Consider the following 226193-nt stretch of genomic DNA (forward strand, 5'->3'; position numbering starts at 1 on the left):
TGACCTGGAAGTATCAATATATGGGTGAAGGAATCCTTTAAGTCCAGAAAGCATAGCCAATCCTGAGCTAAATTATTGGGAGAAGGGTGCCCAGGGAAACCATCCTGAACTTTTCTTTGATCAGGAATTTGTTCAAGTCCCATAAGTCTAGGATGGGACACATCCCTCTGTCTTCTTTGGCACAAGGAAATATCTGGAACAGAATCCATTCCCTTATTCCCCTGGTAGAACAGGCTCGACCATATGGGCCTTAAGAAGGGTGGAGAGATCCTCTGCAAGTACTTCCTTGTGGGAAGAGCAGAATTAAGATGCTCTTGGAGGGTAATTTGATGGTCTTTGATGCCAATGTAAGGCGTAACTGAGATGGACTATTTGAAGAACCCCCCCCCCCCCACCCCCAAGTCAGAGGTTACAAGGAGCCACCTCTTTTGGAAAAAACTTAGCCTCCCTTCCACCAGTAGGTCATCCGGGATGGTTACTGGTATGGCAGCTATACTCTGCTGGAGCTAGTCAAAAAGCTGTCCTCTTGTTTTGACTGGGCCTTAGGCGCACACTGTTGATGAAAATGAGCGCGCTGGGTCTGTGCCTGCTGAGGAGAGCGAGGAGTGCACCTATGCATCTGTGAGCAATATGGACCCCTATTTGACTTGCTGAAAAACCTACTGGGAAGAGGAGGGTGCACTGGGTGTGTCGATGGTTCTCAGTGTGTTTTTGATGTGGTCCATGACTTCACCCAAAGAGGTTATTCCCAGGGAATGTGTCATCCGCCAACCTCTGCTGGACCAAGTCAGAGACACGCAGCAATGAGAGTCTGCGCATCACTACATTTTGGGCAAAAATCCTGGATACCACATTGAAAGTATTGTAAGCGCCTCTGGCCAGGAATTTATGACACAGCTGCTACTTGGCCAGCTGGCAAACAGATTCGGCCTACTCCAGTGGGAGAAAATACACCAAATCAGTTATACTGTGCACCAGGTTCTGCAACTAGAGGCTCGGGTAGAGCTGGTATGACTATATATGGATATGAGCACAGAGGTCCGATACATTTTCTGCCCAAAGGAGTTCGAGCTTCTCTGCCTGGGAGCACTGAAGCAGTCTCTGGAACTTCTAGCCCATTTGAGTGTGGATTACACCACCAGAGAATGATGAGGCAACTGCAGCTTATCAAACCAGGGGAACTTTGGATCCGACACATGGTATCAATCTTCTTGGGGAGGACATGGACCGACAAAGGGTACTCCCAGTTTTTCACCTGAACATCATGCAACGTCTTGTGAAGCAGGACGGCTCAACACAGTGGTCAGCTTTGAGGCAGGTGGAGACCTGCTCGATGCACATCCACTCCCAAAAATGGGTCTAGCAGCCATGGGAACTGATGCACCCGATGTCGGTGCAAGGGCCGATGTTGACTATTCAGACGAGACCCCAAATTTTTTCCCCCTTTTGAGTCTCTCTGGATGTGTTCTTTTTTGCATACTCAAAGAATACAGTTGGTAGAATTGTGGTCTAGCCCCAAACACTGGATACACCAGGAATGGGTGTCAGCCTTAGCGAGGGTCCAATTGCACCAAGAACAGAACATGGAAGGGAAAACAGCCGTGGCCAAATCAAATGACTAGATGGTGACATAAAAAGGAGCAAAATCACTGAAAAAATTAAGGCAAAACATCCAGGCTGATGCTCAGGCCTAAGGTAGCTGTGTGAGCCTGACAAAATTATCTAAAACTTTAAGGTTAGGAAAGGAAAAAATATTCTGAAGGTGGATAGGGCAAAACAGGGCAAAAATGCTTACAGGGAAGGCACAAAGTTCAAAAAGAAAAAGTATATATGCACTCAGATGCTGTGAGGAGCCGCAACCAACAAATTCTCTCCTCACTGTGGATGAAAAAACTGATGATTCTGTGTTCTTGTGGCAGGTGGGAAGGCACTCGCACATGTGCAGTGGGGGCACTGTCGATAGCTCTTAAAGAAACAGCATGCTGAAAAAATGTTCCGCACCGGACACTGTGGATAACAACCCACATGCGAGAATCAACTTGTATGCTTGTGATTAGAGGATAAATCTTTTCATATCATAGGACTGTTTCCTCCATGTTTCATCAGGTCAGAGCTAGATTTACGTCTCCTACAAGGGCCTGAGGGCATTTAGATTATCATGGTTTTTAACAAGGCAGCAGCTTTGGCTTTCTATAAGGGACATTTGGAGAGTAATTCTATAGCAAAATGCTTAAAACCTTTGATAAACATGCCTATTTTATAAAGACAACCTAGGTGCCTATTTGGGGATTAAACATTTCTTTTGTCTGGACAGTGAATGCTGGAGAATGGAAAAAATTGTGTTCTCTGAAGAATAAGTAAACCAAGGTGTCTGACTTATTAACTTACTGATTGCCCATATAGGGGGAGATTCTATATATGGAGCCTGGAAATCATTTTCACCTAAATGTATTCTACAAAATTTCTACATAGTTTATAGTTTATGCTGATGGCCATCTGTGTGACTATATTTACTCATGAGGAATTATGCCAAGTAGTAACTGGTGTAAATCCAAAACACCTAAATTAGGGGCAGAGCAGGTATATTCTACAACACTGCACGTAAACTGTAAGAATGCCCGATGCACCCATTCCACACCCCTTTTTGAGAATGCACATTACAACTTACGTGCACCACGTTACAGAATGTGCTTAGAGAGTTCTGCACGCAAGTTTTAAATAATGCTAATATTCAACAGCGCTGAATGGCTTGTTAACCAATTAAGTTATGGAATATGCTTGCATTTCCATACGGAAATCTAGGCACAATATATAGAATTTGGGGGATAATGTCTATAATAAGCATAATCGTAAGTATTTTTGATGACCAATTAATTGTAAAGACAAACTATAGAGAAAAATTTAGAATGATGATTAGACTGAAGGAGCAATAATGTGGATAGGTTTTTGCTACATATATGACTGTCCTTTAAAAAAAGAAATTCAAATAGTTTGGTGCAGAAAGTTTGGGAGTAGGATTGTTTGGATAGTAATATACATAATAAAGAAAACACAAGTGCTTTTATAAAATAAGAACCCAAAAGCACGCAAAAGCTCACACAAATTTACATCTGCTCTGAAGATGTAAACATATGTGTGTACCCTGTGAGGTAATTTTATAACCCATTAAACCACTGTAAATACCCCAGAAACACCCCTGTCCATGCCTCCTTGAAATTACACACAATATGAATTCAACACATAGCAATATAAAATACGATGTGCGTGTAACTCCCAATTAATACCAATAACTGGTTGTTAGCAGACAATTGCTGGCACTGACTGACATATTAATCAAATAAGTTGCATATGCAAATCGGCCAAATATAGAATCCAGGGGACTGTACATTGCAACTTCACCCAACCTACTCCCCTGGAAACACCTACGTACTCTTTTCAGTGCAGGTAGGTGGCTGCACAATTTTATAAAATCCTTTTTTCAATCAGATTTTACACGCAAATTTTTTTTTCTTTAATAATCCCTGAAATGACTGAAATTAAGATTAAATATTTACACACAAAACTAAAGTGGTGTAAAGAAAAAAGCACTACCCTTCTATTTATCTCAAATGACTTTGTGCTACCGTTTCATCTTTATATATCTCAGCTATCCCCCTTGACTACATATCATGTTTGTGTTGTACCAGTAGCATTAACATGATATATATGCTATCTGTATGTTCTAATATGACTTTTAGGTGTTTCACTGGTATTGTGTGGATATCTTGAGTAGCATATCTATGTTATTTAAATATTTTTCTATGCTATTATTGTACTATTTGTACTGTACCGACATCATATTTCTGTTATTTGATTGTCCTACAGTGCTGTAGGACAATCAAATAACAGCACTGATACTGTATCAGGTTAGTCCTATTACTAGGTATCAATCTGCCATCGCTATCATTCTTTGGATTTTTGACTGCAGTATTCATGGTAATTTATCCTGATAAGGCAGAGGACGCAAGAGGGGACGAAAAAGGCCAGAAATCCATGGAGGCCTCCCAGAGTGATGGCACGAATGCCAAAAAAAACCAATCATCCCCCAGCTTTCTTGAAAAGGGCAGGCTTTAACGGAAGGAGAAAGTGAGTCAGCCCTTTGAAGTGGTCATCCTTCACATATTCTAAACTGTTCCAATGCATGAAATGAGGGTGGAAGGATCTTAACGGGCGGAGGAAAAGATGTTTCAAAACACTGAAATACACTGTGGTTGCATTGCAGCAAACATGCTTCTATTTGGTCATTTTACTATTGTTGTGCTGTAAACAAAATTGTAAATGTTATATTAAACTGTACATGCTGTACACCTCCTTGGATGAATTTCTTCATAAACGCATTTAATAAATCCTAATCAATAAACACTAAAGTAAGGCCATATAAAGATTATGTGACACCCCCCCCCCCACCCTACTTTCTTGCATCCAGTGTTTTTGAAATCTAAAGAATCCATACGTATTGTTGGAATCTTGAGGTTCAAATCTCAAAATAGAACAAGTGGATGTGTATCTGGTGGCTGCAGCAATAAGGGCAGATGAATTCTGTAGCACATGGGTGATATTTATGTACTTCTAAAGAAATTAAGTAAATCAAATTTTAAAAAATAACACAAGCACACACACACACACACAAAAAAAGCCTGAAGGCTCTGCTCATAAAGCCTGAGAGCTAATGGGGATGAAATATGTTTCCTTTGTTGGAAAACCAGGTTGAAAAACATGGGCTGCATATCTTAAAACCAGAAGAATTAAACGCCTGTGTAATGTTCAGCATCCTTTGTAAACAGCAATTCAATCAATATACAATATCAAAACAAATATAAATATTTAACACTAATTCCCATGAAAAATTTATTGATTATTAACAAAACTTATTTTAAAAAGTTTAAAATTTTACTGACACAGGATATTTTGTTCTTGTATGTCATTGAAGCTAAAAAAAAAACTTTTCCCAAATCAAATATTAAACTATGACAGAAGAGCCATAAGAAGTAGGCACCATTTATGGAATACTATTCACAGCATGAAAATAATCCCCATATTGTTTATTATACCGTTAAACTTAATATTCTTATATTTTTAACTTATTTCAAAAATTAGCTAGCACCATAAATTTACAAACATACCACTATTTATCATTCAGAAAGTTTTCAGACTGCTTTCATATTAACTAAACACTAGTAGGAATCCAAAGAGTATGATAAGTACTAATCCCCAATTGTTTAAATGTTCATTACTAGGATTCTGCTGTGCTAAATATAAAACATTTATGATGTCCAGGAAGTAAAATTTAATATTCTTGGCAGTAATGCAGTTTGTCAATAGCTATGGCACTGCAAGAGAGACCTGATCTTCATTATTCACAGTGAATAAATCAGAACAAACTGTTTTAAGGCACACGATGGTGCTTAGGTGAAAAGTTATTGGGACCAACAACTATTTACAAATGCCAATGAACATTTCTTCGTTCATATAGCTTCCTTCCCAGTGTTAGGAAGAAGAAAATATTGGACAAAGGCATCAAACCCCAAGCAACCTCATTAGCAAACAAAGGGGGTCTCTTACAAAAGTGAGTTAGCATTTTTAGCGCGTGCTAAATGTATAGCTACCCATAATATTCCTATGGTGTCTACACGTTTAGAACACGCTAAAAGCACTAGCACACCTTTGCAAAAGGAGCCCAAAGTCAGACTTCAAATCACACCTGCACTGACCAATTTTTCTGCACAGAAGTTTCTCTATATTCTACTCTCTTGTTCAGTAATTCAGTGTATAGAATTGCCTTTGATCAATGATTTACTCTAGTAGAGACCAATCTGAGCACAGATTGGTTGAAAACTGATCTGTGCCAAAAGTATCCCTTTCAAGTATGCTGCTACCTACAACTTTCCTCTGCTAGTAACTGACTGGGGGCCCTGTTTACTAAGCTGCGTTAGAGGCACATTAGCGTTTTAACGCACGTTAACTATGTATGCGTGTTAACCATGTACGTGCCTACAATATCCCTACAGGCGCCTACACGGTTAGCTAACGCACCTTCTTTAAAATTCCTCCTCTCCAGGCATACATATCCTTCCATCTTTCTCATTTTATCTATGTTTTTGGATATGATTTGTTCCATGTCTCTCCCCTTTTTTTCTCCCCTTTTTTAAAAGCTTTTATGAACCGCTTAGATGACCCTTTAACTGATGGTATATCAAATAAAGTTGAACTTCGATATATTTAGTTCATGTAGAACATATTTAAAATAAATGCATATAAGATTCAAATAAGGATGGCATCATAACTTTGGCATTTGTCAGTTTAGTTTTGAATGTGCTTGCACAGAGCTTTCAAGTTTCACTGAAAATTGGCGTTTTTTCATATTTACCAATGATTTCAGAATGGATAAATGGTGTTCTGAGTTTGTAAGGATGATATGGATAACAACTGAAAATACTGCAACAATAACCAGGCTAAATTCATTCAGTATTATTGAGATTGTACCAATTTGCATTCTCTCACCACTAACTGGTTTAGGTTTGAAAAAGGAGACTGCTCTGCCAACTAAAAACTAAAAGGGAAACCTAACTAAAAATCTATGACCATTTATGTAAAGAATGCTGAAAGGAAAGGGTTTGAGAAATCCTACTAGAAAGAAAAGTATTTGCCAAATTAGCCAGAATAATTGTGAGTCTTAAAAGCTGATGATCCAAAACCATTTATAACTTGGAACAGGAGGATGATGAACTGCTGTGAACCTCTTGCAACCAGTTGATAAGAATTCCGTTGAGTGCTGCTGGCCTGTAAGAGAATAATATGGTTAAGCTCAGTAATATTTTTTTCTTCATTATTCCTTCCACTTGAGAAGTCTAAGGGCCCTGCTTACTAAGGTGCGCTAGCATTTTTAGCGCACGCTAAACACTAGAGACACCCATATATTCCTATGGGGGTGTCTAGCATTTAATGTACACTAATTTTTAGTGTGCTCTAAAAACACTTGTGCGCCTATAGTGTGGCTAAGTAAGGGTCCTAACTTGTGTAGCAACTGACCATGGGGGGGGGGGGGGGGGGGGGGGGGGTGTTAGCAGGTAATCTCTCAAACTAACCCTTGATGCTTTTGCTGGCAAGGGTCATCACACTTCAGTAGTGTGCATGACCTCAGCTGATCCTGCTGGACAAGAGACTCAGACTCCTGAAAGCTGAGCAACAAGTCTGGTCTAATTCTTGCCCTTTTTATTCACAAAATGAAATAATTTGTAAATTCAGTCAAAAAAAAAAAAAGTCACCAAGACACATACTCAATGAAGTATCACATGAGAAGGGATTCTGAAAGACAGTACAGTGCTGAGAAAATGTTTGTGAACTCCAAGTATAAGAAGAATTATAAGTTCTTAGCATAATACATCTAGTTAAAAACTAAGATTTTCCTTATGCAATAAAAAAAGGTAAAAACAAAAACAATTTCATGTTAATTGAAACAGTGTACAAAAGTTAGAATAAGTAATTCAGAATCAGTGGTAAAATATTATATGAATCCCTGGACTTTTAGCACAATTAATTGGTTAATTGAAATCAGATGCCTAAATAATTGGGTAACAAATAAACATTCTGCAAAGTAAATCTGCAGGGCATGGTCTGGGCATCCAGTCCAAAAGGTTTTGCGTTTTGATGTTATTGAGAACTTGCCATGCTATAATAAAAAGAAATTTCAAAGGATCCATCTACAAAAAAGAGTAGGTCATGTTCATATGAAGGACAGAATTACAAGACTATTTCTAAACAAACATTTTGGGTTCCATCCATCCATCCATCCACTGTCAGAAACTACAAATATAAAAAAGCTGAAGACTAGAAAAACTATCTAGGAGCAAATGGATCTGCCAGTATCATCCCCACCCCCAACACAGCAAACCAGAAAATCACCAACACAGTGAGAAAAGACCCAGACTAACATCTTAAGGATCTACAGATCTTTCTAGCTGTGGCTGATGTGTGGGTTCATGAGTCAACCATCATAAAAAATTTGAATTGGAACAGGAAAGGAAGAAGCCAATGTTCTGCTAGCCTTGGGCTTGTCAAAGAGCATCTGGATGACCCACAAAACTTCTGAAAAGTTGAAAAGTTCAGTAAACTGAACTTTTCTTCAGTGAAAGCCAAACACTGACATCAAAAATAAGAATTCATCCTGTCAGCCATGGTAGTGCACATATGGTGTGGGGCTGCTTTGTGCAACAGGATAGCTTACCACCATAAAAACACAGGGGTACCTTTTACTAAGCTACGGCAAAAGGGAGACTGCACTAGTGTCGGCGTGTTTTTCTGATGCACACTAAGGCCCCCTTTTACCACAGCGGTTAAAAAGCTGTCTGTTCTGGAAAAGAAATGGCTGTATGGTAAGTGAACCACTTGCATCGTGACCATTATTTTTTTTTTGTGGGGGAGACGCTTACCGCCACCCTTTGAGGGTGTCAGACTCAGTGAAGGAAGTGAGGGTCACCATCCCTATCTGTAAGCTCCAGACACAGAGCACAGTGAACAAGTAACAGGGTCCCTTTCCTGTTTAGTTTTTTTGTTTTGTTTTCTGGGTAGTGTTAGGATATTAGCAGTGTGCTGATGGCAACTGACAGCGGCCAGAAGACACTGGAGATGCTTGACCTAGCACAAGAGCAAACAGATGGCCTCAGTGATGAGGAGCTGAAGGACCAGCCTGTGCAGAGTTCTCCTAGGGAGAGAGAGCAGACCCCTTGTAGGCAGATCTACATGCTAGAGCAACAGCGGCTAGACCAAAAGCAGCTTCCAGTGAGAGGCACACGAAGAGTGACAACGGCAAAATGGGAAGAGTGACAGCGGTGAGAGGAACAGGAAGAGCGACAGCGGTGAGAGGAATGGGAAGTCCAGCTGTAGAAAATGAAGCTGGAGATGGAAATGGCTCATATCCAAAGCTCCCGCCCAATCCCTGCGCCGAGGTCCGAGGCAGGATCCACATCCCTGATCGGGCCCAACTTGTTTTCGCAGTTTGATATCAGAGGTGACATAGATGGATATCTGCCTGCCTTTCAAATAATTTGCCACCTCAATGAGGTTCCTCAGAAAGACTGGGTGTGCTATCTGGGAGGAAAGCTCACTGGTAGAGCACTTGAGGCATTCCAATGACTGTCTACAGAAACGTGCTCCCAGTTTCAGGAGATGAGCAAAATTTTGTTGAACCATTATGCCATTACCCCCGAGACCTATAGACTAAAGTTCCGGACTTTGCAAAAAGGGCCGGATGATACTCACATGCGAGTTTGTGATTCAGCTAAGATACCAGCACTAGCGGTGGCTCAGTGGAGCTGAAGTTAAAACCCTGGAGGACTGCCAGAACCTGATGGTCCTGCAGCAGTTTCTTCAGCATTGTCGTGCAAAGGTGAGGTAACATGTTCAAGATCATCAGTCCCATATTCCAGAGAAAGCGGATGAGTTGGTTGACATCTTTATGGCTAACCATCCCTGGTTAGCAAAGACAAGCCATCCTTATCCGCAGCAGCCAGGATCTAAGGGCAGCCAGGGTCCTAAGGCAAATATTCCTGCAACCTCAGAGACTGCCAGCAAACCCTCCAGTGTCCCCCAAAAACCTAATGACTTTACGTATGAATGTCCTTGTTACCAGTGTAGGCGCACAGGAAATTTCAAAGCGGATTGCCCAGATAATCCCAAGCCTGCACTAAAGAGCATTCCAGTTCCTGCACCAAGGCTGGCTGCTTTTGTGGGTGGCACCAGTACCATGAAGGAGATCCACACAGTTGCCGAAGTACAAAAAGTTACTGGCCATTCATCATGCAAGGAAGCAGATGGGTTTCCACAACACTACAGCACCCCAGTACCTGTGAATCAGATCCAGGTGGCTAGACTTGTAGACACTAGCTCTAGCATGACTTTGTTACGACTTGAGCTAGTGCAGGAAGATGCTATTCTTCCAGGGTGCACTGCAGAGGTAGTGCTAGCCAATGGATCCAGAAAGACTGTACCCATTGCTTGAGTATTCCTGGATTGGGGTACCACGCCTGGATACAGGGAAGTAGGAATAATGAAAAACATGCCGGTACAAATGTTGTGTGGGACAGACATGGGACCAATGAACATTACCCTTGAGAGTGGAGTCAGCATTTCTGCTATGGTGACCCATAGTCAGGCCAGGGCAGCCCAACAAGCAGAAGCAGCAGATATCACGAGTGGAGTCAGCATTTCTGCTATGGTGACCCATAGTCAGGCCAGGGCGGCCCAACAAGCAGAAGCAGCAGATATCACCTCTCCAGTTCCAGATCCTGAGCCAGTCCAGGTGGAACCAGCTGACCAAGCAGCAGGAGGTGTTCCAGTGCTTCCAGCAGCACCAGTTCTCAGAGGTGACCAGGGCCGTAAATATGGAACAGCCTGACTTAACTGACACACCTATCGATCAGAGTGTTGACCCAGATTTGTCAGAGTCACCAGTAGAGATCCTTCCAGATATGGATACTGATTTAGGACAGAGACATGCTTTTCAGGAAGCACAGTGCTCTAACCCTGACCTGGAAGCAGTGAGACTTGTAAAGATCATATCCTATGGAAAGAGCGCTTATACAGAGAGACTGATCCTGTTGATCCTAATAGGCCCTGGACAGCAGGCATGCAGCCCAGGCATGCAGCCCAGGTCATACAGACAACAACTTCTACAGATTGCACACGACATTCCACTAGCAGGATATCAAGGGATGACACGCACATGCACTAGATTGACCCAGAACTTCTATTGGCCAGGAGTATCTTGAGTAATAGCAAACTATTGCTGAACCTGTGATGCATGCCAATGAGTGAGTAAGACCCAAGATTACCCCAAGCTCTCCTGAAACCTTTACCCATCTCCATTTGAGTTGCTTTATGGCTGGAGAGTGAGAGGGCCCCTTGACCTATTAAGAGAACATTGGGAGGGGAAGTTGATACCACTGACACCCCGGTAACTGAATTTGTAGTTAATATGTGGCAGAGATTAGAATAACTTATGGCTTTGTCAGAGATAACTTGCAGGCAGCCCAGACTAAGCAAAAGACCTGGTATGATCGTAAGGCCTGAAATAGAGAGTTTTATGAGGGCAAGCAGGTACTTGCTTTAGTCCCAGTATGTCAATCAACTTCAAGCTAATTGGGTGGGATCTTACAAGGTCATAAGGCGCCTGAATGATACAAACTATGTTGATATCTATGGACTCTCAAGACAGAAAACAGCGTACCTTTCATGTAAATATGTTAAAGGCCTATGTAAATCACATAGCCATAGTACTTGCTGTGTATAGCCCACCAGAAGTGTCAGGTTAGTGAACCCATACCTGACCTCCTAGCAGAGACATTACCAGAGGAATCTAACACTGAAGAGAGACCATCTAAATGTACAGTCAAATGTGAGAACTAGAAGAACCACAGGAAACATGTATAAAAGAGACCCATTTCACATGCTCTAAGTATGAGAAAAATTTCAGTATGAAGAACAGCTAATGCAGAATCTGAAAAGTAATAAAGAAAATGGAATATGTGCAAGTACAGAATATGGGAAAAGCTTTACCAATAAAGCAAACATTACAGAATATCAGAAAAACACCAATAGAATATCTTCATGCCCTGGTTATGACAGTAGCTTCAACCAGGAAGAAAGCTCCAGAAGAAATATAAAATTTCACCCAGGAGAGAGAGACCAGTTTCAAGTATGGAGTGTGTGAAAGGTTTTAGTTGCAGGAAATTATTGTCAAAGCAGCACAGAATTCATTCAGGAATGAAACCATTTACATGCACTAAATGTAGAAAAGGCTTTATTCATAAATCTCAGCTAACAAAGCACCAGAGAAACCACACAGGAGTAAAATCATTCACATTTGCTGAATGTGGTAAAAACATTTGTCAGAAGATACTACTCACTATTCACAAAATGAAGCATGCAGGATTAAAACTGTTAGCATGTACTAAGTGTTGTAAAAGCTTCTGTTATAAGCACCAGAAGGGCAATTAACATGGTAGTGCTGACGGCCTCTCCAGAAAGGAAGAGCAGCCAGAAACACTCTGACACTGGACTATCAAGACCTGATCAGCGGTCTGTACAGGCCACATTCCAGGGTCTCTCTCTTGAAGAGGGAGGTGTGACAGAACAGTGTGCTTTAAGCCTATAAAACTGCCTTAATTCATTCTTGAAGTGTACTTCTCTAGTTTGGCCAGCAGGAGGTGCATGTTACGTTTTAAGCTGTTACAAAGAACTGACCTTTCCTTCTTTAGTTAACACACAAAGGAAATGCCTGCAGTGATGTAACTAGCTATTTTCAAACTTGTTGTTCTGGGCTCTGATTGGCCCAGAAGCTCGTTTCATTTGGATTGTACTGGCTTTTTCCCCAGTCTTAAACCAGGAGAAGAGAGAGCCAGATCTCTTTGCTAAGGCCCTGTAAACAGTAACATTTAATAACTTGTGAGCAGCTATATGTCCTGATCTTCGCATGTGCTTTTTAGAAAGTAAACACATGTTTAGTTAGTGTTATAATTGATCCATATTTCAGTTACCTGTTATTGTTTGCTGATTGCACTTTTTATGTTTCACTGTTCAATATTTTTAAGACAATTTAGTTTGTTGCAACTGCCTGTCTGGACTGAACAAGAATCCTGGTGGCTTGTGTGTTGGGTCTGTGAGTGCTTTCTAGGAACAGTGGTACCACTAGAAGTGTGGCTCCAGTAACTGAGGCGTCTTTTATATCCGGCAGCCATTTTCTGTCATTTGCTTCACTTTCAAGACTGGTGAATAATACACTGAACTCCCCCCTGAGGCAGGATCAAAACAGGGGATCCCTCTGTCGGGGCTATAACAATGGGTGGCCACCCTTGGTGCTCTCCTGGGTCTGATCACGAAATAAGTCTGTCGTGGTTCTGGGGTTAAGCTAAGTAACAGTTTCTTTACATTTACTTGTGGTGCACCCGTTTCTTTAATTATGGTGAAATTTCTCCAGTTTTTTTTTAATATATGGTTATGGATAGTGGACCTTTTGTATAGTAAATAGAACCCTCCATTTTTTTGCTAGTGTTTTTTCTTCATTTTGGGGGTTCTTACACTGTGGTTGATTTTGGTGGCTTCTATGAAACCCATGATGATGATCCCATTAACACTATGCTGAATTACTGTAAAGCTAAGAGTATCCCTGGGGGTCTGAGAATTATTAAAGCACCAACTATGTTCTTAGATCAAGTTTTTTTAGATATATGTTGCTGCATCTTAAATAAATGCAGCTTAGACCTCATGATTTTATTAGCAGAGACCTCGAAACAAAAAAGTGCCACATTACAAGAACCCTTAGACAACAAGATTAGAAGTGCACGTTCACTTGATCAGAATTTCGACAAGGTATCTAAGGATGTCAACCATAAGATGGTCAAATTTAAAAATGAAATTAAAGAAACTAAGACCCGTAAATTTCACCGAGACGAAATGGATTACAAGAAAGGCAATGTCTAGCCATTCTCCAAGGCCAGAATATATCACTCTAGACCCAAAGAGAGTCCTCCCATTCGCAATATATCAGACAGATTACCTACCCATAGGAACAATGGAGAGCTCTCACCGGTAGCTCCAGGTCCCTCGAAACAGGTGACCCCAATCGAACAAAGACGTAAGAGGATCAGGAGTGACTCTGGAGTTCGATACACATCACCGTTTTGCAGCCCTATTGGTATACCGAATCAACAATTACCACCAAGAATTAGAAGTAAAGAACCATGTTCACCACCAGACAAAGGACGCCAATCGACAGATAACCTTGAACATGATAACACAGGTTTTTTTTTTTTAGAAAGACTATGGAAAAGGAATTTCGAGACCAAGAAATCATGGACGAATTCCTTCTCCAGAGGGATATAGCATCCCCCCTGGGAGAGGGAATACCAGATCAGGGAGGGATTTCCTCAGAGAAGGAGAGGCAGAGGCACCTACAAAGGACCACAGAATTACCAATACAACATGGAGAGGTTTCACTACAACAACCAAGAGAGACCACACTATACCATTACAATCATCGGAGATAAGAATCCCTATTTTCAATCTATCAGACACTATACTTACAGAACAAGAAATTGATGTTTTACATACAGGTTTATCCTTTGTCCACACAGTCAAATATAACGCCTTCCAAACCAGGGTTGATCTTTTTAAGTTCAATCACAAATGACAGATTATCCATGCCTGTTCAAAAACTTCAACTACATCTACAGATATTTCAACAGTTAAAAGACCATCTTCTTGGATCCCACCTGGCCCCACCAACCCACTGATTCAAGCATTCAACTCGTGTTGAATGCTTACTACATCTGGAGGGACTTACTACATCTGGAGGGACTTACTACATCTGGAAAAGGCTACAGTATTACAACACTTCAAGAATTGAACAAGAAGCTATACAACATTTGAGCAAGAATCGAGGAATCGTTAACAAACCAGCGGACAAGGGAGGAAGAATCGTGGTTATGAATTGTGAAGATTACATTAAAGAAGTGGAAAGACAACTTACAGATCTAGAATTTTACATCCCCCTTGATAAAGATCCCACAACTGACATACAAGAAGATATCCAGGAACTGATAGATATTTCTTCACGCATGGGCTTCCTAACCAAAAAGGAGAAAGAATTCCTCCAGGTTAAACATCCAGTCATCCCCACAATACAGTGGGGGAAATAAGTATTTGATCCCTTGCTGATTTTGTAAGTTTGCCCACTGACAAAGACATGAGCAGCCCATAATTGAAGGGTAGGTTATTGGTAACAGTGAGAGATAGCACATCACAAATTAAATCCGGAAAATCACATTGTGGAAAGTATATGAATTTATTTGCATTCTGCAGAGGGAAATAAGTATTTAATCCCTCTGGCAAACAAGACCTAATACTTGGTGGCAAAACCCTTGTTGGCAAGCACAGCGGTCAGACGTCTTCTGTAGTTGATGATGAGGTTTGCACACATGTCAGGAGGAATTTTGGTCCACTCCTCTTTGCAGATCATCTCTAAATCATTAAGAGTTCTGGGCTGTCGCTTGGCAACTCGCAGCTTCAGCTCCCTCCATAAGTTTTCAATGGGATTAAGGTCTGGTGACTGGCTAGGCCACTCCATGACCCTAATGTGCTTCTTCCTGAGCCACTCCTTTGTTGCCTTGGCTGTATGTTTTGGGTCATTGTCGTGCTGGAAGACCCAGCCACGACCCATTTTTAAGGCCCTGGCGGAGGGAAGGAGGTTGTCACTCAGAATTGTACGGTACATGGCCCCATCCATTCTCCCATTGATGCGGTGAAGTAGTCCTGTGCCCTTAGCAGAGAAACACCCCCAAAACATAACATTTCCACCTCCATGCTTGACAGTGGGGACGGTGTTCTTTGGGTCATAGGCAGCATTTCTCTTCCTCCAAACACGGCGAGTTGAGTTCATGCCAAAGAGCTCAATTTTTGTCTCATCTGACCACAGCACCTTCTCCCAATCACTCTCGGCATCATCCAGGTGTTCACTGGCAAACTTCAGACGGGCCGTCACATGTGCCTTCCGGAGCAGGGGGACCTTGCGGGCACTGCAGGATTGCAATCCGTTATGTCGTAATGTGTTACCAATGGTTTTCGTGGTGACAGTGGTCCCAGCTGCCTTGAGATCATTGACAAGTTCCCCCCTTGTAGTTGTAGGCTGATTTCTAACCTTCCTCATGATCAAGGATACCCCACGAGGTGAGATTTTGCGTGGAGCCCCAGATCTTTGTCGATTGACAGTCATTTTGTACTTCTTCCATTTTCTTACTATGGCACCAACAGTTGTCTCCTTCTCGCCCAGCGTCTTACTGATGGTTTTGTAGCCCATTCCAGCCTTGTGCAGGTGTATGATCTTGTCCCTGACATCCTTAGACAGCTCCTTGCTCTTGGCCATTTTGTAGAGGTTAGAGTCTGACTGATTCACTGAGTCTGTGGACAGGTGTCTTTCATACAGGTGACCATTGCCGACAGCTGTCTGTCATGCAGGTAACGAGTTGATTTGGAGCATCTACCTGGTCTGTAGGGGCCAGATCTCTTACTGGTTGGTGGGGGATCAAATACTTATTTCCCTCTGCAGAATGCAAATAAATTCATATACTTTCCACAATGTGATTTTCCGGATTTAATTTGTGATGTGCTATCTCTCACTGTTACCAATAACCTACCCTTCAATTATGGGCTGCTCATGTCTTTGTCAGTGGGCAAACTTACAAAATCAGCAAGGGATCAAATACTTATTTCCCCCACTGTATACATGCTGCCAAAAATACATAAATCTTTAGATAATCCACCTGGTATCTGGGAATGGTTCCATTTTGGAGCCACTTTCTATATTTGTTGATTTTTTTCCTCAGGCCTTTTATCCTGCAGATCTCTTCATATGTACGTGATACGACAAATATGATCAATATCTTACAGGAATATGATGGCCCTCTATCAGACACAATAATGGTCACTCTCGATATAGAGTCTCTCTACACGAATTTCTCCAGTTTGAAGCACTCAGGAACATAGAGAATACACTTCAAAAACGGACCACCCACAGGAGAATTCCTAATCACCTCATATTAACTTGCGCCACCTTTGCACTTACCAAAAATTATTTTTTGTTTCAGGACATATTCTAACAGCAGATCAAACGCACGGCCATGGGGTCAACCATGGCCCCCGATATCGCCAATCTATACGTTGCCATTTTCGAACACGAACAACTGGAATCCAGTATCTTCTCGCAAAACATCAAGATCTATAGAAGATATATAGATGATATATTTATCCTCTGGCAAGGTGATTTGGAGTCACTCAATTCATTTTACACTTGGCTCAATTCCAGAGATCCGAATTTAAAATTTAAGATGGAATTCAGTAGAGACTCTGTATATTTTCTTCACCTGAGAATTCTTAAAGGACCCATATTTTTTCAAAACCACGATCTACCTTAAACTGACGGGCAGGAATGTTTTCTTACACTACACAAGCCATCACAATCCCTCCCTTAAAAAGAATTTACCCCTGAGCCAATTCCTTCGGCTGCGCAGAATTTGCTCTGATTTTGAGGATTTTAACACACAAGCAGACACCCTTAGTAAAAGATTCATCAATAGAGGTTACCCAACAAGATGTATACAGGATGGATACAGGAAAGCATTATTTAAGGACAGATCCGCTCTATTACAACCTGTTGACCATCGGGTAGTGTCAGATATTGTGTGCACACTCAGGTACTCATCTTGAAAAAGATATACAGAAAACCATAAGATGCCATTTGGCACATTTTGAATGGTCTTGAGTGTTTTAAAGACAAGAGACTTGTAGTGGCCTACTCGAGAGATAAGAATCTTAAAGAACATCTTGTACCTTCTTTTTTGCCAGAATTTGAAGATAGTCAGACCAATCTAGGTCACCGCCGCTGTGGAACGTGCAGTGTATGTAGCCATTCGATGGACATGCCCACATTCGTACACCCAAGGACTTCAAAAAGATAGCACTTAAATCACACCTCAGATTGCAATAAGTCATGTGTGATCTACTGCATCCAGTGCCCATGTCCTATGTTATACATAGGCAAAACCATAAGAGCAATTAAGACTAGGATAATACAGCACAGAAGTTGTATTAACAGGAGAATTGACAGGTCCTTGGTGGACCACTGGATAAAGGCAAATCACAATATTTCAGATCTGGCGTTCTTGGTTCTCAAAGTCTTTAAAGTAAACAAAAGAAGAGGCAATATAGTCTTTTGTTGAGAGAAGAACAGAGACTCATTTTCGATCTGCAGACACTTACACCCAGTGCTTTTTTTATGCCGGTAGGCGACGGTACGGCGTACCGGCACTTTTTTTTCTCCCTCCCCTGGCGACCACTCCCTCCCGGGGAGTCCTGCACTTCCTCTGTCCCGCATCCGCAATCTTTCCCGGACCCCACTGCCCCTCCAGTTATCCCATTTCATCAACCCACCTTGCAGCATAATATCCCTCCCGTTCCACTTTGCTTGCTGTGCGCTAATAAACAAGCATGGCAGAAGCGCAGGACCGTGGCTCTCTGCCTGCTGCTACTGCTTCCTGTGCCGACCCGCAAGTTAACCTCGCACAAGAAGCAGTAGCGGCAGGCAGAGAGCCACGGTCCTGCGCTTCTGCCATGCTTGTTTATTAGCGCACAGCAAGCAAAGTGGAACGGGAGGGATATTATGCTGCAAGGTGGGTGGATGAAAGGGGCAGAAAGAGATGGGATAACTGGAGGGGAAGTGGGGTCCAGGAAAGATTGCAGATGCGGGACAGACTGGGTCAGGGAGGGGGGCTCAGATGGGTATGGGTGGCTGGAGAGAGGGGGAGCAGGGAAATTAGGATAGTCGCTGGATATGGGTGGAGGGCAGGGGGGACGGGGGGTTGCTGGACATGGGTGGATGGCAGGGGGGTCGCTGGACATGGGTGGATGGCAGGGGAGGGCAGAGGGGACAGGAGGGTCGCTGGACATGGGTGGATGGTAGGGGGGGACAGGGGGGGTTGCTGGACATGGGTGGATGGCAGGGGGGACAGGAGGGTCGCTGGACATGGGTGGATGGCAGGGGTAACGGGGGGTCACTGGACATGGGTGGATGGCAGGGGGACAGGGGGGGTTGCTGGACATGGGCTGATGGCAGGGGGGACAGGAGGGTCGCTGGACATGGGTGGATGGAGGGCAGGGGAGAGGAGGGCTGCTAGACATGGGTGGATGGAGGAGAGGGAAGGGAGAGAGAAGAAATGCTGGACATGGATGGAGGCGAGGAAAGAGTGAGGAAGGAGATGAGATGAGGGAAAAGGAAGAGAGGAGAAAAACTGCACATGGATGTAGAAAATAGGCAGAAGCTGGATCCACTGGACAGTCAAGTCTGCGGAGGACCCAGCTTTTACTTACGGATGTAGGGCAAGAAATGAAGACGAAAGGAGGAAAGTAAAGAAATAAATGGAAAGGAAGCCCTGGAAACTGAGTTAAGAGGACAGATAGCAACAGAATCAGATACTGTGCCAGCATGATCAGAAAAACAAAGTCACCAGACAACAAAGGTAGGAAAAATCATTTTATTTTCATTTTAGTGTCTGGAATATGTCCAATTTGAGAATTTACATCTGCTGTCTTATTTTGCACTGGGTATACTGGAGCTGTAACAGCTTACAGAAATTATTTATAATGAAAAAAAAATCATGTTATTTTTTTCTCCTATACTAGTATAATATTTTCAATGATGTCTGTTTATATGCGCTATGGCTGGTATAAGGGGTGTGGCAAATGTGAGTGTGGCTATAACAGGGGTGGAGTCATATGTGGTGAATCCGCCCACGAGTACCGGCACCATTTTTTCTACAAAAAAAGCACTGCTTACACCTATGGGCCTCAACAATGACATAGATTTTACAGTCTTTTTATGAAAGCCCCATGCTCCCTCAAATGATATTATCATGTAATGTTCTATTTGACACAATGACTGAAGGAGTGTGGTCTATATCTTGTTTTTTTAAATTGAATAAGATATACACTGGAACACTATTATTACATTATGTTTGTTTGTTCTTTATAAGGTTTTCAAAGGTAACAGTACCCATGACCCCATTTTTATATGAAGACACTTTTTAAACCTAAGAGTGAGCCGTTTAGTATTATTGGGGAATCATGCAATCGCTTTACTGTGGACCTGTTTAAATGTGTTTGACTATTTTATTCTATTATTACTTTTGCTTTATTTTTGCTTCATTTTTTTCTTACAAGTTCATACTCAATAGTACCATACTTATTATTCACACATTCAGTATCTCCCTATTAAAACCGTTCGGAATGATTAGTTTATTTCCCTATAGCCAAAATGAACCGCATTGCAGATAGACATATAACCTTAGTATTAAGAAGCAACACGCTGCTTTCCTGAAACATATGGCAATGATGTTTGTGCAACTATGACTATTACACTGGGTTTCAAATAGACTGAGATTTCTGTGGCTTGCAACATGTTATTTTAATAGTATGGTCGTCCATTTTCATTCCAGTTCTATGACGAAGCCCTTCTGACATCATCTCATTTACAATAGATGACCTCAGTTCCATCTGTTTTTTGGCGCCAAATGAAACTATTTAACCGCTGCTGTACTTTGTACACACCTTTTGCTCATTATTGATGCAGGATGATACACTAAGCGCTTTACCGTCTTTACATCGCAAAAGTTCTTTTTTAAGGTAAGCTCTTCTTGAAATTCATTTATAAAGAAATCTGGCACTTATAAAAAGAAATATAGTTGTCTCTTGGGTACGGTCTCAACGGCTGCATAAATTTATAATTAATAAGACTTCGTTCTCTTTGGCTTCCATAATCTGCATACTGTTTATTCGGTGGGTACATTTTTTATTTTATGTTTTTGACAGCTTACTCGATATCACATATATTTAAATTAAAAAATGAGGACTGTTGCCTGGGATTGTGTAGTACTTGCCAAAATTACAACCCCGGCTTTTTACAGAAAATCCACAGAAGGTGCTGCTCTCGCTAGGTCCACATTTACTTTATTTGTTGTATACTGAGGGCTTTTATCTCCACCACATTATGTGAATATACAGCTCTTTCTTATTGGTCTGTGAAACTTATACTTACGGACTTTTCATCTTCCTTGTAGTCCAGTTTTATCAGGACTGTATACACGGAAAAAGAACAACCTTGCACATAATTTAACACCTTATGAAACCGTTTATAATAGCTTTCAGTCTGGGATACTTCACGTACCCTTTGATATATGCTTGGCAAACACCGATTAAGGGATATTACTCCCAGAACACTAAATTTCAGAATCTGCATAAGGCGGTTCATTTCTATGGTATTCAATACGTCCTTTTTTAGGGCTCTTTTAATGTTATTCCTTCCAATATAGAAAGGATCAACCACCCCTTTTTTAAAAATGTATAAAACTTTCATATGTGAATATAAGAGTTATGTAATTTTTATTACTGTATGTCTATTTGTCACACAATTGGAAAGATTCATGGCGCTCTTAACAATCACGTCGTGCTGGCTTCACACTATCCATTTTTAAAAAGCCGTTCTACAGGTTACCCTTGCTACATTATGCCTATGGTGATAAATACGTCCTTTTTTTAAGGTTCTTTTAATGTCATTTCTTTTCTATTATGGAAAAGATCAACCACCACCCCTTTTTTAAGAGCACAAAACTTTCATATAAGTATATATGAGTTCTATAATTCCTCTTTAATAATTTTTATAGATGTATGTCCATTTTGCATGTGACTCTTGTTCCTGTGTTTTGATAATCTTGTTTCATCCTCCTTAGATTTTAAGTTCTAGAATATTTTAAGCTCCATTTTTGAAATATTATTGCTGTGACTATTGATTCATTTACACTTGTACGTATATTTTGAGTACAATTTTGATGTCTTTTTGACCACATGAACACTATATGTATGTTGTCTGTGATACGCATATTCTTTATTTATGTATTTATATATTCTTTTAAATGTTTTTTTAGACTTCTTAGGCAGGCCTGTGGCCAAAACACAGTACTGTGTCGAGTCTACATTAAAGTTTATTTATCATACATCACTACTGTCACAGTCTCCTGGAGTTATTGATCCACTTCCCACTTCTCTTGTTTACATTTTTGACTTTGTGGGATTTAGTGTTCATCCACTCAGGTGGACGACCTACCCCATCCATTAAAGGGGAGACCATCTTTGTAGGCACCCTGGATTTGAGAGGTTTCCTTTGTTTAAAATTATATTTAAGGTTACTAAGTCCACTACCCATCACAATATAGTGAGAGCATTTACAGATGTGAAGTTTCTATTATTTATGCTCTTTAGCTCTTTAGTTAATATTTTGAATACTGAATACCATAAAAAAAACCCACAGGAGGCTGTTTGGGTTGGGAGAGAACAGAGGGCTGCAAGCGAATAAATAATATCGTTGACTCCTACAGGTATGGGTGGAGATGGAAGAAATTAATTGAGGGGATGGGTGGGGATGGAATAGATCTTAACGAGTACAGGTGGATATGGGTGAAATGTTTGTCCCCGTGCAACTCTCTACATTCTATCTCCCTACCTGATTGTCTTCTGCCTTTCATTATTGCTCTGTTTGTCCAGTCCCAGTTTGTCACTGTGCTGTGTGCTGCTGTTGGGAGAGTGAGAGCTATGCTCTCTGCTGGTGCTAGGTCTCACTAGGTATGCACAGTGGTGTTACTGGAGTTAGTGGGTTACACCTGTGCTGGGGACATGTGCACATCATTCAATGGATGCACTGAATGCTATTGTGGCCGACGCTTTGCTGGATGTGGATGAGAGTCTGGAGGGGAGGCCCAGGAGGAGATACCCCTATCAGAGTATACAGGCCCAGGACTCACTTCCTGGGCCTCACTAGCCAGGAATGCTTTACTAGATACTGCTTTGATAGGGCTGCCATACAGCATTTCTGTCAGCAGCTACAACTTCTCCTCCAGGCCAGGATATGCAGGAATAATCCAGTGCCAGCCCACCTTAAAGTCACAGCATCCCTCACTTTCCACGCCACCAGTACTTTTCAATCAGTGCTAGCAGTCAATGCAGGCATCACCCAGCCCACCTTCTCCAACTGTCTTGCCCAGTTCCTCAATATCTTCCTCACTCATACCTCACAGTTATCTTCCCAACTACCACCTCAGGCCCTCCAGAACAACATGGCTCAGTTGCATGCCACAGCCTGATTCCCCTCAGTCATAGACCTTATTGACTGCACACACGTCACACACTCAGACCCCCCCTCCCCCCATCATATGAGGACACTTATAGGAATAGAAAATCTGAACATGCATGTCAGTTGTATTTCCTGGGGAAAATTGTGGACATATGTGCTCTGTACCCGGGGTCTGCCTATATACTCCAGCATTCGGGAACCTAGTGCAGGCTTCACCAAGGGGAGATCGCCAGTGGTTGGCGCCTAGGTAAGCAGTACAGGGATTTCTAACCCCCTTGCCCAAATCCCCCCTCCAAATGTCACCACTTTTCTTCAAAATGGCCCCAGAACCCACACCCATGACCCAAACTTCACAAGGTCCTCATACTAGCCAATACACACCCATGTCTGTGATTCCTGTTCTCACCACAGGTGACAGAGGCTGCCCCCAGGAACCCTGGCTCACGCCTCCCATTGTTCACCCTCAAAATGACGCAGAGGAGCAATATAACAAGAGCCATAAGAACCCTGGCACCATCATCAAACGGACCTTTGGCCAGTTCAAAAAGAGATTTAGATGTCTTGACTGTTCTGGAGGGGAACTGCTCTACAGACCAAAAAAGGTTGACAAGATCTTCATGGCCTGCTGCATAACTTGGCGTAGCAGAGAAGACAGCCCCAGCCACAGGACACACAGCAGCAACAACTGCTAGACCAAGAGGATGATAACCCACACTCCTCTGAGCCACACCAGGGACCACACCAGCTGACTCTCTCATTAATTCATGTCTATGTATGTACTCAGTAACTTTGTTCGTTATAATACCTTCTATCATTCTGCCCTGCACCAACGTCAGGCTCACTGGTCTATAATTTCCCAGGTCACCTCTGGAACACTTTAAAAATTGGCCACCTTCCAATCTTTCGGTTCCATGCTTGATTTTAAAGATAAATTACATATTACTAACAAAAGCTGTGCAAGTTCATTTTTTAGTTCTAGCACTACTCAGGGATGTTTACCATTTGGTCCAGGTTATTTGCTATTCTTTAATTTACCAAATTGCCCCATTTCCATTCCTATGATTCATAATGATTGAATACCATTTCTGGAACTGGTATATCCCTCACAACTTCTTCAGTGAAGACCAAAGAATTCATTTAGGGGCCCTTTATATACTACTACTACTACTATTTAACATTTCTAGAGCGCTACAAAGTGTACGCAGCGCTGTACAAACACAGAAGAAAGACAGTCCCTGCTCAAAGAGCTTACAATCTAATAGACAAAAAGTAAAGCATTTAAATTTAAAATATTTAAGCAGTCAAGCACAAGAGAACAGTCACAGAAGGACAGAAGATGTTGAAGGGTGGTCAGTGTGATTAGGTGTAACTGGTTGGAGTAGTGGGAGAAGGTGATAGAAGAATAGAAATGGGTGAGGTAAAGTAATGAGTGGGTTGATAGGGATTACTGCTCACTTTTCTGGGACTTCCGCCGGGGCCCAACATGGCCACCGGTGGTAGTCCCGCCCCAAGCATGCACCATTTCCAGGGGAAAATAGAAAATCCCTGGAAATGGCTTGCGCAGCAATAACCCACCAGCAAATCGGGCATCGCCGTGTGCTGCCTGGTTACCGCCAGGTTAGCACGGAAGCCCTAATCGCCATCTCAATGGGTGGCAGTAAGGACTCCCTGCCATATGGCTATGAACAGCTTAGTAAAAGTACCCCTTAGTTGCTCTGCTGTGGTCTCATCTTCTCTGAATGCCCCTTTTACTCCTCAGGTAATCTAGTGGTCCAACTGACACTTACCGGCTTCTTGCTTCTAATATACCTAAAAAGGCTTTTATGTGTTTTTGCCTCCAACACAATCTTCTTTTCAAAGTCTCTCTTTATCTTCATTATTAGTGATTCGCATTCCTTATGCTGCTTCCTATTATCATCAGTCAGATCCTTCTTCCTGTTCTGAAGAATGTTCTTTTACCTCTAATAGCTTCCTTCAGCTCACTTTTTAACTCATGCTGGATGTTTGGCAGCTTTTCCACCATTTTTTTTTTTTTTTAGTATGTGGAATATATCTGGTCTGGGCTTCCAGAATGGTATTTTTGAACATCCATGCCCGATGTAAATTTTTGACCTTTCCAGCTGCTCCTCTAAGATTTTTTTGACTGTTCTCATTGGTCTTCTTTTTGAAAGTTAAATGTTAATGTATGTTATGATCACTGTTATCAAGTGGAACCAGATCATGCGTTCCACCAAAGACTAGGTCTAGAATTGCTACCCTTCTTGTTGGTTCCTGAATCAGCTGCTCCATAATTTAGGAACTTTACCTCCCTAGCATGCCCTAATGTTACATTTATCCAGTTAATATCAGGGTAATTGAAATCACCCCTTATTTTTGCATTACCCAGTTTGTTAGCCTCTCTTAATTAGAACATAACAGCCATACTGGGTCACACCAATCAATTTAGCCTAATATCCTGCTTTCAGAAGTGGCCAATCCAGGTCATAAGTACTTGGCAGAAACCCAAATAGTAGCAACATTCCATGCTACTGATCCCAGCATGCAGTAGCTTTCCCCATATCTATCTCAATAGCAGATTATGGACTTTTCCTCCAGAAACTTGTCCAAACATTTTTTTAAACCCAGATATGCCACCGGTGTTACTATATCCTCTAGTAATGAGTTCCAGAAGTTAACTATTTGCTGATTAAAAAAATATTCCCTCCTATTTATTTTAAAAGTATTCCTATGTTATTTCATTGAGTGTCCCCTAGTCTTTGTACATTTGAAAGAGTAAAAAAAAAAAAAAAACAAAACAATGTACTTTTACCTGTTCAATGTCACTCAGGATTTTGTAGACCTCTATCATATTACCTCTCAGCAGTCATATCCCAATTTCAGGAGCAGGGCGGGCGGGAGAAATCAACTTTGTGGTGTAGGATTTGGGCAGCACCAGGAGAAAACACCAGGGATCTTGAGGTATAGTAATTTTTCCAAGGCTCATCACACTGTGGCATTTATTTCAATCTATGGTAAGTCTTTTTTAAATAAAGTTCTTATTTGTAGTGCTCACTGATACATTAATACTCTTGAGTAAACAAGGTCCTTTATTCCTCCAGTTTCAAAACTGCTTCCACATGCCAAATAGAAATGCTGGAGCCATCAACATTTTGTCAACCTGCTTATTTTCTTAGAAGAACCAAGTAGATAAATCCTGTTCATGAACATTCTGTGAGAAATGATTTACAATGCTAGAGCAACAGCATTACCTTTCCATTGGAGTCCAGTGCCCACATTCTTCAATATGGCCCCGTTTGAGGTGTGGAATCTAAAGAAATAGAAAAAAAATCTTATTTTCAGCCAAATGAATAATAGTATGCATGTATTTGCTATCGGTAACATAGTAAATGACAACAGATAGACTAAAATGGCTTATTCTTTTCAGCTTAGATTCATCTTGATATATATGTTTACCCAAATTCCACTATTGTCCTTTTCCACCTGATGCCAAAACCTTCTTCTCACATCTATCCTGAGCATGCCTAATGTTCACCACACTATGAGGCTTCTCATGCTTTCACAAATTACATATGGTATTTTGTATTTGAAATACAAAATGGTCTCATACACATTCCCAAAGTCTCTTGCATCAGTAAGTAAAATTTGATATCTGATCAATGACATTACACAGTTTATGAATTTTAACGTTCTTTTAGCACTACAATCATCTTCACGACAATACATTATTTACTTAATACAGTGCACTCCATTTAAGTGCATGTCGGATAAGCACATGCTCTGTTTAACTGCATGCCGTACTTCGGTCCCGTTTTTGGTGCCATCAATTTCTATGGGGACAAACTTCGGTTTACTGCACCACTGATAAGTGCAAGATTCGCTTACATGCATGGTTTAAGACCGCTCCTCTGCAGGGAAGACTCCGCATAAGAGCACGCACGGAATATGGAAGCTGACTGGCGCATGACAACCGAGATTTCAAATTTACTGCCCCTTTAGCTGCCACAGGCAGAATAAGCGAAAGGATGTTGTTAGAGTGTACACTGGAGTCATCATCATGCAACTGTAAGACTTTAACACTGGCCGAACGAATAGAAGTTCTTAAAAAATTAGAAAACAAACAAAGTCAAGCATCTATTGCTAAAGAATATGATGCCAATCCAAGTCAAATTTCACGTGTCTTGAAGCAGAAAGACCAGCTTCTGGAAGACTGGCAAAACAATACAAATCCACAATGGAAACGAAAATGGGCTGGAAAAGCTGAGGAGGTAGAAGATGCTCTTCTTCGGTGGTTTTCCCAAGTCAGGAGCAGACACTTTCCTGTCAGTGGTCCACTGTTTATGGAGAAAGCTAACCAGCTAGCTGACAGTCTTGGACTAACTGAATTCAAAGCCACTGTTGGATGGTTGGAAAGATGGAAGGAATAACATAAAATTCAAGAAACAGCATGGTGAGAAACAAGACGCTGATGACTTTGGTGCTGAAAATTGGATTGTTTCAGTTCTTCCTACCATCTTGAATGAGTTTGCACCTCGTGACATTTTCAATGCTGACGAAAATGGTCTCTACTGAGGAGCGATTCCTGATGGAACACTTTCATTCAAACATGCCGAAACTACTGGCGGTAAAACGTCGAAGGACCGACTGACGATCCTCCTTTGCTACAATATGGATGAGAGTGAAGTTGGAATGCCTCGTCACTGGAAAGAGCAAACAGCCCCGTTGCTTCAAGAAAGTTACGCGACTTCCTGTGTCATATGAGGCTAACGCAAATTAATGGATAACTGGGGAAATTTGGAAGCAGTGGCTAAAGAGGTTAGACACTAGAATGCGGGCACAAAAGCGTCAGATTTTGTTGCTTTGTGATAATTGTGCTGCACACAGGGATGATGTCAGGCTGTCTAATGTCAAGGTGGTCTTCCTGCCACCAAACACTACCTCTCTGATCCAACCTATGGATCAGGGCATAATAGCCAATTTCAACAACATTATCGGGCTCTTGTGCTACGTGATGAGAGTTATGGATGACCAGACTGGCAAGGATAAAAGTGCTGTTGAACTGGCTCGTAATCTATCACTGTTGGATTCCCTACATATGCAGAAGGAAGCCTGGAATCATGTTACACAGGCAACCATTGTGAATTGCTACAAGCGGGAAAGCTTTGTTATGGATGTGGAGAGGGACGAAACAGATGCAGCTGTTACAAACGTGTCAGATGAACAGGTTATTGACATCCCAGTCGGTGTTACTGAAGAGGAGTTTCATCGCTACGTAGCTGTTGATTACGATCTACAAACAGCTGATGACAGCACTGATGTGGATATGCGCCTACACGCAGACAACAACGGCTGATGATGAAACAGAGGATGAAATGAGCAGCGAGGCACATACTGATGAAATTCAAAAACCTCCACCTGTCACTTTTGCAAGAGCGCTGGAGAGTCTCAACACTGTGTGGGCCCTATCTGGAGGCCACTGGATGTCAGTGCTATGACAGTTTTTACCGTCTGGAAGACAGTCTATGGAACTCACAGACCCATTAGTGTACAAGAGGACTATAACTGATTACTTCAAGTAAGCCTAATGTCAGTTAACGGAGACTCTATACTGTACGCATAATAACAGTACTGTACATATGTTTACCAGATGTCAAGCTTCTTTGGGTCACAACGGTTAAGTGCACGCTCTGGTTAACTGCATGCATTTCTTTGGTCCCAGACTCTTGCACTTAAGTGGATTGAACTGTATATATTGATTTAGTGTGCTCTTCAAAACAGTTATCCTACTAGGATTCCCTCAAAATATCTAACCTTTTCTCCTCTCCTTTGTTCAAAAATATTTTATTTCTTTCAAGAGCATACTATTTGTCACCATATGTGAAGAAGGAAAGTAGTCAGTCCTTATTAGCTAATGCAGACGTTTCTGTGGATACCTTGAAACTTGGATTTTGGAAGATACCGTGGGAGTTACTCCAGAAACATAAAAAGTTGACTGTTTTAGAGCCTGACAGAATGAATTTTAAAACTTCTCACCATTGTAATGCTCTCTTTATGAATAGTAAAGTTCAGGTATATCTTGGCAAAAATTACATCAGCAGTTTTTGGTATAGATGCCTCATGTAATTCAACTGGGAGCCCTTTTTTGATTAAAATGTAAATAGAATTTATTTACATATGTATTTTTGAAAATTTCTTTTATTGCAATTTTCCTTTTTTCATTTGGTTACAACTTTTAAACTTTATACAAACAATCCCCCCATCACAGTCTTGAATTATTGATTTTTACAATATTATTTCACATTAGAGGTAGTTTCTTGACCCTGGCCATTATTCCCAGGATTCTATATATTGTGCCTTAATTTCTGCATGGAAATTGAAGCATATTCTATAACACTGCACTAACTTAATTGGCTAACTAGCTAATCAGCGCTGTCAACTGGATGTTAATGTGCAATTATCAACACTAATTGGCATTCAGTTTTATGCGCGCAACTCGCTAAGTGTATTCTGTAACGTAGTACGCTTAAATTCTAAGTCGCATAGCTGAAAAGGAGACGTGGCCATGGGTGGGCATGGGCTTTTCTAAAATCTACGCACTTTGTTATAGAATATATCCGCTCTGCGCCTAATTTAGGTGCCGGGATTTAAACCAAGTAAAACGGTATAAATGGCTGCAACTAAATTTGGTTGCATGGAGACGCAATCGGAGTATTCTATATATTGCGCAGAAATCTAAACCTATTCTATAAAATATAGGCGTGCTTTAGAGAATACGCCTAGGTGTATTTTTTCCCACATGGAATTTTCAGGTGCCATATATAGAATCTAGCCCTGTGTTCCTGAATTCCAGACTTGTTGCCCTCCCTGCTTTGCCTATGGAACCTTCTTCCACTTCTACTCTGTATTACACTGTTTTTGTTTTGCTGTCAGGCTTCTCTCTGATTAGCGTAGTGGTTGAATTTGTAATTTTCCTTGAATTACTATTCTTGATAATTACTGTCCTCTCGTCCAGTTATAGACTGAGTTACTGAACTTGGATTATGTAAACAGAGATGTTTTTCCTTTTTTTTCCCTCCCTTTATGTGGATTGGTCCATTTCCTGTAACAGGTTTTCTCGGATGTACAATACTTGTTGCAAAATTACATCTGATTATAATTTTAAAAGTATGCATGCTGTTTCAACAAAACCTAGCAAGCAAATAATTTAAACTGTGATAGAATACTATTGCCAAACAGTAAAAAAAAAAAATCCAAAATCTGGTTGTTCAAAAAGAGAAACAAAGACCATGTAGCAAAACTCACCTCTACTGACACAAAATCAAGTGATAAAATTTATAAGGCAATGCTTGTTTAGTTTTTGTGGAATTTATGACCTTTATTTTTACTAGTTTCTTTAATTTTAAGGGGTCGTTTTACTAATCTGCAGTAAGCACTAGTGCATGCTTACCACAGCTTAAAGAGGGCTTACTGCAGGACGCACTGAAGTATCCTCTGGTAAATTCCCAATGTGCGTGCAAAATATGTGCTAAAATATTTATTTTTTTCACGGAGCGGGCGTGTCAGGGCCAGAGAGTGGGCGCTTCTGCGCTAATCAGTTAGCACATCTACATTACTGCACACTGATTAGTATAAGATTAGTGCATGAGGGCTGCTCTAGGCAAGTAGCTGATTTGCAAATGCTCTCTAGGAGTGATAAGGATTTCAAGACACCTATTCTGGAAGCATGTTTCTGATTCAATGAGGTTTAATTCTGAGTGAGGAATACAGGCTTTGTCCTATTAAAACTTAACACACGACACAGGCCAATTCATAAGTGTTTATTTATTTATTTATTGCATTTGTATCCCACATTTTCCCACCTTTTTGCGGGTTCAGTGTGGCTTACAATACGTTATGAAAGATGGAAATAGTTTGTTACAACTCAGTTATGGATTACATTGTGGGGAGTTATGCGAGACAAAGTCAAGTATCATTAAGGAATATAACAATGGAAAAGATCATTGAAACATTGGAGAGGAAACAACAGGAAACTAAAAGGGGCAATATATAATGACAGGAAAGCATTTGGTATACATTTTCTGTGAGTAAAGGTATGAGTGTGGTGAGATTACGGGGGATGAGAAGGTGAGATTAGGGGGGATGAGAATTCAGAGTGGCTGTAATGATGCATTATAGAACAGTGAGTGTGGGCTTTATGTGTTTTGGTTCTTTCCATAAATTTTCTCAAAAAGATGGGTCTTCAGTAGTTTGCGGAAGGTGGTTTGCTCGTAGATCGTTTTCAGGTTGCGCGGCAGTGAATTCCAGAACTGCGTGCTCATGTAGGAAAAGGTTGACGCGTGCAGCGCCTTGTATTTCAAGCCCTTGCAATTAGGGAAGTGGAGGTTGAGGAAAGTTCGGGATGATCTTTTAGCGTTTCTGGGTGGTAAGTCTATTAAATCAGACATGTTAACTATGTCAAATGAGTACCCAACAGTTTAAGCCTAGAGACAAAAATCTGCATAGACTCTTCTGTACTAACCTTTTCTTGTAGTATGCAAAAGCTTCTTAACATACTAGAGTGTGGAAAGTTTTTAATTTTATGCTTATGATGCTTAGAAGGTAGGCAAAACTCTCTTCCTTGATGTGGACATTTATGGTTACCTTTGTCAGGAAGTTTACTTGGAATGAGCTGAACCTGTTTGCTTATGCTACCTTCTCTCTCTCTGGTGGGGGTTGAGAATATGTTTGGTGCTGGGCCTGCTGAGAATGTCTAGCAAAGGGGATGAAGCTTCATTTTCTAGAAGAAAAAGTTTCTCCTATATTGAGAGTTGCTTATTTGTCAGTCCTCAAAACACATCTAGCCAGTCAGGCTTCCAAGTGGAGGAGTGGCTTAGTGGTTAGGGTGGTGGACTTTGATCCTGAGGAACTGAGTTCGATTCTCACTTTAGGCACAGGCAGCTCCTTGTGACTCTGGGCAAGTCACTTAACCCTCCCATTGCCCCAGGTACAAATAAGTACCTGTATACAATATGTAAGCCGCATTGAGCCTGCCATGAATGGGAAAGCGCGGGGTATAAATGTAACAAAAATAAATAAATAAATAAAAAATAAATATGCAGAAGATCAACTGGCATGTTACCTCCATTGTAACCAAATCGATTTCATGCATATTCACAACAGATTGTGAAATGTGTTTCTTCTCAGACCCGTATGCCAGTGCTGAAGAACCATACATTTTTGGTCAAGAAGTCTCAACTAAGCCTAACAACACTCAAAGATTTACAGTGGTCTTTAGACTACTGCTTAAAGGGACAAAGACAACATCCAAGGGAAATCTGCTGGACCTTTCAGAACTAGTTAGCTTCTGCACAAAAGACTTACTCTTCATTTTCAACCCCTAGTCTCAATGTTTACAAAGCTGGAGGTGGTGATATTTCCTGGCCTTTAGGGACATTCTTTCACATTCATATCAGTTGTCTTGCTGAGAAGCAGGCCCCAAGCCAGATGACAGAACACCACAAAAATAAAAGTAAAATATATTCCACTGGTGTAACCTGTCACAAGTAGTGCAGGCATGGAAGCTTGGTTTAGTGTGCATCATGGCTCTAATGTAAGGAAAAAAGTGAAACTGAAGAGCCTAATAAAAAATTTAATTTGAAATTTCTATTTTGCTTATCCCCAAAAGTTTGTGGATTACAACTGTTACATCAAAGTTCCGGAGTCCAAGATGGCTGCCGATTAAGACAGACGCGTTTGAATGCTCCTCTGCGTTTGCCTTAAAAAAAAATTTTTTTCCTTTTACTATGCTGAAGAGGAGAGGAAGAGCTGCTGCAGCTGCTGCCTCCCAGCAGCAAAGAACTCCAACCTCAACGGGATTGATTACTCAGTATATGCAGAGGGAAGCAAGCTCGATGATTCCGTTGGAGAGAGGCCTGCAAACTCAATCCGCAACTGGAGATAGCGGACGGAGTAATAGGGCTTGAAACCACTCTGAGTCCCGACGGTAGAGAACTGCCTCCTCAGCCGGCGTTTAGCAGTTCACCGATGTCGACCCCAGTGGACCCGAATTCCGAAGTGTTAGCGGGATCCTTAGGGTGGGAGGCTATTCCACCAAAATCGGCTGTATTAGCTGCACACGCCATATTGAGATCTACTGAGGAAAAACAGGGTGTAATTGAAACTGAGACATCTCAACAAAAGGGTGAGCCTGCAGATATTTTATTTACTCTTTTTCAAAGAAAACCTGTGGATGTTACCTTGGACAGTCTCTGGATGTTGATAGTAGAGTTGGGTAAGGCGATATGCCCCCAAATAAAGCAAATGAAAGAAGATATAATTGTGGTTGAAGGGAAAGTGAGAGAAATGGACACTGAAATAAAATCGTTGGCAACATAGGTAAATAAGGTGGAAAAAGAACTTCAACAGGCACAATTAGTACAAACTACGATGATTAAGGACTTAGTGAACCTGAGGAGGAAGTCAGAGTTTTTGGAAAATGCTTCACGAGGCAATAACTTGCGTTTTATACATTTTCCCTTTCATCCTATGATTTCCTCAAGGGAAATGTTGAAGATTTATTATAAAGAAATCTTTGAAATAACTGAAGACCGTATTCCTCCAGTGTCACAGGCCTTTTACATTCCCTTAAAGACGGAGAAAAATTCTCAAGCTCAAGTGAATAATCAGGTGTTAGATGTGTCGGCTATTTTGGAAACATCTGATTCTGAACAAGTTATACCATCCACTTTACTAGTAACGTTTGCGTTACTCACAGACAAGGTCTGGACATTGAAAAAATTTTTAAAGTAAGAGGAAAATTATTTAAAGGTCTCTTAGTACGTATATTTCCAGACCTGGCACGTGAGACACAAAAACGTAGACAGAAACTGAAACTTTGCAACTTGGAGCAACTTTCTATTTAAAGTATCCTTGCAAGTGCTTGGTCTTGTATCAAACTGAAAAATATGTTTATTTTGAGCCTTCTCAATTATCCTCTTTTATTACATTAAAAAGGTTTCTCAAGAAGTTGTTGCATCTAACTTGTAAATGCTTCTGTCTTGATCTAAGTTTTTCAAAATATTTTCCTTTGTGTTCTCCTTAGTTGGATCATTGGACTCCAATTTTTGTGGACTTTTATGATGTTAATGAGGAATTTATTACCTATAAGTTAATATTTTTTTTCTTGTGATATTATAGGCATTTGCATTATTTTCTTATCAAATGTTGAAACTTGTAATGTATATATATAAATAAATAAATAAATAAAAATCAAAGTTCCAATAATATACAGTTAATGTAAAACCAATATGCACCGTCGTTAGGATCGTGCGGGAACTTATCCAGTGATCCTGAAGCAGATGCAGATTCGAAACGCGGGCCATCGTTGATCACGGTCTGAATCATCAGAGGAACGCAGAGAGCGCATAGACACAGAGACCGGCTATTCACTGAGCTAAGTGTTGAGTTCTTGTTCAGCCAATTTAAACTTAGAGGTTTTTGGCCGATGATGAGGAAGTCCAACCCCTTATAGACTAATAGCCATGGGGTTTCTCGAGGCCTTTTCCTCTTTAAAAGTACTTACTTTAAGAATCATTGTTTGAGTACCTTAGTTATTTTTTGATATTTATCAAACCAATATTCACACACATCAATTAATGATATTAAAATAATAAAATAGCTCACAATATGCAAATAGAAATAAATAATGAGAAATAATCAAATAATGCCCTATTAAAACAACAAATATGAACTCTTATACAAATATCCAGAACTGCCTTATAATTTATGCTTGTTAAACTACTAATATGTCTTATTATCATCATATTATCAAGATCCTTCTGTATGCTAAACATATATTTTCTTAAATGTTTCCACTATTCATGATGTATTGGAAGCCACATTGAGCCTGCAAAGAGGTGGGAAAATGTGGGATACAAATGCAATAAATAAATAAATAAATAAATACATAGATAAATAAATAAATAAATAAATAAATAAGGAATAATTAGATTGAAGAACCAGGATTTTTGTGCTTTCTCATGAAAAGAATATAGTTTCAAGCCTCAGCTCAGGAAGCATCCAATTCCAATTAATCAATAGAAGTACTGCCCTGAACACACTGGGGTCATTTTACTAATCTGTGGCAAAATCTGAATGCAGCACATTTTTGGGCTTTTTCTGTTTTAGGTGTAGATCATGTGCTAATGTTCCTATTAGTGTGCAGTACCTGCAAAATTGGCACAAGAGCTCTTATTGCTTCCTATTTAGGAGGCACTAAGGAGGAGATTCTACACATGGCGCCTAAAAATAAATAAATAAATAAATCGGCACTGAAATCAGTGCCAACTAAGCGTATTCTATAATCGGCACCTAGCGCATAATTACAGAATAGCGGTTAGGTTTATTACAACTATTTACTCACTTAAGTGTATGCTTACCCAAGTGAATGGTAATATTCCTTAAATTTAAGCATGCAAATAGTACGTAAATTTAGGTGACCTGTTAAAGAATAAGGGGAATAGAGAGGCTGGAAATTCATAAGCCATGCTCTGTACATTTTCATCAATTGTTTCAAATGGAGAATATGATATCAATTCTGTTTTCTGACTGGAACACATTCCTTCTTAATACTTGAGTGACTCACTTACCCAGTCTTCCATACCCTTGGACATCTGTGGAAGAAGTACAAAATCTTTGCCTGCTGTAACCATTAAGGCTGGTACTAGTATCTAGAAAGACAGATTAGTAAAAAAAAAAAAAAAAACAACAACCCAGATAATTAGAAATCAGGAGATGGTTTTTCTCCATGAGCAGAGAACTTTTTTCTTCCTTTCTTGCTTTAATGTGTTACAAAATTTATATCTTGATATTAAAACACAAATCTACAAAGTACAATGGAGAAATTAAATTCTTTCCTTTAGTCATACCAGACCAGTCCAGACAAATGGGTTATGCCCATCTACCAGCAGATGGAGACAGAAAAAATAGTTCCTGTGATTCATTCCTTAAGGATATCGTGCAGCCTGGAATGATCAGTATTTTGGTTACGTAATCACAAAAGAGAGGGTAATACAGCATACAATATAAACAAGAAAAAGCAACACTGGGCCTTCAAGAAAGAGACAATGGCTGTCCTTTATTGTGAAAAAGACCCGACATGGGCCGTGTTTCGGCACACAAGCGCCTGCCTCAGGGGTCTAACATAAAAACACAGAGATAATTACAAATACAATACACATTTCACAGAACACGACCCCTGAAGCATGTTAATTTTTGTGAAATGTGTATTGTATATATAATTATCTCTGTGTTTTTATGTTAGACCCCTGAGGCAGGCACTTGTGCGCCGAAACACTGCCCGTGTTGGGTCTTTTTCACAATAAAGGACAACCATTGTCTCTTTCTTGAAGGTTCAGTATTTTGGTTAGCTAAGCAATGCTGCCCCTGACCTTACTAGTGGCTAGTATGGAACCTGAGCTCATCAGTCTCATTCAGCCAAAAATCCATGAAGGAAGGAGGCCTATACTCTCACAACATGAAATGTCAGCGAAGCTGAAGATGTGCAAGACTGACCATAGAGCAAAACATCTGCCAAAGAAATGAACATTTACTGGCAAGTAAAGTATGTACCAGACTAAAAAAAAAGAGGGTCCAAAAGTACACAAACCAAAGCAGCAATCAAAGCACAAAAGGGCCTGCAGAACTGGAACAATGATACAATCTTTAATGAAATGGACCCGACACGGGCCATGTTTCAGCGGATAAAAGCGTTTGCCTCAGGGGGTCAATCTAGTATTCCTTTAAGTTTGAAATAACCCAAATTGTCCTTTTATAAAAAATGTTTTGATCTGTAGCAGATTGTACCAGATGCTCCCGAATGCAGTAGTGGATATCAAAAGAACCGCCAAACAAAATGTGAATTGATGAAATGGTCTCTCACACAGAACTACCTCAGCCAGGAAGGGAACAATCCCTACGTCCAAGAATATATTTGGCTTTGAAACTGGAACTTCCCCACCCAATGAATGGTACAAGGATAGAGAATCTCTAACAACTGTTAAATGTAAGCCACACTGAACCGGAACTTGTTTTTGGATAAATGTGGGATACAAGTATGAATACATAATAAATATGCTGTAATATTGTAAGGAAAGTCCATAACTCCCAGAGAATACCACCAAGATAAGGAATGCAAAAGTAAGGCATACCAGACAAGGCGTCTCTCCGGAGGCCCCAAACAGAGACCCGAGGCACTGTCTTGAGTCCGAAGCAAGGAACGCCTAATGACTAATACTAAAAACTGGAGCCAAAAATGGAAATCATAAGACGAATCATGTCTGAGGTACCTGACACCCTATAACAGCCAAAGGCCAAACCCTTATAGATTGTGATAACTGCCTGAAGGCAGTCAGGTCCAGAACGGAACCACTATGCTTTTCTGACCCACATGGAGTTTTGTACACTGTGAGGGACAGAGTTGCATAGCATCTCCGGTAGCATCACACTACCCTTGGAATGAGGAGGCATACCGAGTAGAGAGAGGGTGTAATGGTACAGCTGCAGAGAAGGGACTGATGCACCCATGAAGCACTGGCTTAGCCTCAGGGCTATAGCTAGCCTGCATCCATAGGATGAAGCAGAATGGCCTGCCCGAAAAGGCGCAACACCTCATAAAGAGGAGAGCAGACCTTAGTCAAAGCTTGCCATATCTAATAACTGAGGTTAGAACCCTAGCCATAAGTCATTAGAGCAGTGATTTTCAACCTTTTTCACCTTGTGCCACACATACAAGGTGCAAAAATTGTCAAGGCCTGAGCTGTTATAGCGTTTTCCAACACAGTCACAGGAATACCAAGTGGGGTATAATCGAAAGAGACGCCAAGTTTTGCTGAGGACGTCCTAGCAAAACGTTCTTATGGAGGGGCGGGGAAACCCGTATTAACGAAACAAGATGGACGTCCATCTTTCGTTTCGATAATACGGTTGGGGATGGCCAAATCCTGAAATTTAGGTCGTCCATAGAGATGGTCATCTCTAGACTTGGTCGTTTCTGATTTTCGGCGATAATGGAAACCAAGAGTGCCCATCTCAGAAACGATCAAATGCAAGCCCTTTGGTCGTGGGAGGAGCCAGCATTTGTAGTGCACTGGTCCCCCTGACATGCCAGGACACCAACCAGGCACCCTAGGGGGCACTGCAGTGGACTTCATAAATTGCTCCCAGGTACAAAGCTCCCTTACCTTGTGTGCTGAGCCTCCCAAAACCCACTACTGTACACCACTACCATAGCCCTTACAGGTGAAGGGGGGCACCTAGATGTGGGTACAGTGGTTTTCTGGTGGGTTTTGGAGGGCTCACATTTACCACAAGTGTAACGGGGGGGATGGGCATGGATCCGCCTGCTTGAAGTGCACTGCTCCCACTAAAACTGCGCCAGGGACCTGCATACTGCTGTGATGGACCTGAGTATGACATTTGAGGCTGGCATAGAGGCTGGCACAAAATATTTTTTGAGGGTGGGAGGGGGTTACCCACCACTGGAGAAGTAAGGGGAGGTCATCCCCGATTCTCTCCGGTGGTCATCTGATCAGTTCGGGCACCTTTATGTGCCTTGGTCGTAAGAAAAACAGGACCAGGTAAAGTCATCCAAGTGTTCGTCAGGGATGCCCTTTTTTTTTCCATTATGGGTCGAGGACGTCCATGTGTTAGGCACGCCCAAGTCCCGCCTTCACTATGCCTCAGACACGCCCCCGTGAACTTTGGTTGTCTCTGCGACGGAAAGCAGTTGGAGACGCACAAAATCGGTTTTCGATTATACCGATTTGGGCGACCCTGTGAGAACGCCCATCTTCCGATTTGTGTCAAAAAATGGGCGTCCTTCTCTTTTGAAAATGAGCCTGCAAATGATCCAACTGCAATGAGCAACTGAAATAAACCCCCTGCCACTCTAGTCCAACCCCAACAATCACTCTGAAAAACACACTGCAGCAAACATTAGACCAGTGATGGGCAACCTTTTGAGCTTGGTGTGTCAAAATTCGCCAAAAAACCGAGCATAACTCGGGTGGTGTGTCACTTCGAGAAAAAAACCATAATTTCGCGATATTTATAGTTTAAATAACAAAAATGTATAATTGTAATATAAAACTGTATTTAATAAACCAAAAACTAATTATTTAACTTACCTACTTAGTGACTTCTTTGTTCATCTGTCAGTCGGTTTCTTTTGTTGGTCTTGATATTATTTAACTTGTGTGGGGTGCCATGAACTAAGATAAGTGAGGGGGAGGAGGAATTCTTTAACTAATCTGCCTATTAGTGACTTTTTTGTTGCTGAATTTCATTGGCTAAATCTTCAATTGAAGGTTGGTATTTTGTACACTTCAAGCCCAAGCAAGCGCTACTAACTTCATCTGTCAATCTGTTTCTTTTGTTGGTTTTGATATTATTTAACGCTGAGAATAAGGTTTCACAAAAGTACGTAGAGGGAAAAATTGTGAGTAAAGCCATTGCTATATTTTTCAGGGTGCTAAAAGTGTCTGGTAATCGGATCCAGGCACTCCAAATTTCCTGGTAACTCAGATATTCTCTTAATAATTGCATCTTTATTCTGCATATCGTGAAATAGAACTGGTGCACATCTTAGGAGAGTTTCTTTAATAAATTCTCCCTCACTGAGTGCTTTTCCATGCTGAGCTATGGAGTGAGCAATGCTCAAACTTGCAGATGTTAAATTTGTAGAACCTTTTACAAATTTAAGGATGGACTTAGATTGGCTCTTATAAAAGTGTAGCTGCCTGGAAATGTATTCCTTCCGTTCATCCTCACTTTTTTTCAAGAGCTGGGAATGATTAGTTTCAAAATGTCTATTTATATTCCACGTTCTGCTTACTACCGTTTCAGTACATAGAACGCAAAATGATTTGCCATTTTTTTCTATAATGCCATACATCTCGGTCCATGTCTCTTGAAAGGGTCGGCTACTGCTACTACCACTTCCTTTACTTAACCTTGGTTTTTTATTTTTTGAGTTCTCCATCAGGGGGGCAGAGACAGAAGATAGAATTATAGATAGCCTGTTAGCCCTAACTAGCCTAACTGACCACCTTATGTAAATTAAGATGGCTGCCGCTATTTCTAATGGCGGGAAACGGCACCCATAGCACATGCCCTCGCCTCTCCCAGCCTCCCCCTCACCTATCTCAGTAATGGTGGTCAATTACAAATCCACGACACCCCAGAACAGTAGATTGGATGATGGTTGCTGGTAATGGTGATCACAGGGCCCTCAGAGATGCGTCCCCCACGGCATTCCGCTGCTCTCTGCTCCGCCGGCCGGAAGTGAGGAGCCGGGGCAGAGGGAGCAGCAGGGAGGGAGCCAATAGGAGCGCACACGGCACACCCCCAGCGGGTAAACATGCACCGGGTGATTTCGCCGGGGGGGGGGGGGGGGGGGGGGGGGGGTCGCGCTGCACCGGGGGGGAGGGGGGCGCATCGGCGATCCGCCCCGGGTGTCAGCAAGGAACTCCGCTGCTTCTCTGTATGCGGCCACATGCGGCCGCGTGTCACTGAAAATGGCTACGCGTGTCAGTACTGACACGCGTGTCATAGGTTCGCCATCAGGGCATTAGACAGACTGAAGAACATGCTGCTTCCTGTGAATAGATAAGTTGGATGCCAGGAGAAAGGTGAGGGAAAATTGATTGTGTGGGAAGGAGGGTTTTGGATTTGTCAGGAACTGGTCAGCATTCTGGGGAAGGGAGAGCCTATTCCGATCTGATGGGCTTCACCTTAACCAGGGTGGGACCAGGCTGCTGGCGTCAACTTTTAAAAAGGAAATAGAGCAGCTTTTAAACTAGAAACGAGGGGGGGGGGGGGGGGGGGGAAGGCCGACAGTCGCTCAAAAGCGCATGGTTCAGGAGAAGGTTGTTGATATGGTATTGGCATTTTTAGGTCAGACTCATGAAAAGAAAATGTCTCTGTGTGATACTGCCTTCTCTCTCCAGCCATCTCTGTCTTTTGCCTTATGGAGGGATTCGGTAAGGCAAGAGGGAAAAGAAAGTGAGGGAGAGTAGAAGAAGGTACTGTTACAACATGGCAGGAGGAGGGGGAAGAGGGAGAAAGACTTGAGAGACAGTTTGGCATTCGTTTAAAGAAGGGGACAAAGATGGCTGGAGTCGGACAGCAATTCGGTAAGGCACAGACTGGGAGGGAGAGCAGAAGAAGGTGCTGTTACAACATGGGAGGGGTACAGAGGGGGAGAGACTTGAGAGACAGTCTGGCATTCGGTTGTTTAGAAGGGGACAGAGATGGCTGAAGAGGGAAGGCAATTCGGTGGGCACCAGGCAAAACACAGGAAGGGGGCAGAAGAAGGTACTGTTAAACAGCAAAGGGAGGGAAAGGAAGGGGACGTGGAAGGAGAGAGACTTGAGACTGAGAGTCGTTCCAGTGTGTGGAGAAGGGGACAGAGATATGGCTGAAGAGGGAAGACAGCACGCAGCCAGTCCCAGCAATAAAGGAAGAGTTGAAAGTCATAGTTTGGGGTAGTGTTGGAGGGTGCCATCCTGTAGTCTCCAACATTGGCTCTTTGAATCGTCCTGCTCCACTGCAAACCTCTTTGCTCCTCTTGACACTCACTCCTCCCTACTCCTACACTAATAGTCGTTTGCCCAGTACTAATCGCCACTACGCTACTCGCCAAGCAACTCTCAAACCCACAAAATGGTGTGCCCTGGGAGCATGCTATTTAACTGTGTGGTTGCAGTGGCGGGCACTGTAGCAGCAGAAGAGGCCAATCATGGTCCTCCTTGTATGTCATGTATGGGGCGGGGAGGAGGAGCAGTAAAACCATCATTTGGCTTTGCTATAGAGTGGAATCTGTAGGAGGCGGTGCATCAGGGAGGACGATGGCTGGAATCTAGCGGTAAATCTGCTGTAAAGCGGTAGTCTTTACTGAGGTTTACTGCAGCTTTCTGTTCCCATTGGAACCTACCAGGAACTACTTATATGCCACAGGATTCCCGTGGCTCAGCTGCTCGTCACGGCACACTTAAGTCGGTCATTCTTTGTGGCACATTTGGAGAGGTGCTGCAATAGAGTAACGTTCCATATACAGGAATGTGACCCGAGTTCTGCAAGGTGGATTTGGAGCCGTACACCACAAAAAAACAAAACATGGAACAGAGCCATATTGAGATATGGAGTTGTTCCAAACAAAAAAAGGATGTATCTGGGGTGCACAGGAACAAGGAACCGTGTCTCCCAATCAAGAATGGAGGCAATCCCCATATAAAAAAAGTGTTCTGCCAAAACAGAAAAGAATAGATCCAGATGCAGCAACATAGCTGCCTACATACACAACTGCGGAGCTGCGTCCCACATACAGTGATGGAGTCTCGTTCTACAGGTTTAGATGGGCCGTTCCCATCATCCACACTGGAGCCAGGAACCACACTGAATGGTGAAACTGTGATCTCAATGTACAATGTGAGCCACCTTCATCAAACTACACGCTGCGGAGGAATGTACCACTCAGCGATGGTGCTGTGGTCCTCCCTTATCGACGAAGAGTTCTCCTTCTAGCACTGGAGCTGCCAACTACAACTAAAGAGAGAACTATGCTCAAGAGACATAGCTTAAGTTGCGCACTACCTGCCAAGTCAGAGGTTTGTCCCAGAGACACAGGTAGAGCTATGTCCCACTGAAGAGATAGAACACACCTCCATAGGGAATCTATGCTTCACCCTTAAGGACAGAGTTGTGTTCTACATGCAAAGATGGGGCTCTGTTCCACATGCTCGACAGGCAATGATGGAGCTGGGCTCGATATTTAAAAGAGCCATGGTCCACAGTTAAAACAAGCTTCAGTCAACATTTAACATGGAGCAGTGCTGCCCATTTAAAGATGGCTCTGGTCTCAACATCCCAATCATCAACTGTACTCCACACTCAAAGGTGCCAAGGAGCTCAAATCCTCCAAGAGGAAACCCCTTGCTCAACTGGCACCCAGTGGGAACTGGGGCAGGAACTGGCTGAAAGGCACCCAACAGGAGCTGCACAGTTCATCAACCATCCGCTTGGAGACACAGAAAATATTTAACATTCCAGAATGCATGATATCCTTAAGGGGCGAATCACAGGAACTATTTTTCCCCATCTACATCCACTGGTAGATGGACATAACCCATTCGTCTGGACTGGTCTGGTATGATGACAAGGAAAAAAAATATCTTAAGAATATAGATAAAAGGTCTTTCACAAAGCAATTCATGATCATGAAATATCCTGTGGATATGTATGTTATGAAACATGAATGGGAAAATACACTACAACAGCTGGTTGAAAACTCAACCTCTGTTTCTAAGCATAGCAGCAATTGGAAACTTTGTTCCATCTGCTTGGTATAAGAAATTAAGGCTGTAAAAGACATCCAAACAATACAAATTCTGCAGGAAAATTTGCCATAAATACACTGTTGCTAAATTTCAATGATTCACTATGAAACTATATAATGACAAAGGAAATCAATATTGCAATGTTGTTCTAGAGAATGACTTAACTGGGTGTCCCTATGTGATCAAATGTCTCATTTATCTACATTACAGAGTCAATATTCAGCATTTAGCAGTCAGCGTTTCTGTAAACTCTGTCCATCACTGAATAAATTAGACCTGGACCTACCTATCCAGACACCAGTACTGAATACCTGGGTCATTGCAGGTGCCCAGAAACTATGTAGGTATGGCAAACATTCAGTGCCATTCCTGAATAGTTAACTGGGCAAAATTAGAGCTACCTTTTCTACAGTCCTACATGCCTAGTTAGCTATGCCGGCACCAGCACTGAGCATCATTGGTGCCTACATTACTCTTGGCTCCTCTGCCTCCATGTTTATTAAAACCTAAAAATCAGACGTCCTAAACATAACTCTCCATTTAAAGTTATACGTGGATTTTCAAAGCAGACATTCAGATAGCACTGCTAAAAATATGTATAGCTTTAAATGTATAGGTCATATGTTCAAAGTTAAACAGCAGCTAAGCTGCTAATGATTGATCTCCATATATTATAATTTATTGCCAATAGGCTGACAAGAGAAAGATCTCAAAGGATTAGTCAAACTCTTTCTCTTTGTTGATTCAGCTTCTTTCAGATTAGGAATGCTTTGCTTGAGTTCACAGAATTACTATCTAACCTTCATCAAGTATAAAATATCACGTTCACTGTTGATTCAATTTAGAATTGAGAATGAATGAGACTGTTGGGCAGACTAGATGGATTGTTCAGGTCTTTATCTGCCATCACTTCTATATTACTATGTTCATGTGCATTACCTACCCCTGACTACATCAGTACTCATTTTATAGGTAGCAGAATACTAAATGAATCTTACCTTCCTGCCTGCTGCAGTGCAGCTCCACTTCCAGTTCTTCTCCATATTTCGATACCAGTTCAAAGGTCCTCTACAAGACACAAAAAGGAGAAAAAGACGTATTTAAGAAAAGGTAATAAAATACAAAACCACTGTAGAGTTCCATGCCACATACAATATTGCCTGAATTTACTATTTGAATACTGTGCATATGGTAAATATTCCAACAAAGCAACTAAAAATTGCCTATAATGAAATGTATGATTCATTAGAATAATTGTACCTAAGTACCATTCTATAAATATGTACTTATCTTACATAGCACAAATTTTACAGGTGGACATACACATAGGTAGAGTTTTTCCACTTAAGTGCACAACTTATAAAATATTACTACGCTACACACATATCTCTGGAACTTAGGTGCACACACAGTCAGTTCTGGCAGGCGATATGTGCTCAAAGGTAAAATTATGTATAATCATACCTGATAATTTTCTTTCCATTAATCATAGCTGATCAATCCATAGACTGGTGGGTTGTGTCCATCTACCAGCAGGTGGAGATAGAGAGCAAACTTTTGCCTCCCTATATGTGGTCATGTGCTGCCGGAAACTCCTCAGTATGTCGATATCAAAGCTCCATCCGCAGGACTCAGCACTTAGAGAATTACACCCACGAAGGGACACTCTGCCCAGCTCACCACCGCCGAAACGGGGGAGGGGAATTAACCCAGCTCATCCCCACACAAGTGGGGGAGGGGAATCCGTCCAGCTCATCCCCGCGGAGCGGGGGAGGGACACCACACCCGCCGATGCGGGGGGATCTGGCTTATCCTGCAACCGCAACCGCGGGAGGAGCTGACTGACCCTAACACCGCCGAAGCGGGAGGGGTACAAAACTGCCCTACAGCCGCACGAAGCGGGAGGGAGTGCCGGCAGAATTTATGTCTCAATCCAGCCCCGTAAAACGGAGGGGAGAGGAATGCAGCAGCTCACTGTAACACAAAGTCGTCTCAACTCTTGAAGAATCCAAGTGAAAGAAGAACTTGAACACGAAGTCCTCCTGAAGTAACTGAAGGCTAAACTTGAACCTAAAATTCAACCAGAATATAAACAGTACAGATATCTGGGAGGGGCTATGGATTGATCAGCTATGATTAATGGAAAGAAAATTATCAGGTATGATTATACATAATTTTACCTTCCATATCATCAAGCTGATCAATCCATAGACTGGTGGGATGTACCGAAGCAGTACTCACCCAGGGCGGGACATAGAAATCCCTGACCTCACCACTGAAGCTCCAAACCGGGCCTCCGCCCGTGCAGCCACAGTCAAACGGTAATGCTTGGAGAATGTATGAGCCGAAGCCCACGTTGCCGCCTTGCATATCTCTTCCAAGGAGACGGATCCGGCCTCTGCCATCGAGGCCGCCTGAGCTCTCGTGGAGTGAGCCTTCAGCTGGATAGGCGGCACCTTCCCCGCGGCCACATAAGCCGCTGCAATGGCTTCCTGGACCCATCTTGCCACTGTAGGCTTAGCAGCCTGCAGACCCTTACGAGGACCTGCAAACAGGACAAACAGATGATCCGATTTCCGGAAATCATTGGTCACTTCCAAGTATCTGATGATGACTCGTCTCACATCCAGATATTCAAGAGCGGAGTACTCCTCTGGGTAGTCCTCCCTAAGAAAGGAAGGGAGACAGAGCTGCTGATTCACATGGAAGCGAGAACCAATCTTGGGCAGGAAGGAAGGCACTGTGCGAATAGTCACTCCTGCCTCAGTGCACTGCAGAAAAGGCTCTCGACATGAGAGCGCCTGGAGCTCGGAAACTCTTCTGTCTGAAGTGATAGCCACCAAAAAGACTGCTTTCAACGTCAGGTCTTTCAGAGATGCCCTCGACAAGGGTTCCAAAGGCGGCTTCTGCAATGCTCTTAGCACCAGGTTGAGATTCCACGCAGGCACCACTGAGTGCAGAGGAGGGCGCAGGTGAATAACTCCCTTGAGAAAGCGCACCACATCTGGCTGCGAAGCCAGGGAAGCACCCTTCAGGCGGCCCCTGAAGCAAGCCAGAGCCGCTACCTGGACTTTAAGGGAACTGAGCGACAGGCCTTTCTCCAGACCTTCTTGCAGGAACGCCAACACTGAAGAAATTGGAGCAGTGAAGGGAGAAAGTGAGCCTGCTTCACACCATGCTGCAAAGATACGCCAAACCCTGGCGTAAGCAGTAGACGTAGAGCGCTTCCTCGCTCTCAGCATAGTGGCGATGACCTTGTCTGAGAAGCCCTTCTTCCTCAGACGCTGCCGCTCAATAGCCAGGCCGTAAGACCAAAGGGAGAGGGATCCTCCATCACCACGGGACCCTGATGTAACAGGCCCTGCTCCACTGACAGCCGCAGAGGATCGTCGACTGAGAGCCTGAACAAGTCCGCATACCAGGGACGTCTGGGCCAATCCGGACCCACCAGGATTACCCTGCCGGGATGCTTTGCCACCCGGTCTAGCACCCTGCCCAACATGGGCCAGGGCGGGAACACATAGAGGAGCTCGTGTCGGCCACTGTTGGAGAAGAGCATCTACTCCCAGGGATCGAGGGTCCCGTCCTCTGCTGAAAAAGCGCGGCACTTGGCCATTGGCCGATGACGCCATCAGATCTAGGCTCGGCTGGCCCCAGCGCTTCGTGATGACCAAGAACGCCTGAGCAGATAGTTGCCACGCTCCGGGCTCCAAGGTATGGCGACTGAGAAAGTCCGCCTTGACATTCATGACTCCGGCAATGTGGGCCGCTGAAAGCTGCTCCAGGTTCGCTTCCGCCCACTGGCAAAGACTCATAGCCTCCTTGGCTAGAGGGGCGCTCTGGTACCTCCCTGGCGGTTGATATAGGCCACAGCCGTGGCATTGTCCGACAGGACCCGTACAGGCTTCAACACGAGTACCGGGATGAACTCCAATAACACCAAGCGAATGGCTCTGAGTTCCAGGAGGTTGATAGACCACTTGCCTCTGCAGGAGACTAGAGCCCCTGCGCTGTCCTTCCCAAGTAGTGGGCTCCCCAGCCCATCAAAGAGGCGTCTGTCGTGACGACAATCCACTCCGGGGTCACCAGAGGCAATCCTGCAGACAACTTGCCTGTCTGCGTCCACCAGCTCAGCGCCTTGCGCACTGCTGGGTCCACGGGAAGGCGCACAGCATAATCCTCCGACATCGGAGTCCAGCGCAGCAGCAGAGATAGCTGTAGTGGTCTCATATGAGCCCTGGCCCAGGGCACTACTTCCATCGTGGCTGTCATAGAGCCCAACAGCTGCACGTAGTCCCAAGCCCGAATAGGAGAGGCTACTAGGAACTAGTCCACCTGAGCCTGAAGCTTGACAATCCGATTGTCTGGCAGGAACACTCTGCCCACTTGGGTGTCGAATCGAACTCCCAGATACACCAGGGACTGAGTCGGGCGCAGCTGGCTCTTCTTCCAGTTGATGATCCATCCCAGGGAGCTCAAAAGAGCAACTACCCGGTCCATAGCTTTGCCGCACTCTGCATAAGAGGGGGCTCGGATCAACCAGTCGTCCAGATAAGGATGGACTTGTACTCCTTCCTTTAGCAGGAAGGCCGCTATGACCCCCATTACTTTGGAAAAGGTCCGCGGAGCAGTAGCCAACCCGAAGGGAGGGCTCTGAACTGGAAGTGTCGTCTCAGGACTGTAAAACGCAGAAAGCGTTGGAGAGGAGGCCAGATGGGAATATGCAGGTACGCTTCCTTGATGTCCAAGGAAGCCAAGAACTCTCCTGCCTTCACTGTCGCTATAACAGAGCGGAGAGTCTCCATGCGAAAGTGCCTCACTTTCCAGGCCCGATTGACCCCTTTGAGGTCGAGGATAGGCCGGACAGAACCTCCTTTCTTTGGAACCACAAAGTAAATGGAGTAACGTCCCTTGCCAATCTGATTTTTTGGCACCGGAACGACCGCACCAGGCGGATCAGGTTGTCCAAGGTCTGCTGCACTACCACAGCTTGACCGGAGACTTGCAGGGAGAGAGTACAAACCCGTCTCTTAAGAGTTGGCAGAACTCTAGCTTGTAGCCGTCTCTGATGACTTCCAGCACCCACGCGTCTGAAGTTATAGTGGTCCACTCGCCCAGAAACGAGGACAGCCGTCCTCCAATCTGCACTGGGGCGTGGACCAAGGCCCCGTCATTGGGTACGAGACCCTGGGGGAGGACCGGAGGGAGCACCTCCGGGACGGCGGTCTCTGCGAAAGGAATGCTGCTTGGGGGAGAAATTCCTCTTGAAGGAAGAGGGGGCAGAGGAACCCGACTTGCCCGGGCGGTATGGAGGTATCGGGACGAGTACTAACCCGAGCCCTGACCTCTGGTAATTTCTTGCCCTTAGACGTGCCGAGATCGGTCACGTTTTTGTCCAGCTCGACCCCAAAGAGCAGCTTGCCTTTAAAAGGCAATCTAGCCAGGCGGGATTTAGAGGCGTGGTCAGCAGACCAATGTTTCAGCCAAAGCCACCGCCGCGCAGAGACTGTCTGAGCCATGCCTTTAGCTGAGGCTCTCCAGACATCATACAGCAAGTCTGCCAAATAGGCTAAGCCCGATTCCAGGGCCGGCCAATCAGCCCTCAAGGAAAGATCCGAGGGGGAAGCCCGCTGCACCATAGTCCGGCACGCCCTGGCCACATAGGAGCCCCAAACTGAGGCCTGCAACTTAAAGCAGCTGCCTCCAAGGACGACCTTAAGGCCGCCTCCAATCTTCTGTCTTGGGCGTCCTTTAGGGCCGTGCCACCTTCCACCGGCAACGCCGTTTTCTTAGTCACCGCAGTGATTAAAGAATCCACGGTAGGCCACAGATAGGCCTCACGTTCACTCACAGCCAAAGGATAGAAGCGGGACATAGCCCTAGCCACTTTAAGGCTCGTTTCCGGGACATCCCATTGAGCCGCAATTAAGGTGTGCATGGCATCATGCACGTGGAAGGTTCTAGGCGGGCGCTTCGTCCCCAGCATAATGGCAGAGCCAACAGGGGCTGAGGGAGAGACGTCCTCCGGAGAGGAAATCTTCAAAGTGCCCATGGCCTGTAACAACAGGTTGGGCAAATCCTCTGGGCTAAAAAGCCGCGCTGCAGAGGGGTCATCCGCTCCATCCGAGCGGGGATCTATCTCCTCCAAGGAATCCGCAAAGGATCGTTGGGAGACCTCAGACACGCTGCCCTCATCTACATCGGAGGAGACAAAAGTCCTCCAAGGCCTGGAAATCAACCCGAGGGCGTTTACCTCTGGGAACCTCAACCTCTTTATCAGAAGAGGGAGCAGGGGCAGCGTTTTGCATGAGGAAAGCCTGATGCAGCAGCAAAACAAACTCGGGGGAGAAACCCCCCAGACTGTGCACTTCCGCAGCCTGGGCAACAGCCCTAGACGCACTCTCAACCGGCGCTCGCAATAGCGGGGGAGAAACATGCTGCGCATCCAAAATGGCGTCCGGCGCGAAACTCCGTGAAGGAGCCGCGCGGGAAGAACGGCGCTTAACTTTAGCCGCTTTTGTGCTGTCGCCCAAATTAAGGGCGTTCATGGCATTAATGTCTCCAACCTCAAGGGCGGCCCCGAAGAAGCCGTCCGAGCCGCGTGGCCGGCCAAGATGGCGGAGGCGAGGAGCGGGGGATGGGCGTTTATGGCGGGAAAAAACCGCCACGCCGGAGGAACGACCGGGACATTCATCGGTCACTAAACTATCACCCATCAAGGGCGAATCAGGTTGTAAAACCCCCGCATCCCCTCTAGAAGCGCTCCAGCGATCCGGGGAGCGACCCTTTGCGCCCTCGCCCTCCGACGCCATTGCCACGAGGAGAAGAATCGGGGAACCCCCTGCCCGCTATAAAAAGGTAAAATTACCTGCTTGCCGCTCCGAGCTGTAACGAACTGGTGTCCCAGTGAGTAGCTGCAAAGAACGTTTAAAGAAACGTCGAATTAAACGCCTTTAAAGACGTTTAAAAATATATTTTTTTTTTTTTTAAACGGAGCCAGCGGGAGGGGGGAGAAAAGGAGGGACCTGGCACCACCAGGTTTGCACTTGCTCAAAAGAGCCCTCAACCCCAGGCACTCAACAAAACCTAAGAATTAGGCTTGGAGGCCTAGCCAGAGCTGCTGCTGTGTGTGACCACCACCTGCTGAGATAGAGAACATACTGGGGAGTTTCCGGCAGCACATGACCACATATAGGGAGGCAAAAGTTTGCTCTCTATCTCCACCTGCTGGTAGATGGACACAACCCACCAGTCTATGGATTGATCAGCTTGATGATATGGAACCTAATTTACAGGCATGTATTTTTGACATTATGCTAGTATTCTGGAGAGAAAAGAAGGCACATATGTTCCTTGATAGAATAGGCTTCTATTAGGTACACAGTTACAGAATAACCTCCCTTTTGTCTAGATGGTTTTAGTTTTCTTGGTTTCTCCTCTTCTGCATGTCATGTGATTCCTGTCAAGTCTTATGTTGCTCTAATGTTCTTACTCACTAGTATAGTCAGCGGTATCCTGGTTGAAGGATAGGAAACAGAGAGTGGGCACAATGGAGAAGGGTAGTTAGTGGGGTTCCTCAGGGGTCTGTGCTAGGACCGCTGCTTTTTAACATATTTATAAATGATTTAGAGATGGGAGTAACTAGCGAGGTAATTAAATTTGCTGATGACAAAAAGTTATTCAAAGACGTTAACTTGTGACAGGATTGTGAAAAATTACAGAAGGACCTTACGAGACTGGGAGACTGGGCGGCTAAATGGCAGATGACGTTTAATGTGAGCAAGTGCAAGGTGATGCGTGTGGGAAAAAAGAACCCGAATTATAGCTACATCATGCAAGGTTCCACGTTAGGAGTTACGGACCAAGAAAGGAATCTGGGTATCGTCATCGATAATACATTGAAACCTTCTGCTCAGTGTGCTGCTGCGGCTAGGAAAACGAATAGAATGTTGGGTATTATTAGGAAAGGTATGGAAAACAGGTGTGAGGATGTTATAATGCCGTTGTATCGCTCCATGGTGCGACCGCACCTTGAGTATTGTGTTCAATTCTGGTCGCCGCATCTCAAGAAAGATATAGTAAAATTGGAAAAGGTTCAGTGAAGGGCGACTAAAATGATAGCGAGGATGGGACGACTTCCCTATGAAGAAAGACTAAGGAGGCTAAGGCTTTTCAGCTTGGAGAAGAGACGGCTGAGGGGAGACATGATAGAGGTATATAAACTAATGAGTGGAGTGGAACAGGTGGATGTGAAGCGTCTGTTCAAGCTTTCCAAAAATACTAGGACTAGGGGGCATGCGATGAAACTACAGTGTAGTAAAATTTAAAAAAAATCGGAGAAACTGTTTCTTCCCCAACGCATAATTAAACTCTGGAATTTGTTGCCGGAGAACGTGATGAAGGCGGTTAGCTTAGCAGAGTTTAAAAAGGGGTTAGACGGTTTCCTAAAGGACAAGTCCATAAAATCTTGAAGGTTCTTAAATAAAAAGCACCAATAGCTTCATGGCCGTTCTGTAACTGTAAAGCTCCAGAATAAACGACCAAAGGAAATCCAACACACTTCCAATGCAAACATGATGATGCACATCAAAGTGAAGTGCATTAAGGATTCCGGCACTCTTTTCACTGTAGCTCCCATTCCACTATGAATTTTGTCTAGGTGTATTTGGGAGATCTGGTATGTTAGATTAGTTGGCTAGTTCTCTGTTATTTGTAGCAATGCACATTTCTGTTCTTTCAGGTTTCCTAGGGAACAACCTTGCACTTTTCTCGTTCTTCACTCTCATGGTATAAACAGTTCAGCTCTACAGTATTAGTCATTATTTTTGCTTATGTGTTACAATTTAATGTAATCCAACTTGCCTATCTGGTTAATATGAAAATTGTGCCTTGGGCTGACAGTCAAATTTACAGCAGCAAACACCAACATATATTCCTATCAAAACAGTGCAGTCAGTATGGGGGTATTTCTATACATGTAAGCACTAAAAAAGTTACACACATCTATGTTTACAATACTAACATATGTGTGCAAATGTGTCTACATATATGTGCCATAGCACTATTCTATAATATCTGCTAACACGTAGTTGCAGGCCAGCATGCACATAGGCAGGGCACAAAGTTATGCTTTAACTTATGGAATAATACAAATTGTATCTCTGAAACACAGGTACACACACTCACACCAGCTCCATGTGGCTGGTGTAAATGCTTGCACCTAAGCACATATCTACTCAGCTATGCTGATATTCTATAAAGGAAAGTAGGTGCCTACTTTCCTTTATAGAACATGGATCAATCAGGCACCTCCCCCCCCTCAATCTGTATATTGTCCACGCCTAATATATGGCTAGCAGTGATGAAGGAAATTTCTGTTTTCTTTTGTAAATTGTACTTAAAATGCCAGGAAGAGACAGTTCATGATATCAATATGCAAGAGTTATCTATTACTCTTAAAAGTGCATGGACTATTTGGATTTAGCTCACACCTTTTTCCGTTGAAGCTCAAGGTGAGCTACATTCAGATACAATAAGATTATGAGAAGCTTTGCCATGTTGTGCTATTATATATTACTAGTAAATGAGGCCCGTTTCTGACACAAATGAAACGGGCGCTAGCAAGGTTTTTGTCTGAGTGTGTATGTTTTAGAGTGTGTGTGAGAGTGAGTGTGTGTGTGAGAGAGACAGAGTGAATGTGTTTGTGACAGATTGAGACTGCTGGGTGTGAGTGTGTGTGCTGTGTCCCCTGCCCCCCCTCCAGCCACCCAGCGATTCTCCTCTCTCCCCTGCAGCCACCCAGCGATTATCCTTTTTTCTTGTTTCCCCACATCCACCCAGGGATGCTCTCCTCTCCCCTGCCCCCCCTCCCGCCACCCAGCGAGTCTCCTCTGTCCCCTGCTCCCCCTCCAGCCACCCAGTGATTGTCCTCTCTCCCCAGCTCCCCCCTACAGCCACCCTGTGATTGTCCTCCGTCCCCCCTCCAGCCATCCACCGATTGTCCTCTCTCCACTGCTCCCCCTCCAGCTAGTCACAGATTGTCCTCTGTCCCCTGCCCCCCTCCAGACACCCACTGATTGTAGTTTTTCCTGTGGCCCTCCTCCAGCCACCCAGCGAGTAAATGAGGCCCGTTTCGGACACAAATGAAACGAGCGCTAGCAAGGTTTTTGTCTGAGTGTGTATGCTTTAGAGTGTGTGTGAGAGAGAGAGAGAGAGTGAATTTGTTTGTGACAGAGTGAGACTGCTGGGTGCGACTGTGTGTGCTCTGTCCCCTGCCCCCCCTCCAGCCATCCAGCGATTCTCCTCTCTCCCCTGCTCCCCTTGCAGCCACCCAGCAATTATCCTTTTTTCTTGTCCCCCCCCCCCCCCCCCCCCCCCGTATTCACCCAGGGATGCTCTTCTCTCTCGTCCCCCCTCCAGCCACCCAGCGAGTCTCCTCTGTCCCCTGCTCCCCCTCAGCCACCCAGTGATTGTCCTCTTTCCCTGGCTCCCCCCTCCAGCCACCCTGCGATTGTCCTCCATCCCCTGCCCCCCCTCCAGCCAGCAACCGATTGTCCTCTCTCCCCTGCCCCACCTCCAGCCAGCGACCGATTGTCCTCTGTCCCCTGCCCACCCTCCAGACACCCATTGATTGTAGTTTTTTCTGTGGCCCCCCTCCAGCCACCCAGTGATTCTCCGTTTTCCCTTGCCCCCACCGATGCTCGTCTCTCCCTGGGCCGTGCCCCCCCCTTCCAAGCATCCGGTGAATCTCCTGTCTCCCCTGGTCCATCGATTCGCCGCTGTGCACCCGCCCTCCCACCTGTGGTTGGTCAGCTGTTGAGTGTGACGTGCGTAGGGTGAGCAATGCGATTCGGTGAGTGTCAGTGCTTCGCCCTCGACGTCATCAGGTTGTGACGCGAGGGTGGGGCAGACACTCATGGACAAACAGCGATCTACACAACTACACACTTAGAACTTGGAGACTTCCGGTTTCAGGCTTCCGGCTTCATTAGAACGTTGGAGGTGCGTTTTATATAGAGAGATAAGGAATTCCTAATATTTTTAAAAGTAAGCTATATAATAAAGACAACAGTTCTATTGGTAATGACAACATACAATAATGCTTTTTAACATATGGACTGCCCTCTCCGGTAGTCTGTTTCTAATTACATTGTAAAGTGCTTTGATATCCACGAGGAAAACTGGGATAGTAATTATACCCACTAAACTAGTTTCCTTTTATAAAGCATCACACAGAACAGCAGTGATTAACCCACAGATCCCACAGTATTTCTATATGAAGTATACCTGAAACCAGACTTTTTAAACTGCTGGATATAGTACTGAAACTCTGTTTCCCCTAAAAGCGTACTTCGAGGGACAACATCTGGCAATCCAACAAACAATCCTCCTGGAAAGAGAAAAACTGCATCAACTATTGGGAACGAAGTATGGTACATTGGTTATTATCTATAATTATTGAACACTGAAGATAGATGTCATGGCTGATTATTGTAAACTGCTCTGTTGTTCAGCCAGAGGGCAGACTTTCATTAAACGTAAACTACAGAAACAGTATTGTACAGTCTGCAAACTTTGTTTGTCCCAGTTGCTTTTGAATCCTAATTCCTGCGTCTTCCAGATTTTAGCCTTCTTGACTTTAACGTGTTCATTGCAATACATTTCCTGAAACCTCTAACTTGTTTTGTCTGGGTATCTAAACTCTTTAGATACTTATTTTACAACTGATTCTGCCACATGGGTTAACCCATGCACTACAACTGTAGCTTCAGGAGCTTTGTTAAATTTCCACAATCCAAAGGGATTTTGAAGAGTTTCTAATCCTGTTGCTGCCAAGACTGAAGTAGATGTTACCAGTTTGATGTCCCTCGCCCCATACAATATCATGAGATAACGGGTTAAGGTCTTTCAATGCTTTCTGCCAATTATGGATGTAAAAAGTTACAGACATGACAAAATCACACATGTGACTCACGTATTCTGGCCCCTTCTCCAGCTCACATACCTAAGGGCTGCAATCTCACGCATTATAAGATTGTCAGCAGGAGCAAGAAGCCATTTCTCTCTCTCTTTTCAGCTTCCTTCCCTTACTGTAGCAGCCCAGAACAACTCATTTTACTCTGCCCCCGCCCCTATAGTCCTCCAACCTTGATTTGTTTCCTATGTTCTACAGTTTGTATATTTAAAAGTCCATAAATGAATTCCTGATTTTAGTATGCATGTTATGTTGTACCCTGCCTAAAACTGTGATTATAAGGACTATAAATATTAAAAATTAAATAAAATATTGAGATGATATTCACTGAAAGTATTGTATAGTAAGAATCTCTTTTTTTGTGACAGAAAATTCGGTGGCATAGTTTTCAAGATACTCCTGCACAATGGTTTACATCTGCATAATTTGCAACAGCCAAAAGAGAGCAAACTTATTAAAAATATATCAATGTTTTAAATATATTACTTTAATAAACCTTTTCTAGCAGTAATTGTATTTAAGGTTTAATTTTCATTTTATTTTATTTTCCACATCTTTTTATATTTCATACTTTATCCTTTCTTCCACTATTTCTTCTGTTTTTATATATTTTCCCTTTGGTCTCTTACCCTCTACTCCCTCCCTAACGTAGTCATTCTTCCCTCCAGTTTTTAACTCCTTCTGGTCACTTCCTCTATTCTTTTTCCATCTCCTCTCCAGTTTTTCTTGGTGACTCACTTCCCATCTATTTTACAACCACTATACTGGCTGGCATTGTATAAATATAGAAAAGGCATGAGAACAAAATACTACTGCCTATACCACACATTCAAAGTCAACATCCCACAGCACTGTAATGAGGGGAAGAAAGGCATGAGCTGTATTGGCAAGGAGTAACAGCAGCAGATTTAGCAGTCTTGACTGGCACATACGAGTACATAATCTTACCCTGAAAGGAGCTCAGGCTAGGTCTAATAGAGAGTTAAGAGGCTGGACATGCTCCTGGAATAAAAGTTCAAGTCCATCTTAATGGTTTATGATGCAAATCCACTGCTTATTCCTGGGATTTCCACAGTTTGTTACAATGGGAACAAAGAGTTTAACTGACCTTCTAATTAAAGATGAATCCAGGATACTCATGTGTTTGGTCCTATATGGCCAAGTTAAAGGGCATTCTTTCTTCATGTGTGTACACATGTTACATACACTGAAAAAGGCAGAGGTAATCTGAAGTCTTTAGCAAAACTAAGATGGATATAGTAACCTGCAACTAGGATTATGCAAAGCTATCAGAACACTGCATTTTCAGATAATGATCAATTACCAGAGTACTTTTCAAACAGAGAAAGTTCAGTCTCAGACATTTTAAAGATATTATGCAAATAAGCACATTTTTACCTCTCTGTTGTACATTAGAAGTAGTCAAGGGGATAGAGAGGCGATCCTGAAAGAAAAGAATATGTTCCTCGCTCAGTCACATGCAGGTATTATCTTTAAACAATTATTTCATGGTCACAAACTTTTTGGTAGCAATAACATTCCTTCTATAATCAATTTATACATATGGAGAGTGTATAGGAAAACGCCAGTTGCCCTTAAACATACTCCATCACAGGGCCACAATAAGAGGTCTAGCCAGGAGGGTGTGATTCAACCAAAACAAAAGCCAAGAGCAAAGACAAGCAAGGGAGACCCAGAGTTGGAAGGAACACCCATCCAGAGTACATCTCCAACTTACATATGAAGGACCAAAAGACTGGCCAAGGTAGACATAAGTTCTCCCTCCAACTTTGTGACTTTTTATAGCCTTGCAGGAGCCATGTCTTTTCCCTGTTTAGTACTGAACTGCAAGCTAATAACCACAAGCCAGTCTCTTTGATTGTTGGAGTTAAACTGTCAGATGTTTTCTGTTTGTTCCTGAATCTCTAGGCCTTTGAAAAGAACAGGATTTGGATTACATATTTGAAACAAGCCATTAAAAGCGTTTTGCTTCACTTTTATACTGTGACCTGGCTCTGACTGCTCACACTATCATATGGTCATATTTAATTTAAAATCTTTTATATACCATTTTCCCAGTGAACTGTCCAAAGCAATAAATATCCTCACTACTCAAGCTTAAAAAACACAAACTGTGTTCAGATATGTAAAAACACACACTAAAAAGTCAGTTGTCATAGAAGGCTCTGAAAGTCTAACCTTGCATAATTCTGGCTCTGAAGATATTTTATTTATTTTTTAAATTTATTTAGATTACATCTTTTTCAATAACTCAAGATGAGTTACATTCAAGTACACTGAATAGGTTGTTCATTTAACAAGTGAGTGATAAAATGGTACTTCTGTTAAAAGTTCTTAAATATATTTCTCGTCTGAATCACAAGAAAACACACAAATTTCTCATATTATAAAAAAAAAAAAGGTAAAAAACAGGGTACATTACAATTACATGGGAAGGTTGCAATCTTATACATTATTGCAGATATCCTTATTGAAAGTTTGTGACCATAAAATAGACCTTGGAAGACTTTGGTAAGCCATTCATGATTCTTCATGAGAGTTTATTTAACCTTTTTACGAAGTGCTGATCATGTATTTACTTTGTCATTCTCATTTTGAAGAGTATCACCTAATGGTTAGCATTGAGAACCAGGTTTGATTCCTACTGTGGATTCTTGTGACCCACGGAAAGTCACTTTGCCCCAGGTAAACAAAAAACCCCCAAAAAACAGACCGTGACTCCACTAGGGACAAAGAAAGTACCTTTATATAATATGTAAACTGCCTTGGCTGAACCACAGAAAGGTGGTATATAAACAATCTAACACTATCAAATTTAGCCTATGTGCTAGGAATCCTCTGGCTATAACAGAGAGGGAAAGTAGAAATGGCGGAAAGCCAACAGCCAAGAGTAATGACAAAGTTCCTTCCCTGTTTTGGGCTTCATACTGCTTTCTTCACCAAGAGGATAATTCAGTTGACATACATAAAGTTGATTTATGTATGTAAACCCCCTATCTAGCACCGCAGAACAAACAGCAAACATCCAATGTTCAAATGGTGGAAGCAACAACCCAATCGGATGCGTCAGAGGCAAGACACTTAAAACAAATCAAATTAAAAATCATAAGTACAGAAGTATTGCCACACTGGGAAAGACCAAAGGTCCATCAAGTCCAGCATCCTGTTTCCAACAGTGGCCAACCCAGATCACAAATACCTGGCAAGATCCCAAAAAAGCACAAAACATTTTATACTGCTTATCCCAGAAATAGTGGATTTTCCCGAAGTCCATTTAATAACCGTCTATGGACTTTTCCTTTAGAAAGCCGTCCAAACCTTTTTTAAACTCCACTAAGCTAACCGCCTTTATCACATTCTCTGGCAACGAATTCAAAGTTTAATTACACGCTGAGTGAAGAAACATTTTCTCCGATTTGTTTTAAATTTACTACATTGTAGCTTCATCACATGCCCCCTAGTCCTAGTATTTTTGGAAAGCGTGAACAGACGCTTCACATCTATCCCTTCAACTCCACTCATTATTTTATAGACCTATCTCCCCTCAGCCGCCTTTTCTCCAAGCTGAGGAGCCCTAGCCGCTTTAGCCTTTCCTAATAGGGAAGTTGTCCCATCCCCTTTATCATTTTCGTCGCCCTTCTCTGCACCTTTTCTAATTCCACTATATCTTTTTTGAGATACGGCGACCAGAATTGAACACAATATTCGAGGTGCGGTCGCACCATGGAGCAATACAAAGGCATTATAATATCCTCATTTTTGTTTTCCATTCCTTTCCTAATAATACCTAACATTCTATTTGCTTTCTTAGCTGCAGCAGCACACTGAGCAGAAGGTTTCCACATATCATCAACAACGACACCTAGATCAAAATGACACAAACATACAAAAATCGCATATATACATATATATAGACAGCCACACACACACACACATATATATATACAGTGCAATCCGCTTAAGTGCAAGAGTCTGGGACCAAAGAAATGCATGCAGTTAACCAGAGCGTGCACTTAACTGTTGTGACCCAAACAAGCTTCATATCTGATAAACATATGTACAGTACTGTTTTTTATTATGAACCCTCCATCTAAGATGGCCGACAGATAGGAAGCTCCCTCACCGAGCTCCCGAAAATCCCAGAGGAGCAGACCACCCGGGCCGCCCTCGACCGCCCTCGACCGGGCCGGGAGAGAACTGAACCACGGCTGAATCGTGCCGCACTGATCATCGATCCGACCAAGCGAGGATTTGGAGGGCAGGAGCTGACCGCGCCACGCGGCCCATCCGCCCATAAACGACCAAGACCCAGAGTGGCTGAACTCGCGGGGTCATCCAAAAAGAGAGGCGAGTGCCCTGACCGGACCGGAAGGGTTCGGACACCACCGAAGCCGAGGACCAGGCGAGGACGCAAAGGGCAACCGGCGAGTTCCAGAGGAGCGAACCGCGCCACGCAGCCCATCTACCTGCAAACGACCAGACCCAGAGCAGCCGAACTCGCGGGGTCGTTTAAGGAGAGGCGAGTGCCCTGACCGAACCGGAAGGGTTCGGACACCACTGGAGCCGAGGGCCTCATTCCGAATCACCCAGCCTTGCTGATTTGGGAGACCTGATCTGACCCGGAGGCAGACGCTGGATCCGACCTTCCGGGCCACGATTCGGAGATCGATCGGCGTCGGAGAAGACAGAAGGGTAAGCCGCAACTAATCTGGAGACTCAAGCGGCTCGCAGAGAGGAACGCTACCGGGCTAAGAGCCACGGACCTGCCTGCAGAACCCGACTCTCCGAACCCCCCCGCAAGACCGCAGAACCTCACCCGCTAAGCTCCAGCCGACCGTTGAAGCCCAAGACTGACCGGGAAGACTAACCTGCTCAGCACCACAACCAAGGAACAGAAGTCGCACCGCCGTGAATGAACAGAGTAATTAAATGCCTGCTCACCTTAACCACATGCATGCACTGATTTCGCATGATTTAAAAAACCCTCGCTACATCTGCTTTGCTCTGCACACCTTAAAGTGAAAGCAACATGCATGCACTGCCTTAGCATTACTTAAAAATGCCCGCTTGATTTGCTTTATTTGCTTTGCTCTGCTCCGTTTGCCTACTAATGAACTGTTATCAAGTAGTAAGTGCAAGCTGGCCTGCAATAAACTGTTGCCAAGCTTCAAATTAAATTAAATTGTGGCCAAGCTTGCCAAGCGTAAATACAAATACAAACACCACCTAACCTGCCTAGTACGGAACTGCTACCAGCTTTAAATTAATTGTTGCTAAACTAATAGCAATTGCCAGCACTACCTCGCTTGAATTGTAGCCAAGCTTAAATGCAATTGTAAACTTTAACTCGCTTAAATTGTAGCCAAGCACAAATGCAATTGTATACCTTTGTACCTCACTTGAATTGTAGCCAAGCTCGAATGCAACTGTAAACCTCTGTACCTCACTTGAATTGTAGCCAAGCTCGAATACAATTGTAAACTTGACTCACTAAAAATACACCTGATACATATTTGCCACAACGCCTAGTACATAGACATGAACACCAGCAGTGCACTCCTAACTATCCAGTGTCTCACTATACTCCTACACGCACTCACAACCCACAGCCTAGTCAACAACAACCCTACTACTCACAAACCGCATAACACTCACATACACACAATGCACGCCCAAAACAACAACCACAACAACCCGCTTACATCTCACCAATCCTATGCACAACCTTTAAACAACCTACCAAATCAAAGACTCAACAACCAACCAATCGCAATAACCTCCGGACATAAACACCACCGACAAAATGAGGAAAACAATGACAACAACAAATCCAACTACAGAAGAAGCAGACAACTAATAAAAATAAACACGTCACACCCCACCCTGGAACCACATCACTCAATCCAACTAGGATACATCAATGCAAGATCAGCAGTACGCAACGCAGTAGACATACTAGATTGGATCATCACAGACAAATTGGACCTCCTATTCATCACAGAAACCTGGTTCCATAGTCCCACAGACCCTACCATCTTACAAACGTGCCCACCAGAATACAAAATCACGCACTGGACAAGAAATGGAAAAAAAAGAGGAGGCGGAATAGCTATTATATACAAACCTGAATTCACCATCACAATCACAGGCGAATCCACCTCACCACAACTTGAAATTGCATCGACTAGAATCAACCATCCAAGCCTAACAGGACACCTCAGCACAATCCTATTCTACAGACTACCAGGAAAATGGCAAGACGCCCAAACACAACTCGTGGATTTCATCTCGAATACCTGCGTATCAGCCTCAAACATCCTCATACTAGGCGACATCAACTTACACCTAGAAGTTGACACCTTACCAAATACACGAGAATTCAAAGAATTCCTAAAACTCTGGGATCTGCAAACACCTAACATACAACCAACTCACGAAAAAGGACACACACTAGATATCATAACGAATAGATTCGAACCGGACTCATCTATCATACTCGCTAACGTAACATGGACACCCACATTATGGTCAGACCACCATAAAGCAAATGTCACTCTTTACTGGCGAAAAACACAACTAAACACAAACACCAAACATAAACGAACAACCTACACCACGAGAGGAAAAATAGACCCCACAACATTCTGGCAACGGATCTACCAGAACGAATGGACTACAAACGCAGACACCACCCAATTCCTCCAAGAATGGGACGATATAAGCACAAGAACATTAGACAAAATTGCCCCAGTCCAAACAAGAACATCACACAGGAAAAATGCAAATCCATGGTTCACCGAAGAGCTGAAAAAACTAAAAACACAAGTCAGGAGACTAGAACGAGCTTGGAACAAAAAAAGAGACGAACAAACACGAAACGACTGGAAACTACTCCGAAGAAAATACAAATATACCATAAAACAAACAAAAAGACTACACTACAAAACACTAATAGGACCAAACTACAAAGACACACATAAACTCTTCAACCTCGTGAACAAACTGTTAGACACCACACCAGTTACAACCAACGGCAAAGATACACCAAGTGTTGACAACCTTGCGACATACTTCAAGGAGAAAATTATACTACTACGACACAAAATACCCGCCAGCCCTACAGAATACACCACTCTTCTAGACTGTCTAGATCCAGAAGAAGGAACACACCCAGCAGACAGAACCTGGACCGAATTTGAACTACTGTCAGAAGACCTCATCTCGATAACTCTCAAAAGATATGCCAAATCCAACTGCAAACTAGACATATGCCCAAATAGCCTCATGAAATCTGCTCCTCAACAATTCATACTAGACCTAACAAACCATATAAATCACATGCTACAAAATGGACTCTTCCCAAAGGAAAAATCTTACTCACCCCAATTCCTAAAGATACAAAGAAAAACACGAGCGAAATAACCAACTACAGGCCAATAGCATCCATACCACTAATAACCAAGATAACTGAAGGTATGGTAACTAAACAGCTCACAAACTATCTAGACAAACATTCAATACTCCATGATGCCCAATCAGGATTCCGTTCGAATCACAGCACAGAAACAGTATTAGTCACTCTCATGACCAAATTCAAACAAATAATTGCAACTGGTAACAATATACTCCTCTTACAATTCGACATGTCAAGCGCCTTCGACATGGTTGATCATGGAATCCTACTACACATACTTGAATACTTTGGCATAGGAGGAAATGTCCTGAACTGGTTCAAGGGGTTCTTAACCATGCGCTCGTATCAAGTCACATCAAATACAACCACGTCCAAAGCATGGACACCTGAATGTGGAGTCCCACAAGGATCGCCTCTATCACCAACTATATTCAACCTAATGATGATCCCTTTAGCCAAACTCCTATCAAACCACAACCTCAACCCATACATATATGCCGACGATGTGACAATATATATCCCATTCAAACAAGATACCAAAGAAATCTCCAACGAAATCAATCAAAGTCTACACATCATGAACACATGGGCAGATGCATTCCGCCTGAAACTAAATGCAGAAAAAACCCAATGCCTGATACTCACCTCCCAATATAACACAAATGAATTCAACGCAATAAACACACCAACCCTAAACCTTCCAGTCTCAGAAACGCTAAAAATCCTTGGAGTCACCATCGACCGCCACTTAACACTCGAAACCCACGCAAACAACACAACCAAGAAGATGTTCTACTGCATGTGGAAATTGAAAAGAATAAGACCATTCTTCCCAAGATACGTCTTCCGCAGCCTAGTGCAATCCCTCGTCCTCAGCCACCTGGACTACTGCAACTCACTATACGCGGGCTGCAAAGAGCAAATACTGAGGAAACTTCAAACAGCCCAAAATACAGCAGCCAGGCTCATCTTCGGAAAACCAAGATATGAAAGGGTACAACCACTACGAGAAAAATTACATTGGCTTCCACTCAAGGAACGCGTTACTTTTAAAGTTTGTACACTAGTCCATAAGATCATCTACGGCGAAGCCCCAGCGTACATGTCTGATCTAATAGACCTACCACCCAGAAACGCTAAAAGATCATCCCGAACACACCTAAACCTCCACTTCCCCACTTGCAAAGGCATGAAATACAAGACGTTGCACGCGTCAACCTTTTCCCACAAGAGCACGCAGGCATGGAATACACTACCGCGTAACCTGAGAAGGATTGACGATCAAGCTTCCTTCCGTAAACTACTAAAGACTCACCTGTTTGAACAAACTTACGGAAAGAGCCAACTCACATAGAGTCCACACTCACTATTCATCAATGCATTTTACATCCACTTTGATCCCTCATCCCGCACCCCAATCTATCACGCACCTATCCACGGAACTATGGACACCATATGTCTTTGTCTAACACTACCCTTTAGCTTCCCATTGCCCCCTTCCAATTACTTCTATGTTGATATCCCATTGTCATATTCCAAATCTGATATTTGAATGTCTCTTATACCTTTGCACAATGTAATCCATAACCAAATTGTAACAAATGTATTTCTATTATTCATATCCTATTGTAAGCCACACTGAGCCCGCAAAAAGGTGGGAAAATGTGGGATACAAATGCAATAAATAAATAAATAAATAAATAAATCCTCTGGCTATAACAGAGAGGGAAAGTAGAAATGGCGGAAAGCCAACAGCCAAGAGTAATGACAAAGTTCCTTCCCTGTTTTGGGCTTCATACTGCTTTCTTCACCAAGAGGATAATTCAGTTGACATACATAAAGTTGATTTATGTATGTAAACCCCCTATCTAGCACCGCAGAACAAACAGCAAACATCCAATGTTCAAATGGTGGAAGCAACAACCCAATCGGATGCGTCAGAGGCAAGACACTTAAAACAAATCAAATTAAAAATCATAAGTACAGAAGTATTGCCACACTGGGAAAGACCAAAGGTCCATCAAGTCCAGCATCCTGTTTCCAACAGTGGCCAACCCAGATCACAAATACCTGGCAAGATCCCAAAAAAGCACAAAACATTTTATACTGCTTATCCCAGAAATAGTGGATTTTCCCGAAGTCCATTTAATAACCGTCTATGGACTTTTCCTTTAGAAAGCCGTCCAAACCTTTTTTAAACTCCACTAAGCTAACCGCCTTTATCACATTCTCTGGCAACGAATTCAAAGTTTAATTACACGCTGAGTGAAGAAACATTTTCTCCGATTTGTTTTAAATTTACTACATTGTAGCTTCATCACATGCCCCCTAGTCCTAGTATTTTTGGAAAGCGTGAACAGACGCTTCACATCTATCCCTTCAACTCCACTCATTATTTTATAGACCTATCTCCCCTCAGCCGCCTTTTCTCCAAGCTGAGGAGCCCTAGCCGCTTTAGCCTTTCCTAATAGGGAAGTTGTCCCATCCCCTTTATCATTTTCGTCGCCCTTCTCTGCACCTTTTCTAATTCCACTATATCTTTTTTGAGATACGGCGACCAGAATTGAACACAATATTCGAGGTGCGGTCGCACCATGGAGCAATACAAAGGCATTATAATATCCTCATTTTTGTTTTCCATTCCTTTCCTAATAATACCTAACATTCTATTTGCTTTCTTAGCTGCAGCAGCACACTGAGCAGAAGGTTTCCACATATCATCAACAACGACACCTAGATCAAAATGACACAAACATACAAAAATCACATATATACATATATATAGACAGCCACACACACACACACATATATATATATACAGTGCAATCCGCTTAAGTGCAAGAGTCTGGGACCAAAGAAATGCATGCAGTTAACCAGAGCGTGCACTTAACTGTTGTGACCCAAACAAGCTTCATATCTGATAAACATATGTACAGTACTGTTTTTTATTATATATACAGTATACAGTCTCCATTAACTGACATTAGGCTTACTTGAAGTAATCCGTTATAGTCCTCTGTACACTATTGGTTCTGTGAGTTCCATAGATACGTCTACCAGATGGTAAAAACTGTCATAGCACTGACATCCAGTGGCCTCCACATAGGCCCGCACGGTGTTGAGGCTCTCCAGCGTTCTTGCAAAAGTGACAGGAGGAGGTTGTTGAATTTCATTAGCATGTGCCTCGCTGCTCATTTCATCATCTGTTTCATAATCAGCCGTTGCCTGCGTGTAGGCGCATATCTCGACATCAGTGCTGTCGTCAGCTGTTGTAGATCGTAATCAATAGCTACATAGCGATTTAACTCCTCTTCAGTAACACCGACTGGGATGTGCCCTGAAAAAGGCAGGTACAAATCAAGGTAAGGTATACACATATGAGTATATCTTGTTGGGCAGACTGGATGGACCATGCAGGTCTTTTTCTGCCGTCATCTACTATGTTACTATGTTATTATGTCAATAACCTGTTCATCTGACACGTTTGCAACAGCTGCATCTGTTTCGTCCCTCTCCACATCCTTAACAAAGCTTGCCCACTTGTAGCAGTTCACAATGGTTGCCTGTGTAACATGATTCCAGGCTTCTTTCTGCTTGTGTAGGGAATCCAACAGTGATATATTACAAGCCAGTTCAACAGCACGTTTATCCTTGCCAGTCTGGTCATCCATAACGTTCATCAGATGACGTAGCACAAGAGCCCGATAATGTTGTTTGAAATTGGCTATTATGCCCTGATCCATAGGTTGGATCAGAGAGGTAGTGTTTGGTGGCAGGAAGACCACTTTGACGTTAGACAGCCTGACATCATCTCTGTGTGCAGCACAATTATCACAAAGCAACAAAATCTGATGCCTTTGTGCCCGCATTCTAGTGTCTAACTTCTTTTGCCACTGCTTCCAAATTTCCCCAGTCATCCATGAATTTGCGTTAGCCTCGTATGACACAGGAAGTCGCCTAACTTTCTTGAAGCAACAGGGCTGTCTGCTCTTTCCAATGACAAGGGGTTCCAACTTCTCACTCCCATCCATATTGCAGCAAAGGAGTATCGTCAGTCGGTCCTTCGACGTTTTACTTCCTGTAATTTCGGCTTGTTTGAATGCAAGTGTTCCATCAGGAATCACTCGCCAGTAGAGACCGTTTTCGTCAGCATTGAAAATGTCACGAGGTGCAAACTCGTTCAAGATGGTAGGAAGAACTGAAACAACCCAATTTTCAGCACCAAAGTCATCAGCGTCTTGTTTTTCACCATGCTGTTTCTTGAAATTTATGTTGTTCCTCTCCTTCCATCTTTCCAACCATCCAACAGTGGCTTTGAATTCAGTTAGTCCAAGACTTTCAGCTAGCTGATTAGCTTTCTCCATAAGCAGTGGACCACTGACAGGAAAGTGTCTGCTCCTGACTTGAGAAAACCACCGAAGAAGAGCATCTTCTACATCCTCAGCTTTTCCCGCCCGTTTTCGTTCCTTGTGTGGATTTGTATTGTTTTGTCAGTCTTCCAGAAGCTGATCTTTCTGCTTCAAGATATGTGAAATTTGACTGGGATTGACACCATATTCTTTAGCAATAGATTCTTGAATTTGTTTGTTGTCTAATTTTTTAAGAACTTCTATTCGTTCAGCCAATGTTAAAGTCTTACAATTCCGCCACGACGACGACCCCAGTGTACATTCTAACAACATTCTTTTGCTTATTCTGCCTGTGGCAGTTAACCAACGAGATTTGAAATTTACCACCCCTTTATCATGTGCCAATCGGCTTCCATATTCCGTGTGTGCGCTTATGTGGAGTCTTTCCTGCAGAGAAGCGGTCTTAAACCATGCATTATAAGCGAATCTTGCACTTATTAGTGGTGTGCTAAACTGAAGTTTGTCCCCATAGAAATTGATGGTGCCAAAAACGGGACCGAAGTATGGCATGCAGTTAAACAGAGCATGCGCTTATCCAACGTGCACTTAAATGGATACATATATATATATATATATATATAGATATATATATAGATATATATATATATGTGAAGAGAGCGAGATATTTTTATCTAAACAAAAATCATGTAAAACACTAACATGAAATTAAAATAACCAATAGACAAAGAGTGCTGTAATATGAATATTAAATACATGGCTAGTGGCAAAGTCAAAATGAATATAAATACCATAACACACTCTACTTGTGCTTCATAGCACTGAACCATGCAACAGCGATCACAGGAAAGGGGGCATGCTACAAATAAAATACTTCTTAAAAAGCAGTAACTATAATTCCTCAAAAATCAGACCCAATATTTAATGAAGGAACACTAGCCTACCTCAAAACACTAAAAACCACTGTGGCTACCAGTAAACCGTTATGTGGAAAGAAGAAAATACAGAAACTTACTGCAAAAAAAGAAGACATTTATATTCAAATTCAACAGCGTGCCTCTTCGTAAACCACCCAGAATTGTAGATGTGGGGTATAATTTTTATAAATAAATAAATGGGTTAAATCAAGAATCTGACTTATGTTTTTATGATCACTTTTATTGGTGATAGGACCTTCATGGAAGCTTTATGAGATAAATTATAGCACAGATTTCATGCATTTATTTATTGACTTACTGATATTAGTAAGTTTTGACTGATTAATAATCTGAGGTTTTTTTATATATTGATCCTCACTGTTATTTTAGTAATTACATCCATTTAGGGTCATATTCTGTAAATGGCGTCTAAAAAATAAGCACGTTCAAAAACAGTGCTTAGAGATACTCTGTAAACCGCACCTAAAGTTAGGCACAGCTTATAACATAGCGCATAAGGCCAGAGCATACACCTACATTTAGGCGTGGCCATTTACGCCACTGAAAACCATTACCCGCACCTAAATGTAGTCATGTTCTCCCGAATTCTATAACCACGCATGTAAATTTGTGGAATGCCCCCAACACGTTCACACTCCTCCCACGGCCACGTCCCCTTTTCAGTTACGTTAGGATTTTTGCATGCCTTTATTTTTTAGATTACACTTAAAAAGAAGAGCATGCAAATCACAATTATTGCAAATTAGTGCTGATAAATGGTATCGGCCAATTATCACTGCAAATCACAATTATTGCAAATTAGTGCTGATAAATGGTATCGGCCAATTATCACTGGCTCAATTAAGGTGCAAACATAAACTGGACGCATGCAACTTGCCGCACCTTATATAGAATTCAAGGGTTAGTGTATAAGTGAGCATTTTATGTTTTGAGAATACATGTATATGTTACATTTTAGAGTTTTGAGGTTGCTGGATTTTAAATTAATTGTAATTTATATGCAGCTTGTATAATAATTAATATCAATCATAAAAATGCAGTGTTTTTATTCGAGAAACAGCATTTTCAGGAGGGCATTATGGGCTAGATTCTATATATGGCACTTATATCCGTGTAAGTGATATTCTATAAGCTGCGTCTAAAGTACAATGCTGGATATAGAATAACTGCTTAAGCAGAAAGGTCACACATACATTTAGGCGCCACCATTTTCACCAACAAAAATGTGGTGCAAATGCCCATGCCTAAATTTAAACACGGGACATCCATATTCTGTAATTACGTGCGTAACTCAAAACAACGCTCCCGAGCTGCCCCGAAATGCCCATGATACTCTCATTTCTGCACCCCCTTTTTTTTGGGCCATGCTTAAATTTTAAGAGTGGATGCTGTGCCTAACTTAGTCCCAATTAAATCTAATTGTGCCAATAATGGCTTGCTAAAGCCAATTATTGGCACTAATTGGGTCATTCTATTAAATTGTGAGTGCAAACCGGGAATGTGCCTAAATTTGTGTGCACAATTTTTGGCAACCTTTACAGAATCGGGGTATATGTATTTCATGATTTTATTCGAAATTTTGTTATTTCAGCAGCCCGTGGTTTGGATGACATCATCAGCACATCATTGGAACCCACAAGAGAGCCGCTGGAACGCATAGTAATTGAGAGTTTTTTTTTTTTTAATAAGGTTTTCTATAGCTTTTCACAGGTTCTTAGCTTTTGTGAGGTGGGATAGTGCCTCTTCATTAAATATTGGGTCCGGTTTTGATTTTTAAATTTCTTAAACAATCTCTGGGGAATTACAGTTATTTCTTTTAAGAAGTATTTTCTTCTTTTTAAAATGCCTCCTTTTTTTATTTTAGAGGTTGACAGTAGTGGTTCATTGCTTTTTAACACTGGAATCCGTGGTGTTTTATTTTATTATTAACCCCCAATTTTCTGAACTTACATATAGCCCCTTGTGAAAGCAGGTTTGGTTGTTTGAAAGTTGGGCATGAGATTTTGGAAAAAGATGTTGGCAGAATGATTGACTGATTAAGATGAAACTCCGACACTACCTTAGGAAGGAAGTTAGGCTGTGTGAAGAGAACTACTCTGTTGTGATGAAATTTAGTGTAAGATGGATCAGCAATGGTACTGTTATTCCATACTTAAGCAGAGATTCAGCCCAGAACAGCCAACATGTCCACCCTGGACTCTTTCTCTGTTTCCAATGTAAATGAGATGGCCAAATCCATATCCTTGAAAGAGAACCTCAGGTGAAGATTTATGTTTCTCTTGACGTGGGGCGGGATCAGAAGAAATACCATATGATTCCTCCTCCGAGAAGAAATGCAGATCCTCCTCTGAGTCCCATGAATGATGCCAATCAGAGACTTTCTTGTACTCCAGGTGGACTGAGTCAGTCTGTGTCTGCCTCAGCTCAGAGGAACCCTGTCCTTGCTCCGTAGAGCACCAAGGTACGGTCCTAGTCTCTGACTCTGGGGAAACTTCCTCCCCTGACGTCCTTCACCGTATTTGTGAAGGTTGACACCCTTCAAGGTAATGGTGTCAAAGATGTATGCGGAGATATAGGAGCCTCAGGGTGAAGTTGGGGCTGACCTACTGCTGGTGCAAATGCTTTTGATGCCTGAGCAGTCTATTGCTGCAGTATCTGCGTCAACTCCTCCCTGAGCATGGTTTGGAACCGCTCAATGAAGGAAGGCATCAGCAAAGGCGGGAGAGCCGGTAGGATAGCAGCCTGAGAAGTGGTCGGTGTTGAACCCAAAGTGGAAACCTGGCTGCTGAGGCTTGCGCACTGCCACCTCTTCCAAAGAGAGGGAGTGCTCCTCAGGTTTCAGAAATACCGATGCCCCAGGTGCTCCTGTCACTATGCGTCAAAGAGGACTGATGCTTGTGCTTCTTGGGCTTCCCCTGAAGCTCAGCATCATGGTCCTTCGGTGACGATGAGGACGATTTTGAGTCTGTACATACCCCTCACAGTGTTGGGTCCAATGCCGACTGGTCCCGAGGCCAACTCTCAGGACCCAATGTCAAGACAGGTGGAGACCTTCTCGATGCTGGTGAACTCCGAGTGGATATAAAAGCCTTTGCAGCCATCAAGGTCGATGCTTCCAGTGCCCATGTCAATGAATTGTTCGAGAAGCCACAACGTTTCTCCTGTTGGCCTGCCATGCCCTCTGTGTCCTCAACTGCATTTTTAAACAGAGAGAACAAGAGTTGAACTTATGATTAGGTCCGAGGCACCCGATGCACCATGAGTGCAGGTCTGTTACCAAAATCACCCTATTACATTAGACGCACCACTTGAAGTCACTGAGGGTCTTTTGAGAATACAAAAAAGAATCACAGACAAATTAAACTCCTCAATTGCGAACCAAAGAAGGGGTAAAAGCCAAACGGAGGTTGGTACTTTGGTCTAAAACAGGCCTAGCAGAAAAAAATGAAAGGAAACCTGAAGGGTCAAAAAACTATGAAAAATAAAAGGATTTTGAAAAAAAGAGAGAAAAGTAACAACAAAATACTTAAAATGAAGAAAAAGCTAAAAGAACAGTGAGGTAAGGCACTGCAAAATTTACAAAAAGACGCACACTGAAAACACAGAAACACGTCCTCCCAGCTCTGCAGAAAAATGAAGAATGAGGAACCAAAGCTTGCGAATCGAGCAGGAAGGCACCAATGCAAGTGCATCTGGACAGTGCTAGAAATTTTTACAACTCGCTAGTCAACATCTGCACCGGGCTCCATCAGATGACATCACCCACATGTGAGAATACAATGGCCTGCTTGTCCTCGAAGGAACTTTTATACATTGGAGAGACGGTGGGGAAATTCCATGCATGTGTTTTATTTTATTTATATTTTGAAGAGTACCATTTATCTTGTTTTATTATTTTACCATTATTCATTTAAAAATTAACCCCCTAATTCTATAACAAACACAAAAAAAATGTTCATGCAAATTTGGGTGCGCCCAATTTGTGCGTGCATTTTAATTGAATGAGCTAATTAGCACCAATAATTAGCTTTTCATAAGCAATTATTGGCACTAATTAGAATTAACACGTACACGCGTAAATTTAGACACGGTATCTGCATCTACACTTTATGCACCAGTCAGAAAAGGGGGTGCAAAAATGGGAGGGCCATGGGCAGATGCCCCCCCCCCCCCCCCCCCCCCCCGTTTACAAATCTTTTCCAGAGACAGGGATGCGGAAGAACTAGAGGACGTGGTTTGAGGTTACAGGGTGGTAGACTTAGGAGTAAAGTAAGGAGAGGATGGTGGATGCCTGGAATGCCCTCCCGGAGGAGGTGGTAGAGATGAAAACGGTGACAGAATTTAAAAACGCATGGGGTAAACACAGAGAAAACTTAAATGGTAAAAGGCAAAAATCTAAACAAAAATGGTTTTGGTGCTTAGACAGCAGTTCCAGTAGTAAGGTCAGTACTAGGCAAACTTCTACAACAGGATAGACTTTTAAGGCCTGTTTCCCAATTATGAGATGGACAAGCATGGGTTCTGACGATAACTCCAGCAATCGGGAAGTAGGATTGTAATGAAGTCTAGGTCCCTGCCTATGCAGCTGTAATACAGAACTTGGCTGGACAACCTCCTGTAAGAACAGACAGGGTGAACTTTAGCCTGGATTTGCTCGTAAGTTGGAACTTGTTTCTGGAATACTCAGCTAATTTCATGATTGCACAATCACTGTGGCCTGAACTTCTTGTGCAGAGACCAGCTTGACTCCGCTACTCTGGTGCCTGGGTTTGGGGACTTTTCTGAATTCCAAGAAATGCATCTTCAGTGATGTCAAATAGACATGCTTGTGGTTTCTGATGTTAAAATGTCCAGAATAATGGGAGAAGCTCACCGTCTCTTCACAGATAAGGCCTCTAACAGAATCATTTAAAGGAACTCTAGATGCCAGAAGCTAGCTGGTGTTCCATTCGACTGGAATAATCATTGTTTCAGGTTTCTACCATATATTCGATCTGCTGTTGCACTGCTGAGACCTGTCAGGGCTATTCTGAATCCAGCTGTTCACCTGGGGTCCTGCAACGACATCGCATGCTACCCTCATCAACACCGAGATTATATGCGAGCTCTGTTATTGCTAAAGGGTACCGCAGGTCAGGTCTGATTTCAAGGTCTTAACCAGGGCTTGAATGCGTTCACTATGACAAATTTTCTGATGAGAACATCCGTTTTTTTTATTATTTCTTCCTAAGCTACCTCACATTTGCACATAATCCTTAGAAGCTAGTTATCAGTGTTTTCACTCCTGCTTGTAAATAAACAGCCTTTATTTTTATACTAATTGGCCAGTTTCTTTGCTTGCCAGTATAATTTAACAGCTAAAAATTCAGATCTGCTTGCAGAAAAACACAAGTAAATAAATAAATTCAAAATGCTAATGAAATTTTTTCGATTGTACACTTTCATGTTCCTCATTGCTCTGTCACCACTAGAAGGCAGTTGCTTGTAGCTGCTCCATTTCAGGACCAGAACTGGGCACACTTCTATGGTCTGTGACCCGAGCATAGAAGGGACAGATCAAGTGTGCATTTTTTGTGTCACATTCACCTAAGGGTTGATAGTGAGTAAAATGTCAGTTTGCAACACTGTTAGATTGCTGGTTTATTCAAATATTAACAATAAATAGGACTTCCATAATTGTATGACTGCCTTGTTATCCCAGTATTTGATTGCAATAGAGTAAAACCTTGCTAGAGTGCCAGGTGCAGCTCTGGCCGCCATACTGGGCAGAGTAGATGGACCATGCAGGTCTTTATGTGCAGACTTACACTATGCAGTTTACAGATGTAGTGTAATGCTCATTTTATGGGAATACCCCACAAAATCCACTAGGCAGAAACAGCAGGAGACAAGAGGCTGATATAGAGTCACTGGTACAGAGTGACGAATATACGGACAAAAGAACTCTAAAGGATAGAAACAAATAAGATCAACAAACAAGCAAGGAGCAGAGCTGGAGATTGGGCATAAATAACCTGCACAGTGGTAGGGCAGAGCAGGGGTGAACAAGTCCTAAATTTATCCATAGCCATATGGATAGTGGACTGAATATCACCAATATCCGTATATGAGAGGAACTCGCCACTCCACACATATATTCAGTGCCACTTGCTAAAATATGCATTATATTGTATTTAAATACATACTGCAGCTGGTGCTTAGAAAAAAAAGCACAGAACATGTTTCAATATTGACCCAAATACAACTAACTTTTAAAGTGTCCCCTGATCACAGTGAAACTTATTTCTACTTAACACAGACCAATCATCCCATGCTTTATGACACCAGTGTATATCAGCTTACAATATAAGGCATAGGTTCTTTTTACTTACTTCTGCCTTTATTCCTCTGAACATAATTTTAAAGGTCCTCTCCAAACATTCTTCTAGTTCCTTCTCAGCAGCACCCTTAAAAAAACAAAAGCATTGCCTTACATCACTATTTCTAGAAAGTGCACTCCTAGACTACAGAATGTTGAAGAAGAATACATTGGACTTCTAAATTAAGCTCTCAAATTAAAGTTCCCAAGTTTGTCCCCTATTATCAAACATAGGAACCCAAGTTTTCTGCTCTTAAAATTCAGGTCTGCAATTCATTTGCCTAGATTTATGAGCCTAATTTATATGCCTCGTGCTGAAAATAAGCCCTTTGAGTATAATCCTCATTATATATATCTATATACTATACGATGTGACAATAGCCTTTTAGTATATGAGCCTAATGGCATTTTTAATTTAATTTAACCAAAACAAAAAAGAAAAAAAAAAGAAAAGAATTTCCACAAGCGAACAATAGTTCAAATACAAAAATAAAAAGTTTTTATTCTTTAAACACAATGAAGATATTCTTGCAATACAATCTTCGCATGCAATATACAGGATGCACTTGACAAAAGAACCCAACACAGGCCATGTTTTGGCACATATGCCTTCATCAGGGACCTCAAAAAATATTTAATGATGACAAAATATATGATCAAATTATCTTGAGTGATCAAGGAGAAGGCATAAATGGGAGACGCAAATCGGTGAAATATGGAATTTGAAAGAATGAATTTGAAAAAAAGGGATGGGAACGCATGATGCTGATCTGTGCAGAATGAACATAAGGGTATGAATGTACAGAATATTAAGGCAGTAAATAAGACAACAGTAAACAAAACTGATGAGTGCAAAATGGTGCAAAAATATATATAGTGATATATATAATAAATAAGTGAGCTTGAATGTGAAAAAGCCATGCGAAGAACAATTTTGGAACAAACTGAATAAAAAGCCTCATATAAAAGAATAAGATAGTGTAATGATAATAAATTTTATAAAACGACTACCTGTCCAAGCAAAACACATCACAATACTGCAAGATGCAAATGTATATGATGCACTGAATGGATATGGAATAAGAGGTAGTGCAGTAAGCAGTGAGGCAATAAAAATTAATCGTAACATTATAATGTGCTCAAAATGGTGTAGTGATATAAAAAATGCCTATAATAAAAAACGCTTAAACTGCAACCGGTGAGTATATATATATATATATATTATGGTGCCACAATTACACTATCACAAAGTGGAACTAATAAGCGACCCGACAGGAGTGGACATGCATAAATCTGTGCATCAAACTTAAGACAAGTGCAAACTTGAAAAAACTAAATATAACAAAAGAATGATATTGAAAACTGCAGAGACTAATGAATTTTCATGATGATCATATAACTTATCACTATAATTACCAAAATGGATGCTAGTGACAGAAAGAGGGGCATAATCGAACGGGGGGGGGGGGGGGGGCGCCCAAGTTTTCATAAGGGCGTCCTCGCAGGACGGCCCCGTAAAAGGGCGGGGCAACCCGTATTATCAAAACAAGATTGGCGTCCACCTTTCATTTCGATAATACGGTCGGGGACGCCCAAATCATGAAATGTAGGTCGACCTTAGAGATGATCAGCCTTAGGTCGTTTTTGAGATGGGCGTCCCCAGTTTTCGGCGATAATGGAAACCGAGGACGCCCATCTCAAAAACGACCAAATCCAAGCCCTTTGGTCGTGGGAGGAGCCAGCATTCGTACTGCACTGGTCCCCTCACATGCCAGGACACCAACTAGGCACCCTAGGGGGCACTGCAGTGGACTTCACAAATTGCTCCCAGGTGCATAGCTCCCTTACCTTGGGTGCTGAGCCCCCCAAAGCCCCCCCCCCAAAAAAAAAAACCCCACAACTGTACACCACTACCATAGCCCTTACGGATGAAGGGGGGCACCTACATGTGGGTACAGTGGGTTTCTGGTGGGTTTTGGAGGGTTCACATTTACCACAAGTGTAACAGGTGGGGGGGGGGGGGGGGGGCGGGGGGGATGGGCCTGGGTCCGCCTGCTTGAAGTACACTGCACCTACTACAACTGCTCCAGGTACCTGCATACTGCTGCGATGGAATTGAGTATGGCATTTGAGGCTGGCATAGAGGTTGACAAAAAAGTATTTTTAAAGATTTCTTTTGAGGGTGGGAGAGGGTTAGTGACCACTGGGGGAGTAAGGAGAGGTCATCCCCGATTCCCTCTGGTGGTCATCTGGTCAGTTGGGGCACCTTTTTGATGCTTGGTCGTGAAAAAAAATGGACCAAGTAAAGTCGCCCAAGTGTTCATCAGGGACGCCCTTCTTTTTTCCATTATCGGCCGAGGATGCTCATCTCCTAAGCACACTGCCAACACGTCCCGAAAATTTTGGTCGTCCCCGCAACGGAAAGCAGTTGAGGGCACCCAAAATTGACTTTCGATTATGCCAATTTGGGCGACCTTGCGAGAAGGACGCCCATCTCCCGATCTGTGTCAGAAGATGGGCGCCCTTCTCTTTCAAAAATTCACCTGAAAGAGAAAAGTCATCCAGGAAAGTAAAACAATATGTAGCAATTGAAAAAAATGAAGAGCAAAGCATACTTTAATTTCTCAGGAAAATGTATTGCATTAACCATAGCCAACAGTGTCTGTGAAAAGACGTGAAAGAAGTCGGCAAAAGATGATGTACGTAAATATACAAGCAGACGTATGATGAACGGTAAATGTCAGGCTGATACAGATTGATGAAGAGAGCATCAAGTCACAGTGTAGAAGAAAAGACAATAAACCACTGACTGTAAGCGAATAGGGAAGTTGCAAAAGGTGACACTAGAAGAAACAAAACAATAGAAATCAAAATGTGATTCTAACCGATAATGGATAAAAGATGCAAACATCTCAGTATTAATATTGGAAGTGTGTCATTACTTCATCGATATATTTTTCTCGATCCATGATAATGCCCTCACTTCAGTCGGGTGGCTTTATCACAATATTTGTATTTCAAGATAGTGACAAATGTGCTTCATGTTCGGCTTTGTTTAGATTATAAAAAGGATACTTCGTATTACTCAATTCTAATTCTTCTATGGCTTTGATAACTTAATTGAAAGCTGTGATGAGAGGATCCAGAGAGCCATTAGGGATCCATCTGGAGTCGTTCTTATCCACAGTTTGATTTTGTATTATGTTTATTGTTGTCTTATTCACTGCCTTAATATTCTGTACATTTCACATATTTTCTTTATCTACTCTCTATATATATCACACACCCTTATGTTCATTCTGCACAGATCAGCATCATGGGTTCCCCCCTTTTTGTTCAAATTCCTCCTTTCAAATTCCATATTTCATGATTTGCATCTCCCATTTATCCCTTCTCCTTGTTTACTTGTTATTAAGTGCTCAAGATAATTTGATCTTCATATATTTTGTCATTACTATTATTTTTTAGGTCTCCTGATGAAGGCATACATGCCGAAACACGGCCTGTGTTAGATTCTCTTGTCAAGTGCATCCTGTATACTGCATGCGAAGATTGTAATAAGAGAATATCTCCATTGTTTAAAGAATTAAAAAAAAAGACTATCTTGGAACTTGTCTGGGTATCTTCCACTCTTTTGTTTTTCAACTTTTATTTTTAAGTCAGTATTTTTAGTAGGATGATATCCTGACTAATTAAACTTTTTGTTTTCTCTCAAAACTGATGTATGTTCTACATCACAATATCTGTTATTCTACCAAATTTGATAAAATACAGTTTGGTGGTCTAGGTTCTATTGGACATCCTTTTCAAATGTATGCTAATACTCCACAGGATGCAAAAGATTTCCCACCATATAGACATTTTGGTTTTATTGTAAGCTCTTTGAGCAGGGACTGTCTTTCTTCTATGTTTGTACAGCGCTGCGTATGCCTTGTAGCGCTATAGAAATGCTAAATAGTAGTAGTAGTAGTAATTCATGGGAGTCACAGATACCTAAGTCGACCTCTGAAATTATGTTTCGAAAGATCCTTATTACATTGACTGTGAAAATCTGATTAGAACAAAAGCTTAGTTTTCACCTAAGGTTCTGTGACCCTATTTGGGGTTCCGACCCACAGTTTGGGAAATTCTGTTCTAGGTTATACATATTTATTTATTTATTTATTGTATTTGTATCCCACATTATCCCAACTTTTTTGTGGGCTCAATGTGGCTTACAATTCATCGTGGATATGGGAAATAGAGGGGAACATACATTTATTAACAGAGAGTTTTGGATTAAATGATAGTAATAAAGCAAAAGATAGTATAAAACATTTCTGGGTAAGTCAGAGATTATACAGTTACATGTGTTGCTATTCAGGACTTCAAGTCCCTTTTCATACATCTTTTGGTGCAAACCACATACCATTTTTGCCAACTTCCTTTGAACTGCTTCAAGTCACATCCTTAGCCAGATGCAGCCTCCAAAACTGAATGCAATACTCACCAACGACCTTTACAGGGACGTTACCATCATGTACTAGACTTCTACAAATCTAAATTTTATAACCGCCTTTTTAGCAATATGTAAGCCACACTGAACCTGCCATACGGTGGGAAAATGTGGGATACAAATGCAATAAATAAAATAAATAAATCATTCTTTGACTGGGGATTGCCTCTCTGTGCAGCCTAGTATCCTTCTGGTTTTGGCCACTACCTAGTCAAGTTGTTGTTTTGCCACCTTAAGATCTTCAGGTCCCTCCTCCTGGTCCTGGTCATCCTCTCACCCCCTATCAGACACAGCTTCTTTTGATTTCTATACCCAAGGGCATCACTTTGCACTTCTTAGTATTAAAGTTTAAACAGTCAAATATTAGACTACTCTTCTAATTTATGTAAATCACTTCTCATGTTGTCTATTCCCTCTGGAGTATCCACTCTGTTGCAAATCTTCATGTCATCTAGAAAAAGCAAACTTTTCCTTCTAACCTTTTGGCAACATTGTTTACAAATATACTTAACAAAATTGACTGTAGTATAGATCCCTGAGGCACTCCATTAGTCACTTTTCTTGACTCCGTGAATTCCATTTACCACCACCCTTTGACATCTATCAATCATTCAGTTTATGAGCCCCATGTGAAGAACTGTATTAAAGGATCTGATGAAATGCAAGCAGACTACATCTAGTGCTTGTCCTCGATCCAATCAAACAAATCAGAGTCATCTGGCATGATTTTCTTTTGGTAAAAACCATGTTTCCTCAGATCTTGTAATCCGTTGGATTCTAGACGTTCACTATCTTTTCCTTCAGCTGCACCTCCATTACTCTTCCAACCATAGAAGTAAGGCTTACCAACCTGTAGTTTCTCAATTTTTCTCCCTATTTTGTAAAGAGACCACATCGGTTCTTCTCCAACCCTGTGGAACTTTTCCTCTCTCTAAGGGTTTACTAAACAAATCTTTAAGAGGACCTGTGACAACCTCTCTGACCTTCCTCAGTTTCCTGGATATATCTCATCCAGCCCCATGGCTTTGTCCACTTTCAGTTTTTCAAGTTGCTCATGAATACAGTGCAATATCCATTCCATTCCCAGTGGACCATGGTCATTCTCCAGGATTTTCTTCCCTGAATACAGAAGTATTTGTTTAGCATGTCTGCATTTTTCCTACTATTCTTCATATAGTGGCTCTCAGCACTTTTCAGTCTTACAATTCAATATCTAGCCTTCCTCCTTTCTCTAACATACCTGAATAAAGTTTTGTCACGCATTTTTACATCTCTAGCCATGTTTTCTTCCATTTGTGGTTTTGCCAGCCATAATTCTCTTTGCTTCTTTGAGTTTTATCTGGTATTCTTTTTTCCTGTTCTTCTTATCAATGTTTAATTCATCTCTATTTCATGAATGCTACCTCTTTTGCCTTTATCTTTTCAGCCACATGTTTGGAGAACCATATCAATTTCCTTTTTCACTTGCTTAATGGAAGCAGTGTAAATTCAGATACAGTAGGTATTTTCCTGTCCCTTTGACGGCTCACAATCTAGGTTTGCACCACAAGAAATGTAGGGTTAAGTGACTCACCAAAAATCACTTGGAGCTGCAGTGGCATTTGAACTGAACCTTCCTTGTTCTCAGTCTGTGGCTCAAACCAGTACGCTACACCTTCACTGCTTTCATCTGTCGTGATTTTTATAGTTCCTTTCATCTTGGACCAATGTCTTTTCTATTTCTCTTTTGTCTTCCTATCCTTTTAGCTCTTTCTTCAGATATGGCCCCATTTTACTGAAGTCAGCATGTTTGAAATCCGGGACTAAGTTTTGCGTGATTGCACTGTTTTAACTCTTATATCGTACCATACTCTGTGTGATGATCACTACTTTACAGGTGGTCACCAATTCAGACTTTGGACATACTTTCTCCATTTGTAAGTACAAAATCCAGTGCTGCCTTTTCAATGTCTGTACCTTGAATACCCACATGGGATTGCTTGTCTGATTGGTTCTAACAGCATTGATGAGCTCTGATGCGACCAAGCAAAAAGACTGTTTTCAATATTTATGGTTTGATAACAAAGCCTGAAATGTACTAATTGTTTTGCAAACACAGAAGGCGCTTCTGCATACTTTCAGCTTTTTCACTTTGGCATCCTGCCATTGCTTATTCCTACAGGAAAGGGCATATTAACTCAAAGCTGCCATCCTTGGTAGCAAGTCTAACTTACAGACTTCATAGGACATTGCATTTTACTGATTATTGCACCTCTGAAGCCCAACTATAGTTCAAGTTTCGCGTTTATTAGAGGCTTATACCCCACCCATAAAAGAATGTCTGACCTTTAAAAGTGGAGGAGATCAGCTTGAAGCCTGCGTAAGGATGCACATTTCAGCTACTACATGACACCCAAAATGTTCCTGGATTTGGAGCTGCCAGTAAAAGGGAATGGGAAATGGGACTTGATATACCGCTTTTCTGAGGTTTTTGCAACTACATTCAAAGTGGTTTACATATATTCAGGTACTTATTTTGTACCAGAGGCAATGGAGGGTTAAGTGACTTGCCCAGAGTCACAAGGAGCTGCAGTGGGAATTGAACTCAGTTCCCCAGGATCAAAGTCCACTGCACTAACCACTAGGCTACTCCTCCACTCATCAAGTAAAAAGATCATATGGCTTGGTTATGTAAACTCACAGAGATCAGGGGCTAGATAGATAAAGTTCACTGCATTGTGAAGTGTAGGTCAGACCAAATTTGTACTTTAGTTATATTTTATTAGAAAATATTTCATACTTTAGTTTTGATATCTAGGGCTAGGATTTGTAAATAAGCAAGTTCCAATAATAATTCCATTATCCTTAGTTATGTTGTTTTGCTAAAAACTATTACATAAGTACATAAGTACATAAGTAGTGCCATACTGGGAAAGACCAAAGGTCCATCTAGCCCAGCATCCTGTCACCGACAGTGGCCAATCCAGGTCAAGGGCACCTGGCACGCTCCCCAAACGTAAAAACATTCCAGACAAGTTATACCTAAAAATGAGGAATTTTTCCAGTCCATTTAATAGCGGTCTATGGAGTTGTCCTTTAGGAATCTATCTAACCCCTTTTTAAACTCCGTCAAGCTAACCGCCCGTACCACGTTCTCCGGCAATGAATTCCAGAGTCTAATTACACGTTGGGTGAAGAAAAATTTTCTCCGATTCGTTTTAAATTTACCACACTGTAGCTTCAACTCATGCCCTCTAGTCCTAGTATTTTTGGATAGCGTGAACAGTCGCTTCACATCCACCCGATCCATTCCACTCATTATTTTATACACTTCTATCATATCTCCCCTCAGCCGTCTCTTCTCCAAGCTGAAAAGCCCTAGCCTTCTCAGCCTCTCTTCATAGGAAAGTCGTCCCATCCCCACTATCATTTTCGTCGCCCTTCGCTGTACCTTTTCCAATTCTACTATATCTTTTTTGAGATACGGAGACCAGTACTGAACACAATACTCCAGGTGCGGTCGCACCATGGAGCGATACAACGGCATTATAACATCCGCACACCTGGACTCCATACCCTTCTTAATAACACCCAACATTCTATTCGCTTTCCTAGCCGCAGCAGCACACTGAGCAGAAGGTTTCAGCGTATCATCGACGACGACACCCAGATCCCTTTCTTGATCCGTAACTCCTAACGCGGAACCTTGCAAGACGTAGCTATAATTCGGGTTCCTCTTACCCACATGCATCACTTTGCACTTGTCAACATTGAACTTCATCTGCCACTTGCACGCCCATTCTCCCAGTCTCGCAAGGTCCTCCTGTAATCGTTCACATTCCTCCTGCGACTTGACGACCCTAAATAATTTTGTGTCATCGGCGAATTTAATTACCTCACTAGTTATTCCCATCTCTAGGTCATTTATAAATACATTAAAAAGCAACGGACCCAGCACAGACCCCTGCAGGACCCCACTAACTACCCTCCTCCACTGAGAATACTGGCCACGCAATCCTACTCTCTGCTTCCTATCTTTCAACCAGTTCTTAATCCATAATAATACCCTACCTCCGATTCCATGACTCTGCAATTTCTTCAGGAGTCTTTCGTGCGGCACTTTGTCAAACGCCTTCTGAAAATCCAGATATACAATATCAACCGGCTCCCCATTGTCCACATGTTTGCTTACCCCCTCAAAAAAATGCATTAGATTGGTGAGGCAAGACTTCCCTTCACTAAATCCGTGCTGACTGTCTCATCAGTCCATGTTTTTGTATATGCTCTGCAATTTTATTCTTAATAATAGCCTCCACCATCTTGCCCGGCACCGACGTCAGACTCACCGGTCTATAATTTCCCGGATCTCCTCTGGAACCTTTCTTAAAAATCGGAGTAACATTGGCTACCCTCCAGTCTTCCGGTATTACACTCGATTTTAGGGACAGATTGCATATTTCTAACAGTAGCTCCGCAAGTTCATTTTTTAGTTCTATTAATACTCTGGGATGAATACCATCAGGTCCCGGTGATTTACTACTCTTCAGCTTGTTGAACTGACCCATTACATCCTCCAAGGTTACAGAGAATTTGTTTAGTTTCTCCGACTCCCCCGCTTCAAATATTCTTTCCGGCACCGGTGTCCCCCCCAAATCCTCCTCGGTGAAGACCGAAGCAAAGAATTCATTTAATTTCTCCGCTACGGCTTTGTCCTCCTTGATCGCCCCTTTAACACCATTTTCGTCCAGCGGCCCAACCGACTCTTTGGCCGGTTTCCTGCTTTTAATGTATCTAAAAAAGTTTTTACTATGTATTTTTGCTTCCAACGCTAATTTCTTCTCAAAGTCCTTTTTTGCCCTCCTTATCTCCGCTTTGCATTTGGCTTGGCATTCCTTATGATCTATCCTGTTACTTTCAGTTGGTTCTCTTCTCCACTTTCTGAAGGATTGTTTTTTGGCTCTAATGATTTCCTTTATCTTACTGTTTAGCCACGCCGGCTGACGTTTAGTCTTTTTTCCCTTTTTTCTAATACGTGGAATATATTTGTCCTGAACCTCCAGGATGGTGTTTTTAAACAGCATCCACGCCTGATGCAAGTTTTTTACTCTGCGAGCTGCTCCTTTCAGTCTTTTTTTCACCCTTACAAAGGGCCAGTCCTTATTAAAAGTAGATAGAGAGCATGGGGACGGGAACGGGACAAGACGTTTCGATACCTGAAAGGTATTAATAGAGAAACAAATATTTTCCAGAGAAGGGAAAATGGTAAAACTAGAGGACATAAATTAAGGTTGCAGGGGGAGACAGGGTGGTTGATGCCTGGAATGCCCTCCTGAGGGAGGTGGTGGAGAAAAAAAAACTGTTGCGGAATTCAAAATGGCGTGGTATGAATACAACAGATCTCTAATTAGAAAATGAATGGTATAAAAAACAAAACATAAAAGGTTGCATATGTGATTACATGTCAAGTGGTGTTTAGACGGCAACACTGGCCGTATCAATAAAGACCAGTGCAGGGCTGGCTTGCATGGTCTGAGTCCTGCATATAACAATCCAGTTTAGGATGGGCTGTAGAGACCTTTGATGGAAATTTGGAAGGTGAGGACAGTGCCAGGCAGACTTTTACGGTCTGTGTCCCGCAAATGACAAGATGGATTCGGATAGGCTTTGACAGCAACTCCAGTATTTGGAACATAAGGACAGAACTGGACGGACTTCTATGGTTTATGTCCCAGAATCAACAAAGAAAGACCATGATCAAGAATATAATATCACGATCATTGTTGATTTAATCTAGAACTGAGAATGAATGTGACTGCTGGACAGACTGGATGGACCATTCAGGTCTTTATCTGCCGTCACTTACTATGTTATGTTACCTTACACACCCACATGTTTTGCCACAGACCATTCCTGAAGGCAGACTTGTACTTGATCCCCCCTACATGAAGAGCAGGCTGTTTCATGCTCTCTATTTGCTATTATTTTGCAAAGCCTTGACTGTACAAGATCTCATTGTACATATTATCTTATGGTTTTCTCTTTCTTGTTAGCAAATTGTTTGATATGCCCAACACTTAAAGCCCAACAACTGCAAGCAGGTTCTGGCTGTGATGTATGGGGAGCACTAGACCATTTGGAAATAGCACATTTGCTAACTTCACTGCATTTGATGACTATTCTCTATTTAGTGCAATACCTTATATAAAGTAACTCATTTACTGCTAGTCCATTACGAAAACCAGTATGATCACCATAGGATACCTTACATTCTGTTATGAGGTGTATTTAACAGCGATAGAGCGATCATCCAGTGTTATTTACAATTTATAGAGAAAAATGCATCTGTATATTCTAACACTCTGACCATTCCCAGCAACTATGAGCGCGTCAAAACCTGAATATTGGTTGCAAATTACATTTGAACATTTCATGATTTACAGTACTTTCTTTTAGAAGTATACAGATTCAGTTGATCATACTCACTGGTTTTTGAAAGTAGAACTGATAATCAAAGATGGGGTTGTTTTTCAGTTTCTCTACAAGATTGACCTTTGGGTCACAGGGAAAGAAGGGGGTATTTATCCCTGCTACTGCTCTAAAAACAAAAAACATTACAGAAACAATTAGGTATAACAAGTAACAATTGCATTTTAGCTCATAGTAACGTGGAAGGGCATTTTCAATATGATGTCCAATTCCAATATACGTTTTGCTGAAAACATCTAAAATTCTCATTCTGAACAAAGCAATTTTTGAACTGGAAAAACATCTATCTGTGTTTGTGCTCAGTACGTATTTCTTTAGGTACCATTAAAAAAAAAAAGTCCTAGAGAGAACCACACACAAACAAGCCATAGGGATGGCTGTGTGGCACCATTCCTGGTAAATTGGCCACAAACATCCCAGCAGAGCAGAGAGGTAACCTAATGATCAGTGCAGTGGCCTTCACATAAAGGAACCCAGGCATAAATCCCACCTTAACATCTTTATTTTGTATTGTGAGCCCTCCAGAAACACCTAAGAATCTACTGTACACCACTACAAAAGCCCTCAGGTCTGCAGGTATCTTCTATCTATAGGTATAGTTGGTATTTTGTGGGTTTTGGAAGGCTCACAGTTTCCACCATAAGTATACTAGTTAGAGTGGAATATGGACCTGAGTCCCCATCTCTAAAGTCCACTACACTGACCACTAACCTACACCCGTCTCTAATAGGAATGGCCATAATATCTGAAGTCGTCACAGAGTGTGGTATGTACTGTCATATCTTATAGGGGGTAAGAAGGGGTCAGTGACCTCTGGGGGAACGTCATGCATTAACCCCACCAGTGGTCTGCTGGTCAGTTAAGGCACCTTAGTCATGCTTGAAAAGTACCAATTTTTGCCCTAAACAGTTTTATCTTGTTCTGAAAAAAAAAAGCCCAAAATCAGGGGCTGCCCAAATCTTGTCCAAAACACGCCCCCAGTATGCCCCCTTGCAATCTAGAGAAACTGTGGAGAAAACCATCTCAAACCTGAGTTTTAAAAATCACAACTTGGATATTTTCCCGTGAAAAACAAACATTCATCTGCTGCTTTTGAGACGTTTATCTCTTTTGAAAATGAGTGCCATAGTATACCATGTAGGTGAACATCAACTGGACCAGACAAATCTGATCAGCACTTCTGATCTACACTATTAAGAGTACATCCCACTGTTAACCATAAAAGCTTTATCCCTTCTGGGATACCTAAGACTTTCTTTTTTTTTTTTGTCATCATTTTCCTTAGTGCTTTACCATTCTGTAGAGAAGTTAAAAAGACAGGGGGTTCAGAGCAGCTGGCAGATAACCAGGGAGGCCAGGATTCAGAGCTACCTACTGTACCCAAATTGTAGCTCTATTAGGCACAGGTCTGGAAGGCATGTAATTAAATCCCTGATCTACTACATTTTTAAATATATTAATAAGCACAGCAGTTTATACCAAAGTGTCAGAACCTTCCGGAGAGGTTTGGTATAGAATAAAACCCACAAAACACAAATGACTCTTACCTAACTCTGTCAGGGTAAAATAGAGACATGTTCCATGTCAAAGAACCACCCCAATCATGACCAATGAATGTAGCCTGTGAAATTCCCTAAGGAAATGAGAAGGAAACAACATAAAGGATCAGAGATAAAGAGCAGTTACATCACATAAAGATGCCTGTGCAGAGAGAACAAGATACTGTGCTCATTTCCCTGTATGCAATTCATGTTCTTATTCATAAAGAAGTCTCAAATGTTGCTGATTCTTTAAAAAAAAATGTAAGTATGTACCAATATGTGCTATAGAATATACCACAGGAAACAATGTATCATGGGATATCATATTGATATATGTTGGATTGGAAGAATCATTGTGGAAGACAATTTTCTGGCCAGTACAGTGCTATGAATGTCATCGTGTGGGTCTTCTTTGACACTTGTGTAAGGTTTTTGCTACTAGACAGATAGGGAGATAGGATTACACAAACGGCCAAGTTCACTCTACGGCCAGTTCATTCCTTCTAGTCAGTCTGGAGATGGCAACACTGAATAGTGGGGACAGCTTTTTGTTTTTGCGCTGGCAAACAGAAATAATTGGCATGCTCCCATCCCAAAAATAGTCTTGCAGAGTTCATGGGTTGAGGGTTAATGGCCCAAATTTGTAAGTGATTTGAGATCACAAAATCCCAAATTTGTACCACTTCTCTGCCTAGCCAAAGAGAACCTCCATCTCCTTGATTAACATAAACATGGTCTTTGATTGTCTGCCTGAATCAAAACTGAGAAGTCACAAACAGGCAAGATGGGAAGAAATGCAAAGCAAGTAAAATACTGCTCTTAAGTCCAGATGATTGATGTGGAGCATCCTCTTGGCTTTGGGCCATGCTCACTAATTTAATTAAGAGGCAAAGGTGAGCTCCCAAACCTGTGTTGGAAGCATCATGGCAAGTATACAAGAATGCCTATGTTTATTAGTATTTGAATTTGCAATATTTTATTTATCTTGGTTTTTTTTATATTAATTTAAGAAGGCTCCTCCATGCTGACAGTCAAGTAAGTTCATAATGTGTCTGAATCCTGAGGCTACTCCATTGAGGGCTTAGAGGGGGAGGGAAAGGAGAGGAATATGGATTACCAGTAGGTGGCAGAGGGTGCAGATGGGTAGGTAGGGTGGCTGTTAGGGTGAGCTGTGCTGGTCAGAGATGTTATGGCTTTCTTCAGCTGCATGGCCTGCCCGGCTCTCACAGCCAAGGTGAGAGAGGCCAGAAGGTTGTGGGAACTGTGCATGCCACAAAATACTGACAGGGAGATGGTTTTCTTCTAGAGAGGGAGAAGAGGGCACACACGTCTAGAATCTCCCCCTGGGTGACACACACAACTTGCATTTTGAGTGAGTGGAATGCTTTCCTGTTCCTATAAGTGGCCTCCCATGCATGGGGGGGGGGGGGGGGGGGTCTGAGTGTGACATGTGTGCAGCCAATGGCGCCTATTATTTGAGGGGAAGCAAGCTACAGTGTAGAAGTCAGACATGTTGTTCTGCAGGGCCTGGGGAGTGGTGGGGAAGGTGATGTACTCAGAGGTATGGGTAAGGAAGGCATCAAGAAACTGGGTGAGGCAGTTAGAAAGGGAAGCCTGGGTGAGACCCGTGTTCACAGATAGGACAGACTGGAAACTCCCAGTGGCCAGAAAAGATAGAGAAGCAGGGATCTTTAGGTGCACAGGAGGGGTTGGAGCTGGTCACAAAGGTGCTGAATGGTAGCCCTATCAAAGCAGTACCTAGTGAGACACTGCAGGTCAGTGAGGTCTAGGAAACTGCTACGGGGCCTGAAAACTCTGGGGCGTGAGTACCTCCTGCGGTGCCTCTCCTCTTCCTCCAACATGTAAGCCACCTGTGCATTTAATGCCTCAATTTCCCCACAGTAGAGGTGCAATACTCACCTCTCCCTACCAACTTGGTGAAACACAGCAGCAACAAACAGAAACTGACACTCACTCTCCCACCACTGACAAAACAATACGGTCACACACAGCAGAGACACACTGCAGCAGTATACAGGACAAAGAGATAAACAGAGACTACAAACAGGTAAGGGAATGAAATATGAACTTGGGGACAGTGAATGGAGAGGGATAGGGAGAGGGGATGGGGGAGATAGAGGAAGGAGTAGTGGTGTCTGGGTTTGGGGGCTAGAAGGGGTAGGGAAAGCTGAAAAGGTAAAACACAAATGAGGCAGGTGAGGGTGAAAACGTTTTGACTACAGCACACAAAGGTAACAGGTACTCAACAAACTCTCAGCTTTCTCTCCCAACAATGCTCTCGCCACTATCCAACTCCACAAAATCGCTAATGGGTCTAAAGACGACTTCCCCCTTACCCTGGTCGCTTTTATTTCAGATCTAAGGATGCCCATGTTCCCTCCCATGCAAAACCATTTCACTAGCCGTTATACGCTGGGGGAGCCCATCTCATAACGTCGGTACAAAAAAAGTGGGAGAGCGACCAAGGAAGCCAAAGACAGGAAGATGTACATTAATAAGAAGGTTTATTTGAAGTATAAAGACTCGACAATGTCATGTTTCAGCCGTTAGGCCTGCATCAGGAGTCTCTTACACAGGATGTTTCTGAAAAATGATGAAGAGAAATCTTCAAAAGTAGCACAATAGTCTTGAAAAAGACTGTTGCTAGCGTGGACGCGTTGGTCTAAACAGACTTCTGCACACACTGTGAAGTGTTCATAACACGCCTCCTGTGGGGACGACCATAGATGAGGACGTCCTTATGGCCCTGTTTCGATTATCGGAATTGAACGACCTTCTTTCATGGGGACGCCCATGTGCCTTTTGTGTCGCTTTTTGGACGCCCTTCTCTTTCGAAAAAGAGCCTGAAAGTAGGCCATGTTTTAGATGGTCTGTGTCTACTAACTTGAGTGATCAATACAAAACTGTTCATTTAGTTACTACTCCACTGATTTGTTCGGCTCATAACAAAATTGGAATTTACTTGATTTATGGAGGATGATTTAAAAACTGTAACTGAATCAAAAGGGGTATGGAGAAGGTCACACATAGAAGACTCTAAATTTCATAACGCTACTAAAATTTCTGAAGATAAAAAGTTAGAAAGTGAGGATTAGTAGTGCATCTGGCCCAGAAAGTGAGGATTAGTAGTGCATCTAGCCCTTCTTAAGTATGTGAAAGTTAAAGCTCAGCACAACTGTAACGCCAGATCCGAGCTGGCATAGGATTTGCCGTGGGAGGAGTACCCTTGTTTGGCACACTGCCCGCTGAGCGTTGGAGAGAAATGCGGGAAAGGTAGTAGTCTGGTGCTAATGGCCTCTGGCGCTCGCATTTGCTTCTGAGCATCAGGACATCAGTGTCCTATCACCTCCCATTGCTTTGTCTACCTTTAGCTAGCTCCTCACGAACACAGTCTTTTAAAAATCATTCAAGGTTTACCTCACTTCCATTCCTATTTGGGTTTATCTTCCCTGGAACTACTCGGCTCTTCATTGGTGAACATAGAAGCCATTCTACTTTATCAGCTTCTACACATTCTTCCCATTCACACTTGAGTCTGACAATGCCAAAGTCTTTGCCCACCCCTTTTTTGGTTTTTTTTTTTACCGTACTGGCATATTTTTTTCTTCCATTTGCATTTTTGCTTTTCTGACTACATTACTAGCTTTTCTTAGGCAACAATATCTCAAAGTTGTCTTCCTCTTTCTGTGATCTCCTGTAGTTTATGATGGCTGGTCTCTTTCCTTACCTTTTCAGCTACTTCTTTTGAGAACCAAAGCAGCTCTCTTTTCCTCTTGTTTTATTTACTTTCCTAACAAAAAGGTTTGTTGCTCTTAAAATAGCTCCTTTCAGTTTTGCTCACTGATTTTTCTACTTCCCCTAGATGTTCTCATCCAGGTAACTCCTACTTGTGGTATTCCCTCATCTTGACTAAATAAGGTTTTTTTGTTGTTGTTTTTTTAATTCTAGAACCTTTACTTTTGAATAAATCCTCTCCATGCATATCTTAATATTCATTCACACCATCTGATGATCACTGGATGCCAGATAATCACTCACTACAACTCCCCATTTGTAAGCACTATGTTCAGTATGAGACCCATCCTGCCATCCCCATCTATTACAAACTGCTAGAACAATGCTCTTCGTAGGAAGTCCAGGATTTACACTGACTTGATATACCGCCTACTTCAAGATTTCCCTATTTCTAGATGACACTCAACACAGATGTCTCTGTCAACATTCGGTGTATTGAAGTCACCTTAGTAGCACTTCCTCTTTCATAGCTATATGTGTCTTCCATTAAATCTCTGTCCACTGGTTCTGTCTATGAAGCTTTTATATTACACCAATGAAAACAAATGTTCCATTCCCTCTTTCCAGGTTAACTCACAGTGAAGGACTTAAAGGGTAAAGAGGATACAATTTTTAACATACAAAGCAACTGTTCCTCCCTTTCCCTTCATGAATAGGTTATAGGAAGAGGGTGAACACCAAGGTAGCTAAATTTGTGGTACTTTGGGGGGGGGGGGGGGGGGGGGGTGACCTACAGCTCACAAACTGATTTCCATGGACTGTCTTGATTTGCACTGGACGGATTGAGTGCCTCTCTCTAGTACTGGACAGGAAAGGGTATACTCCTTAGTTCTGTTCAGGATGCATTAAAAGGAAGTGGCAAACCTTTTCAGCCCAGTAACTTCATGGGGCGTTAAGGACATGTTTGTAGCAGTCCCTTCTTCCAGTGGTATTTTAGGGAAGACTTAGGAAATTGTATACCTTTAGCTTCTAGAAAGGTGAGATGGGGTGAGTATGATGAACACTGGCTGACACTGCCACGTAGCTGTGCTGGTGATGCTTTAAAAACCATATCTGTCCACTTTGTATTACTGAAGGTTGGGCAACTATGAGGCTTAATGGATATATGAAGAGCCATAGTACACAATTATGAATAACCAAACAATGAACTGGAATTCAGATAGTGGATTAGCAATACTATAGATAACATATTGGTTGAGTGATAATTAGTTCAGTTTGGCAATTAGCACCTGCTTAGTATAGCTTGTCAATGACATGAATTTATATAAATACCATTAAATTGTACATTTAAAACTCAGTTGAGAGAAGGGGGGGATTGGGAGGGGGAAGGGTCAACTTCTCTGTATTACAAAATGTTCTTTAAAGTTTTGAAGTTTCATTTAGCTATATTACCCAAGTCTGGGCTGGAAGGAACATTTTTCATTATTATACACTAGTGAAAAAGGCCCGTTTCTAACAGAAATGAAACAGGCGCTAGCAAGGTTTTCCTCGGAGTGTGTATGTTTGAGAGAGCGTGTGTGATATTGACTGTGTGAAAGAGAGTGAATGTGCGAATGTGTGTGTGACAGAGAGAGTGAGACTGGGTGCGAGTGTGTCCGTGAGAATCAGAGTGTGTGCCAGGGGCCCCTCCCTCCTCCGTCCCAGTTCCAGGGTCCCCCCTCCTTCCATGGTCATCCCCCCTTTTGTCCTTTACCTGTTAAGGCGCAGTTTATCCAGTAGAAACAGCTTTAGACGTGTTTCAGATGTAAGAAGAAAAAAAAAAACGACAATGTGGATCAGCAGCTCCTAGGTGTGCTTGGTTTTGAGTGTATGGGAATGACTGCTGTGTTGGGGAGTGGAAACAGAGATTAACCAATGGGCTTCCTTGCTTACTGTGTAGTTGATTGGGTCACTTCCACTCGTGTGTAGTAATCGTCCTGCTGCATGGCCAGAGTCGGAGAGGAGAGGGGGTGCGGCGGAACGGTGAGCGACCGGTTGCAGGAGAATGGGTGAGGGGGACTGTGGGCGGGGAGACGGGGTGCAGCTGCGATTTTGTTTGGTTTTGAGTGTATGGGAATGACGGCTGCATTGGGGAGTGGAAACAGAGATTAACCAATGGGCTTCCTTGATTCGTTGAGTGTCTGTGCTCCGCCCTAACGTCATCACGTTTGACGTGAGGGCAGGGCAGACACTCATGGGATCTACACAACTAGAAATTTAGAACGTTGAAATGTTGGAGGCTTCATTAGAATGTTGGGGTTGTGAATTATGTCTAAATGGGGCGTGGCTGAGGGCGGGTCGAGTGAGAGTGAGTGGTGCTGACAGACTAGCCTACAAACAGTACAGGGCTTCAGTGTTTCCCTGCCACAGAGTGAGCTTCAGAACACTGGAGGTGAGAATTATTTATATAGATTTGTATATGTAAAGATACGGCACCAATGTCAGAGGCAAATTGTATCTTTCTTTTCATGTTTGAACTGTTAATAAAGACTTCTTACAAATAAAAAAAAATGTACATTAATAAAAATACTAGAATTATATATGTCTAGACTTGCACAGATTAAAATATCCAAATACTGTTATCACTGTAATCAAAAGTGTAAAAGAATGTTGAAAACAAGTTACTAATGGGTAAAAAAAAAAGGAAACCAACAACTGATTAGTTCTTACCAATTTGTCAAGGAAAACCACCAGTTCCTAAAAGTAAAAAAAAAAAAAAAGAAAAAAGCAGACTCAAATTTATATTGACAAAGTTATTCTAAATAAGCAACAGAAGTATCTCTATCTATTTTCATCTAATCATTGCTTCACAAGTAGATAACTTCTTGGATTAAAGACTGAAAGCTCATATGATCATGTAAACAGACTTTTGATTATTTCCAGAGTTCTAGAATTTAAAATTCTGCTGTACTTGAGATATAACAGAAACCATCAAATTTCAGTCCAAACAACAAATCCTATTGATCTAAGATATTTTAGACTTAAAGAAGGCCCTTTTATAACAAGCAATAGGAGTTATTTGGGCAGGAAATTGCCAAAGGCACGTGGAGGGGCATTTTCGAAAGGGCCGTCCATGTTTTGATATGGACGTCCTCGCAAAACGTCCCGATCTAGGGGCGGGGAAACCCTTACTTTTGAAACAAGATGGACGTCCATCTTTCATTTTGAAAATACTGTCAGGGATGTCCAAATCCTTAAATTTGGTCGTCCCTAGACTTGGTCGTTTCTGATTTTCAGCGATAATGGAAACCAAGGACGTCCATCTCAGAAACGGCCAAATGCAAGCCGTTTGGTCATGGGAGGAGGCAGCATTTCTAGTGCACTGGTCCCCCTGACATGCTAGGACACCAACCGGGCACCCTAGGGGGCACTGCAGTGGACTTCATAAATTGCTCCCAGGTACATAGCTCCCTTACCTTGTGTGCTGAGCCCCCTAAAACCCACTACCCACAAATGTACACCACTACCATAGCCCTTACGGGTGAAGGGGGGCACCTAGATGTGGGTTATAGTGGGTTTGTGGTGGGCTATTTCCTCCACAAACATAACAGGTGGGGGGGGGGGGGGGGGATGGGCCTGGGTCCACCTGTCTGAAGTGCACTGCACCCACTAAAACTGCTCCAGGGACCTGCATACTGCTGTCATGGACCTAAGTATGACATCTGAGGCTACCACAAAATATTTTTAAAGACATATTTTGAGGGTGGGAGGGGGTTAGTGACCACTGCTGGAGTAACGGGAGGTCATCCCCGATTCTTTCCAGTGGTCATCTGGTTATTTCAGGCACCTTTTTGTGCCTTGGTCGTAAGAAAAACAAGACCAGGTAAAGTAGTGCAAGTGTTCGTCAGGGACGTCCTTGTTTCTTTCGATTATGGGTCGAGGACATCCACGTGTTAAGCACGCTCATGTCCCACCTTCGCTATGCCTCCGATATGCCTCTTAAACTTTGGCAGTCCCTGCGACGGAAAGCAGTTGGAGACGTCCAAAATTGGTTTTGATTATACTGATTTGGACAACCCTGTGAGGACGCCCATCTTCCGATTTATGTTGAAAGATGGGTATCCTCTTTCAAAAATGAGCTCGATAGTATTTTACAGAGTCAGAATGTCTTATCATACATCCTGTAGAAATTACCCCTGCATTAAAGATACAGGTGTCCTTTGAATAAGGTGTGCTGAAAAATGGCCTGCGGTAGTGTAGACGTGTGTTTTGGGCAAGCGCAGAATCATTTTTTCAGTGCACCTGCAAAAAATGCCTTTTAAAAAATTTTTGACACAAATGGGCGTGTAGCAAAATAAAATTGCCGCGCGTCCATTTTGGGTCTGAGACTTTACCGCCAGCCACTGACCTAGCGGTAAAGTCTCACACAGTAACCAGGCGGTAATGACCTACGCGCAACAAATGCCACTAGGCGCGCGTACCTGACGCGTGCCAGAAAAAAAATGTTTTTCAGGTGTGCACGGCGGACGCGCACCAAAAATGAAATTACCGCAAGGGCCATGCGGTAACTCCATTTTGGTGCATGTAGACGCTTGCGCAGCTTAGTAAAAGAGCCCCACAGATATTTACAATTGTTTGGGAGAAGGCATAAATTAAGTACATAAAAGTACGTGTGTATTGTATAAAGTACGTGCATAAACTAACTCCACCTCATTCCACCCAAACTCCTCCCCTGAACAAGCCTATTCTAAAGTCACTTAAGTTTGTGCCCATTTGACTCACCACATATATTAAGCATGAAGTAATTTTATAGAAGTTATTTTAGTAGCCTAGTGGTTCGTGCAGTGGACTTTGATCCTGGGGAACTGAGTTCAATTCCCACTGCAGCTCCTTGTGACTCTGGGCAAGTCACTTAACCCTCCATTGCCCCTGGAACAAAATAAGTACCTGAATATATGTAAACCGCTTTGAATGTAGTGCTGGAGTAATAACGAATGTCCGCGCCCAACAGCGAGCTCCTGTTTCGCTCTACACTTCTTAAGGAACCGGACCGTACATCTCTTCACAGCACCTGCAACAATGAAAATATTATCTTAAAACCGGTTATCTTCTAAGAGAGGAGAGTAATCGGCTATAACTGCTACGCAAAACCTGTAGTCACCTTCCAAAAACCGCCAGCTGTCTTAATCATAACAACTGATGTTGGGCGGGGACTACAGGTTTCGCGTAGCAGTTATAGCTGATTACTCTTCTCTCTTAGAAGATAACCGGTTTTAAGATAATATTTTCATTGTTGCAGGTGCTGTGAAGAGATGTACGGTCCGGCTCCTTAAGAAGCGTAGATCAAAACAGGAGCTCGCTGTTGGGTGCGGACATTCATTATTACTCCAGCACAAACCACAGCTAAGTACTTTTAGAGTACTTCTTTTGCACAGCATGTATATGAAAAAATGAAAAAATAACCATTGCTAGTGTTTTAGAGGTTTTTTAGACTAATGAGGATTCTCGCCAGCGTGAGCACAAATTTAGCCAAGCAGAGCAGAGCGGTCAGCTGTCCTGTTAAAAGCATGGTCAACTGGTACCGAGTTTCTGAAGTCTTTTCCTCTATTATCCTATAGTTATCAATATAGTAGAGAGACTGCTTGCCCTAAGTAGATATAGTGAATGATACATACCTGTAGCAGGTGTTCTCCGAGGACAGCAGGCTGATTGTTCTCACGACTGGGTGACGTCCGCGGCAGCCCCCACCAACCGGAAGAAGCTTCGCGGGCGGTCCGCAAGCAGGGCACGCCCACCGCGCATGCGCGGCCGTCTTCCCGCCCGTGTGCGACCGTTCCCGCCAGTTGAATGACAAGCAAAAATGATGAAACGCAACTCCAAAGGGGAGGAGGGAGGGTAGGTGAGAACAATCAGCCTACTGTCCTCGGAGAACACCTGCTACAGGTATGTATCATTCACTTTCTCCGAGGACAAGCAGGCTGCTTGTTCTCACGACTGGGGTATCCCTAGCTCTCAGGCTCACTCAAAACAAGAACCCAGGTCAATTGAACCTCGCAACGGCGAGGGTATAACAGAAAATTGACCTACGAAGAACAACTAACTGAGAGTGCAGCCTGATCAGAATAATTGCGGGTCCTGGAGGGTGGAGTTGGATTTACACCCCAAACAGATTCTGCAGCAACGACTGCCCGAACCGACTGTCGCGTCGGGTATCCTGCTTGGAGGCAGTAATGTGATGTGAATGTGTGGACAGATGACCACGTCGCAGCCTTGCAGATCTCTTCAATAGTGGCTGACTTCAAGTGGGCCACTGACGCTGCCATGGCTCTAACACTATGAGCCGTGACATGACCCTCAAGAGCCAGCCCAGCCTGGGCGTAAGTGAAGGAAATGCAATCTGCTAGCCAATTGGAGATGGTGCGTTTCCCGACAGCGACCCCTAGCCTGTTAGGGTCGAAAGAAACAAACAATTGGGCGGACTGTCTGTGGGGCTGTGTCCGCTCCAAGTAGAAGGCCAATGCTCTCTTGCAGTCCAATGTGTGCAACTGACGTTCAGCAGGGCGGGTATGCGGTCTGGGGAAGAATGTTGGCAAGACAATTGACTGGTTAAGATGGAACTCCGACACCACCTTCGGCAGGAACTTTGGGTGGGTGCGGAACACTACTCTGTTGTGATGAAATTTGGTATATGGAGCATGAGCTACCAGGGCTTGAAGCTCACTGACCCTACGAGCTGAAGTAACTGCCACCAAGAAAATGACCTTCCAGGTCAAGTACTTCAGATTGGAAACTGTACGGACTATTGTATGCATATTTTACTTTTATCATATTAATAAAATATCTCTTTGGTTTATCTACGATCTGCTTTGTACAGTTTCCACTTTGGAGTTTGCAGATCGTCTGCCCCTTTGTTTTCTTGGACCCAAGTACTTCAGATGGCAGGTATTCAGTGGCTCAAAAGGAGGTTTCATCAGCTGGGTGAGGACGACGTTGAGATCCCATGACACTGCAGGAGGCTTGATAGGGGGCTTTGACAAAAGCAAGCCTCTCATGAATCGAACGACTAAAGGCTCTCCAGAGATGGCTTTACCTTCCACACGATAATGGTAAGCACTAATCGCACTAAGGTGATTCCTTACGGAGTTGGTCTTGAGGCCAGACTCTGATAAGTGCAGAAGGTATTCAAGCAGGTTCTGTGCAGGGCAAGAACGAGGTTCTAGGGCCTTGCTCTCACACCAAACGACAAACCTCCTCCACTTGAAAAAGTAACTCTTTTTAGTGGAATCCTTCCTAGAGGCAAGCAAGACACGGGAGACACCCTCAGACAGACCCAACGCAGTGAAGTCTACGCCCTCAATATCCAGGCCGTGAGAGCCAGGGACTGAAGGTTGGGATGCAGCAACGCTCCGTCGTTCTGCGAAATGAGAGTCGGAAAACACTCCAATCTCCACGGTTCTTCTGAGGACAACTCCAGAAGAAGAGGGAACCAGATCTGACGGGGCCAAAAGGGCGCTATCAGAATCATGGTGCCGCGGTCTTGCTTGAGCTTCAGTAAGGTCTTCCCCACCAAAGGTATGGGAGGATAAGCATACAGGAGACCGGTCCCCCAATGAAGGAGAAAGGCGTCCGACGCTAGTCTGCCGTGTGTCTGAAGTCTGGAACAGAACAGAGGCAGCTTGTGGTTGGTGTGAGAGGCGAAAAGGTCCACCGAGGGGGTGCCCCACTCTCGGAAGATCTTGCGTACCACTCTGGAATGGAGCGACCACTCGTGCGGTGGCATGACTCTGCTCAGTCTGTCGGCCAGACTGTTGTTTACGCCTGCCAGGTATGTGGCTTGGAGGAGCATGCCGAACTGGCAAGCCCAACGCCACATCCCAACGGCTTCCTGGCACAGGGGGCGAGATCTGGTGCCCCCCTGCTTGTTGACATAATACATTGCAACCTGATTGTCTGTCCGAATTTGGATAATTTGGCAGGACAGCCGATCTCTGAAAGCCTTCAGTGCGTTCCAGATCGCTCGGAGCTCCAGGAGGTTGATCTGCAGATCCTTTTCCTGGAGGGACCACAGACCCTGGGTGTGGAGTCCATCGACATGAGCTCCCCACCCCAGGCGAGATGCATCCGTCGTCAGCACTTTCGTGGGCTGTGGAATTTGGAATGGACGTCCCAGGGTCAAATTGGTCCGAATGGTCCACCAGAGCAGTGAAGTGCGGCAACTGGTGGAGAGGCGGATGACATCTTCTAGATTCCCGGTGGCTTGGAACCACTGGGAAGCTAGGGTCCATTGAGCAGATCTCATGTGAAGACGAGCCATGGGAGTCACATGGACTGTGGAGGCCATATGACCCAGAAGTCTCAACATCTGCCGAGCTGTGACCTGCTGGACGCTCTGGTCTGCGAAGCCAGGGACAGGAGGTTGTTGGCCCTCGCTTCGGGAAGGAAGGCCTGAGCCGTCTGGGTATTCAGCAGAGCTCTTATGAATTCCAGAGACTGGGTTGGCTGGAGATGGGGCTTTGGGTAATTTATCACAAACCCCAGCAGCTCCAGGAGTTGAATAGTGCACTGCATGGACCGGAGGGCTCCTGCCTCCGAGGTGTTCTTGACCAGCCAATCGTCGAGATATGGGAACACGTGCACTCCCAGCTTGCGTAGATACGCCGCTACCACCACGAGGCACTTTGTAAACACCCGTGGGGCAGAGGCGAGCCCAATGGCAGCACACAATACTGAAAGTGCCGTGCGCCCAGGCGGAATCTGAGATACTGTCTGTGAGCTGGCAGTATCGGGATGTGAGTGTATGCGTCCTTTAAATCCAGGGAACATAGCCAATCGTTTTTCTGAATCATTGGCAGAAGGGTGCCCAAGGAAAGCATCCTGAACTTTTCTTTGACCAGGAATTTGTTCAGGCCTCTCAGGTCTAGGATGGGGCGCATCCCCCCTGTTTTCTTTTCCACAAGGAAATACCTGGAATAGAATCCCTGCCCTTCCTGCCCGGGTGGTACGGGCTCGACCGCATTGGCGCTGAGAAGGGCGGAGAGTTCCTCTGCAAGTACCTGCTTGTGATGGGAGCTGAAGGATTGAGCTCCCGGAGGACAATTTGGTGGAAGGGAGGCCAAATTTAGGGCGTATCCGCACCGCACTATTTGGAGAACCCACTGGTCGGAGGTTATGAGAGGCCACCTTTGGTGAAAAAATTCTAACCTCCCTCCGACCGGCAGATCGTCCAGCATGGACACTTTGAGGGCGGCTATGTTCCCGTGGATCCAGTCAAAAGCCCGTCCCCGGCTTTTGCTGTGGAGGCGCAGGGGGCTGCTTAGGCGCACGCTGTTGACGAGAACGAGCGCGCTGGGGCTGTCCCTGTGCCTGTCGAGGCCTTCGGGCCGGCTGGGTGTACCTACGCTTGGCAAAAGCATAGGGCGCAGCCTGCCGGGCCCGGGAAAAACGTCCACCTGCTGAGGTGGATGCTGAAGGCGCCCGGTGAGAGAGCTTGTCGAGGGCGGTTTCCCGCTGATGCAGTTGGTCCACCAGCTGCTCGACCTTCTCGCCAAAAATATTATCCCCCCGGTAAGGGACGTCGGCCAGTCTCTGCTGGGTGCGGTTGTCCAGGTCAGAGGCACGCAGCCATGAGAGCCTGCGCATCACTATACCTTGGGCCGCAGCACGAGATGCCATGTCACAGGTGTCATATATACCCCTGGACAGGAACTTTCTGCACGCCTTCAGCTGCCTGACCACCTCCTGATAAGGCCTGGACTGCTCCGGCGGGAGCTTATCAACCAGGTCCGCCAGTTGCTTCACAGTGTTCCGCATGTGGATGCTCGTGTAGAGCTGGTAAGAATGGATGCGGGTCACGAGCATGGAAGATTGGTAGGCCTTCCTCCCAAACGAGTCCAGAGTGCGAGACTCCCGCCCCGGGGGCGCTGAGGCGGTATCCCTCGAACTCCATGCCCTCTTGAGAGCAGAATCCACGACCGCCGAGTCATGGGGCAATTGGGGCTGCATTAACTCTGGGTCCGAGTGGATTCTGTACTGGAACTCTGCTTTCTTGGGAATGATGGGATTAGATAATGGTCTCATCCAGTTCCGAAGCAGTGTCTCTTTGAGGACATTGTGCAACGGCACCGTGGAGGACTCTCTAGGTGGTGATGGATAGTCGAGAACCTCGAGCATCTCAGCCCTCAGCTCATCCACAGAGACCACGGGGAAGGGAATGCAAATGGACATGTCCCTTACAAAGGAGGCAAAGGAGAGGCTCTCAGGAGGCGAGAGCTTCCTCTCTGGTGAAGGCGTGGGGTCAGAGGGAAGGCCCACAGACTCCTCTGAGGAGAAATATCTGGGGTCCTCCTCTTCCCCCCACGAGGCCTCTTCCTCGGTATCGGACATAAGCTCATGTAGCTGAGTCCTTAACTGGGCCCGGCTCAACGTCGAGGCACCGAGGCCTCGGTGTCATCGAGCGGTGGACTCCCGCGCCGGCGGGGACGAAGCTCCCTCCATCGACGGGGACTCCACCTGCGTGGCGGTCGAGACCGGCGCCGCAAGCGGCGGCTGTGTCGAAGCCCTCGGCATCGGGCTAGAGCTTGCCGGCGCCACAGTCAACGGCGCCGAGGGCGCAAGCACCCCCGGCGCCGGCAGAGCCTGGCGCATCAGCCCTTCCAGGATCCCCGGAAGGATGGCTCGGAGGCACTCGTCCAGGCCCGCTGTCGGGAAAGACGGGGGGGCCGGTAGAGGTGTCGGTGCCGGAAGCTGCTCGGGTCCAGGAGACTGCACCGAAGTGCTGGGACCCTGATGCGTCGGGACCTCCACTACCGAAGAGGGCCTCTCCTCTCGACGCTGACGCTTCGGCGTCGACTCCTCGCCGGCACCGAGAGGCGGATGCATCGAAGGCAATCGATGACGGTGCTTCTTTGATTTTTTTGTGGTGCCCGTCATCGGCGCCAGGTGGAATGGAGGAGGAGGAAGTCGATCCCCCTCGGTCTCGAGGAACCGGGTCAGACAGGGTTCGGTCCCGAGGGCCATGGGCAGAGGGAGTGACCGGGGCCGATTGCCCACGCGGCCTCTCACCCCTACCCTCACCGGAGGACCGGCGGGCCGACGGAACCTGTGCTCCTGGGGTCGATGCCATCAGTGCCGATTTCGCGGACATCGATACCGGTACCGAAGAACCGGCCGTCGATACCGATGCCATCGAGGTCGACGTCGAGGGGCCGGCGCAAGTTCCAAAAAGACGGTCCCGTAGAACTTGCCTCGCAACCTGAGTCCGTTTCCGGAGACCAAGACACAAAGAGCACGACTTGATATTGTGCTCCGGCCCGAGGCACTGGAGGCACCAAGCGTGGGTGTCGGTCTGCGAGATAGGCCGGCCGCACCGACCACACTTCTTAAATCCACTCGGGACCTTCGAGGACATCGACGGAAAAATCGCGTCGGCGAAGTTAAAGTCGTCGATGGTGGCGGTAAATCACACCTCGAAAAATAAATCGACCGCGCGGCCACAAGGCCGCAACGCGACGCCCCCGCTAGAAAACGAGGGAAAAACAAGAGCGTTCACCTTTTTTTTTTTTTTTTAAACGAGAAAAAGAAAAGGGTCCGGAACGCGCGGGAACCAGAAACAAAAAAAAAAATAAGAAATTCGCGAAAACGCAACGGTTTTCCGGGGCTGACAAGAGAGAGCGGCGACGCACGACTCTCTCCAGCGCAGAAAAAACAAGACTGGCGGGAACGGTCGCGCACGGGCGGGAAGACTGCCGCGCATGCGCGGTGGGCGTGCCCTGCGTGTAGACCGCCCGCGAAGCTTCTTCCGGTTGGTGGGGGCTGCCGCGGACGTCACCCAGTCGTGAGAACAAGCAGCCTGCTTGTCCTCGGAGAATGTATGTTTAAATAGTATACGGACAAGTACCAAGAGAATTGTTTAGTTAACATACACCTTGGAAGAAATGTGGGAGAGGAGAGATCTGATACAGATGTTTAAATATCTATGTGGCATAAATGCATAGTAAGCTCTGAAACGAGGGAGCATAGGATGAAAATGAAAGGGGACAGACTCCGAAGTAACCGGAGGAAACACTTCTTCATGGAAAGCGAGGTAAACTTGTGGAATGCCTACCAGTGGATGTGGTGGAGACAAAAACAGTATCTGACTTCAAGACAGCTTAGAGCAAGTACATAGGATCTCTAAGGGAATGATAAGGAGAGTAGATGGCATGGATGGGCAGTGTGAAGAGTACGAAGACATGGAGTGGGAAATGGCAAGGGAAGGAGAGAGAACAGCTCCTTCGGGGTGGCCTCAGTCCGACCGTAGGGGTGGTCGCCGTAGATTCCAGTCCCCTAGGATCCACCATGTTAGGGAAAGCAGTTGGTCACCTTCCTCGGAGGAAACAGTGAGAGCTAGACTACAATTCCCAGCAGCCCCTGAGGGAAACACCAAGTAGAGCCAGGGACTACAATTCCCAGCAGCCCCTGAGGGAGACACAGAGTACAGCAAGTAAGAATTATTCACACTACCAGTCCCAGAAAGCTAATGGGAAGGAGGACACTCTGAGTAAGTTCAATCAGGGGAATGAAGAGCAGCTGGGAGGGGGCAGGGTAGAAGAACCCATGGATTGGAAATCAGGGGACGGTGGGGAGAAAGAGAGAGAGGAGAACCTGGAAGAGGAACCCATGTATATCTCAGCTCTTGCCAAAGCAAAAGGTAGAGAGTTAAGAGGGCAGATGGCAGCCTGGTTCTCTGGCTTGATGCAGGGAGGCAAAAGGTGGCTGCATCAGAGGTGGGATTAAGGAACGAATGTTTCAACCTGGGTCAAGTGGAAGGTTGTCAGGAGTTGGTGCTGACAGTGAAAGGGTAGGACCCTTACATTCCCCTGGACAGGTAATAGGTGGACACGGGGAAAAAAGGTTAAATTGGAAAAGTGAACTGTTTAACTTGGGGTTTGTGATGTGATAAAAGTGAACTGTTTAAATTGGGGTTTGTGCTGCAACACTGACTCTCTCCCTAATCAGGAAAGTTGAAGGAACCTGAGAGAAAAGGGGGGGGGGGGGGGGGGGAGAAGGGAGAGCACAGAGAGGGATTGTTTCAGAGGGAGTTTGGAGCCGAGTGGGGGAAGTGGTGGTGGAATACGGGACACACTGAGGGGCCACACCCACCTAAGAGTCTTAGTCCCAAGCAGGGGACAGCTAAGAGGGAAAACCTCCAGACTGTAAAAGCGAAGAGGTTGAGCGAGATAGCCATAACTGTGGATTACAATATAGCTCTCCCTGTGGTCTGATGGATTGCAAAGGACCTTGTGGAATTCCAAACCCCAGAACGCAAAGGGTAAAAAGAAAACTTCCAGACTGTCAAAGTGCAGAGATCGAGCAAGGCAGGACACAGGCTGTGAGGGGGCCCTATCACACTCCTCCATGGCTGGGAGCTTAACAGCAGACTGGATAGACCTTATGGTCTTTATCTGCCTACATTTTCCTATGTTTCTATGCTTTATAAGGAACAACGATGGATATTTTTACTCAATACAGTAAGCCCTGAGGACTGAATAAGGAACTTAAATGGATGTAAATTATATGACAAATTCTCAATTCATTGGTGGTTTTGAGTTACATGATTGAGCTATCAGATGTCTTTAAATAAATGTGGCTGCCATTTTTGTCTGTTGAATCATGAGAAGTTCAAGGTTTTGTTTTTAAATACGAGTCATAGTCACAATAATGAAATACAAATACATATTTTTAGTTTTTATAGTATGGTGTTTCATTACGAGTTTCTTTTTCAGGAGACCATTGTCCTGAAGCAGACAGGCAAAACATAGCTATATCGGCAACAGGTCCTCCTGAGCACTAAAGTTCACATTTTGTACTATGAATAGTTCACTATGTAGTAGTAGAAACTATGGTCCTATGAAGAACTAAGTAGACATTATACTCCCCTAAAAAGAGTTGATAAAGGGAGAATCTACTTCTAATTGGTCCTGTAAACAGAATCAATGTTATTTAGTTAATATCTTCATAATTTAGAAGATTTGGAGCATTTGCAAATTTACTATAATAGAGATGAGAACATATCATTCATCTTAATTGTGCTGAGAATTATTTATTGATTTAATGATCCCTCACAAGATAAATTATTTTGGATTTTTTCAATACCTATCAATTCCAATCTCAACATCCTATGTAAAATGGACCATCATGTGTCTTTATAAAATAAAATAGGTGCCTTCCTGCCTTGTTAACATAAGCCTAGGTACCCTGTTATGAATTTGAATAAAAAGAGGGTCATTTTATAACACTTAGGAGAATATAATTCTTTCATCCTGGTTTTCACACATAGGCATGTGATGCCTCGGGGCCAAGGCACATCATGAACTGTTGGGTTCTCAACACTTAGAAGCAATTTATTGTACCAGCCTTGAGGCATAAGTAATGCCAGCCTTGCGCATATTAAGAGACATATGAGGACTAGAAATGATCAAGAAGTGTGGGAAATAAAGTATAATTTCCTGATGTCTGAAGATTTAAAGTGAGAAAAATTGCTTATGCCAGTGGAATTACAAAGGTGAAAGATGCAGAGTGGATTGTTATACTGGAGCTGCACGAATACAGTAGTACAATGGTCCTCAATCAAGTCTGAATTCCGAATAACCACAATGAATAAGATTGCTGTCATGACTGTGGTCGTGATCCCTCTCAGACTCACCTTATTTCTGGTGGTCAGCTTTTGAGCTGGCTTCTGTCTGTTCTTCCTGAGTTACATCTGTCTCTGTGTGCTGGCTGCTTCCAGCATGGCTCTAATTACTCCACTATACTGCACCTGTGTGTGTTAAGCCTCTCTCTACTTCAGTATGCTTCCTGCCTGTGTCCTGTTGTTGTGACATCATCAGTCAGGGCCTTGATAAGGAAGTGGTGTGCATCCATTCAAGGCCTTTGCATCGTCTAAGGTCCCTGGTATGTGGGTGTGCTCTGTGCAGTGGGGTTAAATGGGCAGTATTCACAATGGAGAAGAGTAGTTAGTGGGGTTCCTCAGGGGTCTAGGGCCGCTGCTTTTTAATATATTTATAAATGATTTAGAGATGGGAGTAACTAGCGAGGTAATTAAATTTGCTGATGACACAAAGTTATTCAAAGTCGTTAACTCGCGACAGGATTGTGAAAAATTACAAGAGGACCTTACGAGACTGGGAGACTGGGCGGCTAAATGGCAGATGACGTTTAATGTGAGCAAGTGCATGGTGATGCATGTGGGAAAAAAGAACCCGAATTATAGCTACGTCATGCAAGGTTCCACGTTAGGAGTTACGGACCAAGAAAGGGATCTGGGTGTCGTTGTCGATAACACACTGAAACCTTCTGCTCAGTGTGCTGCTGCGGCTAGGAAAGCGAATAGAATGTTGGGTATTATTAGGAAAGGCATGGAAAACAGGTGTGAGGATGTTATAATGCCGTTGTATCGCCCCATGGTGCAACCGCACCTTGAGTATTGTGTTCAATTCTGGTCGCCGCATCTCAAGAAAGATATAGTAGAATTGGAAAAGGTGCAGCGAAGGGCGACTAAAATGATAGCGGGGATGGGACGACTTCCCTATGAAGAAAGACTAAGGAGGCTAGGGCTATTCAGCTTGGAGAAGAGACGGCTGAGGGGAGACATGATAGAGGTATATAAAATAATGAGTGGAGTGGAACAGGTGGATGTGAAGCGTCTGTTCACGCTTTCCAAAAATACTAGGACTAGGGGGCATGCGATTAAACTACAGTGTATTAAATTTAAAACAAATCGGAGAAACTTTTTCTTCACCCAACGTGTAATTAAACTCTGGAATTCACTGCCGGAAAATGTGGTGAAGGCGGTTAGCTTAGCAGAGTTTAAAAAGGGGTTGGACGGTTTCCTAAAGGACAAGTCCATAAACTGCTACTAAACGGACTTGGAAAAATCCAAAATCCCAGGAATATCATGTATAGAATGTTTGTACGTTTGGGAAGCTTGCCAGGTGCCCTTGGCCTGGATTGGCCGCTGTCGTGGACAAGATGCTGGGCTCGATGGACCCTTGTTCTTTTCCCAGTATGGCATTACTTATGTACTTATGTGCACTTCTGCCTAGTCCAGTTTTATTCTGAGTTCTTGCCTGGTTCTTGTTTGTTTGTGTGTAGTTAAGCTTTGGTTTTATTGCTTAGTTCCTAGTCTTGTTTCTGGTCTGCATTTCCATCTTAGTGACTGCCTGGCAGCTTTTAGTCCCGACTCTCTTGTGTGTTTCCTGTTGGTATCCAGTTCCTGCCCAGTCCGGTAAGTCCTGCCGGCCGCCTGCACCCAGGGGCTCAACTCCTGGGGAAGGGCGGTCAAGTGCAGGTGAAGTCTACCTGTTCCTGCTCTGCCTGTTCCAGCTTGTTTGCCTCTGCTACAACTCCAGTCCAGGGTTCCAGTCCTGTTCTACCTTTTCTCTAGTTTGTGGGGTGGTTTTGCCTGCCACTGCCGCTCCTTGGCAGCGGCCCAAGGGCTCACAATCTAGTTGCTGCTTTGAAAACCTGACGATTGCTGCCTCCATTGTACACAAATCTGCCTCATGCATAGTCACCAATTACCTGAAAATCATAGTAGCTTGCAGCTCCCTCTAGGGCTTGACTGGGGACCATTACAGAGGATATGTGGTTTGTTCTCTGTTCAATTTTTCTAGATATAGCAGGCTATAAATAAAGTTTTATTATATATGCACTCAGCCAACTGCCTGAAAAAGGCCAACATAAATAACTCTGAGCAGAAGACAACTGTACTAGATTTTCTTAAGGTTATGTAAAAGACTAAATATAAATGAGGATCAAACAGCTAACTCATTGTCAAAGGAGGCATTTCCTTCTAGGTACCATGTCATCAATATCATTTGGAAACCTAGAGCCAAATGGGGGCCACTCTCATCCTGTGCCACTAGACTACTAGGGAACCCCTGTGGGGGAAGGGGGGAATGGAGAGGGATTTGGACCTGCTACTACCACTGTCTTGCTTATTTTCAAAAGGGAAGGACGCCCATCTTCCGACACAAATCGTGTTTGAAGCTCTGATGAGCCAACTGCCAACAGGATAAAATGTTATTATAAATAGATTAACACTATCCTTGGTGTACGAAATGTCGATGCACAGCCCCCGAAGAAGCCGATTTTGTGAAATGGATGTGGCCGCTGTCAGGTGACAGATAAGTGCTCGACTTCTTTGCTTCAAATATTGAAATTGTCTATAGTGCAAAGACAATAGCAACACACATGGTCAAACGAGATAGACCCTTTTTCTAAAATAAAGTAATGAAGATTTTTTTATATAGGATAAATAAAGTTAAAGAAATATGTCAAATGATAAAAAAAAAATAAAGAAAAAATAAATTACGAGGTTTTTATGACCAGGGATGAACACCACGCCCCCAGTTAAAGACGCTGAAAAATCAGAAGCAAGCGTTTGGGCGTATTAAGGTCTTTTTCCTAGTTTTATAAAAAATTACATCATAAAAAGAGAATTGTATAATGCCATAGAGTTTCACTGGACTCTTCATTATAGTTTCTGGACAACCACCGATGAGTTTCAGATTCGTTTCCACTTTTTGTAATTTATCAAGTACAGCAAAGTCAGAATTCTAAGCCTGGTAAATTTCTCGTGACCCATCAAGCATGGAGTCACAAAATGATTGACTATGAAGATAACTCAGGTCACACAATATCCTACTCACTGACCTATTTATGAAATCTTCTGTTTACAGCTTATACTTATCAAAGGTTCAAAACAAATTCAAACTGAAAACTCGGGGGCCCTTTAACTAAGTCGTGTGGAGGGGCATAATTGAACGAAAACGTCTATCTCCATGGGCGTTTATCTCCAAGAACGGGTCCGTGAAGGGGCGGACCGAACCGTATTTTCGAAAAAAATAGACGTCCATGTTTTATTCGACAATTTGTGAGCTGGGCGTTTTTGTTTTTCAGTGATAATGGAAAATGAAAGCGCCCATCTCAAAAACGAATAAATCCAAGGCATTTGTTCGTGGAAGGGGCCAGAATTCGTAGTGCACTGGTCCCCCTCACATGCCAGGACACCAACCGGGCACCCTAGGGGGCACTTTTACAAAAACCAAAAAAAAAGGTAAATGAGCTCCCAGGTGCAGAGCACCCTTCCCTTGTGTGTTGAGCCCCCCAAATCCCCCTCAAAACCCACTGCCCACAAGTCTACACCATTACTATAGCCCTAAGGGGTGAAGGGGGGCACCTACATGTGGGTACAGTGGGTTTGGGGGGGTTGGACGACTAAGCATTAAGCAGCACAATTGTAAGAGGTAGGGGGGGGGATGGGCCTGGGTTCACCTGCCTGAAGTCCACTGCACCCCCTAACAACTGCTCCAGGGACCTGCATACTGCTGCCAGGGAGGTGGGTATGACATTTGAGGGTGAAAATAAAAAGTTGTGAAACATCATGTTTTGTGGTGGGAGGGGGTTAGTGACCACTGGGGGAGTCAGGGGAGGTCATTCCCGATTCCCTCTGGTGGTAATCTGGTCATTTAGGGCACTTTTTGGGGCCTTATTCGTGAAAAAACAGGGTCCAGGAAAAGTGCCCTAAATTCTAGCTACAAACGTATACTTTTTTTCCATTATCGGCGAAAGGCGCCCATCTCTCCTCGGCCGATAACCACGCCCCAGTTCCACCTTCACCACGCCCCCATCAACTTTGTACGCTTCCGCGATGGAGTGCAGTTGAAAACGTCCAAAATCGGCTTTCCATTATACCGATTTATTCGTTTTTGTGAGATAAACGTCTATCTCCCGATTTGGGTCGAAATCTAGGCGTTTTTCTCTTTCAATTATAAGCTGGATAGGCACCTATGTGTGCCCAACACACGTCAATTTTAAGTTACCGCCCAGCTACCACGTAGCCCTTGCGGCAATTTCATTTTTGATGTGCAGCAAAAAAATCGGGCGGTAATCGTCATTCTATACGCGTAGACAATTACCGCATCGTTACGGTGTGAGACCTTACTGCTAGGTCAACAGCTGGTGGTAAGGTCTCAGACCCCAAATGGACGCACACCAATTTTTATTTTGTCACAAGTCCATTTTCAGCAAAAAAGTTTTAAAAAGGCTTTTACAGGAACGCTGAAAACTTCATCTGTGCGCTTCCAAAACACGCACCTACACTAGTGCAGCCCATTTTTCAGTGTACCTTAGTAAAAGAGCCCCTCAATAAATTATCATTCCAGACATCTTGAAACAGGTCTGAACCTAGTAGATACATTCTGACTCTAAAATGCTGTTCAATTTTATTTGATCGATTGATTTTCTTTATACATTCACCATCAAAATAGTTCTCCAACCCATAGGTGCAGAAATGATAATGTGTTGAAAAAGATCATGTTCAATGACATATAATTTTGCAATTATAAAAGATATTTAAGCAGTCTATATAGACAAAACTATTAGATTAGTTCCTCACCTTACACATTTCCTCTTGGGAATATTCTTCTATGTCTAAAAGAAAACCAATAATTAGTTTAATATTGAATGCAAAAGCACATCCAAAGACACCTGTTTGTGGATAATTAATGTAAATCTGTGTGCATCCTACCTAGAATAAGAGTGTATGCTGTATTTCAGTAACAAAAGGATAAATTCTTTAATACTGCTAAACAAATGCTATAAGGGTATGTTTCAAACTGACTGCACTGCTTCAAAGTCCATGTAGTCTTTGCACCAATTTTTGACAACTGCCGCAGACAGAGCATCCATAGTCCTTTACACATGCTTTTTTGTTTTTCAAGATGCTCTTCTCAAGAAATACAACACAGGCAGCATTTTCAGATCTACCTACACTGATACTGTCCTCTCCCGACCTAAATATAGCTCCAAAATGGCTTCGCTTAATGTGTTTGTTGAACCTAGGAAGATTTCAGCTGTATAAAATATAGGCTACTTTTAGATTGCCTTTCCAAAAATAATTTATCTAGGGAAAATTATTTGGTATGAAGACATTGTATTGGCTTTGATGCGAGGTAATTATAACGCTATTTCCATGGGTAAAGCTAGTTTTTTATACCATGCACGCGTAAAAAGTAGACACATAAAAAGAGTGCATCTATTTTTACATCATCCACGCATAGGCATTCCTAGTTTGGGTGCAGAAGAGGCACAGTTACAATTTAACCACATTTATCAAATATGCAGGCTCATGATTAGGTTAACAGAGCAAGAAGACATCTTTTTTAGCCTATGTAATAAAGGCATGTAAGCACTTATGTGTGTTTATAAATTACTAGCAATTCTGCTTCATTTTTTTCCTAGAAGTAAACAGGCCAATTTAATTCAGTTGAAATCTAAGGAAAACTAGTACACTCTGATGTCGTGTAATACTGTGACTGTTGTCCCACCACTGGTTAATCGCTATAACGATATACAAAATGTATGTACCTAATAAAACGCCTGCCATCATGTTACTTTAATAGATATTTCATTAAATATATCAGTCATTTATTTTTAGCTGTAATCTTCAAGTATGTTCGAGTCCTATGCATTGCAGCAATAAAGTTTGATTGTCTATCCCATCACCTGTCAAGCCTTCCTTTTCCTTCTTCTTGGTTCATTGCTACTACTCCGTGGGACATAACATGTTCACACATCAATTTCTTTTATGCTAAAAGTTTTACGAACAAATAGTCATCAATGAAAAACACACAGTGGCAGGTAAATGTTTGCAAAGAATTACCTGGCGAAGCACTGGAGTCACCATAGCCTTTCATATCCAAGGCAAGAACACGAAAACCCGCATCAGCAAGGGCAGGAATCTAGGACAAAAAATGAAACAGGAAAGACGGAAATTCCTTAATGGAACCACTTTGAAATTACATCAAGACCTTGGTATCTTTATTGGATCTGTATGGTAATATAAATGAAGGAGTGGGGATGATCAGAAGTCAGTATAAAACCGTAAATGTTTATTAATAAATACACTTAAAATTTTATACTGACTTCTGGCCATCTCTATTGCGTCAACTGTTGATACAGAAAGATAATAGGGCTGTCCATTTATCACATATTAATAACGTGATTTAACACGTTAAATGAATAACTCGCATTAAAATTTTTAACACATTAACAGTGTCACCTCTCCCCCACTAGCCAGCACCTCTTCTTACCTCTCCCAGCATGGCACTCCAGCAGCTCCCTTCTCTTATGTGACTCCCTACTCCTCACCACTGTAGTGAAAACAGTGCTGCTTATCATCCTGCCCGCAGCCGTCTCTCTGTAACAGGAATTTCTGCCTCAGAACTTCCTGTTACAGAGAGACGTTTTGGGCCGGTTGAGAAGCAAAGCTGTTTTCAGTGCAGCCTGCAGCTGTGAGGAGCAGGGAGAAGGAGCCACAGAGGAGAGGGGGCCTGCTGGAGTGCCGTGCTGGGAGAGGTAAGAAGAGGTGCCGAAGACAGAACGAAAAATGTGGCCATGGCGGCGGTGGACATGGAAGAAAGAGGAAGCAGAAAAAAAGACAGAGAAATATGCAGACCATAGTGGGGGGGGAGGGACAGGGCAGAAAAAAGAAAAGAAGACGGAGAAAGATGTGGATCACAGCAGGGGCAGGAGCCAGGGGAGAAAGCAGAAAAAAAGAAAAGAACACAGCGACAGAGAAAGATGCAGACCATGGAGGAGGAGGGGGTACAAGGGAGAAAAGGAAGCAGAAAACAAGAGAAGCAGAGAGAAAGATGCGGACCACAGTGAGGGGAGGGGTGCATAGGAGAAAGAGGAAGCAGAAAAAAAGAAAAGAAGACGGAGAGAAAGATGTGAACCATTGGGAGGGGGGGGCAGAACAAAGAGGGAAGAGAGAGATGGGGGGGGGGGGCAGGGAAGGATGCTTAAAATAGGGGATGGAAGGAAAGAGAAGGGATACAGTGGTGATCATGAATGGAGGAGATGGTGCCCATGGAGGATAGGGTAAGGGAGGGGATGATTTGGTGCCCATGGAGGGTAAGGGAGGGGATGGGAGGAGATGGTGTCCATGGAGGGGAGGGGAGAAAGGGAGATGGTGCCCATTTACAATATGTGGCAAACTGTGTGATTAGACACTTTAATCGTGGTTAATCGTGCGCTTGAGATCAATGTACAGCCCTAATAGATAGATATGGTTTTCTATTAACCTGTTGTATAACAAATGTTTTGTTCCTCTGAAAACACTAGCTATCTATAAAATAGTTGCTCAGTCCACCTTCCCTATAGTCAAAGAGCAATTTAAGATTTTGTATTTGATTTATTTTTACATTTCATTACAAACGTACTAAATTAAACATTATTCTACCGCTTTTTCTCATCAGGGAGAGATGCGATCATATAATCACTAGCCACCATGCTAAACTAATTCTGTGTAATGGTGAAAGTCACTAGCCACCATGCTAAACTAATTCTGTGTAATGGTGAAAAAATTAGGTTCAGAGTGGTAATCAGTCTTACCTGATATCTCCAAGAGAACCAACATTCAGGAAAGCCATGGCAGAGGCATACCACTGGTCCATTTCCCATTTCTACAAAATGCAGCTTGACCCCTGGCTTAAGAAAATACAAACACAGGGAAAAAAATAATAAAATCACATATTGGGACTGATTTTTCAATGCACAGGAGGACATGTATAATTACCAAAACTCAGTACAGTGTTATATCATTAACCTCGATTAACCTTCAACATAAAGGGATAAGCGTTCTGAAGATATTCTTAAAAAAATAAAAAACTAATGAAAAAGAAAAAAATTCAGAGATCCTTTTACCTAGCTGAGCTAAGCAGCTAGCATGGGTTTCACTGCTTGGTAAATGCTAGCATCGACCCGCGCTAACTTGTACCACGCTGTCAGGTTCTCAGGTTCAGAGCCCGCGGGGCCGGGCTCTGCAGCAAACGTGAGCCCTTGGGCTGCTGCCGAGGAGCGACAGCAGCAGGCAAAACCCACCAACCAACACTGGGCAAGCACACCGGCAGGGACTGCAGGCACTGCCCAGCGAACTGGAACACATGGACTGGAATCCCCCGGACTGGAGGACACAGGACTGGAACCCTGGACTGCAATCCCCCGGACTGGAGGACACAGGACTGGAACACACTGGACTGGAGCGCACCAGACTGGAACACACACCGGACCGGAGCACACTGGACTGGTCCGTACAGCTTCACCTGCGCTTGGCCACTACCCTCCCAAGGGTTGAGCCCTTGGGTTCGAGTGGCCGGCAGGACTTACCGGATACCGGATGACACGGGGACCAGGACCGGAAACAGAAGTACTCCTAAACCTAAACTAATCTAAGTGCTCCCAAGCCCTAAACCAGCAGGAGTGTTCCTAACAGTAAACTGACAAAAGGATTTCCTAAGCCCTATACTAAACAGGAGCTCCTAAGCCCTGCTCAACAAAGGGACTTCCTAAGCCCTAAACTAACAGAGCAGGGAACTAAATACACAAGTTAGCAAAGGAGCTTCCTAAGCCCCCACGCTACAGCAGTGCACCACCGCACTAACCTAACCCAGGTGCCACTAAGCACCAAGCTACAGGAGTACTTCTCACAGCGAACTGAAGTGCCTCTAACAGCACCAAACCCAGAAGTACTTCTAACAGCAAACTGAAGTGCTATCTACAGCACCCAAACCAGAAGTACTTTTAACAGCAAACTAGCAGTGCTTCCGGCAGCACCAAACCCAGAAGTACTTCTAACAGCAAACTAGCAGAGCTTCCAAAGCCCTACACACAGCAAAGCTTCCAAAACCAAGAGGGAAAAGCAGGGGAACCACAAGGGAAAAGCAGGAAAGCTAAACACACAGACACCAGTGCACACTGCACTAACACTAACCTGGACCTTAGCAAAAGCAAGCAGGGAAACTAGACACAAAGTCAGAAGTGCACACTGCACCACCCTACCTAAAGCAAACACAACCGATGCAAAGGCTCTGAAGGAAAGACCACCACTTCCTTATCAAGGCCCTCCCTGATGATGTCACACTCCCTAGAACCAGGCAGCACACTGAAACCCATAGAGCACACTGAAACCCATAGAGGCCCAACCTACACTAATGCAGCACCGTGAAGCACTTGAAGCCAGTACACCCAAAGAGAGGTAGACCTAACTCAGTCCACACACACAGCTGTACTAAAGTAAAACAATTAGAGTCATGCTGCTGGAAGCTGCCAGCATAGAGAGAGAGCCAGCTCAGAAAGGACAGACAAAAGAAACAGAAGCCAGCTAAGCTGACCACCAGGAAAAAGGTAAGTTTGAGAGGGGTTATGACCACAATCATAACACATGCATTAAGATAGACTGCACAATAAAAATGCCGCATTAACTGCTTAAAGTGGCAATGGGTGGGATGGAGTGGAGCAAAGGAATGGTTTTGCCTAACAGCTAGCACATGGGTCATTACTGTGCGCTAGCTATCCCGACTGCAGACAGTAAGGCCACAATTACTACCATTTCAACAGTAGGCAGTAAGTGCTGTGGTGCTACTGACAGTCAGGTAGTGCACGCCAATGCAGGAGGCAGCCTAGGAGGAAAAATAATGTTACAGGTCATTCTTGTGGCAGGCACCTCTCCAACATTCCCCCATGTTTAACAAATCAAGACCCCACCCCCCCAATCCCCATCACCTCGATCACCATCATCAATTTTCGTCATCTTTGAGCCGTTCGCCACTATTTTAATCACAAAGACTACCATACCCTTCTACTCTCCTTCTTTAGCTCCTGACTTGATTACTGTAATATTGTTTATGCAGATTTACCTGTCATCGCTGAAAATGTTACCGTGATCAAGCTACTATGCCATGCTCGTCACTTGGATCACATTACCCCCTTCTAAAACAGCACCACTGGTTGTCTGTCAAGCAATGTATTATCTACAAAATAGCTATTCTAGCATTTTACGTTTCAACGTTTTTATTGATGACTCAACAGCAATACAATACAATAGCACTCAAGGCCACAGCATATAATGCAACCAACAAATGAACAACGTGCAAGATTACATGAACAACAGTCATCACATTTTACTTAACTCCTATCTTCACTTGAGTCTCCCCCCCCCCTTAATCAAACCCTCTATGCACCCCTCTCTCCCCTCCCAACCCCCCCACTCTCCTCCCCCCCCCCCTTTATAGGAACCCCCCCCCCCACCCCCCAAATTCCAGGCAGCACCCAACTCTACGGTAGCGAAATTGGAATCACCTTTCATTAACCAAGTCCCTTAGCTAACTTTGCTGGGTTTAGGCTCAAGCGATTCAGGATGAAGCTGCGGGCTCTAGGAGCTAGGGTATTGATGTATGACTCCCATATTAGGTAAAATCTGCGTTGCAATTTAGGCTTATAGTAAGAAGCTCTCAGCTCCATTAATAATAGTGCATGCCAGCAATTGCGCCATTGCCAATATGACGGTTCTTCCGATTGTACCCAGTTTACTAGGATGCATTTCTTCCCCACTACACATGCTTTGTAAATTAATAAGTTATGACAGACAGTACCAGCCCCCCTCAGCAAGTCAACCCCTAAAATGGCTGTCTCCAGTGTGAATGTCACGGTTCGATCCAAAATGCCCCCTAAATAAGTCCCTATCTGCGACCAGTAGTCACGGATCGCTTTACATGCCCACATTGCATGAAAGTAAGTATGATAGGAATCTCCACATCTGCCACAAGTGGCGGAATCCGCTCTGCCCATGCTAAACAGTCTCGACCGTGAGGTATACACCCTATATATGCTTCTGCCCTGGCATTCTCGCAGTTCAGCACTACCAACCCTATTTGGTATTTGTCTCATGCTACACAACAGTAATCCTGCCGTGAGTTGTTTCTGTATATCTACCGTCCATCTCTCTGCCAATTTCTGCAGGTTCTTTATTGGCCAACTTTGTAGCAGTCTCTTGTGCAGCACCAAGATGGAGGCCGGGTCTGTCGTTGGCATTTCGTATAGGTCTCTAATTTTGGAGGGCACATCAACTTCCAATAACTGTGTAGGCAAAGTAGCAATATAGTGGGAAATTTGTTTAAACGCATAAATATCAGCCCACTCACCCGAGGTCAGATTCAAGGACTCCAGCGATTTAAGGCGCCCTGCTTGGTCTACAAAATCATCTACCAGAGTTTAAGTCCCTTGTCACACCAGTTTCGAATACTCTTGTTCTCTATTCCTGGTTTAAAGGCGCCATTACCCCTAATGGGTAAGAGTCTGCTAACGTGTGCATCAAAAGACCAGAGTTTTGCTAGTTCTCTCCAAATCATCCTCAGCAGCTTCACTAGATTACTCCTACGAACGTGTACAGGCAAATCTGGAGCCGCCGCCTGTAATACATAGTTTAAGTGTAGGGGACACATCCAATCTTCTTCCATCTGCAGTGGGGTATAACGAGATGACCCCTGCATCCAGTCTCCCAAATGCCGTAATAAACATGCTCTATTGTATCCCCAGAGGTTCAGTATACCGAGCCCTCCCTCTGTTCCACCCCTCCAACATCCCTGTCATACTAATCTGTGGCCTTTTCTTATTCCAGAGAAATTTTGATAATAAGCCAAGTAATTTATTCCAATCCCTTTTAGTAAGGCATAACAGTAACGTCTGGAAACAATAAAGCCACTTAGGAAAGATAATCATGTTAAAGAGTGATATTCTACCCATCAGCGACACTGGAAGCTCTGCCCATCTTTCCAGCTAGATCTTGGTGCTAGAAAACAGCTTATCAATATTCAATTTATATAGCCTCCTCGGATCCCCTGGCAGTTATATCCCTAAGTATTTAAATGCATCCCTCATTACTTTTAGCGGGCAGTTAATCTGTGACCACTCGGCATCTGAAATATGCATGGTCTGAACTTCAGATTTATCTAAATTAATGCAAAAGCCCGAGTAGTCCCCGAATTCTACAAGTATCTCCAGAAGTGCTGCCAGGGAAGTCCGAGGCTCCCGCAATATCACCAATAAATCATCGGCGAAGGCTGCTATTTTAAAGTGCTCCCTTCCCACCTCTACCCCCCTCACCTCTTCCATACTCAGGATATCTCTGATTAAGGGATCTAACACCATAACAAACAAAAGGGGGTAGAGGGGGCAGCCTTGTCTCGTACCTCTTGCTATGGGAAAGGAGTCCGAGACTATTCCATTAACAGCCACCTCTGCTACCGGCTCTCGATACAAAGCTTGAATGGCCTCACCAAAATATCCCCGAATTCCATATGCCTCCAGTGTCGCGTACATGAAGTCCCAATTAACACGGTCGAACGCTTTTTCCGCGTCGAAGCTCACTAAGAGCGAGGGCGTAGAGGTCCTAAGTATTTCATCCAGTGTTAATAAGATCTTTCTCAAACTGCGCGCTACTGATCGCTTTCGAATAAAACCTACTTGCCACTATCAATGACAGTAATACTCTAGCCAGCCTGTTCGCCATGATTTTGGCAAGCAACTTTGCTTCATACGGTAACAGGGAAATAGGACGGTAAGAACCCGCCTTGTCCATATCTCTGCCTGGTTTTAACAGCACAATTATCTGCACTTTCCGCAGTGTGTCCGGCAGCTTCCCTGCCAACACTATGGCATTAAACACCACCGCCAGACAGGAGGCTACATCATTTATCATCAATTTGTAAAATTCAGACGTATAGCCATCTGTTCCCGGTGCTTTACACAGTGGCCACCGCTAACTCCAGAGTCCGTTCCTTCTATCTTGCCGCACCATATGCCTGGAGTAGACTTCCTGAGCCGGTACGTCAAGCCTCATCTCTGGCCGTCTTCAAATCTAAGCTAAAAACCCAACTTTTCGATACTGCTTTTAACTCCTAACCCCTACTCACCTTTTCAAAACCCTCACCTTTTCATCCTCCCTTCAACTGTCCCTTATCCCTGATATGCCCTGTCTGTCCTAACCCTTATCCCTCACTTGTCCTGTCTGTCTGTCCTAATTAGATTGTAAGCTCTATCGAGCAGGGACTGTCTCTCTATGTTCTAGTGTAAAGCACTGCGTACGTCCGGTAGCGCTATAGAAATGATAAGTAGTAGTAGTAGTGGGCTAGTTCTGATACACCACTGTACTTCTTCCTCAGTGATTTCCGCATTAAGCTTAGCTTGCTGCGTTTCCCCTAACTGAGGGAGCACCTGCCCTGCTAGGTAAGAAGTCGCATCAAGCCCCAAATCCACCAGAGGTGCATATAGATTAGCATAGAAATTTTTAAACACCTTGTTAATATCCACATTTCAATGAGAATAAGAGCCCTGCTCATTCTGAAACCTCGTTACATACCTACTCCCCACCACCTGATTAACCAAGTGCGCCAACAGTCTGCCCTGTTTATTAGCAGGGTGATAAAACTGGAAGCGAAAATAAGTGGAGGAGTGGCCTAGTGGTTAGGGTGGTGGACTCTGGTCCTGGGGAACTGAGTTTGATTCGCACTTCAAGCACAGGCAGCTCCTTGTGACTCTGGGCAAGTCACTTAACCCTCCATTGCCCCAGGTACAAATAAGTACCTGTATATGTAAGCCGCATTGAGCCTGCCATGAGTGGGAAAGCGCGGGGTACAAATGTAACAAAAAAAAAAAAGTCATTGATTTTTGCGTTCTCGCCTGAATCATTTGATTTAGTTCCACCTGTGATGCCAGAAGTTTAGTTTTATTCCCTACCGTCGGCGTATGTCCACCTTTCCCTACGTACACGGAGCTCTGACCGCATCAGCTCTGCATCTTTCGCCCTCTTTTGATATACCGAATATGAAATGATGTGCTCCCTCAAGACCGCCTTTGCAGCTTCCCAAAAAAGGATCGGGTCTCTATTATAACTTTCTTGGTTGCAGGCCACGTATTCTCCCCATTTCTCCTGCATCAACAAGAGGAACTTAGGGTCATAATATAGGGCTTTGGGAAATTTCCACCGAACGCCTATGTTCTCCTCTCTACTCCAATCCAACTTCACCCAAATCATCGCGTGATCCGACACTGCAGTAGCACCAATCTCTGCCTACGTTAACCTAGACAAAATATTCCTTGATATTAATAGATAGTCGATCCGCGATTGCATGCCATGAGCTCTAGATAGGTGAGTAAAATCATTGGTATTAGGATGCAATAAGCGCCACAACTCCACCATGTCCAGGGCAGAGCAGATCCAGGGTACTCCTCTATTCAGGTTCACCGGAGCCACCCTTAAGGGGCCCGTACTGTCCATCATAGGGTCGGACACCAAATTAAAGTCCCCTCCTATTATGATTGGGGTCTGATCAAAGGTATGTATCTGTTTAATAATTCTCTGAAAAAACTTTTTGTCATATTAGTTTGGCGCATACAGGTTTACCAACAGTAACGGTTTATTGTTCAAAGTGAGCCACACTGAGCCCGCAAATAGGTGGGAAAATGTGGGATACAAATGTAATAAAATAAAATGCTGAATTATATATCTACCCTTGGGGTCTATAACCCTATTATTCAAGACATATTGTGTTCCTTTCCTGAACAGAATGGCTACTCCCGCCCTTTTATTTTGGGCGGGACTATCCACCAGCTCCTTCACCCACCATTTGCATAGCTTCTGATGTTCAATTCCACTTAAATGGGTTTCTTGCAACATAACGATATTAGCCTTTTGTCTATTTAAGGCATGTAACAGTTTAGCCCGCTTTACTGGTGATGAGATACCGCCTACATTACAGGAAATGATTTTGACCATCTGGTCAGGTCTCAATATGTATGTTATATTGCAGACACCATTGTTCCTTGAGGGGAGTGTCCCAGCTCACCCCCCCCCACCATCGTACCTGACGGATTATCCATGTAGTGTCCCAATTTCTCTCACTACCAAGTACCCGGCCACCTGGAATAACTCCCTCCCACCCTCCCGCTCCCCACCCACCCGTCCTCCCCCCTGCCCCCCCCCCAAAATATCCCCTCCTTACCCCATCCCGCAAACCCAATAGAACTCCTAGGCGAGTTCATCACGTTGAGGCACCTCCAACAAAATACTACATTTCGTTTCCCCGCTCTTCTATGCCTTAGTGCATATCTCTGACACACTGTTATTCTGATTTAGTCCAGCTCAGTGCTGATTAAACGCGAGTGCTTATAATTCCCTAGTCTGTAGCAAGAAAATCCCCCGGTTGTACAAATATGGGGTTACTTCTCAAGGAGGCGGGAATCCGATATACAAATGCATGTCTCTCAAACAGGTCTCGAACAGGAACTATTATGAGAACCTGCAGTCCAGGGTTATAAGCTGTGCCCAGATAGTCCCTCGATGCCTATGCAATGGCTGCTATTCTTGCTATTAGAACACTGTCTTCTGGGTCGCTGCCCACAATCGTTATCCAACAAGATGCAAGATCCATCCGTTTCCCATAAAGGTCCTCAAATCCATATCAAACTAGTAGGTCGTAATCTGGGACACTGTCTTTCAACTTATCTTATATTGAAAGTTAAGATCAAAACTTATTTCCAGCATCGGGCTTAAACTTCAACACCCGAACCCTGACAGAACAGATTTTCTCATCCTTTCTAACTCATGCCGGCTTCCTGCCGTTCCCGCCATGTCTTCACTCTTGTTACAGTTGTAGGTAGGGCCTTAATGAAGTCTTTGGCTGCCTCTACCGTCTCCATAGTTTTTTCAGTCCCATCATGGAAAATCTTTAATTTGGCAGGATATATTAAAGCGAATTTGATCTTTCGATTATAAAGCTCTGTACACATCGGCGCAAATGCTCTTCTGGCTGCCGCTACCTTCGTGGAATAGTCTTGAAAACATAAGATGCGCTTACCTTCGTATTGCAGCTGTTGTCCCGATCTAAGCGCTTTCACAAGATTCGCAGTATCACCGCTCTCGGTCTGTCTCCTGGCACTCTCCTAGGTCCCACCCGATGGGCCCTCTCAATCCAGAGCGGATCCTTTAAATTGTTAAGCTGCAGTTCTTTGAGGAGCCAGCGTTCCAAAAAATCCACGAGGTCGGGATCCTTAAGTTGTTCGGGGAGACCGATGAGCCTTAAATTATTGCGCCTCGATCTATTTTCTAAATCTTCTAATTTCTATTCCAGATCATACACTTTAGAGCGCAAGGCCTCCGTTGGTTCCGCTGCCTCCGTCATACGATCTTCGATGTCGCTAACCCGCTGCTGCACGTGGTCGAGATCCAAATGAAATCCGTCCAGCCGCTCATGTGCAGCCTCTGCTCTATCAAACAACACTTATAGTTTTTTATCCAAGGCTACTTCCACGGCTGCTGTGACTTCCGCTGTTATTTCGGCCGTCCACGTTGGACATACCGAGGTAGGAAGCTGGCCCGATGTCTCCGCAATTTTAGAATCGGCCCCCTTGATCTTCTCTTTCTCTTTTTTCTGTACTTTCGATGTCATCCCAGCACGTTCGGGAGTTGTACTCTGTCTCTCCTTCACTTCTGATTAGACCACCACTCTGATCCTGTGTCAGCCCTTTGATTTAGCTGGTTATAGCAAGATTTGGGGGAGATAATGTGGGAGCTCCGCTTTCCAGCGTCTTCACTCCACCATGGCACCACGTGACCTCTCTATTCTAGCATTTAATGCTTTCCGATTATCTTGTTTGCCTCACTATAACTTACTCTCCCTCTCGACTTCTTCATTCCTTAAATGACCATCCTTTGGTCCTTCCTAGTCCCAAAGCAGCACATTATGAATCTACTAGAGACAGTGCATTTTCCTTTCTTGCCCCTCACATTTGGAATAATCTCCCCCTCTCTTTCCGCTCTTTAAAGACTTGGCTTTTTAAACAGGCATTCGAGGGACCAGACTGATCAGCTGTTTTGGATTCCTCAGTAGGTGGCCTTCTCTCCCCTCTTTTATTTACCTGCCCCCCCCTCTTTTATCTATCTTGGCGCCACTGTTAAACTTTCCTGTCTGAAATGGAGTTCTTTTTTCTTTTATTTTAATTTTTAGTCTGTACACCTATATGTACTGTCTTGACAGCTAGAGCAATCTAGCAAGTCATAATAAACTACAAACTACAATTGCAATCACACATATAACCTGTCAGGAAGAGAGCGGGCTGGAGGAAAAAGAGAAAGGTGCTGGCTAAACCAATGGGAGGAGGAGGGAATGGAAAGAGGTGCTGGCTCGACCTGTGGGGGGAGGAGGAGGGGGCTACAGGTGCTGGACCAAGGTGAAGAAGGACGAGGAAGTCAAATACTAAACCCACAGTAGGAAGGAGAAAGGGAAAGAGATCAGGCAGGTGAACCAGATGCTGGAATGAGTGGGGAGGAGAGAAGCTGGATTGGGATGGAATGGAGAGAGGAACATTGTTGTGGAAGAGGGAGGAGAAGCTGGATACAGGCAGTAACAGAAAGAGAAGAAATGATGTGCATGGGGGGTGGGGGCGCACAGTGACAGGGACGCAAACGGGAGATGCAGTGTGGGGATGGGTATATGGATACAGAGGGGCAGTGCCAGATACAGAAGGGAGATGTCTGACACAGGGGGAGAGGATAGGGAGATAGATAGGTGATGATGGATGTGTGGATATAAGCACAGGGGAGATACTGGACAGGGAAGTATAGGGACACAGAAGGGAGATGAACGTGAGAGAGGACAGGGACACAGAAATGGTAGATGGATGGTGGACATGGAGAGAGAAGAGAAAAGGACAGCAGAACCCGGTGAGTGAGTTAATAGAAGACGGAGAGAAACAGAAACCAGAGCCCGAGACCAACATAATTTAAAAAATACAATGACCAGACAATAAAAGATAGAAAAAAATAAATTTAAATTTCCATTTTGTGATTACAGTATGTCAGATTTTAAAAGTACATCTTGCCAGAGCTAGTATTGGGCATGGCTGGGGCCCAGAGCAGAAATTTGGGAGGGGACTCCAAAGTCCACTACCAGGCTGCACTTTCTTCAGATTTCATCAGGCTTGGGGCTCTTTCTGGTCAGGGGCCAATGGCAACTGCCCTAGTTGCACTCCCTTAACACCATCCCTGGCATGTGACATCTTTATTTTTTAAACAGTACAAGAGTAAATGAATCTCTTTTTATATCTCTGGTGTTGTACTAAACAACAGTATGAGGCTTATGCAGATGGAGGTCAGAGCTTGCGGGGAAGGGAACAGAGCTTGCAGGGACGGGGCGGAGATGGGATGTCACCTATAAGTGAGTATAGTAGGCTTTTGGTGGGTTTTGGAGGGCTCACACTTTCCACCACAAGTGTAACAGTTAAAGTGGATTATGGGCCTGGGTCACCTACTCCACAGTGCACTGCACTAACCACTAGGCTACTCCAGGGACCTGCTTGCTGCTCTAAGAGGACTGGCCATAACATCTGAAGCTATCATAGAACCTGGTATGTACGGTTTCTTTTACCTCTTTAGCGGTGGGAGGGGGGGGGGGGTCAGTGACCACTGGAGGAGGAGCCATGCCTTAATCCCTCCAGTAGTTATTTAGGGCACCTTTTTGTGACTTAGACGTTACTAAAACAGGTCTCGCTCAAAACTTCTAGGTTTTAGCCTTGAACTTTTTTGCTTTGTTCCATTATGGCCATGTGTGAGTAAAGCCCAAATCCCGACTCAGACACATTCCCCTTGTGATTTGGATGCACTGCAGATGAACTACATAGAAAAATGTTTAACCATAGTGTTTCGAAAACAGCAATTTGAAAGAACGAATAGAAGTTCTTAAAATATTAGAAAAGAAAGTCAAGCATCTATTGCTAAAGAATATGGTGTCAATCCCAGTCCAATTTCACGTAGCTTGAAGCAGCAAGACCAGCTTCTGGAAGACTGACAAAACAATACAAATCCACACTGGAAACGTAAACGGGTGGGAAAAACTGAGGATGTAGAAGATGCTCTTCTTTGGTGATTTTCTCAAGTCAGGAACAGACACTTTCCTGTCATTGGTCCACTGCTTATGCAGAAAGCTAATCAGCTAGCTGAAAGTCTTGGACTAACTGAATTCAAAGCCACTGTTGGATGGTTGGAAAGATGGAAGGAGAGGAACAACATAAAATTCAAGAAACAGCATGGTGAAAAACAAGAAACTGATGACTTTGGTGCTGAAAAGTGGGTTGTTTCAGTTCTTCCTACCATCTTGAACGAGTTTGCACCTCGTGATATTTTCAATGCTGATGAAAACGGTCTCTACTGGCAACCGATTCCTGATGGAACACTTGCATTCAAACAAGTTGAAACTACAGGAAGTAAAACGGCGAAGGACCTACTGACGATCCTCCTTTGCTGCAATATGGATGGGAGTGAGAAGTTGGAACCACTTGTCATTGGAAAAATCAAACACCCCGTTGCTTCAAGAATGTTAAGCGACTTCCTGTGTCATACGAGGCTAACGCAAATTCATGGGTGACTGGGGAAATTTGGAAGCAGTGGCTAAAGAAGTTAACGGGCACAAAAGCGTCAGATTTTGTTGCTTTGTGATAATTGTGCTGCACACAGGGATGATGTCAGACTGTCTAACGTCAAGCTGGTCTTCCTGCCACCAAACACTACCTCTCTGATCCAACCTATGGATCAGGGCATAATAGCCAATTTCAAACAACATTATCGGGCTCTTGTGCTACATCGTCTGATGAGCGTTATGGATGACCAGACTGGCAAGGATAAAAGTGCTGTTGAACTGGCTCGTAATCTATCACTGTTGGATTCCCTACATATGCAGAAAGAAGCCTGAAATCATGTTACACAGGCAACCATTGTGAACTGCTACAAGCGGGCAAGCTTTGTTAAGGATGTTACTAAAGAGGAGTTTCATCACTATGTAGCTGTTCATTACGATCTACACAACAGCACTGATGTCGAGATACGCGCCTACACGAAGCAACGGCTGATGATGAAACAGATGATGAAATGAGCAGCGAGGCACATGTTGACGAAATTCAACAACCTCCTGTCACTTTTGCAAGAGCGCTGGAGAGTCTCAACACTGTGCAGGCCTATCTGGAGGCTACTGGATGTCAGTGCTATGACAGTTTTAACCATCTGGCAGATGTAGTCTATGGAACTCACAGACACAAAAGTGTATAGAGGACTATGACTGCTTACTTCAAGTAAGCCTAATGTCAGTTAACTGAGACTGTATACTGTATGTATGATAAACAGTACTGTACAAATGTTTATCAGATGTCAAGCTTCTTTGGGTCACAACGGTTAAGTGCACGCTCCAGATAACTGCATGTATTTCTTTGGTCCCAGACCCTTGCACTGAAGTGGATTGCACTGTATATTTCTCTCATTCCTACAATTTTAATTAATTCAAAAATAAACATTCTAGTGCATATCAGATTATTCATAATTAATTAATCCTTACCTTGATAGGTACATATCCATGAGTCACATTTTCTGGGTGACATGCAGTTGGCTGAATCTCTTCACAGCTAGTAAGCTACATGGAAAATTGAACAATTTCATATTACTTCTTAATTTTCAATGAAGAAGTCTTGTCCAGTTTTACAGAAATGCAAAATATGAAAATTGAGAACTAAGGCTCAACTAGTGTGCTCAGTTTCTTTCCTGCTGCAATTATCACAGACCTTGGTTAAATCTCTGCCTCTCTCTCTACTACTACTACTAACCATTTCTGTAGCACTACTAGACAGAGTGCTTGATATATTACATGCAGATAAATTCTCTGTCCCTAGAGGGCTCCCAATCTAAGTTTTTGTACCTGAGGCAATGGAGGGTTAAGTGATTTGCCCAGGGACACAAGGAGCTGCAGTGGGAAATGAACCTAGGTTGCCAGGATCAAAGCCCACTGCACTAACCATTAGGCTACTCCTCCACTATACTGTGCTTGTCCAAGGCTTTCTTGTTTTCATCATCCTCACTGAGAAGTTGTTTCAAGCGTTCAATAAAGAAATATTTTCTAATATTACACCTAGGCATACTATATTAGAGCTTCAAAGCATGGCCTCTTGCTCTAGAATTATTGAAACAAAGCAGTTAATTTCTTGTGCCTTTTTAATATGTTGAATAATATGAATGTCTCCAACACTCTAACCACTCTCCTTTAGATTACAGAAAATAAGTTTTATAAATCTCCTTTCATTGTATTTTAAGGGCCCTGTTTACTATGATGTGCTAAGGGTGCGCAATAAACATTAGTGCATGCTAAATGCTAAAGACACCCATATATTCCTATAGGTGTCTCTAGCGTTTAGCATTCACTAAAAATGCTAGCGTGCCTTAGTAAACAAGGCCCCTAATGCAGTTTCTATACCATTTAGGTAACCCTTTCCAACTGCTTCTACTGTGTTCATATCCTTTTGGAGGTAAAGCCTCCAAAGCTGAACACGTGGAGGGTAATTCTATTAACACAGGGCTAAAAAAAAAAAGGACTGCTGCTTAGGTTTTGCAACTATCACCAACACTGTATAAAGTGTAAATTCCAACATCTAGTCAATGAAAAAATACCAATCAATAAAGGACTAGAACATAATTAACTGATGAAATCAAAATATATCAATCATTGTACCATTATTTTATAAAATGTAATGTGATATGATAAAACACCCCTATCATCGTCAGACCATTTTCTAATTAAATTCTCCCTAAGTGACCACCTGAAACAAATGGCACCTTCCAGAATTTGGAAGGAGATCAGAGACAAAAAAAAGCTGACCGCTGAGAATTTCCTAGAGGCCTTGGACTATCCGCATATAGATGAAAAGACAACTACAGTGTCAGAACAAGTTGACATCTGGAATACATACCTAGCCAAGAGCTTAGAGAAAACAGCACCACTAAAAAAGGTCTTATGCCCCACTCACAAACGCTCACCTTGGTTTTCTCCAGAACTTCGTATCCTTAAACGTGAAGGACGAAAACTGGAAAGGAGATGGCTAAACTGCAGGAAGCACAAGCTAAAGTACCGCCAAGCCTTAACAGCAACAAAAAAAACAGTATTTCTCTCAATGCATTGCACAGGCTGCCAATTCAACCAAGCAGCTGTACAGTATAGTAAACAGCCTACTGCAACCCCCACAACAAAACCAGCCTGCCCAGTCTAAACTGAACTTCAATGATTTTGTTGCATACTTTGCCAAGAAAATTAAAAGTCTCCATCAGGATTTACAGGCAATCCCACCCAGTGCACAACCAGTCAACCAGGGGTGCACAAACTCGCCCCCTCCTAACAGAGGCAGATGGAACACTTTTAACCTAATGACAGAGAAGAACCTTGACAAAATCCTAAGAGACCTTCGACCAACTACCTGCTCCCTCGATCCCTGCCCATCAAAGACAGTGCAGCAGGCAAGTATGGGCCTTATAGAAGGCGCCACAAAAATTGTGAACACCTCTCTTTCTAACGGGCAACTACCAACAGCATTAAAAAGGGCAGTGGTTCGCCCTCTGCTGAAGAAAAACAATATTGACCAGGACAAACTTGGAAGTTACAGGTCAGTATCCAACAAATTACAACCGCTATGGGGATAGCGCTGGAACCAAAACTCGCGTGCCTCACAGAAAAAATAGTGAATGTTGAAGCTATGCTCGCGGATATCAATAAAAGAGCGGGAGAGTTGGAACAAAGAGTGTCAGCGCTTGAAGATGCGGCTCCAGTAATGGAGACGGAGCTCGGCAAGCTGCAGAAGCAGGTGAAGGGAATGGCGGAGAAACTCGATGATCTAGAAAATAGATCTCGCAGGGCAAACCTCCGTATCATAGGGCTCCCAGAAGAGGTTGGAGAAAGGGACCTTACGACGATACTAGAGAAGTGGCTGGCAGAAGAGCTTGCTTTGTCAGACTCGTGTGGCCCATTGTGTTTAGAGCGGGCCCACTGCGTGGGGAGGCTACTGGAAGGCCGCCGAACACCGCGTGCGGTCCTGATCAAAGTCCACAATTACACGCACAAAGTGGAGATTTTGAGAGGATATCGAATGAAGAGAGACAATTTGCAGTTCAAGGGTAATAAGATCTTAATCTTTCAGGATTACTCCCAAGCATTGCAGGAACAGCGCAAGCAGTTTACTCCCCTGTGCAAACAACTACATGAGAAGAAGATACGATTCTTGCTGCTGTACCCTGCAATCCTCAAAATCCACAATGATGGTCAGTGGAAGACCTATGCAGACCCAACTGCTGCAAAGATTTATATGGAACAATTATTGAATAAGTGAATGTTATTACATATAGAAAGGGACGATATTTTGTAAGTGAAAGAGACATGTTGTTGGATTTATTGCTGTTTGGGTAACCAGGAGTATATGGGGGGATCTTATATTGATAAGAGTTGGGGATACTAATTGCTTCAAAGCTCAGATTGTATATTGTATGAACCTGGGATGGGGTCACAAGTGTTAAACGTGATCTTATCATCTGACTCATTATGGGTTGGATGCTAGAAAGGGATAGTGAAGAGGGGGGGAAAAGAGCAGTGGGCAGTGGGATGGGAGGGAGGGGCGGGGTGGGAAGGGAAAGGGACATGGAAGAGACAAATACGAAGAGGAGTGAGGGAGGGGTATAAGTGGGGGGGGGGGGGGGGGGAATGTGGGTGCGACAATGCTGGACCTAAGGAGGTGGAGGGACCATGATTTTGGTAAGTTTGGCAGTGGGGATTTGGTCACCGGTGGGAGGCTGGGCACCCCAGAGACTGACCATGAAGTGTTTGAGAAACATACTAATGATACGAAGATTATAAAATACGGTTGGGCCCAAAAATAGAGGTGTTAGGATAGTGTCTTGGAATATCTGTGGGGTTACCTCGCCAGTGAAAAGAACAAAAATTCTGCCGGCGTTGAAAAGACACCATGCAGACATAGCGTGCCTGCAGGAGACAAGGCTGTCTTCAGAGGAACATCAAAAGTTGCAGCGCCACTGGGTGGGGGAAGTGTTTGACTCTCCCGCAAGTGGACGCCGGGGAGGTGTGGCGATTTTATTTAACAAAACACTGGCGTACACGGCGAAATTGCTTTTTAAAGATACCGAGGGTAGATATGTGGGGTTGCAGGTAAACATGCAGGGACAAGATTTTTTGTTGGTGGCAGTGTACGCTCCAGTGGGCACTAAATCGGCCTTGTTTGCGCATCTCTTAAAAGAATGCCAGGGCTACCCTAAATTACAATTAGTCCTAGCAGGTGACATGAATGCAGTTATGGACCCAGACATGGACCGCACAGGCGAGGGCTCTCAACGCTATGCGCATTCTCCAACGGAGTTGGAGATGTTCACAACAGCGGCAGGAATAGTGGACTCATGGAGACTGCTACATCCTGAAGAAAAAGAGTACACACATATTTCGAGAGCGCATAAAACACAAGCTAGATTAGATTACATTTTTGTAACACAAACCATTTTTCCCCATATTCTAGAAGCCACGATGGGAACGGAAGGGGTATCAGATCACGTGATGATCTGGGTGGACCTGGGAGCAGCAAATCATGTGCCAGGAACCCAGAACTGGCGATTCCCGACATATTTAGTGTCTTCAACGGAATTCACTAATTACTTACAGACTAAGTGGCAGGTGTTTGAATCTACAAACGGCCAACATCTAGAAGACCCGTTGCTGTTTTGGTCCACTGCCAAGGCAGTAATAAGAGGAGATATAATTTCCTACGTTAGTGGGAGGAATAAGAGAATAACAGCAAAATTAGTAGAGTTAGAAAACAAATTAAGGGCGTTAAAAAAGAGGTACACGAGATGCCCCACACCTGCAATATATGATACCCTAATAGCAACCAGAATAGCCCTAAACAGTTTGATACATGACAGAACAACTAAAATGCTCCTCTACCAGAAATATAGATTTTTCAAATTTGGCGAGCGAGCGGGTGGCATGATGGCGCGTCTAGTTAAACGCATGCGAAGGTCTCATCATATACCTGTGGTCAGGGATGCCAAAGGCTCTCTTTGCACAGATTTATCTGAGATAGCGCGAGTTTTCCGACACTATTATGCTAATATATATTCACAAGAAACTTTACAGAGGACGGAGGGAGAGATGGTGGACTATTTGGAGAAGTCTGGCATGCCATGTTTGACCCCAGATATGGCAGAAACCCTTAATGCACCAGTTACCATGAAGGAACTTTTAAAAACAATTAAAGCTCCCGGGCAAACACTTATGTTCTTATGTTCTCTAACAACTTCTTTTATGATGCCTCCTATGAATAGTCCTAGGCCACATCAGATAAGGAGGAAGAAGCAGAGAACACCTCAATTGCCCACTCCTGGAGGTCTGAACAAGGTCTCTTAGGAGCTAGAGGGGCAGCGGGGTGAGAAACTGAAGCGCCATGCAGCAATTCTGACTGTCCCTGCTTCAGTATAGGCCTGGTGCAAGAGCAATATAAACTCCAGAGAAAACAAAGATCCCGATGCAGTTGAATGATCTGTCAGACCCTGAGGCTGTAAAATGGTAGCCGTGCTTCTCATGTGATCAGACAGAGGCTGTTCCTCACTGCCAAACGGTTCCAACAAAATGGAGCCCGCTCCCCTGCATCAAACTGCACACCAGCCCTGCTAGAGAGCCCTAAGACCCCGGCATATTTGGATGCTGCCGCCGACCATTTCTTTTCTCAGCTTCCTTGCACTGCAACACCCCACACTGGCCAGCGGGTCCCACAGGGGCAACAACTGACTCCAAGGGAGTCGCCATTCACCACAATTATCACAAGTGCAGCATGTCATGCCCCAAGTGACAAGTCAGGATCCTTCCCCTGCACCAAGCTTAACTTGCAGCTCTCCAAGTGGTTCCAAGTCAAAGTTTAGTCGGACTTACCACTGCTGGTGCTCCCCCAAAGCTCACAGTCTCCACGAGTCTTACCACAGATGAGAAAGGCTCAGAACTGAAACTCTGTCTCACGCTCTCCAGTGAAACCTTTTTCCTTCTTTTAAGGTTGTTGTGCTGGAAAAAGTAGAGCTCCACAGGAAACAGGGGAGAGGTGAAGTGGGGGAAGAAATAAATACACAGGGCACCAGAGACACGGATCTGAAGACCTCCAGATATCACTCTGCAGACTCAAACCAACCAGAAAAGCTCAACTGTGGACCAGTTGACCAACTGTACCAAGAGGAAAGCACTCAGAACCAGAGGCTGAAAAGTGTGTCCATCTACCTGCTGGGGATAGAGAACTGAAAACTGAGCTGTGACATCTCTCTTGGCATCCAGTCTGGCTCCTCAGTATTTTCTATCTCCACCTGCTGGTTAATGGACGCAACTATCTCACAGGATCTGGAATAGTGGGAAGCTACATAAAGGAATTAAGGATTAGCTTTCCCTGTGATCAACCGTAGTTACCAAACGGGAAGCCATGGTACCACCCACAAGGGTTTGTCTCCCATCAAGTACTGTTCCAACTTCATCCAGCTCTTATGGTTCTGAAGCCCTGTAAAAAAGAGTAAAATTTGGGACTCCCAGACAAACCTGAGATTTAGGTCGAAAAACATCACCCTCTGTGCCCAGGGAGGGGGCTTCTTTTTAACAGAGGTATGTAAACATTTTCCAGTTGAGCTTATGGAAAAACTGTGTTGGTAGTGGAATGGGCAGCACCATAAAAAAAGTAACTTTTTAAGCACCATCATTTTGACTGCATGAAACCTCCCAAGTCAACTCACATTCAGCCCTTCCCAACAATCATTGATTCTTGTATAAGGGGTGTGAAGTTACCACCACAGAGCTGTTCTGGGGATGTAACAATATGCGTAAGAAAACCATGTGTATACTGTGTCAACCAATGGATCTGAATGGTTTACAGAATAATCATCAAAAGCTTTACATTACAAATTAAAAACAGTAACCTATCCTAATGATTAAAAGAGTTCTGAAAGAGACAAAACTTCAGCTGTTCGCAAAATTTCAGATAATCTTGTTCCAATATAAGATCAGTTGACATGAATTCCATAAAACTACGGATATACTTGCAGGCCCACTTGAAAAGATAGCTATGCTCAAATGCTCTATTCTCATCGTATCTAAGCTTATATTGAGAATTTCCGACTCGGTCACATTAGTCTTAAAGCTGCCCAAACTGTTGCAAGGACACAATCTATTAGGTAGGGAGGTATCAGGGTCTGACAATATAAATCAACAGTGAGTAACCAAATTTCGCAAGTCTCCCTCCCCCACAGTCGATACCACTTATAGCCAAATGAGTCCTAACTTGCTGGAACATAGGTTCTATACTCAGAATAAATAACAGGGAAGGGGAAAATGCATATCCTTATCGGGTTCCTCGCTCCAACTCAAAATTTTCCCTATAAACACCACTGATCCTCAAACAAGCCAAAGATCTCTATATATAAAAGGCACCACCAACATTCTAATGAAGCCTCCAGCCGGAAGTGTGAAGCGCCAGAGATATCCGGTTTCCCCATGAGTGTCTGCCCCACCCTCGCTCTCTCTGTAACACAAACAGTGAAAGAAAACAGCACAGCACGAAATAGCTCTCTCTGTAACAGCGAAGGACTCAAAGGGGGGAGGGGAGAGAGACGCCCTCACTCTCTCTGTAACACAAACACAGCCAAGCAGGAAACTTAACACTGAAGGACTCCACTCGGAGGGGGAAGGGGACAGACAGCACAGGGGAAGGGAAAGAGGGCAGAGGGCAGGGACACACACACTCCTACAAGCACACTCTGAAGAAAACCTTGCTAGCCCCCGTTTCATTTACATCAGAAACGGGGCTTTTTTACTAGGGACTGTACCCAAGAACAGCGACCCAATATGCCTAGTTTTTCGAGTACTTAGAACATATAGGGCCAATACACCCTAGCGAATGCTTTCTCAGCATCAATTTTAAAGATTAGTGAAGGTGTCCCAGCTCTTTTACTCAGCCGAGCTTTCAATGTCAGAATAAATACATCTATATGATGAAATTGAGAAATATATTGATTATGTTCAGTTTGTTGTTCTTTAACTATAAAACAAAATCAGAGCAGAAATCCACACTACAGAGTGTACCAGCAATTCATACAATCAGCAGCAGCAAGACCAAAGTCAAGGAGCAAATTTAAAACATGTTGTATTTAAGGAGGGATCCAAATTAATACATTTTAGATTTTTGTAATCTATTAACATGAATTTAATCCAACAAACCACACAGATCTCTATGATTATATATGGAATGAGGGTAATTTTATTCATGCATAAATGGTTCAAAATTAGTTAACACCGAAAACTACACACAAAGCAAGCCAGTAAGCATGTTGAAGGTTGGTGTTTGGGTAGAGTCATGACTTGCACGTTGCATTTGCATGTAACGTACACAGTAATGTTTATTCCTGCTCTGGAGCAGGTATAATTTCTGCACCTTCAATCTAGGCACAACTTCTGCAAGAACTGTAGTATTTTATAAAGCACATAAGCACCTTCCTGCCCTGTTAACCTAGGTGCTCTGTTATAAAATTACCCCAATATGTTCATTCATTCACGATTTTACCTGAATGCCTGTTAGATCCTGCAGTTCATTCAGAGCAGTTTCAGTATCTCGTACAAGAATAGTAGATATCCCAAGTTCTCGAGCTGATTTGAGGTTGGCACCAATGTCATCCAAGAAAATAACCTGGATTCAAGGGAGAAGACAACAGTACATAAAATGCAGTTAAACAACAGTGTGAGTGATAATCATAAACAGAAAATTCTAGCAGCTATCTCCAAAAATGGGGACTAGGTTGTTTAATAAGTTCTTAAAATACATCTTTTTTGTGGGACCCTTAAATGGTATTCCAGCTTACAATTACACAAAAGTATATAACTGGGGTTTTAGCTGGCACTTGCAGAGGGTTTCAACGCATCATCAACGATGACACCTAGATCCCTTTCCCAGTTGGTGATTCCTAATGTGGAACCTTGCATTACATAACTATAATTTGGGTTCCTCTTTCCCCCCTGCAACACTTTGCACTTGCTCACATTAAACGTCATCTGCCATTTAGATGTCCAGTCTCCTAGTCTCGTAAGGTCCTCTTGTTCTTCAAGTAATCTGGGCCATTTCCTTTAAGGGCCTCGAAGGTCAAACATAGTTAATTTAGCTCTGTATTATACTGGTAGCCAGTGAAGTTTATGCAAAAATGGCGTGATATGGTCATGTCACTTACAAATCTTCTATTAGTCTTGCTGCAGCATTCTGAATCAATTGGAGCTGGTGCAAACCCTTCGTAGTCAGACCAGTATAGAGTGCATTACAAAATCCAGTTTTGATGTTATCATGGCATGCACAACTGAGACAAGACTTGCCTTCTCAATGTAAGGAGGCAGGCAGCATGGTTGTATGAACTTACCACACGGCCACTTCTTTTTTTTTTTTTTTCGGCCTTTTTATTCTCTGCAGTAAAGGGGCCTCATTGCGCGGCAAAAACACACGCCACTAGCACAGGGCCCCTTTTACTGCAGCTTAGTAAAAGGGCCCCTTAGACAAAACACATTAGAGAGTTTTGTCTTCACCGATTTACACATCATACCTTGCATTTTCAAACTGAAAGAACAATGATAGGAATAAGAAACAACAACAAAAAAAAATCTCGATTGCATAAATGTTCACACTTTTGTCACAGCAAACCCAAATTAGATGCTTCCAAAATGCCTATAAAAGACCATGAACCATGTTCTGCATACTTTTCCAAATTGTTGAATATTTCTATAATTATTCTTGCATGTTGACAGCATGCTTCACTTATCTACAGAACAGAACATACACCAAACTCCTACTTTAACACATTTTGAATTATATTTCTTAGACAGCAGAATGTAAAAACATTTGCAAGACACTGTAGAACTCCAGAAGGCAACCTACATTTTACTTCTCAAATATGACACAGCACAGAAAAAGTTCTTAAAAACAAAACCCCAAAAACAGATTAAAAAAATTTTTTTTTAAACACACCACCACATCATCACAGCATTTCTACTCCTTCAGGACTATTTTTCATGTGATCTCCTGTGATATGAACAGGCCTGGTGGTATTAGAACTAAGTACCACTGGTCCAAAGCCTTTGAAAAAGTACTGAGGAGCCATTTATGTTATCAAGTCATTTAAGCATTCTAATCTGAATTTGTTTTTCACAAAAATTACCTAAGCTGAAACTTGGTTCACAGCACATAATAGAAACAGGGAGCATTGGCGCTATCAACATCAATTGCCCTAAAAGAGGAAATCTCATTAATAAGCAGTGCCAAATTCAGAAGCTCACCAAGTTTTAGCTCTTCTAGGTAGGTTTAATTTATACAACTCATTACAGACAGCAGGCATATACAGCAAGTTCTTGCTATCCACATGTTCGGTATTCACGGATACAAATGAAAATGTGTTCCCATGAGGAAGAAGATACTCATAGAGCTGTGCGTGAGTATTGGTACACCAAAAACATGCACATACTGTACTTTACAAAAAAAGCACTGTATAAAATACATTTATAAATGCATAATATAATAAGTAAGCTGTTCTTTACAAGGCGGCTACTTGAAATAATGAGTTTATGGTGTTCACTGTACACTTTTGCTACTTAACAGGGTCACACACAGGCATATTTTCAAAGCACTTAGCCTTCCAAAGTTCCATAGAAACCTACAGAACTTTGGAAAGCTAAGTGCTTTGAAAATATGCCTCACAGGAACCTAACCCCCTTTTCCCCATAGGATCAATGATTCCGTATTTGCACTTTCGGCATTCACAGGGTTTTCTAGGAACCTAACCCCAGCGAATATGTATATTCATTTTACACATTTGGTGGTGAAAGTTTCTATTATCTCCCAAACTGCTTCCTGTTGACCAAGTAGTGACAAAACCATGGTGCACCTTTCAAAAGCTTCCATACTAACTTAAATCAAGCATGTTGGATCAAGATTTCCCTTTCAACTTTCGTAGAAGAACTTGTAACACTATTTAGCACATGTACTCATACATCTTGGTCTGTCTTCATAATTAACCTTGCTTCATAGTGCTCTGGAGCATCTTTCAGTGAAGCAAGCTATATCACTGTGTTTCTAAAATACAGTTCAATTGTACTTAGAAAATCTTCCCTTTAAATAAACAAATGTGAAAAAAAATATTTTTTTCCCTCAGTCAACCAATATTTTCATTGTCATCCGACTTTTCAAAGGGTTGGCTAAGAAAATCTATCTTCTCCTCCAATTGCCCTACACCCAAAAACTACTTCCAGCAACTGCCCCCAATTCTAGGTGAGAACACTGTTCTATTGAATTCCATCATTGGTTTTGATTTTTAAAACTTTTTCATACGACAACCCTTTTTTAATATTAAAGAAATAAAATCGGGACCTTTTTAACAACTTAAGCATTAACAGACTCCAGTTTTACCTTCTGGAAGGTCATTTTACTATTAAACGTTTGGTTCTGACTGGTTTAGAAGAATTTAAAAACTGGTTTAAAAGAACATGAATTATGATCTTTTATGCAATGTATATAAGCTTGAAAAACAGCATGGTTGATTCTTCAACCAACTTGTGGAGAAGAGCTGCTCTGGAAACAGAGTGAGGTAACTGAGTAGTAGTTTTACTTTTCAACCATGCTTTTAAGTATTTGCATTGGAATTTCCTTTGATAAGTATGCCTGTTCTGAAAAACAACATTGCTTTTAGGTTTGTGGATAACTTAGTACAACTAGATGAAGGTGTGTTTAAAATCCCTTTTAGGTATGTGTCCGTTTTAGTCAACGTTTTACCCTCTCATGCAAAGAGAAGCCTCACATATATGCCAGGTTTGTTCCTATTCTTGAAAATGTTCCACTATACTTTATAAGTCATGGGCTTTACATACCGCCTTTCTGTGGTACAACTAAAATAGTTTACATATTCTTTGCAGGTACTTTCTCTGTCCCTAGTGAGCTCAATCTAGTTTTGTATCTGGGGCAATGGAGAGTTAAGTGACTCGCCCAGGGTCACAAGGAGCTGCAGTGGGAATCAAACCCAGTTCCCCAGGATCAAAGTCCACTGCACTAACTACTAGGCTACTCCTCCACTCCATAGCACTTTCACACACCCATATAGCGCATGTACACAAGGAGCTGCAGTGGGAATTGAACCCAGTTCCCCAGGTTCTCAGACACTGCTCTAAAAAGAGTGAAAAATAGCTTAGCCTATCAATGTTTAAATAGACCACACTACACAATAGCTGCATTTGTATCATTTTTTTGCCTTGTTTTATTTATATAGATTGACATTTTATTTTCTATGGTTTTATTGTATTATAATTTTATCATGATTTAATCTGTTCTATTTGTATGTTGACTGTTTACAGATCGCTGCCTCTTTGTTCTTCTGCTGTCCCCAAAAACTACTCCCTGTAACTGCCCCATCAACCCACAAAACTACCCAACCATTCCATACACTGCCCTACTGAAAAAAAAAAATACCACACATCCTAAAACCCAGCCTCCCTGCAACAGCCTCACCTGCAAGCAAACTGGCCCACCCCCAAAGAATACCTCCCACCCTCAACCAGCCCACCACCCCCAAGCTGTTCCAACCACCACCTAAACTACTCCCCTGCAACTGCACCCCATAACTATCATTCCCCCAACACAACTATCCCCCAGCTACCAACTAGCTTCACACATCACATGAACACCATACAGACACAAATGATTGCATTTTTAATTGATGTACAACCATTACACACACACATATACTTACATTGAGGAATAAGCTTTTGAGTATCAAGAGTCCAAATCATCAGTTACGTTTATGATTGTGATTTTTATTGATGTTTTTATAAGTCATACTGTTTTTTATATCATTTTACGTGCATTTTCAGTTCACTGTTTTATGTGTTACATCATTGTACTTGGTTAATTGGTTTTTAATCTTAGGGTTACTAAGGTGAACTAAATAAGGTACCCATTATATTCCTATGGGCGTCTTACTTAGTGTGTGCTAAATCTGTAAAAGGACTCCTAAATGCTGGATGTGCTCCACTGAAGGCAATTTTACATTTTTGGAACGTTTGCTGCTTGAAGTGTAAATAGACTAGAAAGGGAGACTACAAATAATTAACTTAAAATACATTAAAATGAGAAACAAACTGGGCAGCAAACAGAAATCAGTTTCAAACCACTCCTACAGTGTTTTGTTTTGTTTTTTAATATGAGGTTTTAAACTCGGAGTCATAATACTCACTTCAACTGTCCTTTACCCAAGTCTGAAAAAGCCTCGGTCATATAAGGAGAATTATCCTCAATACAGACCCATTACGTGCACCCTGTTATTCTGTACCATGACTATTCTTTCTTTCCTTCCCTCCCCTACTCTTTGGCTTTCTGTATGGATTTTAAGTAGAGGTTTTTTTTAACCTTTACCTTTGTTTTGTTTTTTTAATTCCTTCCACTAGTCACTAATCTCGTGTACTGTTTGCATAAAACATTTTCAGATTATATGCTCCTTTGATTTTCTTTAAGATGTATATTGCTATTTAACAAAAGCATGCACGCACCTCCTGTGGTTCAGCCTTCAACATTTCCAATACATATTTGTAAATATTTGGTTCTGGTTTCCTCATGCCAATACGACAAGACTCGAAAAGCGTATCAAAGTGCGGTCTGATCAAACAGCGAAACTGTGCCGTGAATTCTCTTTGAGGGCTGTCATCTATCCAGTTGTTTGTCAAAATACAAGTCTTAAATCCTATTTTGGAACAGATTGAAAAGTGAAAAATGAATACAAAAGTTTCCTGTATTTGTTTATGCAAGAACAATGCACATGTGCCTTAAAATATTTACATCCATATTCACATCACTTGATTTTTTTCCTTTCTCTCCCCTAAATCTAACTCTGTTCCATACCTCATACACACCCTCCATCCTTATCTCCCTGTGCCCGCTCACCTCCCCATCCTACCCCCTCCAAGCAGTGGCGTAGCTACATGGGGCCAGGGGGGCCTGGGCCCCCGTAGATTTGGCCCTAGACCCCCTGCTGACAACCCTCTCGACCCCCCCTCCCGCCGCCAATCCTCCCCTGCCGTCACCGTGGGCTACCTTTGCTGACGGGGTCCCCAATCCCCGCCAGCCGAGGAGGTCCTCTTCTTCCTCCGAAGGCTTCGTCCTGTTTCTGACGTCCTTCAGACTCACAGAAACAGAACAAAGCCTTGCAGATGCAAGGCTTCGTTCTGTTTCTGAGTCTGATGTCCTGCACGTACAACGTGCAGGACGTAAGAAACAGAACGAAGCCTTCGGAGAAAGAAGGGGACCCCGCCAGAAAAGGTAGCCCATGGCGACAGCGGGGGAGGGTTGGCGACGAGAGGGGGGGGGGGGGGGGTCATCAAATTTGGCGGTGGCTGGGTCAGTAATGGCAGGGGAGGGGGCTAAAATGTGCCCCTCACCTTGGGCTCTGGCCCCCCCTCCCGCCAAAGTCTGGCTACGCCCCTGTCTCCAAGTACCCCAAGAGGCGTATAAACTAAAGGCAGAACATGTCATATCAAGCATACAGAACCACCAAGACTTTAAAATGTTATGCTCTTGAAAAAGAGACTTTTCTGCACAGGTAGTGGACGAATACCATAAAACAGCATCATATTGTTCTCAGCCATTTCAAAAGGGAGTCGTGTTTGCCTTTTTAAAATCCTGCTGAACTGATAGCATTTTTACCATAGAAATTAAAACATATTCAAATAGGGTACCAAAACTGTGTAATAGCTGCTTGGTGGTTACAGCAGCAGGCTGAGAAAAACTGCTGCTCCTTGTGATCTGAGGGAAAACAATTTAAAGGAAAAAAAATTGCTTAACCCTCCCCTGCCTTAAGGACAAACAAACTAAGTCCGCTGGGGACAGGAAAATATCTACTCTACATGGGGCCAGCTTAAAGGGTAAGCCAGTGAGGCAATGACTTAGGGTGCTGAAGCTTAAGGGCACCAAAAGCCTGCAGTGGTGGCAGCTAGTGCTTTTTCCTCCTAAAACTCTGCACCTCTTCATCCACTTCTGCAAGCACGGCAGAAAACTTAAAATGCAAGTCCTAGCAAGAAGAACTAGCTCCTGCTGCTGCAAAAGGTATACAATTTCTTGGACAAGCGAGGGGAGAGGGGCTAGAATACTGAATGTGATACTGGGGAGAGTGAGAAGCAAGGGCATATGCAGGGGTAAAAATAAATGCAGTGGTAATGAGGAAAGGCAGGGGAAATGAGTGTTGAAGGAAGGAGCTGGGTGGATACTGAAGAAGGGCAGAAGGCAGTAAGCGGGAGAAGCAGGGGTGGGGGGGGGGGGGGAAGAGAAGGCAGGAGAACAAATACTGGAGACATGGAGATGCATGAGAGCAGGGGACTCAGACTTCAGTAGAGACTAGGATTGGGTAGCAGACCAGAAGACATACTTCAAGATTGGCTAAGTACTGGGAATGTAAGTAGGGATCTCAGCGCATGGGTAGGATAGTAAGGATTCAGGGATTGGGCAGCGTAAAAGAGTGGCGATTTGGGGATTTGATAGAGTTAAGTGGAGACTACAAAATTATGCAGGGATTAGGAGTGTAATGGGGTCTAGGTGATTGGGTGAGGGATAGAAGTAAGGCTATGAGACTTCGGTGCAGAAACATGGAAAAAGGAGATGGCTTGAAAGAGTAATAAGGAACAGAAGGCTACGGAGAGGATGAGACACAAAGGAAAGGAAGGATCTTTGAAAGAAGTGATGGGGTAGGAAATGGGAGAGGTAAAAAAAAGGAATGGGAATCTAGACAAGGGAGTAAGACATCAGAAAAGGACTAATGGTAGAGAGGGAATGAATGATGGGAAAGGAACTGGGGTTGGTGATGGGATGAGAGACAGAAGGTGGATGAGTTTGAGGAGGGGATAAAGGCAGAAGGGGGAAATAGGGGACTAGAAAGTGGGTGAAAGCAAAAGAGGTGGGGAATATGAGGTCTAGGTGAGTAAGTAGCTAAAAAGGAGACTGGAGATCTGAGAGAACAAGGAGGACTTAAATCTAGCTCCAGGTATAAAAAAGGCAATAAGAGAAATGGGGTAGGGAAGAATATGGAAAATGAAGACAATGGAAATGAAGATCCTGAAAAAAGAATCTAGGAGAAAAACATCAAAAAGTGGTTATGGAGACCAGGACCAACCCAAATGAAAAAAAAAACCCCAGAATGTCAGACAACAATGAGACAAAAAAATTGGCAATTTTTAGAATATTGTTTGTATTTTGTTCAGTACAGGATGTAACGTATTTGTTTTTTCCGTATTCCACTGCTCAGAGTTTGATTTCTTGGGTTTTGCATTTCATTTTTTTGTCTGAATGTTTGAGACTACATTCAGAAACATTTTTTATGAGGTGATGGTCTCTGAAGGATTCTGTTAACATGTAGGTTCTGTGCAGGACTATGGAGCAGTCTGGCTTGTTTTCTTTTTCCATCTGGAGGTGTACAGGTTATATCCCCCAACCAGAAGTTTCCGGTAACCTTACCAGTATAAGAAGTGCAGCCAGGAGCTAGTCGGTATACTATATTGAAGATATGAAACCCCAAGGAACAATGAAAGGAAGCCAACACAAACAAACCGAAGTTTGAAATAATCTCTTACAGAGAAGCAAACTATATAGAGTAGTAAGCGGATCTTAACAGAGAAGAACAGATCCAAGGAAATCCCACACCCACAGTCTTCTGGGATGGGATGCTGGACTGTTCTAGCAGGACTCAAGGAAAGTAAATCAACAGGTAAGACTAAATGTTTCCTTCTTTTTCATCTAGCTACACCAGTCCATGGCAGTGGTATATACCAAAGCTCTATCCTTCAGGGTGGGAATAAGATAAGGCTCTTTTGAGGACCAAGGCATTCCCATGATGGAGGTGGATCCTCAACCACCTCCTCCACTGTTAACAGATTAGGCTCCAGGGTAAGAGAAAATGATTGAAATCCAGTACAGTCTCAATTACCCGACCTTTGCTAATCCAACCACCCGGCATATCTGACAGACCACCCACCCCCCGGTGACATCACATTTATTTCTATAAAAAAAACCTTTGCTTTAGAATAATTTTTGAAAATCAGGAACTCTATGCCTTTGTTTATGCAGATCAGTCCCATTTACGTCAGATAATCAAGACTGTACTATAGTTTGTCCTATGATGGGAGTGGGGAACTGAAATGCTTGCCTCAAGGAAGGTGGGAGGGAGAATAGGTTAGGTGTGGACCTTTGGGGAGGGAGTTTGTGCCTGGGGGCATAGAGCACAAAGGATGTGAGGCCTGGGGGGGGGGGGGGGAGGAAGAGATAAAGCTGGCGAGTACCACAGCAGGATTCAGGAACAAAAAAGATATGATGTGAGTTTCAGAGGTGTGTGTATACCAGGCAGGGGGGTCTGAGATACTGTGTGCTATGGGGGTCTGTGCTGGAGTGTGTGAGAAAGCGCTACAGCTGACAGCACATGGAAGGGGGTGTTGACAGAGCTTTGGAAGTGTGTATGTTGGCGGGGGGGGGGGAAACCTTAGAAAAAGAGAGGGATGAAGAAAGAAATGCAGGGACGTCTTGCTGGGGAACAGGGACAGTTTCCACCTTTGAGGGGGGAGAGCAGACAAATCAAACCTAGAGTGGATTTCTAGCTGTTGGGAAGGAAGACTAGCTTGAGCAGTCAAAGTTGCAGGTGGGGGGGGGGGGGGGGGGCGTGATAGAATAGAGGCAGGGAGAAGGCCTTTATGTGGAAGGAATTTTGTATGTGCGTGCACACACACAAATCACATCAAATAAAAATGCAGAATTTTGCAGAATTTAAAAAAAAAAAAAAGGACAACTGTACACAGATTTTTCTTTTTTCTTTGTGCAGAATTCCTCCTGGAATAAATTCGTTATATATTTCTTGAATGTTTAAAACATTTTTAAACTGCACAACTTAAATCCGGAGCTGCTTACAAACATTAAAAATAACTATACAAAAAAGTAACACCTAGTAGTACAGTCTTAAAAATCTTTAAATGAAAACAAAGATATTTACACTGAAAACAATTCCTTAAGCAGGAATTCTGTTTAAAATCTTTAATAGTGCAAAAACCACAGTTTTAGAGCTTTATCGACCTGTTTCATTAGTTGACCTTTTCATGTTTTTGTCTGGATGAACTACCTACCTCTTTTTTAAGTGTCAAAATATAGTTGACAATGGCACAATGTTTTTTTATGTCGCATATTGTTGATACACCTATAGTACATTCTTCAACCAATTTTTTTCCAGAAAACAGTTTTGCTTTTAAAACTTCTCCACAATGTCCATTTTATCTTTTAACGACAGAACCTTTTTTTGCTTTGTTGACATTTTAATTTTGTTTTTAGAAAATGTTTTTTAATTTCAAGTAAATTATGAACCTTTCTGCATGGAAAACAGAATTCAAACTGAACTACATATAAAATGGGTATCTTAGAATTTAGTACATGCTAAGCTTTAGTAAAAAGGCCCTTAAGTTTCTAATAAATTGAACTAGACAATCTAAAATCTGGGTGAAAAGAACACCCAAACACCGAGGATAGATATCTTTTAAAAGGATACATTTTCTCTCCCAATAATAGAGGGATAGATTTATTTTTGTTACATTTGTACCCCGCGCTTTCCCACTCATGGCAGGCTCAATGCGGCTTACATGGGGCAATGGAGGGTTAAGTGACTTGCCCAGAGTCACAAGGAGCTGCCTATGCCTGAAGTGGGAATCAAACTCAGTTCCCCAGGACCAAAGTCCACCACCCTAACCACTAGGCCACTCCTCCACTCCAAAACTTAACATGTTCTGTTCAACATTTGCACATCTAATGGGAAGCAGTAGTGTGCAAAACTCAAAATCTCCACTACCTCAACCTAGACTCCAGGAACACTGGGAGGTATATCACATTCAATTCACTTCTCATGTGCTCCTGAGCACATCAGTTAACCTTCCCACACTAGACCTCAGAGGATACTGCTAAAACCTGTCATTTCTTTCTCTATAATATCAGCAAAATTCGCCCTTTCCTTTCTGAGCACACTACCAGAACCCTCATACACGCTCTTATCACCTCTCGCTTAGACTATTGCACCTTGCTTCTCACAGGTCTCCCACGTAGCCATCTCTCTCCTCTTCAATCTGTTCAAAATTGTGCTGCACAACTAATATTCCGCCAGGGTCGTTATGCTCATATTAGCCCTCTCCCCGTCACTTCACTGGCTTCCTATCTGTTTCCGCATACAGTTCAAACTCCTCCTATTGACCTATAAGTGCACTCACTCTGCAGCTCCTCAGTACCTCTCCACTCTCATCTCTCCCTACATTCCTCCCTGGGAACTCCGTTCACTGGATAAATCTCTCTTATCTGCACCCTTCTCCTATACACTGCTAACTCCAGACTCTGTTCCTTTTATCTTGCTGCACCATATGCCTGGAATAGACTTCCTGAGCCGGTACGTCAAGCTCCATCTCTGACCATCTTCAAATCTAAGCTAAAAGCCCACCTTTTTGATGCTGCTTTTAACTCCTAACCCTTGTTCACTTGTTCAGAACCCTTATTTTATCATTCTCACTTTAATATTCCCTTATCTCTTGTTTGTCCTGTTTGTCTGTCCTAATTAGATTGTAAGCTCTGTCGAGCAGGGACTGTCTCTTCATGTTCAAGTGTACAACGCTGTGTATGTCTAGTAGCGCTATAGAAATGATAAGTAGTAGTAGAAAACAAGTATGTGCTATTTTTATTTAGAAAATACATAAAAGAGAAAAAGAAGTCCAATTTTTTATCAAAAGAGACTAATAATTAATAAAAAAAAAAAAAAACATAGCACACATACACAATAGAAGAACTGGCCCATTTCAGGTTCTATTCTGCAAGCTACAGTAGATTACAGAAGATCAAAAGGTGTGAAAGCTATTGTAGAAAATGTCCATTTCTGCTGCACTGAATTTGGAGCCTCCAAATGTTAAGAGAGTTTTAGATTTAAGAGTAACACTAATTAGAAATTAAGAACTGATCAGCAGATACATCTCCTTGGAAAATTAGCACTTACCTCGATTACGAAGGGTAATAGCTGCCTGCAGAAGTGGCCTATTGATCTTTCCCTCTTGATGCATCTCACGAAAGGCCTGGCCAACAGAGAACTCTGCTGGAAGAGTGATTCCAGCAGAAGCAGCAAAGATCTTACATTCATCTTCAAGTTCAGACAAAAGCTGGAAAACCATACCAGAGTTATCATTAATAATGTGTAACAAACTTCAGTGTTACTAGTAGGGCATGGTTATTGCCTTTATTTAGTCACCTGTACAAAGTACTAGGCAGACTACAAACATGGACTATTGTACATGTCAACATTCATTATACAACTCTGTACTGTAACATTCACCAGTGTCTACAAAGTATACACAAATAAAGTAGATATACATTTCAAGCTGCTGTATTTGCCAATGTCTGTATTCTTAAAGTTCAGTTTACAACTGGGTTTATTTATTTACACTTGATATACCGCCTTAACTTGCAAACAGAGCAAAGCAGTTAACAAATACTAAAACTAAATTAATAAAAGTAGGAAAAGAACTACTATGTAAAATAGAAAAGAAATACAATCAATCAGAAGATAGCAGGTTAAACATTCATCCACACCCTCATTCACATTATCTCCAAGGTGATACTGTGTCCTCCCTGCTCCTTTATACATCGACATTAACACGACCATGTCTTCAGCCCCGCCTTTAGTGATGTTAGTTTCACCATGCAAAAAAAAAAAGAGTAAAAGAGAAAGACAGAACTGGAAACTTGTAACCAAGTATTTGGCAAAAAGCCAGCTAGTTCTAAACTTTCCTTGGGTTTTGGTCTCAGTGGTTTAACTAAAGATAGGGAAGAGAGACGAGATCACTTATGATCGCTTGTAAACAAAGGCGGTATATCAATACAGTTTACAATAAACATACACAAACACATCTTTGTGGCCTACTTGTCATTCCAGGTACTGAAAAGTGAGAACTTAGTGAGTCTCAAGTAAATGAGATAAAGGGCATGAAGAATGGATGGGAGGAGAAAATGAACTGCTGAAAAGTTATGTGTTACCTGATAACTTTCTTTCCTTTAACTGCAGCAACTGAATCCAGACACTTGTGGGTTGTGACCATCTACCAGCAGGTGGAGATAGAGAACACTGAACTGAACACTGTCTTATAGGACAGTATGAATCATAGTCAGTTAGTATTTTTCATAGCAAAGCAGAAGTAATGAGGTATCATATTTCCTCTTCGTCACCGAGTTAACATACAGACACCAGAACTGTAGAAATGAGCAACACTGACTATCAAACAGCAACAATAAACCTAAACAGAGAAATGAAGAAACATTGCAAAGAGTGGGGTTCTGGATTCATCTGCTGTGATTAAAGGAAAGAAAAGTTATCAGGTAAGACATAACTTTTCCTTCCTTAGCATCTGCAGCAGATGACTCCAGAGGCTTCTGGGATGTAGTAAAGCAGTCCTCACATAGGGTGGTAATCAAATTCACATCCTCTTGGTCCATGATATCCAAATGATAATGCCTGGAAAACAAATGTAAAGAGGACCACGTAACCACTCGACAAATTTTCTCTAGAGAAAAGACTTGGCATTCTACCCATGAGGTTGCCATGGCCTGAGTGGAATGAGCTCAGAGAGAAAGTGGAAGCTATTTGCCAAAAAGAAGATATACAGAGTAAATAGCTTGTTTAACCCAATTAGCAATGGTCACTTTGAAAGCAGCATTACCGTGATTTGGACCCGAAAGGAAAACAAAGAAATGGTCAGAGCAATGGAATTCCTTAGTAGCTTGTAAATACTGAAGAAGCGCTTGACAAAAAACAAAGGAACAGAGCAAGAGAAAACCCTTCTTATAATCCTCATGCCTAAAGGAGAGAAGGAAAAGTGGTTGTTTGAGATGAAAGGCAAAAAAGGAAAGGAAGGAAAGAAGAAATAATACAAACAGTCACTCCTGAATCAGTGAAATGCAGGAATAGATCTCTGTCGGATTAACACTTGCAATTTGGAAACCTTATGTGAAGAAATAACGACTAAGAAAACCGCTTTAAGGGTAAGATCCTTCAATGCAGCTTTTTTTAAAGGCTCAAAAAGGAGACCTCTGTATGGCCCCGAGCACCAGATTAAAGTTCCACTCTGGACAAGGATGGCGAATAGGAGTCCTGAGATGGTTAGCCCCTCTCAAGAAATGTACTACGTCTGTATAAGAAGCTACAGAACTGAGAATTCTGCCCCGCTAACAGGCAAGATCTGCCATGTGTACTCCAAGAGAGAGTTATAGACCAGGCCTTTAAGTCTATCCTGCAGGAATGCTAAAATCTGCAGCAAAAGCAGTCTGAAAGGGGTTCAAAGCTCACTCAGAACAATATGCTTCAAAAAACTTGCTAGACTCTAGCATACGCAACTGAGGTAGTGCATTTTCTTGCATGAAGCAAAAATTGATATAACATCTTCAGCATAAAACCTTTCTTTCTGAACTCTCACCTCTCAAGAGCCAGGCCGTAAGACCAAATTGAGAAGGATCCTCCACTGGAATGGGGCCTTGATACAGCATAAGACAAAATGCTGTGTGCACCAGAAGTTGAACTAAATTTGCATACCATGGAGGGGCATAATCGAACGTCGCCGGCCAAATAGTTCGCCGGCGATCTATTGTGGCAGCGGCGCTACAGCTGGCCGGAACCGTATTATCGAAAAAGATGGCCGGCCATCTTTTCTTTCAACAATACGGTTTAGCCCGGCCAAATGCCAGAGTTTGCCGGGTTTGAGATTGCCGGTTTTGTTTTTCAGCAATAACGGGAAAAAAATGCCGGCCATCTCAAACCCGGCGAAATCCAAGGCGTTTGGTCATGGGAGGAGCCACCATTTGTAGTGCACTGGTCCCCCTGACATGCCAGGACACCAACCGGGCACCCTGGGGGCACTTCTAAAAATTAAAAAAAAAAAAAAACCTCCCAGGTGCATAGCTCCCTTCCCTTGGGTGCTGAGCCCCCCAAATCCCCCCAAACCCACTCCCCACAACTCTAGAGCATTACCATAGCCCTTATGGGTGAAGGGGGGCACAACACTTAGCACCACAAGTGTAACAGGTAGGGGGGGATGGGCCTGGGTCTGCCTGCCTGAAGTGCATTGCACTCATTAAAACTGCTCCAGGGACTTGCATACTGCTGTCAGGGAGCTGGGTATGACATTTGAGGCTGGCATACAGCCTGGCAAAAAAGGTTTTTATTTTTTTTAGTGTGGGAGGGGGTTGGTGACCACTGGGGGACTACGGGGAGGTCATTCCCCATTCCCTCCAGTGGTCATCTGGTCAGTTGGGGCACCTTTTTGAGGCTTGGTCATGAAAATAAAAGGACCAAGTAAACCCGGCGAAATACTGCTTAACGCCGCTTTCTTTTTGTTCCATTATCCGCGAAAGCCGGCCATCTGGTAGCCACGCCCATGCCCACCAATGTCCCGCCTTCGCTAAGCCGCCGACATGCCCCCTTGAACTTTCACCGGCAAGGCGACAGGAAAGCGGCGATGCTGTCAAAAACGCCGCTTTCGATTATACCGATTTCGCCGCTTTTGAGAGATCGCTGGCCATCTCCCGATTTATGTTGGGAAATGGCCATTGATCACTTTCGAAAATAAGCCTGATGGTCATCTGGGCCAGTCAGGAGCAATCAGAATTACTAAACCTCCAATAATGTAAAGAACTCCGCCTATCATTGGCGATGGTAGGGGAAAAAAAAAGAAAAAAAAGAGAGAGTAACCGACTCAGGCCAAGGCTGGAGAAGAGCATCTAGGCCTTCTGAACAAACTCTTTTCTTCTGCTGAAGAATCTGGACACTTTAGCATTGTGACGAGTCACCATGAGATCCATGATAGCTGTGCCTCACTTCTGAGTCACTCATTGAAAGGCAACTGCTGACAACTCCCATTCTGCTGGATCCAAGGAGTTCCTGCTGTGGAAGTCTGCCTGCACACAGAGATCCCCGCTGTGTGTACAGGCTGAGATCCGTTGCAAATGGCATTCTGCCTAAAGAAAGAGCTTCCACTACCAGACTGAGGGCCAGATGCACTAAACAATCGTTAGAGCCCTTCCCTTACCGATTCCCTTAGTGAATCGGTAAGGAACGGGCATGCATTTAGGAAAGAGAATGCAAATGAGCTGCTCGTTGTAGCTCACTTGCATTCTGTATTCCATCGTTAAATAGTCGGCCAATCGGCCGGTCGAGCATGCGCAGAGCAGCCAAGCATTATGCTGGCTGCTCTGCGCATGCCAAATACGCCTCCCTGTGCCACCTGAAGACGCCGCGCTGCTCACCCCCTCCGATGCGGCTCGATCAGTGCAGTTGAGGACGCCCAACCAAAAAAAAAAAAAAAAAACGTTCATTTTGGCCATCTTTCCCCCCCCCCCCCCCCTCTCTAAAATAATAAGGGGAATGACAGCCAAAATGGACGTCCTCAACTGCCCTACTGCACTGTAATCCGGATCGAGCCGCATCGGAGGGGTGAGAAGCGGCGTCTTCGGGGGGGGGGGGGGGGGGGGGAATATGACGGCCAAAATAGACTTCTTTTTTTTGAAGCGGACTGCTATTTTTTTTGTTTGTTTTTGCGTGAAGGACGTCCATAAAGGACATCCCTATCGAGCACGTGACTTTTTTTTCCCCCCAATTTTTTGTTTTTGTTACTTTTGTAGCAGTTTTTCAATCCCGCGCAGCCCCAACGAGAGGTACAGACCTCTCGTTAGATTTTCCACCATTAAGGCAATCGGAAAAGGTTAGTGCATCTCATTACAATAGGGTTTCTACACAATTTGCTCATCTGCATTCCGTTTTCGTTAGCTGCTACCATCGTCGGAAAAAAATCTTTAGTGCATGCCAGGGTTTACTACTTGCTCGTTAATGGCTTGTTAAGTTTAGTGCATCTGGCCCTGAGTTCCGTCCTGTCTATTGATGTAAGCCACTGCTGTCATGTTGTCCGACAGAACTCGAACGATTTGCCCTCCAGCATAGATGCCAAATTGCTCTGAGTACCAGACGGCTGATCGGCCACAGTGACTGTTTTCCTCCATAGGCCCCAAGCACTGTGGTGGAAACAATGGACATCCCAACCTGCTAGGCTGGCATGGGTCACCACCACGATCCAAGGAGGAATTGCCAGCAGCATCCCCCAGCAGAGATTGCTTGTGCATAGCCATCAAGACATGATGCAATTCACCCGATGTGTCCAAAGGAGATGCATATTTGTAATCCTGAGAAAACTGGTAACTGACGAGCCAAGAGAGACTTCTGAAGAGGACATATGTGGACCTTGGTCCAAGGTACTACCATGGAACCCAGTACCTGGACATTAATCCCAAGTGCAAAGATTTGAGACGTAGCAAGACGTGAATCTGGTCCTGAAATATGACTTCTATGATCGGGTAAAAAGACCTTGCCTTGGGCTGTGTCACACCGAACCCCCAGATATTCTAGAGACTCACAAGATGACTCTTGGGTAGACTGATAATCCAGCCTTGGGACTGCAAGAGCGCAATGACCCTGCCGTGACTTGATGACTCTCCTGTTCTGAAGAAGCCCGGATTAGCCAGTCAACCAGATAAGGATGTACTTGTATTCCTTCTTTTCTTAGAAACGCTGCCACTACTACCATGACTTTGGAAAAGGTCTTGGGTGCCATTACAAGGCCAAATGGCATAGCTTGGAACTGAAAGTGCTGACCTAGAATTGCAAATCGAAGAATTCATTGATGCAGGGGCCAAATGGGAATATGCAAAAAAAATCCAGAGCCATGAGAAACTCTACCGGTTGTACTGCTATCAGCAGTGGCGTTCCTAGCCTGGATGGCACCCTGGGCGGATCGCCGATGCGTTCCCCCCCCCTCCCGCCTGCAAAATGACACCCCCCCCGGCGAAATGACACCCCCCCGGGTGCACGCCGCTGGGGGGGGGGGGGGGGTGCCGCGGTGCACACCTGTGGGCTCCGACTTCGCTAACTTCGCTCGTTCACTGCAGCTCCCTCTGCCCCGGAACAGGAAGTAACCTGTTCCGGGGCAGAGGGAGCTACAGCAAACGAGCGAAGTTAGCGAAGTCGGAGCCCACAGGCGCGCGCTGCAGCACCCCCCCCCCCCCCCACCACTGGCTATCAACATGGAGCACAATGTTTCTTTTAGAAAATTTCTGACTCGAAGAAATTTACATTCTTGAGGTCTAATACCGGACAATGAGATCCTCCTTTCTTTGGAACCATGAAATAAATGGAGTAGCAGCTTTGACCAAGTTTGTGACTCAGTATTGGCACTACCACCCTTAACATCTGTATGAATAAAAGGGTGGATGGAACCACTGCCCTCTTTGCAGAAACGCTGCACGGGGGATGCCATGAAAAAAAATCTCCAGTGGGAGCGGAGAACTCTAACCTTCTCGGATGATTCTGAGAACCCACTGGTCCAAAGTAATCTTGACCCACTTCGTAAAAGATAGAAAAAGACATCCTCCTATTCTGTGCGCCCAAGAGTGGACCGGTGTCCCATCATCGCGAAGATCGAGAGGCAGAAGATCTAGAAGTTTGGATGGAAGGCCACTTGTCCAAGTGAAAGAGCTGCCTCTGATGATATCTGAAGAAGACCTACCAGGATGATACTGCTTGGTATCTTCAGTCGAGGCCAAGATTAACTGAATCTAAAGGAAGACTTTGGTTTGTCTTCCAGCAAGTGTTAAGTCTTATAGATTCCCAAGTCTTTAACCAATCTTTTCAGGTCCTCCCCAAAAAGAATTTTACCTCTGAAAGGCAATTTTGCAAGGAACTGTTTAGATGCCACATCTGCAGACCAGTGGTGAAGCCCTACCAAACAATGGACAGAAACTACCAATGCTATCTGTATGTCCAAGGCTCTGACAAGGTCATATAAGGAGTCTGCCAAATAAGTGAGTCTTATCTACATGCTCAGGAACTCCAGAGAAACATAAGAATTGGAATCGGACAAAGCAACTGCTGCCTGTTGAACCCAACTTAGGAAAGCTCGAGCAGCATAAAAGCTGCAGATGGAAGCTTACATGAAAAGAAAAGAAACCTCAAAAGAAACTTTTAAAGAACAGTCCAACTTTCTCTTCTGCACATCTTTTAAGGCTATGCCACCCTCCACTAGCAGGGTGGTCCTTTTAGTGACTGCAGCCACCAAAGCATCCAATTTGGTAATTTGAGCTTTCCAAGCTCATTCTAAGCAATGGGATAGAGCTGATAGATAGCCCTGGCCACCCTCAAGACTAGCATCTGGAATGGACCACTGAGTAGATATGAGCTGTTGTATTGCTTCATGGACTGGGAAAGTCTTAGGAGGTTTTCTAGTGCTAGCCATTTTAGGTTTAGATGCAGCAGGCACTGGCTCTTTTCGGAGCTGGAAATATTGAGAATCTGCAAAGCTTTTGTAATAAAGGAAAACAATTCTTTCTTGTGAGAAATCCTGACAGCAACAGGATCATTAGTCTCATCACTGGAGTGGAAGAGGAGCCTAATGGTTAGAGCAGTGGGCTGAAAACCTAAGGAACTGGGTTCGATTCCCACTGCAGCTTTTTGTGACCCTGGGCAAGTCACTAAGTTTGTATCCCTCCATTGCCCCAGATACAAACTTAGATTGCGAGTCAACTAGGGACAGAAGGCATTATATCAAATCGATGCTCCCCCCCCCCCCCCCCCCCACCACCACTGAGTATCTCTCCCTCTTCCAAGCCCCTCAGGACAATGAGCAGGCATAGAAGTTGTAAATAGACTTGAATCAGAATGAGTGGAAGATAGAGGAGCTAAAGACTCCATCTCTAGTCTCCAAATGTCTTTGTTGAAGGATCCACTTGCAGTGAATGAGAAGCTTACAAGGATCCAGCAGAGCTTGATTGGTGCTGTAGAATATTAACAGGAGACTCTACATGGTGATGAGAACACTTGGTGCAGGAGAAGACGGCTCCAGAAGCACAGGAGAAGAAAGAGACATATTACCTGCAGATATAGAAGGCAGTAAATTCTGAGAAGACAGAGGCGATAAATTAGAAGCAGCAGGAGTTGTCTGCTGCTGAGACAACATGGCCGCAGATGGCTGAGAAAAAATATACGTCAGAGTGTGGGCTGAGTTGAGAGCACCTGCAATTCACCAGCATGGGAAGATGGTTCGTCCATGAGGGAAACACTTTCTGCTAACTTTAGCTCACAACAGCTCACCAAACATTTCCCCAGCACTGCTCTCTGCTTCCCACAGTGGGAGCAGTGTTCATCTGTCTCAATAGTCATGAGAGAAAAAGAAAGTGAAACTGCGAGTGTCCCGAATAGGATATAATTTGAAGGAACACTCATCAAGTTGTAGAAATAAAGCTGCCAAAAAATCTCTGCCCAAGTTACTGCAGGAGAAACAACCCCTTCTGATAAAAATAGCTATACTAGCAGAAAAATCTGCTTCAAGTGCCTCTCTGCTTTTTTTTCTTTTTTTAAATACTCTGTAAGGAAGTAGAATAGAGGAAGTGGCAGGATAGGGGTGTGGGAGGGACCTGGAGTCACCAGGTGTACACTCTCTAACGTTGGAACTGCTCAGCACAGGCACACCCACAAGCTCTACGGAACTAGGAAACCAAGAACAAGAGCTATAGTGCAGATGAAACCAGGAGCTTGTGTATGACTGTCCACCACCTGCTGGAGATAAGGGATATACTCTAACTGACCAGTAAGCATACTGTCCTATGAGACATAGTTCAGTTCAGTGCTCTCTATCTCCACCTGCTGATATATAGTCACAATCCAAAGCATAACAATTCTCTCTTTAATCAAAGCTGCACAGCATGTCTACTATTTCTTGATCTAACCTTATAATTCAGTTAACTAGATAATACACAGCCACTTCTTTATTAACTCATTTGGACTGGGATTGCATGACTTGGGAATTTCTACTCCTAATATTTAGTGGCTAAATTTCTTTTTTGGACTAAAAAGTATGATAGGGTCTCCCCATTGCTCATTAAACATTTTCTCCCAGTGCAGGCTGGATGAAAATTCTGGAAGGAATAGCCCCAGAATACTTGGTTCACCTGTCACAATTAAATGCTTATAAAGATCATTACCCTCTACAGATAACTCTACATTTTCCCAACAGAATAAATGATTTTAATGATCGTTTCCGTGTGTGTGTTTGTGAATTTCTTCTTTTGTTACACACTTTGAAGTACTTGGGAGTTAGTGGGATATAAGAATCCATATCGGATTAGATTAGAATACAATTCTAGCTGTTAGGCTCTTCTACATGCTACCTATAGTATCCATAGGGGAACCAAAGTTGCTATACCGGATTTAATCAAGACGACTTACATTTTGTTCAAGACCGTGACATGCAAAATGTCCCCACCTCATGTCTGCAGGGCTAATGGGTTAGTACAGTGATGGGCAACCTTTTGAGCTTGGTGTGTCAAAATTCGCCAAAAAACCGAGCATAACTCGGGTGGTGTGTCACTTCGAGAAAAAAACCATAATTTCGCGATATTTATAGTTTAAATAACAAAAATGTATAATTGTAATATAAAACTGTTTTTAATAAACCAAAAACTAATTATTTAACTTACCTACTTAGTGACTTCTTTGTTCATCTGTCAGTCGGTTTCTTTTGTTGGTCTTGATATTATTTAACTTGTGTGGGGTGCCGTGAACTAAGATAAGTGAGGGGGAGGGGGAATTCTTTAACTAATCTGCCTATTAGTGACTTTTTTGTTGCTGAATTTCATTGGCTAAATCTTCAATTGAAGGTTGGTATTTTGTACACTTCAAGCCCAAGCAAGCGCTACTAACTTCATCTGTCAATCTGTTTCTTTTGTTGGTTTTGATATTATTTAACGCTGAGAATAAGGTTTCACAAAAGTACGTAGAGGGAAAAATTGTGAGTAAAGCCATTGCTATATTTTTCAGGGTGCTAAAAGTGTCTGGTAATCGGATCCAGGCACTCCAAATTTCCTGGTAACTCAGATATTCTCTTAATAATTGCATCTTTATTCTGCATATCGTGAAATAGAACTGGTGCACATCTTAGGAGAGTTTCTTTAATAAATTCTCCCTCACTGAGTGCTTTTCCATGCTGAGCTATGGAGTGAGCAATGCTCAAACTTGCAGATGTTAAATTTGTAGAACCTTTTACAAATTTAAGGATGGACTTAGATTGGCTCTTATAAAAGTGTAGCTGCCTGGAAATGTATTCCTTCCGTTCATCCTCACTTTTTTTCAAGAGCTGGGAATGATTAGTTTCAAAATGTCTATTTATATTCCACGTTCTGCTTACTACCGTTTCAGTACATAGAACGCAAAATGATTTGCCATTTTTTTCTATAATGCCATACATCTCGGTCCATGTCTCTTGAAAGGGTCGGCTACTGCTACTACCACTTCCTTTACTTAACCTTGGTTTTTTATTTTTTGAGTTCTCCATCAGGGGGGCAGAGACAGAAGATAGAATTATAGATAGCCTGTTAGCCCTAACTAGCCTAACTGACCACCTTATGTAAATTAAGATGGCTGCCGCTATTTCTAATGGCAGGAAACGGCACCCATAGCACATGCCCTCGCCTCTCCCAGCCTCCCCCTCACCTATCTCAGTAATGGTGGTCAATTACAAATCCACGACACCCCAGAACAGTAGATTGGATGATGGTTGCTGGTAATGGTGATCACAGGGCCCTCAGAGATGCGTCCCCCACGGCATTCCGCTGCTCTCTGCTCCGCCGGCCGGAAGTGAGGAGCCGGGGCAGAGGGAGCAGCAGGGAGGGAGCCAATAGGAGCGCACACGGCACACCCCCAGCGGGTAAACATGCACCGGGTGATTTCGCCGGGGGGGGGGGGAGGTCGCGCTGCACCGGGGGGGAGGGGGGGCGCATCGGCGATCCGCCCCGGGTGTCAGCAAGGAACTCCGCTGCTTCTCTGTATGCGGCCACATGCGGCCGCGTGTCACTGAAAATGGCTACGCGTGTCAGTACTGACACGCGTGTCATAGGTTCGCCATCAGGGGGTTAGTAGATACCTTGATGAGAAAGAAAGCATGTGTTGAGCCTTTGTCAACTTTTTTACTGACTAGACAGAGAATAAAATTTGACATCTTATGGACTCCCGAGTAGGGAGTTTCTTTTATTGATCACCTACCATTTTTTTTTCTCATCTTGGTTTATGCAGAGGTTTTTCCTTTTTTTTTTTTTTTTTTTTTTGCTCAGTAGATACTTTCTCACCAACTGTGGTAGAGACAGCAACAATGTCAGATATTGCCCCTGCTTTCAGGGAGCATAACTGATCCTCCTATCAACTCTGGATGTGTTCAGTGAAACAACCAAAGCTGTACTGCCAAAGCTATCAAAGGGGCACACTCCTTTGGCAGCAGCAGCACACCAACTCCTGCAGTTCTTTGAAAAGCAGTAACAACTCTAGTCATCACATCAGTTGAAGGCATGAAGCTTCAAACCCCTCCTTCCTCCACCTGCTGATAAAGTATGACAGGACTACAGAGGGATTTCATGGGAGCAGGCTCCACATCAGACCTCAATGTTACTGAATTTCACATGGAAAATGACACAAAACGTTCATTCTTTGCAAGTTTTTAAAAATTTCCAAGCATTTTATGCTATTTTTCACATGAAGGGCATTTTAGCCAAATTTCATACTATAGCACATAGGGACAAAGCCCTGCATAACGCACTACCACGAAGCGCTATTCTACATTGTGAGCCTGACTTTTGTAGACTTGGCCATTGTCAGCTCTCATGCAGAGGCTTGGTATGGTGAAAGGCCTCTAGGACAATGCGGAAACATCCAGTCTGACAAAGTCAAAACAACAGTTTGCAACAACCACTTTTGTTTACTGTACTTGGAAAAGAACAAGAACATACAGGACAACACTGGGGAATACCATGACGTCTTGTTCCTGTCAACCTGGCACCAAGCCCTGAACAGAGGGCATAAAAAACTCTTCCTTGAAGTTATCAGCTAGCAGTTATCTGATGGGCCGAGATAACTGCCATCAGCTCGCTCCAAGCCTGCCATAGGATGAGGGCTCGTTAATTTGTGGCATCACTTTCCTACTTACTTTTGCAAGGCTGGGAAGAGCTACCTGTTGCCCGAGTTCCTGATCATGTACCATCATCGGTTCTTGACTGCTGCATATCCAGTGTTCGTGAGTTATCTGTCAGGTTGAACTGCTATCTCCTTGGTGTCTGGTAGTGCTAGTTATCCTATTAGATTCAAGATTAGGCTAGTGTGTGCTATCTTAGTTCCCTTGACAGGTACTTAACATACTGTACCATCATCTGAGTGACTCTGCATAATTCAGAGTCTCCAATTACATTTTCTATTTGCTGCCAACATTGTCTAATAAACAGCTTTTCCATTTCTTATAACATCTGAGCCTTGTGACTATTTACTCTTAGTATTTATAATTTAGGACCATTATGAACTGAATTGCGAGTGAGAAGTCCTAGTCTAATACCCTAGAGTGATAAAATAATCTTACTTGTCTTATTTGTGCTTCTCACTCACTTACCAGCCTTTCACAAGGTCTGGTAGATGTGGTTTGTCCCCACAACTACTACTTATCATTTCTAAAGCGCTACTAGACGTACGCAGCGCTGTACATTTGAACATGAAGAGCCAGTCCCTGCTCGACAGAACTTACAATCTAAGTACATAAAGGCTAAAAAAAACCAAAACTTAAATCCACCCATGAGCACACATTTGGTGTATTTACTCACCAGTTGTAAAATAAACTCTCATAATACCAGCGACATACAGGATTACCATGTTTTACAAGTCAACATCATTTTTATTTTCAGACGCGTGTAACGGACGCGCACCAAGTGGCATTTGGCATACAAAGGGCATTATCGCCTGGTTACCACGCGAGTCTTTACAGCTAGGTCAATGGCTGACGGTAAGGTCTCACACCCAAAATGGACACGCGGTAATTTTCATTTTGCCACATGTCCATTTTTGGCAAAATTTTAAAAAAGGTCTGTTTTACAGGCGCGCTAAAAAATGGATCGGCACGCACCCAAAACCGGTGCCTACACTACCGCAGGCCATTTTTCAGTACGCCTTTCTAAAAGGACCCCTTAGGCCCTAAATATATGATACATATTTAAATATTTTGTAACAGGGATAGCTAATAAAAATTTCTACCCTGCCCTTGGAAATTGCACAGCCAGTCTGGCTTTCAAGGTGTCTATAATAAATACATATAAAATATATTTGCAATAAAGGATAAATAGCATGAAGCTATATTTCACACGGATGAAAGGAAAAAAAGAGAACGAATCCCCGTGATTGAACAAAGAACCACACAGAAGTGATGTTGACCAGGAGGGGAACAAAGGACTCAAGAGCTCACCATGGTCGTATCCAGACCTTATAGACTTACCAATAAGAAAAAGTCAGATCGTCAAGATCCTACCTAAACCTATACTACCCAAATTGCAAAGGACTGAAATACAAAACAACTTACGCAGCCGGCTTCTCCTACATAAGCGCAAAACTATGGAATGGCCTCCCAAAAGCTGTGAAAGCAATACACGACCACCTGAACTTCAGGAAATCACAAAAAACCAACCTCTTCAAAACGGCCTACCCCAACGACCCCACATAACCCTCTTCACCTACCAACACAGCATGACTATGATCGAACAGGACATCGCGCAATCTTCATCCATTCCAACCCTCCACTTATACCTCATACGATCACTATACAACTTTGTATTTGTTATCCACCGACTGGGCAAACGCCTTTGACGGTACTATGTAAGCCACATTGAGCCTCTAAATAGGTGGGAAAATGTGGGGTACAAATGCAATAAATAAATAAATAAATTTTAGTTTAGGACGGCCTTTGTGGGAGTGTGATCAATTCCTCATGAACAGTTTTTATTACTGAACTTGAAATCAAATATCTGTACATTTTTATACCATTTTAATCATCTGCATACATAGATCTGGATTCTGGAGTCTGTAATGTTATGATTACTTTTGTTGGATTCTGGATTTCCAAAATGAGAATCAGTTGTAATTTTGTATGCTCATGTATTTTCATAATTTGTATGTTTATAGCTTGCCTGATGTATTATGTGTATTAAAATTGCTCGTCTTTGCTTAAGGTGCCTTTTGCAGATAGGAAGATATATATTAAACAAATAAGGATTATATTAATGTGTACTTAATAAATAAAATCATCCCCAGCTGTTTTAACTACAACAATCTTCTTACCTTAGACAATGTTATTTGTCCTCTCTCAGCTCTGGCTAAAGGGCCATCTGGACCTCCCTTAACAATCACATCTTGTAAAAAGTCCCTGGAAATATGCAGGAGAAAATGAACAAAACAGAAATTACACCTCTTGTGAAGAGGAAGATTATTAAAACTATACCAAGATGATAAAAAATTATGCAAAAACCTAAGGCAAAACTGCTTTGTATAGTCAGCATTTGGGTTTTATTCTCATTCACTAAGTAATTTCATTGGCCAGCCATCAACTATATCTTCTAAGTACCAAACTGGTTAAAGCAAAAGTAAGTAAAGCATGACAGAACTCAAACCAAACATCTGGAGAACCTGGAAAAACTGAAATAAACTCCCTAATATAAAAACACAGTAGGACAAGGAGTATAAAACACTGGTAATTTAGATGGCATTGCACTGTATTTTGAATGATCGGAAGAAATTCTGTGATATTAATTCTTACTATAATATTGTATGCTTATTCTCATTCATGATACAAGTTTAATTTTTTTTCAAATTCATATTTATTGACACCAAAAGAAAACTCTAATGCCTAAGCAGCAGACAAAATACGAGATCAAAAGCATGGAGCCAAAAAGACTAACAAGCTCAGAAGGTAAACTTGTCATACTGTCAGTAAAGTTTTTCAATAATCCCTCCATATCCCACTAACTTTCTCTCTCCTGCCCCCCCCCCCCCCCCCCACAGTAGACCAACAATACCATAGAGCCACAGGAGTCAAAGGGGCTCGTTTTCAAAGCACTTAGACTTACAAAGTTACATAGAAACCTATGGAACTTTGTAAGTCTAAGTGCTTTGAAAATGTGCCTCAAAGTGTCCCAGAAGGATGCCCAAATCCAAAGAAAAAGCTCTCCCTTGGAAGATGCAAGATCAGGAATCCCCTTGCGCTCCAAAGAACAGAGATGAAGCACAGCTGCCGGTCAATGGGGGATGATGGAACATTTGCCGATAGCCAAAATTTCAGAAATCACCTTCTTTGCCATCAAGACTGCATGCCTCTAAAAGGAATGCATACCCAGTGGCAGTCTCCCCTGTACCCAAAAGATGTCAAATAAATGACAAGCTGGGGTCCAGCAAAGCTTCCAAAACCAGTTGACCAGTTGAGTCCAAAAGTGCTGTATGGCCTGGCAAGTTGAAAACACATGTCAAAGATGAGCTCCACTCTGTCTGCACTTAAGACAGTTGTCATCCGCCCGCAGTTCAGCTCGAAAGGCATGCTGTGGAGATATATGCAACCGCAAGACAAATTTATATAGTAATTCTCAGAAAATGGTATTGTCCGTAGTATGATATACAAACAGAAGACAAAGTTTTAGGTGATGTGAGCTTAATTGCACAGGTAAGTCCTCAGCTCACTTTACAGCAAGATCACTATAATCATACTCAGGAAGCTGCTCCCGTTGGTGGGCAGACAGCTGCGCATCCAAGCCGCACATAGTATTCAAATGCTCCCAGCCAGTAGATGGGTGGCAGGTAAGAAGTGGGCATAATGTTGAAGTTGAAGGTATGCAAACCGATCCCTGACTCCAAAGCCGTGTTCAAGGTCCAGGTCGTCAAAGGAACAGAGGCGACCCTCCTCATACAACATATGATAAAAGTATTTGATTCCCCCCTGCAATCCAGCATTGAAAGACCAGGGAAGTATCTCCCACCGGAAAGGCTGAATTCCCTGCTGAGGGCAATAGGGGGTATACTTTGAAGGATAAGCCATGAAATTTACAAAGCCAGCGCCAGGCTTTCCGGAGCAGCCCAAAGATAGGGGAACAGCCCCGAAGAGGCTGCCCCCCTCCCCCGGCTAGGGCATGCAACCAATACCCAAAACAAAAATAAAATAAATAAGGACGTATCAGCTCTATCTCAGTGATAGTGCAAGGGAAATAATGGGTGCCTCTGAACCAACCTGTCAAGTGCCGCATGCAACTAGCCACAGAGAAAACTTTAACATTCAAAAAATCAAGGGCACCCTGGGGATGTGGAAGGTAAAATTATGTATCGTACCTGATAATTTTCTTTCCATTAATCATAGCCGATCAATCCATAGACTGGTGGGTTGTGTCCATCTACCAGCAGGTGGAGATAGAGAGCAATCCTTTTGCCTCCCTATATGTGGTCATGTGCTGCCGGAAACTCCTCAGTATGTCGATATCAAAGCTCCATCCGCAGGACTCAGCACTTAGAGAATTACACCCACAAAGGGACACTCTGCCCAGCTCACCACCGCCGAAATGGGGGAGGGGAATCAATCCAGCTCATCCCCACACAAGTGGGGGAGGGAAATCCGTCCAGCTCATCCCCGCGGAGCGGGGGAGGGACACCACACCCACCGATGCGGGGGGATCTGGCTTATCCTGCAACCGCGGTAGGAGCTGACTGACCCTAACACCGCCGAAGCGGGAGGGGTACAAAGCTGCCCTACAGCCGCACGAAACGGGAGGGAGCGCCGGCAGAATTTAGGTCTCAATCCAGCCCCGTAAAACGGAGGGGAGAGGAATGCAGCAGCTCACTGTAACACAAAATCGTCTCAACTCCTGAAGAATCCAATTGAAAAAACTTGAACACGAAGTCCTCCTGAACAGGAACTGAAGACTAAACTTGAACCTGAAATGCAACCAGAATATAAACAGTACAGATATCTGGGAGGGGCTATGGATTGATCGGCTATGATTAATGGAAAGAAAATTATCAGGTATGATACATAATTTTACCTTCCATATCATCATGCCGATCAATCCATAGACTGGTGGGATGTACCGAAGCAGTACTCACCCAGGGCGGGACATAGAAATTCCTGACCGCAACACTTAAGCTCCCAACCGGGCCTCCGCCCGAGCAGCCACAGTCAAGCGGTAATGTCTGGAGAAGGTATGAGCTGATGCCCAAGTTGCCGCCCTACAAATCTCTTCCAAGGAGACAGACCCAGCCTCTGCCATCGAGGCCGCCTGTGCTCTAGTGGAGTGAGCCTTCAGCTGGATAGGCGGCACCTTCCCCGCAGCCACATAAGCCGCTGCAATGGTTTCCTTGACCCATCGTGCCACTGTAGGCTTGGCAGCCTGCAGACCCTTACGAGGACCTGCGAACAGCACAAACAGATGATCCGACTTCCGGAAATCATTGGTCACTTCCAAGTATCTGATGATGACTCGTCTCACATCTAGATATTTGAGAGCAGAGTACTCCTCTGGGTAGTCCTCCCTACGAAAGGAGGGTAGACAGAGCTGCTGATTCACATGGAAGCGAGAAAATCTTGGGCAGGAAGGAAGGCACTGTGCGAATAGACACTCCTGCCTCAGTGAACTGCAGAAAGGGCTCTCGACATGAAAGCGCCTGGAGCTCAGAAACTCTTCTGGCTGAAGTGATAGCCACCAAAAAGACTGCTTTCAACGTCAGGTCTTTCAGAGATGCCCTCGACAAGGGTTCACAAGGCGGCTTCTGCAAGGCTCTTAGCACCAGATTGAGATTCCACGCAGGTACCACTGAGTGCAGAGGAGGGCGCAGGTGATTAACTCCCTTGAGAAAGCGCACCACATCTGGCTGCGAGGCCAGGGAAGCACCCTTCAGGTCACCCCTGAAGCAAGCAAGAGCTGCTACCTGGACCTTAAGGGAACTGAGCGACAGGCCTTTTTCCAGACCTTCTTGCAGGAACACCAACACTGAAGAAATTGGAGCAGTGAAGGGAGAAAGTGAGCCTGCCTCACACCACGATGCAAAGGTACGCCAAACCCTGGCGTAAGCAGTAGAAGTAGAGCACTTCCTCGCTCTCAGCATAGTGGCGATGACCTTGTCTGAGAAGCCCTTTTTCCTCAGACGCTGCCGCTCAGTAGCCAGGCCGAAAGACCAAAGGGGGAGGGATCCTCCATTATCACGGGACCCTGATGCAACAGGCCCCGCTCCGCTGGCAGCTGCAGAGGGCCGTCCACTGAGAGCCTGATCAAGTCCGCATACCAGGGACGTCTGGGCCAATCCGGACTCACCAGGATTATCTGGCCCGGATGCTTTGCCACCCGGCCTAGCACCCTGCCCAACATGGGCCAAGGCGGGAACACCTAGAGGAGCTCCTGTGTCGGCCACTGTTGGAGAACAGCATCTACTCCCAGAGATCGAGGGTCCCGTCCTCTGATGAAAAGCGCGGCACTTGGCAATTGGCTGATGATGCCATCAGATCTAGGCTCGGCTGGCCCCAGCGCTTCGTGATGTCCAAGAAGGCCTGAGCAGTATTCATGACTCCCGCAATGTGGGCCGCCGACAGCTGTTCCAGGTTTGCTTCCGCCCACAGGCATAGCTTCATGTCCTCCTTGGCTAGAGGGGCGCTCATGGTACCTCCCTGGTGATTGACATAGGCCACAGCCGTGGCATTGTCCAACCGGACCCGTACTGGCTTCAGCGCCAGAACCGGGAGAAACTCCAAAGGCGCCAACCGAATGGCTCCGAGTTCCAGGAGGTTGATAGACCACTTTGCCTCTGCAGGGGACCAGAGCCCCTGCGCTGTCCTTCCCAAGCAGTGGGCTCCCCAGCCCGTCAAAGAGGCTTAAGCCGTGACGACAACCCACTCCTGCAGACAGCTTGTCTGGCCTCAGCCACCAGCTCAGCGCCTTGCGCACCGCCGGATCCAAGTGAAGGCGCACAGCGTAATCCTCCGAAGCTGGAGTCCATCGCTGCAGCAGAGAGAGCTGTATAGGTCTCATATGGGCCCTGGCCCAGGGCACTACTGCCATCGTGGCCGTCATAGAGCCCAACAGCTGCACATAGTCCCAAGCCCGAAGAGGAGAGGCTGCTAGGAACTTGTCCATCCGAGCCTGAAGCTTGACAATCCGATTGTCTGGCAGGAACACTCTGCCCACTTGGGAGTCGAATTGAACTCCCAGATACTCCAGGGACTGAGTCGGGCGCAGCTGGCTTTTCTCCCAGTTGATGATCCACCCCAGGGAGCTCAAAAGAGCAATCACCCGGTCTGAAGCTCTGCCGCACTCTGCATAAGAGGGGGCTCGGATCAACCAGTTGTCCAGATAAGGATGGACTTGTACTCCTTTCTTGCGAAGGAAGGCCGCGATGACCACCATTACTTTGGAGAAGGTCCGCGGAGCAGTAGCCAACCCGAACGGGAGGGCTCTGAACTGGAAGTGTCGGCTCAGAACTGCAAAACGCAGAAAGCGTTGATGAGGAGGCCAGATGGGAATATGCAAGTAAGCTTCCTTAATGTCCAAGGATGCCAGGAACTCCCCTGCCTGCACTGCCGCTATAACAGAGCGGAGAGTCTCCATCCGGAAGTGCCGAACTTAGAAGGCACGATTGACCCCTTTGAGGTCGAGGATAGGCCGGACAGAACCTCCTTTCTTTGGTACCACAAAGTAAATGGAGTAACGTCTCTTGCCAAGCTGATCTTCTGGCACCGGAACGACCGCACCCAGGCGGATCAGATTGTCCAAAGTCTGCTGCACTGCCACAGCTTTGACCGGTGACTTGCAGGGAGAGTGCACAAACCCGTCTCTTAAGGGTCGGCAGAACTCTAGCTTGTAGCCGTCTCTGATGACTTCCAGCACCCAAGCGTCTGAAGTTACCTTCGTCCACTCGCCCAGAAACGAGGATAGGCGTCCTCCAATCTGCTCTGGGCCATGGACCAGCGCCCCTTCATTGGGTACGAGACCCTGGGGGAGGACAGGAGGAGGCACCTCCGGGATGGCGGTCTCTGCGAAAGGAATGCTGCTTGGGGGAGAAGTTCCATATGAAGGAAAAGGGGGAGAGGAGCCCGACTTGCCCGGGCGATACCGACGGGCTTCCTGAAACCGTCCTTTGGAGGAACCGGGGCGAGCACCACTGGCCCGAGCCCTGAACTCCGGTAACCTCTTGCCCTTAGAAGTGCCGAAATCGGTCACAACCTTGCCCAGCTCGACCCCAAAGAGCAGCTTGCCTTTAAAAGGCAACTTAGCCAGGCGGGACTTAGAGGCGTGGTCAGCAGACCAATGCTGTAGCCAAAGCCACCGCCGTGCAGAGACTGTCTGAGCCATACCTTTAGCCGAGGCTCTCAAGACATCATACAGCAAGTATTCCAGGAAGGATCCGAGGGGGGAGCTCGCTGCACCAGCGTCAGGCATGCCCTGGCCACATAGGAGCCGCAAATTGAGGCCTGCAAACTTAAAGCAGCCGCCTCCAATCTCCTGTCTTGGGCGTCCTTTAGGGCCATGCCACCTTCCACCGGCAACGCCGTTTTCTTAGTCACCGCAGTGATTAAAGAATCCACGGTAGGCCCAAGAAAGGCCTCCCATTCACCTTCAGGCAGAGGATAGAGGCGGGACATAGCCCTAGCCACTTTAAGGCTCGCTTCTGGGAAATCCCATTGAGCCGAAATCAAGGTGTGCATGGCTTCATGCACGTGGAAGGTTCTAGGCAGGCACTTCGTCCCCAGCATAATGGCAGAGCCAACAGAGGCTGAGGGAGAGACGTCCTCCGGAGAGGAAATCTTCAAAATGCTCATGGTCTGCACTAACAGGTTGGGCAAACCCTCTGAGCGAAAGGATCCGTGCTGCAGAGGGGTCATCCGCTCCATCCGAGCGGGAATCCGTCTCCTCCAAGGAATCCCCAAAGGACCGTTGGGAGAACTCAGATATGTTGCCCTCATCTACATCAGAGGAGACAAAGTCCTCTAGGGCCTGGAAGTCCACCCGAGGGCGTTTGCTTCCGGAGGCCTCAACCCCTTGATCAGAGGGGGGAGCCGGGGCAGCGTTTAGCATAAGAAAAGCCTGATGCAGCAGCCCAATGAACTCAGGGGAGAAACCCCCTAGACTGTGCACTTCTGCCGCCTGCGCCACGGCCCTAGACGCACCCTCAACCGGCGCTCGCAAGAGCGGGGGAGAAACATGCTGCGCATCCAAAATGGCGTCCGGCGCAAAACTCCGAGAAAGAGCCGCGCAGAAAGAACGGCGCTTAACTTTCGCCGCTTTCTTGCCGTCGCCCGCATCAAGGGCGACCATAGCATTAACGTCTCCCACCTCGAGAGCGGCCCAAGAAGAAGCCGTCCGAGCAGAGTGGCCGGCCAAAATGGGGGGGGGGGGGGGGGCGAGCAGCGGGGGATGGGCGCTTATGGCGGGGAAAAAACCGCCACACCGGAGGAAGAACCGGGACAGTGACCGGACTCCAAACTGACGCACCCAAAAAAAGCGAGCCAGCCTTTGAAACCCCCGCATCCCCGCTAGACGCACACACGCGGTCCGGGGAGCGAATCTTCGCGCCCTCGCCCTCCGACGCCATAAGCCACGTGGAGACCGAACGGGGAACCCCCTGCCCGCTATTAGGTAAAATTACCTGCTTCTCGCTCTGAGCTGTAACGAACTGGTGTCCCAGTGAGCAGCTGCAATAAACGCTGATATAAACGTTGAAATAAACGCCCTTAAAGGACGTTCAAATTTTTTTGTTGTTGTTGTTTTAACGGAGCCAGCGGGAGGGGGGAGAAAAGGAGGGACCTGGCACCACCAGGTTTGCACTTGCTCAAGAAGAGCCCTCAACCCTAGGTACTCAACAAAACCTAAGAATTAGGCTTGGAGACCTAGCCAGAGCTGCTGCTGTGTATGACCACCACCTGCTGAGATAGAGAACATACTGAGGAGTTTCCGGCAGCACATGACCACATATAGGGAGGCAAAAGGATTGCTCTCTATCTCCACCTGCTGGTAGATGGACACAACCCACCAGTCTATGGATTGATCGGCATGATGATATGGAAGCATCAATTTCATCACAGGAGAACGTGCATGTCAACCCTGCCAAAGATAGGCAGTCAGACCTCACTAAGAATTGTTCATCTTTGTAAAGTAAAAATAAGGTTAGAGTTTGAAACATAACCATTTGGGAAGGAGAACCATATTGTAGAGAGCTATCTTCACTATTAAAAAGACAAGAAGAGAGCGCCAGCCCAGCAAGGTATGAGTCGTGAATGTTTGGAGGAGGTCAATACTAAGGGAGTACAAATGAGGCAGGACTGTCATCTAATATAATAATTTGCTCTTCCAACATTCCAATGTGTCTCACTGGGGTCGTAACCACCTGCTGATATCACTCCTCCAACGTTCCAATGTGTGTCACTGGGATTGTAACCATCTGCTGACGTCACTCCTCCAACGTTCTCCGTCCCCCCTCCCTCCCAGTTCCATGGGACCCTGGAACTGGGAGGGAGGGACGGCGGGGGACACTGGAACTCGGAGGGAGGTGGAGGGGGCAGGGGAGAGATGCTGCAAATGGATGGATGGAGGGGCAGGGCACAGAGGACGTTGCCTGCATATGGATGAATGCAGGGGAGACAGCGGACCCCGAAACTCGGAGGGAGGCAGGGAGGGGACGACCCTGGAACTCGGAGGCAGGGAGGGACAACGACCCTGGAACTCGGAGGGGGGGGAGGGAGGGAGGAGGGAACCCTGGAACTCCGAGGGAGGGGGAACCCTGGAACTCCGAGGGAGGGAGGGAGGGGGGACCCTGGCATACACTCTCATGCTCACACACACACACTCGCACCCAGTCTCTCTCTCTCTCACACAGTCACTCTCACACACACTCCAAGGAAAACCTTGCTAGCGCCCATTTCATTTGTGTCAGAAACGGGCCTTTTACTAGTAAGTACATAAGTATTGCCATACTGGGAAAGACCAAAGGTCCATCAAGCCCAGCATCCTGTTTCCAACAGTGGCCAATCCAGGTCACAAATACCTGGCAAGATCCCAAAAAAGTACAAAACATTTTATACTGCTTATCCCAGAAATAGTGGATTTTCCCCAAGTCCATTGAATAATGGTCTATGGACTTTTCCTTTAGGAAGCCATCCAAACCTTTCTTAAACTCCGCTAAGTTAACCGCCTTTACCACAATCTCTGGCTATGAATTCCAGAGTATAATTACACGTTGAGTGAAGAAATATTTTCTCCGATTCGTTTTAAATTTACTACATTGTAGCTTCATCGCATGCCACCTAGTCCTAGTAATTTTGGAAAGCGTAAACAGACGCTTCACATCTACCCTCTATCATATCTCCCCTCAGCCGCCTTTTTTCCAAGCTGAAGAGCCCTAGCCGCTTTAGCCTTTCCTCATAGGGAAGTCATCACATCCCCTTTATCATTTTCATCGCCCTTCTCTGCACCCTTTCTAATTCCACTATATCTTTTTTGAAATGCGACGACCAGACTTGAACACAATACTCGAGGTGCGGTCGGACCATGGAGCGATACAAAGGCATTATAACATCCTCATTTTTGTTTTCCATTCCTTTCCTAATAATACCTAACATTCTATTTGCTTTCTTAGCCGCAGCAGCACACTGAGCAGAAGGTTTCAACTTATCATCAACTACGACACCTAGATCCCTTTCTTGGTGTGTGACTCCTAACGTGGAACATTGCATGATGTAGCTATAATTCGGGTTCCTCTTTCCCACATGCATCACTTTGCACTTGCTCACACTAAACGTCATCTGCCATTTAGACGCCCAGTCTACCAGTCTCGTAAGGTCCTCTTGTAATTTTTCACAATCCTCCCGCGATTTAACGACTTTGAATAACTTTGTCATCAGCAAATTTAATTACCTCACTAGTTGCTTCCAACTCTAGGTCATTTATAAATATGTTAAAAAGCAGCGGTCCCAGCACTGAGCCCTGGGGAACCCCACTAATTACCCTTCTCCATTGAGAATACTGACCATTTAACCCTACTCTCTGTTTTCTATCTTTTAACCAGTTTTTAATCCACAATAGAACACTACCTCCTATCCCATGTCCCTCCAATTTCCTTTTGTCTTTCATGAGGTACTTTGTCAAATGCCTTTTGAAAATACAGATAGACAATATCAACCGGCTCACCTTTACCCACGTTTGTTCACTCCTTCAAAGAAATGTAGCAGATTGGTGAGGCAAGATTTCCCTTCACTAAATACATGTTGACTTTGTCTCATTAATCCATGCTTTTGAAGATGCTCTGTAATTTTGTTCTTAACAGTCTCTACCATTTTGCCCGGCACCGACGTCAGACTCACCAGTCTATAATTTCCCAGATCTCCTCTGGAACCTTTTTAAAAAAATCGGCGTTACATTGGCCACCCTCCAATCTTCCGGTACCACGCTCGATTTTAAGGATAAATTACATATTACTAACAATAGCTCCGCAAGCTCATTTTTCAGTTCTATCAGTACTCTGGGATGAATACCATCCGGCCCAGATTTGCTACTCTTTGTAGAACTGCCCCATTACATTCTCCACGTTTACAGAGAATTCATTAAGTTTCTCCGACTCATCAGCTTCGAATACCATTTCCGGCAATGGTATCCCACCCAAATCTTCCTCGGTGAAGACCAAAGCAAAGAATTCATTTAATCTCTCTGCTACGGCTTTGTCTTCCCTGATTGCCCCTTTTACTCCTTAGTCATCTAGCGGTCCAACCGATTCTTTTGCTGGCTTCCTGTTTTTAATATACCTGAAAATTTTTTTTACTATCGGGCTCATTTTCAAAGCACTTAGTCTTTCAAAGTCCCATAGGTTACTATGGAACTTTGTAAATCTAAATGCTTTGAAAATATGCCTCTATGTGATTTTGCCTCCAACGCAATCTTTTTTTCGAAGTTCCTCTTAGCCTTCTTTATCAGCGCTTTGCATTTGACTTGACATTCCTTATGCTGTTTCATATTATTTTCAGTCGGTTCCTTCTTCCATTTTCTGAAGGGCTTTCTTTTAGCTAGATAACAGCTTCCTTCAGCTCACTTTTTAACTATGCTGGCTGTCGTTTGGTCTTCCTTCCTCCATTTTTAATACGCAGAATATATTTGGCCTGGGCTTCCAGGATGGTGTTTTTGAACAGCATCCACGCCTGATGTAAATTTTTGACCCTCGCAGAAGCTCATGTAAGTTTTTTTTCACCGTTTTTCTTTATCATAGTCTCCTTTCTTTAAAGTTAAATGCTAATGTATTTGATTTCCTATGTATACTTACTTCAAAGCTAATATCAAATCTGATCATATTATGATCACTGTTATCAAGCGGCCCCAGCACCATTACCTCCTGCACCAGATCATGTGCTCCACTAAGGACTAGGTGTAGAATTTTTCCTTCTCTCGTTGGCTCCTGTACCAGCTGCTCCATAAAGCTGTCCTTGATTTCATCAAGGAATTTTACCTCCCTAGCTTGCAATATCGGGGTAATTGAAATCACCCATTATTATTGTGTTGCCCAGTTTGTTTGCATCCCTTATTTCCTTTAATATTTCTGCATCCATCTGTTCATCCTGGCCAGGCAGACGGTACTCCTATCACTTTCCCCTTTACACATGGAATTTCAATCCACAGCGATTCCAAGATGTGCTTTGTTGCAGAATTTTCAATCTATTTGATTCAAGGCTCTCCTTAATATACAATGCTACCCCTCGACCAATTCGATCCACCCTATTACTACGATATAATTTTGTACCCCGGTATGACAGTGTCCCACTGGTTATCCACCTTCCACCAGATATCAGAGATGCCTATTATATCTAATTTTTCATTTAGTGCAATATATTTTAACTCTCCCATCTTATTTCTTAGGCTCCTGGCATTCGCATATAGACATTTCAAACTACGTTTGTTGTTCCTATTTAAATCATGCTTAGTACTTGACAGTATTAATTTGCAATCTTTTGTCAGATTTTTATTTTTATTTAAGGACACCTAATCTACTACGGTCTCTTTTGCAACTTCACTATCAGGATACCCCATCTTCCCTGTTTTGGTGATATCTTTGGAAGATACAGTGAATGATACATACCTGTAGCAGGTGTTCTCCGAGGACAGCAGGCTGATTGTTCTCACGACTGGGTGACGTCCGCGCCAGCCCCCACCAACCGGAAGAAGCTTCGCGGGCGGTCCGCAAGCAGGGCACGCCCACCGCGCATGCGCGGCCATCTTCCCGCCCGTGCGCGACCGTTCCCGCCAGTTGAATGACAAGCAAAAAATGAAAACGCAACTCCAAAGGGGAGGAGGGAGGGTAGGTGAGAACAATCAGCCTGCTGTCCTCGGAGAACACCTGCTACAGGTATGTATCATTCACTTTCTCCGAGGACAAGCAGGCTGCTTGTTCTCACGACTGGGGTATCCCTAGCTTTCAGGCTCACTCAAAACAAGAACCCAGGTCAATTGAACCTCGCAACGGCGAGGATACAACAGAAAATTGACCTAAGAAGAACAACTAACTGAGAGTGCAGCCTGACCAGAATAAATGCGGGTCCTGGAGGGTGGAGTTGGATTTACACCCCAAACAGATTCTGCAGCACCGACTGCCCAAACCGACTGTCGCGTCGGGTATCCTGCTGGAGGCAGTAATGTGATGTGAATGTGTGGACAGATGACCACGTCGCAGCCTTGCAAATCTCTTCAATAGTGGCTGACTTCAAGTGGGCCACTGACGCTGCCATGGCTCTAACACTATGAGCCGTGACATGACCCTCAAGAGCCAGCCCAGCCTGGGCGTAAGTGAAGGAAATGCAATCTGCTAGCCAATTGGAGATGGTGCGTTTCCCGACAGCGACCCCTAGCCTGTTAGGGTCGAAAGAAATAAACAATTGGGCGGACTGTCTGTGGGGCTGTGTCCGCTCCAAGTAGAAGGCCAATGCTCTCTTGCAGTCCAATGTGTGCAACTGACGTTCAGCAGGGCGGGTATGCGGCCTGGGGAAGAATGTTGGCAAGACAACTGACTGGTTAAGATGGAACTCCGACACCACCTTCGGCAGGAACTTTGGGTGGGTGCGGAACACTACTCTGTTGTGATGAAATTTGGTATATGGAGCATGAGCTACTAGGGCTTGAAGCTCACTGACCCTACGAGCTGAAGTAACTGCCACCAAGAAAATGACCTTCCAGGTCAAGTACTTCAGATGGCAGGTATTCAGTGGCTCAAAAGGAGGTTTCATCAGCTGGGTGAGGACGACGTTGAGATCCCATGACACTGCAGGAGGCTTGATAGGGGCTTTGACAAAAGCAAGCCTCTCATGAATCGAACGACTAAAGGCTCTCCAGAGATGGCTTTACCTTCCACACGATAATGGTAAGCACTAATCGCACTAAGGTGATTCCTTACTGAGTTGGTCTTTAGGCCAGACTCTGATAAGTGCAGAAGGTATTCAAGCAGGTTCTGTGCAGGGCAAGAACGAGGTTCTAGGGCCTTGCTCTCACACCAAACGACAAACCTCCTCCACTTGAAAAAGTAACTCTTTTTAGTGGAATCCTTCCTAGAGGCAAGCAAGACACGGGAGACACCCTCAGACAGACCCAACGCAGTGAAGTCTACGCCCTCAACATCCAGGCCGTGAGAGCCAGGGACTGAAGGTTGGGGTGCAGCAACGCTCCGTCGTTCTGCGAAATGAGAGTCGGAAAACACTCCAATCTCCACGGTTCTTCTGAGGACAACTCCAGAAGAAGAGGGAACCAGATCTGACGGGGCCAAAAGGGCGCTATCAGAATCATGGTGCCGTGGTCTTGCTTGAGCTTCAGTAAGGTCTTCCCCACCAAAGGTATGGGAGGATAAGCATACAGGAGGCCGGTCCCCCAATGGAGGAGAAAGGCATCCGACGCTAGCCTGCCGTGTGCCTGTAGTCTGGAACAGAACAGAGGCAGCTTGTGGTTGGTCTGACAGGCGAAAAGGTCCACCGAGAGGGTGCCCCACTCTCGGAAGATCTTGCGTACCACTCTGGAATGAAGCGACCACTCGTGCGGTTGCATGACTCTGCTCAGTCTGTCGGCCAGACTGTTGTTTACACCTGCCAGGTATGTGGCTTGGAGGAGCATGCCGAACTGGCAAGCCCAACGCCACATCCCGACGGCTTCCTGACACAAGGGGCGAGATCCGGTGCCCCCCTGCTTGTTGGTGTAATACATTGCAACCTGATTGTCTGTCCGAATTTGGATAATTTGGTAGGACAGCCGATCTCTGAAAGCCTTCAGTGCGTTCCAGATCGCTCGGAGCTCCAGGAGGTTGATCTGCAGATCCTTTTCCTGGAGGGACCACAGACCCTGGGTGTGAAGCCCATCGACATGAGCTCCCCACCCCAGGCGAGATGCATCCGTCGTCAGCACTTTCGTGGGCTGCGAAATTTGGAATGGACGTCCCAGGGTCAAATTGGTCCGGATGGTCCACCAGAGCAGTGAAGTGCGGCAACTGGTGGAGAGGCGGATGACATCTTCTAGATTCCCGGTGGCTTGAAACCACTGGGAAGCTAGGGTCCATTGAGCAGATCTCATGTGAAGACGAGCCATGGGAGTCACATGAACTGTGGAGGCCATATGACCCAGAAGTCTCAACATCTACCGAGCTGTGACCTGCTGAGACGCTCTGGTCTGCGAAGCGAGGGACAGGAGGTTGTGGGCCCTCGCTTCGGGAAGGAAGGCCTGAGCCGTCTGGGTATTCAGCAGAGCTCCTATGAATTCCAGAGACTGTGTTGGCTGGAGATGGGACTTTGGGTAATTTATCACAAACCCCAGCAGCTCCAGAAGTTGAATAGTGCACTGCATAGACCGGAGGGCTCCTGCCTCCGAGGTGTTCTTGACCAGCCAATCGTCGAGATATGGGAACACGTGCACTCCCAGCTTGCGTAGGTACGCCGCTACCACCACAAGGAACTTTGTAAACACTCGTGGGGCAGAGGCGAGCCCAAAGGGCAGCACACAATACTGAAAGTGCCGTGTGCCCAGGCGGAATCTGAGATACTGTCTGTGAGCTGGCAGTATCGGGATGTGAGTGTATGCGTCCTTTAAATCCAGGGAACATAGCCAATCGTTTTTCTGAATCATTGGCAGAAGGGTGCCCAAGGAAAGCATCCTGAACTTTTCTTTGACCAGGAATTTGTTCAGGCCTCTCAGGTCTAGGATGGGACGCATCCCCCCTGTTTTCTTTTCCACAAGGAAGTACCTGGAATAGAATCCCTGCCCTTCCTGCCCGGGTGGTACGGGCTCGACCGCATTGGCGCTGAGAAGGGCGGAGAGTTCCTCTGTAAGTACCTGCTTGTGATGGGAGCTGAAGGATTGAGCTCCCGGAGGACAATTTGGTGGGAGGCCAAATTCAGGGCGTATCCGCACCGCACTATTTGGAGAACCCACTGGTCGGAGGTTATGAGAGGCCACCTTTGCTGAAAAAATGTTAACCTCCCTCCGACCGGCAGATCGTCCGGTACGGACACTTTGAGGGCGGCTATGTTCCCGTGGATCCAGTCAAAAGCCCGTCCCCGGCTTTTGCTGTGGAGGCGCAGGGGGCTGCTTAGGCGCACGCTGTTGACAAGAACGAGCGCGCTGGGGCTGTCCCTGTGCCTGACGAGGCCTTCGGGCCAGCTGGGTGTACCTACGCTTTGCAAAGGAATAGGGCACAGCCTGCCGGGCCCGGGAAAAACGTCCACCTGCTGAGGTGGGTGCTGAAGGCGCCCGGTGGGAGAGCTTGTCGAGGGCGGTTTCCCGCTGATGCAGTTGGTCCACCAGCTGCTCGACCTTCTCACCAAAAATATTAACCCCCCCGGCAAGGGACGTCGGCCAGTCTCTGCTGGGTGCGGTTGTCCAGGTCAGAGGCACGCAGCCATGAGAGCCTGCGCATCACTATACCTTGGGCCGCAGCACGAGATGCCACGTCACAGGTGTCATAGATACCCCTGGACAGGAACTTTCTGCACGCCTTCAGCTGCCTGACCACCTCCTGATAAGGCCTGGACTGCTCCAGCGGGAGCTTATCGACCAGGTCCGCCAGTTGCTTCACATTGTTCCGCATGTGGATGCTCGTGTAGAGCTGGTACGACTGGATGCGGGTCACGAGCATGGAGGATTGGTAGGCCTTCCTCCCAAACGAGTCCAGAGTGCGAGACTCCCGCCCCGGGGGCGCCGAGGCGGTATCCCTCGAACTCCGTGCCCTCTTGAGAGCAGAATCCACGACCACCGAGTCATGGGGCAATTGGGGCCGCATTAACTCTGGGTCCGAGTGGATTCTGTACTGGGACTCTGCTTTCTTGGGAATGATGGGATTAGATAATGGTCTCATCCAGTTCCGAAGCAGTGTCTCTTTGAGGTCATTGTGCAACGGCACCGTGGAGGACTCTCTAGGTGGTGATGGATAGTCGAGGACCTCGAGCATCTCAGCCCTCGGCTCATCCACAGAGACCACGGGGAAGGGAATGCAAATAGACATGTCCCTTACAAAGGAGGCAAAGGAGAGGCTCTCAGGAGGCGAGAGCTTCCTCTCTGGTGAAGGCGTGGGGTCCGAGGGAAGACCCGCAGACTCCTCTGAGGAGAAATATCTGGGGTCTTCCTCTTCCCCCCACGAGGCCTCTTCCTCGGTATCGGACATAAGCTCATGTAGCTGAGTCCTTAACCGGGCCCGGCTCGACGTCGAGGCACCGAGGCCTCGGTGTCGTCGAGCGGTGGACTCCCGCGCCGGCGGGGACGAAGCTCCCTCCATCGACGTCGACGGGGACTCCACCTGCGTGGCGGTCGAGACCGGCGCCGCAAGCGGCGGCGGTGTCGACGGCCTCGGCACCGGGCTAGACCTCGCCGGCGCCACAGTCAACGGCGCCGAGGGCGCAAGTACCCCCGGCGCTGGCACAGCCTGGCGCATCAGCCCTTCCAGGATCCCCGGAAGGATGGCTCGGAGGCACTCGTCCAGGCCCACTGCCGGGAAAGACGGGGGGGCCGGTAGAGGTGTCGGTGCCGGAAGCTGCTCGGGTCCAGGAGACTGCACCGAAGTGCTGGGACCCTGACGCGTCGGTACCTCCACTACTGAAGGGGATCTCTCCTCTCGACGCGGACGCTTCGCCAGTACCGAGAGCCGGATGCATCGAAGGCGACCGATGACGGTGCTTCTTAGATTTCTTGCGGTGCACGTCATCGGTGCCAGGTGGAATGGAGGAGGAGGAGGTCGATCCCCCTCGGTCTCGAGGAACCGGGTCAGACAGGGTTCGGTCCCGAGGGCCATGGGCCGAGGGAGTGACCGGGGCCGATTGCCCACGCGGCCTCTCACCCCTACCCTCACCAGAAACCCACTGTACACACGTGTAGGTGCTCCCCTTCACCCCTTAGGGCTATGGTAGTGGTGTACAGTTGTGGGGAGTGGGGTTTTTTTTTGGGGGGGGGGAGTTGGGGGGCTCAGCGCACAAACTAAGGGAGCTATGCACCTGACAGCAATTTGGGAAGTCCACTGCACTGCCCCGTAGGGTGCCTAGTTGGTGTCCTGGCATATCAGAGGGACCAGTGAATTAGAAATGCTGGCTCATACCATGACCAAATGGCTTGCATTTGGTCGTTTCTGAGATGAACGTCTTTGGTTTCGATTATCGTCCAAAATCAGAAACGACCAAGTCTAGAGACGACCAAATCTAGGGACAACCAAATTTAAGGATTTGGACGTCCCCGACGGTATTTTCAAAACGAAAGATGGATGTCCATTTTGTTTCGAAAATACGGATTTCCCTGCCCCTGGATCGGGACGTTTTGCGAGGACATCCATATCAAAGCAAGGACATCCCTTTCGAAAATGCCCCTCATTACCATCCAAGGTTGATTATCCAATAAAATTTTTATTTTACGGCCACTAGCTGGGCCACTTGGCTGCTTCTTTTCTGGAACCAAAGATTCTGCGTGCCAGAGATAATTTTATAAACTTCACACACATAAATGGGCTTTTCAAAAAGTTACCCCAGAGTTACACACATAAAACTACATGCTGTGACAAGGCGGTGTGCAGTTTTATGCTTAGCGTATGTGCTGTGCTCCAAGGTGAAGTTCAGGTGGAATCACCAAGTTTACATGTGCATTCTTTATAAAATATGTAAGGTTGTGCAGGTTCGAACACACAATCTAGTCACAATTTCTGCCAGTTTACGGCAGCTTCTTGACCTTTCAGCTCAGAAGACCTCTCATAAGTTACCCCCAGAATGTGAAAAAAGGCTTAGTAAATCAGGCCCTTAATCACAGTATGAAGTGGCCGGTCATATACCCTTGTAAATGCAGTTTCAAATTCAAAATTTTTCAGTTTTCTCATGATTTTAGGAACATATGTGCATCCCTCTCAAGCTAGGAGTGTCAATGTAAAATCTAGAAACCACCCCGATATAGAACTTCTCATGTGAAGCAGCAGAGCAAAATGAGACCCTACAGAGCAAGCAAGGACTGGAGCAAGCAGTTCATAACACAAAAGTTTTATGCTTTTGAAATGTACAGCAACAGCTGTAGTGTGCCTCCAGGTGCAATTAGCACTCTTTAAAAACTAATTTTAGGCGTTTCCCACTAGTATTGTTCCCCTTTATTAGGGCACACCAGGAACACACAGTGTTATTTCTCACAGTTTCACCTTCACAGGACCTCCTTGCAAGCACAATTTATAATTACCTTATAAAGCATGAAGTCACCAATGAGTTACATTCTAAGGCTTCCAGGCACACCCTGCCTTAAGTTCCTACAAATGTGAAATTTGCTATTGCAAAATAAGATAATAGGTGTTGTTCCCATTGTGCCATGGAGGAGTTTTCAGAGAGCTTTTGTCAGCTTTTAGAGAGTTAGCTAACTAAACCCTACTTTTGAAAATTCTCTCTCCCTTCTTTCAGGGCATGTAAATTAACCCAAAAGGAAGGGCTTCTTATGTTTTATACCTGTTCTGACTAGGAAGGGGCTCCACTATGCCACCGGGAAATTTTTTTTAACACATCTGTAAGGTGGGTAGGCTTATTTCACATGCTGGCCATCTCTCTGAGACCCCAGTTCATACATTAATGAGCCAACACTCTCAGGGCAAAGAAACTATACCTCTAGAGTTTTAAATTAATGTTTATTCTAGAACATAGCCTGTACTATGAGTTGTTTTTCATGCAAACACAGATCACCAATTTTAGCATGAGTTGGGCCTAATTTCTTTTCCGTTAAAGCTGTGTTATTACAGTATAACATACTCTCTTCACGGAGAGAGTGGTGGATGCTTGGAATGCCCTCCCGCGGGAGGTGGTGGAGAGGAAAACGGTAACGGAATTCAAACATGCGTGGGATAAACATAAAGGAATCCTGTTCAGAAGGAAAGGATCCTCAGAAGCTTAACCGAGATTGGATAGCAGAGCCGGTAGTGGGAGGTGGGGCTGGAGGTTGGGAGGCGGGGATAGTGCGGGGCAGACTTATACGGTCTGTGCCACAGCCAGTGGTGGGAGGCGGGACTGGAGGTTGGGAGGCAGGGATAGCTCTGGGCAGACTTATACGGTCTGTGCCAGAGCCGGTGGTTGGGAGGCGGGGCTAGTGCTGGGCAGACTTATACGGTCTGTGCCCTGAAGAGCACAGGTACAAATCAAAGTAGGGTATACACAAAAGTAGCACACATGAGTTGTCTTGTTGGGCAGACTGGATGGACCGTGCAGGTCTTTTTCTGCCGTCATCTACTATGTTACTATGTTACTATGATAACTGGCTTTTATCATATTTTATTACCAAAAGGCAGCTAATAAATACATGTCTATTCGAAAACTTATTGAACTATTTTTCCTAAGTGAATTACCATGAGCAGGTTTGGCTGCAAAAGCTACCTGCCCTCCTTTAGGTTTCTTGTGCTCAATCCTGCATGCTATGATGTTCTTCAGCATTAAGGACCCAACTGAAGATGTCAAAGACAGGGGTGTAGGGGATCCCAACAGATATGCAACTTGCAGAACCACCAACACATCAAAATTGTTTTACATCTACCTATGTAAAAATAAGTAACTGTGACAACTACTGCTTTTAAGCCTGGTTTCCTATAATGTGTGTGTTTCAGCAGGGCCGTGCCAACACGGTAAGCGAGGTAAGCAGGGCAGGGGGGTGCCACCCTCTGAGGGGCGCCACCGCACCATGCTCACCTCGCTCGCCCTCCCATTGTTCAACTACTGCTCGCCCTCTTCTCCCCCCCCCCCCAACATCCCTTTTCTTTTTTTTTTTCTTTTTAAATTTACCTCCGTGGCGGTCCAGCAGCGCAGCGTCAGTGAAGGAGGCGGCGCTCCCGACGTCTCTAGCCTTCCCTTCGCTGTGTTCCGCCTTCTTCTGACGTCAAGGAAATGACGTCAGAAGAAGGCGGAACACAGCAAAGGGAAGGCTAGAGACGTCGAGAGGCGAGCGCCGCCTCCTTCACTAATGCTGCGCTGCTGGACCGCCACGGAGGTAAATTTAAAAAGAAAAAACAAGAAAAGGGATGTTGGGGTGGGGGGGGAAAAGAGGGCGGGCAGTAGTTGAACAATGGGAGCGGGAGGGCAGGGGAGAGACGAGCATGGATGCGAGGTGGGGGGTCATGGAAGGGAGAGAGGGGAATTGCTAGATAGGGATTAATGGAGGGTGACAGAGGAGCATGGATGGGAGGGGCAGGGCGGAGAGAGGGGAATTGCTAGATAGGAAATTAGGGATGAATGGAGGGCACAGAGGAGCATGGATGGGAGGGCAGGGCTCAGGGAGAGGGGAATTGCTGGAAAGGGATGAATGGAGGGGGCAGGGGACAGAGGAGCTTGGATGGGCATGGATTGGGAGGGCAGGGCTCAGGGAGAGAGGGGAATTGCTGGATAGGGAATTAGGGATGAATGGAGGGCACAGAGGAGCATGGATGGGAGGGCAGGGCTCAGGGAGAGAGGGGAATTGCTGGAAAGGGATGAATGGAGGGGGCAGGGGACAGAGGAGCATGGATGGGCTTGGATGGGAGGGCAGGGCTCAGGGAGAGAGGAGAAATTGCTGGACATAGAGGGGAGGGAAGAGAGATGAAGGAGATGAAATGAGGGAAAAAGAAGAGAGGAGAAAAACTGTACATGGATGAAGAAAATAGGCAGAAGCTGAGGACCAGAAATGAAGATAAAGGAGGAAAGGAAAGAAATAAATGGAAAGGAAGCCCTGGAAATGGAGTTAAGAGGACAGATAGCAGCAGAATCAGATACTGGGCCAGCATGATCAGAAAAAGAAAGTCACCAGACAACAAAGGTAGAAAAAAAATCATTTTATTTTCATTTTAGTGTTTGGAATATGTCCACTTTGAGAATTTACATCTGCTATCTTATTTTGCAATGTATAGCAGTTTGTTTCTAAGAATATTGCTGACAATTCCTGTCAGTGTGGCAAGTGGTGAGCGATCATTTTCACGGGGGGGGGGGGGGGGGGGACGCCGCCGGCAACTGATAGTCTGCAGGGGGGGCGCCAACTGATAGTCTGCAGGGGGGCGCCAGAGACCCTAGGCACGGCCCTGTGTTTCAGCTTTATAGGAGCAGGGCAGAGCTTCTTTAAGTGTTAGAAAATGAGGGAGGTTGGGGCGTAGCCAAGATGGCAGCGTGAAGTTGTGCTGCGAGTTTGCCGTCTCATACCTGCTGCTTAGACTGATTTTTTTTCCTTCTAACTATACCACATACAAAGAGGAAGGGGGTTGTTCGGGATGTTCCCTTGGCTGCCCGAACTTTCTCACCCATGAAGCAGTCAATTGCGTGGTTCGCAGCCAGGACTCCTGCCTTTTCTACCAGAGGTTTAAGCCCAGTGACAGCAGGGAGCAAAGGAGAGCCCTCAGCTATTGGGCTGAATGTCACCCTATCTTCCACAATGCTTGCTCGTCTGCCGCGCTCTACCAAACCAGCAGCGAAGGTGGAAGTCCCCCCCAACAAAAGTCATTCAGGTGGGACCCCACACTAGGGGCGATTTGGCTGCTGAATTTGGCATGGAAGAACCATCATTGACCAGCTGCTGGTGCAGGCAGTGTCTGAGTCAGCCGCAACGCTGACATTGGAGAACACTTGAAAGGTTCTCCAAGAAAATGGACATTGCTGTTGAGAGTCAGCCACAACACTGGAGAACATTCAGAAGATTCTCAAAAAAAATCCATCTGTGAATCTGAGTTCTATCTGTAATCAAAGTTGTAGATGCTTCTTGCAGAGATTTAACTTCAGTCTTAATAACAGATATCAGCTCAGAAAACGTCTTCCTGGTATCTTCTAAATTCTTAGAACATTGATTTTTACTCACTAAAGATGATACTTCCAGCTGCAAAAGAAGTATCATCTTTAGTGAGTAAAAATCAATGTTCTAAGAATTTAGAAGATACCAGGAGGAAGACGTTTTCTGAGCTGATATCTGTTATTAAGACTGAAGTTAAATCTCTGCAAGAAGTATCTACAACTTTGATTACAGATAGAACTCAGATTCACAGATAGAGAATTTTAATAGAAAGCTAAACTTGCACTTCTTGAATTTTCCCAAAGCCCCTGGGATTGCTCCTGTAGATTGCTTTAGAAAATACCTTATAGAAGTTTTGAATTTTTCCTCTAAGATACTTCCTTTAAATAAAGTATATTATAAACCTGTTAAAATGTGCAGGAGGCCCAAGTGAGGCCTTGGCACAAGTGGTACAAGAGGATCCAGCATTATTGGAAACATATTTGAATGAGAACTCATGAGCGGATGACGCCAATTGAATCTTTTGTGTTTGAGCAGGACATGAATGCTGTTACGAGACTATAATTTAGGAATTTTTAGACTTTTCTGTGAAAGGAAAGTCTGTATTTATCCGGACACAGACTCAGGACCGCAGGAAGGCCTTTCGTCAAGGAGTATTATTTTGGGAGGTCTCTTTTCTACCGGCTTATCCTTGCAAATATTTAATTAAATTTATGGAGACGAAGTAAGAATGTTTCAATCTGAGCAGTTAAGGCCCTTTTTGGATCTCAAGAAGATCACAAGCGGAATGTCCTAAGCAAGTTGGATTAAGTTTATGTGGGTGGGTTGTATATCACAACTGAGCTTTCTTTATATTTTTTTGTTTTTACTTCTTTAGATCTCTATCTTTTTTGCTACTCCCCCTCTCAGTTTGCGGTCTAAGAAGGAAATTTTTGCTTTGTATTGAAAATGTATTTTTTGTGTGTGTGTGATTTCTTTTTGTTTTCCTTAAGCAAGTGGTTTAACTTGTATTATTTGGAAATTATAAACAAACAACAAAAAGACATAAAAGAAAGTGAGGTTAACTTTACCCTGGAAAGGGACTGCATAAAAAAGTTGTAGCTACTAATTCACAGACCAATTAGACAAGTAGTATCTTTAATTTTTTCTAGTTTGCTTTAACAACTCCCATCCACCCCATAAATTATTTCTTTTCCACTGATCTTAACTGCAGCCCTCTTTCTGGCAAGGATCAGGCTTTTGCTGCCTCAGAGCTAAAAACGCTGACCACAAAAGAGCAACCTACGCTATCCTTTAGTACGGCGGTTTACTCTAAGTTTTCCCATGATAAAATTACTCCTGACACAGGCAAATCAGCATAAAACCACTGCACTACAGGGCAATACAGTGGGTACACAAGGCACTGATTAAAAAATCGCTCCAATATTTTCACTTTCTAGCACTCATTCTTTAGACAAGGTCAAGCCTAGTATAAAGATGTAGCCAAAGCTCTTAACCTCAGGTAATGCAGGAGCCCCCCCCCCCCCCCCCACTCCCACTCCCCGATTTCCTCTCCCTGACCGCAAAAGTATAATGCATGGAGGTGGTCTTAGTAAAACCTCCCACCTCCAAATGCTGGTATCAACTCACAGTTAGAATTCAAGTGCCTCTATTTTGGAAGGTGGCAAATGCAGGAACAGGAACAAGCAGGCATCTCTCCTGTCTTCCAACATTTAGATGCGAGGGGGGGGTGCAGGGTGGGAATGTACAATAGAATTCCTGGGAACAAATAATTTTGGAGTTGGGGAGGGAGTCAGGGTGTCCAAAGAGGTCTACTTTGCCACTAGGTAAATCTTCAGAGTGAAGGTACAGAACAGGGATCGCAGAGTCCAGCAAGCTGTTTTCTTCTCTCTCTTTCTTGCACTGACCAGGTGCATACTGTTTTTTCTGACAATGCACACTTAATGCCGAGGTAGCCTGTATGGAAAAATATAATTTTCTTTCCTTTAGTTCTAAAGGATCAGTCCAGACAAATAGGTTATGACCATCTGCCAGCAGGTGGAGATAGAGAACACTGAGTTGTGCCTTATAAGGAGCTGTGCATAGCAACCAAGCTAGTATTCATTAACAAAGCAGTGAAAGAGTGACTTAGAGAGAAAAAACTCCAACCTCGAGATAGAAAAATAACCATGAAATATCGGGCAAAATTAATGCCTTAGAAATAACAGAACCAAAATACAAACACCAGAAATTACACAGAACCCGGAAAAACCAAACTCATCACAGAAGGGCGGACTCTGGACTGATCCTTTGGGACTAAAGGAAAGAAAATTAATCAGGTAATTAACTAATTTTTCCTTCTATTACATCCCAAGGATCAGTCCAGACAAATAAGATGTACAAAAGCAATCCTTAAGAGCAGAAGAACTGTGAAATCCCTGCAGCGAGAACTGTGATCCCGAAAGAAGCATCTGTTCAAGCAGACACATCCAGATGGTAATGCTTAACAAATGAATGAGAAGAACACATCGCTGACCTACAGATCTCTGCCAAAGATATCGCCATGGACTCCGTCAAAGAAGTCGCCAAAGACCTGGTAGAATGAACCTTAACAAGTATGGGTTCAAATTTACCCATTAGAAAATAAGAAGAAATAGCAGTACTTTGGAGGCCAGCAGACCCTTCCGTGGTCACGAAAAGAGGACAAAAAGACGATCAGAACACCTGAAATCATTGGTAGCATCCAACAGCCTCAGGAAAGCATATTCTGCAGAATAGACTTCCCTGGAAAAAGAAGGAAGAAGCACAGTCTGGTTGACGTGAAACTGAGATAATTTTTTTATTTCTTTATTGCATTTTCAAATTGTTTTCCAAGTACAAACCTTGAAAACAGAATAGATGACTGTAAGTCATTACAAAGCTTTAGGAAACTAATTATTACATTGTATTTAAATCATGACCTTTACTCATCTTTAGTACACTATAAGGAGGCAATTCCTCAATACATAAGAAAAGAATTTTAATTATTAACTAAGTTAAAGAAAAAGGAGGCAGAGAAGAAGTTTGAGTAATCTTTATACTTATCACAGCGTCAAAGTTATTATATTCCTTGGCTGTAGCATAGGTAAGTCAGCGATCTTGGATTCCAGAAAAGAGTTCAGAGTCAAAAAATATATATTTAACAGAGTTTAACTTTAGAACACATTTACAAGGAAAGTTTAACGAAAACAAACCACCCAGCTGCAAAACGTTTGGGCGCAATTTAAGAAATGCTTGCCTTTTCTTCTGTGTGGTTTTAGAGACATCTGGGTACATTCAAGGAAATTTTGATCTCTATTTAGAAAAAATTGCTTAAGCATCCAGTCTCTATCAGGTTGTAAGATAAAAGTTACTTTAAGTGTGGCAGTTGTCAGTCCCACTTTATCATCCTCAAGGATTTGTGTTAAATTCAAGTCTAAAGTTTCAGCAGGTACATCAATTCTATTTCCTTGGTCTAATTCTTTCTTCAAAAAAGGTGAAATGTAATATATTTTGGATATAGGAGGATGTGACTGTTAGGAATTTTCAGAACCTCTTAAATATTTTTTAAAGGTTAGAGGTGAGATTGATAATTGCCTGGGAAAACTTATAAGCCTAAGGGTATTAGATCTTTGATAATTTTCCAAGATTTCAATCCTGTTTCGAAGGTAAAGGTTTTCTTTAATCAAGTTAATTTGGATCTGTTGACAATCTTGTATAGTCTTAGTATTTTTTTCCATATCATTACCCGTGGCTGTAATTTTTTTATCCAGTATTGGAATTTTTTCAGACATCTGGTTAAAGTATTGATTCACTGAAGTAAATTGCTGTGAAAAGGAAGCTTCTAGGCTCACTAGGGCTTGCCATATTGTGTCCAAAGTTATAGTCTCTGGTTTCTGTGGTAGAAAAGACTTACTTGATAATCCAGTTTCAATTAAAGATTCCATCGGTGGCTGACTTTCAAATGGAAGCTGATTTCCCCCAAGGATATTCTCCCCTCAGTCACCCGCTGTTCCAAACGCGGGGAGAGTCGGCGATTCTATGTTCGAGGCAGCGCCTCTGTCTGGAGACCCTGTCAGCTCTTTGGCATCCGGCGTCTCCAGAGCCGCTCTCGGGGTTTCCGCCAGCATCTGAGGGGGCTTGCGCGTCTCAGGGCTGAGAGTTGTTTCAGCTTCAAGCCGGGAGAATGGCAGACCTCTCCCCAAGCTCACCGGCTGCGAAGAAGCTCCTGTCACAGCACTAGGTTGTAGAAAACGGTCCAGCGTTCCCACCAAAGGCACAGACTGCGCCGCAGGACTAAGGCGCTGTTTGCCTCTTCTTTTTGGCATCGGGAAATAAAGTTATTAGTAAAAGTTGAGAGGTAGGTCTGGAGCGACTTCCCATACGTCTCACTCAGCCACCATCTTGCCTCCCCAAACTGAGCTAATCTTCAGCAAAAAGAACGGAACTGTCCAAATCGAACCCTTCCTCTCCCAAGTCACAAAAATGGAGAAAGGGATCCCTGCAAGAAAGAGCCTGAAGCTCTGAAACTCTCCATGCTGACGAAATGTCAACTACAAAAACTGCCTTTAAAGTGAGATCTTTGATAGTATTTGAACAAAAAGACTCAAAGAGGACCGACTGAAGAGTCTTAAGAACAAATACTGTCTTGAGGACAAATAGTGCGGAGGAGACACAGATGAGAGACTCCTTTAAGGAACTGTAGAATATCAGGGTGAGCAGCCGAGACATTCTGTAGTTTGCCTCTATAGCACACCAACACTGCCAGCTGAACCTTGAGCGAATTGAGAGCCAAACCTTTTTTGAATCCCTCCTGAAGGATAAAATTTCAGACAAGGAAGCACGAAATGGAGAAACACCACTCTGTGTAGCCCAGCTCTCAAAAGTTCTCCACACTCTAGCATAAGAAGTGGATCATTTCCAAGCATGAAGCAATGTAGTAACATCATCCAGATAATCCTTCTTCCTCAATCGTGCCCTCTCCATAGGCAGGCAGTAAGACCAAAGTGGGAGGGATCCTCCATTAGTACTGGACCTTGGTGCAACAAGCCCTTCTGTGGAAGGAGCAATGAGGTCCATATACCAAAGGACATCCAGGCCAGCTACAAGAATGACCTTCCCGGGATAACAATCAATCTTTTGAAACATCCATCCCATGAGAGGTCATGGAGGAAAAGCATAAAGGAGGCCATTTGATAGCTAAGACTGTATCAGGGCAGGGCTCCAAGATGGCGCTGTGACCGGACGCACCTGAGCTTGCTGCCGAAGAGACTCTGGTGTTCTCTGCTGATTTCGCTGCCTTTGAGGTCTCCTAGATGGGGAAACGAAGGGGGAAAGTCAGGGAGCATTCCTCGGCTCCCGGGGCGTCCATAGCGTTGCGACAGACGACCCTGCAGTTTCCTAGTCAGCAGCCGGGACCTCGGGGAACCTCGACCCCTTCTGCCGCTCTCGACGCGTCGGCGTCGATTGAGAGCGCTAACGGGGCTTCCCTGAGCCCCGTAGAGCGCATTGCTCCGCCTCAACCCGGAAGGGAATTACTGACAGCCCAAGCAGGAACGGCGAACGGCGACGCTCAGCCTAACCTCCTCGAGGAAGGGTCTGCGGTGATAGAACATGTTTCCCAGCCTAGAGAAGTACTTTTTCAAGCAGCCATACAGGTACTTCCACTGGACACCGTTTCAAAGCTTTCTCAGGTTGGTGAACAGGCTCAATCCCTTCCTGGAACTTCTGGCGTGGTAAGACCAGCAATTGTGACCTTAGAGTCACTATGGGACATGGTACATGATATTCAAATCTCCATGCAACCTACTTTAAAAAAGAATACTGAAAATATAAGAACTCTTTCTGAAGCTGCGCTACTCCAAGCACAGGTAGCTGCACAACAGGCCACTAAAATGGAAAATTTGAATATTAAATTACAAGAGATGGGAAGTTTAGAGAATGCCTTGGTTAAAGATAATATTTTCCTTCATAAACGAACTGAATACCTTGAAAACCAGATTCGTAGGTTTAACCTTAGGTTCCTAAACTTCCCTAAGTCTCCTCTAATTTCACCTCTTGAAATGGTCAAGAAATATATCGTGGACATTCTTGGAATGGACAAAGACTCATTGCCCCCCATAACAAGGGCCTATTATATCTGGAACCCACAGGGAGACGGTCGAAATCTCCCAAGGGTGGGGGACGAAATGAATTTAACTTCATTCCTTGAGAGCTCACTGGAGATAATTACGCAGAGGTCTACTTTGCTTGTTACCTTTGTGTTGGAGCCTGATCGCAATGCTATACTGAGACTTTCTTTAAGACACTTAGAAAACTTGTTTATGGGTTCAAAGGTTCGTGTTTTTCCTGACCTTTCAAGGCCTACTCAGGTTAGACGCAGGGCTTTTTTAGAACTGCGTCCTAAAGCGTTGGCCTTGGGGTTTAACTTCGTATTACGTTTTCCTTGTATTTGTAATTTGATGCTTGAGGGCAATCAGTTTCAATTTGTAGACCCTAAACAGTTAAAGGAATTTCTTGATGCTAGAGTAGATACGAATCCTATGTGCCTCCCGTAAATAGCAGGCTGGGATCAGTAACCCCGAGATATGCAAAAGGTGGTTTTTTTTTTTTTTTCTTTTATTGCAGTTTGTAATATAATTTCCTGTATCTTGGAACCAATTTCTTTAATTGTGGACGAACAGGCCTTAAATTTTATTCTTAGCTTTGTTGTTTCCTTTTCAATGCCTAATGCATATACATAATTTGTTGTTAAATAATGATTAATACCAATAAAATAAAATAAAAAAAAAAAAATAAAAAAAAGACTGTATCAGGGCATTCATCCCCAGGAGTTCTAATCCCTGAAGCGGCTTTAGAATCAGTGTACTTGCGCACTGAGTCTGGATGCCATGAGGTCCAGAACCGGAAGGCCCATTGCGTGGAAATGAGATGAAATCAGCCTTTGACAGTTGCCATTCTCCCAGATCCAGAGACACCCTGCTGAGAAAATCTGCAATGTGGGATGCTGAAATTATTGGAATGTTCAATTCTGCCCACTGAAAAAGAAGACGAGACTCCTGGGCTGGGGACAAACTCTTTGCTCCTCCCCCTCCCCCGTCTGTTGATACAAGACACCACTGTCACACTGTCTGAGGGAACTCGCAGGGCCTCCTGTAAAGAATTGGTGCAAAGGCAAGTAGAGCTTTCCGGAGAGCTCGAAGTTCTAATCTGTTGATGGACCAGGAAGCCTCCACTCTAGACCAGCGGCCCTGAGCAGAATGGGCTCCCCATCCGAAGAAGATGGCATCGGAGGTGAGAACACACCAGCTGGGAGTCTGTAAGGGAAACCCAACCCAAATGTGCGAGGGTAGAAGCCACCAGGTCATACTCTGTCTGACTTGAGGCATCCATGGTACCAACTGCTCATAATCCTCCATGACCAGAGACCACTGGCCTCAACAGGGAAGATTGTAGGGGCCGCATATCGAATTTCGCTCAAAGCAGAACATCCGAAGTCTCTGCCATAGAACCTTGTACAGGCCTGCTCTAATAAAGTTGATGGGGCATCCCCTTCTGCTGAATCTTTCTGACATGACAGCTGACTGGTCCTCAAATTCATTGTAGTCAGAACATATTTTCTTTAAGCGCAAAAATTGGCAGTAGGGCAGGTTTCTTTTGAGGAAAGGGTTGTGGAAACTGGAGTAGTATAAAAAGGCATTTCTATATGTAGGTTTTCTATAAAGTGTAGTACTGAAACCATATTCTTTTTTTCTTAATGATAAGGTCCAAAAAAATGATTTCATGTTCATTTACTGCATTTTAAAAGTCAAGTGAGGATCCTGCTGATTCAATCATATGAAAAAAACTTTCCAAGCTGGTGATATCTCCACACCACAGCATAAAAATGTCATCAATGTACAAAAAGTGACATTATTCTCGTAGGGGTGATCATGTAGACAGGGTTCCTCAAAATGAGTGACAAAGATTAGCCCCATCGGGTGCCATGGCTGCACCTATCACTGTGCCTTGAATCTGTAAGTAGAATTTGTGTAAGAAACAAAAATAATTCTTGGTGAGAGCAATAGTTGCAAAAGTGAGGAAGAACCAATTTAGAATCCTGTGCTGTGTTGTATGGTCTTGAAGTGCTGTTTCTATAATACAGTGTGCTTGCAGCTGTTGGAAATTAGTATAAAAGTACATCAATGTCTACGTTCACCAGTAGAACATCATGTAGATCACCACCAAAGTCATCCAGAAGGTTGATCACATGTCCTAAATCACACAAAAATGACTGCAAGGGGATGTAGAAATTGATCGACAAAAACTGATAGTGGTTCTAATACAGAGCCTTTTCCAGAGACGATTGACCTGCCAGGTGGGTTAGTTAGGGACTTGTGGACCTTAGGTAAAGTATATACAGCAAGGATCACAGGATGCTTCACCAGGAGAAATTCCTTTTCTTTAGTAGTGAGAAACCCTCCGGAGGACGCCATTTTGGTCCAAACCCAGAACTGTATAATACTCCTCGTCATTGAGTTGTCTCTCAAATTCTGCAACATAATTCTGTCTGCCTTCTACCACAATACCTCCACTTTTATCAGCCGGCTTAATGACATCACGGTTGAAGGCAAGTGATTGTACCGTCGCTTCTTCTTCTCTCGTCAAACTATAACATCTTTTGGGGGGGGGGGGGGGGGTTGAGAAGGGCATTTCTCTCTGAATATATTACTACAACTACTACTATAAATCATTTCTATAGCACTACCAGTCGTACACAGCGCTTCACAATTGAAGATGAAGAAAAGACAGCCCTGCTCAAAAAGAGCTTGTAATCTAAATCAGGACAGACAGATAGGACAAAAGGGATAAGGGTAGGACAGACAGAGGACACATAGGGAAAGGGACTATTGAAGAGAGGAAGACAAGATAAGGTTACGAGCAGGTGACAAGTTAGGAATTAAAAGCAGCATCAAACAGGTAGGCCTTTAGCCCGGATTTGAAGGCGGCCAGGGATGGAGCTTGATGTAATGGCTCAGGAAGTCTATTCCAGGCATAAGGTGCGGCAACATAAAAGGAACGGAGTCTGGAGTTAGCGATGGAGGAGGAGAAGGGTGCAATTAGGAGAGATCTGTCTAGTGAACAGAGATCCTGGGAAGGAGTGTAGGGAGAGATGAGGGTGGAGAGGTAGTTAGGGGCAGCAGAGTGAATGCACTTATAGGTTAATAAGAGGAGCTTGAACTGTATACGGAAACGGATAGGGAGCCAGTGAAGTGACTTCAGAAGAGGGCTGATATGGGCATAGCGACTTTGGCGAAATATTAATCGTGCAGCAGAATTTTGAACAGACTGAAGAGGAGAGAGATGGCTGAGTGGAAGACCTGTGAGAAGCAAGTTGCAGTAGTCCAAGCAAGAGGTGATGAGAGTGTGGATGAAGGTTCTGGTAGCATGCTCAGAAAGGAGAGGGCAAATTTTGGCGATATTATAGAGGAAGAAACAACAGGTTTTAGCAATCGGCTTAATATGTGCAGAGAAGGAGAGGGAGGAGTCAAAGATGACCCCAAGGTTACGAGCAGATGAGACATTAAGAATGAGCGTGTTGTCGACAGAAATAGAGAGTGGGGAAAAGGGAGAGGTTGGTTTAGGTGGAAAGATAAGGAGCTCAGTTTTGGACATATTGAGCTTCAGGTGGCTATGAGACATCCAGGCAGCAATGTCAGACAGGCAGGCAGATATCTTGGTCTGGATTTCTGCCAAGATTTCTGGTGTGGAGAGGTAGATCTGGGAGTCATCAGCGTAAAGGTGATATTGAAAACCATGGGCTGAGATCAGAGCACCAAGGGAGGAAGTATAGATGGAGAAAAGGAGAGGTCCTACGAAAGATCCTTGAGGTATACCCACTGAGAGCGGGATAAAGGAAGAGGAGGACCCACCAGAGTATACACTAAAAGTACGCTGAGAGAGATAAGAAGAAAACCAGGAAAGAGCAGAGTTCTGAAATCCAAGTGAGGACAGCGTGCCAAGGAGTAGGCTGTGATCAACAGTGTCAAAAGCAGCAGAAAGATCGAGAAGGATGAGGATAGAGTAGAGCGCCCTTTGGATTTAGCCAGGAATAGATATATGTATTAAATGTGTGTATCAAAAGGTTCACAGGGCCCAGAGGTATCCATTTGGAACTGTTCTTCACCACAGAGACATCAATATGTCATGTACAACTGTTTGAAAAGGCTTGTATCATCTGGAGTTTGTGCATAAATCTAAATAAATCTACTTTAGACTGAAAGGAGTTGTACTTGGTTGTAGGCACAAAAAGGCCTTTCTGTAAAACCTGTATCTGTATGTTGGAAACGGGAACATCTGTAAGTTGAAGACTGGAATCTCTACTTCCAGCTGTCTCATTGTTGATATTGTTATCCCACAGCATGCAGGAAAAAAAAGTTTTTATACATAGCTACACAGGAAAGGTTTTTTTTTTTACAAGGTTCTGGGCAGCACAGAAGGGTTGATTGAAAGCAGTGGGTGTCTACCAGTACCCTCTCTCTCTCCCCAACCCAACCACAATGCTCCAGATACCTAGCATTGGTCCCCTCTCTGGTTGTCTAGTGGCCTCCCTCCTCAATGACCCAACCTGGCCCAGCCCTCAAGTTCAGAACATTTCCCTAGTAGTCTTGTGTTCCACCCGCTCTCCCTCCTTCATCCCCAATTAAAAAAAAAATAAATAAAAATTAAATCCCTAGTGTCTAGTGGCACCCTCTTCACTCCCCACCGATCTGTTCCCCATAATTGCCCAAGTTCACCTATCATACCTGAACACGAGAAGCAGGAGCGATGCCACCATCTTGGGATGCACCAGGCAGGGGCAGTGTCATATAAGGAAATTTCTCCCTTATATGGTAGGCTGGTGATTTTAACGCAGCAGTAATTTGTATGCCACAGTTGTTTTCCAGCGATAGTTTTGTAGTACAGACGTACAGTAAATCAGCTCTACCATGAGGCTTCTATATTGGCCTCCAAGTTTGTACCTAAGGCAGTGGAGGGGTAAGTGACTTGCCCAAGACAATAAGGGGCCATAGTAGGATTTCAACTGGGTTATAAGGAGCAAAAAAGTAGAGAAGCTGGAAAGGGGTGTGTTTAAGCTCTTTTATTTAATATTTTTTTTGTACAAAATTCCCCCATGTCGAAAACAGCAATGAGCAAGTAAGCCATGGAGTACATGTTTTATGCGATTCACAGTTGTATGCGGTGAGATGTAAGACAATGAGATTTTATTTTGCAGGCAAAGTAGCACTCATTTTCGGATCACTTAATGAACATAAAGTGAAACTGGACCCACTGGGACCAAAAGTTTGAGATAAGTGCTGTCTTTTTACTACTTATCTGGATTGTTTAAATGACTGAAATTTAATGGACACAGACATGGATTTTGATATGAAGCTTCAAACTGAAGATAGAATAAAATAAGGTGGAGGTTTTCGGCCAATGATTGAATTGGAGTCTGGTTTGGCAGCAGTTACCTCAACCACTTAGAGGAATTAATGCTGTGTCAGAGATCTCTGCGGTCTTTTCCTCAATCTGATATATAAAGCATATAGATATCCATTGAGTCAACAAAATCCATTTGTTTATGTTATATCTGGTTACGACTGGAAGATGTTGCCATTATTTTCTTTATTGTCAAATGTTTTATTGTACACTGCTTTAACACAATTGTACTAAGCGGTATATCATCAGTAAATCCAAATACTGGAAAAAAAAATCTCTCATACAAAGATAGATGAAGGGAACCTTTTGGCAAATGTTTTTAAGTTTAGCCTTTAAGGCAAAGACTTTGTGTTACAAAATATTTTTAGCTGTCAAAAGAAACAGCAAGAATTACAAAATAATTAAAAAGTCTCGATGGTTTGTTTGGACACTTTTCATGATTTGATTTGCCCTTCTTTTTCAAGGCCCTAAGGCACATCTGCAGCGTGACCATGAGTGGCCCCCTGGGTCCATCTACTTTTGCCTCAAGCTCACCCAGCAGCAGAACACTATTTGTGCTGCTGGCAAGGCCCCCCAGCCCACCAGCTGAAGACTCGGTAGCCCATCAATCCACATCAGAAAACCACAGCAGTCAGTGGCAGCACTACACACTCAGTTTATGTGTGAGAACCAAGTATGCACAGGATGTTGGTGGCAAAAGGGGCTGCCGCTGACTGGCACAATTTTCTGAAGGTGGTTGCTGGGCTACTGAATCTTCAGCTGGTGGAGCTTGGGGATCCCTGCAGACAAGATTTTTAAATTTCTTTTAAAGTTTTCAGGCGTAGGGGAGGTAAGAGGCAGGGAGAGAAAATGTGTGCCCACCCAAACTACCTGTTAGTTCCCTCCCTCAATTGCCTTCTGACTACACCACTGTGGCCCACATTAATTTATAAACACTGACATAAGGCACAAATATAAGAAATGCTAAGTTACCTAGTTCCAGGTTTGAAACCTATTGGTTTTAAACTTACATCCCAAAGCAATGTTGGATTTTTAGTGCCTGAAACTGCCCGCTGAAATCAATGGTCAAGTTTCACAATGCACTAGGGTGAGGTGGTAAGAAATCCAGGCCTGCCCCCAACTCTCCTGCTTAGAGCTGAGTAACTTAGCATCTCTGAAGGTACGCAGGGCAAAGCAGCCACAAGAGCTAATTTTTCAAAATGAATGGAGATGCAAAACCCAACACAAATTACTCCTACCTGGACACAGTGAAGAAGTATGCTCTCTACTAGGGATCCTAGCATAACTGGCACCTATAAAAGTAGCATGGAGCTATCTATGGCATAATGGTTAAAGAAGCAAACTGAAAACAAGGGAAGCAGCGGTTCAAATCCCTTAAGTTACTAAACCCTGCGCTGCCTCAGGTGCAAACTTAAATTATAAACCGTCCAGGGGCAAAAACAATACCTACTGTACCTGAATGTAACTCGCCTTGAACTACAACTGAAAACCCTCCCTTTTTCCCTATCAGCATGATGCACCATTACAGTGCAAGGTGCGACTGAGATCAGCACTATCCTACCATGGACAAGGGTCACACAGAAGAACTTTCCAGAGATTCACACCTCCCTGCAAATCCATGTCCCAACCCCCTACCTGGGGAGGCGCAGAGACTCCTCGTAGCGGCGGAAAACCTGTTGGGGGCCGGGGAACATCAACACTCCACCAACATCAAACAGCACGACTCGTCTTCTGAGAGCCATGACTCCCTCTCCCACTGCTGATAAAAAGCCGACAAGCTCTTGATCTCTCCCACTATCTGATGTACCAAAACACTATAAAACTACACAGACAGGACGGAGCTGCCTGCCTGGTGTAATGTGCTGCTGCTCTTCTCTTCCTGCGGCTGCTCCAGCTCGCCCTGCCCCCTGTTCCTACTCGTGCAGCAGATTGGACAGCGGAGCTGTCCGCTCCAACTGCCTGCGTGTGCGTGCAGGCAAGGGGAAGCGACGTAGCCAATCCGTGGAGAGAAGGAGGAGCTGTTTGTGGGAGTGGAGTACAGAGAGACAGGCCAAGAGTTATGCTGGAGAGTAGTACTACTGACTGCCAGGCAGAGCAGCATAAGGCTGTAACTGCAAGATTGGTACGAATTATGAGTGCTGCTGTGCGATCAGTCCTTTTCTCAATCTGTTATCCTTTTCTTCAAAGATACCTTCCAGTGGCAGAGACTGGGCAGACCGGATTTTGAAATGCTACACAGTCCAGCCATTTAAGCCAGTCTGTAAAGTTTATATCATTTTGTGAAAAATTTCATTCCAGATATTTTGCTTTACTGTATTGTGCACCTTGAGAATTATAATCTGTAGTACCTGTCGAGCCCCACTGCTGAGTTAGAATCTGCACCGTCCTTAAGCTTTCTTTGAGACATTTGGACTCCCAGTTTTTGGGTTCAAAAATTAGAGTTTTTCCTGATTTGGCTAGAGATACTCAACAGAGACGTAAGATATTTTTATCTTTACGTCCTAGAGTAAATGCTATAGGCGCAGATTTTCTTTTAAGATTTCCATGTGTATGTAGGATAAAATTTCAGTCTAAGCAATACCAATTTTTTGACCCAAAACAGTTGGAGGATTTTTTATTAAGCAGAGAAGAGGTTAATGTACATGTTTAGTCACATATGCAACACTGTATGGCAGAGCAGAGTTAGCCGCTCGGGAATCAAGCTGTTCTTTTTGATATAAAATTTTCTTTTGTGTGCTTATTGTTTAGTACTGTATCGTATTTCTTAATGTCTTGGATTGATTACCTAATTAGTGGGCGTTAGTTTGGAATATTATTGCGCAATGTTAACTTCCAGAGTCTATTTGGTTCTTATTTTTCAGAGTTGTGTATTATCACTCATAAGTATAAATTACGAATGTTAAAATTGATAGAATCTGCACCGAGGAGTTTGGTATCCCCTGAAGAAGCCCCACGGTGAAACAGGTCCGTCGGGTCTGGATGCTTTCCTGTGAATATCGCACGCAGTCAAGCTCAGTCAGTTAAATTGAACCTTTATATTAAAACAAAAACTACGGCTTTGCTTGGGGACTGGGGAGCGTTTGTTGATTGGATGCAATTCCCTTCCTTTTCTTTTTTGGTGTTCCCGTAATGTAATAAGAAAAACCAAAAGATTAAAAAGATTTGCACAACCATCCAGGTTGGTTGGAGGGTTTTGAGCGATGATTATAGAGAAGACTTGTGACCAGCATGATTTAGTTACTTCAGTCTTGGAGCTGATGGTCACTACTTTCTGAGGTCTTTTCCCCAGCTTTTTTATTTTTTAATTGTCACGTTGTTAATTCATAACAAAACATAAGCTCGCTTCTTGTTACACTGTTGACTTTGACTTCAAGTGAGCTTCTCCTTTTGTGTTGGGCACCTTGTATACGCAAATAGCAAAATGTAAGTTGTTTTTAATATATTGGGGAAAAAATCATAATGTATAACAACTGGTATAGCCTCTTGCATATACATTGTCCTATATAATAATTCTCACCTCCAACGTTCTATTCGTTGCTGGCTGAGACCGTGGCTCCTTGGTCTGATAGGCTCCGTAGCTCAGGCTGACGTCAGAGACAGAGGAGGAGGGGCTAAAGGGGCAGGGCATAGGGGCGGAGGCGGAGCTTCAACGACAAACAGAACCGTTGAGAGGGGCCTGGAACTGGAAGGGAGCGAAGGAGGAAGGGAGGGACGACGAACCTGGAACTGGGAGGGAGGGAGGGAGGGACGAGAGAAAGTGCGAGCGAGACGGAGGGACTGAGCGAGGCCGGTACCTGGACAACGGGAGCGCGCAGAGAAGCCAAGTGCGGAGATGGCGGAGGCCATCCGAAAAACTACTAACGCGGACCCGTAACAGTAAGGAGGGAGGGGATGCTCGCTCACTTTAATGTCTGTTTCCTGACTTACAAAACCGTTCTTCAATCAATCCCGAGGCACTGCCTGCCCCTGTGGAAAACGCGCGGGTGTCAGAAACTGCAAGGAAGGGGGGACCTGCACCACGCACAGAATGGGTGGGGGCCAGCCTCTCGGACAGAAGGGGGAGGCCCTGCACTTCGGATGAAAAAGGGGGGAGGGGGGTGGGCTGCACCTCGGACGGAAGGAGAGGTAGGAAAGGAACGGGTCATGGTAGTTGTAGCCACACACACACACACACACTGTAACTCATTGTCACACACACACACACACACACACACATTTGTACGGTATTTAAAACACACACTGCATCTCTCACACTTCCTCTATCACACACAGAAACACTCTCTCACATATACTCAGTGTCTCAAACGTACACAATCCAAGGAAACACACACACACACTCAGACATACACTGTAGGGAGCCTGTATGTCGGACAGAAGTGGGGCGCCTGGACCCTGAAACTAGGAGGGAGGGGGGGACGGACCCTGAAACTCGGAGGGAGGGAGGGGAGACGACCAAGGAACTGGGAGGGAGGGAGGGGAGACGACCCTGGAACTGGGAGGGAGGGGGGACGGGCCCCTGGCACACACTCTCATTCTCACACACAGTCTCTCTCTCACAGACACACTCGCACCCAGTCTCACTCTCTCTCTGTCACACACACACACACACACTCGCACATTCACTCGCTCTCTCTCACAGAGTCACTCTCACACACACTCTCTCAAACATACACACTCCGAGGAAAACCTTGCTAGCGCCCAGAGTGTCAGAAATGGGCCTTTTTTACTAGTTTATTATAATTTTGTAAATTTTGAAGTTGATTTTAGTATTAGTTTGTGTACTTACAGTAAGTAAGGAGCTATTATCGGGGCCCTTTTACTAGGCTGTGGTAAAAAGTGACCTTTGCTACCCTTATGTGGGTTTTTCCTGCATGCTAAGGTCCTATTGCTACCAAAAAGTGGCCGAATTTCTATTTTAAATTAATGGCCATATGCTAATTTTCCTACTAGTGCATAGCCATAAAAATAATAGTAGCTTGTGAGCACTTTCCACCACCCATTTTGTAAGTAGTAATGGCTCATACGCTAATCCTGCACTATTCAGCGTGTTGTAATGTAGATGCACTAACTGATTAGCACAGAAACGCCCACTCTCTGCCCCAGACACGCCCCCCTATTTTTTAACACATGGTTTGCATGCACAGATTCAAAATTTACCACAGTACACCTGAGCACATCCCATGGTAAGCCATTTTAAGCGGTGGTAAGTGCACAGTTGCATTACTGCAGCTTAGTAAAAGGGCCCCATTGTTAGTTAAAAGCACAAGATTCAAAATCCCTGTAGGAGGTAACAACATCTTAATTGTTCTGCACTCCAGCAGAACAATTAAGATGGCAGCTGTAGTACCTCCTTTCCCAAGGTAATGGTTTGGTGGGAGGGGTATTTGTGGAAATTAAGATGTATCTGGGGTAGACAATCGGGCATTTTAGAAACAAATGGGCGTCCAAAAAGCGACACAAAAGGCACATGGGCATCCCCGTGAAAGAAGGTCGCCCAAATCCAATAATCAAAACCGGGCCGTAAGGGCGTCCTCAGCGTGAGGACGCCCATCTATGGTCGTCTCCACAGGGGGCGTATTAGGGGCGTGTTATGGGCGGCGTTACGAGATGGGCACCCCCAGCATATAACTGCTTGTGAAATGGTTTCGCATGGGTCAGAACATGGGCGTCCTTAGTTAGACCTGAAATAAAAGCGACCAGGCTAAGGGGGAAGTCGTCTTTAGACCCATTAGCGATTGAGAGCGTTGGGAGAGAAAGCTGTTAGTTTGTTGAGTACCTGTTACCTTTGTCTGTGTGCCGTAGTTGGAACGTTTTCACCCTCACCTGCCTCATTTGTGTTTTACCTTTTTAGCTTTCCCAACCCCTTCTAGCCCCCAAACCCAGACACCACTACTCCTTCCTCTATCTCCCCCATCCCCTCTCCCTATCCCTCTCCATTTACGGTCCCCAAGTTCATATTTCATTCCCTTACCTGTTTGTAGTCTCTGTTTGTTTCTTTGTCCTGTGTACTGCTGCAGCGTGTTTGTGAAGACTGTCGTTTGCTGCTTGAAGAGTAAGTGGTTAGAGGGTGTGGCAGGAGAGTTTGTAGTTGGTGTTTGTCAGTGGTGGGAGAGTGAGTGGCAGCTTCTGTTTGTTGCTGCTGTGTTTCACCAAGTTGGTAGAGCGAGGTGAGCACTGGTGGCACTGCATTGCACCTGTAGTGTGGGGAAATGGAGGCACTAATACCCAGATGATGAAAAGCCCCGTGCTGTTCCAAACAGCGCTCTAAAATAGCGCTGGAACAGCGCGGGGCGCTATTAGACTTATGATCAGAGATAATGCATGCAAATTTAAGCAGCGCAATTATCTCTGATCATGGGGTAGAAGTGCGGGCGAATTGTGCCGAGCATGCGCTCAGCACAATCCTCCCGCACTTGTTTGACAGGTCTGGGCTGTCTAAAGCCCAAACCTGTCAAACACAGGGGCTGGAGGTCCATGGGACCACCAGGCCCTGACTACCCCTGCCCCGAGCAATGGGGGCTAGAGGTCCAGCAGATCTCCGGTCCCCCCCTCCCCCGACGATCCCCCCCCCCCAGGTTCAGGGAGGGCTGGAGATCCGGTGGGTCTCCAGCCCCCCCAAACCCCCAGAAAATGGTCCCTGGTGGCCGCCGGCCAACCCCCCCCCCCCCACAAGCGAGCGACAGGGGTGGGCTGGAGGTCCGGCGGAACTCCAGCCCACCCCAACTCCCCCCCCCCAGCGTTGTCAATAATCCCTGGTAGCGAGTGATGGGGGGGCTGGAGGTCCAGCGGACCTCCAGCCTCCCCCGTCGCTCCCTGGGAGGGAGGGAGGGGTTCTTTTTTACGCTGGACCACCAGGGATTCTTGACAACGCTGGGGTGGGGGAGTTGGGGTGGGCTGGGGGTCCAGCAGACCTCCAGCCCACCCCTCTCGCTCGCAGGGGGGGAGGTTGGCCGGCGGCCACCAGGGACCATTTTCTGGAGGTTTGAGGGGGCTGGAGACCCACCGGACCTCCAGCCCTCCCTGAACCTGGAGGGGTGGGATCGTTGGGGGGGGACCGGAGATCCGCCAGACCTCCAGCCCCCTGTAGGCAGGTTTGCTTTGGGGGGGAACGGGGGCCTGCCAGCATGCAACTGCATGCTGGACAGGGCTCACCATTCCTCCCCAATGATCTGCAAACTCTAACGCCAGCTTGGAGCTGGCGTAGGGTTTGCCGCAGCCAGCGACCCAAATTTTGGCGCGCTGACCGCTGATCATCGGCGATAAGCCCTGTTTAGCATGCATTTGCATGCTACTTGTGCAAAGAGCCCTCGAGCGTGTTGTTTCACGCACTAGAGGGCTCTGATCATGGGGCGGTAGCAAATGCCGATGCTAGTATGGCGCTAACAGCCTCTAGCCCCGGTGTTTGCTTTTGATCATCTGTCTGTAAAGGCACAGGTGGCTTACAAGTTGGAGGAAGAGGGGAGGCACCGCAGGAGGTACTCACGCCCCAGAGTTTTCAGGCCCCACAGCAGTTTCCTAGACCTCACAGACCTGCAGTGTCTCACTAGGTACCGCTTTGATAGGGCTGCCATTTTTGTGACCAGCTCCAACCCCTCCTGCAGCCCAGGACCTGTAGGAACAACCCCATCCCTGTGCACCTAAAGATCACTGCTTCTCTCTCTTTTCTGGCCACTGGGAGTTTCCATTCTGTCCTTTCTGTGAACATGGGTCTCACCCAGGCTTCCCTTTCTAACTGCCTCACCCAGTTCCTTTTAGCCTTCCTTACCCACACCTCTGAGTACATCACCTTCCCCACCACCCCCCAGGCCCTGCAGAACAACATGGCTGACTTCTACGCCATAGCTTGCTTCCCCTCGGTCATAGGCGTCATTGACTGCACACATGTCGCACTCAGACCCCCCCCGGGCATGAGAGACCACTTTTAGGAACAGGAAAGCATTCCACTCACTCAGTATGCAAGTTGTGTGTGACGCCCAGGGGGAGATTCTAGATGTGTGTGCCCGATACCCAGGTTCCATCCATGATGCCTATATATTGCAGCACTCAGGAATCTTTCGCTGGTTTGAGCAAGGGGAGATCACTGGCGGATGGCTCCTAGGTAAGTGCAGCATGGATCTGCCCAAACTATACCTCCTCCACCAGGCAGCCCTCAGCACTGTCTCCCTCCAGCTCACACAGTGGATCCAAAAAAGTCCTCTCACAATGAGTGTCTTCCTGAACAAGGTCTTTATTGGGTCATTTCTGCTACTGTCAATAAAGACCTTGTTCAGGAAGACACTCATTGTGAGAGGACTTTTTTGGATCCACTGTGTGTTTTGCCTTTCATTGGTTTTCCTGTGGAGAGTTCACCTTCTGTGGGTGTTTCCCTCCAGCTCACTCCACAACCCACTATTTCCCCCCCCCCCCCCCCCCACCTCCACAAGGTACCCGCTCCAAACAATACACACTCATCTTATCCTGCTTCTCCCCAAAGGTGACAGAAGGTGACAGAGGCTACCCACAGCGGAGTTGGCTCATGACCCCCATAGTGCACCCACAAACAGGGTCAGAGGAGAACTACAACAGTAGACATCGGACCACCTGTGGCATCATTGAGCGCACCTTCGGACAACTTAAGAACAGGTTCCGATGTCTGGACCGTTCTGGAGGGGAGCTCCTGTACAGCCCCCAAAAGATGGCAAAGATATTCCTGGCCTGCTGCATGCTACATAATTTGGCAATGCGCAGAGGACAGGCCCTTCCAGAAGAGCCACAGCCACCACAGCAGCAGGCCCCAGATGAACAGGACAAGAAGCCCCCTCCATCTCCCACCCACAGAGCAGAGCAAAGTGCACACCAACTGGGGGTCAGAGCCAGGAAAAGACTGATTGAGACAAGTTTTGTGTGAGAGCAAGTTGACATTTATTTCTATCACCACCACCATCACCCACTCTGTGCATATTCCCCTCCCTCCAACCCTCACGCTCCACCCCCCCCCCCCCCCCCAGCATATTCCATCACTTTCCCCGCCCCCTCCCCTTGTCCCCTCCTACCCCTCCCACCGTGTTTCTTTGCAGCTGGTGCTGCAGGGGAACTCTGTTAAGAGTCCTATGATGAGCTCCCACTCTCCTCCTCTGTGTCCACAAGGCAGCCTGCTGCCCTGTGGAAGTCCGGCCACCTTGCACTCTGTGGCTTGCCCTGCAACCTGGGCACAGGACCCAGAAGGGGAGCTGGTGTGGTGGCTGCTGGACCAGTGGCTGGGGATGCTGAGGATCTCAAGCTCCTCTTCTTAGCGGGTGGTTGCTGTGCAGTGGTGGAAGTAGACGCCAGTTGTTGTTGCTGCATCAGGGCTGTACTAGGTGATTTCAGGTCACGGAGTAGGCCCTCGATGCTGTGCTCCAGCTGTTGGAGCTGCTGTACCACATCACGTTGGGCCTGTACCGCTTCCCGTTGCAGCTCCAATATCTGAATGTGCAGTGGTAGTCTTCCATCTGCACACTCTGGCCCAGCAATTGTGTGGCGAGGCGCACTAGCTCAGCTGGATGGCCTCTGCTGAGGAGGTGCTCCCCTTCTGCATCTTCTGCTTCTTCTTCAGTGCCAGCATCAGCAAAGGCTGAGGGTGGTGGAGGGAGAGTCTCTGCTGCGGGTGGTGGAGGGAGAGCCTCTGCTGTGGGTAATGGAGGGAGAGCCTCTGCTGCAGGTGGTGGAGGGACAGCCAGCGCTGCTGCTGCTGCTGTGTCCTGTGGTTCCACCCCATGGTCCTGTGTGCTTTCTTGTGCAGGCCCACTGTTTTGGTGCTCTGTGTACTGGGGCTGGTGGCCACTAGGGCCAGCTTCTTCCTCCGACTGGCTGTCATCACCTGCATAGCAAAAGTGGAGGAAGTGTATTGGTCAAAATAACCCACTTTTGTTTTTCAGCATTCATATACATAGCCCCACAGGCAAAGACCCAGCAAAGAGATGGTGAGGAATGGGATTGGCAGGCAAGCAACAGATGTCATTGTACATGGTACAGAGCTGGAGAAAAGGAGCGCAGTGTACTACAGAGACTGATGTGCAAGAGAGCCACACAGGCAGGTGGGTAGACGTGGAACTGTGGAAGGAGTGCAGAGGACACAGTGGCTACAGCACCAATGTGTGGGAAGGAGATATGCAGAGTTTAGTGATGGGGAAGGCCCCCAAAGCTGTGAAACAGTGGTAACCTACACACACATTGCTGGAAACCCTCCCCCCTGCTACTCCCTGTGTCATGGTCTGTAATGAATAGTGATTTGCATTGCATGTGATGTTCTCCCCCCTTTCCGTACTGAGGAGCACCACACTGTCCCCCACTTGTGTAAAACAGAGTATAGTACAGCACAACACAACAGATACCCCAGTTTACTAATGGTCAACCTACCTGAGCCCTCAGGCTGTGCTGATGTGCCAAGGGACCCAATGCCATGGATCCCCTCCTGGTGCAAGAGCGCATGAATGATTCGCTCAATGGGGGTGAAGTTAGCGGAGTCATCTGCTGTGGGGTTGGCACCAGCCTTCCTCCTGACATCACGCCTCAGCCGGCGCCACTTTCATTTGCAGTTTTCCACATCCCTGCCACAGTGGAAGACTGCATTGAGCTGGTCCCTTACTGCCACCCATTCTCTTTGCTTCGTTGTAGCAGCTAGCCTCTGGCCCGTGGGAGGAAAGAGATGAATGTGCCTCCTCTGGATTTCTTGAACCAGCAGTTCAATTTCTGCATCGGTAAAATTACCCTTGCAGGTAGATGGTTGCTTTGGTGCCATTGTACCAATTTGATTCAAAGAATCGAAAATACAGAGAAGGGCGCTTAAATACTCTCTCATGTGAAAATGAGATAGGCGTCCTAATTTTGATTATTGACAAAATCGCTAAAGGTCCCCAGCTGCTTTAGCGATTTGGGCGTCCTAATTTCGATTGTAGGTACGGAACTATGGGCGTCCTAATTTCGATTGTAGGTAGGGAACTATGGGCATCCCCAGCTGCTCCGTGTTTTGGGTGTCCTCATTTCAGTTAAGGGTGATAATGATAAACGTCCGCAGCTGCTCTTCCCATTTGGAAGTTTGCATTCCCTTTATTGGCGCCTCTTTAAAACGACTTTGTCTGTGCTAGCACTTTAGAGGTTTTTTTTTAATGGGGTGGTATTTCAAACCGTTTTAGCTTCAGTTATAGTAAACCTTGTTTTTGCCACTGTATGCTTTTGTACACCTGTTTGTTTGTTTTTTTTTTGGGGGGGGGGTTGGTCTCATCTGCTGGGGGGGGGGGGGGGGGGGGTTGGCGCCAGCCTTCCTCCTGACATCACCTCCACTTCCATTTGCAGTCTTCCACATCCCTGCCACAGTGGAAGACCGGTTGAGCCGGTCCCTTACTGCCTCCCTTTCTCTCTGCTTCGTTGTAGCAGCCAGCCTCTGGCCCGGGGGAGCAAAGAGATGCTTGTGCCTCCTCTGGATTTCCTGAACCAGCAGTTCAATTTCAGGGTCGCTGAAATTACCCTTGCGGTTGGGTGGTTGCTTTGGTGCCATTGTACCAATGCGATGCACTCTGAGAGCCATGATTGTTTCTACCCAATTCATTGTACAGATGTCTTGTTCTCTATTGGACACACTCAGTTGTGGCTGCCTGTGGGGGAGGGGGAGAGGCCCTGAGAATGGATATGTGCATCCCTCGTGGTCAAGGGCTTCCCATTCTCTGTATGTTCTCTGCATTCAAATCTTACCTTTATTTTGAACAGGTTCACGGGTATCCACAGCAGGTAGTTTTTCTCCTGCTTTCCACCTTGTGTCTCCCCACTAGGTTCCATCCTTCTTTAAGTGGTGAACCCCAGTCCCCTTTTATGAAGTGCCCACCCATTCTCAAGGTTGCTAGGGGTGGGGAGGGAGGGGAGCATATATGCATTGAATGTCTTTTCCACATTATTCAACACAGTCCATAGTTATGGAACAACAACTTTTCTAAATTCTATCCTGCAAACTATTTTCAAGGTGGCCACAGGTGTGTTCCTACCATGGCCTTGAGCCCTTAAGTCATGGTGAGGGAGAGGGGTTCTGGTTACAGTTCCTATTCTAAATTACCTGCAGGTGGCTACAGCCCAGTGTCTCTAATTCCCTTAACCTGTGCCCTTCTGTACCTGATGTATTATATTGCAATTGTGATGAAGTAAACATCCATCTAATGCTTTTACCATTGTTTTCCGTTTTCTCCTCAGCATTATATACCATTGCTGATACATTCAATGTGAAAAGATGACCCAGCTGTTTGTAGCTCCTTCCTGGCCCTCACCAATGTGGTTTGGTTGTGGGTAAGGGTGTCTGGTGATCAGAGAGCAAACATCGTCTATGCGCCACCAATGGTTATCTCCAAGTTTCTACTTGGCAGATCACTAGTGCTAGACAACATACCTATTATTTACACAACTCTTTGCTGTGGGGCTCTATGGTAAGGGGGGGAGAGAGGCTGGATGGGCATTTGTGTTCCTCAACAAAAATACCCACCCAGCCTCCCCCCACTTACCATACAGCCATGCAGTTTGGAAGGAACAGGTGGCCTTCTGTATGGCCACACTTATTACACATATGTACCAAAGTTTCTCTGTCACAGTTCAGCTGTCATGCAACCCAGATTGCTGCCTCCTCTCAAATCAACCCCATCATTTGATAATATGTAGTGCACAAAGTAGCCCTGTTATATGAAAAATATGAAACTTATATTTAACAAAACAAAAAATAGAACTATGTACAATTTGTTTTTTGTTTGTTTGTTTTTTTACAAACTTTCTCAAGGGAGGCCTTGTCTTCCTCCCTGCATGGCCCTTAGGAGCAGCCTCTGCGCCCTGAAGTGCTGCTTGTTAGCCTGCCGCATTGCCGACATCTCCAGCCTGATCGCTGACACCTCCTGCAGCAACTGATTTTGGCTATTCACCAGTTGCTGCAGGAGGCGCAGTGCTGGGGATGGGGTGGAGAGGGTGGGTGGTGTTGGGCCCTCTTCCCCCTCAAGGGGAGGCATGTCATGCCAGAGGTCTGGCCCTTCTGTTGTTGCTGCTGCCACCTCTGCCTCCTCCTCCTCTTCCACCACTGGTGCTGCCTTAGCTTCCTCCTCCTCCTCCTCCTGCTGCTGGCTCCCTGTGTATGTAAAAGGATTGTCCTTGAGATCAGCACATTCAACATGGCTTGCATAGTGCAGGAGCTGGCTGGCATGAGGCAGGAATGGGGAAAGGTGGGGTCAGTGGTGAGCCCTGGGCTAGACACATGGGGTGTGAGATGCATGAGATGACATGACATGGACCCCTGGAAGCTGGTCTGAAAAAGGAATACACTATAAGATGTGTTGGCAGGGAACACTCATTCCTCAGCAGCATGTTAGCATTTTGAGTTGTGACTATGGTAGGATGACCATTTTTGGGGGAGGGGGGGAGTAGGAGGGGGGTGGAAGCACTATTTCTTTACATTACTTTTAAATCATGCTTTGACATTCACTAAGAGCAGGACATCAGGCAAGAATACCATGAAACAGTATCCACGCCAGAAAGGGGGATACAGAAGTGAGGCATGTCATCTCATTCATCTCAGAGGAGGTTAGTTGGAAGTTACAGGCACACTCATGGGAGGGTAGCTGCAACCTCAGGCTTTGATCTGGGACAGAGGTGTTATGACTTACTAGTTGCCTATTAGCCACATGGAAACTGTACAGGACATTTGCATTATTAAGTAAATACATTTACAAATGAGTACAGGTGCCCGTTACTCCCCTTTTCATCCCCAGAAAGCAAAGACCGGACCATCCAGTTCCAGTGCAAAGGCCATATTGCCTGTTAAAGAGAGCTGATCTGTGGTTTGAGGATTCCCTCCCAAATGCCGTACAAGTGTAGCCCACCCCACCCGCAGCGAGCAAAGTAAGATACTCTTCCTAAGCGGTAACGGGATCTTAGAGTGTTTGTAATGCAAGAGTGAAAAAAGATTATGTGGTGCATAAAGTGCAGATTCCAACTCAAGGGGGGTATAGCTTGTGTTATGTAAGAACCAATCTCCCAAATGTCTCAACAGGCAGGCCTGATTATATAACTTCATATTTGGTAGTCCTAACCCACCCTGTCTCCAATTCCTCATCAGGTAAGAAAAACAAATTTTTGGTTTCCTATGGGCCCAACAAAACTATGAGAACAGCCGGGTGAGGGCCTTGAGATCCCTCTGAAGCAGCCACAGGGGTAGCGTTTGCAAAACATAAAGCCATCTGGGGAACACTACCATTTTCACTAAATTCACTCTTCCCAATAACAACAGAGGCAAGTCCCTCCAGCCCTCCAAAGTCTTCTTAGTAGTCTCTATTAATAATGAAACATTTAAACTCCATCCCCACCCCCATCCCCTGACCCATCCTCTTCCCCAGCTCCATCCCCTCCTCGAGCCCCAGCTCCATCCCCTTCTCCAGCCCCAGCTCCATCCCCTGCTCTAGCCCCCACCCCAGCTCTGCGCCTCCTGCAATAGCTGGTAGATGACCAGAACCAGTTGCTGCAGGAGGTCACAGCCATAAGGCAGGGTAATGAGCAGCTCCACAGGCCACTGAGGGTGCTTGTGGTGCTGCTCATTACCCTGCTACAAAGGGCTTTGCAAAGAGGGCATGGCCACCCTTGAAAGACTTTGTGGGGGGGGGGGGTTGGGGGAAAGTTGTACACAGTTTTGTAAAATATACATTTCATTGATGTCATATAACAGGGTGTGTGTGTCTCTACCTTGTGCACTACATATTATCAAATGCTGGTGTTGATGTGAGAGGAGGCAACAATATGGATTGCATGACGTGAACTGTGAAAAGGAAATGTGGTACATATTGGTGATAAGTGTGGCCATACAGAAGCCCACCTGTTCATTCCAACCTGCATTGCTGTATGAGCAGGGGGGGGGGAGGCTGGGTGGCCATTTCTGTTGAGGAACAGAAATGACAATCCAGCCTCTCTCCCCCCCTTACCATTGAGCCCCACAGCACAGAGTGGTGTAAATAATAGATATGCTGTCTAGCACTAGTGATCTGCCAAGTAGAAACTTGCAGATAACCCTAGGTAGCGCATAGACGATGTTTGCTCTACGATCACCAGACACCCTTACCCACAACCACACTACATTGGTGGGGGCCATGAAGGAGCTACAAACAGCTGAGTCATCTTTTCACATTGATGAATGGTATATAGTGCTGAGGAGAAAAGGGAAAACAATGGTAAAAGCATTAGATGGATGTTTACTTCATCACAATTGCAATATAATACAACAGGTACAGAAATATATATGTTTCTAGCTATTTAGATTACAGCTTGCTCAATAGTAGCTCAAGGTGAGTACCATTCAGGTGTTCTGGCTATTTCTCAGTCCCATGAGGGCTCTAAGTGTGCACCTGAAGCTTTTGGGGATAAGTGACTTGGTCAAGATCCCAAGGAGCAGCAGTGGGATTTGAATCCACAACCTTTGGATTGCAAGACCAGTGCTCTAACCACTAGGCCGCTGCAGCCACCAGGTTGAAGCCACCTGCAGGTAATTTGGGTTAGGAACTGTAACCACAAACCCTCTCCCTCATCATGACTTAAGGGCTCAGTAGGCAGTACCTGTGGCCACCTTGAAAATAGTGTGCATGATACATGTTAGAAATGTTGATGTCCCCTAACTGTGGAGGATTGTAGGACTGTGTTCAATAATGTGGTAAAGACATTCATTGCATATTCTTACCCCCTGCCCCTCCCAGCAACCTTGAGAATGGGTGGGCACGTTATAAATGGGGACTGGGGTTCACCACATAAAGAAGGATGGAACCTACCGGGAAGCGGTACAGCAGCTCCAACGCAGCACAGCATTTTGGACCTACGGCACAACCACACAGTACAGCCCTGATGGTCTCCATCACTGCTCCAAACACTGCATAGCAACCAGCAACCTGGTGAAAATAGAGGTCAGAGCTGAATGCAGAGTACATACAGTGAATGGAGAGTCCTTGATCATGAGCAGAAAGAGAAGAGGTGGCTGAGAAGTATGAGCTTACCTTGAACTTGTGTTTCAAGATTGTGTACATTATTGGTGTGTCTTCTTTCTATCTCCTGGACCAGTAGCTCAATTTGCGGCTCAGTGAAATGACCCTTACCAGTGGGTGCTTGCTTTGGTGCCATTGTACCAATCTCTTCGCTGCCCCAGACTGGCTGGTACAACCAGGCAGAAAGAATGGGAGACAGTAAGGGAGGCTCAAGGGATGTGGAAGACTGGAAACGGAAGTGGTGGTGGCTGAGGGCAACCACAAATAACAACCCCCCAAAATAAACACATGTACAAAAGCATACAGTGCCAAAACAAAGGTTAGTATAAGTGAAGCTAAAACACTTTGAAATAATGTGAAGAAAAACCGCAAAGGTGCAAGCACAGAGAATGCCGTTTTAAAGGGCCATTAATAAAGGGAATGCAGCTGGGGACGCCCATAGTTCTCTACCCATAATCGAAATCACGCGGCCCAAATCGCTAGAGCAGCTGGACACGTTTAGGAATTTTGTGCATAATCGAAATTAGTCCGCCCATCTAAGGGCCGCCTATCCCGTTCCTACATGGGCGTTTCTGCCGACTATTTAGACGCCCCTCTCCGTATGATCACTTCAATGATGGTGAAGTGGAGCTACTGGTGCAGGAGATCGAGCAAAGACACAGCAATCTCTTCGCTTCCACAGGCCAGAGGCTGGCTGCAACTACAAAGCAGCGCGAATGGGAGGCGGTAAGGGACCGCCTGAATGCAGTCTTCCATTGCGGGAGAGACGTCGAAGACTGCAAACGCAAGTGGCATAAGCTGAGGCAGGATGTGAGGAGGAAGGCTGGTGGCAACCCCCCCAGCAGATGACACCGCGAACCTCACCCCCGTGGAGCGCATGATTCACGGCCTCTTGCCCCAGGAGGGCATCCACAGGATCGGCTCCCTTGACACCTCTGCACAGCCTGAGGGCTCAGGTAGGTTGACCATTATGAAGTTGGGGTATCTGTTGTGCTGCAGTACATGTTACACAAGTGGGGGGCAGGAGGAGGGAGGTGGGGAGTGGGGGGCAGGAGGAGAGAGGTGGGGGGAGGAGTTTAAGCAATGTGTGTCTCTGACTGTCTTCATATCTAGACTGAAAGCCCACCTTTAGGATGCTGTGTTTACCTCCTAACCACTACTCTTTTGCTCAGTACCCTTACTCACTATGCCCACCTTAGTAATTTCCTTACCTCTTACTTGTCCTGTGTCTCTTAATTAGATTGGAAGCTGTATTTGAGTAGTGGTAGTAGTAGTGTGTGTAGGTTACTACTGTTTCACAGCTTTGGGGCCCTTCCCCACTCCCTCCTCTTTTCCCCTCACCAAACTCTGCATATTTCCTTCCCACACCTCTGTGCTCTAGTCACTGTGGGCCACATGCATGAAACGTAAGGAGCCAGTAAACTGGTTCATAAAGCAGTTCTAGGCAGTCTAGCAAGTCAGTAGTAAAACAAGACATGCTCAAATGTACTTCACTTTAACAAATATACAACAAACAGCTTGTCCACAATTTGTGAGCGGTGTCCTTCTCGTGGCTCTCCGTCCACCACCTCTACCCAGCTACCTGTGGGGCTCTCTTTCACATCGGATCCAATCCCATTCCTCCTCACCATCTCTTTGCTGGGTCATCAAGTGTGGGGCAATGTGTATGAATGCTGAAAGACAAAAGTGGGTTATTTTCACCAACACACTTCCTCCCCTTGTACTATACAGGTGATGACTCTGATTAGGCTGGCCTTAGTGGCCTGCAGTCCCAGCAAAGCGGTACAGCAGCATTACAGGCTCAACCTCCACCACCTGCAGCAGCAGAAGCAGCAGCAGCAGTACAGGCTCAACCTCCACCACCTGCAGCAGCAGAAGCAGCAGTAGAGGCTCAACCTCCGCCACCTGCAGCAGTACAGGCTCAACCTCCACCACCTGCAGCAGCAGAAGCAGCAGTAGAGGCTCAACCTCCACCACCTGCAGCAGCAGAAGCAGCAGTACAGGCTCAACCTCCACCACCTGCAGCAGTACAGGCTGAACCTCCACCACCTGCAGCAGCAGAAGCAGCAGTAGAGGCTCAACCTCCACCACCTGCAGCAGCAGAAGCAGCAGTAGAGGCTCAACCTCCACCACCTGCAGCAGCAGAAGCAGCAGTACAGGCTCAACCTCCACCACCTGCAGCAGCAGAAGCAGCAGCAGTACAGGCTCAACCTCCACCACCTGCAGCAGCAGAAGCAGCAGTAGAGGTTCAACCTCCACCACCTGCACCAGCAGCAGTAGAGGCTGTCCCTCCATCACCTGTAGCCTTTGCTGATGAAGAGGATGAAGAAATGGGGGCAGCTCCTCGCCAGAGGCCATCCAGCCAGAGGAGGCAACTACTGCGCATGGCCATTCAATTGCTACGGCACAATGTGCACATGGAGGAGTACCGGCAGCAGAAATTACAGCTGCAGCGGGAAGCACTCCAGGAAGTGCTCCAGGCACAGCGGGAAGCCCACCAGGAAGTGCTCCATGCCCAACATGCTATGCTCCAGCAACTCCAACGGCTGGAGCATAGCATCGAGGGCCTGCGCCCTGACCTCACACAACCTACTCCAGCCGTGAGGCAGCACCAACAACTGGCGTCCACTTCCTCCAGTGGCCAGCAGCCACCAGCTAAGAGGTGGTCCTTGAGATCGTCCGCCTCCCCAGCCACTGGTGCAGCACCCACCACACCGGCTCCCCTTCTGGGTCCTGTGGCCAGGCTACAGCCCGCAAGGTGGCTGGACTTCCACAGGGCAGCTGAGGCAGCAGGCTGCTGTGTGGAGACAGAGGAGGGCAGTGGGAGCAGCCCATCAGAGGAGTCTGAACAGACATCCCCTGCAGCACCAGCTGCAAAGGAACACAGTGGGAGGGGTAGGAGGGGAGGGGACGGGGAAAGTGGTGGGACATGCTGGAGTGGAGGGTGAGGGTTGGGGGGTGGGGGGGTGTTGGTGTTATGTAAATACTTATGTGATTGATAGAAATAAATGTCAATTTACTCTCACAGAAAACTTGTTTCGATGAGTCTTTGTCTGGCTCTGACCCCCAGCTGCTGAGCAAGCCATTTGGTCGTGGGAGGAGGTATCTCTGACATGCCAGGACACCAACCGGGCACCCTAGGGGGCACTGCAGTGGACTTCATAAATTGCTTCCAGGTACATAACTCCCTTGTGTGCTGAGCCCCCCAAAAACCCCTACCCCAACTGTATACCACTACCATAGCCCTTATGGGTGAAGGGGGGTACTGTTTTGTTTCGGGGTTCAGAGACCCCTAGGTTCTGTCTGGTACTGGAGCTCAGCTGTCCAGTGGCAGAGAGAACCCCCAAGAAGGCTGGATTGACCTCAAATCTAACTCCATCTCTAAATAGAATAATTCATTAGTACTGAGGTAATCAAGAAACTGTGAAGTTCTAAAAGGAATTGCCACTGAGAGAGACATTAGGTCTAAGGGACCCGCATTAGTCCGCCTCTCAGCACTGGCAAGGAAAAGATACCAGCCTCATGACAAACTGGATTTAGGCTACAGGTTATACAATGCGGCGAAAGAAAGCCTGATAGAGCGGATATACTTACAGCCTTTAATCATTAAGTGAAGACCACAGGACATCATTTGGGATGAGGAGTTTATTTGCCAAGATACAAGCCAAATCAGTGATTAACTGTGATGTCAGAGATCTCGCAGATTATACAATTAACAGTAGGAGAGATATTTTAGTTCCAAGTGTTATCAATTTATTTACTTACCAACAGGCATGTACAATCAATTAGTTATAGGTATATAATAATCCAGCTGCAAACAGGTGCTATCTGAATCCTAGCCTTTTATAATTTCTTTTACCAATCAAAAGGTTTTACAAGGGAAAGTAATTAGGTAATTTGTCAATTCTGCTGGTCACATTGGTTTCCCCTGGAGAGAGTGAGTGGCAACCCTTCTCTCTAGCTTAAACCAGGAAATACACTAACTTTTATGGGTTCATACAGGATATCAGTAATATGACAGTAAGCCCATCTGATTGGATCTAATTTATGTCATGGTTGGCACTGATTGGCTTATGCTAATGAGTAGCTTCATCTCGTGAACATGTTCTCATCTTTAGCTTGCTTAACCACAAACTTAAGCACGACCTTACACCTAGTTTGAGGAGCCATCTGTATCCTGTTTATGAGGTTTCTGCACCCTAACATCTTCCTCATTCTGCTGCATGGTCCTTCTTTATTTTGCTGCATGGTGTGTCCCAATAGCTCAAGAGTTTGCTGGAACTTCAGAGTTCAAATTTTGTCTAATGGCCTGTACTTTTCTTGTCATTTTTAGAGCCTGAACCTAAGTCTCAGGCCTGGGCTTCCAAATAATTATACAGTACCTAGATGTGGGTACAGTGGGTTTCTGGTGGGTTTTGGAGGGCTTGCTATTTCCGCCACAAATGTAACAGGTAGGGGGGGTGGGTCTGGGTCCACCTGCCTGAAGTGCACTGCACCCACTAAAACTGCTCCAGGGACCTGCATACTGCTGTGATGAACCTGAGTATGACATCTGAGGCTGGCAGGACATATTTTGAAAGAAGTTTTTTGAGAGTGGGAGGGGGTTAGTGACCACTGGGGGAGTAACGGGAGGTCATCCCCGATACTCTCCGGTGGTCATCCTGTCAGTTCGGGCATCATTTTGTGGCTTGGTCATAAGAAAAACACAGCTAGGTAAAGTCGTCCAAGTGCTCATCAGGGACGTCCTTTTTTTTTCCATTATGGGTCGAGGATGTCCAAGTGTTAGGCACACCCAAGTCCCACCTTCGCTACGCCTCCGACACACCCCCGTGAACCTTGGCTGTCCCTGTGACGGATTGCAGTTGGGGATGTCCAAAATTGGCTTTTGATTATACCGATTTGGACGACCCTGTGAGAAGGATGCCCATCTTCCGATTTGTGTTGAAAGATAGGCGTCCTCTTTCGAAAATGAGCCTGATAGTATTCTACAATCAGCACTTCTATTTGACACATTCAAGTACAATAGGTATTTTCTTGACTGCAGAGGGCTTACAATCTAAGGGCCCTTTTTATCAAGCGGTGGTAAAAGGGGCCCTGCAGTGGTGATCCACATGCCGAGGCCCCCTTTTACCACTGTCCAGGAAAAGGAAATTTTTGGGTGGGGATGGAAATGGCTGTGCAGTAAGTGAAACACTCACCGCACAGCTATTTCCTGGGGGAGCACTAACCCCGGAGCCCGGCGGTAGGGCCGGATTGCAGTGCGGCAAGTCCACGGTAGACTTGCCATGCTTTGATAAAGGGGCCCTTGTGTACCTGAGGCAGTGGACAATGAAGTGACTTGCCCATGATATAAATTGGGCTCCCCTGGTTCTTAGCCCACTGCTCTAACCATTAGACTATTCTTCTTCTTTAGACCCACCCAAGCACTGCCCAAACCATGCCCCTTACAATTTATATTTGTAAACGCTGGCTTTGTAAAATCTGATTTTATACATCACAAATAGGACTTCTAAAATAAGGGCCTTAGTACATCAGCCAGCTAAATACGTATATAATAGAGAATTTAGTGGCAGCTCAGTACAGTGCTTCATTCTCCGTATTGTGTGTAGCAATCGGGTTTGCTGCCCATAATAGTTCATCGCAAAATTGTTTTTTGTGACACAGTGCTTAGATTTTTGTGACTCCTGATACAGGCATCACTGCTGAAACACGGCTGTGTCAAGTCCTTTTGTTTGTGCCACAGACTATTTTAGATGAACATTGTATTTATTAAAGACTTTTTTAACCAGATTAGATTTCCTTTCTTTGATCATACTCCTCACTTTTTGTTTTTTTCTCTTACTTTTTGTGAGGACTGTATCCTTCTCTTTATTTTTGTACATACCAAAATATATTGCCTCATCTCCTTCTTGTTGACACCAGTCTTTGAGCCACTTCTTGAACTTCTTGGTATGTAGCAAGGGAGAATGAAGATTTAGGAAAGAAGTTTTGGAGGCTTAATGCCACCCTGTTGGAGGAAGAGGAGCTGCAGAGAAAGTTGTGGGATGAGATAAAGGAATATTTTAAATTTATTTTTTGTTATGTTTGTACCCCACACTTTCCCACTCATGGCAGGCTCAATGTGGTGGTCAATGGAGGGTTAAGTGACTTGCCCAGAGTCACAAGGAGTTGCCTGTGCCAGGAATCGAACTCAGTTCCTCAGGACCAAAGTCCACCACCCTAACCACTAGACCACAACTTTGGGATAGATTTAAAATGACTATTAGAAGGCAGTTGATTATGTGTATGGGAGAGGGGGGCTAGAAAAAGGAGAGAGAAGGAGCAAGAGGCTAAAAACAACTGCTGGAAGAGATTAGGGCACTAGAGGGGAGGGATTAGGTGAATTCTTCAGAATAATACACATAGCAATGGTGGTGATAAGGGATACATTATGGAGCTTAATGTGGATGAAGTGAACCTTTGTTTATTAAGGTTAAACAAACATATAGAGCAGGGGTGGGGGTAGGTGGGTAGCAATGATGACTAATCATTTGAAGGTTGAATGGGCTAGGGCTTCAGTGGTGGCACCACAGGGACACCACAGAATAAGTGGTTAGGGACTGGGAGGCATACTGCAGTGTTTTCAAGATTTCTATCAGGATTTGTATAGAGGGAGGCCTCCAGCTTCAGAGTGGGATATTAATGGTTACCTTGACTGAGCATCGCTGGCCTCCCTCAGAAAGGAGAATGCAGCAGTAATGGAAGAGGGAATTAATGGAAGAAGAGATCTGAGGTGTAATTAAGGCATTGAAACCAGAAAAAGTCCCAGGATTGGATGGTTTTAGTGGTACATTTTACAAACAGAATATTTTGGTTCACTCACTGTGAGTTGTTTAATGAAATCATCCAGGCTGCTCAATTGGAAGAGACCATGAGTTGGGTGGGAATCACACTTATTCCCAAGGCAGGGAAAGAAATATCAACAAAGTTGCTTACTCCCAGGTTTACTCATGTAATAAGGAAGCTGATACATTGGCCTAAGCCAGTTTCATACCAACCAATCAGGCTGTGGACAACATTTGGAAGATTCCAGACCTGGCATGGGTGGCTAGAGAACAGAGGTCGCCGCCTCTGCTCCTGTTGATGGATGCAGAGAAGATATTTGAACAGGTGGCCAGAGACTTTATGTTTAAATCAATGGGGAAGATGAGGTTTCACAGCAATTTTGTGGGCTAGATTAGACCCTTTGTACTGGGCCCCAAGGCTTGCATAAAAGTGTATGGGGGGGGGGGGGGGGTATTTGGATTTCTTTGTTTTGGGGTGGGGAATGTCAGCAAGGTTGCCCCTTTTTTTCCCCTGCTCTTTGTCATTTACATAGCAACATAGTAAATGATGGAAGATAAAGACCTGTACAGTCCTTGCAGTCGGCCTAACAAGATAAACTCATTTTACATAATATGGGATACTTTATATGTATACTCAAGTTTGATTTGTCCTTGCCATTCCCAGGGCATAGACCGTAGAAGTCTGCCCAACACTCTTCTTGTACTAAAAGTTCTGAAGCTTATGTTGAAGCCCTTTAAAATTTATACTCAAGCCCATTCATATCTATTCAGTCACAATCAGGGCATAGACTGTAGAAGTCTGCCCAGCACCGATTTCGCTTCCCAATTACTGATATCGCCATCCGGTCTCCGCTAAGGTTCCGTTGATCTATCCCTTCTACTTATTTGCAACAATATTTTGTATTCTGTTAATGGTGTCCGCCTTTGCGACATAATGTAAGCCACATTGAGCCTGCAAATAGGTGGGAAAATGTGGGATACAAATGCAGCAAATAAATAAATTAAATAAATAAACAAACAGGATTCCTTTGTGTTTATCCCACGCATGTTTGAATTCCATTACCGTTTTCATCTCCACCAGGAAGGCATGCCACATATCCACCACCCTCTCCGTGAAACAATTTCTGTAGAGCTATTGGTCGAGTAGGTGTAGATGAGCCAGGGTATCAGGGGGTGAAGGTCAGGGGAATAGTCTATAGCAGAGTTATCTAATCTTGGTCCTCAAGAACCGCAGCCCAGTCTGGTTGTCAGGATTTCTTCAATGATTATGCATGAGATCTATTTGCATGCACTGCTTCAATTGTATGCATATATAATCTCATGCATATTCATTGGGGAAATCCTGAACACCCGACCTGGCGAGGGCAGAGGTTGGACATCCCTGGTCTATCAAAATGATGATAAGTAGTAGTAGTATTAATATGAGCCTTTTTGCAGATGATCTTCTGTTCACAGTGGGGCACCTGTATATAATACTCCTGCTCTTAATGTGGAAATTGCAGGAATATGGGAGGCTGTTTTGTAGTAAAGTGATGTGGTAGCTGTGTTAGTCCACTTTTAAAAGTAATAAATAGAAATAAAACAAAACATAGAAAGGAAAATAAGATGATACCTTTTTTATTACATAAGTAATGCCACACTGGGAAAAGACCAAGGGTCCATCGAGCCCAGCATCCTGTCCATAACAGCGGCCAATCCAGGCCAAGGGCACCTGGCAAGCTTCTCAAACGTACAAACATTCTATACATGTTATTCCTGGAATTGTGGATTTTTCCCAAGTCCATTTAGTAGTGGTTTATGGACTTGTCCTTTAGGAAACCATCTAACCCCTTTTTAAACTCTGCTAAGCTAACCGCCTTCACCACGTTCTCCGGCAACGAATTCCAGAGTTTAATTATGCGTTGGGTGTAGAAACATTTTCTCAGATTTGTTTTAAATTTACTACACTGTAGTTTCATTGCATGCCCCCTAGTCCTAGTATGTTTGGAAAGCTTGAACAGACGCTTCACATCCACCTGTTCCACTCCACTCATTATTTTATATACCTCTATCATGTCTCCTCTCAGCCGTCTCTTCTCCAAGCTGAAAAGCCCTAGCCTCCTTAGTCTTTCTTCATAGGGAAGTTGTCCCATCCCCGCTATCATTTTAGTCGCCCTTCGCTGCACCTTTTCCAATTCTACTATCCTGCTTATAATCGAAAGAGAAAAACGCCTATATTACGACCCAAATCGGGAGATGGGCGTCTTTCTCCCGTGGGCGCCCAAATTGGTATAATCGAAAGCTGATTTTGGGCGTTTCCAACTGCAATCCGTCACAGAAATGGGTAAAGTTGATGGGGCGTGTCAGAGGTGTGGTGAAGGCGGAACTGGGGCGTGGTTATTGGCCGAGGAGAGATGGGCGTCTTTAGCTGATAATTGAAAAAAAGGCGTTTTTACCGCGATTTTGGGTCACTTTTTTTGGACCCTTTTTTTTCACAAACAAGTCCCAAAAAAGTACCCCAACTGCCCAGATGACCACTGGAGGGAATCGGGGATGACCTCCCCGGACTCCCCCAGTGGTCATTAACCCCTTCCCACCAAAAAAAACCCACTTTAAAAACTTTTTTCCAGCCTCTATGCCAGCCTCAAATGCCATACCCACCTCCATGACAGCAGAATGTGTTCTATCCTGTGACAGCCTTTCCCTGGTTCTGATGTGGCTCTCGGGTGAGTGTGACACCTTTTCTGTTATGCGCACTGCAGAGTCACATCAGCAATGCATTGTGGTGGGTGTAGGGTATTGGGCTCCGTGATTCCACTAGCTTGTGGCAAATGCTCACGATGTTGGCAGTTGGTAGGCTCTACTCCCATGGTGCTTTTCCCCCTGCTTACTGGGTCAGAGTGTGCCCTGTTTTGTTTCCAGTAGTCCATGAGGTAGTGGCCATTTTTGTAAGCCAGGTTTAGCTCCCTTTCACGTGTTAGCCATGTTACAGAACTTAGTTCTTACCTTGAATGTGGCTGAAAGTGGGCATTGTACAGCATTCTGCCAGCTCTGACCTACTGCTAATCTCAGTACCAGGGAGACTCTTTGCCAGTGGGGCACAACCTCTGATCTGCAGTTAACTGTGAGTAAGCGTGCTTATTCCAATAAAGGACATTTTCGGAGCGATTAGTCTTCAGGTGTCAACTGGTGTGCCAATGTTATAAAGCAGCAACAAGTCCTAGAGGCCTGTGTGTATGCAGGTCCCTGGAGCACTTTTAGTGGGTACCGCAGTGCACTTCAGCCAGGTGGACCCAGGCCCATCCCCCCCTACCTGTAACACTTGTGCTGGTAAATAGGAGGTCTCCAAAACCCACTGTACCCACATGTAGGTGCCCCCTTCACCCCTAAGAGCTATGGTAGTGTTGTACATTTGTGGGTAGTGGGTTTTGGGGGAGGGGGGTTGGGGGCTCAGCATCCGTGATAAGGGAGCTATGCATGTGGGAGCTGTTTCTGAAGTCCACCGCACTGACCTCTAGGGTGCCCAGTTGGTATTCTGGCATATCAGGGGGGCGAGTGTACTACGAATCCTGGCCCCTCCCACGACCAAATGGCTTGGATTAGGACGTTTTTTGAGCTGGGCGTTTTTAGTTTCCATTATCGCTAAAAAAAACAAACGCCCAGCTGAAAAACATCAATTTTTTCGAAAATATGGTCTGTCCCGCCTCTTCATGTACCCGTTTTCGGACATAGACGCCCATGGAGATAGGCGTTCGTGTTTGATTATGCCCCTCTCTATTTTTCTTGAGATGCGGCGACCAGAATTGAACACAATACTCAAGGTATTGTCGCACCATGGAGCGATATAACGGCATTATAACATCCTCACACCTGTTTTTCATACCTTTCCTAATAATACCCAACATTCTATTTGCTTTCCGAGCCGCAGCAGCACACTGAGCAGAAGGTTTCAGTGTATTATCGACGACGACACCCAGATCCCTTTCTTGGTCCGTAACTCCTAACGTGGAACCTTGTATGACGTAGCTATAATTCAGTTTCTTTTTTCCCACATGCATCACCTTGCACTTGCTCACATTAAACGTCATCTGCCATTTAGCCGCCCAGTCTCCTAGTCTCGTAAGGTCCTTCTGTCATTTTTCACAATCCTGTCGCGAGTTAACGACTTTGAATAACTTTTTGTCATCAGCAAATGTAATTACCTCGCTAGTTACTCCCATCTCTAAATCATTTATAAATATATTAAAAAGCAGCGGTCCTAGCACAGACCCCTGAGGAACCCCACTAAGTACACATCTCCATTGTGAATACTGCCCATTTAACCCCACTCTCTGTTTCCTATCCTTCAAACAGTTTTTAATCCACAATAGGACATTTCCTCCTATCCCACGACCCTCCAATTTCCTCTGTAGCCTTTCATGAGGTACCTTGTCAAACACCTTTTGAAAATCCAGATACACAATATCAACCGGCTCCCCTTTGTCCATATGTTTGTTTACTCCTTCAAAGAATTGAAGTAAATTGGTCAGGCAAGATTTTCTCACACAAAAGCCGTGCTGACTTGGTCTTAGTAATCCATGTCCTTGGATGTGCGCTGTAATTTTGTTTTTGATAATAGCCTCTACCATTTTTCCCGGCACCGACGTCAGACTCACCGGTCTATAATTTCCTGGAACTCCCCTGGAACCTTTTTTAAAAATCGGCGTTACATTGGAGTACCTTAATACATTTTTTGATTAGCTTTCAAAGGTAACCCTTTTTCTTTGTAGTTAATGTAAGTCTGAAATTCTCAAGTTAGTGTTACTAGTGGTTCAGAAGGAATTTTCCCTTTAAGTGGGTTGTGAAAGCATCAAGTATTTGGAGATTTGAATTGCAGGAGGTTTGCTGAGCTTTAACAGTTAAAATTGCTATCTTGGTAAAGTAGATGGGTAAGGAACTGAAGCAATGGAGAAGATTAGGACTTTTCTGGATGAGTAGGTTAGTATGTTTAAGAATGGTTACACTTTCAAGATTTCCTTATCCATTCCAGGTATTATCAGTTCAGCTTTTGAAGAAAATATTTAAGATGGCGCAAAGGAAGCTGCTTCATTTCATATGGAGGTATTGGTCACCAAGAATGACCAGACAAGTTTTATATTTATCTGAGCATCAGAGGAGACTGTCAGTCTATATGTGCTATTGGGAGCTAGATAAGTGATGACTGCAGATGGAGAATGTCATGGGGTAAAAGGGTCATTCAGTGGTTCTTTTGCTCTGGGGGAGTCTGAGGAAGCAAGGTTGGGGAGGTCTTAGCCCCTCAGTTCTTGGCATCAATACAGAGGGATGCTATTTGGAAGGGAAGATAATTTCAGGAATGACAATATTCCAGTATGCATCAAGTTTTATGTTGGGGTACACTGATAGGGTTTTTGGAAAGATCAAGGCTAGAAATATTTGCGGAAGCTGGATGAGGGTGTTTGGCAGTTTTTAGTAACCTTGAGAGGAATTTGATTTAGATGTGAGAGATGTGTATGGGTTCTTGCAACTCAGGCACTACTTGGGTTCCCAGTGGTGGTGAGGGATATAGGGAGGTATAAGACCATGCTGGAAATGTTATGGGGTGGGGCAAAGGGCAAAAGAAGATTTATCTTAAAAATATATTAATTGCAGTTGATGTTGCTGAAGGTTAAGCCAGTACAACTATGTAGGTGGAAGTAGGAGTTTTGGAGTCAGATTGAGGATTGTGAATGGGAGAAATGTTTTCAGAGGACAGCTACATTATTGATTGTGTCTAATTCGGTAGAAAATAGATACAAGAATCTATACAAATGGCATTTGACCTAGATCTGGCTGACAAAAATATACCAATTGAACAAAGTCCATTTCTAGAGAGGGTGTGGGTAGGTGTGAACCTATATGCATATAAAATCATAATAGCCATACTGGGTCACACTGATGGTCCACCTAACCCAGTATCCTGCTTCTAACAGTGGCCAATCCAGGTCAGAAGTACCTGGCAGATTCTCAAAGAGTAGCAAGATTCCATGCTACCAACCCCAGGGATAAGTAGTGACTCTCTCCATGTTTATCTTAATAGCAGATTATGGACTTTTCCTCCAGCAACTTGTCAAAACCTTTTTTTAAACCCAGACACACTAAGAGGTTCTTTTAATAATTGCAGTAGCGTTTTTAGCTCACTGTAGAAATCAGCTGGCGGTAAATGCTGAGATACCCATAGGAATATAATGGGCGCGTTGGCGTTTACCGCCAGCTGATTTCTACCACAAGCTAAAAACACTACTGCAGATTAGTAAAAGGCCTCCTAAGTGCTGTTACCACATCCTCTGTTTCCAGAGCTTAACTATTTGTTGAGTGAGAAAATATTTTCTCCTATTCATTTTAACAGTTCTACCACATAATTTTATTTATTTATTTACTACTTACTAATTAACATTTCTAAAGCGCTACTAGGGTTACGCAGCGCTGTACAATTTAACAAAGAGGGACAGTCCCTGCTCAAAGAGCTTACAATCTAAGAGACAAGTGAACGGTCAGTCCGATAGGGGCGGTCAAATTGGGGCAGTCTGGATTTACTGAAAGGTAAGAGTTAGGTGCCGAACGCAGCATTGAAGAGGTGGGTTTTAAGCAAAGACTTGAAGATGGGCAGGGAGGGGGCTTGGCATAAGGGCTCAGGAAGGTTGTTCCAAGCATAGGGTGAGGCGAGGCAGAATGGGCGGAGCCTGGAGTTGGCGGTGGTGGAGAAGGATACAGAGAGGAGGGATTTGTCCTGTGAACGGAGGTTACGGGTGGGAACGTAAGGGGAGATGAGGGCAGAAAGGTAGTGAGGGGCAGCAGACTGAGTGCATTTGTAGGTAAGAAGGAGAAGCTTGAATTGAATGCGGTATCTGATTGGAAGCCAGTGAAGTGACCTGTGGAGAGGGGTGATATGAGTATATCGGTTCTGGCGGAATATGAGACGTGCAGCAGAGTTCTGAACAGATTGAAGGGGGATAGATGGCTAAGTGGGAGGCCGGTGAGGAGTAAGTTGCAATAGTCAAGGCGAGAGGTAATGAGAGCGTGGACGAGAGTTTGGGTGGTGTGTTCAGAGAGGAAAGGGCGAATTTTGCTGATGTTAAAGAGGAAGAAGCGGCAGGTCTTGTCTATCTGCTGGATATGCGCAGAGAAGGAGAGGGAGGAGTCAAAGATGACTCCGAGGTTGCGGGCAGATGAGACGGGGAGGATGAGGGTGTTATCAACTGAGATAGAAAGTGGAGGAAGAGGAGACGTGGGTTTTGGTGGAAAGACGATGAGCTCGGTCTTGGACATGTTCAGTTTCAGGTGGCGGTTGGACATCCAGGCAGCAATGTCGGATAAGCAGGCTGATACCTTTGCTTGGGTCTCTGCGGTGATGTCTGGTGTGGAGAGATATATTTATTTGTTACATTTGTATCCCACATTTTCCCACCTATTTGTAGGCTCAATGTGGCATACATAGTACTGGAGAGGCGTTTGCAGACTCCAGTGAGAACAAATACAAAGTGATGTTATAGTAAGATAAAGTTCATGTGGCATGGCCACATTGGGGAAATGTACATCGGAAGAGTTGAGTTTGTTCATTACGTACTTTAGTTTTGTTGTGTTGCAGGGATCAGGCATTTACGCTAGATCGGTGGGGTATGCCTTTTTGAACAGGTTACTTTTTAGTGATTTCCGGAAGTTTAGGTGGTCGTACATCGTTTTCAAGACTTTTGGTAGTGCGTTCCACAATTGTGTGCTTATGTAGGAAAAGCTGGATGCGTAAGTTGATTTGTATTTAAGTCCTTTGCAGCTTGGGTAGTGCAGATTTAGATATGATCGTGTTGATTCTGATTTGTTTCTAGTTGGTAAGTCATCAAGTCTGTCATGTATCCCGGGGCTTCACCATAGATCATTTTGTGGACCAGGGTGCAGATTTTGAAGGCAATCCACCTTATAATTAAAAGAGAAAAGCGCCTAGATTTCGACCCAAATCGGGAGACAGACGTTTATCTCACAAAAACGAATAAATCGGTATAATGGAAAGCCGATTTTGGACGTTTTCAACTGCACTCCATCGCGGAAGCGTACAAAGTTGACGGGGGCGTGTCGGAGGCGTGGCGAAGGTGGAACTGGGGCATGGTTATCGGCCGAGGAGAGATGGGCGCCTTTCGCCAATAATGGTAAAAAAGTATGCGTTTGTAGCTGGAATTTAGGGCACTTTTCCTGGACCCTGTTTTTCACGAATAAGGCCCCAAAAAGTGCCCTAAATGACCAGATTACCACCAGAGGGAATCGGGGATGACCTCCCTGACTCCCCCAGTGGTCACTAACCCCTCCCACCACAAAACATGATGTTTCACAACTTTTTATTTTCACCCTCAAATGTCATACCCACCTCCCTGGCAGTAGTATGCAGGTCCCTGGAGCAGTTGTTAGGGGGTGCAGTGGACTTCAGGCAGGTGGACCTAGGCCCATCCCCCCCCCCTACCTGTTACAATTGTGCTGCTTAATGCTTAGTCGTCCAACCCCCCCAAACCCACTGTACCCACATGTAGGTGCGCCCCTTCACCCCTTAGGGCTATAGTAATGGTGTAGACTTGTGGGCAGTGGGTTTTGAGGGGGATTTGGGGGGCTCAACACACAAGGGAAGGGTGCTATGCACCTGGGAGCTCTTTTACCTTTTTTTTGTTTTTGTAAAAGTGCCCCTAGGGTGCCCGGTTGGTGTCCTGGCATGTGAGGGGGACCAGTGCACTACGAATCCTGGCCCCTCCCACGAACAAATGCCTTGCATTTATTCGTTTTTGAGCTGGGCGCTTTCATTATCCATTATCGCTGAAAAACAAAAATGCCCAGCTCACAAATTGTCGAATAAAACATGGATGTCTATTTTTTGCGAAAATACGGTTCGGTCAGCCCCTTCACGGATCCGTTCTCGGAGATAAACGCCCTTGGAGATAGACGTTTTCGTTCAATTATGCCCCTCCATGCGTTCTTTGATTGGGAGCCAGTGTAGTTTTTCGCGGAGGGGTTTTGCACTTTCAAATCACGTTTTTCCGAATATAAGCCTAGATTCTGTGTTTTGAGCGGTCTGGAGTTTCTTTAATGTTTGTTCTTTGCATCCTGCATAAATTCCATTGTAGTAGTCTATTTGGCTTAGCACCATTGATTGTATCAGGTTGCAGAATGTATCCCTCAGGAAGAATTGTTTCAGGCGTTTGAGTGTCCACATTGAGTGGAACATTTTCTTTGTTGTGGATGCCGCTTGGATCTCTAGTGTTAAGTTGCGGTCTATTGTAACTCCGAGGATTTTCAGGCTGTCTGATATAGGAAGGGTGTAGTCAGGGGTGTTGATGTTTGTGGGGTTGTCCGCACTGTGTTGTGATGAGAGGATGAGACTGAGTTTTTTCTTTATTGAGTTTTAGTTGAAATGCATTTGCCCAAGAGTCCATGATGTTCAAGCGGAGCTTGATTTCATTGGTGATTTCTGTCAGCTTGGTATTGTACGGAATGTGTATTATGACATCGTTTGCATATATGGAAGGGTTAAGGCCTTGGTTGGATAAGGACTTGGCTAGTGGGGGCATCATTAGGTTGAAAAGTATCGGTGATAGCGGTGATCCTTGCGGTACTCCACAGTCTGCTTTCCACGGTGGTGATATGCTTTAGTTTGATTTTACTTGGTATGTTCTTGTGGTTAGGAAGCCCTTGATCCAGCTGAGTATGTTTCCCCCAATCCTGAATTTATCTAGTAATCTTATTAATATGTTGTGGTTTACCATGTTGAATGCACTGGACATATCGAGTTGGAGGAGAAGGATGTTTTTGCCTGTTGCTATTTCCTGTTTGAATTTGGCTAGGAGAGTGATTAGTACTGTTTCAGTATGTGATTCATGTAGTATTGAGTATTTGTTTATGTAATTTGTAAGTTGTTTGGTTACCATGCTTTCCATCAGATTGACTGCCAGCGGGATCAGTGCTACTGGATGGTAGTTAGTGATTTCATTTGGTTTTTTTCTTGGTATCTTTTGGTTTTGGGGTGAGTAGAATATTGCCATTTTCCTTAGGAAAGAGACCTTGCTGGAGCATGTAATTTAGGTGGGATGTGAGGTCTCCTATGAAGCGGTTAGGGGCAGATTTCATTAGGTAGCTGGGACAGATATCTAGTTTACAGTGTGTGTTGGAGAACCTGCTGATCGCCTGGGTGACTGTTTCAACGGTGAGGGGGGTGAAGTTTAACCAAGTTCGATCAGTCGGGTATTCTCCAGTGGTTGGGTCCAGCTCATTAAGGAAGTTTTCAATGTCAGTGGTGTTCTGAGGTAGCATGTTGCGTAGTTTTACGATTTTTTCATTAAAATACTTTGCAAGTTCATCTGCAGATGGGATGTCTGTGTTCGTTGTAGTGACCTGGTTGGTGTCTAGGAGCTTGTTCACCAGTTGGTATAATTTCTTTGTGTCTTTGCCATCTGTCCCTATTTTAGTTTTATAGAATGATCTTTTGGTCTGTCTTAT

At 44.6% G+C, this 226193-nt stretch overlaps 1 protein-coding gene across 1 annotated transcript; it reads right to left on the reverse strand.

The window, feature by feature from the left end:
• Window positions 1–4873: 4873 nt before the first annotated feature.
• On the reverse strand, window positions 4874–194775 carry EPHX2 (epoxide hydrolase 2). Its single transcript, XM_030198674.1, has 19 exons — window positions 194519–194775; window positions 159501–159585; window positions 145275–145434; window positions 138778–138968; window positions 133772–133894; window positions 125704–125778; window positions 112880–112975; window positions 111147–111225; window positions 109881–109915; window positions 93173–93199; window positions 86714–86799; window positions 85164–85275; window positions 74220–74294; window positions 56507–56552; window positions 54421–54523; window positions 44133–44202; window positions 35389–35469; window positions 26014–26072; window positions 4874–6819 (listed from the first exon to the last, which is right to left on the reverse strand). The coding sequence occupies exons 1-19, from the start codon at window positions 194623–194625 to the stop codon at window positions 6738–6740; spliced, it is 1692 nt and encodes a 563-aa protein (XP_030054534.1). The 5' UTR covers window positions 194626–194775; the 3' UTR covers window positions 4874–6737.
• Between the last annotated feature and the right edge of the window lie 31418 nt (window positions 194776–226193).

This window comes from Microcaecilia unicolor, chromosome 3 (genome assembly GCF_901765095.1).
Source record: "Microcaecilia unicolor chromosome 3, aMicUni1.1, whole genome shotgun sequence".
Lineage (NCBI taxonomy): Eukaryota > Metazoa > Chordata > Amphibia > Gymnophiona > Siphonopidae > Microcaecilia > Microcaecilia unicolor.

Coding starts and splice junctions, on each gene's coding strand:
- EPHX2 (XM_030198674.1), bottom strand. CDS start 194,625: ATGGCTCTCAGAAGACGAGTCGTGCTGTTTGATGTTGGTGGAGTGTTG. Junction 54,524..56,506: donor TTCTAATGTACAACAGAGAG/GTAAAAATGTGC, acceptor TTCTCTTTCCAG/GAGGATTGTTTGTTGGATTG. Junction 35,470..44,132: donor GCACTGCAGCAGGCAGGAAG/GTAAGATTCATT, acceptor CTGTCTTTCTAG/ATACTAGTACCAGCCTTAAT.